The sequence below is a fragment of the Poecilia reticulata genome, unplaced genomic scaffold (genome assembly GCF_904066995.2).
Source record: "Poecilia reticulata unplaced genomic scaffold, P_reticulata-male-v2 Scaffold_33, whole genome shotgun sequence".
Taxonomy (NCBI): Eukaryota; Metazoa; Chordata; class Actinopteri; order Cyprinodontiformes; family Poeciliidae; genus Poecilia; species Poecilia reticulata.
The window spans coordinates 1-282911 of record NW_027675131.1 but is presented as its reverse complement, the minus strand read 5'-3'; the positions used below and the strand labels follow the sequence as shown (position 1 = coordinate 282911).

The following is a 282911-nucleotide window of genomic DNA, read 5'->3' as shown; positions in this document are numbered from 1 at the left end:
TGAACAATTTCAAACATTCCCTTGATTTATGTGTTCCAAAAATATTTACAGATAATATCAATTACTTTCTCATTGTGAAAGTAGAATGCAATCTGTAGAGACTCACACAGAGAGAGAAACAGCAGTTAGACAATTTTATTGGACCGAGAATTTGGCGCTCGACACCGGCGGAAGACCTGCGAGCCGAGAATTGCAGCGAGCTTGAATGATCGGCTCGAACGAAGCTCAGAGGTCTTCCCCGGACCAGTCACTGGTGGTGGAGCGGAGCTTGGAGAGAGGAGTCTTGAGGGGACCTGGAGGCATCTGGGTGGCTGGTGGTGGAAACGGGGATGAGGTGGGTTGAAGCAGGGCTGAAGCGGGTGGATCTGTGGTTGCTTCGCCTTTTGAAGGATCTCTTGCCAGGTGATTGGATGAGGTAGAGAGGTGGTGCGTCCTGATTGGTTGGGATGAAGCCGTGGTGATAAGTGATGCCGGAAGAGTCTTACAGGTTGAATTTCCCCTAGGGCTACATTTTTAATTTGAGTTTCTGTGATAATTTCAGCTCCTGCTAATTTATGCTTTTTGTTACATTTCACTATTCAACATTTTTAAAGTTCAGGTTTTGTACAAATTTTGGCTTCTGTTAATTAGTATAAATTAGTGGAATGACTATTTTTCTAAAACACCACTTAAAGTGTATTTATAGTTTAACACTTCCCACTTTGACATAATTAGATTCATAATAATGAACTGACAGTTTAAATATGCTGAACCATGTATTAAAAACATACTTAAAAAATACATTGTTTATATAGCTTTGATAGATTTGAATATGGTCTCCAGTAACAAAAAAGCGTGTTATGATCGAATAAATAGGTTGATACGTCATCGTGACTGCTAATAACGCTGAGTGGGTGGACCGCTCCAAGATGGCCGCCCTAAATCTCGTCAGCGACAATAGTGAGAGCGGTCACTCTTCACAGTCACAGAGCGCTGTTCATGACAGTGTTGAAGAAGCAGTGCTATTTAGTAAGACTTACATCTAATACATTTTGAACTTTGAACAAAAGCCACAGTAAAGCATGAATACGATCCTGTAATTTCCTGCTTGGAATTACAGGATCGTTTTAGCGTTCGTGTTGCGTTTAAATGGGGCTCGGAAAACTGATTATGACCTGCTAAAATTGGATTAACAGTTGTGACTACTGAAAGGAAGTGTACCTAAGGCATAGATATTGGAAGTGCGGGGAAGAAAAGAAGAAGAAAAAAGGACCTTTCAGCAGAGATGTGGAATGACTGGGCGCAGAATTTCTAATAAAATGCCCGCAATTGCTGACGGGCCCGGTTCGATGTGCGGGGTGTGACTGTTGCAGGCAGCCAATCAGAAATCACTGAGTCATAAAAAATTAAGGGAATCCCAAACAACGAACAGCTGACAGCAACCGAGAGTCCGGTGGACATTATAGAGGGATGACTGCAGTTATATACGGAAACAAGTGAATAAATGATGACAATAAGAAATATATATATATATATTATATATATATATATAATATATTATATATAATATATATATATATATATATATATATAATTAATATAATATATATATTATATATATATATAACACACACACACACACACACACACAAATATTTTCTGGAGCGATTAACGATTTATACTGTCCTCCTTGTGAAAGTAAAAAAAATTAATCACGACTGTAAGTCGAATCTGGCTACTGACTGTAAAGGCTGCATTCCTTATTTGATTGGATGTGAAGACGCTCGTGAGCGCTGCATGTAGGCTATAAATACGTTCCATCCAAATCGCCGTTGTCCAGCATTTCCAGAGTTTTGTCTAAATTCTTAATTTCTGGGTTATTTGCTATGTTCATATGTTTCGAGCTACAGGTAAATGTAATAACATTGAATCGGAAGTAAAATGTTACAAATTTATTTATTGACATTGTTTCATGACGTGTAATCGGGAGCCGCCCACCTCGGTCCAACGGGTGGATAGTTAAGCGGGCCAGCCCGTTGAGTTGTAGCAACCAGCCTTAATGTTTAGTTCTATCGGCCCCTAGGTGAGATTTAAAAGGCGTTCTTAAGTCGGTGGTTCCTAGATAAAAGCATTAAATAATAAATAATAATAATCTAATAACTAACTTCTATAGTTAAACCGGTGGCGCCACCACCAGTTTTAACTTGCCGTTAAAACTGCCGTTGGGCGGAGGTTAAACTACCTAACAGTTAAAACTGAATGTCCGTTTATTAACACTGTTAGGTGAAGCCTAACTGTGACTTCTTTGGAACAAACGGTTCAGCCGTTGAATACTGAATACTGAATACAGGATTTTGGTTCAACGGCTAAACCGTTTATCAGGTGTTTATCTGCTGTAAAGTGTTGAACAGCTCTTTAACCATTTGCCTGTTCAGTTGAAACTGCTGTTTATTGGTGGTAAACAGCTTCTTCGCTTTAATATGTGTCCTTTGCCCATTAAAGCGGGCTGAGGAGGTGACACTGTTGACTCTTGATGGGGTTTGTAATACTGACATTTTGTTTCTGTCCTTCACTTCCCTAGGATGGCTCTATCTACCATAATAAACCGCGCACAATCGCCGATCTACAGGCCACCACCAGTAAACATCGCAGTTATAAAGATAAGAGAGGAAGAAAAAGTAATTAGCTGGCAGTAAAGGAGGGTAAAGCAAAGGTATTACAGAAAAAGAAAAATCAAATTCTAACTGTCACAGATGGGCAACGATTGGAAAAATAATTATATTTGAAAAAATTCAAAAACCTTTGTGAGGGCCAATCTTATGTATGAGGACTACGCTCTCAGGGGCTCGGAGCCGCCCTTATCATTAACGTCACTCCCGCCACGCAATTTTATAAAGGGCCGAAGGTGAACATCACTCCAAGCTTTTACAGAAAGCAGAGGCCATTTTAAACCCAGCAGCACCAATGGCCCATCTGGAGAAGCAGCAGAGTCAAAAGGACTGATGACGGTGCAAGGGAAATTGTGGAGGTAGGATTTTCTATATTCTTAATTTTTCATAAGAGAGGACTTAATTTGCTAACTGTAAATCTCAACTGGTAGAAGATAACATGAAGGCCCCATTACAGAACAATATGCGAACTCTAAAAGTACTTTTCTTTGTACTTCTCAGTTGCTGCGTCAGGCTGTGATGTCGGGAAAATGATGGTGCCAATCCGGACAGTGCGGCTGAAAGAGGTATAATAACTTGTTTAAGACTGTTCAAAGCTGCAGTTGTCATTTATTTTTAAAACAAATAATATTTGGATAAAAAAAGGTAAGTGCCTAAGGAAATGGTGTGTGTGTGTGTTGTGTGTGTGTGTGTGGTGTGTGTGTGTTGGTGGTGTGTGTGGGGTGTGTGTGGTGGTGTGCGTGTGTGTCAAGTTCATGACATAAAACCAGCTTTTGTGTCATGAACCAGCTTGCATGTGATTTTGCAGCGTCTGGTCAGAAAGGTAGATTGTGGGTTTTGTTTGTTTGTTGACTTTTTGAGAACTCTTGGATAAATCTCTAATTTTTTGTCAATAATTCTTTTAATTACAGGGCAGCTGCACAATGCCCATCTCCCTTTGGAGGAAGCAACCCTGGTGGAACTGGCAATTGGCCAACAGGTCAAAATTACACATGTTCGGTGCCAGGATTCTGGCTATGGATTACAGCTGCAAAGCACAACCTTTACAACAATTCAGGTATGTTGTCATTCCTGAAGAAGTAAATTATTTTAAGTAGATTTAGACATTTAAAGCAAAATGTGCATATATTTAAAATTGAGGCATTCTAATAAATTATTTGCTAAACTTTGGAGATATACACAAAGTGTGAAAAGTGCCACTGCTCAGAGCTAACCTTGTAATTTTTTGTCAACTTCAAAATTATGGAATGGCTTATTACATATTTTGATATCCTGGAAACCATTCAATATTTTCTGACTCAAGTCTATTATGCTTGCCAAAAGAAGACTTAAATAAAGGAGAAACAACAATTAACATAAATGCACCACAAATCTGGAACCAACATCCACAATGTTAATGTTTTTGATGATGGTGTGTGACCAAATGTCATGCTTGTTGTTGTTGCTTCATTTACAGTTGCTGACTGTATGATATTTTATTATATGAATACTTTGAACTTGCTGATTGCTGAAATGCACAAAACAAATGATCTGGACTTAAAAAACATAAACCTGAAGGAAATAGCATATGTAGCAAAAGATCAAACAAGTTGCTACTGTTATTTGACATTTAACCTTGGTGTTGTTTTCCTTTTTGTTCTCATTTTTAGATGATAACATGAAAATTGACATACCTGATTATATTTCTAATATAAATACTATATTTTTGTACTGTATTAACAGGAAAAAATGGAAGACAAAAAAGCGGCTGTCGTCATTGGTGTCATGGACACTGAAGACCAAAACGAAAAACATGTCCTCCTGGACAGTGATGAAGTCTATCGGATTGCTGCAGATTTGTGGAGTCCTTTGATGAAATGCTGGAAGACGGGAGCCTTGTGTGGATATTGAGGTTCACGGAAATGAGATAAAAAAATAATCAAAAATAATTGCAATTTAAATAAATGTTTTCAGTTCAGTTTTTCAACTTTTTTTCACTATTAAATTTTGACTAATCTCTGTTTATGCTTTTTAAAGGTATTTGTGTGTTTCACTCTTGAAATTTCAGGTCTTTTAGAATTTTTTTGCTTGCTTGTTTATAGTTCATAAAATAATCAGTTAATCTGTTCAAATTAAATTGGTGATTACTATTGAATGACACTTTCTTCATATAACATAAACTTTGGTCATGACATTTACACCATATATATATACAAGTGGAAATCCTTCACATATTCAGTGATTGTGAGTCTGAAAAGTAGTATGATGAAATTTAACTTATACAATCATATCCCTTTTCATGCATTAATTCACAACGTTTTCTGCCTGTTTTAAATATTCTCAACTCTTCCGGCGCTAGAGGGGTAAAATGAATTAAACTTCACTTTTTGACTTTTTTTCAGGTTATTCAGGTATGTGTGTGTGTGGTGTGTGTGGTGTGTGTGTGTGTGGTGTGTGTGCGTGCGTGCGTGTTTGGTGTTTGTGTAATTAGACTCTGACGGTGAGGCTGTGAACCTGCTGTGTTGTGCTTAAAGTAAAGAGAGAAAACGTTAAAGTACAACTGAAAACCACGTATTCCTTTAAGTCTGTAACAGCGCAGCTACTGTAAAAGATCTGAAAAAAGTCGGTTAGCAAGTTGCTAACATGTAAACAATTGCAGTTCCTTTTGCGGCAGAAGTTGTGCCCATATATTATACAAAGTTTCAAACCTTCATTTACACCATATACATGCAAAATGTACCATTGTGCACTGTGTAATATACATAACAATGAACTGACAGCTCTTTCTATGACTCCTCACATTGTGATGAAATCACGCACAAATCAGAGACTAAATTGCAGCAAAATTTTCCTACCATCTCAAACTTAAGATTCCTCGCTCAAAGCATTAAAATTATATAAATTCTACTATAAAGTAAGAGATCACAATAAAAATACCACTTTTATCAGTTCCCAAAACGTGGGTTTTCTGCACAGTCAGGTGGAGAAATCCCCTCCGCACCATTTAGCTTTTAGTTTCCACGCACGAAGCAGGAAGATAACGGGAGGGTAATCAGCTTGGCTCGGTGATCTTTGAAGCAGGAGCGCCGTTGTTAGCACCTCATTCAGAGCTGCTAAAAATTTATTCAGAAGCATGGGAGGGGGTTTCAGGTGAATTTCGACCCTGACGTGAGGTTACAAAGCCAATATTTTTAAAGTATCCATAGTTAAGAGTCTTCTCTGTGTCAAGTCATACCGAACATTGTCGGTCAGCCGACCGAAAATTTACTTTCTACACCGTATTTGATGACAGGGCATGTAAATGGACACGCCCCTTTAATCCGTCAGCTGATTTTAATTAGCCGGAAAACCATAACATTTTGGGCAAAAATTGTATGCCGGATAGTTTTTGAAGGATGAAAGCCTTTAGCGGACCATAAAAATAAAAATAAAAAACACGTGTAGCGGTTTTTTTACGGAGAAATCCAAACCTGAGAGTATTGCTCAAATAGATAATGACAACCCAAACAAGCGAGAGGTCCATATTGAAAATGACAAAACCATTAACATTTCTGTTGATGAGAAGAGACGCAGATACAAGGGCAAAACAATATAATTATTGTTAATATATGAATCGAAGTGTCAATCTTCCTACCTAAGTGTCTTTCTACTTTTTTGCATTTCAGCAGCAGTCATTCAGAAAATATGTATTCTCAAGAGTGCATATTTGCAATTCTTATAATTCTCATAGCCATTCTTCAAGACTATCTCTTGAAGCATATATATATATATATATATATATATATATTAATCATTATTTATTTGTGACATTATTAATAATTATTTACTTGTCTTTGTATAGTTACATAAATATGTATTGCTATTGTAACCGGATCCTTTTCTGCGTTGTGCTGGTTTTTGAGTGAATGGACCGTGAGACAGTTTCTTTCAAGCGGATGATTTCTCGGTTTATACAGACAAAACAACCTTGTTATAGGCTGCCCGCTCCAAGTCCTACACCAAACAAAAGTATAAAACAAAAATTAACTTATAGATCATAAATAAACTGAATGTATTTAGATGGAAAAATGAAAAGCACACACCTTTCCCGCAGGACACAGACATGTCAAAAGGGGAGGGGCTAAGGGGCGCAAACAATTTAAAGACAATACCACAGAAGAAGAAATAAAACGGAGGGGCTTCAGATCTTAAAATAACACGGTTAAAACAATGACAGAGGTGTTTCAGTAAGATAAGGACCAAGACAAATAACCAAAAGAAGACATTTTATGTAATTATAATAAAGAGAATTACAACCAGGTTACATTATTACTAAATAATTTATTAATTTATGAACGGCTGTGCTTTGTAATTTGCTCTTCATACATCAATATCAGAATATTCTATTCCTATTCTATTGTTATAGCCACTAATCATATTTAAATATGCTGAACTATGTAATAAAAACATACTTAAAAATACAATTGCTTATAAAGCTTTGACAGATGTTTGAATATGGTTTCCAGTAACAAAAACGCGTGTTATGATTGATTAAATGGCTGATACGTCATCGTGACTGTTAAACACATAACGCTGAGACTCATCAACACTCATCAACAGAGCGCTGTTCATGACAGTGATGAAAAAGCAATGCTATTTAATAAGACTTAAATCTAATACATTTTGAACTTTGAATAAAGCCACAGTAAACATGAGTAACGAAGGGAAATAAGGAGTATATCTGATTTTGAATCTAATTATTTAAATTTTGCTTAAATGGTTTGCACCTCCGGTTTGCACCTGTGTTTTGTGTAATCCTAGCCCGCCGTTAATTTTATTAACTGCGGGATGAAGAAAAAAGACCTATAAGTATGGATGTGACCATGACTCTGAGGTGGATAATTTCTCCCAATGCCCGCTTTTGCCGACAGTCCTGCTTTAGTGTGTTAGTTGTTATGTCTGTGGCGAGAACAAGAGCACAAACAAGAACACGTTAACCTGCCACGGCTTTATGGACATGCGCAGTTGAGTGGCTTTAAGTGGCGTTCAATGAACGTCACCAGCATTTGATGAGCGCCTCTCCACAGTAAATTACATTTATATTTTCTATTAATATTTTTTATGACAGTGATGAAGAAGTAGTGTTATTTAATAACAATTTATGCCAATACATTTTGAACTTTCAACAAAAGTCACAGTAAGGCATAAGTAACGAAGGGAATTAATAATTAGTCTATATAATTTTGAATGTTATAATTAATTCTAATTCGATAAAAAATAAATGCAGTTCAAAATGTTTGTTTCAAAACCCGAATTGTACATGAGACTTAAAATTGGTGCCAAATCTTTCTTGAATTGATTTACAAGCATGTAAAAGCCACAGTCGTAATCGAAGTGGAAATATCCGAGTCCTCCTGAATGCCTCTGACACATGACGTGACGTTCTTTGCCGTTACGTTCTCACTTCTTCGTTTGTCCCCAACAGGTAAGCGGTGTGTTATTTGGGTCTGTCGTGATAATAAATTATAAACAATGAGAGACGGTTTCCTTGTCAAATAGTTATTACATAATTGCTTCTTAAGTGTGGCTGTAACTTAATAAAGCTGAAAGCCGCTATACGGAGTTTTTTCTGATAGCAAACAATCATTAGCATATGCTAAAATTGACGGTATCACTCGTATGAAACCTGTCCATTCAGATTGCAGAGGGTATTTCCAATTGACTTAATTTATAACCATGTATGTTAGTATTTGTCTTCATGATCAGCTTCTATTCAGCTAAATATGTATAAATTGCTACGGTAACCTCGGAGTTGATTAGACTTTTCAGTTCAACTGAAACGGACTGTCAGCCGTCAAGAGGCTGTTAGACAAACGTTGCTTTGTTCTTGGGTTGTGACTTGCAGAGCTGGCTTGCAATAATCAGAAAATGTAAGAGATGAAAGACGGTTTCATTCTTAAAGATATTAATAATCGCTTCTTAACGAATCGCCATACCATAATGAAGTTATAAACCGCTAACCCTCCTATTTCTGATGGGTGCCGACCGTTAGCATGATATGCTATCATTGACGCCTACTATATGTCTTAACTGAAAACCATTCTAAGTGTTAACTGTTGGAATTCACCTAAATATACACAACGTGTTGTGTATTTTCTGATCAAGTCAATAATTGTGAGATAACACACAGTGTCTTTTCACAGATGAAAGAAAACTGCTCACCAGCGTTCTTTGCCTGGTAAGTACATTGCAAAGTTCAGCAGCCTGTCGAGCGCAAATGTTTTTAACAATAATTTGGAAATATACGATTAGACAGTGACAATGTGGAAAACCTGAATGTTTTGACAGTTTCATTCTGAACCAACATTTTATGAACACAGAAATCTCACAAATTGGACTGAAAATATTTAAAGCTTTTTAGCAAACTTCCTCATTTTGTTGAAATATTTTCTGGCTACCATCTTTGTGCACTAAACAAATGTGTAACAAGGTGGTGATCTTATGAGCTGTCTAAAATCCATATACATTACAATCTTAGTATCTAAAAACAGACTCGATGTCTTTTTAAAAATCCTCTTAGACAGAACCTTGTCTGAAACATAAATAAGGTAATAGTGTCACTCCCAACTCTTCATTGCAATAGAATTTCAAATGCACTATTAAAATGGCCCTATTAGGGACAGATGCTCACAGCAGAAGCAGAGTGATGCAAACATAGGACTGCTGCTTTTTACGTTAGTCTGTTTTGTCTATGTGCCTTTGTTAAATAAATTCAATAAATTTAACTGTTATTTCCCTCCTTTCAGACAACCTAGATATTTCCACCAAATTCTGCTCAGTGAGGTGAGTACTAGCAGCATGTGGCTTTATTTGATTTAAAAAAGTTAGCTGAAACGTCCAGAAATGTCTAGATCAAAGCAGCTTGTGTACAGAGGACAAAGAACCTTAGCAGATATGTGTGTTCTGGACTCCTGAAGGTTTTCTGGTCAGCTATAACAAACTGTTTCTACTCTCCCTCACAGAGAGAAGTGGACCCAAACACCTTTCTCCCTGGTGAGCGGATGTTTCAACGTGGATCAGCCGAGCTGTCACAGCTGATCCAACTTGACTCACACACAATTTGAATAAAATCATGTCCACAAACATTTGCTTTAAATTAGATTCAAACAGGATATGTTGGTTATGCTCACATGACGACCCTGTTGTCCAAAACCCTGTAAGAAACATGACTCATACTGCAACAACCCTCTGAGTTGTTTTCTGGACTCATGATGAGGTTTTCTGTCACTCACTTTAATCTCTGTGATGAAGAAGGTCAAGTCAACATTAAATTCTGCTAAAGCAACTGGTCTTTTATCTGTTGGTATGCTGGGATGCATCTTATTTCAGTAAGAATATCATAATCTACATTCATTGAACTATTTCAATAAAGGTCATGAAAACACAGCAACAACCCAATTCACACCACAAAGCTTAGTTCACAATAGTAGTAGGTATGAATCTCTTCACAGTTTGAACCTTTTCAGATGAAATCTGACCCAGAAGCTGCTCTGTTGAGAAGTTTCATTTTGATGTCTATTGGCTGTTCTTTGTCTCGCAGGTGTTCCACGGACCCTCTTTTCTAACCACTGTCGGAAGCATTTTAATTTTCCAACTGTGTTTTTCCTTTCCTCTTCCTTCCAACATATCTGGAAAACCATTTACTGTGCATTTTACTATCCCATCCCTAAACTCTCCTACGAATTTCTTCAAAAACCAGCATCCCAATAGGTGGCCTGGTTTTTCCGAATTCAGGAGCCTGGTTTACCAGTAACCAGAGTTCCCTTTATTTCTTCAACCATCAGTTTACTGCCAAATTGATGTTTGCCTGTCTCTCTTAATCTAGTTTACCAGTAACTAGATCTGTTTTCCACTCACATCTTACGTCCTGTGACCTCTGAACAGTTCTTCTATTGATTTTGTGACATGAATTTTGTGGCATTGATTTTGTGGCTATATATTGAGAAATCCTACTTCTATCGAGTTCATCAGTAACTCATCTGACTATCATTGAGAATCTGAGAGAATCTCCCCTCTCACTGCTCTGTCTTTCCTGTCTACCTCTCTCCACCGTAAGAGTAAATAACTGGGAAGCTTCACACATCTAAGACGTCATTTTTGAGTAATCTCTTAAGTTTGAAAAGCTTCCATTTAAAAATTGGCCAAAATAATTACTCAAAACAGGTCAACTAAAAACTTGATCTGTATAAATTTTGAAATTGAAAGCAAAGTTTGCTTTCTGCTGAACTACATTGCTCCAATTCTAATTGGACTTAAGTAAAGCTCTGGTCTTGTCTGACAAAATATATTTATAGAGCACTATTGGCATAAAGTCAAAAACAGTAAAAAGAAAAAACGTAAAACTTTGATATTTCTAAGACGTCTTTTTGAGTAATCTGATTTGGACCTGAAGTTTAAAAACACTTCTATTTCAAAATTGGATTATAATTTTCTATTTTAAATAATTTCTGAAACAGATCAACTAAATACTTGATCTGTATACATTTAAAAACTGAAAATTAATCTTCTGAGCTAAATCTTTATTGAACAAAATTCCAATTGGACTGAAGTAAAGCTCAGTTTTTATCTGAGCTGCCTAATTCGTGTTCCTGCTTGCTGCTACTGACGTTGGACTGAACTTCAGGTTTGTTCACAGGTTTGTACTGACTAGCTATTCAACACTAATACATTGATTGTAAGTGCATTGGTGTAGTTTTGTGTTGTATCTGCTTATCTTGAGATAAAAAGATCAACAACGACCATTGGAGTTGCTGTTTCCTGCCTGACCTGTCCAGAAGTCTAAACAACAATGCCCAGAAAGAATCAGCGTTCCCAGGCTCAGAAGCTCAGATGGCAGAAGGAGAAACAGCCTCAGAGCGATAAAGTGACAGGTACTGACTCGGAGAACAAGTCAGTTGGAGAGTCTTTTGAACGACAGCAGGTAAACAATATAAGTGAAAACAGTTTATCCTCTGTGACACTATCTAATGGAAACACTGCCAAACCAGTATTTCAGCATAATGCAAGAGATACAAAAAGTGCATCACAAATGTCTTATGCTGACATGGTGAAAAGGGGACGTGGTTCAGCTCAGCAGTCTCGAGTTAATGTAGAACTTCAGCCATCAGTGATAAATGTGTGTGCCTCACGGAGTCAAGATTCGTTAAAATATGGAAAATACAGGAACAGTCAGTGTATGGCAAACAGTTTGGTTTTTCTGGCTTTTTTCCATGAGAATGAAACAATTACCAGACCAGATCTTGACCTCATTCTGGATAAAGGTGATGCCGTGTACAGACAGGCTAGAGAAAGATTTCCTCGTAGCATCCATTTGGCAACTGATGAACTACCAAATGAGGTACTGGCACGCAGGTCAACATATCAGATCGCCATGACTCCAGTACCCGTATGTGGAACATTTGGAGGTGGACAGAGTTTTCCAAGCCTGGAAAAAGCATTGAGACAATTGTCATCAGATGTACAATATGGGCTGCTGATCATGTCAGGCTTGGCCATTGGGGTTTTTAGAAGCAGATTTGGTGAGTATGGATACTTTGACCCACACACAAGGAACAAAAATGGAATGCCAATGACATGCAATCTTTTAAACTTTGGCACAGCAGTGATGCTGAAATTTTCCCGTCTTAGTGACATGATTCACAGATTAAAATCAGTGTACACAATGCTTAATGTTCCATCATCTTGTGCATTTGAACTCCAGCCCCTCTCATTTTACCAGAGAGACGCTTCAGACACAGTTGGCACCTCTCCACTGTTAAATGAATCGAGACACCAACTGCTGTTCAGCAAGAGTTGAGTCTGCTTCCCTGACACAAAACATTCCTGCTCTTGAGTCAAACATCAATGTTGAAGTCATGTGTCCTGTTGCAAGTGGTCCTTCTGATGATGTAATTGAAGGTGTATCTAATGCAGTTAGTTTTATGTCGTCTGTCACACAAGAAAATATAGTACTCCCCATTTCCAGTGAAACAAAAAATGCAACAAGTGCACTTTTGGAAATGTCTTTGAAACTGTCAAAGTACCCTAAAGCGAAAAGACAAAAGATGAAGATGAGACTACTTAAGGCAGAGATACCGAAACAAAGAAAAGAGAATCAAAAAAGGAAGGAAAGAGAAAACTATGCATTAAGCGAGTCCTTCAGAGCAAAGAAAATATCTTATTCTCACAGGAATTTTCAAAACAACCCTGAAAGGAAGCAGAAGAAAAACCTGTACATGAAAAATCTGTATAGACAGAGTTATGAGTTTAAAGAGAAACAGAGATCACGCATCAGAACAGCATACAAAGAGAATGAAAATTTAAACAGAGACAAAAATACTATGTGAGTAATTTATACAGAAATAATCCTAGATTTCAGGAACGACAGAAAAGCTACATCAGAAATTTATATAGAAATAATCCTAGATTTCAGGAACGACAGAAAAGCTACATCAGAAATTTATACAGAAATAATCCTAGATTTCAGGAACGACAGAAAAGCTACATCAGAAATTTATACAGAAATAATCCAACATTTAGACAGAGACAGAGGTCTTATATGACTGAGCTTTATGCAAAAACAGAGAATTCAGGCTCAGACACAAAGAACTGATGAAATCCCTAATGAGAGACAATAAAGACAGTTCATTCAGGATGCTGCAAAAGAACAGATGTGCACTGAATGTAAAAAGAAAATACAGACAGATGAAAAGATTCCCTCAGAGAGAAACGGAGAATCTTGAAACACGTTGCACAAACTAATACGCCAGAGAACAGACTGATTAATGAAGCCATTTCAGTTTTCAGATAAATATAAAGCTGGCCCACTTATGTGTGCACTGTCTGTCACAAGTCCTCGTTTCCCAACCAAGTGAACTCTGTAAAAGGTCAATTATTAAAGAAACCAGATGTGGTTAACAGTGTTAGACAGGCAAGTACATTCATGTTTGGATGAAGCTGCATGGATGACAGTGTACGTTACTCATGAGAGAAGTCAAGAGTGGATTTGTCACACTGCCACAGACATCTAAAGAAAGGATCCATGCCACCGCTAGCAGAGCTAACAAACTTGACTTGGCAGAATTCCCAGTGAACTGTCAGATTTGAATATTCTGGAAAGACATCTATTGCTAAGTGCATACCGTTTGCAAAATCATTCCGCTTCCAAAAGGCAGACAAAGATTAATAAGGGGCAATTTGTGTGTGTACCATCAGAGCTCCAAGAGACAGTCAATGCCTTGCCCGGCTTCGGAGCGAGTCCAAGTGATGAGAGTAAAATTGAAGCGACGTTTGTCCTATAGAGGTCATCACTTTTTCAACAGTAACCTGGTCTAAACTAATCTCTGCATTATAAAACTAAGCAGATTCATCCAGAGTATCGGGAATAGATATTAGACATGAAGCTGAGCTTTGTGACCCTACACTTCCTGATGATGATGAGATGATGATGATGATGATGATGAATAGCGATGTAAGTATGGATGAGGATGACTATGATGAAGCAGATCTCATGGAAATTGATGAGTATGAGAAAAATGCTTTATGTGAGGCTGAAAATGATCAGGACAGTGATTGTGAACAACTCCAGCCACAGATGAATGATGGAGAAGAAGGTGATTTGCCAAATGGAGGATTCGCTATAGAATCATGCCTTCAGCCTCCTGACATATCAGAAGAGATACTTTGTTTCTCTGAAAGTACATACTGCTTTGCGCCGGCACAATCAAATTCACCCGTCAGCTTTTTTAAGACCCCAAATTTGGAATCCATGAGCTTCCCGGTACAATTTCCAACATCAGAGAACACTTTGGACACAAGGAGACTCATTAAAGTGACACCAAGTGGATATTTCAAGTCACGGCTATTTCATGTTGATAATCGCTTTGCCAGAGACCCAACATACTTGTTTTTTGCACAGTTTGTGACAGAGATACACTTGGCTAACAACAGCATGACGATTCAGCTACGAAAAGGAAAGACCAGAACCAGAGATGGTCGCAGAATAACCTCAGGTATGTTGCAGGACAAACGAGAGGTTGAGAAACTGGTGAGAAATAAAGACGCCATGAGATTCATGCAACCTCTAAGAGGTACTCCAGCATACTGGAACAGAGCAACAAAAGACTTGTTCAGTATAATTCGTCAAATTGGCACCCCCTGTTTTTTTGTCACGTTTTCAGCTGCAGAGTTCAGATGGCCTGAAATCATTCAAGCCATAAAGAGGCAACAAGGTGAGGAAATTGATGTCGACGCTCTTGACTGGACCGCCAAGTCTGAGATTCTGCGATCCAATCCTGTCACCTGCATGCGTTTATTTGATAAGCGAGTTGAGGCACTTTTCAGAGATTTGTTGCTGTCAGATGCTCAGCCTTTGGGAAGAGTGATTGACTATTTTTACAGAGTTGAGTTTCAGCACAGAGGAAGTCCACACATCCATGCGATGCTATGGGTTGAAGGAGCTCCACAGCTGGATGAGTCAGACGATCAAACTGTGTGTAATTTTGTTGATAAATACATCTCGGCACAGCTTCCTGATCCAGACAGAGAACCAGAACTGTATCGGAAAGTTTCTGAAGTTCAGAGCACAGTAAGAATCACACCAGTCTTGTTTCAAGAGTGTGAACTCTGGTTGTCGATTTGGTTTTCCAAAGCCCCCCTGCAGAAACACAGTGATCTCCAGACCAGGTGAGAACAATGACACTGAAACTGCCAAAGCCAAACTCAGACCTTTGATGCAACTCCTGAACGAACCTGAAGTCGCTTCCATGAGTTTAGAGCAGATCCTTTCTCGGTGTCACTTGACGCTAGAAGAGTATGAATCTTGTCTTCAGACCATGAACAAAAAGACTGCCATCTACTTGAAGCATGATCCCAAAGATTGCTGGATAAATGCTTACAATCCACATCTGCTTAAAGCTTGGGACAGTAACATTGATGTGTCTTTCATACTAAATGCCTACTCATGTATACAGTATCTAACAAAATACATCACAAAGAAAGAAAGTGGACTGTCAGAGTACCTGAAAACAGTGATTGACAATTCAAACATGGACCGAGTCAATGAGTGTGATGAAATGAAAGCGATCATGCAAGCGTACTCTAAAAAGCGAGAAATTAGTGCTCAGGAGTGTGTTGCTCGAGCCTGTGGATTAAAGATGAAAAACTGTTCCCGCAGTGTTGTGTTCATACCCACAGACGATAATCCTGTAAAGATGAGTCGACCAATGTCTTTCTTGGAGGATATCCCATCGGATTCCTGCAATATATGGATGACCAGTTTGACGGATAAGTACAAAGCAAGGCCTGAAATACCCGAATATGAGGAAATGTGTTTGGCTGATTTCGCTGCTACCTGCAGGTTTGTAAGTTCAGAGAAGGCAAGCACTAATGGTGTTTTACCACTTTTAAATCAGCTGGGATTTGTAACAAGGCGAAAAAATGACAAGCCCTCCGTCATCCGCTACTATCATTGTTCTAAAGAGAAGGAACCGGAGCAGTTTTATGCCAGATTACTGAGACTGTACCTTCCTCATCGGTCAGAGTTTGAAATTCGAAGCGTCAGTCTTCCTACCTACGAGTCCTTTTACTCCTCTGGCTGTGTCCGCCTACCAGGTTCAGACCTCCTTGAAACCGTCAAAAGTGTTGTCAAGAGAAACAGAGACAAATATGAGAAAAACAGTGAGGAGATTGAGAGTGCCCTTGAAGAGTTTGAGGAAAGCAGAGACCATGTGATTGATGAGTGGTGTAATCTTGCTCCTGAATCTGAAGTTGTGAGGTTGCAGTGTGACGACGACCTTCAGCCGGCAGAGCCTGAAAACGAACAGGAAAATGTACCAGACTTTTGTCCTCAGTCTTCTGCCGTCAATGAAATGCGAGCCATCAGAGAACCTCCCGCTATGGATCCGAATTTGCTGAGACAAATGTATCAGAACCTGAACCAGAAGCAGGCCTGTATTTTCTATGCCATCAGAGACTTCTGCCTTAAACTTGTGTGCGGTCTGAAACCAGAGCCATTTTTTCTGTATGTAAATGGTGGGGCAGGTACTGGAAAGTCGCATCTGATTCGATGCATTTACTCAGAGGCACGCAAAATACTCAGCAGGCTGCCACGCTTCTCAGAGGATGCTGATATTTCTGCTCCAACTGTTCTGCTCACTTCTTTCACTGGAACGGCAGCTTTCAACATCGGTGGAACAACACTGCACTCTTTGTTTAAACTTCCAAGGTCGTTAAAACCTCCAATTCAAGGTCTTGGCAATCAGTTGGATGAAATCAGGTCAGAACTATTCAACGTTCAAATCTTGATCATTGATGAGATCTCAATGGTTTCTAAGCCCCTCTTTGCTTATGTGGATGCACGGCTCAAACAAATCAAAGGAAGTCATAAACCATTTGGAGATGTATCTGTATTGGTGCTCGGCGATTACGCTCAGCTGAAACCAATTCGCCAATCTACACCTCTTTGTGTCACACCCAGCGGATATTGACTTGTGGCAGGAACATTTTCAAATGACCTCTCTAACTGAGATTATGAGGCAAAAAGATGATATTGCGTTTGCAGAGATGCTGAACAGAATTCGGGTGAAAGGAAAAACTGATGAATTGTCTCAGGCTGACAGAGATTTGTTATCACAAGCCATCACAGAACCAAGTCTTTGCCCTGCTGACGTTTTGCACATTTTTGCAACCAATAAGTTGGTGGATGAACACAATTTGGCAACTCTGAACTTGTTACATTCCAACATCATCACCATCGACGCAGATGACTTCCAAAAGGATCCACGAACAGGCAGAATGGCACGCAAAGAAAGACCATGCAAGGGAGGTAGAAATGATTTAGCAGACACTTTGAAAGTTGCCATCGGAGCACAGGTCATGCTTAGCAGAAATATCGATGTTCAAAATGGACTAGTTAATGGTGCATTTGGTGTCCTAACAGCTGTTTAACTTCTGACACTGATGAACACAGCATCAGTAAGCTGGGCCTGACAATGGATAATCAAACAAGTGGGACCAGAAACCAAAGTGGACCTTCAGAGACTGCCAATCTTGTTTACATCGAGAGAGCAGAGGAGAATCTGAAACTAAATGGAGTGGTACGTAGACAGTTTCCTGTGAAACTGGCTTTTGCTTGTACTATTCACAAAACCCAAGGCCTAACAACAAATGCAGCTGTGGTGTCTTTGAAGAAAATCTTTGAACCAGGTATGGCATACGTAGCTCTCAGCAGGGTAACGTCTCTCAGTGGACTCTACCTACTGGATTTCGACGAAAAAAAAATATTTGCCAATCCTCAAGTCACTGCAGCTCTTCAGACCATGAGACAAGCCAGCGTAGATGACATGATGCCTCTTCTTCAGGTGAAAGAAACTTTAAACAGGCCAGAAACACTGGTAATTGTTTCGCATAACACAGAGGGACTCCCATCTCACATCTGTGACATAAGAAAACATCACGAACTGTGTCTGGCTGATGTGCTGTGTCTGACTGAAACTCACCTAAAAGGATCTTTTGTTTACGACAATCTGCATCTGGATGGCTACAATATGTTCAAACTAAACAGACATGTGTCATATTCAAATTTTCCCCAAATGGCTTCCAAAAGTGGAGGTGGTGTGGCTGTTTATGTGAGAAACCATATTAAGGTTAATGAAAGAAAATATTTGCAAAATGTGACTGATCTTGAATTTGTGGCTTTGAAGGTTGAGTCTCCATTCAGGGCAGTGATTGCAGCTGTGTACCGACCTCCCGACTACAGCCTGAGCCGTTCCTGGAAAATCTGGTAAGCCTTCTGGATGCACTGGAGATGTTGGACTGTCACCCTGTCATTGTATGTGGAGATTTCAACGAGAATCAGGTACGCAGTTCACCAGGGCAAATTCTGGAGCTGTTTCAGTCTCTGGGATATGTTCAGTTGATCACTTCTGCTACCACAGAGAAAAACACATTGCTTGATCTAATTTTCATTTCTCAGCCACAGAAATCTTTACATTCAGGTGTGATGAGAACATACTACAGTTACCATGATCCTGTGTTCTGTGTCCTGTCCACAACCGAATCATCAGAGGTCTGTGAGTAAAAGCATGCCAAAGGTAAACTTTTTTTAAAATGACTGTATTTCCTCTTAAAATGTCTTACACAACAGCGTTCCTAATTATATTTCTTCAAATCATTACATTATTCAGCCAATAAGAGTTATGCCATTTTTTAAAATATTAGGAATCCAAACAGTTTATGTTTTAAGAATATTGCAATTTTCCAGTGATAAACTTTGTGGTAGAAACTATTAAAGTTATATATATGAGGCTTTTGTCACAAAATCTAACCATTTGATTAAACCTAAATAAGTCTGCTCATTTAGATTTGAGACTTTAAATTAAAGGTCAATTTAATATAATATAAATATATATATATAGTATGTAATATAGGATATGATTAATGTAAAATTCAAATTCATAAAAACTTTAAAGAAGTTGTGGCTTGTGCATTTATATTGATAAGTGCACAAACCACAACTCTTTCAGCAGTTCTAAACAAGCTGCTACAGTAGATCACAAAAAAAATTAACCAGGAGGTCTGTGTGTAACACAGGCTTCCTCATGAACCAATAACATATGCCAGCTGATGCCCCCTTGGGATGAAAAATGGGAGTTTAGGAAGGGTTCAGGCATAGTGGGTGGGTAGGTGGGTGGGGGGCTTTGACTAGGAACATTTTAGTCTCAACATCAGTTAACACCACCTGAAAAACGACTGCAAGCTTCAACATCTCCTCCAGTTCACACTCGACCAAAACAGAAGATCCTACTGCATCCTAACATGACAGTCGTTATTGAAGGCACAGGGTGAAATGCATCCTTTCAGCTCACAACTGAGCAGTGGTGACCACTGAGGGAAAAAAAGAACTTCCTTACACAGAAACATGTTCTCCAGCTTGAGCACTCAGAGACATGTCCTCTTGCTGCATCAGTCAAGGGATATCCTCCTGCTGCGGCTGAAGTGGAGCTATTTGATTTGTAAGTGTAAATGTTCACTTCTTTTCTCTGAGAATGCTATTGTTACTCATGATAAATCTCTTTGCATTACAGATTAAAGTGTCTTAAGTCGTAGCTCGGCCATCCACTCCAATCAAGCTGAGACTCTCACAGCTAAACATGAACTTAACATCTGTTCATGAAACTTCACTTACAAGACATTGTGTCTCCTGCAGCAAGGTTGAAGGTAACTACCTATCATGTGTCATAGGACGTTTACCGTTTATAGGTCATTACAACACATGTTTTCTCTTGGTTTCTCAGGAGGACTTTCCCATGCATGTCTGGTATCCCCAAGGCATCCCTTTCACCAGCACAGATGAGGTGCAGCCGACTCTGGTGAGAACTCAATATTGCTTCTGTTCAACTAACTGAGAAATAACTACAATCTTTGTCCAGCTGACTGTCGTATTTATTTTTCATCTTTAGTGGACGTAATGTTAGCGTGTTACGACAGCAAAACGCGTTGTGACAGATGACATGATACAACAGTCAGCATTTCAGGACACCTGTGACGAGGACTGAGGTTTCCATTTATTGATTTATTTTGAATATTACAGTATAAAATCATGCACAGGAACAAGAAATCCAAAAGACAGATATTTTTGGACCACAGTTATCTTAACATGTTTGAAAAGAAGTAGGAAGAAGTAAGAAACTTGAACTGTTTGCTCAGAGGGTTAAAGTGTCTCACTTTATTCCTGAAGATCTGCACCCATCTGTCCAATGATGTTGCAAACACTGAGCAGGTTAAAGGAAGCTGCAGCGGCAATCAGAAAGACCCCATCGAGTGTGAACATTTATATCTTCACAGTGACTGATTTGTATTATTATTTTAACTTGCATCACCAGAATCATCTTCACAACAACCATGTAAATGTGAACTATACACAGTTTTGACAAATTTGTAATTAAGCTCATTTCATTCTGCTAAAATCTCTGTAGATTTGCAGATTTACATCATGTTTACGTACAAATGTGTTTTTTTTAATCAGGTTTCCACATGTTGGGTTAAAGTGTCAACTAGTGAAAGTTTAAATATGTAAGATATCAAATCTCAAGTGTTTTAGTTTAGCAGGATTATTTTCATCATGCTAAAAGTGGGAATAAGACGGGACTCCTAGTGTGTAAACTTGTGACTTTATGCAATGAGTAATGCTTTGTCATCTGTTGATATTAATGAAGATGGTGACAATAAAAAGGAAAGAAAAAACTAAATATTTACGAGAAACCAAAAAAAGTAAATTATGCTATTGTAATATTTTTAAAGTCACATATTACACAACTGTGAATCCTGTATTTATGTGGGGGAGGGGCATCAGCTGGTAAAATGTTATGGCAAAGGATTGCCACACTTATGCTATTTGAGCAACTAATATAGACATCAGGGAAAAGAAAAGAGAAAAGCATTGTCAATTAATTTTAATCAGCAAAATTAGAATAAGGGTGTTGAACTACTATAGTTTAGCAATAGGATAAACTACACTCAGATACTACATTTTAAACTGGATTTGTTTCTTGGGGTGGGGGTTTGGTCACATTTTTTTCAGTAGAGGCTTTGTAATCTTGACATTCCATTCTTTAAGCTTAAGAATGAAAATACAATACATTTCTAATATAATTGACCATGTGCTCATAGGTTTTTTCTGTATCTGTGTAACTTGTACACCTCCAGTTTCACAATGTATTGCTACTACTGTGTTATGCTTTAGTGAGTTTTTTCTTTACTGAAGTATAAAGCATGAATAATTTTTTATCATTTTCCTAATCAAAAATAATTCCTCAATAATCTGGTTTTTTGCACAGAAAGCTGTTTATTGTGCATGATTTGAGAAGACCTACTTCTCATATCATGTCTTCTAAAAAGCCCAGTCAGTCGTGGCAGATGGCTGCTTGTATCGAGCCTGGATCTGTCAGAGGTTTCTTCCTGTTGAAGGGAGTTTTTCCTCTCCACTGTTGCTCGGTACAAGGGATTGCAAAAAAGTCAATGATACACAGCAAATGTGTTTCACTTTTATGTCCCATTGAGGAGGAATAAATGGTAAATATCATTAAGGCAATGCAATCTTCTGGGTTTCTTTAGAAACTGTTTACTTTGAATAATTCAGAATATTGTACTGTTTGATAGTCTGAATCAAATGAAATGTTTGTATGACTTGACTGAAATGAAAAAGTTCTATGACATTTTACAAAATGTGTGACATTGTGTATTGACAGTATGTAAAGAAAATAAATAGAACTGAGTACATTCTTAGTTTGCCTTTTGATACGCGCAGCATTATTACACTTAGTGCAGTTTTCCAGGTTTATATTCAATTTATTTATTTTGCATTTAAAGTGAGTGTGGTTATGGTCATTTTTTGACCTCAAGTCCCAAATTTTCCAATCCATTTACAAATTAAAAATCTTTTGGTTTACTCCATGTAAGGTTTTCCATCACAAACATTAATAAATGTACATCATATATTAATGATGCACATTAATAAATGTACATCATTGCATCGTCTGCAAAAACCATTTTGTGCGGTGATATTTATAGCTGGTGAGGCTACAACTTACTTATAATCAGATTTACAAATCTAGACCCTGCATGTTATTGTTTACATAAGGAAATTATGCGCATGCGTACAATGCTGGAGGGCATTAAAGCTCTCCAGCATTGGAGAGCTTTACGCTGCTATGACATCCATAGCAGCGCCGCCTCCGCAGAATAATTCTGTTATAATTCCGTCAAACAAACTTAGACATGTAGATATTATTAAATTCGTGCTGTGCTTAATAGCAAAGGGAGAAACCGTTAAAGTACAACTCAAAACCACGTCTTTCTCGCTCTCTGTATCAGCACAGCTAATGTGTGGCTAGCTCCCTGGTACTGTCTCTTACTCTGCAGTTGAGCTACAATATCTGGGCTCATGAGTGCCCCCAGCGATAAGGCACGAGAACTGCCTGCCTCAATTAAGAATCTGCATGCTGTTTGCTATCTTCAATAATTTGCCGTTAAAGATCGCTCCTCAGCAAACAAAACACGTTACACACACAGTTGGTGACAATAAAAACACAGTACATTAAATACATAGAATAAATTATGGAAAATCAGTTCATACATTAAATGTTTTTAACCATGTTATTTGCGACGTACAGACAGACGGAGCATTGCTCTCATAGAATAACAACCAGTGCAGTTAGCGAGAAGTTGTGCAATCCCAGGTGCTGCATCACTGGCTTTGCTTGTTCAAATTAAATGATAAAGAGATACTTTATAATACAAATCACAGGGTGAACATATCTTTATAAATGGTTTCATTCTTATCTTTCAATGATAATGTCTGTTACCTGCTTCCTGTGATATACATATGACATATATATCTATATATATATACATATATATATATATATATCTATATATATATATGTGTAGATATATATATATATATATATATATATATATATATATATATATATATATATATATATATATATATATATATATATATATATATATATATATATATATATATATATATATATATATATGTAACCTGCACAAAATAATCAACCCGTATTTTATTTTGGCGGGTCAAACTGACAGCACACTTTAAGATCCGGGTCACAGGTGGCTCGGATCTCAATTGCTGTTGCTGCTGTCGCTGTGGTTAGCTGTTCGTCTTGGCGTCTTCTAAGCATATGGAAGAATAAGACTGGATCGAGCCTTATTAACACGGCCGAAGGACTAAATTGGGTGTTTTCTGTCGACCGCTCGACGGTGAGTCGTTGATTTACGTACTTTGTTAGTTTTTCAGAAATAGAAATGCAGTGGCGACACGCCCACTCAATTTATGTATTAGTGATTAAAAAATGGTCTTATTAATTAAAAGGTCATTTCCTTTTTGTTAATTTTGTGGCCGAATAGATCATATAACCTTAAAATGTTAAATAGGTCTTTTGATTTTTGTAGATTCGTCCTTTTTGGATAGTTTTAGTTACTTTTCATTAATTTTTGTAGACGGCCTATAGAACTCTGGGGTTGCTTAATTTCTTGGAAGGCGCAATTGGAAGGGCTACGTGGAGGAAAGATGGCGGCGGCGGCGGCAGCAACAGCAGGAGTTTACCGTCCTGACAATGCCTCTTTTCGCATAAAACCTGAAGTCTACAATACTACATGCGGTAAAGTGATTGTGGAAGATGAGTTCTTACATTTTATCTCTGCCAAGATAAAAACACTGCCGCACGATGACATTGTTTTGTTGGCTACAAACAATTTCTCATCTGACTGGATTGAAGAGTCCAAACGTCTCCTGTATGAACTTTGCCCAGCAAAACAGCGTAACATCAAACATAAGGGCGCACAGAAAGATGTAAACAATGTGAAGGACTGCTTGAAGTTGTTAAACGAGCGTGGTGAGAATATTCCCCGTTTTGTTTCTCATTACCTGGACGACCTTCCACCTGTTGGCTTCGGCAGCATTGATGCCTCGGCTCTGCTCGGTAGAATGGAGCGTCTAAGCCAGGAAGTCTCTGTGCTAAGAGGAGCTATGGAAGCTCAGGCCACTGTGAGCGAAAATCTTGGACGAGCGACGGTGAATTTGGAGCGCCGGCTGACGGATATTGAAACACCTCATGAATCTAGTCGGGCTAACGAACCCGTGAATGGATCGACGCAAACTGAGGCACAATTGGAAGGGCTACGTGGAGAAGATGCTAACCGGCCGCAACCAGAAGACGCTTCCACTCAACAAGTCCTGTCTCCGGCTTGGAGTACTGTTTTGAGGGAAGGGAAGCCGAAGCCCCAGAAACCCTTGAAGGGAGCTGTGTCACTGGGACATGGAATACAAAATCGTCGAAAACGGGAGCAACGCAAAGGAGGAATTATTGGCACTGGCACAGCGAATAACATCCCAGTGGTTAAAACCAAGCTGGTAAGTGTCTTTGCTACGAAATTCTCTCCCGACCTCAATGCTGACACTCTGCGTGCCTATCTCACAGAGAAACTGGGCCAATCGGTGACATGCAGGAAGATAGACTCGATGCATAACCGATTTAGCTCGTTTCATATAACTGCAGAGTGCTCTGAAGTTACAGAAATGTACGATCCAAAACTCTGGCCATCGGGTGTGTATGTGCGTCGCTACTTTGAGGCGCGCAGATCAAAAAATAACAGTATCCGTTTGGCTCAAACATCAGAGACTGGTGTACTGCAGCAAGAGAACGTATCTGCATCTGTAGCACCGCAGATGAGCAACGGCCACGCAGATCCTGATCAATAAATGACTGATATTAATATTGTGTCATATAATGCGCGAGGTCTGCGTGTTGGACACAGTGAAACAGACAGAGCGCGTCGCTTTGTGGTGGATAAATTACTGGAGACTTGTGATGTACTGTGTGTGCAGGAGACATTCTTAGCTAAACAGGACCTGGAGAAGCTGAACTGCATACATAAAGACTTTTATGGCGCTGGTGAATCCACTACCGACCTTAGCACCAGAATAATTCGGGGAAGGATAGCCGGTGGTGTTGCAATATTGTGGCACAAAAAATATGATCAGCTGGTTAATGTGATTAGATTGGATGTGGATTGGGCCATTGGACTTAAGCTCACCTGTGGAGATAAAAACTTTATTGTTCTGAACATATACACACCTTATGAATGTCCTCAAAACGAAGATGAATTTCTTAATAGACTGTCTTTTATTATGTCTTTTATGCAAGATAATCCATCTACTTGCTTTTTTATTGTGGGGGATTTAAATGCAGATGTCACAGATAATCATTCTATATTTGCTAAGCATTTAATGCAATTCTGTCTCAACAATGGCTTAATCCTTTCTAGTAAGGTGCTTTTGCCTAACGACAGTTATACCTATATTAGTGATGCATGGCATACAACCTCATGGTTAGATCATTGTATCTGTACAGCTGATGCTCATGACTCCATTCAGGGCATTCGTGTCAACTATGAATTTGCCACCAGTGATCATATACCATTTTCCTTATGTGTAACCATGAATTCCATACCTTCTGTTTTGCTTGCAGACTATAATACAAGCATAGGAAAAATAGCATGGGATAACTTGACTGACAAAGATCTATCAGATTATTGTTATCGAACGAACAACATGTTTAGCAATATATACTTACCAAAGGGAGCAATCTCGTGCCGTGATATGAATTGTAAAGACCCCCAACATGGTATTGAGTTATGTACCTTGTATGAGAATGTTGTGAAGTCCCTCCTTACCTCAAGCAAGCCACTGCATAAAACCAGCTCATATAGCACCAAGCCAGGCTGGAACGACTATGTAAGAGAACATCATGCAGAGGCCAGAAGGGCTCTTAAAGCATGGGTTGATTCAGGTAAACAGAGACATGGCCCCTTGTTTGAATACAAAAACAAGCAAATGCAAATTTTAAATATGTTTTAAGATTTATAAGGAGAAATGAAAATACTATGAGGTCTGACTCTCTTGCTAAAAAGTTAGGAAATAATAATGTTAAGGACTTCTGGAAAGAAATAAAGAAAGTAAATAACTGCAAAACATCACTTCCAGCTACTATTGACGGTGTTAGTGGTGTAAAAGAAATCACTCAGTTATGGAAGGAGCACTACAGTGCACTGTTTAATTGTGTCAAAAGTGACACTTTTGAAATGACAAATATTCACAGTAATGAGAATGTGAATGTATCCCCACAAGAAATAGATCATGCAATTGTGACACTGAAAGACACCAAGGCCTGTGGGATGGATAACATTTCCTCTGAGCATTTGAAAAATGCAAGTAAGAAACTCTGTGCATTACTTTCTATGTGTTTCACTGGCTGTCTAGTACATGGTCTGTTACCTAATTCAATGTTATCTGTCATTCTGGTACCAATTATTAAAGATAAAGCAGGTAAGATTAGCTCTTTGGAGAATTACCGACCCATAGCTTTAGCTAGTAGTTTGTCGAAAGTTTTAGAAAGAGTCCTTTTAAATAGGCTGGAAGAGTTTCTCTTGACCTCCGATAATCAATTCGGTTTTAAACCCAAACATGGCACAGACATGTGTATTTTTGCACTACAGGAGATTTTAGACGTGTATAATTTGCACAACACTACAGTATTTATGTGTTTTATTGATGCCTCTAAAGCATTTGATCGTGTGAATCACCAAAACTGTTCGGCAAGTTAGAAAGCAGAGGTGTACCCAAATATCTAATTAGAATTCTGGTTTACTGGTATGGTCATCAATCAATGTTTGTAAAATGGGCCAACACAATATCTGATTCGTTTAAAGTTGGTAATGGAGTAAGGCAGGGAAGCTTACTGTCCCCTTACCTTTTTAACATCTACATGGATGAACTATCAACGCGCCTGAATTGTTGTAAAACAGGCTGTATAGTTGGTGACCGCATAATCAATCACATAATGTATGCAGATGATTTGGTAATCTTAAGTCCATATAGTGCTGGCCTTCAACAACTATTAAGGGTCTGTTCCCAATATGGTTGTGACTTTGACATCAAATATAATGCTAAGAAAAGCAATGTTATGATTGTTAGAAGTAGGGCAGATAAGCATCTGATAACCCCTGACTTCTCTTTATCTGGCATTGTCCTCAACAGATGCAATGAAATTAAATATTTGGGACATTACATAACTGATGACCTGTCTGATGATCGTGACATTCGTAGGCAGTATTGTATGATGTATGCACAAGCTAATACTTTGGTCAGAAAGTTTAGTATGTGTTCATCCGCTGTGAAGATAGCTCTTTTTAAAGCTTTTTGCACTTCACTTTACACGGCCCATCTGTGGCGAAGATACGACAAAAGTAGCCTGCAGAAACTTTCTGTGGCCTACAATGACGGCATGAGGCTCCTACTCAGAGTGCCTAGATGGAGCAGTGCTAGCCATATGTTTGTACATAATGATGTTCCCACATGTGCAGCTGTGCTCAGGAATCTCATGTATAGATGTATGTGTAGATTCTCTGTGTCATGCAATAATATAATTGCAATTTTAGTAAATCCTGTTTTTAGTACAGTGAGATTTTTCTCAAGATTGTGGAAACATTGGTGTCATCATTTATTTGTGACTCAGTGAATGTCATGTTTTTTTATTTATTTTTTATTTTATTTTATTTTTATTTTATTATTTTTCTCTTATTTCCTTTTTTTATGGACCTTTTTGGTCTGGAATAAAGATTGATTGATATTGATTGATCTTGGGAGTTGCGAAACAAACTAAAAGAGAAAAAACAATTGTTTATTGAAAATGATATGAAAGTCAATTAAGTTTAATTGACTCTGTCAATTAAACTTGGATACAATTTGAAAGTGCACTTTAATTTGATCTGTACCCTTGACTTGTAACTTTAATTTGATCTGTACCCTTGACTTGTAACTTTAATTTGATCTGTACCCTTGACTTGTAACTTTAATTTGATCTGTACCCTTGACTTGTAACTTTAATTTGATCTGTACCCTTGACTTGTAACTTTAATTTGATCTGTACCCTTGACTTGTAACTTTAATTTGGATCTGTAAACTTGATCGCGATCTTTAACTTGAAATTCATTTGAAAGATTTCTGAGAAATACTTGATGGAATATAGCTTTTTTTATTGTAAATATTGAATGTTTGGTTAATTTGGATAACAGTCTAACCCTGTTTAACCGTGAAAGTTAATTTGTTTTCTTTTTATTTATGACCTTATTTAGGTCAGGTTTTTTTCCACCCCTGTGTCAACCCAGGATGGCGAGCTACCCGGATCACCGCAGCTTTGCGGTAGGACTTAAATGAACCAAACTACTTCATGCATTCTGGATCTAATGCCCTGGATCATGGACTAAAAACAGTTGGATTATTGATTGATGGACCATTAATCACCTTGGATTCACGAAAGGACTTAAAATAGAAAAAAACGCTTGGGTGTCATCAGGGTTTATTGTTTTGTTGTTTTCCTTGTGTTTCTTTTTTGTTGTGTCTTTCGGTTATATTCATAGAAAATCACTGTTATTATAAATATTATTATTATTGAATATCTTCCTAAATATATGCAAGAATATACACTTGAATACAATAACTTGAACGTACTTTTTGTCTGATGGTGTTTTATTCACACACACGGGCTCCATAGCCGAACCTATCTGAGTGCCTGTTATTAGAATTGGCCGTAGTCAGGCGCCTAGCCTTAATTAGCGTTACACGTGCGAGAGCTAGCCAGGAGCTTGTGTGTGTGAATATTTTTTGGGTTACCTATCATTTTTGAACATTTCTTTCAGTCTTGGGGATAGACAATCCTGAGTAAAATAAATAAGCAACTTTTCCGAAAGGTAAAAGACAAAAAACAAACAAACAAAAAAAAGATATAATGGATTTTGTTGCGCAATCTGGTGTAAATGTATCACAGTCTGTGATGATTACTGGTGCTACTAATACCAAGGCCGATGTAGAAATACTTGATTGCTTGAGTAGGTATGGTAAACTTAATCGCACTTTGTATGTAACTGATTCCTCAAGCACCTTTTTTAAAACCTGATCGTTGAGTTTGCGGATTTAGATGCTTTTTCCGCGTTACAACAGCTTCTACCTTATACTTACACTTCTCAAACAAATACTGACCATGTGTTCCGTGTCACTGTTTGGCACTCGAATACGCAGCCACAGAGGGCAGCAGCAGCAGCCATCAGCCCGACTATATCGCTGAACTTAAGAAAATTGCTGATCAAAGCGGCCATCGTTTTGAAGATGTTCTGAAGACAGTAATGAGCCAGATAGGCCAACATTTGCATGCATTAGGAGCAGATGAAAATTTTGATGATGACTATGATGATGATGAGGAAGAGGATGGAGTAAAGGCAAAAGAGGAAGAGGAAGTGGATAAATTTACTGCTGCACGGCCAGTGCATACAGGGTCGGAATCAGGGTCATTATCCTCCCTTCCTCCTGCTCATTCCTCCGCGGACCAAAAAGCACGACCTCGTCAAAAGCAAACTGGGCCAGCTCCAGGACTGTCGCTGTCCACCAATGATCTCAATCCACCTCAAATACAACGGGTTGTTGTTGAACATGTGGTCCGAAATACTGATTTGACTGGTCCAACCTCACTTCGTCTCCGTACTTTTTCAGGAAGGCTTCCTAAGTCGAGTAATGAAGCTGATTATGAGTCCTGGCGTTCCCAGATTGAGTCTCTGCTTGCTGATCCCAGTCTTTCTGCGCTACACGTCACCAGACGAATCACAGAGAGCCTGTCATCACCTGCAGCTGATTTGGTCAAAGGTTTGAGCCCCAACACAGTACCAACAGTTTTGCTAAATGTACTAGATTCTGCCTTTGGAACAGTGCAGGATGGGGAAGAATTGTATGCACAATACTTAAACATCCTGCAGAATCCAGGAGAACGACCGTCCACTTACCTTCAAAGACTTCTGCTCACTCTCAACACTGTTGTGAAGCAAGGAGGAATCTCACCTGCTGACATTAATAAACATCTACTGAAACAGTTTTGTCGTGGGTGTTGGGACAACACTGTCATAACCAAGTTACAGCTGGAACAAAAGAAAGATAATCCACCATCTTTTTCTGATTTGTTGTTGTTACTGAGGACAGAAGAAGATAGACAATATGCTAAAGAGTCACTTATGAAAAAGCACATTGGAACGTCAAAACAGAAAGTTCACATCCAGTCCCAAAGTGCCTGTTCTTGTGGACATTCTACGTCCAATGAAGAGCTGAAAGAAATGAAAAAACAACTTCAGAAATTGCAGCAGCAAATGTCTCAACTTCTGTCCAGAAAGAGTCCAGCTGAATTCAAGTCCATGTCAAACCAGAACAAATCCTACTCTTCTTCACCTCTAGTAAAAACCAAGCCCAAGCCTTGGTACTGTTTTAAGTGTGGAGAAGACGGCCATCTTTCCTCCTCCTGCACAAATAAAGCAAATCTCAGTCTTGTTGAGCAGAAAAAGAAACTGTTACATCAAAAGCAACAAGCATGGGATGCCAAGAATTCAAAATCATTAAACTAGAAACAGTTTCTGTAGTGGGACACACAGAAGCTGTGTATATGAACAGTCCCAAAGAACGCAAAATAAGAACACTGCCACGAGGTCTTGTCGGCACAAAGAGCACAGGTCAAGTTCAAGTAAAAGGAGATCAGTTCAACTGCCTCCTTGATTCTGGCTCACAGGTTACTACTATTCCTTACTCCTTCTATAATACTTACCTCAGGGATCATGAAATCAAACCAATAAACAACCTGTTGGAAATAGAAGGAGCTAATGGGCAAACAGTGCCTTACCTGGGATATGTAGAGATCAACATGACCTTCTCACCGGAATTTTTTGGTTTACCTGTTGAAGTTGACACACTTGCTCTTGTTGTGCCTGATAATAAACCGTCTCAACATCTGATTCTCATAGGCACAAACACCTTAGACGTTGCTTACAGAAAACATTTTGATACTCATCCTGATGAGTTATTTCAACCTACACTGTCTGGTTATATAGCAGTGTATAAGATCCTTCAACACCGCTATGCCCAGAGTTTGAATGACCTTACTGCAACTGTCACCCTGCAGTCCAGTCAGCCCCAAATCATTACTGCTGGCCAAACCACAGTTGTAGAAGGGTGTTTAGCTTCAAGATTGTGGCAAGAAGAAAAACAAGTCCTCCTGGAACATCCGAGTTCCTATGCCCTCCCTGGTGGGCTCATGGTAAAAACCTGCCTCATTGACTTGCCTCAACACCGGCCGTGTCATGTGCCAGTTGTTGTAAGCAATGAGTCTAACCATGAGATTCACATTCCAGCACGAGCAGTCATAGCAGAAATCAGCACTTTCCAGAGTGTGATCTCACAAGAGCAGCCAGTTCACAATTCAAACCAGTCTACAGAGTCACTACAACCATCTCAACCACAATACAACTTTGGAGACTCACCTTTATCTCCAGAATGGAAGCAGCGAATCATCCAGAAACTCAACAGTATTCCTGAGGTGTTTGCAAAGCACGACCTGGACTTCGGCCGGACAGACAAAGTTAAACATCAAATCAAGTTGTCTGATCCCACTCCTTTCAAACAAAGGCCAAGACCAATCCACCCTCAGGATGTCGATGCTGTAAGAAAGCATTTGCAAGAGCTTTCTGATTCCGGAGTCATACGTGAGTCTGATTCGCCATTTGCTTCTCCAATTGTGGTTGTACGCAAAAAGAATGGAAGTGTACGTCTCTGTATTGACTACAGGAAGCTAAATCTTCAAACAATAAAGGACGCCTATGCTCTACCCAAGCTTGAAGATGCATTTTCTGCCCTTTCTGGATCAAAGTGGTTCACGGTGTTAGATCTCAAGTCGGGCTATTACCAAATTGAGATGGAGGAAAAGGATAAATCCAAAACTGCCTTTGTCTGTCCATTGGGGTTTTGGGAATTCAACCGCATGCCACAAGGGGTCACTAATGCCCCAAGCACATTCCAAAGGTTGATGGAAAGATGCATGGGAGAATTAAATCTAAAAGAAGTTTTGGTCTTCATAGATGACTTGATCATCTTTGCACCTACCTTAGAGGAACATGAAGAACGCCTGATGAAAGTTCTCAACAAACTTAAGGACTTTGGGTTGAAGTTGTCAGTCGAGAAATGTGTGTTTTTTCAAACATCTGTGAAATACCTGGGGCATGTAGTGTCCCAGAATGGTGTTGAGACAGATCCTGATAAGATCAAAACACTTACCTCCTGGCCAGTGCCCAAAAACCTAAAAGAGCTGAGGTCTTTTCTCGGTTTCTCTGGATATTACCGCCGTTTCGTCCAAGGATATTCAGCCATAGTTAAGCCACTGCATGACCTGACTGCTGGTTATCCGCCATCCCAGAAGAAATTGAAACCAACTGTAAAACCAGAGAAGTACCTGAATCCCAAAGCACCATTTGGAGGGCGGTGGACACCAGTGTGTCAGCAGGCTTTTGAAACCATCATCGAGAAACTAACTTCTGCTCCTGTACTGGCATTTGCTGATCCACAAAAGCCCTACACACTCCACACCGACGCCAGCTCCACCGGTCTTGGTGCCGTGTTGTATCAGGAGCAGGATGGAAAGAACAGAGTTGTGGCATATGCCAGCAGGGGTCTCTCGCGGAGTGAGTCTAAGTACCCTGCTCATAAATTGGAGTTTCTCGCTCTGAAATGGGCGGTGACAGAGAAATTTAATGATTATCTCTACGGTGCTCAGTTCACAGTTGTCACAGACAGCAATCCACTAACTTACCTGTTATCCTCAGCAAAACTCGATGCTACCAGTTACAGATGGCTTTCAGCTTTGTCTACTTTCACGTTCAAGATCATCTACAGAGCTGGAAAGCAGAACATGGATGCTGATGTATTGTCTCGACGACCTCATGGTGAGCTGTCTGATGATCCTACCTCCAGGAAGGAACATGAACGAGTCCTGAAATTTGCCCAGCAACACCTCAACAAACCAGATTATGTCTTCATTGATCAGCACACCATCGAAGCAGTTTGTGCTCGTCACCTGGTGTACAGCTCAGATGTACATCTTGACCATGCTCTGGTGCTGTCTATGTCCACCCATGTCAACAGTCTACCTGACAGTTTTACTGATGATGACCAGTTCAGCTCCTCTTTACTTCCTCGATTCTCAGCAGATGACATTGCAGCCAAGCAGCGTGACGACCCTGTTATCCGCCATGTCATAGCTCAGCTGGAACGAGGAGAGTCACCATCACCATCGGTGAGGGAAGAACTTCCTGAACTGCCTCTTCTACTCCGAGAAGTAAGCAAAATGGAGCTCCAAAACAACCTTCTCATTAGGAGGAGACAAGTGGGAAGTGAACCAAGATACCAACTAGTATTACCTGAGGAGTATCGGGCTGTTGTTCTGCATCATCTGCATAACCAAATGGGTCATATGGGAATCGACAGAACTCTCGACTTGGTCCGTTCCCGTTTCTACTGGCCCAGAATGTTCATTGATGTTGTCAATAAAGTCAGAACCTGTGAAAGGTGTGTAAGACGCAAATCATTGCCTGAGCGAGCTGCACCTTTGGTCAACATCAAAACCACCCATCCTTTGGAGTTGGTGTGTATGGATTTCCTCTCTGTGGAACCAGATCGCAGAATCAAAGACATCCTTGTCATAACAGACCACTTTACAAAGTATGCCATTGCTGTGCCTACTCCAAACCAAAAAGCTAAGACCGTTGCTAAGTGTTTGTGGGAGAATTTCCTTATGCATTACGGCATTCCAGAAAAACTGCACAGTGATCAGGGCCCAGATTTTGAATCAAGAACCATCCAAGAACTCTGTAAAATGGCAAATATTCACAAAATAAGGACCACACCATACCATCCAAGAGGAAATCCTGTTGAACGTTTTAATAGAACACTGCTGGACATGCTAGGAACATTAACTGAAAAGGAAAAAACCCATTGGAGAGACTTTGTAAAATCACTAGTGCATGCCTACAACTGCACAAAAAACGATGTTACAGGATATTCGCCATACGAGCTGATGTTCGGACGCCAACCCCGCCTACCAGTGGATTTAGCTTTTGGACTGCCGTTGAATGAGGATGGATTTTGCTCCCACACACAGTATGTGCAAAGGTTAAAGTCCCACCTGGAGGAAAGTTACAAACTGGCCAGTAAGAACTCAGCTAAGGTGATGCAACGTAACAAGACCCGATTTGACCGGAAAGTTACTGCATCAGAACTGGACGTTGGAGACAGAGTTCTAGTGAGGAACGTGCGAATAAGGGGGAAGCACAAACTCACAGATAAGTGGGAATCGTCTGTGTATATTGTTGTGAAGCAAGCCGGCAATCTTCCTGTGTACACAGTCAGACCAGAAGGCCAGAACAAACCACTAAGAACCCTGCATCGAGACCTTTTATTGCCATGTGGGTACTTATCTGTTCCTGAAGAAGAAATACCTACCAGAGATAAAAAGGAATCTCCTGTGTTTTCTCCAGTACCTGCTGATGATGAAGAGGATCCATCAGAGGAAGAACTAGTCGATCCACCTCTGCACATTCCATCTTTTGAACCTGTCAAATTTACAATTGATATTGACCTACCTCCTGTCGAGCAGTCTGTCCCAAGCACCGAACAGTTTGGTCCCGTCACACAATCTCCAGTACCTGTAACTGAAGAAGACAGTGATGCTGAGGAAGATGAACCCATACCTGTGGAAGGGGAACCCACAACTGTTAAAGAGGAACAACTAGCAGTAGACGGTGAGGAACCTGAAATTGACTCTGAACAAATTAATCCTGCAGAAGTCTCCAGAGTTGAAGGAAGTCTCTCTCCAGATCTCGATACTCCAGAGTCTGACAATGCAAGACTTGACATACAAGGACCTGATGTGCCAGACATTTCCAGCCATGCTGAAGAACCTCACTCACCTATGGATTCAGTACCTCTGCACACTGAGGACCAACCTCTGAGACGTTCCAACCGCACAAGAAATCCACCTGATCGACTGCAGTACACTACACCTGGCGAACCATTACTGAAAAGCATCCAGGCTTTGCTCTATAGTTTGAGCTCTGCTTTCTCCTTTGCCCTCCAAGAAGACAAAGAACACCAGTTGATTGCTCCACCCTCCAGCCAGCCACCTATTTGTTGCCAGCCTGGTACATGTACGAGGGCGTACATATGATCAGGAGGGGAGAGTGTAACCTGCACAAAATAATCAACCCGTATTTTATTTTGGCGGGTCAAACTGACAGCACACTTTAAGATCCGGGTCACAGGTGGCTCGGATCTCAATTGCTGTTGCTGCTGTCGCTGTGGTTAGCTGTTCATCTTGGCGTCTTCTAAGCATATGGAAGAATAAGACTGGATCGAGCCTTATTAACACGGCCGAAGGACTAAATTGGGTGTTTTCTGTCGACCGCTCGACGGTGAGTCGTTGATTTACGTACTTTGTTAGTTTTTCAGAAATAGAAATGCAGTGGCGACACGCCCACTCAATTTATGTATTAGTGATTAAAAAATGGTCTTATTAATTAAAAGGTCATTTCCTTTTTGTTAATTTTGTGGCCGAATAGATCATATAACCTTAAAATGTTAAATAGGTCTTTTGATTTTTGTAGATTCGTCCTTTTAGGATAGTTTTAGTTACTTTTCATTAATTTTTGTAGACGGCCTATAGAACTCTGGGGTTGCTTAATTTCTTGGGAGTTGCGAAACAAACTAAAAGAGAAAAAACAATTGTTTATTGAAAATGATATGAAAGTCAATTAAGTTTAATTGACTCTGTCAATTAAACTTGGATACAATTTGAAAGTGCACTTTAATTTGATCTGTACCCTTGACTTGTAACTTTAATTTGATCTGTACCCTTGACTTGTAACTTTAATTTGATCTGTACCCTTGACTTGTAACTTTAATTTGATCTGTACCCTTGACTTGTAACTTTAATTTGATCTGTACCCTTGACTTGTAACTTTAATTTGATCTGTACCCTTGACTTGTAACTTTAATTTGATCTGTAAACTTGATCGCGATCTTTAACTTGAAATTCATTTGAAAGATTTCTGAGAAATACTTGATGGAATATAGCTTTTTTTATTGTAAATATTGAATGTTTGGTTAATTTGGATAACAGTCTAACCCTGTTTAACCGTGAAAATTAATTTGTTTTCTTTTTATTTATGACCTTATTTAGGTCAGGTTTTTTTCCACCCCCTGTGTCAACCCAGGATGGCGAGCTACCCGGATCACCGCAGCTTTGCGGTAGGACTTAAATGAACCAAACTACTTCATGCATTCTGGATCTAATGCCCTGGATCATGGACTAAAAACAGTTGGATTATTGATTGATGGACCATTAATCACCTTGGATTCACGAAAGGACTTAAAATAGAAAAAAACGCTTGGGTGTCATCAGGGTTTATTGTTTTGTTGTTTTCCTTGTGTTTCTTTTTTGTTGTGTCTTTCGGTTATATTCATAGAAAATCACTGTTATTATAAATATTATTATTATTGAATATCTTCCTAAATATATGCAAGAATATACACTTGAATACAATAACTTGAACGTACTTTTTGTCTGATGGTGTTTTATTCACACACACGGGCTCCATAGCCGAACCTATCTGAGTGCCTGTTATTAGAATTGGCCGTAGTCAGGCGCCTAGCCTTAATTAGCGTTACATATATATAAAGGGAAAGTTTAAGATGCAAAATGTGATGGGAGGGTGAGGGTGAGGGTGAGGATTTTAAACAAGAAAAAAAAAAAAAAAAGTATATTACACAACTTCTGTTGTACTTTGTACTAAAGACTCTGCTTCCTCCATTTTGGGTCCAACAAACCTGGATATATATATATATATATATATATATATATATATATATATATATATATATATATATATATATATATATATATATATATATATATATATGTGTATATATATATATATATATATATATATATATATATATATATATATATATATATATATATATATATATATATATATATATATATATATATATAGATATATATACTTCTACTTCAATTTCTTAACTATTTTTTAAAGTCTTCTGCAAGATTTAATCAAGTTCAGTAAATCATGTATCAAACTGTTCTGCTTCTGCTGTTCGTTTATGCTTTTTTGTTTTGCTGTCTCACTTCTTCAAATATTTCTGGCTTTGTAATAATTACTGGTTCTCCTATTTTATTCTTTTTCCTGTCTTTCTATGTTTCACTGTTCCAACTGTTTCAACTTTTTCTGGTTTTAAAGTATTTTCCGCTACTGCTATATTTATACTTTTTGATTTGTTCCACTTTCCAATTATTTCCATTTCTTCTGCTTTCCTTCACTTCTTGTGCTTTTCTCTACTTTTTCTTGCATTTCTGCAGCAGTCATTCTGCAAATATGCATTCTCACGGCTGTTTCGCTAGGAACAGCTATTTTTCTAGTTATTATTATTATTCTGACTTCCGTACGTTTTTTGTCGCTTAACTACTTTCACTATCTTTCACTAATTGTACTAATTTATATATCAAAACGTTCAGCTCCTTCAGGAGAATGGTGCTATGACTTTTGGTAACCTTCACTATTGCACTTTTTGAAATAATTGCACTTTTGTGCAAATATTTTGCCCATTGAAATGAATGGTGGAATTCGGCGAACTGCCGTTTTTTAACTTTTTCTGCTCTTTGACAAACAAAATTATGCTGTTCATACATATTTCACTGTAGAGAAATATTTTATGCATTAAAATATAGCCACTAGTGTCTACTTTATGGAATTATTACTATAATTACTACAGGATTTACTGTTTTCTGTTAAACTCCTCTGGAGTACAACCTTGTCACACTTTCTCCTATTCTTTCAATGTATTTTCTTCTTGTGCTCTGTTTTTATCTGTGTCTATGCATTCAGCTTGTCTACTTTTCTGTTTGCCTTCTGGTTTTACTGGTTTTACTATCTTTTAAGATATTCTACTATCTTTAATCAATTTTATAAATTCATATATCAAACATTTCTGCTTCTTCTGACCCTTTTTGCTTTAGGTTTTGCTCTGTTTTACTCCTTCAAATATTTCTGGTTTACTGTTTCCACTAATTTTTTATACTCATTACTGTTTCACTATTCAATTGTTTCAACTATTCCTGGGATTGCACTTATTTCCTGTTGTTTCAATTATGCTCTTTCTTAAAATCTGTTTCACTTTTTGACTTTTTCAAATAATTCAGGTTGCACACAAACTCCTGCTACTTCTGCTGAATTCCTCTATAATTTATATATTATATAATTTACACAGTATAATTCACTATTAATTCACTATTATATTATTAATATGGTATATTCACTATTCAATTGTTTAAACTATTTCTATGTTTCTATGCATTTTGCTTGTCTACTTTTCTGGATATTCCTTTGGTTCTACTGGTTTTACTGTCTGCAAAGGTCTTCTCAAACTTTTATCAATTTTATCAATTCATATATCAAACTTTTCTGCTTCTTCTGACCCTTATTGCTTTTGGTTTTGCTCTGTTTTACTCCTTCAAATATTTCTGGTTTTACTGATTCCTCCAATTTAATCTTTTTGATGTTTCACTGTTCAATTGTTTCAACTATTTCTGGGTTTGCACTAATTTCCTCGTGTGCTAATTGTGCTCTTTCTTACGCTCTGTTTCACTTTTTGACTTTTTCAAATAATTCATGTTGCACACAAACTTCTGCTTCTTCAGCTGAATTCTGCAACACTTTTGCTAAGTTTCACTACTTGGCAAAGGATTTCTACAAAGTATGACTAGCTTTTTTATGCTTTTCTTACTCTTTGTTCTCAAGTTTCTTATATTTCTCCATCAATCATTCTTCAAATATGCTTATTTGGCCCTTTATGTTAAGTTTCACTTCTTCAAATATTTCTGGTGGTGTACTAATTTCAGCTTCAGCAATTATCTGCAGTTTGCTACATTTCACTGTTCAACTGTTTCAACTATTTCAATTTCTTCTCCTATCTGTGTCTATGCATTCTGCTTGTCTACTTTTCTGTTTGCCCTCTGGTTTTACTATCTTTTAAGATCTTCTACAATCTTTAATCAATTTTATAAATTCATATATCAAACATTTCTACTTCTTCTGACCCTTTTTGCTTTTGGTTTTCCTCTGTTTTACTCCTTCAAATATTTCTGGTTTACTGTTTCCACTAATGTTTTATACTTATTACTGTTTCACTATTCAATTGTTTCAACTATTCCTGGGATTGCACTAATTTCCTGTTGTTTCAATTATGCTCTTTCTTAAACTCTGTTTCACTTTTTGACTTTTTCAAATAATTCAGGTTGCACACAAACTCCTGCTTCTTCTGCTGAATTCTGCTATAATTTATATATTATATAATTTATATAATTTATACAGTATAATTCACTATTATATTATTGATATAGTATATTCACTATTCAATTGTTTCAACTATTTCTATGTTTCTATGCATTTTGCTTGTCTACTTTTCTGGATATTCCTTTGGTTCTACCAGTTTTACTGTCTGCAAAGGTCTTCTCAAACTTTTATCAATTTTATCAATTCATATATCAAACTTTTCTGCTTCTTCTGACCCTTATTGCTTTTGGTTTTGCTCTGTTTTACTCCTTCAAATATTTCTGGTTTTTCTGATTCCACTAATTTAAGCTTTTTGATGTTTCACTATTCAATTGTTTCAACTATTTCTGGGTTTGCACTAATTTCCTCATTTGCTAATTGTGCTTTTTCAAATAATTCAGGTTGCACACAAACTCCTGCTTCTGCTGAATTCTGCTATAATTTATATATTATATAATTTATATAATTTATACAGTATAATTCACTATTAATTCACTATTAAATATATTAATATAGTATATTCACTATTCAATTGTTTCAACTATTTCTATGTTTCTATGCATTTTGCTTGTCTACTTTTCTGTATATTCCTTTGATTCTACTGGTTTTACTGTCAGCAAAGGTCTTCTGCAAACTTTTATCAATTTTATCAATTCACATATCAAACTTTTCTGCTTCTTCTGACCCTTTTGTTGTTTCAACTATTCCTGGGATTTCCCTAATTTCCTTTTGTTTCAATTATGCTCTTTTTTAAACTTTGTTTCACTTTTTGACTTTTTCAAACAATTCAGGTTGCACACAAACTCCTGCTTCGTCTGCTGAATTCTGCTATAATTTATATAATATATTATATAATTTATATAATTTATACAATATAATTCACTATTAATTCACTATTATACTATTAATATAGTATATTCACTATTCAATTGTTTCAACTATTTCTATGTTTCTATGCATTTTGCTTGTCTACTTTTCTGTATATTCCTTTGATTCTACTGGTTTTACTGTCGGCAAAGGTCTTCTGCAAACTTTTATCAATTTTATCAATTCACATATCAAACTTTTCTGCTTCTTCTGACCCTTTTGTTGTTTCAACTATTCCTGGGATTTCCCTAATTTCCTGTTGTTTCAATTATGCTCTTTTTTAAACTTTGTTTCACTTTTTGACTTTTTCAAACAATTCAGGTTGCACACAAACTCCTGCTTCGTCTGCTGAATTCTGCTATAATTTATATAATATATTATATAATTTATATAATTTATACAATATAATTCACTATTAATTCACTATTATACTATTAATATAGTATATTCACTATTCAATTGTTTCAACTATTTCTATGTTTCTATGCATTTTGCTTGTCTACTTTTCTGTATATTCCTTTGATTCTACTGGTTTTACTGTCGGCAAAGGTCTTCTGCAAACTTTTATCAATTTTATCAATTCACATATCAAACTTTTCTGCTTCTTCTGACCCTTTTGTTGTTTCAACTATTCCTGGGATTTCCCTAATTTCCTGTTGTTTCAATTATGCTCTTTTTTAAACTTTGTTTCACTTTTTGACTTTTTCAAACAATTCAGGTTGCACACAAACTCCTGCTTCGTCTGCTGAATTCTGCTATAATTTATATAATAGAGAAGAGAATCATCAGAGCAAATATAAGAATGAAACAATAATTCCCCCCCGACCCCCAACTATTTCTGGGTTTGCACTAATTTCCTCGTGTGCTAATTGTGCTCTTTCTTACGCTCTGTTTCACTTTTTGACTTTTTCCAAATAATTCATGTTGCACACAAACTTCTGCTTCTTCAGAAACGTTTGCTAAGTTTCACTACTTGGCAAAGGATTTCTACAATGTATGACTAGCTTTCTTATGCTTTTTTCCAATTTCTTACTCTTTGTTCTCAAGTTTCTTATATTTCTCCATCAATCATTCTGCAAATATGCTTATTTGGCACTTTATGTTAAGTTTCACTTCTTCAAATATTTCTGGTTGTGTACTAATTTCAGCTTCAGCTAATTTCTGCAGTTTGCTACATTTCACTGTTCAACTGTTTCAACTATTTCAATTTCTTCTGCTTTCTTCTACTTCTTAAGCTTTTCTGTACTTTTTCTGGCATTTCTGCAGCAGTCATTCTGCAAATATGCATTCTCACGGCTGTTTCGCTAGGAACAGCTATTTTTCTAGTCAGTGAGAATGCATTCAATGCATTCTCACTTATAGTGTTTCTGTTTTTCTTTATCTTTATTATTATTATTCTGACTTCCGTACGTTTTTTGTGGTTTAACTACTCTCACTATCTTTCACTAATTGTACTAATTTATATATCAAAACGTTCAGCTTCTTCAGGAGAATGGTGCTATGACTTTTGGTAAACTTCACTATTGCACTTTTTGAAATAATTGCCCTTTTGTGCAAATTTATTGCCCCATTATTTCCTATGGTGGAACTCTCTAACTGATTTCAGTTACTTGAGTGTACACTCTAGTAACTGCCGTTTTTGAACTTTTTCTGCTCTTTTATAAACAAAATTATGCTGTTCATACATATTTCACTGTAGAGAAATATTTTATGCATTAAAATGTAGCCACTATTGTCTACTTTATGGAATTATTACTATCATTGCTACAGGTTTTACTGTTTTCTGTCAAACTGCTCTGGAGTACAACCTTGTCACACTTTCTCCTATTCTTTCAATGTATTTTTTTCTTGTGCTCTGTTTTTATCTGTGTCTATGCATTCTGCTTGTCTACTTTTCTGTTTGCCTTCTGGTTCTATGGGTTTTACTATCTTTTAAGATCTTCTACAATCTTTAATCAATTTTATACAATCATATATCAAACATTTCTGCTTCTTCTGATCCTTTTTGCTTTTGCTCTGTTTTACTCCTTCAAATATTTCTGGTTTACTGTTTCCACTAATTTTTTATACTTATTACTGTTTCACTTTTCAATTGTTTAAACTATTTCTGGGATTGCACTAATTTCCTGCTGTTTCAATTATGCTCTTTCTTAAACTCTGTTTCACTTTTTGACTTTTTCTAATAATTCAGGTTGCACACAAACTCCTGCTTCTTCTGCTGAATTCTGCTATAATTTATATATTATATAATTTATATAATTTATACAATATATATATCACTATTAATTTACTATTAAATATATTAATATTGTATATTCACTATTCAATTGTTTCAACTATTTCTACTGGTTCTACTGGTTTTACTGTCGGATAAGGTCTTCTGCAAACTTTGATCAATTTTATCAATTCATATATCAAACTTTTCTGCTTCTTCTGACCCTTTTTGCTTTTGGTTTTCCTCTGTTTTACTCCTTCAAATATTTCTGGTTTTTCTGCTTCCGCTAATTTAAGCTTTTTGCTGTTTCACTGTTCAATTGTTTCAAGTATTTCTGGGTTTGCACTAATTTCCTCGTGTGCTAATTGTGCTCTTTCTTACGCTCTGTTTCACTTTTTGACTTTTTCAAATAATTCATGTTGCACACAAACTTCTGCTTCTTCAGCTGAATTCTTCAACACTTTTGCTAAGTTTCACTACTTGGCAATGGATTTCTGCAATGTATGACTAGCTTTCTAATGCTTTTTTCCAATATCTTACTCTTTGTTCTCAAGTTTCTTATATTTCTCCATCAATCATTCTGCAAATATGCTTATTTGGCCCTTTATGTTAAGTTTCACTTCTTCAAATATTTCTGGTTGTGTACTAATTTCAACTTCAGATAATTTCTGCAGTTTGCTACGTTTCACTGTTCAACTGTTTCAACTATTTCAATTTCTTCTACTTTCTTCCACTTCTTAAGCTTTTCTTCACATTTCTTGCATTTCTGCAGCAGTCATTCTGCAAATATGCATTCTCACGGCTGTTTCGCTAGGAACAGCTATTTTTCTAGTTATTATTCTGTCTTCCGTACGTTTTTTGTCGCTTAACTACTTTCACTATCTTTCACTAATTGTACTAATTTATATATCAAAACGTTCAGCTCCTTCAGGAGAATGGTGCTATGACTTTTGGTAAACTTCACTATTGCACTTTTTGAAATAATTGCCCTTTTGTGCAAATTTATTGCCCCATTATTTCCTATGGTGGAACTCTGTAACTGATTTCAGTTACTTGAGTGGCCACTCTAGTAACTGCCGTTTTTGAACTTTTTCTGCTCTTTTATAAACAAAATTATGCTGTTCATACATATTTCACTGTAGAGAAATATTTTATGCATTAAAATGTAGCCACTAGTGTCTACTTTATGGAATTATTACTATCATTGTTACAGGATTTACTGTTTTCTGTCAAACTCCTCTGGAGTAAAACCTTGTCACACTTTCTCCTATTCTTTCAATGTATTTTTTTCTTGTGCTCTGTTTTTATCTGTGTCTATGCATTCTGCTTGTCTACTTTTCTGTTTTCCTTCTGGTTTTACTATCTTTTAAGATCTTCTACAATCTTTAATTAATTTTATAAATTCATATATGAAACATTTCTTCTTCTTCTGACCCTTTTTGCTTTTGCTCTTTTTTACTTCTTCAAATATTTCTGGTTGTGTACTAATTTCAGCTTCAGCTAATATCTGCAGTTTGCTACGTTTCACTGTTCAACTATTTCAACTATTTAAATTTTTCTGCTTTCTTCTACTTCTTAAGCTTTTCTCCACATTTCATTGCATTTCTGCAGCAGACATTCTGCAAATATGCATTCTCACGGCTGTTTTGCTAGGAACAGCTATTTTTCTAGTCAGTGAGAATAATAATAATCTATAATATCTCATTAATTTTCCCAACGAACAGAAGAGGAACATGACTGACATGATGGTGATTTATTGATTGATTGATTGATTGATTGATTGATTGAAAATAACATTATATTATATTGACACTTAACTTTGTAGATTACCAATGAATGTATCCAAAACTGAATACATTATTCAGCAAACCAAAAATTTTTGACATTATCAGGGCTGCTATCAAGAAATGAAAACACAAATCATATTTGTTAGTTTCTAGTTTATATCTCATCATTCTATCCACTCACTGTTTATCTTTCTTCCTGGAGAATCTTCAATGTTAGAAAGTGAGAAAATGTGTCCAAAACCTGGGATTTTAATTATTGATAAATAAAATAGAGTTTAAACTTTTAATTCTTAGTGTCCAAAATGTGAAAACGTGGAAGTGGAACCAGTCAGATTGGAAGGAATATGGCTATATTTGTTTTCAGCTATAACTTAGACATCAGGTGAATCAGGTGACATCAGGTAGCTTTAAACATATTGAGAAGTTAAAACAACAGCTTGTTAATTCACTTCAACTCTGTCAGAACATCAGACACCTTTTTAATCAGAAATGTTTCATTAGCATATTGAGCTAATGGGATCCCTGCTCCAGAAAGGTGAAGGTCTCTGGACAGCTTGAAGGTAAACACCGACTGGCAGGAAGATGAACGCTGATGAGACATCCTACAACAAAGAGGCTGCACAAACAACAAGGATGGTCTAGGGTGGCAGTTTACCAACATGAAAACACATTGGAATATATTATGATGAATTAATTATGACATTTTTAAGTTATTTGCAACATTCTGACAAACAATAGTGCCTTTATATTTGGCACCATTTTATAGTAGTTTTATATAAAAATCATTGTTAGCTTACCTGCACCGTTTGAGCCACCTGCTTTCCTCCTGACCATATTGCAGCATAATTCCCACCAGCACATTTTCTTGAAGTCTCAGAAAAATCACAGAAAGACTATAAAAATAGCACAGGTCTCTCTTCTTCTGTATTAGAAAAAAGCAACTTATGTTAGGTCTCATGTAACAAAGCACAGCACATAGCGCTATAACACCATGAGGCAGCACCATGTATCGAGCCAAGTTGGGGCAGTGTAAACATGGTCACGTCGAAACAGAGCAAAGCCAAGCCAGGTTTTTGAAGTAGAGCTGGAGGAAAAGGGACATAATTCACAAATGCATCATCCAATTTGTAGTCATCAGACTCATACAAACCTGGTGGAAATCAAACTTTTTATGAATCATGAGACTCATAAAAGGTTTGGTTTGCACCAGATTTTATGAGTCATCAGACTCATAAAAAATCTTGTGCAAATCAGACTTTTTTGGACACTTACCCATCCCCAATCTAAGCCCGGATCAAGTTTCTGCCCTGGACATGCCTATTTCGGAGCAGGAGATTTTGAGGGCAATTAAATTGTTACAACCCTGGAAGTCACCCCAGATGTCTCAGTTTCTATGGTCTGGGAAGCCCTTAAGGCATACATAAGAGGTCAGGTAATATCCTTTGTGGCTAAGAAGAAAAAGGACTCCTTGTCCAAACAAATTAATCTCAAAAGTCAAATTGCAGACTTGGATACTAGGAATGCACAAGATCCATCCCAACAATTGCATAAAGAACGTTGTAGGCTTCATGCAGAACACAGTCTAATTACATCACAGTCGATAGAATATTTATTGCTGAAAAATAGAAGTAGTACATATGAGCATGGCGATAAGGCTGGGGAGGTTTTGGCGAGGCAGCTTAGGGGTGCAAGGGCCAAATTAACTATTGGTGGGATAACATCTCAGGATGATGCTATCATTATGGACCAGCAAGGAATAAATGATGCTTTTCAACATCATTATAATAAATTATATCGTTCTGATACATGTTGTAATCCCCATCTCTTGCAGAATTTAATTCAGAATTTAATTCAGAGGAAATAAAAAGCAAAATGGGTCAGAAGTAGCAGAAATGTTTGATATATGAATTGATAAAATTGATAAAAGTTTGAGAAGACCTTTGCAGACAGTAAAACCAGTAGAACCAAAGGAATATCCAGAAAAGTAGACAAGCAAAATGCATAGAAACATAGAAATAGTTGAAACAATTCAATAGTGAATATACTATATTAATAAGATAATAGTGAATTAATAGTAAATTATGCTGTATAAAATATATAAATTATATAATATATAAAGTATAGAGGAATTCAGCAGAAGAAACAGGAGTTTGTGTGCAACCTGAATTATTTTTGCCTGTTTGAACTGTTGATGACTGTTTCAACTACTTCTGGCAGCTGAAGGAGGAACAGCTTATCCTGCTCTCTCCCGTCCTTACTGATAACTTTGCTTGTGGATTATTTTTAAAGTCACAATTTTTATGGTTTTATTCACATTATCGACATCATAACTGGATTACTTCAAACCTAAAGACCAGGAGATTTTCTCACTTTTATTTTTACCTCACTTTTCTTCACCTCCAAGTTGAACTAGGGCAAAATGCCCCCGTTCGACCCCAAGGACATTAGCAGTATTCTACAACGACTTCAGTTTTTAGAAACAAAGATTCAACAGCTGGAGGTGAACTTTGAGATCAACGCTACCTGTGGATATGAAACAACTCTTCCTCAAATCAGCGGAGAGGTCGTACACCCCGCACCAAACAGCTCACCCTGGATCGCTCAGGGAGCCAAGCCAAAACAAAAGTCTCACACTGCAGATCCCATGAGACGACTAACGGGGAGAACCCCTCACCTGGATGAATCAGCGTGGCCAGCTCTGAGCAGAAACCCACCTTCAACCTCAACACCTGCTCCGCCAAAGAATAACAAACAAGCAGCTGGAACCAAAACGACTACACCGAGCCCACTCCCAAGGACAAAGCGACCAGCCCGAGCCTCAAAACATCCTGACTCCGTGGGAATCCCACTGAAAAACAGATTTTCTGCACTTCAGCACGAGCCTCTGAGTGAAAATCCACCTTCAAACATCAGCAATGAGGCTAAACCAACGCATCCACCGCACAAAGCTCCGAAGGACAAAGTGACCACCAGGAAAACGAAAGGTATGCCAAGAGTGCTTATTGTTGGAGATGAGGCAGTAAATGGAATTAGTCATGTTTGCAATCCCAAGAAAACGAGAGTGGTTTCTTTTCTTGGTGACACTGTATCTGATTTGACCCGCAAAGTGCTCTCTCTAACCACTGATCAGCCAAACATGGAGACTTTAGTTGTGCATGTTGGAGCCAACGATCTGGAAAAGCAAAAATCCGAGATTCTGAAAAAGGACTTTAATATTCTTCTGGACACTATGGGAAAATTAAAAATGAAGTTATTTCTCAGTGGTCCAATTCCATCGCCTCAATGGGGAGACGAAAAACATTCCAGGCTGCTTATGATAAACAAATGGCTGATTAAAACCTGCTCTGCCAGCTCAGTGACCTTCATCGATAACCTCTGGATCTACTGGCAGCGCTTTCACCTCTTTGGAAGAGGAGGACGCAATCTTAACAAACCCGGAATAAGGCTGCTCACTGCAAACATTTTTCATTTTATCAACAAGAACAACAATGTGACCATCGCTTCAGAAGAACAGGCTCAAGGATGTCTGATTAGGATGGAGCCCTCCGCATATCAAGAACAAACTATTCCAATACAAACTGATAAAACATCGGCTGTGAACAGAATGACTGGTTCCCCTCCGCCTTCCCCCATCCCACATCTTTCCCCCCTCCCTTCTCCTTCCACCCTCCCTTCTCCTTCCCCCCTCCCTCTCTGCTCCTACACTCACTCACGTTTATTAGAAAGTGACCCACTAAAGAGAGCCGGGCTTCACCTGAGCCGCTTGAAAATGCTGGTGGAGAATTCAGGTCAGAGAGAAAGACGGACGGACTCTTTCTCATCCCAGCTGGATAGTATGGATCAACAGGTTTGCCTCGGCACAACTCTCACTTCATCTAAGCCACCTGCCTCTGACCTCCCTGAAGATCCAGCACTCCGCATTTCTGAGGTCTGAGACCGGGGTCCAGATATTATCCTTACACCCGTCTTCCTCCAGAATGTGTCTGGCCCCCCAACATTGCGTAGCAGGACAATACCTGTCCGGATCACTACAAGAACAGTTACAAAAAACAGAAATACAAAAAACAGTGGTCTTAATTCAAACCTCAGACTGATCCCCTGTCTAAAGGAACCTCAGACTGAAGAGCTTTCAGCCTCCGAGTCACTTAACCTGGCTCTTTTAAATACCAGATCTCTCTGTTCTAAAGCTCTATTAATTAATGATTTCATCACTGAGCATAATATTGATGTTTTATTTCTGACAGAAACATGGCTGAATGACAATAATGAAGCAATCGTACTAATTGAATCAACGCCTCCTACGTACAATTTTTTAAGTGAAAATAGAAAACACAAAAAAGGCGGAGGCGTAGCTTCAATATTTAAGAATACCATAAACTGTAGTAAAATCTCTTTGGGTAATTTTATGTCTTTTGAATATCTTGGAATCGAGGTAAAAGGCCACAAACGAACTTTGACACTAACTCTATACAAAACACCAACATATGTGGAAAATTTCTTTGCGGACTTGAATGAGCTTCTATCTCTCATATGTATTGATTACGATTGTTTGCTAATTGTCGGTGATTTCAACATTCATGTTGACAACCCCAAGACCGAGGGGCTAAAAAGCTCTGTAATATATTAGAGAGTTTTGGTTTAACACAACATGTCAAACAAGCAACACACACTCAGGGACACACACTGGACCTGGTTATCAGTAAGGGTGTGAATATTTCCAATGTCTCTGTAACTGATATTGCCCTGTCTGATCATTTTGCTGTTTTCTTTGACAGTTCTTTATCTGTTAACCCACTTGAACAAACAGCTACTATCACAAAACGTACTTTCACAGAAAACACAGCAGAAACATTTAATCAAATCTACTCTTCTTCCTCACTCTTAAGTTATAGTGACGTAGATAAGTTGGTGGATGATTTTCAGTGCAAACTTTCAGATATCATTGATTACATTGCCCCCACTAAAGTGAAGGTTGTGACTGGTAGGAAGAAATCTCCATGGAGAAATGCACAAGTAGTTCAATCTGCAAGACAACTCTGCCGTAGGGCCGAACGGAAATGGCGTAAAGGTCAACTGCACGTTTATTATGACATCTACAAGGAAAGACTACGTAACTATCACACAACACTGAAACATGCGAGAGAAGCTTTCTTTGCAGATGTCATAAACAAAAACATTAACAATGCTCGAGCTTTATTCGCCACTGTTGACAGGCTCACAAATCCTCCAATGACGTTACCACCTGAACTTCAATCTATTGCCGCCTGCAACAAGTTTTCCAGTTTCTTTTCAGAGAAAATTCAAAAGATCAGAGGATTAATCTGCATATCCACTCCAAAGACAGTACTAATGCTGTTCCCAAACAAAACAAATGCAGGAAAAATGACCCAATTTCAACTATTTAATTATAAAACCCTAGAAGAAATTATAAGTCAATTAAGCTCCACTTCCTGCTGTCTGGATGTCCTACCCACACATTTCTTTAAGAAAGTCCTGCCTGTTGTTGCTAATGATCTGATCCAAATATTAAACTCATCGCTCTCTTCAGGTGTTTTCCCCCAGGCTTTGAAAATGGCAGTTGTCAAACCACTGATAAAAAAGAACAATCTGGACAAATCCCTACTGCAGAATTACAGGCCGATCTCCAACCTCCCATTCATCAGCAAAATTATTGAAAAAGCTGTTTTTAAGCAATTAAATAACTTCCTAACAATAACAAACTGCTTTGACTCCTTCCAGTCTGGTTTTCGTGCTCACCACAGCACGGAGTCGGCCCTTGTAAAAGTGTTCAATGACATCCATATAAATACAGACTGTGGGAGAACCACAGTGCTGGTTCTGTTGGACCTCAGTGCAGCTTTCGACACTGTTGACCACGACATTTTACTGAATCGACTGGAGAGTTGGGTCGGACTCTCCGGTCCAGTGCTCAACTGGTTTGAATCTTACATAAAGAACAGGGATTTCTTTGTTTCAATTGGAAACTTCTCATCAGAGAGGTCAAAGGTCACATGTGGGGTACCCCAAGGTTCAATCCTAGGACCCCTTCTTTTCAATATTTATATGTTCCCACTGGCAAAGATTATAACAGGACATAGGATTAGCTACCACAATTATGCGGATGATACACAGCTCTACATCACGATGTCACCAGGTGACTCTGAACCCATCCAATCACTGAATAGATGCTTAGAACAGATCAATGTGTGGATGTGCCAAAACTTTCTCCAGCTAAACAGAAACAAAACTGAAGTTATTATCTTTGGACCTAAAGAGGAACGAACTAGAATCAATGCACAGCTTCAGTTATTACAACTAAAAACCAGCGATCAGGCCCGAAACCTGGGAGTAGTGATGGACTCTGACCTGAACCTTCAGAGCCACATTAAGACAGTCACAAAGTCGGCCTTCTATCACCTGAAGAACATCTCCAGGATTAGAGGACTTATGTCTCAGCACGATCTAGAGAAACTCATCCATGCGTTTATCTTTAGCCGCATTGATTATTGCAACAGCGTCTTCACAGGTCTGACTAATAAATCAATCAAACAGCTGCAGCTGATCCAGAATGCTGCTGCTCGGGTTCTCACTAAAACCAGGAAGATAGAGCACATAACACCAGTTTTAAAGTCCCTACACTGGCTCCCTGTAGCTCAGAGAATAGACTTTAAAATACTGATGTTAGTTTATAAATCTCTGAACGGTTTAGCACCACAATACCTTAAAGATCTGTTATTACTGTACCAACCATCTAGACCCCTCAGATCTTCTGGTTCTGGTCTGCTCTGCATCCCCAGAACCAGAACCAGACGAGGAGAAGCAGCATTCAGTTTCTACGCACCACAGATTTGGAACAAACTTCCAGAAAACTGTAAAACAGCTGAAACACTGGGTGCCTTTAAATCTCAACTTAAAACCCACCTGTTTAGAGTTGCTTATGGCTAAATTAGGGTTAGAGTGCGGGTTTTGATGTCTTCCATGTTTTTATGTCTTTAATGTTTTTAATTTTTTTTTTTTTCTTCTTTCTTTTATGTATGGGGAAGAAAGTGAAAAATGAGGGTGGAAAACGATGAAAATTAAAGTGGAATGGAAATGGAATGGAACCAGTTAAAGTCCGCGGGAGGGCAGACTCCTCTAACTATAAGTTAGTTAAATTCTGTGTGGGACGGCGGCGTCCTCTGGTAAGGGAGTTTTTTTTTTTTTTATTTTTATTTATTTTTTAATTTTCTCTCTTTCTCACTGTTTATTTCTGTTTTTATTTTAATTATGTAAAGCACTTTGAAATGCCTTGCTGCTGAAATGTGCTATACAAATAAAATTTGATTTGATTTGATTTGATTTGAAAAAGTCAAAAAGTGAAACAAAGTTTAAGAAAGAGCATAATTGAAACAACAGGAAATTAGTGCAATCCCAGAAATAGTTGAAACAATTGAATAATGAAACAGTAATAAGTATAAAAAATTAGTGGAAACAGTAAACCAGAAATATTTGAAGGAGTAAAACAGAGCAAAACCTAAAGCAAAAAGGGTCAGAAGAAGCAGAAATGTTTGATATAGGAATTTATGAAATTGATTATAGATTGTAGAAGATCGTCAAATATAGTAAAACCAGTAGAACCAGAAGGCAAACAGAAAAGTAGACAAGCAGAATGCATAGACACCAATAAAAACAGAGCACAAGAAGAAAATACATTGAAAGAATAGGAGAAAGTGTGACAAGGTTGTACTCCAGAGGAGTTTAACAGAAAACAGTAAATCCTGTAACAATGATAGTAATAATTCCATAAAATAGACACTAGTGGCTACATTTTAAGGCATAAAATATTTCTCTACAGTGAAATATGAATGAACAGCATAATTTTGTTTATAAAAGAGCAGAAAAAGTTCAAAAACGGCAGTTACTAGAGTGGCCACTCTAGTAACTGAAATCAGTTAGAGAGTTCCACCATAGGAAATAATGGGGCAAAAGATTTGCACAAAAGGGCAATTATTTCAAAAAGTGCAATAGTGAAGTTTACCAAAAGTCATAGCTCCATTCTCCTGAAGAAGCTGAACGTTTTGATATATGAATTAGTACAATTAGTGAAAGATAGTGAGAGTAGTTAAACCACAAAAAACGTACGGAAGACAGAATAATAACTAGAAAAATAGCTGTTCCTAGCGAAACAGCCGTGAGAATGCATATTTGCAGAATGACTGCTGCAGAAATGCCAGAAAAAGTACAGAAAAGCTTAAGAAGTATAAGATATCAGAAGAAATAGAAAATAGTTGAAACAGTTGATCAGTGAAATATAGCAATCTGCAGATAATTGCTGAAGCTGAAATTAGTACACCACCAGAAATATTTGAAGAAGTGAAACTTAACATAAAGGGCCAAATAAGCATATTTGCAGAATGATTGATGGAGAAATATAAGAAACTTGAGAACAAAGAGTAAGAAAAGCATAAGAAAGCTAGTCATACTTTGTAGAAATCCTTTGCCAAGTAGTGAAACTTTGCAAAAGTGTTGCCGAGTTCAGCTGAAGAAGCAGAAGTTTGTGTGCAACATGAATTATTTGAAAAAGTCAAAAAGTAAAAAAGAGCGTAAGAAAGAACACAATTATCACAAGAGGAAATTAGTGCAAACCCAGAAATAGTTGAAACAATTGAATAGTGAAACATCAAAAAGCTTAAATTAGCGGAATCAGAAAAACCAGAAATATTTGAAGGAGTAAAACAGAGCAAAAGCAAGAAGGGTCAGAAGAAGCAGAAAAGTTTGATATATGAATTGATAAAAGTTTGAGAAGACCTTTGCAGACAGTAAAACCAGTAGAACCAAAGGAATATCCAGAAAAGTAGACAAGCAAAATGCATAGAAACATAGAAATAGTTGAAACAATTGAATAGTTAATATACTATATTAATAAGATAATAGTGAAATAATAGTGAATTATACTGTATAAATTATATAATATATAAATTATAGCAGAATTCAGCAGAAGCAGGAGTTTGTGTGCAACCTGAATCATTTGAAAAAGTCAAAAAGTCAAACAGAGTTTAAGAAAGAGCATAATTGAAACAAAAGTAAATAAGTGCAATCCCAGAAATAGTTGAAACAATTAAATAGTGAAACAGTAATAGGTATAAAAAATTAGTGGAAACAGTGAACCAGAAATATTTGAAAGAGTAAAAAAGAGCAAAAACTAAAGCAAAAAGGATAAGAAGAAGCAGAAATGTTTGATATATGAATTTATAAAATTGATTATGGATTGTAGAAGATCTTCAAATATAGTAAAACCAGTGGAACCAGAAGGAAAACAGAAAAGTAGACAAGCAGAATGCATAGACACAGATAAAAACAGAGCACAAAAAGAAAATACATTGAAAGAATAGGAGAAAGTGTGACAAGGTTGTACTCCAGAGGAGTTTAACAGAAAACAGTAAATCCTGTAACAATGATAGTAATAATTCCATAAAGTAGACACGTGTGGCTACATTTTAAAGCATAAAATATTTCTCTACAGTGAAATATGTATGAACAGCATAATTTTGTTTATAAAAGAGCAGAAAAAGTTCAAAAACGGCAGTTACTAGAGTGGCCACTCAAGTAACTGAAATCAGTTACAGAGTTCCACCATAGGAAATAATGGGGCAAAAGATTTGCACAAAAGGGCAATTATTTCAAAAAGTGCAATAGTGAAGTTTACCAAAAGTCATAGCACCATTCTCCTGAAGGAGCTGAACGTTTTGATATATAAATTAGTACAATTAGTGAAAGATAGTGAGAGTAGTTAAACCAGGAAAAACGTACGGAAGCCAGAATAATAATAACTAGAAAAATAGCTGTTCCTAGCGAAACAGCCGTGAGAATGCATATTTGCAGAATGACTGCTGCAGAAATGCAAAAAAATGTGGAGAAAAGCTTGAGAAGTAGAAGAAAGAAGAAGAAATTGAAACAGTAGAAATAGTTGAAACAGTTGAACAGTGAAACGTAGCAAACTGCAGATATTAGCTAAAGCTGAAATTAGTACATAACCAGAAATATTTGAAGAAGTGAAACTTAACATAAAGAGCCAAATAAGCATATTTGCAGAATGATTGAAGGAGAAATATAAGAAACTTGAGAACAAAGAGTAAGAAAAGCATAAGAAAGCTAGTCATACATTGTAGAAATCCTTTGCCAAGTAGTGAAACTTTGCAAAAGTGTTACAGTATTCAGCTGAAGAAGCAGAAGTTTGTGTGCAACATGAATTATTTGAAAAAGTCAAAAACTGAAACAGAGCGTAAGAAACATCACAATTAGCACACGAGGAAATTAGTGCAAACCCAGAAATAGTTGAAACAATTGAACAGTGAAACATCAAAAAGCTTAAATTAGCGGAAGCAGAAAAACCAGAAATATTTGAAGGAGTAAAACAGAGGAAAACCAAAAGCAAAAAGGGACAGAAAAAGCAGAAAAGTTTGATATATGAATTGATAAAATTGTTTAGTTTGCAGCAAGACCTTAGCCGACAGTAAAACCAGTAGAACCAAAGGAATATACAGAAAAGTAGACAAGGAAAATGCATAGAAACATAGAAATAGTTGAAACAATTGAATAGTGAATATACTATATTAATAATGTAATAGTCAATTAATAGTTAATTATACTGTATAAATTATATAATATATAAATAATAGCAGGATTCAGCAAAAGAAGCAGGAGTTTGAGTACAACCTGAATTATTTGAAAAAGTAAAAAAGTGAAACAGAGTTTAAGAAAGAGCATAATTGAAACAACAGGAAATTAGTGCAATCCCAGAAATAGTTGAAACAATTGAATAGTGAAATAGAAAAGTAGACAAGCAGAATGCATAGACACAGTTAAAAACAGAGCACAAGAAGAAAATACATTGAAAGAATAGGAGAAAGTGTGACAAGGTTGTACTCCAGAGGAGTTTAACAGAAAACAGTAAAACCTGTAGCAAAGATAGTAATAAATCCATAAAGTAGACACGTGTGGCTACATTTTAATGCATAAAATATTTCTCTACAGTGAAATATGTATGAACAGCATAATTTTGTTTATAAAAGAGCAGAAAAAGTTCAAAAATGGCAGTTACTAGAGTGGACACTCTAGTAACTGAAATCAGTTATAGAGTTCCACCATAGGAAATAATGGGGCAATAAATTTGCACAAAAGGGCAATTATTTCAAAAAGTGCAATAGTGAAGTTTACCAAAAGTCATAGCACCATTCTCCTGAAGAAGCTGAACGTTTTGATATATAAATTAGTACAATTAGTGAAAGATAGTGAGAGTAGTTAAACCACAAAAAACGTACGGAAGTCAGAATAATAATAATAATAACTAGAAAAATAGCTGTTCCTAGCGAAACAGCCGTGAGAATGCATATTTGCAGAATGACTGCTGCAGAAATGCAAGAAAAAGTAGAGAAAAGTTTAAGGAGTAGAAGAAAGTAGAAGAAAGTAGAAGAAAGCAGAAGAAAGCCGAAGATAGTGGAAGAAATAGAAATAGTTGAAACTATTGAATAGTGAATATACTATATTCAAAAGTAGCAAACCCTTCAAAAGTATTTAATAGTGAATTAATAGTGAATTATACTGCATAAATTATATAAATTATATAATATATAAATTATAGCAGAATTCAGCAGAAGCAGGAGTTTGTGTGCAACCTGAATTATTTGAAAAAGTCAAAAAGTGAAACAGAGTTTAAGAAAGAGCATAATTGAAACAACAGGAAAAAATTAGTGCAATCCCAGGAATAGTTGAAACAATTGAATAGTGAAACAGTAATAAGTATAACAAGCAAAGCCAGTGATGCAGCACCTGGGATTGCACAACTTCTCGCTAACTGCACTGGTTGTTATTCTATGAGAGCATGCTCCGTCTGTCTGTGCGTCGCAAATAACATGGTTAAAAACATTTAATGTCTTAACTGATTTCCCTTAATTAATTCCAAGTATTTAATGTACTGTTTTTATAGTCACCAACTGTGTGTGTAACGTGTTTCGTGTGCTGAGGAGCGATCGAAAACGGCATGTTACTCGAGACGGCAAACGCCATACAGATTCGAGGTGAGGTATTCAGTTCTCTGCCTCATCGCTGGGGGCGCTCATGAACCCAGATATTGTAACTCCACAAACGAAGAAGGGAGAACGTAACGGCAGAGAACGCCAAGCAGAACGTCAGAGACATTCAGGAGCACTTGGATATTTTCACTTCGAAAGATTTGGCACCAGTTTGGCACACACACACTATATATCAGTGACGTACGGTGAGGTTCATTGCTGGTGAGGCACTGACTTATGACTTAGACACCATGCATGCTATTGGACCTACGGAAATTTCGCGCATGCATACAACGCTGTGGGGCAAAAAGACTAATATTTTACATGTCATCTATAGCCGCGTTAACTCAGTGAAACTTAAATGTAGGTATTAATTTCGTGCTATGATCCACAGCAAAGTGATCTGTTTTCCCCAAGCTACGCAGACTCGCTGCCATAGCAACTGACAATAATGCCACTTTATGTTTTAGGATATAACCCAGAAATACTTGAAACAATTGAATAGTGAATATACTATATTATTAGTATAATAGTGAATTAATAGTGAATTATATTGTATAAATTATATAAATTATATAATATATTATATAAATTATAGCAGAATTCAGCAGACGAAGCAGGAGTTTGTGTGCAACCTGAATTGTTTGAAAAAGTCAAAAAGTGAAACAAAGTTTAAAAAAGAGCATAATTGAAACAAAAGGAAATTAGGGAAATCCCAGGAATAGTTGAAACAACAAAAGGGTCAGAAGAAGCAGAAAAGTTTGATATGTGAATTGATAAAATTGATAAAAGTTTGCAGAAGACCTTTGCCGACAGTAAAACCAGTAGAATCAAAGGAATATACAGAAAAGTAGACAAGCAAAATGCATAGAAACATAGAAATAGTTGAATCAGTTGAATAGTGAATATACTATATTAATAATATAATAGTGAATTAATAGTGAATTATACTGTATAAATTATATAAATTATATAATATATAAATTATAGCAGAATTCAGCAGAATCAGGAGTTTGTGTGCAAGCTGAATTATTTGAAAAAGTGAAAAAGTGAAACAGAGTTTAAGAAAGAGCATAATTGAAACAACAGGAAATTAGTGCAATCCCAGGAATAGTTGAAACAATTGAATAGTGAAACCGTAATAAGTATAAAACATTAGTGGAAACAGTAAACCAGAAATATTTGAAGGAGTAAAACAGAGGAAAACCAAAAGCAAAAAGGGTCAGAAGAAGAAGAAATGTTTGATATATGAATTATAAAATTGATTAAAGAAAGTAGAAGATCTTAAAAGATAGTAAAACCAGAAGGCAAACAGAAAAGTAGACAAGCAGAATGCATAGAAACAGATAAAAACAGAGCACAAGAAGAAAATACATTGAAAGAATAGGAGAAAGTGTGACAAGGTTGTACTCCAGAGGAGTTTAACAAAAAACAGTAAATCCTGTTTCAATAATGGTAATAATTCCATAAAGTAGACACTAGTGGCTACATTTTAATGCATAAAATATTTCTCTACAGTGAAATATGTGTGAACAGCATAATTTTGTTTGTCAAACAGCAGAAAAAGTTCAAAAACGGCAGTTACTAGAGTGCACACTCTAGTAACTGCCGAATTCCACCATTCATTTCAATGGGCAAAATATTTGCACAAAAGTGCAATTATTTCAAAAAGTGCAATAGTGAAGGTTACCAAAAGTCATAGCACCATTCTCCTGAAGGAGCTGAACGTTTTGATATATAAATTAGTACAATTAGTGAAAGATAGTGAAAGTAGTTAAGCGACAAAAAACGTACGGAAGTCAGAATAATAAAGATAAAGAAAAACAGAAACACTATAAGTGAGAATGCATTGAATGCATTCTCACTGATAAAGATAAAGAAAAACAGAAACACTATAAGTGAGAATGCATTGAATGCATTCTCACTGATAATAATAAAGAAAAACAGAAACACTATAAGTGAGAATGCATTGAATGCATTCTCACTGACTAGAAAAATAGCTGTTCCTAGCGAAACAGCCGTGAGAATGCATATTTGCAGAATGTCTGCTGCAAAAATGCAAGAAAAAGTAGAGAAAAGCACAAGAAGTGAAGGAAAGCAGAAGAAATGGAAATAATTGGAAAGTGGAACAAATCAAAAAGTATAAATATAGCAGTAGTGGAAAATACTTTAAAACCAGAAAAAGTTGAAACAGTTGGAACAGTGAAACATAGAAAGACAGGAAAAACAATAAAATAGGAGAACCAGTAATTATTACAAAGCCAGAAATATTTGAAGAAGTGAGACAGCAAAACAAAAAAGCATAAACGAACAGCAGAAGCAGAACAGTTTGATACATGATTTACTGAACTTGATTAAATCTTGCAGAAGACTTTAAAAAATAGTTACGAAATTGAAGTAAAAGTATATATATATATATATATATATATATATATATATATATATATATATATATATATATATATATATCTCACAGGAAGCATGTAACAGACATTTTCATTGAAAGATAAGAATGAAACCATTTATAAAGATATGTTCACCCTGTGATTTGTATTATAAAGTATCTCTTTATCATTTAATTTGAACAAGCAAAGCCAGTGATGCAGCACCTGGGATTGCACAACTTCTCGCTAACTGCACTGGTTGTTATTCTATGAGAGCAATGCTCCGTCTGTCTGTACGTCGCAAATAACATGGTTAAAAACATTTAATGTATGAACTGATTTTCCATAATTCATTCTATGTATTTAATGTACTGTGTTTTTATTGTCACCAACTGTGTGTGTAACGTGTTTTGTTTGCTGAGGAGCGATCTTTAACGGCAAATTATTGAAGATAGCAAACAGCATGCAGATTCTTAATTGAGGGAGGCAGTTCTCGTGCCTTATCGCTGGGGGCACTCATGAGCCCAGATATTGTAGCTCAACTGCAGAGTAAGAGACAGTACCAGGGAGCTAGCCACACATTAGCTGTGCTGATACAGAGAGCGAGAAAGACGTGGTTTTGAGTTGTACTTTAACGGTTTCTCCCTTTGCTATTAAGCACAGCACGAATTTAATAATATCTACATGTCTAAGTTTGTTTGACGGAATTATAACAGAATTATTCTGCGGAGGCGGCGCTGCTATGGATGTCATAGCAGCGTAAAGCTCTCCAATGCTGGAGAGCTTTAATGCCCTCCAGCATTGTACGCATGCGCATAATTTCCTTATGTAAACAATAACATGCAGGGTCTAGATTTGTAAATCTGATTATAAGTAAGTTGGAGCCTCACCAGCTATAAATATCACCGCACAAAATGTTTTTTGCAGATTTGCATGCAACAAACATTTTTTGTTGCATGCAACGATGCAACAATGATGTAAATTTATTAATGTACATCATTAATATATGATGTACATTTATTAATGTTTGTGATGGAAAACCTTACATGGATTTAATTTTTGTAAAATAGCCAAATGAGTTTTGTAAACCAAAAGATTTTTAATTTGTAAATGGATTGGAAAATTTGGGACTTGAGGTCAAAAAATGACCATAACCACACTCACTTTAAATGCAAAATAAATAAATTGAATATAAACCTGGAAAACTGCACTAAGTGTAATAATGCTGCGCGTATCAAAAGGCAAACTAAGAATGTACTCAGTTCTATTTATTTTCTTTACATACTGTCAATACACAATGTCACACATGTCACACAAACTGTCACACAAACTGTCATAGAACTTTTTTATTTCAGTCAAGTCATACAAACATTTCATTTGATTCAGACTATCAAGCAGTACAATATTCTGAATTATTCAAAGTAAACAGTTTCTAAAGAAACCCAGAAGATTGCATTGCCTTAATGATATTTACCATTTATTCCTCCTCAATGGGACATAAAAGTGAAACACATTTGCTGTGTATCATTGACTTCTTTGCAATCCCTTATACCAAGCAACAGTGGAGAGGAAAACTCCCTTCAACAGGAAGTAACCTCTGACAGATCCAGGCTCGATACAAGCAGCCATCTGCCACGACTGACTGGGCTTTTTAGAAGACATGATATGAGAAGTAGGTCTTCTCAAATCATGCACAATAAACAGCTTTCTGTGCAAAAAAAAAGAACGGAATTATTTTTGATTATGAAAATGATCAAAAATGATTCATGCTTTATACTTCAGTAAAGAAAAAACTCACTAAAGCATAACACAGTAGTAGCAATACATTGTGAAACTGGAGGTGTACAAGTTACACAGATACAGAAAAAACCTATGAGGACATGGTCAATTATATTTAGAAATGTATTGTATTTTCATTCTTAAGCTTAAAGAATGGAATGTCAAGATTACAAAGCCTCTACTGAAAAGAATGTGACCAAATCCCCACCCCAAGAAACAAATCCAGTTTAAAATGTAGTATCTGAGTGTAGTTTATCCTATTGCTAAACTATACTAGTTCAACACCCTCATTCTAATTTGCTAATGATTAAAATTAATTGACAATGCTTTTCTCTTTTCTTTTCCCTGATGTCTATATTAGCTGCTCAAATAGCATAAGTGTGGCAATCCTTTGCCATAACATTTTACCAGCTGATACCCCTCCCCTCACATAAATACAGGATTCACAGTTGTGTAATATGTGACTTTAAAAATATTACAATAGCATAATTTACTTTTTTTGGTTTCTCGTAAAGATTTAGTTTATTCTTTCCTTTTTATTGTCACCATGTTCATTAATATCAACAGGTGACAAAGCATTACTCATTGCATAAAGTCACAAGTTTACACACTAGGAGTCCCGTCTTATTCCCACTTTTAGTATGATGAAAATAATCCTGCTAAACTAAAACACTTGAGATTTGATATCTTACATATTTAAACTTTCACTAGTTGACACTTTAACCCAACATGTGGAAACCTGATTAAAAAAAACACATTTGTACGTAAACATGATGTAAATCTGCAAATCTACAGAGATTTTAGCAGAATGAAATGAGCTTAATTACAAATTTGTCAAAACTGTGTATAGTTCACATTTACATGGTTGTTGTGAAGATGATTCTGGTGATGCAAGTTAAAATAATAATAAAAATCAGTCACTGTGAAGATATAAATGTTCACACTCGATGGGGTCTTTCTGATTGCCGCTGCAGCTTCCTTTAACCTGCTCAGTGTTTGCAACATCATTGGACAGATGGGTGCAGATCTTCAGGAAAAAAGTGAGACACTTTAACCCTCTGAGCAAACAGTTCAAGTTTCTTACTTCTTCCTACTTCTTTTCAAACATGTTAAGATAACTGTGGTCCAAAAATATCTGTCTTTTGGATTTCTTGTTCCTGTGCATGATTTTATACTGTAATATTCAAAATAAATCAATAAATGGAAACCTCAGTCCTCGTCACAGGTGTCCTGGAATGCCGACTGTTGTATCGTGTCATCTGTCACAACGCGTTTTGCTGTCGTATCACGCTAACATGACGGCCACTAAAGATGAAAAAATAAATACGACAGTCAGCTGGACAAAGATTGTAGTTATTTCTCAGTTAGTTGAACAGAAGCAATATTGAGTTCTCACCAGAGTCGGCTGCACCTCATCTCTGCTGGTGAAAGGGATGCCTTGGGGATACCAGACATGCATGGGAAAGTCCTCCTGAGAAACCAAGAGAAAACATGTGTTGTAATGACCTATAAACGGTAAACGTCCTATGACACATGATAGGTAGTTACCTTCAACCTTGCTGCAGGAGACACAATGTCTTGTAAGTGAAGTTTCATGAACAGATGTTAACTTCATGTTTAGCTGTGAGAGTCTCAGCTTGACTGGAGTGGATGGCCGAGCTACAACTTAAGACACTTTAATCTGTAATGCAAAGAGATTTATCATGAGTAACAATAGCATTCTCAGAGAAAAGAAGTGAACATTTACACTTACAAATCAAATAGCTCCACTTCAGCCGCAGCAGTAGGATATCCCTTGACTGATGCAGCAAGAGGACATGTCTCTGAGTGCTCAAGCTGGAGAACATGTTTCTGTGTAAGGAAGTTCTTTTTTTCCCTCAGTGGTCATCAGTGCTCAGTTGTGAGCTGAAAGGATGCATTTCACCCTGTGCCTTCAATAACGACTGTCGTGTTAGGATGCAGTAGGATCTTCTGTTTTGGTCGAGTGTGAACTGGAGGAGATGTTGAAGCTTGCAGTCGTTTTTCAGGTGGTGTTAACTGATGTTGAGACTAAAATGTTCCTAGTCAAAGCCCCCCACCCACCTACCCACCCACTATGCCTGAACCCTTCCTAAACTCCCATTTTCATCCCAAGGGGGCATCAGCTGGCATATGTTATTGGTTCATGAGGAAGCCTGTGTTACACACAGACCTCCTGGTGAATTTTTTTTGTGATCTACTGTAGCAGCTTGTTTAGAACTGCTGAAAGAGTTGTGGTTTGTGCACTTATCAATATAAATGCACAAGCCACGACTTCTTTAAAGTTTTTATGAATTTGAATTTTACATTAATCATATCCTATATTACATACTATATATATATATTTATATTATATTAAATTAATCTTTAATTTAAAGTCTCAAATCTAAATGAGCAGACTTATTTAGGTTTAATCAAATGGTTAGATTTTGTGACAAAAGCCTCATATATATAACTTTAATAGTTTCTACCACAAAGTTTATCACTGGAAAAATTGCAATATTCTTAAAACATAAACTGTTTGGATTCCTAATATTTAAAAAAATGGCATAACTCTTATTGGCTGAATAATGTAATGATTTGAAGAAATATAATTAGGAACGCTGGTGTGTAAGACATTTTAAGAGGAAATACAGTCATTTAAAAAAAGTTTACCTTTGGCATGCTTTTACTCACAGACCTCTGATGATTCGGTTGTGGACAGGACACAGAACACAGGATCATGGTAACTGTAGTATGTTCTCATCACACCTGAATGTAAAGATTTCTGTGGCTGAGAAATGAAAATTAGATCAAGCAATGTGTTTTTCTCTGTGGTAGCAGAAGTGATCAACTGAACATATCCCCGAGACTGAAACAGCTCCAGAATTTGCCCTGGTGAACTGCGTACCTGATTCTCGTTGAAATCTCCACATACAATGACAGGGTGACAGTCCAACATCTCCAGTGCATCCAGAAGGCTTACCAGATTTTCCAGGAACGGTCTCAGGCTGTAGTCGGGAGGTCGGTACACAGCTGCAATCACTGCCCTGAATGGAGACTCAACCTTCAAAGCCACAATTCAAGATCAGTCACATTTTGCAAATATTTTCTTTCATTAACCTTAATATGGTTTCTCACATAAACCGCCACACCACCTCCACTTTTGGAAGCCATTTGGGGAAAATTTGAGTATGACACATGTCTGTTTCGTTTGAACATATTGTAGCCATCCAGATGCAGATTGTCGTAAACAAAAGATCCTTTTAGGTGAGTTTCAGTCAGACACAGCACATCTGCCAGACACAGTTCGTGATGTTTTCTTATGTCACAGATGTGAGATGGGAGTCCCTCGGTGTTATGCGAAACAATTACCAGTGTTTCTGGCCTGTTTAAAGTTTCTTTCACCTGAAGAAGAGGCATCATGTCATCTACGCTGGCTTGTCTCATGGTCTGAAGAGCTGCAGTGACTTGAGGATTGGCAAATATTTTTTTTTCGTCGAAATCCAGTAGGTAGAGTCACTGAGAGACGTTACCCTGCTGAGAGCTACGTATGCCATACCTGGTTCAAAGATTTTCTTCAAAGACACCACAGCTGCATTTGTTGTTAGGCCTTGGGTTTTGTGAATAGTACAAGCAAAGCCAGTTTCACAGGAAACTGTCTACGTACCACTCCATTTAGCTTCAGATTCTCCTCCGCTCTCTCGATGTAAACAAGATTGGCAGTCTCTGAAGGTCCACTTTGGTTTCTGGTCCCACTTGTTTGATTATCCATTGTCAGGCCCAGCTTACTGATGCTGTGTTCATCAGTGTCAGAAGTTACAACAGCTGTTAGGACACCAAATGCACCATTAACTAGTCCATTTTGAACATCGATATTTCTGGTAAGCATGACATGAGCTCCAACGGCAACTTTCAAAGTGTCTGCTAAATCATTTCTACCTCCTTGCATGGTCTTTCTTTGCGTGCCATTCTGCCTGTTCGTGGATCCTTTTGGATGTCATCTGCGTCGATGGTGATGATGTTGGAATGTAACAAGTTCAGAGTTGCCAAATTGTGTTCATCCACCAACTTATTGGTTGCAAAAATGTGCAAAACGTCAGCAGGGCAAAAACTTGGTTCTGTGATGGCTTGTGATAACAAATCTCTGTCAGCCTGAGACAATTCATCAGTTTTTCCTTTCACCCGAATTCTGTTCAGCATCTCTGCAAACGCAATATCATCTTTTTGCCTCATAATCTCAGTTAGAGAGGTCATTTGAAAATGTTTCTGCCACAAGTCAATATCCGCTGGGTCGTGTACACAAAGAGGTGTAGATTGGCGAATTGGTTTCAGCTGAGCGTAATCGCCGAGTACCAATACAGATACATCTCCAAATGGTTTATGACTTCCTTTGATTTGTTTGAGCCGTGCATCCACATAAGCAAAGAGGGGCTTAGAAACCATTGAGATCTCATCAATGATCAAGATTTGAACGTTGAATAGTTCTGACCTGATTTCATCCAACTGATTGCCAAGACCTTGAATTGGAGGTTTTAACGACCTTGGAAGTTTAAACAAAGAGTGCAGTGTTGTTCCACCGATGTTGAAAGCTGCCGTTCCAGTGAAAGAAGTGAGCAGAACAGTTGGAGCAGAAATATCAGCATCCTCTGAGAAGCGTGGCAGCCTGCTGAGTATTTTGCGTGCCTCTGAGTAAATGCATCGAATCAGATGCGACTTTCCAGTACCTGCCCACCATTTACATACAGAAAAATGGCTCTGGTTTCAGACCGCACACAAGTTTAAGGCAGAAGTCTCTGATGGCATAGAAAATACAGGCCTGCTTCTGGTTCAGGTTCTGATACATTTGTCTCAGCAAATTCGGATCCATAGCGGGAGGTTCTCTGATGGCTCGCATTTCATTGACGGCAGAAGACTGAGGACAAAAGTCTGGTTTTCAGGCTCTGCCGGCTGAAGGTCGTCGTCACACTGCAACCTCACAACTTCAGATTCAGGAGCAAGATTACACCACTCATCAATCACATGGTCTCTGCTTTCCTCAAACTCTTCAAGGGCACTCTCAATCTCCTCACTGTTTTTCTCATATTTGTCTCTGTTTCTCTTGACAACACTTTTGACGGTTTCAAGGAGGTCTGAACCTGGTAGGCGGACACAGGAGAATCTTGAAACATGTTGCACAAACTAATACGCCAGAGAACAGACTGATTAATGAAGCCATTTCAGTTTTCAGATTAAATATAAAGGCTGGCCCTACTTATGTGTGCACTGTGTGTCACAAGTCCTCGTTTCCCAACCAAGTAGAACTCTGTAAAAGGTCAAATTATGTAAAGAAACCAGATGTGGTTGAACAGTGTCTAACAGGCAAGTATGTCCATGTTTGCGATGAAAGCTGCACGGATAGACAGTGTACAGTACCTCATGAGAGAAGTCAAGAGTGGATTTGTCACACTGCCACAGACATCTAAAGAAAGGATACATGCCACCACTAGCAGCAGCAAACAAACTTGACTTGGCAGAAATTCCCAGTGAACTGTCAGATTTGAATATTCTGGAAAGACACCTGATTGCTAAGTGCATACCTTTCGCAAAGATCATTCCTCTTCCAAAAGGCAGACAAAGATTAATTAGGGGCAATTTTGTGTGTGTACCATCAGAGCTCCAAGAGACAGTCAATGCCTTGCCCCGGCTTCGGAGTGAGTCCAAGTGATGAGAGTAAAATTGAAGCGACGTTTGTCCTATAGAGGTCATCAACTTTTTCAGACAGTAACCTGGTCTAAACTAATCTCTGCATTACTAAAACTGAAGCAGATTCATCCAGAGTATCGGGACATAAATATTAGACATGAAGCTGAGCTTTGTGACCCTACACTTCCTGATGATGATGATGATGATGATGATGATGATGAGATAGATAGTGAGTAAGTATGGATGAGGATGACTATGATGAAGCAGATCTGATGGAAATTGACGAGTATGAGAAAAATGCTTTATGTGAGGCTGAAAATGATCAGGACATGATTGTGAACAACTCCAGCCACAGATGAATGACGGAGAAGAAGGTGATTTGCCAAATGGAGGATTGCTATAGAATCATGCCTTCAGCCTCCTGACATATCAGAAGAGATACTTTGTTTCTCTGAAAGTACATACTGCTTGGCGCCGGCACAATCAAATTCACCCGTCAGCTTTTTTAAGACCCCAAATTTGGAATCCATGAGCTTCCCGGTACAATTTCCAACATCAGAGAACACTTTGGACACAAGGAGACTCATTAAAGTGACACCAAGTGGATATTTCAAGTCACGGCTATTTCATGTTGATAATCGCTTTGCCAGAGACCCAACATACTTGTTTTTTGCACAGTTTGTGACAGAGATACACTTGGCTAACAACAGCATGACGATTCAGCTACGAAAAGGAAAGACCAGAACCAGAGATGGTCGCAGAATAACCTCAGGTATGTTGCAGGACAAACGAGAGGTTGAGAAACTGGTGAGAAATAAAGACGCCATGAGATTCATGCAACCTCTAAGAGGTACTCCAGCATACTGGAACAGAGCAACAAAAGACTTGTTCAGTATAATTCGTCAAATTGGCACCCCCTGTTTTTTTGTCACGTTTTCAGCTGCAGAGTTCAGATGGCCTGAAATCATTCAAGCCATAAAGAGGCAACAAGGTGAGGAAATTGATGTCGACGCTCTTGACTGGACCGCCAAGTCTGAGATTCTGCGATCCAATCCTGTCACCTGCATGCGTTTATTTGATAAGCGAGTTGAGGCACTTTTCAGAGATTTGTTGCTGTCAGATGCTCAGCCTTTGGGAAGAGTGATTGACTATTTTTACAGAGTTGAGTTTCAGCACAGAGGAAGTCCACACATCCATGCGATGCTATGGGTTGAAGGAGCTCCACAGCTGGATGAGTCAGACGATCAAACTGTGTGTAATTTTGTTGATAAATACATCTCGGCACAGCTTCCTGATCCAGACAGAGAACCAGAACTGTATCGGAAAGTTTCTGAAGTTCAGAGCACAGTAAGAATCACACCAGATCTTGTTTCAAGAGTGTGAACTCTGGTTGTCGATTTGGTTTTCCAAAGCCCCCCTGCAGAAACACAGTGATCTCCAGACCAGGTGAGAACAATGACACTGAAACTGCCAAAGCCAAACTCAGACCTTTGATGCAACTCCTGAACGAACCTGAAGTCGCTTCCATGAGTTTAGAGCAGATCCTTTCTCGGTGTCACTTGACGCTAGAAGAGTATGAATCTTGTCTTCAGACCATGAACAAAAAGACTGCCATCTACTTGAAGCGTGATCCCAAAGATTGCTGGATAAATGCTTACAATCCACATCTGCTTAAAGCTTGGGACAGTAACATTGATGTGTCTTTCATACTAAATGCCTACTCATGTATACAGTATCTAACAAAATACATCACAAAGAAAGAAAGTGGACTGTCAGAGTACCTGAAAACAGTGATTGACAATTCAAACATGGACCGAGTCAATGAGTGTGATGAAATGAAAGCGATCATGCAAGCGTACTCTAAAAAGCGAGAAATTAGTGCTCAGGAGTGTGTTGCTCGAGCCTGTGGATTAAAGATGAAAAACTGTTCCCGCAGTGTTGTGTTCATACCCACAGACGATAATCCTGTAAAGATGAGTCGACCAATGTCTTTCTTGGAGGATATCCCATCGGATTCCTGCAATATATGGATGACCAGTTTGACGGATAAGTACAAAGCAAGGCCTGAAATACCCGAATATGAGGAAATGTGTTTGGCTGATTTCGCTGCTACCTGCAGGTTTGTAAGTTCAGAGAAGGCAAGCACTAATGGTGTTTTACCACTTTTAAATCAGCTGGGATTTGTAACAAGGCGAAAAAATGACAAGCCCTCCGTCATCCGCTACTATCATTGTTCTAAAGAGAAGGAACCGGAGCAGTTTTATGCCAGATTACTGAGACTGTACCTTCCTCATCGGTCAGAGTTTGAAATTCGAAGCGTCAGTCTTCCTACCTACGAGTCCTTTTACTCCTCTGGCTGTGTCCGCCTACCAGGTTCAGACCTCCTTGAAACCGTCAAAAGTGTTGTCAAGAGAAACAGAGACAAATATGAGAAAAACAGTGAGGAGATTGAGAGTGCCCTTGAAGAGTTTGAGGAAAGCAGAGACCATGTGATTGATGAGTGGTGTAATCTTGCTCCTGAATCTGAAGTTGTGAGGTTGCAGTGTGACGACGACCTTCAGCCGGCAGAGCCTGAAAACGAACAGGAAAATGTACCAGACTTTTGTCCTCAGTCTTCTGCCGTCAATGAAATGCGAGCCATCAGAGAACCTCCCGCTATGGATCCGAATTTGCTGAGACAAATGTATCAGAACCTGAACCAGAAGCAGGCCTGTATTTTCTATGCCATCAGAGACTTCTGCCTTAAACTTGTGTGCGGTCTGAAACCAGAGCCATTTTTTCTGTATGTAAATGGTGGGGCAGGTACTGGAAAGTCGCATCTGATTCGATGCATTTACTCAGAGGCACGCAAAATACTCAGCAGGCTGCCACGCTTCTCAGAGGATGCTGATATTTCTGCTCCAACTGTTCTGCTCACTTCTTTCACTGGAACGGCAGCTTTCAACATCGGTGGAACAACACTGCACTCTTTGTTTAAACTTCCAAGGTCGTTAAAACCTCCAATTCAAGGTCTTGGCAATCAGTTGGATGAAATCAGGTCAGAACTATTCAACGTTCAAATCTTGATCATTGATGAGATCTCAATGGTTTCTAAGCCCCTCTTTGCTTATGTGGATGCACGGCTCAAACAAATCAAAGGAAGTCATAAACCATTTGGAGATGTATCTGTATTGGTGCTCGGCGATTACGCTCAGCTGAAACCAATTCGCCAATCTACACCTCTTTGTGTACACGACCCAGCGGATATTGACTTGTGGCAGGAACATTTTCAAATGACCTCTCTAACTGAGATTATGAGGCAAAAAGATGATATTGCGTTTGCAGAGATGCTGAACAGAATTCGGGTGAAAGGAAAAACTGATGAATTGTCTCAGGCTGACAGAGATTTGTTATCACAAGCCATCACAGAACCAAGTCTTTGCCCTGCTGACGTTTTGCACATTTTTGCAACCAATAAGTTGGTGGATGAACACAATTTGGCAACTCTGAACTTGTTACATTCCAACATCATCACCATCGACGCAGATGACTTCCAAAAGGATCCACGAACAGGCAGAATGGCACGCAAAGAAAGACCATGCAAGGGAGGTAGAAATGATTTAGCAGACACTTTGAAAGTTGCCGTTGGAGCTCATGTCATGCTTACCAGAAATATCGATGTTCAAAATGGACTAGTTAATGGTGCATTTGGTGTCCTAACAGCTGTTGTAACTTCTGACACTGATGAACACAGCATCAGTAAGCTGGGCCTGACAATGGATAATCAAACAAGTGGGACCAGAAACCAAAGTGGACCTTCAGAGACTGCCAATCTTGTTTACATCGAGAGAGCGGAGGAGAATCTGAAGCTAAATGGAGTGGTACGTAGACAGTTTCCTGTGAAACTGGCTTTTGCTTGTACTATTCACAAAACCCAAGGCCTAACAACAAATGCAGCTGTGGTGTCTTTGAAGAAAATCTTTGAACCAGGTATGGCATACGTAGCTCTCAGCAGGGTAACGTCTCTCAGTGGACTCTACCTACTGGATTTCGACGAAAAAAAAATATTTGCCAATCCTCAAGTCACTGCAGCTCTTCAGACCATGAGACAAGCCAGCGTAGATGACATGATGCCTCTTCTTCAGGTGAAAGAAACTTTAAACAGGCCAGAAACACTGGTAATTGTTTCGCATAACACCGAGGGACTCCCATCTCACATCTGTGACATAAGAAAACATCACGAACTGTGTCTGGCAGATGTGCTGTGTCTGACTGAAACTCACCTAAAAGGATCTTTTGTTTACGACAATCTGCATCTGGATGGCTACAATATGTTCAAACGAAACAGACATGTGTCATACTCAAATTTTCCCCAAATGGCTTCCAAAAGTGGAGGTGGTGTGGCGGTTTATGTGAGAAACCATATTAAGGTTAATGAAAGAAAATATTTGCAAAATGTGACTGATCTTGAATTTGTGGCTTTGAAGGTTGAGTCTCCATTCAGGGCAGTGATTGCAGCTGTGTACCGACCTCCCGACTACAGCCTGAGACCGTTCCTGGAAAATCTGGTAAGCCTTCTGGATGCACTGGAGATGTTGGACTGTCACCCTGTCATTGTATGTGGAGATTTCAACGAGAATCAGGTACGCAGTTCACCAGGGCAAATTCTGGAGCTGTTTCAGTCTCGGGGATATGTTCAGTTGATCACTTCTGCTACCACAGAGAAAAACACATTGCTTGATCTAATTTTCATTTCTCAGCCACAGAAATCTTTACATTCAGGTGTGATGAGAACATACTACAGTTACCATGATCCTGTGTTCTGTGTCCTGTCCACAACCGAATCATCAGAGGTCTGTGAGTAAAAGCATGCCAAAGGTAAACTTTTTTTAAAATGACTGTATTTCCTCTTAAAATGTCTTACACAACAGCGTTCCTAATTATATTTCTTCAAATCATTACATTATTCAGCCAATAAGAGTTATGCCATTTTTTTAAATATTAGGAATCCAAACAGTTTATGTTTTAAGAATATTGCAATTTTTCCAGTGATAAACTTTGTGGTAGAAACTATTAAAGTTATATATATGAGGCTTTTGTCACAAAATCTAACCATTTGATTAAACCTAAATAAGTCTGCTCATTTAGATTTGAGACTTTAAATTAAAGTCAATTTAATATAATATAAATATATATATATAGTATGTAATATAGGATATGATTAATGTAAAATTCAAATTCATAAAACTTTAAAGAAGTTGTGGCTTGTGCATTTATATTGATAAGTGCACAAACCACAACTCTTTCAGCAGTTCTAAACAAGCTGCTACAGTAGATCACAAAAAAATTCACCAGGAGGTCTGTGTGTAACACAGGCTTCCTCATGAACCAATAACATATGCCAGCTGATGCCCCCTTGGGATGAAATATGGGAGTTTAGGAAGGGTTCAGGCATAGTGGGTGGGTAGGTGGGGGGGGGGCTTTGACTAGGAACATTTTAGTCTCAACATCAGTTAACACCACCTGAAAAACGACTGCAAGCTTCAACATCTCCTCCAGTTCACACTCGACCAAAACAGAAGATCCTACTGCATCCTAACATGACAGTCGTTATTGAAGGCACAGGGTGAAATGCATCCTTTCAGCTCACAACTGAGCACTGATGACCACTGAGGGAAAAAAAGAACTTCCTTACACAGAAACATGTTCTCCAGCTTGAGCACTCAGAGACATGTCCTCTTGCTGCATCAGTCAAGGGATATCCTACTGCTGCGGCTGAAGTGGAGCTATTTGATTTGTAAGTGTAAATGTTCACTTCTTTTCTCTGAGAATGCTATTGTTACTCATGATAAATCTCTTTGCATTACAGATTAAAGTGTCTTAAGTTGTAGCTCGGCCATCCACTCCAATCAAGCTGAGACTCTCACAGCTAAACATGAAGTTAACATCTGTTCATGAAACTTCACTTACAAGACATTGTGTCTCCTGCAGCAAGGTTGAAGGTAACTACCTATCATGTGTCATAGGACGTTTACCGTTTATAGGTCATTACAACACATGTTTTCTCTTGGTTTCTCAGGAGGACTTTCCCATGCATGTCTGGTATCCCCAAGGCATCCCTTTCACCAGCAGAGATGAGGTGCAGCCGACTCTGGTGAGAACTCAATATTGCTTCTGTTCAACTAACTGAGAAATAACTACAATCTTTGTCCAGCTGACTGTCGTATTTATTTTTTCATCTTTAGTGGCCGTAATGTTAGCGTGTTACGACAGCAAAACGCGTTGTGACAGATGACATGATACAACAGTCAGCATTTCAGGACACCTGTGACGAGGACTGAGGTTTCCATTTATTGATTTATTTTGAATATTACAGTATAAAATCATGCACAGGAACAAGAAATCCAAAAGACAGATATTTTTGGACCACAGTTATCTTAACATGTTTGAAAAGAAGTAGGAAGAAGTAAGAAACTTGAACTGTTTGCTCAGAGGGTTAAAGTGTCTCACTTTTTCCTGAAGATCTGCACCCATCTGTCCAATGATGTTGCAAACACTGAGCAGGTTAAAGGAAGCTGCAGCGGCAATCAGAAAGACCCCATCGAGTGTGAACATTTATATCTTCACAGTGACTGATTTTTATTATTATTTTAACTTGCATCACCAGAATCATCTTCACAACAACCATGTAAATGTGAACTATACACAGTTTTGACAAATTTGTAATTAAGCTCATTTCATTCTGCTAAAATCTCTGTAGATTTGCAGATTTACATCATGTTTACGTACAAATGTGTTTTTTTAATCAGGTTTCCACATGTTGGGTTAAAGTGTCAACTAGTGAAAGTTTAAATATGTAAGATATCAAATCTCAAGTGTTTTAGTTTAGCAGGATTATTTTCATCATACTAAAAGTGGGAATAAGACGGGACTCCTAGTGTGTAAACTTGTGACTTTATGCAATGAGTAATGCTTTGTCACCTGTTGATATTAATGAAGATGGTGACAATAAAAAGGAAAGAATAAACTAAATCTTTACGAGAAACCAAAAAAAGTAAATTATGCTATTGGAATATTTTTAAAGTCACATATTACACAACTGTGAATCCTGTATTTATGTGGGGGGAGGGGTATCAGCTGGTAAAATGTTATGGCAAAGGATTGCCACACTTATGCTATTTGAGCAGCTAATATAGACATCAGGGAAAAGAAAAGAGAAAAGCATTGTCAATTAATTTTAATCATTAGCAAAATTAGAATGAGGGTGTTGAACTAGTATAGTTTAGCAATAGGATAAACTACACTCAGATACTACATTTTAAACTGAGTTTCTCTCTGAGGAAATCTTTTCATCTGTCTGTATTTTCTTTTTACATTCAGTGCACATCTGTTCTTTTGCAGCATCCTGAATGAACTGTCTTTATTGTATTTGTCTCTCATTAGGGATTTCATCAGTTCTTTGAGTCTGAGCCTGAATTCTCTGTTTTTGCATAAAGCTCAGTCTTATAAGACCTCTGTCTCTGTCTAAATGTTGGATTATTTCTGTATAAATTTCTCATGTAGCTTTTCTGTGTTCCTGAAATCTAGGATTATTTCTGTATAAATTTCTGATGTAGCTTTTCTGTCGTTCCTGAAATCTAGAATTATTTCTGTATAAATTTCTGATGTAGCTTTTCTGTCGTTCCTGAAATCTAGGATTATTTCTGTATAAATTCCTGATGTAGCTTTTCTGTCGTTCCTGAAATCTAGGATTATTTCTGTATAAATTTCTGATGTAGCTTTTCTGTCGTTCCTGAAATCTAGGATTATTTCTGTATAAATTTCTGATGTAGCTTTTCTGTCGTTCCTGAAATCTAGGATTATTTCTGTATAAATTACTCACATAGTATTTTTGTCTCTGTTTAAATTTTCATTCTCTTTGTATGCTGTTCTGATGCGTGATCTCTGTTTCTCTTTAAACTCATAACTCTGTCTATACAGATTTTCATGTACAGGTTTTTCTTCTGCTTCCTTCAGGGTTGTTTTGAAAATTCCTGTGAGAATAAGATATTTTCTTTGCTCTGAAGGACTCGCTTAATGCATAGTTTTCTCTTCCTTCCTTTTTTGATTCTCTTGTCTTTGTTTCGGTATCTCTGCCTTAAGTAGTCTCATCTTCATCTTTTCTCTTTTCGCTTTAGGGTACTTTGACAGTTTCAAAGACATTTCCAAAAGTGCACTTGTTGCATTTTTTGTTTCACTGGAAATGGGGAGTACTATATTTTCTTGTGTGACAGACGACATAAAACTAACTGCATTAGATACACCTTCAATTACATCATCAGAAGGACCACTTGCAACAGGACACATGACTTCAACATTGATGTTTGACTCAAGAGCAGGAATGTTTTGTGTCAGGGAAGCAGACTCAACCTCTTGCTGAACAGCAGTTGGTGTCTCGGATTCATTTAACAGTGGAGAGGTGCCAACTGTGTCTGAAGCGTCTCTCTGGTAAAATGAGAGGGGCTGGAGTTCAAATGCACAAGATGATGGAACATTAAGCATTGTGTACACTGATTTTAATCTGTGAATCATGTCACTAAGACGGGAAAATTTCAGCATCACTGCTGTGCCAAAGTTTAAAAGATTGCATGTCATTGGCATTCCATTTTTGTTCCTTGTGTGTGGGTCAAAGTATCCATACTCACCAAATCTGCTTCTAAAAACCCCAATGGCCAAGCCTGACATGATCAGCAGCCCATATTGTACATCTGATGACAATTGTCTCAATGCTTTTTCCAGGCTTGGAAAACTCTGTCCACCTCCAAATGTTCCACATACAGGTACTGGAGTCATGGCGATCTGATATGTTGACCTGCGTGCCAGTACCTCATTTGGTAGTTCATCAGTTGCCAAATGGATGCTACGAGGAAATCTTTCTCTAGCCTGTCTGTACACGGCATCACCTTTATCCAGAATGAGGTCAAGATCTGGTCTGGTAATTGTTTCATTCTCATGGAAAAAGCCAGAAAAACCAAACTGTTTGCCATACACTGACTGTTCCTGTATTGTCCATATTTTAGAGAATCTTGACTCCGTTAGACACACACATTTATCACTGATGGCTGAAGTTCTACATTAACTCGAGACTGCTGAGCTGAGCCACGACCCCTTTTCGCCATGTCAGCATAAGACATTTGTGATTCACTTTTTTTATCTCGTGCATTATGCTGAAATACTGGTTTGGCAGTGTTTCCATTAGATAGTGTCACAGAGGATAAACTGTTTTCACTTATATTGTTTACCTGCTGTCGTTCAAAGACTCTCCAACTGACTTGTTCTCCGAGTCAGTACCTGTCACTTTATCGCTCTGAGGCTGTTTCTCCTTCTGCCATCTGAGCTTCTGAGCCTGGGAACGCTGATTCTTTCTGGGCATTGTTGTTTAGACTTCTGGACAGGTCAGGCAGGAAACAGCAACTCCAATGGTCGTTGTTGATCTTTTTATCTCAAGATAAGCAGATACAACACAAAACTACACCAATGCACTTACAATCAACGTATTAGTGTTGAATAGCTAGTCAATACAAACCTGTGAACAAACCTGAAGTTCAGTCCAACGTCAGTAGCAGCAAGCAGGAACACGAATTAGGCAGCTCAGATAAAAAATGAGCTTTACTTCAGTCCAATTGGAATTTTGTTCAATAAAGATTTAGCTCAGAAGATTAATTTTCAGTTTTTAAATGTATACAGATCAAGTATTTAGTTGATCTGTTTCAGAAATTATTTAAAATAGAAAATTATAATCCAATTTTGAAATAGAAGTGTTTTTAAACTTCAGGTCCAAATCAGATTACTCAAAAAGACGTCTTAGAAATACCAAAGTTTTACGTTTTTTCTTTTACTGTTTTTGACTTTATGCCAATAGTGCTCTATAAATATATTTTGTCAGACAAGACCAGAGCTTTACTTAAGTCCAATTAGAATTGGAGCAATGTAGTTCAGCAGAAAGCAAACTTTGCTTTCAATTTCAAAATTTATACAGATCAAGTTTTTAGTTGACCTGTTTTGAGTAATTATTTTTGGCCAATTTTTAAATGGAAGCTTTTCAAACTTAAGAGATTACTCAAAAATGACGTCTTAGATGTGTGAAGCTTCCCAGTTATTTACTCTTACGGTGGAGAGAGGTAGACAGGAAAGACAGAGCAGTGAGAGGGGAGATTCTCTCAGATTCTCAATGATAGTCAGATGAGTTACTGATGAACTCGATAGAAGTAGGATTTCTCAAATATATAGCCACAAAATCAATGCCACAACTGTTCAGAGGTCACAGGATGTAAGATGTGAGGGGAAAACAGATCTAGTTACTGGTAAACTAGATTAAGAGAGACAGGCAAATATCAATTTGGCAGTAAACTGATGGTTGAAGAAAAAAGGGAACTCTGGTTATCTGTTAAACCAGGCTCCTGAATTCGGAAAAACCAGGCCACCTATTGGGATGCTGGTTTTTGAAGAATTTGTAGGAGAGTTTAGGGATGGGACAGTAAAAGGCACAGAAAATAGTTTTCCAGATATGTTGGAAGGAAGAGGAAAGGGAAAAACACAGTTGGAAAATTAAAATGCTTCCGACAGTGGTTAGAAAAGAGGGTCCGTGGAACACCTGCGAGACAAAGAACAGCCAATAGACATCAAAATGAAACATTCTCAACAGAGCAGCTTCTGGGTCAGATTTCATCTGAAAAGGTTCAAACTGTGAAGAGATTCATACCTACTACTATTGTGAACTAAGCTTTGTGGTGTGAATTGGGTTGTTGCTGTGTTTTCATGACCTTTATTGAAATAGTTCAATGAATGTAGATTATGATATTCTTACTGAAATAAGATGCATCCCAGCATACCAACAGATAAAAGCCAGTTGCTTTAGCAGAATTTAATGTTGACTTGACCTTCTTCATCACAGAGATTAAAGTGAGTGACAGAAAACCTCATCATGAGTCCAGAAAACAACTCAGAGGGTTGTTGCAGTACTGAGTCATGTTTCTTACAGGGTTTTGGACAACAGGGTCGTCATGTGAGCATAACCAACATATCCTGTTTGAATCTAATTTAAAGCAAATGTTTGTGGACATGATTTTATTCAAATTGTGTGTGAGTCAAGTTGGATCAGCTGTGACAGCTCGGCTGATCCACGTTGAAACATCCGCTCACCAGGGAGAAAGGTGTTTGGGTCCACTTCTCTCTGTGAGGGAGAGTAGAAACAGTTTGTTATTAGCTGACCAGAAAACCTTCAGGAGTCCAGAACACACATATCTGCTAAGGTTCTTTGTCCTCTGTACACAAGCTGCTTTGATCTAGACATTTCTGGACGTTTCAGCTAACTTTTTTAAATCAAATAAAGCCACATGCTGCTAGTACTCACCTCACTGAGCAGAATTTGGTGGAAATATCTAGGTTGTCTGAAAGGAGGGAAATAACAGTTAAATTTATTGAATTTATTTAACAAAGGCACATAGACAAAACAGACTAACGTAAAAAGCAGCAGTCCTATGTTTGCATCACTCTGCTTCTGCTGTGAGCATCTGTCCCTAATAGGGCCATTTTAATAATGCATTTGAAATTCTATTGCAATGAAGAGTTGGGAGTGACACTATTACCTTATTTATGTTTTCAGACAAGGTTCTGTCTAAGAGGATTTTTTAAAAAGACATCGAGTCTGTTTTTTAGATACTAAGATTGTAATGTATATGGATTTTAGACAGCTCATAAGATCACCACCTTGTTACACATTTGTTTAGTGCACAAAGATGGTAGCAAAATATTTCAACAAAATGAGGAAGTTTGCTAAAAAGCTTTAAATATTTTCAGTCCAATTTGTGAGATTTCTGTGTTCATAAAATGTTGGTTCAGAATGAAACTGTCAAAAACATTCAGGTTTTCCACATTGTCACTGTCTAATCGTATATTTCCAAATTTATTGTTAAAAACATTTGTGCTCGACAGGCTGCTGAACTTTGCAATGTACTTACCAGGCAAAGAACGCTGATGAGCAGTTTTCTTTCATCTGTGAAAAGACACTGTGTGTTATCTCACAATTATTGACTTGATCAGAAAAATACACAACACGTTGTGTATATTTAGGTGAATTCCAACAGTTAACACCTTAGAATGGTTTTCAGTTAAGATATATAGTAGGCGTCAATGATAGCATATCATGCTAACGGTCGGCACCCATCAGAAATAGGAGGGTTAGCGGTTTATAACTTCATTATGGTATGGCGATTCGTTAAGAAGCGATTATTAATATCTTTAAGAATGAAACCGTCTTTCATCTCTTACATTTTCTGATTATTGCAAGCCAGCTCTGCAAGTCACAACCCAAGAACAAAGCAACGTTTGTCTAACAGCCTCTTGACGGCTGACAGTCCGTTTCAGTTGAACTGAAAAGTCTAATCAACTCCGAGGTTACGGTAGCAATTTTATACATATTTAGCTGAATAGAAGCTGATCATGAAGACAAATACTAACATACATGGTTATAAATTAAGTCAATTGGAAATACCCTCTGCAATCTGAATGGACAGGTTTTCATACGAGTGATACCGTCAATTTTAGCATATGCTAATGATTGTTTGCTATCAGAAAAAAACTCCGTATAGCGGCTTTCAGCTTTATTAAGTTACAGCCACACTTAAGAAGCAATTATGTAATACCTATTTGACAAGGAAACCGTCTCTTATTGTTTATAATTTTATTATCACGACAGACCCAAATAACACACCGCTTACCTGTTGGGGACAAACGAAGAAGTGAGAAGTAACGGCAAAGAACGTCACGTCATGCGTCAGAGGCATTCAGGAGGACTCAGACATTTCCACTTCGATTACGACTGTGGCTTTTACATGCTTGTTAAATCAATTCAAGAAAGATTTGGCACCAATTTTAAGTCTCATGTACAATTCGGGTTTTGAAACAAACATTTTGAACTGCATTTATTTTTTATCGCATTAGAATTAATTATAACATTCAAAATTATATAGACTAATTATTAATTCCCTTCGTTACTTATGCCTTACTGTGACTTTTGTTGAAAGTTCAAAATGTATTGGCATAAATTGTTATTAAATAACACTGCTTCTTCATCACTGTCATAAAAAAATATTAAATAGAAAATATAAATTTACTGTGGGAGAGGCGCTCATCAAATGCTGGTGACGTTCATTGAACGCCACTTAAAGCCACTCAACTGCGCATGTCCATAAAGCCGTGGCAGGTTAACGTGTTCTTGTTTGTGCTCTTGTTCTCGCCACAGACATAACAACTAACACACTAAAGCAGGACTGTCGGCAAAAGCGGGCATTGGGAGAAATTATCCACCTCAGAGTCATGGTCACATCCATACTTATAGGTCTTTTTTTCTTCATCCCGCAGTTAATAAAATTAACGGCGGGCCAGATTAGGATTACACAAAACCACAGGTGCAAACCGGAGGTGCAAACCATTTAAGCAAAATTTAAATAATTAGATTCAAAATCAGATAGACTCCTTATTTCCCTTCGTTACTCATGTTTTACTGTGGCTTTTGTTCAAAGTTCAAAATGTATTAGATTTAAGTCTTATTAAATAGCATTGCTTTTTCATCACTGTCATGAACAGCGCTCTGTTGATGAGTGTTGATGAGTCTCAGCGTTATGTGTTTAACAGTCACGATGACGTATCAGCCCATTTAATCAATCATAACACGCGTTTTTGTTACTGGAAACCATATTCAAACATCTGTCAAAGCTTTATAAGCAATTGTATTTTTTAAGTATGTTTTTATTACATAGTTCAGCATATTTAAATATGATTAGTGGCTATAACAATAGAATAGGAATAGAATATTCTGATATTGATGTATGAAGAGCAAATTACAAAGCACAGCCGTTCATAAATTAATAAATTATTTAGTAATAATGTAACCTGGTTGTAATTCTCTTTTATTATAATTACATAAAATGTCTTCTTTTGGTTATTTGTCTTGGTCCTTATCTTACTGAAACACCTCTGTCATTGTTTTAACCGTGTTATTTTAAGATCTGAAGTCCCTCCCTTTAATTTCTTCTTCTGTGGTATTGTCTTTAAATTGTTTGCGCCCCTTAGCCCCTCCCCTTTTGACATGTTGTCCTGCGGGAAAGGTGTGTGCTTTTCATTTTTCCATCTAAATACATTCAGTTTATTTATAGTTCTATTAAGTTAGTTTTTGTTTTATACTTTTGTTTGGTGTAGGACTTGGAGCAGGCAGCCTATAACACGGTTGTTTTGTCTGTATTTTCGTCAGAAATAAACCGAGAATCATCCGCTTGAAAGAAACTGTGTCACGGTCCATTCACTCAAAAACCAGCACAACGCAGAAAAGGATCCGGTTACAATAGCAATACATATTTATGTAACTATACTGTTATGTTTGGAGGCCAGGACGAGGTAAAAGCAGAAGTAGGCAAAGAACTCTTAACAGCGTTTATTCGGAACTTGCTCAGCAGTACAGTAACATCGGGTATTTTCCTCCATCTTATCTCTGCTCTTCTTCTTCTCTTCCCCCGTCTCTGCTATTCTCGTACACCACCTAGTGGTAGACACAACATTCCCCTCTTACTTGAAAACATTGCATGTACCCATTTAACATATGATTGAACATCTACCTCATTTAACGGTTTATATGTCACAAGTGTAACCTTAGCTGTAATGAAAGCAGGGTAATTACTTAAGTACACAAAACCAAACAAATATATTCAGCAACCTTGTACTTTATAACTAAAACTCCAAGTTACTATGGAACAGAATTACCAAATGTAAAATAAAATCCAGGTATTTGAAACCAGTTTGAAACATGAGAATTAGTTCACCTGAACCCTAAACATGCAACACAATCAATAGAAGAAGAGTCTGTTTTTGTTAGCAACATAAGTGCAGCAGAAGAGGCATGTTCAGGAGGCGGAACATGGATTGAATCATGGCTCAATGTCCACTTCAGTGCTTTTATTAGGTCCATTCTGAGTAATGCAGATCCTCCTTGAACCACATACAGAGAAGCAGGAGCAGTTTTGTTAGCTTCCAAACGTCCTATTGCAGGAATGTCCTCTTTCAAGTGAGTGACCAGTTTCACACGGGGCAGTTGGATGACTCTCAGGAACATGTCTGCTGTCCAGAGTCTCTGGTGTGATAGAAACTGAGGATCCCCTCACGCAGCTTTAATGTTCGCTTTGCCCAGCAGTCCATCAGTAGCGTTAACGTCTTTACGGTCATCATGAGCACAAGTTGGCATTACTTCTCCAACTTGTTCAGCTGAGTGGAAAACTTTAGAAAAATGTCCAGACTTACCGCAGCTGTTGCCTTTTGCTGCGGCTGCAGGGCAGTCTCGTGCATTTGCCAGGTGATTTGTCGATCCACAACGGTAACAGGCTCGCGTTCTCTGCTGCGCGGGGCGCATGTGGCTATTTTAGAAACAGTTTGTCGGTTTGTATTCTTATGTTGAGTAAGTCTGCGCTGAACAACCGTGTGAACCGCAGTGGCTCCATTGAGGAGTTTGGACGACTGAAGAGCACGTTCCACTTGACACGCCAGTGTAATAGCGGTGTCCAACGTTAGTGAAATTCCAATAAAAGTCTGTTTCTCCCCTCCGGGGCATAAGCCTTCTCAATAGGCTGATCCCGTAGCATCTCAGCTTCCACGGTTCCACGGTCACATGTAGCCAGGTCACGTAAAGCAGCCATGTGTTGAGGCACAGTCTCATCCGCCATTTGCATTCTGTCGGAATTGATGTCTTTCCACAACAACGTTCACCTTCGGTGCAGACTGCAGGTCCAACGCCGTCATTGCCTCATCATATGAAGTACCGACTTTAGGCCAGGTGTCAAATAAACGTCGTCCCTCGAAGCCAAGTGCATGAATTAGTAGAGCGTCTGGCATCAGACCAGGAATCTCCAGCAGCATGAATAGCCGTTTAGTTCTGGAACATCTTCCAGAACCGTAGGAACCGCAGGTTCTCCACTGCAGGGCAGGAACGGAGCAGGATGGGTTCAGACGTCATCGTCGCCAATTGTTATGTTTGGAGGCCAGGACGAGGTAAAAGCAGAAGTAGGCAAAGAACTCTTAACAGCGTTTATTCGGAACTTGCTCAGCAGTACAGTAACATCGGGTATTTTCCTCCATCTTATCTCTGCTCTTCTTCTTCTCTTCCCCCGTCTCTGCTATTCTCGTACACCACCTAGTGGTAGACACAACATATACAAAGACAAGTAAATAATTATTAATAATGTCACAAATAAATAATGATTAATATATATATATATATATATATATATATATATATATATATATATATATATATATATATATATATATATATATATATATATATATGAGCTTCAAGAGATAGTCTTGAAGAATGGCTATGAGAATTATAAGAATTGCAAATATGCACTCTTGAGAATACATATTTTCTGAATGACTGCTGCTGAAATGCAAAAAAAGTAGAAAGACACTTAGGTAGGAAGATTGACGCTTCGATTCATATATTAACAATAATTATATTGTTTTGCCCTTGTATCTGCGTCTCTTCTCATCAACAGAAATGTTAATGGTTTTGTCATTTTCAATATGAACCTCTCGCTTGTTTGGGTTGTCATTATCCATTTGAGCAATACTCTCAGGTTTGGATTTCTCCGTAAAAAAAACCGCTACACGTGTTTTTTATTTTTATTTTTATGGTCCGCTAAAGGCTTTCATCCTTCAAAAACTATCCGGCATACAATTTTTGCCCAAAATGTTATGGTTTTCCGGCTAATTAAAATCAGCTGACGGATTTAAAGGGGCGTGTCCATTTACATGCCCTGTCATCAAATACGGTGTAGAAAGTAAATTTTCGGTCGGCTGACCGACAATGTTCGGTATGACTTGACACAGAGAAGACTCTTAACTTTGGATACTTTAAAAATATTGGCTTTGTAACCTCACGTCAGGGTCGAAATTCACCTGAAACCCCCTCCCATGCTCTCTGAATGAATTTTTAGCAGCTCTGAATGAGGTGCTAACAACGGCGCTCCTGCTTCAAAGATCACTCGAGCCAAGCTGATTACCCTCCCCGTTATCTTCCTGCTTCGTGCGTGGAAACTAAAAGCTAAATGGTGCGGAGGGGGATTTCTCCAACCTGACTGTGCAGAAAACCCACGTTTTGGGAACTGATAAAAGTGGTATTTTTTATTGTGATCTCTTACTTTATAGTAGAATTTATATAATTTTAATGCTTTGAGGGGGAATCTTACGTTTTGAGATGGTAGGAAAAATTTTGCTGCAATTTAGTCTCTGATTGGTGCGTGATTTCATCACAATGTGAGGAGTCATAGAAAGAGCTGTCAGTTCATTGTTATGTATATTACACAGTGCACAATGGTACATTTTGCATGTATATGGTGTAAATGAAGGTTTGAAACTTTGTATAATATATGGGCACAACTTCTGCCACAAACAGGAACTGCAATTTGTTTACATGTTAGCAACTTGCTAACCGACTTTTTCAGATCTTTTACAGTAGCTGCGCTGTTACAGACTTAAAGGAATACGTGGTTTTCAGTTGTACTTTAATGTTTTCTCTCTTTACTTTTAAGCACAACACAGCAGGTTCACAGCCTCACCACCAGAGTCTAATTACACAAACACCAAACACACACGCACACACACAGATATACATATACCTGAATAACCTGAAAAAAAGTCAAAAAGTGAAGTTTAATTCATTTTACCCCCTCTAGCGCCGGAAGAGTTGAGAATATTTAAAACAGGCAGAAAACGTTGTGAATTAATGCATGGAAAAGGGATATGATTGTATAAGTTAAATTTCATCATACTACTTTTGAGACTCACAATCCACTGAATAAGTGAAGGATTTCCACTTATATATATATATATGGTGTAAATGTCATTTCCAAAGTTTATGTTATATGAAGAAAGTGTCATTCAATAGTAATCACCAATTTAATTTGAACAGGTTAACTGATTATTTTATGAACTATAAAAAAGCAAGCAAAAAAATTCTAAAAGACCTGAAATTTCAAGAGTGAAACATAACAAATACCATTAAAAAGCATAAACAGAGATTAGTCAAAAATTTTAATAGTTGAAAAAAGTTGAAAAACTAAACTGAAAACATTTATTTTATTTAAATTGCAATTATTTTTTGATTATTTTTTTTATCTCATTTCCGTGAACCTCAATATCCACAACAAGGCTCCCGTCTTCCAGCATTTCATCAAACGGACTCCACAAATCTGCAGCAATCCGAAAGACTTCATCACTGTCCAGGAGGACATGTTTTTCATTTTCGTCTTCAGTGTCCATGACACCAATGACGACAGCCGCTTTTTTGTCTTCCATTTTTTCCTGTTAATACAGTACAAAAATATAGTATATTATATTAGAAATATAATCAGGTATGTCAATTTTCATGTTATCATCTAAAAATGAGAACAAAAAAAGAAAACCAACACCAATGTTAAATGTCAAATAACAGTAGCAACTTGTTTGATCTTTTGCTATATATGCTATTTCCTTCAGGTTTACGTTTTTTTAAGTCCAAGATCATTTGTTTTGTGCATTTCATCAATCAGCAAGTTCAAAGTTATTCATATAATAAAATATCATACAGTCAGCAACTGTAAATGAAGCAACAACAACAAGCATGACATTTGGTAACACACCATAATCAAAAACATTAACATTGTGGATGTTGGTTCCAGATTTGTGGTGCATTTATGTTAATTGTTGTTTCTCCTTTATTTAAGTCTTCTTTTGGCAAAGCATAATAGACTTGAGTCAGAAAGTATTGAATGGTTTCCAGGATATCAAAATATGTAATAAGCCATTCCATAATTTTGAAGTTGACAAAAAATTACAAGGTTAGCTCTGAGCATTTGCACTTTTCACACTTTGTATATCTCCAAAGTTTAGCAAATAATTTTAATTAGAATGCCTCAATTTTAAAATATATGCACATTTTGCTTTAAATGTCTAAATCTACTTAAAATTAGATTAATTTACTTCTTCAGGAATTGACAACATACCTGAATTGTTGTAAAAGTTGTGCTTTGCAGCTGTAATCCATAGCCAGAATCCTGGCACCGAACATGTGTAATTTTGACCTGTTGGCCAATTGCCAGTTCCACCAGGGTTGCTTCCCTCCAAAGGGAGACGGGCATTGTGCAGCTGCCCTGTAATTAAAAGAATTATTGACAAAAAAATTAGAGATTTATCCAAGAGTTCTCAAAAAGTCAACAAACAAACAAAACCCACCAATCTACCTTTTCTGACCAGACGCTGCAAAATTCACATGCAAGCTGGTTCATGACACAAAAGCTGGTTTTATGTCATGAACTTGACACACACACACACACACACACACACACACACACACACACACACACACACACACACACACACACACACACCATTTCCTTAGGCACTTACCTTTTTTTATCCAAATATTATTTGTTTTAAAAATAAATGACAACTGCAGCTTTGAACAAGTCTTAAAACAAGTTATTATACCTCTTTCAGCCGCACTGTCCGGATTGGCACCATCATTTTTCCCGACATCACAAGCCTGACCGCAGCAAACTGAGAAGTACAAAGAAAAGTACTTTTAGAGTTCGCATATTGTTCTGTAATGGGGCCTTTCATGTTATCTTCTACCCAGTTGAGATTTACAGTTAGCAAATTAAGTCCTCTCTTATGGAAAAAATTTTAAGAAATATAAGAAAAATCCTACCTCCACAATTTCCCCTTGCACCGTCATCAGTCCTTTTGACTCTGCTGCCTTCTCCAGAAGGGCAATTGGTGCTGCTGGGTTTAAAATTGCCTCTGCTTTCTGTAAAAGCTCTGGAGTGATGTTCACCTTCGGCCCTTTATAAAATTGCGTGGCGGGAGTGACGTTAATGATAAGGGAGCGGCTCCGAGCCCCTGAGAGCGTAGCTCCTCATCACATAAGATTGGCCCTCACAAAGGTTTTTTGAATATTTTTCAAATATAATTACTTTTCCAATCGTTTGCCCATCTGTGACAGTTAAAATTTGATTTTTCTTTTCTGTAATACCTTTGCTTTACCCTCCTTTACTGCCCAGCTAATTACTTTTTCTTCCTCTCTTATCTTTATTACTGCGATGTTTACTGGTGGTGGCCTGTAGATCGGCGATTGTGTGCGGTTTATAATGGTAGATAGAGCCATCCTAGGGGGAAGTGAAGGACAGAAACAAAATGTCAGTATTACAAACCCCATCAAGAGTCAACAGTGTCACCTCCTCAGCCCCACGCTTTAATGGGGCAAAGGACACATATTAAAGCGAAGAAGCTGTTTACCACCCAATAAACAGCAGTTTCAACTGAACAGGCAAATGGTTAAAGAGCTGTTCAACACTTTACAGCAGATAAACACCTGATAAACGGTTTAGCCGTTGAACCAAAATCCTGTATTCAGTATTCAGTATTCAACGGCTGAACCATTTGTTCCAAAGAAGTTAGGCTTCACCTAACAGTGTTAATAAACGGACATTCAGTTTTAACTGTTAGGTAGTTTAACCTCCGCCCAACGGCAGTTTTAACGGCAAGTTAAAACTGGTGGTGGCGCCACCGGTTTTAACTATAGAAGTTAGTTATTAGATTTATTATTATTTATTATTTAATGCTTTTATCTAGGACCACCGACTTAAGAACACCTTTTAAATCTCACCTGGGGGCCGATAGAACTAAAGATTGAAGGCTTGTTGCTACAACTCAACGGGCTGGCCCGCTTAACTATCCACCCGTTGGACCGAGGTGGGCGGCTCCCGATTACACGTCATGAAACAATAGTCAATAAATAAATTTGTAACATTTCACTTCCGATTCAATGTTATTACATTTACCTGTAGCTCGAAACATATGAACATAGCAAATAACCCAGAAATTAAGAATTTAGACAAAACTTACTTTTGTCGTCTTCTGGAAATGCTGAAAATGACCAACGGCGATTTGGATGGAACGTATTTATAGCCTACATGCAGCGCTCACGAGCGTCTTCACATCCAATCAAATAAGGAATGCAGCCTTTACAGTCAGTAGCCAGATTCGACTTACAGTCGTGATTAATTATTTTTTTTACTTTCACAAGGAGGAAGTATAAATCGTTAATCGCTCCAGAAAATATTTGTGTGTGTGTATATATATATATATATATATATATATATATATATATATATATATATATATATATATATATATATATATATATATTCTTTTATTGTCATCATTTATTCACGTTGTTTCCGTATATCAACTGCAGTCATTCCCCTATAATGTCCACCGGACTCTCGGTTGCTGTCAGCTGTTCGTTGTTTGGGATTCCCTTAATTTCTTTATGACTCAGTGATTTCTGATTGGCTGCCTGTAACAGTCACACCCCGCACATCGAACCGGGCCCGTCAGCAATTGCGGGCATTTTATTAGAAATTCTGCGCCCAGTCATTCCACATCTCTGCTGAAAGGTCCTTTTTTCTTCTTCTTTTCTTCCCCGCACTTCCAATATCTATGCCTTAGGTACACTTCCTTTCAGTAGTCACAACTTTTAATCCAATTTTTAGCAGGTCATAATCAGTTTTTCCGAGCCCCATGTAAACGCAACACGAACGCTAAAACGATCCTGTAATTCCAAGCAGGAAATTACAGGATCGTATTCATGCTTTACTGTGGCTTTTGTTCAAAGTTCAAAATGTATTAGATGTAAGTCTTACTAAATAGCACTGCTTCTTCAACACTGTCATGAACAGCGCTCTGTGACTGTGATGAGTGACCGCTCTCACTATTGTCGCTGACGAGATTTAGGGCGGCCATCTTGGAGCGGTCCACCCACTCAGCGTTATGTGTTTAGCAGTCACGATGACGTATCAACCTATTTATTCGATCATAACATGCTTTTTTGTTACTGGAGACCATATTCAAACATCTATCAAAGCTATATAAACAATTGTATTTTTAAGTATGTTTTTAATACATAGTTCAGCATATTTAAACTGTCAGTTCATTATTATGAATCTAATTATGTCAAAGTGGGAAGTGTTAAACTATAAATACACTTTAAGTGGTGTTTTAGAAAAAATAGTCATTCCACTAATTTTATACTAATTAACAGAAGCCAAAATTTGTACAAAACCTGAACTTTTTACAAATGTTGAATAGTGAAATGTAACAAAAAGCATAAATTAGCAGGAGCTGAAATTATCACAGAAACTCAAATTAAAAATGTAGCCCTAGGCGGAAATTCAACCTGTAAGACTCTTCCGGCATCACTTATCACCACGGCTTCATCCCAACCAATCAGGACGCACCACCTCTCTACCTCGATCCAATCACCTGGCAAGAGATCCTTCAAAAGGCGAAGCAACCACAGATCCACCCGCTTCAGCCCTGCTTCAACCCACCTCCTCCCCGTTTCCACCACCAGCCACCCAGATGCCTCCAGGTCCCCTCAAGACTCCTCTCTCCAAGCTCCGCTCCACCACCAGTGACTGGGCCCGGGGAAGACCTATCTGAGCTTCGTTCGAGCCGATCATTCAAGCTCGCTGCAATTCTCGGCTCGCAGGTCTTCCGCCAGTGTCCGAGCGCCAAATTCTCGGTCCAATAAAATTGTCTAACTGCTGTTTCTCTCTCTGTGTGAGTCTCTACAGATTGCATTCTACTTTCACAATGAGAAAGTAATTGATATTATCTGTAAATATTTTTGGAACACATAAATCAAGGGAATGTTTGAAATTGTTCAAATTGACGGCAATAAACAAATCGACATCAATAAGCTTATGACAAAAGTTTATATTCTTTTATTGTCATCATTTATTCACGTTGTTTCCACACATCAACTGCAGTCTTCCCTCTATATTGTCCACCGGACTCCTGCCAGCTGTTCTTTGTTTGGGATTCTTTTCCGTGCTTATGACTCCCGTTTTCTTATTGGCTGCCTGCAACAGACAGGAATAGGCAACAAAATTTATTGAGAGGGATTTATTTGTGGTAAAATTATTGTTTGATACTTTCCATGATTTCTTTTACATTCATTCTTATATCTGCTCTGATGCTTCTCTTATCCACATCAACATCCAGAGGCTGCCAGAGAGCAGGAGAAATGTTAATGGTTTTGTTACATTCAAGAAGAATCTCTCGCTTGTTTGGTTTGTCAGTCTCCATTTCGACAGTAATCACATATTTTTTATCATATATATCCACCTTATTCCTAACCCCCATGAAGCTTTGTATAATTTATGGGCACAACGTTTACTGCAAACCGGAACTACCACTTGTTTGGTTAGCAACTAGCTATGTTCTGACCATTTAGGCAATGATATATATATATTATATATATATATATATATATATATATATATATATATATATATATATATATATATATATATATATATATATATATATATATATATATATATTAGTCACACTCAGAGAAGGTATACCATAATTCAGCTGAAGAAGCAAAAGTTTGTGTGCAACGATAATTATTTGAAAAAGTAAAAAAAGTGAAACAGAACTTGAGACAGAGCGTAATTGGCACAAAAGGAAATTAGTGCAAACCCAGAAATAGTTGAAACAATTGAGTAGTAAAACAGCAAATAGATTAAATTAGGGGAAGCACAAAACCCAGAAATATTTGCAGGAGTAAAACAGAGCAAAACAAAAAGATAAAGGGTCTAAAGAAGCAGAACATGTTGATATATGAATTGCTGAAATTGATTAAACATTGCAGAAGAGCTTAGAAGATAGTAATACATGTAGAGTAGAAGACATACAGAAAAGTAGACAAGCAAAATGCATAGAAACATAGAAATAGTTGAAACGATTGAATAGTGAATATACTATATTAATAATATAATAGTGAATTAATAGTGAATTATACTGTATAAATTATATAATATATAAATTATAGCAGAATTCAGCAGAAGAAGCAGGAGTTTGTGTGCAACCTGAATTATTTGGAAAAAGTCAAAAAGGGAAACAGAGTTTAAGAAAGAGCATAATTGAAACAACAGGAAATAAGTGCAATCCCAGGAATAGTTGAAACAATTGAATAGTGAAACAGTAATAAGTATAAAAAATTAGTGGAAACAGTAAACCAGAAATATTTGAAGGAGTAAAACAGATTAAAAGCAAAACGGATAAGAAGAAGCAGAAATGTTTGATATATGAATTTATAAAATTGATTAAAGATAGTAGAAGATCTTAAAAGATAGTAAAACCAGTAGAACCAGAAGGCAAACAGAAAAGTAGACAAGCAGAATGCATAGACACAGATAAAAACAGAGCACAAGAAGAAAATACATTGAAAGAATAGGAGAAAGTGTGACAAGGTTGTACTCCAGAGGAGTTTAACAGAAAACAGTAAAACCTGTTGCAATGATGGTAATAATTCCATAAAGTAGACACTAGTGGCTACATTTTAATGCATAAAATATTTCTCTACAGTGAAAAATGTATGAACAGCATAATTTTGTTTATAAAAGAGCAGAAAAAGTTCAAAAACGGCAGTTACTAGAGTGTACACTCAAGTAACTGAAATCAGTTACAGAGTTCCACCATAGGAAATAATGGGGCAAAAGATTTGCACAAAAGGGCAATTATTTCAAAAAGTGCAATAGTGAAGGTTACCAAAAGTCATAGCACCATTCTCCTGAAGGAGCTGAACATTTTGATATATAAATTAGTACAATTAGTGAAAGATAGTGAGAGTAGTTAAACCAGGAAAAACGTACGGAAGCCAGAATAATAATAATAATAATAATAAAGAAAAACAGAATCACTATAAGTGAGAATGCATTGAATGCATTCTCACTGATAATAATAATAAAGAAAAACAGAATCACTATAAGTGAGAATGCATTGAATGCATTCTCACTGATAATAAAGAAAAACAGAAACACTATAAGTGAGAATGCATTGAATGCATTCTCACTGACTAGAAAAATAGCTGTTCCTAGCGAAACAGCCGTGAGAATGCATATTTGCAGAATGACTGCTGCAGAAATGCAAGAAAAAGTAGAGAGAAGCACAAGAAGTGAAGGAAAGCAGAAGAAATGGAAATAATTGGAAAGTGGAACAAATCAAAAAGTATAAATATAGCAGTAGCGGAAAATACTTTAAAACCAGAAAAAGTTGAAACAGTTGGAACAGTGAAACATAGAAAGACAGGAAAAACAATAAAATAGGAGAACCAGTAATTATTACAAAGCCAGAAATATTTGAAGAAGTGAGACAGCAAAACAAAAAAGCATAAACGAACAGCAGAAGCAGAACAGTTTGATACATGATTTACTGAACTTGATTAAATCTTGCAGAAGACTTTAAAAAATAGTTACGAAATTGAAGTAGAAGTATATATATCTATATATATATACATATATATATGTGTACATATAGATATATATATATATGTGATACATATTGTGACCTTGAGTACCGCTCTAAACCCTCTTTTTACCAGATCACACAGATAAGTTTGTAAACATAGACAGAGGCACTGCTGCAGATTACAAACAGTTTATTGAATTCACAAAGTTGAGCAAAAATAAATAGTCACTTTATTTTATTTACCAAATGACCACTCTAAAAGTGGGAGTCTATGCTGGTCCTGAGATCCTTAAAGCTGAAGAATATTTAAAACCTGATTAAATAAAATTAGACTGTTTGGGGGAGGAATAATAAAGAAAACACAAATACAACTAAATACACCCGAGTGTTCCCCAACAAAAGCACACTCACAACAATTCCTGGTGAATACAAAGAAAAGAAAAAAAAAACTCCCCTTCCACTAGTCTCAATCTAAATAAAACAGCCTAGGACCCAGGGACAGCATAGGTCCCAGTTTAAAACAAGCCAGGAGGCCACAATAGAAACTCCCTTTCCCTAAACAACAGCAACACAAGGAAAGTTCTTTTAAATCAACAATAACCATCTAAGGTAACAAAAGTAAAACAAAGAAATGAAATTGAAACAAATCAAAAACTGAAACAGTAGCAGGCCAACCTACAAACAAAAGAAAACAAATTAGACAAGAACATTAAGCAGCGAGAAAAATAAGAAACGGTTCGTACCTTCTCTAAAGTGAAACCAGTAAACGGCGCTCGACGTCACTAAGTGCGTTTCCTATAACCATCAATGGCAGAATCAGACATCAATTCTAAACCCACCTGTTGGATAAATGTTATATTATCTTTTTTTACTTATTAGTTTTCATTCTAAATAATGTAGTTATCTATAAAAGTATCGCTTCTGTTTATGAATAGTGTGTGGATTTAGTAGGAACTTGTGTCACATATTTGTTTCATGTGGTTGTAAAATCACCCCCCGTTCCAGGACGCCAGCAGACAGAGTAGCTGGTGTCAACAATGCATGCTGACCATTACCTTATAAGGAGAAGAAGGCCAGTTGGGGGCATCTGGAGAAAGAAGAGGAATGCATACTGTAAACCAGTTTCAGCCTGTTTGCTCCCCCACCTTTAGAAATCATCTGTAACCAGGGCTTTCCCTAAATAAAAGCGGGGAGAGCGGAATGCAAGCCAGAGTTTGTTTGGGGCATGTGACTGGTTGCATCTCCGAACACCTCTCCTCGCAGCGAGTTGAATTCTAATCTCTGTCTCCGTGTTTCTTTTGCAGAGTTATATACTTATGTCAGGGGTTAAACCTGACATATACTTTGGTCCTTCGAGCCGGAGCTCAAGACACCTGAAGGTTGGTCCAGCACGCAAGGGGATCCAGGTGAAGTCTGTGGCCACAGCTTAAAAATCCTTTTCCAGGACTGGTTGCCCTTGTGGGGCTGGACCCCGGACGGTTGACGAGTGATCCAGGAACACGGGAGACAGTGAGTAGTTTTCTGTTAAAAAAGGCCTGAATGAGACGTGTGGAGCACGTAGAATTAAAACCCTGAGAATCCTAGGCACTATCAGGTAAACTGAGTAGTTAAATTCCGCAGGGAGGGCAGACTCCTCTAACTGATAGTTAGTTAAATTCTGTGTGGGACGGCGGAGTCCCCTACTGCAGTTAAGAGAAAAGAAGCGCGTTCTAAAAGTGTGATTGTGTGTGTGAGTGAAGACTTCTGACTCTAGACAGAACTCTTATACCAAAAAACAATAGGAACCAAGTGATGAGATTTTGTGGATGCATGCAGGCAAGAAAGCTCCACTCTTTTGAGTTGAAGTGAGCTTTACCACAATCTAAATTATCATCACCCTATTGTAAAAATCCCAGTGTTTAGAACACAGTAGGTGTTGAAACCACACTGGGCTAAATTTAGTTCAAAATGGGAAAAGGGGCAAGCAAACATAAACAGAAGGTCTTAGAAGACCTGTCTTGCAAGGACTGGAAAATAGTTGAAAAAATGGAATAAGATGCATTAAATACACTTTGCTGCTGGATAAAACAATATGAATTTAGTGCAAAACTAAGCGTAACACATCTAAAAGAACTCTATGACAAAATTAAAACAAAATGTAACGGAAAAGAGAAGCAAATGGCAAAGGAAGGTTATGAGCAGATAAAAGTCTGGCTCCAAATAGCAAGAAAGAGAGCGGGAGGCAGAAGGACAGGAGAAATATAAGGCAGAAAAGACAGGTTGTAAGAAGGAACCAGGGGAAAGTAGCAAAGGTACAGTTATGTTTCATAGGAAAGAAGATGACAATGAAAGCACGGTATATGCAGCTCTAATGAGAGAAGCAAGCGGCGTGCAGTACAGGAAGCTGCAGCTGAGCAGAACACAAGGAGCTACTGCTCCTCCCCCACCAACACCAAGCACCCCCGCCACATCATATATAGCAACAGCACAAGGCAGAGGCTTGCTTGATAGACCACCCTCATAGGATTCGAGCCCAACACCCACATGGACCAGATCACGGGGATCAGTGGGGGGATGGTCTCATAGGTTGGGAGGGCTATTATCACCTAACCCACCTCAGATGCCCAACCTCCATGCAGGAGATGAGGACTTATTTCCCATGATTGAAATGCCAAACCCAAGGGCAGGCCAAGATGGAGCTCTCCCAACTATAAGTGTTTATAGAACATGGACAAAGGATGATATAAAGAGAGCAGTAGATGGCATTCCACACCCTAAAGAAGACGTAGAGCAGTGTGTGGAGGATATGGAAAATCTTAGAAGAACCTACTGCTTAAATGGTGCTGAGGTACAACAGGTCTGGATGCAGTTAACCGGTCCAGACTGGTATCATGTTAAAGGGGATTATGACCCAATGAATAGAGTAAATGACCCCCTGGTGATAGAAGAGCAGGGAAGTGACACTTTAAACACTAAAGTGGGACATTTGCTCACCAGGATCAGAGCTAGGTATAGAAGACAGGCAAACTACACTGAAATCAGTAGGTGTAAACAAAAACCAGAAGAACCTTTTGATGATTTCCGTGTTAGAATGGAAAAAGTGTTTAAAACACACAGTGGATTACAGGAGGACGGTGCTGACCACGGGCCATACCGTCAGCAGTTAAAAAATGCACTACATGCAGGCTCTAGACCCGAGATAAACGGGTGGATAAATAAACATTATATAGGAATGAGTGGAGGAACACTGGGAGACTATGTGACACATGCTTTGCATGCAGAAAAAGTAACAAAAGCTAAACAAAAATCCACACCTGTCTCCACCTTCTTCCAAGACACTGGAGATGAAATGGAAGTGTACTACCAAAGGGATAAGAACCGAGGAAGGGGTAGAGGAAGAGGGAGGGGCCGGGGCCGTGGATTTGGACCCCGCCAAGGAGGGGGTCCGAGGGTCTGCTGGACATGTGGAAAAGAGGGCCACATTGCCAGAGAATGTCAAAGTGGAGCACAGGGGAAAGACCAACATCAAGCATGACTAGATTTAGGTCCAGAAGTCATGCTCAATTTAGAAGAATTATTTTTTGAAGAAAAAGTTAGACCAGAGGTTGAATTAGTAGTGATGGGAAAAAAGATTATCTTTTTATGTGACTCAGGGGCATGCAGGACAACTATAAGACACAAAATACCAGGAATGAGGTTGGGCCCTGAAAAAATAATGGTCAGGGCCGCACAAGGAGCTGTTAATAGCATACCAGAAACACAGCCAATCTGGATAACAGATCCAGAAGGAGAACAATGTGAACTAAAAGTGTTGGTACTGCCAGACTGTCCAGTAAATCTGTTGGGACGAGATGGCTTAGTAGCATTGGGATTAGCATTGATGCCTACACCAGATGGGCTGAAAGTAATGAGAAGACATCAGGAAAACACAAGATGTAATGGATCCAGATGACCTACACATTACTTTGTGGTACGAAAACTCTCCAGGCCCGGACAGGAAATTTGAAGACCAATTACACAGAGTAACCCCAGTAAAAGTCACCATAGCATATGTGTATTCTGATGTGTCAGCAACCTCAGCAGCCTCTGTAATCCTCCCAGAAGAGGTGAAGCAATTTTTTTTAAGATGGAGAACCTCATGACTGTGAAGCTTTAGCAACCACCAAAGCTAAATGTAGAGCTGACCTAACTGATACACCATTAGGGTTTGGACAAATAGTATTTGTAGATGGATCCTCTAAAAAGGACGCGTATGGAAAAACTAGAACAGGATACGCTGTGGTAACATCCGAAAAAGTACTGAAGGCAGAAGCTTTACCACAAAATCTATCTGCACAAGCAGCAGAACTGATAGCATTAACAGAAGCTTGCAAACTAATGAAGGATGAGGCTGTAACAATCTATACTGATAGTCAATATGCATTTGCCACGATACACACTTTTGCCCAGTACTGGAAAAACAGGGGAATGATTACATCTACGGGTAAACCAACAACTCATGCTGACCTGCTAAAAGATTTAATTAAAGCAGTACAGCTACCTAAACACGTAGCAGTCTGTAAATGTGCTGCACATACATCAAACACAGACTTTGTATCAAAAGGGAATGCATTTGCAGATAAGCATGCAAAAGCAGCAGCAATGAGAGAAATAAAGGTTTTATGGAATGCTACTGAATCATTACAACAGGATGTTTTAAAAGACATGCAACAACAGTCACCTACACAGGAAAGAGAATCTTGGTTAAAAAAAAGGGGCAAAAGAAAAGAATGGAATATACACTTGACCAGTAGGAAAACCAATCCTACCAAAAAATGTATGCAAATGGGCTGCAATATTGAGCCACGGTGATACACATGTCTCAACAGGGGGGATGGTAGGACTAGTATCTAAATACTTTACTACTTATGGATTCAATACTTATTACTACTTATGGATTCAATACTTATTCAAAAAAATTTTGCAGAACGTGCCTCATCTGTGCAAAACACAATGCACAGGGAAACTTAAGACCAAAAAGGGGACAGTTTCCCAAACCAGAATATCCTTTTCAGCACATACACATGGATTTCATAGAATTAGATGCAGAAAAAGGTAATGAAGGGAAAAAATATTGTCTGGTAATTATAGACTCCTTTTCCAAATGGGTTGAGCTGTTCCCAACAAAAACACCTGACGCATTAACAGTAGCTAGAGCACTATGCAAAGACATAATACCAAGGTATGGGATAACTGAGAGAATATACAGTGACAATGGAACGCATTTTGTGAATCAAATAATAAATAACATAGGGAAAGCATTTGAAATAAACCTAAAACACCATTGTGCTTATCACCCACAAAGTGCAGGCCTGGTTGAAAGAATGAATGGTACTATAAAAAACAGGTTGAGGAAATGTATGGAAGAAACAGGTAGACCATGGTCAAAGTGTGTAGATTTAGTCAAACTGCATATTAATATTACTAGCACCAGTGGGCTAACTCCCTATGAAATGCTGTTTGGAAGACCATATAGATTACCATATTTTGGAAATTCCTGGGAAACAAATGATGAGAGTAATCTAGCTGACTATATGAGAAAGATGTTAGAAAACCAGAAACAACCACCATCTGATGATGAATTCCCATCTGTCTGCCACAGGAAGCCTCACTAGTTGAACCAGGAGATTGGGTGCTAGTGAAAAGTATAAAGAAGAAGCATTGGCACTCACCTAAGTGGGAAGGACCCTACCAAGTATTGTTGACTACTGGCACTGCATTAAAGATAGCAGAAAGAAATACTTGGATACACTTAACACATTGCAAACTGGTGATACGGAGAGATGACTAAAATTACATTTTTAATAATAGTGTTCAATTTGTAATAGTAATAAGTGTTGTAGTGATAGTTTTTTTACTTAGTGTAGTATTGTGAGGATTTCAAAGACCTCCAGAGAAAAGTCCAGCTACAAAGGGAGTTGCATTTATAGTATACAACTGTCTCAAACCTGGTGAAGATTGTCCACAACTCTGCCGAGAGGTGCTTAGGAAATCATCATAATCTACAATGTTGACCAAAAGAAATAAAGTCCTACTGGGACTAGGGATACTGATCCTAGCCATTGCAATAACAATTATTTTTAGTTTTAAGATAAGACCACACCAGGTAGCGAAAAGGAATGACGCTAGTCTTGATGGACAGGGAATGACCTACCGACCGACTGAACCAAAACATCCATGTTCAAAACAATACAGACAAGCAGATTGGGAACAAGAGATAAACTTGTGCTACAATACCACCAGATTAAGAAAAGTAGTTGTTATACCCACATCCACCTTCCAAACTAGGTACCGAAAAGAAGATCCTTCCCAGTATGCAGGATATGATTTTTATCTGGATAGTCATGTAAGAAACACCAGGGATTCGTGGTGGGGAGACACTTTTATCACTACGTCTCGCTCATGGAAGCCAGACTCATATGGGTGGACGGATTTAGCAAAAACATGGAGGAAAATTGTTACAAATTTAACAGTAACCACAACCTCAGTGTATCTCACCATCAACTCAACGGCAATGCCCCTAAATGAAAAAAAAAATGTTCAAGGATTAGATTATGCGCATGGGCACCAGGTACTGACCCATGTTGGGAGCTAAGACTGTGTCCTTTGTTCATGGCCAACATGGCAAAGGCATCAAACGAGACTGGAGGAAATTTAACTCCCGCAGGGGGACAAAAAAGAATTAAAGCTATTGTTGTAGTAGACTATAAATTGCCTATTGATGACTGGTTTAGGGTAACCACAGGTATATCTACAGAAAGCAATAACTGGCTTTTAATGACTGAACAAGCTGCAATTGCAGTTAAACAAGAATGTAGACAGAATCAACTACATCCACTACAATGTTCAGAGGTTAGGCAACAAAACTCAGGAAGGATTTGAGGCCGTCCACGCTCAGTTGTCTGCTACCTCCCTCATGGCTTTCCAGAACAGGATTGCGGTTGACATGTTGTTAGCTGAGAAAGGAGGCGTCTGCAGTCTTTTCGGAGCTGAATGTTGTGTTCTAATTCCAAACAACACAGCGGCAGATGGTACCTTGACCAAGGCTATTGATGGCCTGAGAAGCCTGAATAAGAAAATGAAAGACCATTCAGGAGTGGACACTGAGATGTGGGATGCATGGGCAAATATGTTTGGAAAATACAAAGACTTGGTAGCCTCAGTCCTAATTTCCATAGCTGTCTTTGCAGCAATCTTAACAATGTGTGGATGTTGTTGCATTCCTTGTATAAGAGCACTTCTAAATAGATTGATCACAACAGCAATAACTCCTATGGAAAAGCAGCTTTATGCACTGTTGCCATTGGATGACGAAGCACTGGAAGAAGAAGATGCAGCGGACCCTGATGGAGAAGAACTGTCACTGCATCTGCCAGACTTGTATCCTGATCCTAATGACTTTTAAGAGCTAGATGTAAACAATAACGGTTGACCCTTTTTCTCCTCTGAGTGTAAATAAAAGTACTTATAGTGAACTGGTGTTTGAAAATCTGAAACAGAAGAGGACACTAAGTGATTTGAGAATAGATACTTTTATGATAAACAGGAGGGAAATGTTGGATAAATGTTATATTATCTTTTTCTACTTATTAGTTTTCATTCTAAATAATGTAGTTATCTATAAAAGTATCTCTTCTGTTTATGAATAGTGTGTGGATTTAGTAGGAACTTGTGTCACATATTTGTTTCATGTGGTTGTAAAATCACCCCCCACTCCAGGACGCCAGCAGACAGAGTAGCTGGTGTCAACAATGCATGCTGACCATTACCTTATAAGGAGAAGAAGGCCAGTTGGGGGCATCTGGAGAAAGAAGAGGAATGCATACTGTAAACCAGTTTCAGCCTGTTTGCTCCCCCACCTTTAGAAATCATCTGTAACCAGGGCTTTCCCTAAATAAAAGCGGGGAGAGCGGAATGCAAGCCAGAGTTTGTTTGGGGCATGTGACTGGTTGCATCTCCGAACACCTCTCCTCGCAGCGAGTTGAATTCTAATCTCTGTCTCCGTGTTTCTTTTGCAGAGTTATATACTTATGTCAGGGGTTAAACCTGACACCACCTCACGATCAATGTTAAACATACCTCTGTACGAGTCATCAGCCTGCATCTGATCTCCTCAGCGATCTACTCGCTTTCAAATGTAGATGCCGATTACCTGTCTCCCTAACAAGCCAGCTGCGCTCCGCCACAGCGTCTTCCATATATGGGCAAGAGGAAGAGGGCGCAGCAGCACACCTTCGGGCGGGACAATATGCCCCGGCTACAATCTACCCCAGCTTTTTGTATTGACGTCCCGTCAATATACAGATTTTCTAACACCATGGTCGAAAAATGTCAGTCGTGCTGCTGCCAGCACTAGTGATCTGAGAGACTGTAGCCCCTTCTGCCCTACATCTTGGCCTCTCTGGAAGGTGATGGGGGTTTGAATGATGATCGGCCGTTCTCCTTGTTGTCCTTCGGAGGGGTCCCAAACTTTCTCCAGTCTCTTGAAGAGCAACTGTAGGGGCAGATGGAGAAAGGACAGGGAGAGTACATTGATTTTCGGCCTTCTGAACTGTAAAGGCCGATTCCTCCACACCCGTTGACCGAGTTACCACATAGACAAAATCCAGCTCTTCGTCCACATCCTCTTCCCTAGTGTTGGATATGTCCTTGGCTCTCCTGGGCTCTTGAGGCCAGAGTCCCACAGGAACTGGTTTCAACATCAAACGGTGGACTGTCCTCAACCTCTGACGGTTATCCAGGGGTGCCACAGTGTACACAGAACCTCCAGGAGTTGGAGCTTTAATCACAGTATGGATGATGGGATTCCATACATCCTGAATCTTACTCCTCCCTTTAATACTGTGATCTTTAACATAGACCAGTTCATTTTCAGACAATTCAGTGGTCAGGCCTCCAGCATCATGACGCTCCTTCCGACGGTCAGCAGCCATTTTCAGGCGATCTTGAGCACCATCAAAGGCGACCTGGAGTCTGTGCCTATGCTCCCGTACCCAGTCCTCCACCCGCCCCTCTCGGATATCTGGAACCCTTCCGAGGAGAAAGTCGACAGGTAAACATGGCTCTTGGCCAAACATAAGAAGGTAAGGAGACTCACCCGTGGCCTGATGGACTGTGGTGTTGTAGGAATACAGAACTTGAGGAAAATACTGAGGCCACAGTCCCTTCTTCTCGATAGGTAGAGTTCGCAGCAAATCATGCAATGTTCGATTAAATCTTTCACATTGGCCATTACCTTCAGGATGGTACGGGGTGGTACGAGTCTTCTGCACTCCATACAGCTCACACAACTGGTGGATCAAAGCGCTTTCAAAATTACGGCCCTGATCAGAGTGTAATCTTGCTGGAACACCAAACTTGTAGAACCAGTCCTGTACAAGAACTTTAGCAACAGTAGAGGCCCTCTGGTCTTTGGTTGCTACAGCCTGGGTAAATTTTGAAAACACATCAGTCATGATGAGAACATTTTCCTTACCATCTTGTGATGGTTCCAGCAAGGTGAAATCTATCGCCAAGACTTGGTTTGGTCTTGAGGCCAATAAATGGCCCATGGCCACCCGTGCCTGGGGGTGAGTAGCTTTAGCCAAGGTGCAGCGTTCACATTGTTGGCACCAATCTCTAATCTCTTTGTACATCAGAGGCCAGTAGCACCGCTCCCTAATGAGCTCCGTGGTCCGCTCCACTCCCTGATGCCCATGACTTTGGTGAAGCTGTCTCATCACCTCCTGCTTCAAGGAATCTGGCAGCAGCAACTGATGAATGTCCTCACCCCCATCAGGACGCTGTGTACGGCGATATAACAGGCCATTCAGCTGGACCACCTTGCTCCACTGTCGAAGCAGCTCCAGGACCTTTGAGGAGAGACTGGCCCTCTCTGCTTTATCTGGACGTCTCTGTGTCCTCCACGACTTTAGAAAAGCACTTATAGTAGGATCAGCTTCTTGGAGTGCAATGATGTCCTCAGGGGCGTGAGCCGGGAACACAGACACTGCAGCTTGGAGCACATGTTGGGTTACATCTGGACAGCTCGGCTGCTTCATCAAAGGAAGCAGCCGAGCAGGCTGACATTTCCCAGGCAGAGAAATGTCAGCCTGTGTTACAGCTGGTGGCTTCCTTGAAAGGGCATCCGCATTCACATTTGACCGGCCTGATCTATAACGGATAGAAAAGTTGAAATCTGCCAATTGTGCTGCCCAGCGCTGTTCAGTTGCCCCCAATTTAGCTGTGTTTAAGTGGCTGAGGGGATTATTATCAGTCCATACAATACATTGCTGACCCAGCAAATAATCTCGAAATTTCTCCGTCATGGCCCACTTTAATGCAAGGAACTCTAACTTCATGGAACTGTAGTTGGACATGTTCCTCTCGGGTGGTCTGAGTCCTCGGCTAGCAAATGCAACTGGGCGGATCTTTCCTTCTTGCTCCTGAGAGAGCACTGCTCCTAGACCGCTGTAACTGGCATCTATTTCAAGGATAAATGGCAAAGAGAAGTTTGCATATGCCAAAACAGGTGCATCAACCAACCTGGTTTTCAACTGACTGAAGCCTTGTTCACAGTCTTCTGACCAGTGGTCACTCAAGTGCTGTTGTCGCTGACGACTTTGTGTCTTCTGCATCTCGGCAACCAGTCGATGGAGTGGCGCTGCCAATTTGGCAAATCCTTCAACGAATCGTCTGTAATAGCTGGCGAACCCCAGGAAGTTATCTCAGCTGTGAAACTGTGGTGGGATGAGGCCAGTCCTTTACAGCAGAGGTCTTATCTGGGTCTGTGGACACCCCATGGCTGGAAATAACATGACCAAGATACTTGACCTCCTTCTTAAAGAAAGCACATTTATCGAGCTTCACTTTTAATCCTTCCCGTTTCAAACGGTCTAGCACAGCTTCCAAACGTTGCAGATGTTTATCGACTGAAGAAGAGAAAACCACAACATCATCCAAATATAACAACAAAGACTGACAATGTTGGGACCCAAACATTCGCTCCATTAATCGTTGAAATGTACTAGGGGCATTGCACAGACCAAATGGCATTCTATTGAATTCAAACAAACCAAAGGGTGTACAGAAAGCAGTCTTCATCTTATCAGGTTCAGCCACTGGCACTTGATTATATCCACTTGCTAGGTCAAGAGTGGAAAACCACACAGCCCCAGACAGAGCATCCAAGGACTCCTCTATTCTGGGTAGAGGGAAGGCATCACGACGGGTCTTACTGTTGAGTTGTCTATAATCAATACACAGGCGGATGCTCCCATCCTTCTTCTTGACAATTACAACTGGGGAGGCGTAGGGGCTACTGCTCTCACGAATCACCTGGCTATCCAACAGCTGTCGAATGTGGGTCTTTACAGCCTCATATTCTGAGGGAGGAATCCTCCTGAACCTCTGACGTACTGGTGCATCATCTAGCAATGGTATTTCATGGGTTATCAGATCTGTGCAACCCAAATCACCCTCATGAGCAGAGAACACATCCACATATTTCCTTAACAAAGACCTAACTTTCTCTTGTTCTGTGTCATTCAAAGCTGACAAATCCAAGTCCGATAATGGGTCTGACAAAGGTGCAACGGAACTGAGCTGGGAAGAAATAGTAGCCTGCACTGAGCCAACCACCTCTGTAACACCTTCTGGGAGATTGACAATGTTAGTAGGGCCTAAAGTCCCTATTGGAGTACGTGGATGAAGAACCACATCCACCTGACCTACATTAACAATAGGGATGTAAGTGACCCCCCTAACCACTGTCACTAATGCTGGGGACACCAACACCCCTGCTGGGAGGCAACTTTTATTAACAAGTGGTTCAAAGAGCCCAGATTCCATAGCGTCAAACTCGACTCGAGAACAGGTAGCATCAATAACCCTTATAGTGCCAGCAGGCACCCTAACTGGCCTGCGACCCCTTAATCGAACCATTCCCATTTTAGGGCAAACAGTTTGTACTGGGACACTTTGACAATGTTGAAAGGCCATGCGCCATGAAGATCCAGCCTGACTGATCGTGGGTAATTCAAACAAAGCAGCACCATGTTGTTTAAAGAGCTCATTATAACATTCTCTTATAACATTCATACCCAATACACCCGGTACTGTAGACTGAGGGGAATGTTCCACTGGGTCCTTCACAACCAGAACACCACGTCTGGGTACCACCCTGCCCAACACCTCTACATCAGTTTCAAAATAGCCAACATAAGGGATGCTAAGCCCATTGGCTGCATGAAACTCAAGCCAAGAGCAGGCCTGCAAAGGGCCCTGACAATGTTGGCTAAAAAAACTCTGCGTAACTGTCGTCACCATGGAACCAGTATCCAAAAGACACTGAAGTGGAACATCCCCCATTTTCACCAGCACAGTAGGACACTGGCCAACCAACAGTGACCCTGAGCATTTATTTTCAAGACCACTTGAGCCATGACCGCTCCCTTCTGAATTGTGGCTCAACAAGACAGAAGGAGCTAGTTTCCCACCTGCTGATAAGCAGTTGCAGACTCTCCTTGCAATGGAGTTGGATGCTGCCGGGCAGCGTTCACCCTCGGTTGGTTACAGTTTCTGGCTATATGACCAGGTTTCTGGCAGCGCCTGCAAATAATAGGGGTTGTTCTATTTGGGTGCGGAAACCTTGAGGTGGATTGCAACAACAATACATTTTGAGAGAGCAGATTGATCTGTTCCTGTTGCTTTAACAGCATTTCCTTCATTTCTGACAAATCAGAAGCCCTTGAAGCAACTTCTAACTCGGGTCTACTACTTTGGGATCTGTGTAAGGCACAATATGATGGTACAGAATAGCTTCTTTTTCTGACTTCAGCTGGTTGTCCTTCCTGTTCCCACCTAATTGCTTCCCTCCTAATGTCCAAAAGTGTAAACTCTGGGTTTTCTCTAATGAGCTTTTTCAGTTCCCTACGTAAGGTAGGATCAAGAACATGTTCAGCAAACTGACCTCTCAAAAGCACAGCATCATTAGCAACAGCATTTGGTGCATTGGCAGTAATCTTTTCCATTAAACAAAACAGTGCATGAGAAAACTCCTTTAATGATTCACCCTCTTCCTGTCTTCTAGAAAAAAAATCTTCCTGCAAAGTTACATAAGACTTAGAGCAACCATACAGTTCTTGCAAAATGGCAAAAATGCGTTCAGGGTCCTCTCTGTCTGCCCGGGGTCTATATCGTATCTCCTCTTTGGCTTCACCTTCCAGGTGATCAAACACAAAATAGGCTTGGTCTAGAAGAGATAGATGTCTGGCCCGTACACTGGATCGGACCTCCTCCATCCAATCCGTAACCCCGATCCCAACATTACCTCTGAAAACAGGACATTTACGTTCCCTTGGGATGTAAAAGAGCCGCTCCATCACAGGTACTTCCGCTGCAGAGACAGGTTGGGGACACTTCCCTCTCACACCACTAGAGGTAGATGGTAAAGAGTCTTGATCAGCCATAAACTTTTCCTTAAGTTCTTGGTTCTCCACCTGAAGGTGGTTCATCATGTCCTTCAGCTCCTGAAGTTGCTCCTCCATGGTTCCTAGCGTAGTGTTCCTCTCACGTTCCACCACGGAACGATCAGACTCCGTGTCCCCCGCCGAACCTGCTACCGTTTCAGTTAAAGAAAAAAATAAAAATAAAAAAAAAAATACTCCTACCTAGCCCTACTCAACTCAATAAAACAAACCCCTGCAAGCATGTGCCAGTGTCTTACAAAATCCTGCCAACAACGCCAGATTGTTACCTTGAGTACCGCTCTAAACCCTCTTTTTACCAGATCACACAGATAAGTTTGTAAACATAGACAGAGGCACTGCTGCAGATTACAAACAGTTTATTGAATTCGCAAAGTTGAGCAACAATAAATAGTCACTTTATTTTATTTACCAAATGACCACTCTAAAAGTGCACTGCAAAAAGTCCCCTTTCAAAAACAAGAAAAAAAAGTACAAAAATAGGGTATAATTTCTTAAAATAAGAAAATTATCTGCCAACAGAACAAGAAAATTTATCTTGTCAAGATTTTCTAAAACAAGAAAAAATATCTAACCAAGATAAACCTACAATATCTTAAAATTAGTGTATTTGTACTTAAAACAAGCCAATTTTACTTATACGAGTAAGATATATTATCTTATTTTAAGAAAAATTATCTCAAGTAAAGAAAATGTTACTTGACACTGAATTTCTTGAAATAGCGTAAAATTTTCTTATTTTAAGGAAAATGTTCTATGTATTAAGAAAATAAATCTCATATATTCTATTTGTATTAGTAAAATTGGCTTGTTTTAAGTACAAATACACTAATTTTAAGATATTTGTAGGTTTATCTTGGTTAGATATTTTTTCTTGTTTTGGAAAATCTTGACAAGATAAATTTTCTTGTTCTGTTGGCAGATAATTTTTCTTATTTTAAGAAAATTATACCCTATTTTTGTACTTTTTTTTCCTTGTTTTTGAAAGGGGACTTTTTGCAGTGATATACTTAAATCTAGTTTATTTTTATTGTTGCATAGGATTAAAATATATATTTTGTCACAGCTTTACTCAAGGTTCTTATGCTAAGACAAACATCCAAAAATTGATCCTGTGAATACTGGAACAAGAGATGTTATTGGCTTGCTGAAATGAAGACATAAGTTCAATTACTTTTAACATCTTTATTACATTTAAGTTTCACATAAACACAATAAAACATGACTACTGGTCAGAATTTAAAGTCTGGATGGGCATCTGATTCTGAAACAATCCTGTAAAATGACAGAACAATATCGATCTGACACATCTGCCGCACTAAGAGTCAAGCAAACCAAATTGTCCAAAGCAAAAAAAAATCTTGGGATTAGGTGTCAACAATAGGAGCTTCCTCCGCAATGAACTTCTTCCTATCAGCCATAGCCTTTTATATGTGGAAGTCTTGCCTCAGTTACGGACGGCGTTCTCAAGACGTCTGTCAGCAGCACAGAGAGGAGTGGTCCCACACACGGATGCTGAAAGGTGTAGTAGCTGTGATGTCCTCCTTTCAGAAGATCAGGGCAGGCATGGTTCCAATGGCCAGTAGAAAGTTGGTTTCACGATCACCACAGAGCTGAAAAGTGGTCTTGTTTGAAGTTGTTGGGTCATCTGCTAATTGGAGCACAGACAGAAAAACAATCACAAAACAAACCACGTTTTAGGGACTAATCAGTGTAATGATGAATCAGTATCATAAATTTCTTACCTCAAGAATGTGAAGGACGCCGTCACTTGCAATTTCCAAAGTTTCTTTTAGATGGTGCAATACGTGATTGACGATGTGTCTGGCATAGGCTTCACCATGGCAACAGTTTGGTTTACTTGAAAAATAAAACAAGTCTTATTTTAGTTCATGTGCTCCATTACAATATTACATGAATTCAAGATGACAAGACAGTTATTTTAATTTAATCAAACAAGGACTACTTAAATTCACCAATCAAAAATAGTGTTTAAAATATTCTGGTAACAGTGTGGAATATCTAACCTTGTAGACTCATTGCATTTAAGTTTTTAAATTACAGCACATCAAACACCCTCAGTTAGTGAAATACTAGGCGGAATTGCCCTTTAACCATTTCCCGAAGAAGCTATATGAGAAGCCACCTTAGCTATGTTAAAAAATGGAAGCTACCAAGAACTCGTGCCGATATTATTTTTAAGCCACAGCTATTGTGGTTAATAACTGTTCAAAGCTCATATTTACAAGAGCGGCTCTTTAACCGCGGATGAAAATTGGCATTTCACGACATGCTAACTGGCTTCAGTTAGCTTATCTTAGAAAGACAGACAACTTTAAACGTACCTCTGAGTACAGCAGCTGTAGGGTCTATACACGTAAAAAAGTCCTCCATCGTCATTCATGTCCAACCGAGATTAGAGAATTTGCCAAAAGAAAATCTTATAAAAGTACAGTAGATAAAAGCTTAGTTAGGCTGTTGCAACTGAATTAACCGTTAATGAGGGCAGTTAAATGATCTCTGGCGTTGCCGTTAGTGATGTGCGGATTGATACTGAAATATCGATTCTTCCGATACCAGAACTTAATTCTTTAAAATCTATTGTCAGATCCAAGGATCAATACTTTCAACACTTTAGTAATTTTAGATAATGTAGATTAACTAGAGTACGTTAAAAAGTAACTAAATTATTGAGATCTTGCCTAAATGAAACGTTGTTAATGGGAACTACTTTTTCTTCCGCTTGGTAAGTATGTAATGTGTAAGGACGTAATGCCCAAGCGCAGCGTGCTGCTGACTCTCACTCACTCAGAAATGAACATGTTGACAGATTATAAAAAAAAGTGACATGGAGCTATTTCAGCTGTCATTTTATAGTAGTTTTAATAATTAAACAAGGATGTATTTAGTAGGGTTATTACTTTACTAATTTTCTTTTTTTTAGTTTGCAACTCGATTTTCACATGTTTTGTATATTTCAGCTGAATTAAAATAGTTTATAGTAAACGAGATTGTTCTCAATGTACTTCTGAGTTTAAAATGAGTGCATTAGAGTACATTGTGTTCTTTTTATGAAGCCAAGATATGGATTACATTTATTTTTTATTTAATTAAGAAACAAATTAACTGTCTTTGCACAAAGTATGGGATCTGTATTGCCAATACCAGCTTAAATTTTACTCGGTATCGGATCGGAAAGAAAATCTGTTGTATCGAACATTAATACTATCTCACTGCCATTTTGGGCGCTTTCCCATTTGGATTGTATGATGTCATAATTAAATCAAACAAGGACTACTTGTTATTGTTAGTTTGAACAATAAAATATTGTTCAAACTAATATTAATAACTTATAAAGTAAGAATTTGAAATATAAACCAAAAGTTAAAATATTTATCATGACATTGAGCTAATTAATATTGTTGATTCTAATCTCATTGTGTGGAATATCAGCCATTTCAAATCACACATCAACAGAAATTTCATGATAGGTCAGTAAGAGGTCTCACATCTTGCATCAAGAAGATCAGATTAAGAAGGTCCTTAGCAGATGGAAACATGCCAAGAATTATCTTGATATATAAACTGATATTGTCTCTGGAATTGTTGTGTTAAATGTCAACCGTTTAAATATTAAATTATAATTTCCAGTACACTCTGCCAACTTATACAAGAGTATAAGTTCATAGGGGTTTTTATTTTTCATTGTCAATAACACAAAGGATTCCATTTGGACATAGTCTGTTTTAATTATCTGAAGACATTTCATTAAGTATGTGATTTCGCTTTATGTGCTTGAAATAAGAAATTTTTACTTATATAAAATAAGTTCTAGACTTGAAGTTTGATTGGTAAATATTGATATTCTAGATTCTAGCACATATTTACTCATAATAAGTAATATTTTCTTAATATTAAGCTTTTATATCTTACTGAGATAATTAAGTACAAAAACACTTAAAATAAGAAAAATATTCTAACATAAATCCCTCTTGGTGAGAAAATTATCTTGTCAGAAAGAAAACAAGAAAAATCTCCTTAATTTAAGATATTTAATCTTACTAAGATTTTAGTTTTTGCAGTGTGGGAGTCTATGCTGGTCCTGAGATCCTTAAAGCTGAAGAATATTTAAAACCTGATTAAATAAAATTAGACTGTTTGGGGGAGGAATAATAAAGAAAACACAAATACAACTAAATACACCCGAGTGTTCCCCAACAAAAGCACACTCACAACAATTCCTGGTGAATACAAAGAAAAGAAAAAAAAAACTCCCCTTCCACTAGTCTCAATCTAAATAAAACAGCCTAGGACCCAGGGACAGCATAGGTCCCAGTTTAAAACAAGCCAGGAGGCCACAATAGAAACTCCCTTTCCCTAAACAACAGCAACACAAGGAAAGTTCTTTTAAATCAACAATAACCATCTAAGGTAACAAAAGTAAAACAAAGAAATGAAATTGAAACAAATCAAAAACTGAAACAGTAGCAGGCCAACCTACACACAAAAGAAATCAAGTTAGACAAGAACATTAAGCAGCCAGAAAAATAAGAAACGGTTCGTACCTTCTCTAAAGTGAAACCAGTAAATGGCGCTCGACGTCACTAAGTGCGTTTCCTATAACCATCAATGGCAGAATCAGACATCAATTCTAAACCCACCTCACGATCAATGTTAAACATACCTCTGTACGAGTCATCAGCCTGCATCTGATCTCCTCAGCGATCTACTCGCTTTTAAATGTAGATGCCGATTACCTGTCTCCCTAACAAGCCAGCTGCGCTCCGCCACAGCGTCTTCCATATATGGGCAAGAGGAAGAGGGCGCAGCAGCACACCTTCGGGCGGGACAATATGCCCCGGCTACAATCTATATGTATATCACAGGAAGCAGGTAACAGACATTATCATTGAAAGATAAGAATGAAACCATTTATAAAGATATGTTCACCCTGTGATTTGTATTATAAAGTATCTATTTATCATTTAATTTGAACAAGCAAAGCCAGTGATGCAGCACCTGGGATTGCACAACTTTTCGCTAACTGCACTGGTTGTTATTCTATGAGAGCAATGCTCCGTCTGTCTGTACGTCGCAAATAACATGGTTAAAAACATTTAATGTATGAACTGATTTTCCATAATTCATTCTATGTATTTAATGTACTGTGTTTTTATTGTCATCAACTGTGTGTGTAACGTGGTTCGTTTGCTGAGAAGCGATCTTTAAGGGCAAATTATTGAAGATAGCAAACAGCATGCAGATTCTTAATTGAGGCAGGCAGTTCTCGTGCCTTATCGCTGGGGGCACTCATGAGCCCAGATATTGCAGCTCAACTGCAGAGTAAGAGACAGTACCAGGGAGCTAGCCACACATTAGCTGTGCTGATACAGAGAGCGAGAAAGACGTGGTTTTGAGTTGTACTTTAACGGTTTCTCCCTTTGCTATTAAGCACAGCACGAATTTAATAATATCTACATGTCTAAGTTTGTTTGACGGAATTATAACAGAATTATTCTGCGGAGGCGGCGCTGCTATGGATGTCATAGCAGCGTAAAGCTCTCCAATGCTGGAGAGCTTTAATGCCCTCCAGCATTGTACGCATGCGCATAATTTCCTTTTGTAAACAATAACATGCAGGGTCTAGATTTGTAAATCTGATTATAAGTAAGTTGGAGCCTCACCAGCTATAAATATCTTCGCACAAAATGTTTTTTGCAGACGATGCAATGATGTACATTTATTAATGTACATCATTAATATATGATGTACATTTATTAATGTTTGTGATGGAAAACCTTACATGGATTTAATTTTTGTAAAATAGCAAAATGAGTTTTGTAAACCAAAAGATTTTTAATTTGTAAATGGATTGGAAAATTTGGGACTTGAGGTCAAAAAATGACCATAACCACACTCACTTTAAATGCAAAATAAATAAATTGAATATAAACCTGGAAAATTGCACTAAGTGTAATAATGCTGCGCGTATCAAAAGGCAAACTAAGAATGTACTCAGTTCTATTTATTTTCTTTACATACTGTCAATACACAATGTCACACATTTTGTAAAATGTCATAGAACTTTTTCATTTCAGTCAAGTCATACAAACATTTCATTTGATTCAGACTATCAAACAGTACAATATTCTGAATTATTCAAAGTAAACAGTTTCTAAAGAAACCCAGAAGATTGCATTGCCTTAATGATATTTACCATTTATTCCTCCTCAATGGGACATAAAAGTGAAACACATTTGCTGTGTATCATTGACTTTTTTGCAATCCCTTGTACCGAGCAACAGTGGAGAGGAAAAACTCCCTTCAACAGGAAGAAACCTCTGACAGATCCAGGCTCGATACAAGCAGCCATCTGCCACGACTGACTGGGCTTTTTAGAAGACATGATATGAGAAGTAGGTCTTCTCAAATCATGCACAATAAACAGCTTTCTGTGCAAAAAAAAAGAACGGAATTATTTTTGATTATGAAAATGATCAAAAATGATTCATGCTTTATACTTCAGTAAAGAAAAAACTCACTAAAGCATAACACAGTAGTAGCAATACATTGTGAAACTGGAGGTGTACAAGTTACACAGATACAGAAAAAACCTATGAGGACATGGTCAATTATATTTAGAAATGTATTGTATTTTCATTCTTAAGCTTAAAGAATGGAATGTCAAGATTACAAAGCCTCTACTGAAAAGAATGTGACCAAACCCCCACCCCAAGAAACAAATCCAGTTTAAAATGTAGTATCTGAGTGTAGTTTATCCTATTGCTAAACTATACTAGTTCAACACCCTCATTCTAATTTTGCTAATGATTAAAATTAATTGACAATGCTTTTCTCTTTTCTTTTCCCTGATGTCTATATTAGCTGCTCAAATAGCATAAGTGTGGCAATCCTTTGCCATAACATTTTACCAGCTGATACCCCTCCCCCCACATAAATACAGGATTCACAGTTGTGTAATATGTGACTTTAAAAATATTACAATAGCATAATTTACTTTTTTTGGTTTCTCGTAAAGATTTAGTTTATTCTTTCCTTTTTATTGTCACCATCTTCATTAATATCAACAGGTGACAAAGCATTACTCATTGCATAAAGTCACAAGTTTACACACTAGGAGTCCCGTCTTATTCCCACTTTTAGTATGATGAAAATAATCCTGCTAAACTAAAACACTTGAGATTTGATATCTTACATATTTAAACTTTCACTAGTTGACACTTTAACCCAACATGTGGAAACCTGATTAAAAAAACACATTTGTACGTAAACATGATGTAAATCTGCAAATCTACAGAGATTTTAGCAGAATGAAATGAGCTTAATTACAAATTTGTCAAAACTGTGTATAGTTCACATTTACATGGTTGTTGTGAAGATGATTCTGGTGATGCAAGTTAAAATAATAATAAAAATCAGTCCCTGTGAAGATATAAATGTTCACACTCGATGGGGCCTTTCTGATTGCCGCTGCAGCTTCCTTTAACCTGCTCAGTGTTTGCAACATCATTGGACAGATGGGTGCAGATCTTCAGGAAAAAAGTGAGACACTTTAACCCTCTGAGCAAACAGTTCAAGTTTCTTACTTCTTCCTACTTCTTTTCAAACATGTTAAGATAACTGTGGTCCAAAAATATCTGTCTTTTGGATTTCTTGTTCCTGTGCATGATTTTATACTGTAATATTCAAAATAAATCAATAAATGGAAGCCTCAGTCCTCGTCACAGGTGTCCTGAAATGCTGACTGTTGTATCATGTCATCTGTCACAACGCGTTTTGCTGTCGTAACACGCTAACATTACGGCCACTAAAGATGAAAAAATAAATACGACAGTCAGCTGGACAAAGATTGTAGTTATTTCTCAGTTAGTTGAACAGAAGCAATATTGAGTTCTCACCAGAGTCGGCTGCACCTCATCTCTGCTGGTGAAAGGGATGCCTTGGGGATACCAGACATGCATGGGAAAGTCCTCCTGAGAAACCAAGAGAAAACATGTGTTGTAATGACCTATAAACGGTAAACGTCCTATGACACATGATAGGTAGTTACCTTCAACCTTGCTGCAGGAGACACAGTGTCTTGTAAGTGAAGTTTCATGAACAGATGTTAACTTCATGTTTAGCTGTGAGAGTCTCAGCTTGATTGGAGTGGATGGCCGAGCTACGACTTAAGACACTTTAATCTGTAATGCAAAGAGATTTATCATGAGTAACAATAGCATTCTCAGAGAAAAGAAGTGAACATTCACACTTACAAATCAAATAGCTCCACTTCAGCCGCAGCAGTAGGATATCCCTTGACTGATGCAGCAAGAGGACATGTCTCTGAGTGCTCAAGCTGGAGAACATGTTTCTGTGTAAGGAAGTTCTTTTTTTCCCTCAGTGGTCACCACTGCTCAGTTGTGAGCTGAAAGGATGCATTTCACCCTGTGCCTTCAATAACGACTGTCGTGTTAGGATGCAGTAGGATCTTCTGTTTTGGTCGAGTGTGAACTGGAGGAGATGTTGAAGCTTGCAGTCGTTTTTCAGGTGGTGTTAACTGATGTTGAGACTAAAATGTTCCTAGTCAAAGCCCCCCACCCACCTACCCACCCACTATGCCTGAACCCTTCCTAAACTCCCATTTTTCATCCCAAGGGGGCATCAGCTGGCATATGTTATTGGTTCATGAGGAAGCCTGTGTTACACACAGACCTCCTGGTGAATTTGTTTTGTTTTGTGATCTACTGTAGCAGCTTGTTTAGAACTGCTGAAAGAGTTGTGGTTTGTGCACTTATCAATATAAATACACAAGCCACAACTACTTTAAAGTTTTTATGAATTTGAATTTTACATTAATCATAACCTATATTACATACTATATATATATATATTTATATTATAATAAATTGACCTTAAATTTAAAGTCTCAAATCTAAATGCGCAGACTTATTTAGGTTTAATAAAATGGTTAGATTTTGTGACAAAAGCCTCATATATATAACTTTAATAGTTTCTACCAAAACGTTTATCACAGAAAAATTGCAATATTCTTAAAACATAAACTGTTTGGATTCCTAATATTTAAAAAAATGGCATAACTCTTATTGGCTGAATAATGTAATGATTTGAAGAAATATAATTCGGAACGCTGTTGTGTAAGACATTTTAAGAGGAAATACAGTCATTTTAAAAAAAGTTTACCTTTGGCTTGCTTTTACTCACAGACCTCTGATGATTCGGTTGTGGACAGGACACAGAACACAGGATCATGGTAACTGTAGTATGTTCTCATCACACCTGAATGTAAAGATTTCTGTGGCTGAGAAATGAAAATTAGATCAAGCAATGGGTTTTTCTCTGTGGTAGCAGAAGTGATCAACTGTACATATCCCCGAGACTGAAACAGCTCCAGAATTTGCCCTGGTGCGTACCTGATTCTCGTTGAAATCTCCACATACAATGACAGGGTGACAGTCCAACATCTCCAGTGCATCCAGAAGGCTTACCAGATTTTCCAGGAACGGTCTCAGGCTGTAGTTAGGAGGTCTGTACACAGCTGCAATCACTGCCCTGAATGGAGACTCAACCTTCTAAGCCACAAACTCAAGATCAGTCACATTTTGCAAATATTGTCGTTCATGAACCTTAATATGGTTTCTGACATAAACAGCCACACCACCTCCACTTTTGGAAGCCATTTGGGGAAAATTTGAGTATGACACATGTCTGTTTCGTTTGAACATATTGTAGCCATCCAGATGCAGATTGTCGTAAACAAAAGATCCTTTTAGGTGAGTTTCAGTCAGACACAGCACATCTGCCAGACACAGTTCGTGATGTTTCTTATGTCACAGATGTGAGATGGGAGTCCCTCGGTGTTATGCGAAACAATTACCAGTGTTTCTGGCCTGTTTAAAGTTTCTTTCACCTGAAGAAGAGGCATCATGTCATCTACGCTGGCTTGTCTCATGGTCTGAAGAGCTGCAGTGACTTGAGGATTGGCAAATATTTTTTTTTCGTCGAAATCCAGTAGGTAGAGTCCACTGAGAGACGTTACCCTGCTGAGAGCTACGTATGCCATACCTGGTTCAAAGATTTTCTTCAAAGACACCACAGCTGCATTTGTTGTTAGGCCTTGGGTTTTGTGAATAGTACAAGCAAAAGCCAGTTTCACAGGAAACTGTCTACGTACCACTCCATTTAGCTTCAGATTCTCCTCCGCTCTCTCGATGTAAACAAGATTGGCAGTCTCTGAAGGTCCACTTTGGTTTCTGGTCCCACTTGTTTGATTATCCATTGTCAGGCCCAGCTTACTGATGCTGTGTTCATCAATGTCAGAAGTTACAACAGCTGTTAGGACACCAAATGCACCATTAACTAGTCCATTTTGAACATCGATATTTCTGGTAAGCATGACCTGAGCTCCAACGGCAACTTTCAAAGTGTCTGCTAAATCATTTCTACCTCCCTTGCATGGTCTTTCTTTGCGTGCCATTCTGCCTGTTCGTGGATCCTTTTGGAAGTCATCTGCGTCGATGGTGATGATGTTGGAATGTAACAAGTTCAAAGTTGCCAAATTGTGTTCATCCACCAACTTATTGGTGGCAAAAATGTGCAAAATGTCAGCAGGGCAAAGACTTGGTTCTGTGATGGCTTGTGATAACAAATCTCTGTCAGCCTGAGACAATTCATCAGTTTTTTCTTTCACCCGAATTCTGTTAAGCATCTCTGCAAACGCAATGTCATCTTTTGCCTCATAATCTCAGTTAGAGAGGTCATTTGAAAATGTTCCTGCCACAAGTCAATATCCGTTGGGTCGTGTACACAAAGGGGTGTAGATTGGCGAATTGGTTTCAGCTGAGCGTAATCGCCGAGCACCAATACAGATACATCTCCAAATGGTTTATGACTTCCTTTGATTTGTTTGAGCCGTGCATCCACATAAGCAAAGAGGGGCTTAGAAACCATTGAGATCTCATCAATGATCAAGATTTGAACGTTGAATAGTTCTGACCTGATTTCATCCAACTGATTGCCAAGACCTTGAATTGGAGGTTTTAACGACCTTGGAAGTTTAAACAAAGAGTGCAGTGTTGTTCCACCGATGTTGAAAGCTGCCGTTCCAGTGAAAGAAGTGAGCAGAACAGTTGGAGCAGAAATATCAGCATCCTCTGAGAAGCGTGGCAGCCTGCTGAGTATTTTGCGTGCCTCTGAGTAAATGCATCGAATCAGATGCGACTTTCCAGTACCTGCCCCACCATTTACATACAGAAAAAATGGCTCTGGTTTCAGACCGCACACAAGTTTAAGGCAGAAGTCTCTGATGGCATAGAAAATACAGGCCTGCTTCTGGTTCTGATACATTTGTCTCAGCAATTTCGGATCCATAGCGGGAGGTTCTCTGATGGCTCGCATTTCATTGACGGCAGAAGACTGAGGACAAAAGTCTGGTACATTTTCCTGTTCGTTTTCAGGCTCTGCCGGCTGAAGGTCGTCGTCACACTGCAACCTCACAACTTCAGATTCAGGAGCAAGATTACACCACTCATCAATCACATGGTCTCTGCTTTCCTCAAACTCTTCAAGGGCACTCTCAATCTCCTCACTGTTTTCTCATATTTGTCTCTGTTTCTCTTGACAACACTTTTGACGGTTTCAAGGAGGTCTGAACCTGGTAGGTGGACACAGCCAGAGGAGTAAAAGGACTCGTAGGTAGGAAGACTGACGCTTCGAATTTCAAACTCTGACCGATGAGGAAGGTACAGTCTCAGTAATCTGGCATAAAACTGCTCTGGTTCCTTCTCTTTAGAACAATGATAGTAGCGGATGAAGGAGGGCTTGTCATTTTATCGCCTTGTTACAAATCCCAGCTGATTTAAAAGTGGTAAAACACCATTAGTGCTTGCCTTCTCTGAACTTACAAACCTGCAGGTAGCAGCGAAATCAGCCAAACACATTTCCTCATATTCGGGTATTTCAGGCCTTGCTTTGTACTTATCCGTCAAACTGGTCATCCATATATTGCAGGAATCCGATGGGATATCCTCCAAGAAAGACAGTGGCCGACTCATCTTTACAGGATTATCGTCTGTGGGTATGAACACAACACTGCGGGAACAGTTTTTCATCTTTAATCCACAGGCACGAGCAACACACTCCTGAGCACTAATTTCTCGCTTTTTAGAGTACGCTTGCATGATCGCTTTCATTTCATCACACTCATTGACTCGGTCCATGTTTGAATTGTCAATCACTGTTTTCAGGTACTCTGACAGTCCACTTTCTTTCTTTGTGATGTATTTTGTTAGATACTGTATACATGAGTAGGCATTTAGTATGAAAGACACATCAATGTTACTGTCCCAAGCTTTAAGCAGATGTGGATTGTAAGCATTTATCCAGCAATCTTTGGGATCACGCTTCAAGTAGATGGCAGTCTTTTTGTTCATGGTCTGAAGACAAGATTCATACTCTTCTAGCGTCAAGTGACACCGAGAAAGGATCTGCTCTAAACTCATGGAAGCGACTTCAGGTTCGTTCAGGAGTTGCATCAAAGGTCTGAGTTTGGCTTTGGCAGTTTCAGTGTCATTGTTCTCACCTGGTCTGGAGATCACTGTGTTTCTGCAGGGGGGCTTTGGAAAACCAAATCGACAACCAGAGTTCACACTCTTGAAACAAGACCTGGTGTGATTCTTACTGTGCCTCTGAACTTCAGAAACTTTCCGATACAGTTCTGGTTCTCTGTCTGGATCAGGAAGCTGTGCCGAGATGTATTTATCAACAAAATTACACACAGTTTGATCGTCTGACTCATCCAGCGGTGGAGCTCCTTCAACCCATAGCATCGCATGGATGTGTGGACTTCCTCTGTGCTGAAACTCAACTCTGTAAAAATAGTCAATCACTCTTCCCAAAGGCTGAGCATCTGACAGCAACAAATCTCTGAAAAGTGCCTCAACTCGCTTATCAAATAAACGCATGCAGGTGACAGGATTGGATCGCAGAATCTCAGACTTGGCGGTCCAGTCAAGAGCGTCGACATCAATTTCCTCACCTTGTTGCCTCTTTATGGCTTGAATGATTTCAGGCCATCTGAACTCTGCAGCTGAAAACGTGACAAAAAAACAGGGGGTGCCAATTTGACGAATTATACTGAACAAGTCTTTTGTTGCTCTGTTCCAGTATGCTGGAGTACCTCTTAGAGGTGCATGAATCTCATGGCGTCTTTATTTCTCACCAGTTTCTCAACCTCTCGTTTGTCCTGCAACATACCTGAGGTTATTCTGCGACCCTCTCTGGTTCTGGTCTTTCCTTTTCGTAGCTGAATCGTCATGCTGTTGTTAGCCAAGTGTATCTCTGTCACAAACTGTGCAAAAAACAAGTATGTTGGGTCTCTGGCAAAGCGATTATCAACATGAAAAAGCCGTGACTTGAAATATCCACTTGGTGTCACTTTAATGAGTCTCCTTGTGTCCAAAGTGTTCTCTGATGTTGGAAATTGTACCGGGAAGCTCATGGATTCCAAATTTGGGGTCTTAAAAAAGCTGACGGGTGAATTTGATTGTGCCGGGGCTAAGCAGTATGTACTTTCAGAGAAACAAAGTATCTCTTCTGATATGTCAGGAGGCTGAAGGCATGATTCTATAGCGAATCCTCCATTTGGCAAATCACCTTCTTCTCCATCATTCATCTGTGGCTGGAGTTGTTCACAATCACTGTCCTGATCATTTTCAGCCTCACATAAAGCATTTTTCTCATACTCATCAATTTCCATGAGATCTGCTTCATCATAGTCATCCTCATCCATACTTACATCACTATTGTCATCGTCATCATCATCATCATCAGGAAGTGTAGGGTCACAAAGCTCAGCTTCATGTCTAATATCTATCTCCCGATACTCTGGATGAATCTGCTTAAGTTTTAATAATGCAGAGATTAGTTTAGACCAGGTTACTGTTTGAAAAAGCTGATGACCTCTGTAGGACAAATGTCGCTTCAATTTTACTCTCATCACTTGTGACTCGCTCCGAAGCCTGGGCAAGGCATTGACTGTCTCTTGGAGCTCTGATGGTACACACACAAAATTGCCCCTTATTAATCTTTGTCTGCCTTTTGGAAGCGGAATTATTTTTGCAAACGGTATGCACTTAGCAATTAGATGTCTTTCCAGAATATTAAAATCTGACAGCTCACTGGGAATTACTGCCAAGTCAAGTTTGTTAGCTACTGCTAGCGGTGGCATGGATCCTTTCTTTAGATGTCTGTGGCACGTGTGACAAATCCACTCTTGACTTCTCTCATGAGGAACTGTACACTGTCCATCCATGCAGCCTTCATCACAAACATGAATGTACTTGCCTGTCAAACACTGTTTAACCACATCTGGTTTCTTTATATAATTCGACCTTTTACAGAGTTCAACTTGGTTGGGAAACGAGGACTTGTGACAGACAGTGCACACATAAGTGGGCCAGCTTTTATATTTGATCTGAAAACTGAAATGGCTTCATTAATCAGTCTGTTCTCTGGTGTATTAGTTTGTGCAACACGTGTTTCAAGATTCTCCTTTTCTCTCTGAGGGAATCTTTTCATCTGTCTGTATTTTCTTTTTACATTCAGTGCACATCTGTTCTTTTGCAGCATCTTTATTGTATTTGTCTCTCATTAGGGATTTCATCAGTTCTTTGTGTCTGAGCCTGAATTCTCTGTTTTTTGCATAAAGCTCAGTCATATAAGACCTCTGTCTCTGTCTAAATGTTGGATTATTTCTGTATAAATTTCTGATGTAGCTTTTCTGTCGTTCCTGAAATCTAGGATTATTTCTGTATAAATTTCTGATGTAGCTTTTCTGTCGTTCCTGAAATCTAGGACTATTTCTGTATAAATTTCTGATGTAGCTTTTCTGTCGTTCCTGAAATCTAGGATTATTTCTGTATAAATTTCTGATGTAGCTTTTCTGTCGTTCCTGAAATCTAGGATTATTTCTGTATAAATTTCTGATGTAGCTTTTCTGTCGTTCCTGAAATCTAGGATTATTTCTGTATAAATTTCTGATGTAGCTTTTCTGTCGTTCCTGAAATCTAGGATTATTTCTGTATAAATTTCTGATGTAGCTTTTCTGTCGTTCCTGAAATCTAGGATTATTTCTGTATAAATTACTCGCATAGTATTTTTGTCTCTGTTTAAATTTTTCATTCTCTTTGTATGCTGTTCTGATGCGTGATCTCTGTTTCTCTTTAAACTCATAACTCTGTCTATACAGATTTTTCATGTACAGGTTTTTCTTCTGCTTCCTTTCAGGGTTGTTTTGAAAATTCCTGTGAGAATAAGATATTTTCTTTGCTCTGAAGGACTCGCTTAATGCATAGTTTTCTCTTTCCTTCCTTTTTTGATTCTCTTTTCTTTGTTTCGGTATCTCTGCCTTAAGTAGTCTCATCTTCATCTTTTGTCTTTTCGCTTTAGGGTACTTTGACAGTTTCAAAGACATTTCCAAAAGTGCACTTGTTGCATTTTTTGTTTCACTGGAAATGGGGAGTACTATATTTTCTTGTGTGACAGACGACATAAAACTAACTGCATTAGATACACCTTCAGTTACATCATCAGAAGGACCACTTGCAACAGGACACATGACTTCAACATTGATGTTTGACTCAAGAGCAGGAATGTTTTGTCAGGGAAGCAGACTCAACCTCTTGATGAACAGCAGTTGGTGTCTCAGATTCATTTAACAGTGGAGAGGTGCCAACTGTGTCTGAAGCATCTCTCTGGTAAAATGAGAGGGGCTGGAGTTCAAATGCACAAGATGATGGAACATTAAGCATTGTGTACACTGATTTTAATCTGTGAATCATGTCACTAAGACGGGAAAATTTCAGCATCACTGCTGTGCCAAAGTTTAAAAGATTGCATGTCATTGGCATTCCATTTTTGTTCCTTGTGTGTGGGTCAAAGTATCCATACTCACCAAATCTGCTTCTAAACACCCCAATGGCCAAGCCTGACATGATCAGCAGCCCATATTGTACATCTGATGACAATTGTCTCAATGCTTTTTCCAGGCTTGGAAAACTCTGTCCACCTCCAAATGTTCCACATACGGGTACTGGAGTCATGGCGATCTGATATGTTGACCTGCGTGCCAGTACCTCATTTGGTAGTTCATCAGTTGCCAAATGGATGCTACGAGGAAATCTTTCTCTAGCCTGTCTGTACACAGCATCACCTTTATCCAGAATGAGGTCAAGATCTGGTCTGGTAATTGTTTCATTCTCATGGAAAAAAGCCAGAAAAACCAAACTGTTTGCCATACACTGACTGTTCCTGTATTTTCCATATTTTAACGAATCTTGACTCCGTGAGGCACACACATTTATCACTGATGGCTGAAGTTCTACATTAACTCGAGACTGCTGAGCTGAACCACGTCCCCTTTTCACCATGTCAGCATAAGACATTTGTGATGCACTTTTTGTATCTTTTGCATTATGCTGAAATACTGGTTTGGCAGTGTTTCCATTAGATAGTGTTACAACAGAGGATAAACTGTTTTCACTTATATTGTTTACCTGCTGTCGCTCAAAAGACTCTCCAACTGACTTGTCCTCCGAGTCAGTACCTGTCACTTTATCGCTCTGAGGCTGTTTCTCCTTCTGCCATCTGAGCTTCTGAGCCTGGAACGCTGATTTTTCTGGGCATTGTTGTTTAGACTTCTGGACAGGTCAAGCAGGAAACAGCAACTCCAATGGTCGTTGTTGATCTTTTTATCTCAAGATAAGCAGATACAACACAAAACTACACCAATGCACTTACAATCAATGTATTAGTGTTGAATAGCTAGTCAGTACAAACCTGTGAACAAACCTGAAGTTCAGTCCAACGTCAGTAGCAGCAAGCAGGAACACGAATTAGGCAGCTCAGATAAAAAAATGAGCTTTACTTCAGTCCAATTGGAATTTTGTTCAATAAAGATTTAGCTCAGAAGATTAATTTTCAGTTTTTAAATGTATACAGATCAAGTATTTAGTTGATCTGTTTCAGAAATTATTTAAAATATAAAATTATAATCCAATTTTGAAATAGAAGTGTTTTTAAACTTCAGGTCCAAATCAGATTACTCAAAAAGACGTCTTAGAAATATCAAAGTTTTACGTTTTTTCTTTTTACTGTTTTTGACTTTATGCCAATAGTGCTCTATAAATATATTTTGTCAGACAAGACCAGAGCTTTACTTAAGTCCAATTAGAATTGGAGGAATGTAGTTCAGCAGAAAGCAAACTTTGCTTTCAATTTCAAAATTTATACAGATCAAGTTTTTAGTTGACCTGTTTTGAGTAATTATTTTTGGCCAATTTTTAAATGGAAGCTTTTCAAACTTAAGAGATTACTCAAAAATGACGTCTTAGATGTGTGAAGCTTCCCAGTTATTTACTCTTACGGTGGAGAGAGGTAGACAGGAAAGACAGAGCAGAGAGAGGGAGATTCTCTCAGATTCTCAATGATAGTCAGATGAGTTACTGATGAACTCGATAGAAGTAGGATTTCTCAAATATATAGCCACAAAATCAATGCCACAAAATTCATGTCACAAAATCAATAGAAGAACTGTTCAGAGGTCACAGGACGTAAGATGTGAGTGGAAAACAGATCTAGTTACTGGTAAACTAGATTAAGAGAGACAGGCAAACATCAATTTGGCAGTAAACTGATGGTTGAAGAAATAAAGGGAACTCTGGTTACTGGTAAACCAGGCTCCTGAATTCGGAAAAACCAGGCCACCTATTGGGATGCTGGTTTTTGAAGAAATTCGTAGGAGAGTTTAGGGATGGGATAGTAAAATGCACAGTAAATGGTTTTCCAGATATGTTGGAAGGAAGAGGAAAGGAAAAAACACAGTTGGAAAATTAAAATGCTTCCGACAGTGGTTAGAAAAGAGGGTCCGTGGAACACCTGCGAGACAAAGAACAGCCAATAGACATCAAAATAAAACATTCTCAACAGAGCAGCTTCTGGGTCAGATTTCATCTGAAAAGGTTCAAACTGTGAAAAGATTCATACCTACTACTATTGTGAACTAAGCTTTGTGGTGTGAATTGGGTTGTTGCTGTGTTTTCATGACCTTTATTGAAATAGTTCAATGAATGTAGATTATGATATTCTTACTGAAATAAGATGCATCCCAGCATACCAACAGATAAAACAGCCAGTTGCTTTAGCAGAATTTAATGTTGACTTGACCTTCTTCATCACAGAGATTAAAGTGAGTGACAGAAAACCAGAAAACAACTCAGACGGTTGTTGCTGTACTGAGTCATGTTTCTTACAGGGTTTTGGACAACAGGGTCGTCATGTGAGCATAACCAGCATATCCTGTTTGGATCTAATTTAAAGCAAATGTTTGTGGATATGATTTTATTCAAATTGTGTGTGAGTCAGGTTGGATCAGCTGTGACAGCTCGGCTGATCCACGTTGAAACATCCGCTCACCAGGGAGGAAGGTGTTTGGGTCCACTTCTCTCTGTGAGGGAGAGTAGAAACAGTTTGTTAGTAGCTGACCAGAAAACCTTCAGGAGTCCAGAACACACATATCCGCTAAGGTTCTTTGTCCTCTGTACACAAGCTGCTTTGATCTAGACATTTCTGGACGTTTCAGCTAACTTTTTTAAATCAAATAAAGCCACATGCTGCTAGTACTCACCTCACTGAGCAGAATTTGGTGGAAATATCTAGGTTGTCTGAAAGGAGGGAAATAACAGTTAAATTTATTGAATTTATTTAACAAAGGCACATAGACAAAACAGACTAACGTAAAAAGCAGCAGTCCTATGTTTGCATCACTCTGCTTCTGCTGTAAGCGTCTGTCCCTAATAGGGCCATTTTAATAGTGCGTTTGAAATTCTATTGCAATGAAGAGTTGGGAGTGACACTATTACCTTATTTATGTTTTCAGACAAGGTTCTGTCTAAGAGGATTTTTTAAAGACATCGAGTCTGTTTTTTAGATACTAAGATTGTAATGTATATGGATTTTAGACAGCTCATAAGATCACCACCTTGTTACACATTTGTTTAGTGCACAAAGATGGTAGCACAGTCCAGAAAAAAATATTTCAACAAAATGAGGAAGTTTGCTAAAAAGCTTTAAATATTTTCAGTCCAATTTGTGAGATTTCTGTGTTCATAAAATGTTGGTTCAGAATGAAACTGTCAAAAACATTCAGGTTTTCCACATTGTCACTGTCTAATCGTATATTTCCAAATGTATTGTTAAAAACATTTGCGCTCGACAGGCTGCTGAACTTTGCAATGTACTTACCAGGCAAAGAACGCTGGTGAGCAGTTTTCTTTCATCTGTGAAAAGACACTGTGTTATCTCACAATTATTGACTTGATCAGAAAAATACACAACACGTTGTGTATATTTAGGTGAATTCCAACAGTTAACACCTTAGAATGGTTTTTAGTTAAGATATATAGTAGGCATCAATGTTAGCATATCATGCTAACGGTCGGCACCCATCAGAAATAAAAGGGTTAGCGGTTTTTAACTTCATTATGGTATGGCGATTCGTGAAGAAGCGATTATTAATATCTTTAAGAATGAAACCGTCTTTCATCTCTTACATTTTCTGATTATTGCAAGCCAGCTCTGCAAGTCACAACCCAAGAACAAAGCAACGTTTATCTAACAGCCTCTTGACGGCTGACAGTCCGTTTCAGTTGAACTGAAAAGTCTAATCAACTCCGAGGTTACGGTAGCAATTTTATACATATTTAGCTGAATAGAAGCTGATCATGAAGACAAATACTAACATACATGGTTATAAATTAAGTCAATTGGAAATACCCTCTGCAATCTGAATGGACAGGTTTTCATACGAGTGATACCGTCAATTTTAGCATATGCTAATGATTGTTTGCTATCAGAAAAAAACTCCGTATAGCGGCTTTCAGCTTTATTAAGTTACATCCACACTTAAGAAGCAATTATGTAATAACTATTTGACAAGGAAACCGTCTCTCATTGTTTATAATTTTATTATCACGACAGACCCAAATAACACACCGCTTACCTGTTGGGGACAAACGAAGAAGTGAGAACGTAACGGCAAAGAACGTCACGTCATGTGTCAGAGGCATTCAGGAGGACTCGGATATTTTCACTTCGATTACGACTGTGGCTTTTACATGCTTGTTAAATCAATTCAAGAAAGATTTGGCACCAATTTTAAGTCTCATGTACAATTCGGATTTTGAAATAAACATTTTGAACTGCATTTATTTTTTATCGCATTAGAATTAATTATAACATTCAAAATTATATAGACTAATTATTAATTCCCTTCGTTACTTATGCCTTACTGTGACTTTTGTTGAAAGTTCAAAATGTATTGGCATAAATTGTTATTAAATAACACTGCTTCTTCATCACTGTCATAAAAAAATATTAAATAGAAAATATAAATGTAATTTACTGTGGGAGAGGCGCTCATCAAATGCTGGTGACGTTCATTGAACGCCACTTAAAGCCACTCAACTGCGCATGTCCATAAAGCCGTGGCAGGTTAACGTGTTCTTGTTTGTGCTCTTGTTCTCGCCACAGACATAACAACTAACACACTAAAGCAGGACTGTCGGCAAAAGCGGGCATTGGGAGAAATTATCCACCTCAGAGTCATGGTCACATCCATACTTATAGGTCTTTTTTTCTTCATCCCGCAGTTAATAAAATTAACGGCGGGCCAGATTAGGATTACACAAAACCACAGGTGCAAACCGGAGGTGCAAACCATTTAAGCAAAATTTAAATAATTAGATTCAAAATCAGATATACTCCTTATTTCCCTTCGTTACTCATGTTTTACTGTGGCTTTTATTCAAAGTTCAAAATGTATTAGATTTAAGTCTTATTAAATAGCATTGCTTTTTCATCACTGTCATGAACAGCGTTCTGTTGATGAATGACCGCTCTCACTACTTGTAGCTGACCAGATTTAGGGCGGCCATCTTGGAGCGGTCCACCCACTCAGCGTTATGTGTTTAACAGTCACGATGACGTATCAGCCCATTTAATCCATCATAACACGCTTTTTTGTTACTCGAAACCATATTCAAACATCTGTCAAAGCTTTATAAGCAATTGTATTTTTTAAGTATGTTTTTATTACATAGTTCAGCATATTTAAATATGATTAGTGGCTATAACAATAGAATAGGAATAGAATATTCTGATATTGATGTATGAAGAACAAATTACAAAGTGTAACCTGGTTGTAATTCTCTTTTATTATAATTACACAAAATGTCTTCTTTTGGTTATTTGTCTTGTTCCTTATCTTACTGAAACACCTCTGTCATTGTTTTAACCGTGTTATTTAAGATCTGAAGCCCCTCCGTTTTATTTCTTCTTCTGTGGTATTGCCTTTAAATTGTTTGCGCCCCTTAGCCCCTCCCCTTTTGACATGTTGTCCTGCGGGAGGTGTGTGCTTTTCATTTTTCCATCTAAATACATTCAGTTTATTTATAGATCTATTAAGTTAATTTTGTTTTATACTTTTGTTTGGTGTAGGACTTGGAGCGGGCAGCCTATAACACGGTTGTTTTGTCTGTATTTTCGTCAGAAATAAACCGAGAATCATCCGCTTGAAAGAAACTGTGTCACGGTCCATTCACTCAAAAACCAGCACAACGCAGAAAAGGATCCGGTTACAATAGCAATACATATTTATGTAACTATACAAAGACAAGTAAATAATTATTAATAATGTCACAAATAAATAATGATTAATACTGAATAATAAATATCATTCAGTATTAATATATATCATATATAACGGCCCGCCGCTATATATATATATATATATATATATATATATATAGGGAGACCGGGTATGGTTGTAACATGGGGAGAGTTGTAACACCACCAGTTCCACCAATCAGGGATAAGATAGGAGTCATGTGATCATTTTAGTGTTTACCCGCTTCCTCCCCAATCCCATATTGTGATTGTCAAGGCTGGAAACAGGGACATGCAGATACGAAGGAGAAAAAAAGGATTTTGAGGTAAGAAAGTAAATTTTTTGATCATGACTATATTTTGTTTAGTACTTATACTGTTGCAGATAAAACCATATGATTTACATTAGATGAAAGTGTAATTTCTCAGGCAAAATGTGATGCATTTTCCCGTGCTAATTTCAAACCGCTATGCTACTACAGCTAGCTAAACATGGCTGACAGGGTTGGGGTGGGTTGTAACACATCTTTAAAAAGTGTTACAACCATCCCCTTACATACACCTAAGAACATTTTCATTTGAATAATTTTACAGAATGCCTAGGCAGTGGATACGAAAGACTGATAGAGGTGTGCCTGCAGATGTTTTAAAAAAGGCATCTGATGAGGTCACAAAGAAGAGCAAGTCAGTCAGATCAGTTGCAAAGGCGCATGGCATCTGCCATGTAACACTGAGCAGATACTGCAAATCACTGCAGAAGCTGAGAGAACAGGGGTCCAGTGATCTTCCCAGTGTTGGTTATTGGAGTAGCAACAAAGTCTTCTCTGAGGTGCAGGAGGAAGTGTTGGCTGACTATTTGACTCAGGCAGCAGACCTGTATTACGGACTGACTCCACGTGAGGTAAGCATATGACAGGTTAATCACTGGAGACAAGAGAAGAATTGAATGCCAGCGTAGGTGCTAGACAAATTTAAAAACTTTTTGTGTCTATGTATTCTGATTTTCTATTCCTCTTTCTTTTAGGTCAGAAAGTTTGCATATCAGCTGGCAGTAGCATATTACATCAAACATCCACAAACATGGGATGAGAAGCAGATGGCAGGGCCTGACTGGTTCACATTATTTATGAAGCGGAACCCTAGCCTGTCAATAAGGAGTCCTGAGGCAACCAGCCTTACACGGGCCACAAGTTTTAACCGCCAAAATGTGGAACGTTTCTTCAACAGCCTTGGACAGGTCATTGAGAGATACAACTTCGACGGGAGCGATATATGGAATGTAGATGAAACTGGTGTAACAACAGTCCAATCACCAGACCGTGTTGTTGCTCGTCGTGGTGTCAAGCAGGTGGGTGCGATGACATCAGGTGAGAGAGGTGTGCTCGTGTCAGTAGCATGCGCTGTGCAAGCGCTGGGAAATGCAATTCCTCCCTTCTATGTATTCCCCCGTAAACGTTATAAGGAACTCTTCATTCAGAGTGGGCCAACAGGGAGTGCAGGATGTGGTAACGCCTCAGGATGGATGCAAGAGGAAGACTTCCTCTTATTCCTTGCTCATTTTGCAAAACACACAAAGGTCAGCCCAGAGAAAAAGGTTTTACTTTTGCTGGATAATCACTGTTCACATATATCTGTTAAAGCTATTGATTTCTGCAAAGAAAAGGGAATAGTGCTACTTACCTTCCCCCCCACTGTAGCCATAAACTTCAGCCACTGGATCGCAGTGTCTACGGCCCATTTAAGAAAATGGTGAACACCGCAAGTGATGCCTGGATGAAGATGAATCCTGCCAAGACGATGACTATATATGATATTCCAAGTATTGTGAAGACTGCTCTGCCTGCAGCTGCAACACCGAAAAACATTCAAGCCGGTTTCCAATCCACAGGTATTTGGCCCTTTAATCCTGACATTTTTGAGGAGTGTGACTATGCACCCTCACAAGTCACTGACCGTCCCGACCCAGGTACATCACTGACATCTGGAGCTTTCCAGCCACAGTCTCCACCAACTCATCTGGGGACAGCCTCCTCTCCTCCAACTCATCTGGGGACAGCCTCCTCTCCTCCAACTCATCTGGGGATTGCCTCCTCTCCTCCAACTCACCTGGAGACTACTACTTCTGGTTCCTCTGCAGTTATTGATGTGAACATGTCCTGTGCTCCAGATGAGCCAAGCACCTCGGGGGTGTCTCCTGGTCAGACATTCAATCCTTTGGCTATGCGGCCATTTCCAAAAGCAGGGCCAAGGAAAACAACTGGCAGAATCAGGAAGAAAAGGAAATCTGAAATACTAACTGACACACCAGTGAAAGAAGCACTGATGGAAGAAGAACAGAGAAGAGGAAGCAAAAATGTAAGGAAGAGTTCCTTTGCAAAGAATAAAGGCAAGCAAAAGAGGAAGAAGAGAAAGCCTGCCAAGAAAGTGTTAAAACCCAGTGCTGAGGATTCTGAGACCTCAGACGATGAATATTTTTGTGTTGTCTGTATGGAGCCATTTGGCAACTCAAAGCCACAGGAAGTGTGGGTAAAATGTGCCCTATGCAGTCTCTGGGCCCACCAAGCCTGCACTCCTGGGCTACCATCATTCATTTGTCACCACTGTGACTCTGATTAAGGATACACACACATAGACACAAACACACACACACACATTGACATTGTTTTTTGTTAGACCTACATGTTCAGTGTTCTCTAAGCATACATTATACATGTTAAAGTTTGTTCTAGTAGAATAATTTGCACACATGCACACACGCAAACAGTATATTTGAGTTATGGTCAGTCACACACACACGCACGCACACACACACACACACACACACACACACACCTAGCCTTGTTTATATGCCCTACTGGGGACTAAAGACAAGACCATGCTTTCTGGGAACCTCCCTTTCTGAAAGTAGCACAGCTCTGCAAAAAATCAAGTAGCATGCTAGAGGGGCAGTGAACAAACATATCACTTTAAATTTGCAATAAGACTAACTAGAGTTCCAAACATGATAAGAAGGTGACTCTTGGGGACTTGTCAGGTTTTTAGTAATGGGTGGGGACATAAATACACACTAATTAGTTTTTATTACATTCTTAGTACCTGTAGCACAGTTTCCGGTTCAAAGTGCTTTGACAGCCACTATGACTCAATGCACAATGAAATCTACACTTTGGTACAAAAGAAAATTGAGTAGCCACTCAAGATATGTCAAATTCTAGTATTGAGCAGCATATTACGCTTTGTTAAATTTATTCTTTTAAAGACATTACATAAAGGGATTAAAATGATGCATACATTTCTGCAAAAAAACCTTTTCCTTGCAAATTATATCATAATTTTGTGTTCTTCTGATTGACTGTAAACCTCTCATCCAGGAACAACCTGTAATTACGAGAAGATGGGCCACAGGCAGCTGAAGAAGCCCTGTGTAATTTTTTTCAGGGCATTGACAGGAATACACTCTGAGAACGTCAATGTCACCACGTTCTCAGAGTGCATTCTTCAGAATGGAAAAGACTAAATACTTAAATAGAACCTCAACAGAACACAGAGATGCATGCTTTTCCATTAATCATCAGTGACATTATTGGACTGAAAAAAAGAGCCTTTAGTGAGGACAGAAAATTAGTCAAGATCATGCAGAAGGAACCTCCAAGTCAAGATTAAAGATTATAAGAAGGCACAAAGAAACACTTGACAGGAAAGTCCAGCAGCACAACATATATGGGATGAAGAAAATCACAAGCAGGAATAAACGGAAGTCTGGACAGAGCAATGACATCAATACATTCTTTAAGAGGTCAAGTTCAACCCCAACTCGTGATTCTTTAATCATGCATTAAACAAGTGGTCAGCAAAACCTCTAGGGACTGTACTCTTCTCATTGTTTTCCACTCTGTGCAACTTCAGACTTTCAGGTCAAGTCAGACTGCTGTTATCTGCAGAATACTAAAATATTATGCAGTTGTTGGTATACCGGAGATGGACAAGAGGCTGATTACAGAGAGCTTGTGGAACATTGACCAACATTTTGAAATGAAACGACAGCACTTGTTGTAAAATATTTACTGGTTTTCTCAATTGTTGACCATTTTATGACCATTTTTTTGTTCTTATAATATAAAGAAGTTTGAATTGATTTGTTGCTAATAGATGGTATAAAAATAAACTTGATTGATTAATTTACTCTACAAGTCTGTTGTTGAGAGTGCCATCTCTTCTGTCATCATCTGTTTAAGTAGCACCTGAGCCAGGGACCTGAAAAGACTTAACAGCCTGATAAAGAAGGCTGGTTCTGTTCCGGGGACTACTGTTGAAATCCTCTGGAGATGGTTGTTCAAAAAAGGATTCTTTGAAGGTTTTTGTTCTGTCTGCTCACTTTCACTCATGTAATGAGTTTTGTCGAATAAACATATTGACTGATTGATTGTAATACAAACATTACAGACAACCCCGATCATCCTCTTTCGTATGTTTGAACTCTGAGGCATCTTCAGATTCATTAGAATACCGAATAATATAGAAAATGTCAGATGCTTATGCCCACAGCCATAAGCATCTACAACAACTGAGATATGATGTACTTTTCATGCATCTGAAAATAGATGAAAGGTATTTTTTATCTTGCTTCTATGTACTAAATGATTGACTAAGGCATAAAAAGTATGCTGAAGAAAGAACATTTATTGCTTAACCAAGCTCTTTACAGGATGCTTTGTTTTCCTGTAAATATTTAAACCAACAATTGAACTTAAAAAGTACAAACTGAAACTACTCAGTAAAAAAGGTACTGCAACAAAGCCAAAACTAAAAGATATACTACTTTCTGTATTTAAAAAAAAACAGCAAACTGAAATGTCTATGACATGACTGAGTAACTAAAAGCACTTAAAAGCAGCATGAAATTAAATGTTTTTAAGCTTTGTTTTTAAGAGCCGTTATGCGATTTTTAACGTAAAACTTAACAGCCAGCCAATTTCTGTTTCTGAGTGCAACAGGTTCCCGTTTTAAACACTTATCACAGTCTGCTTTTCCTGGAACTCTACAGGTGGTGATGAATGCCATCAAGTGCTTTTCGACTGCAAGGACCTCTCCTTCATTCCAAGTCCTCCTCTTGCATGGTTGGCGACCTTTAAAACCAAAGTTAATAACACGTTTAAAACAAATGAAATGAAGTTACCAAAGTAATATTATAATTAAAGGGTTTTCTGAAATTGTAAAATACACTCATGCCTGATTAGACCCCTCCTGCCAAATACAATTAAATACAGAACCTAAACCAATTAATAACTGTACCTTTCTCACCATGAAAAGCTATTTTTCTCAATTATACCAAAAATATATATTTGTAAACATCTAAGGTAATTGTTACATTTGATAGAGCTAAACTTTGAATTACATATATAATAATTTTCATGAAAAAAATATTTTGAGATGCACAATAGACAACCTTCTTGCAGTTTACCTATATAATACTGCAAAAACTTTAACACATGCTACCACAATATCTTCTTGAGCCTGCAGTAAGAAAAAACATCTAGATAAACTAGATGAATGATAAAACAATTATTTGCACAAAACAGAACACAATCTAAAAAAATACTGTTGAAATAAAAGATCTACAGATGATTAATTTTCATCTGTTCTTCAAATATGCTTGTTTGTAGAACCTGATTAAATAGATGTTAATTTAAAAAAACATTGTGAGAAAATGGGTCTTGAATGAACTAAAATGTGATAAAATAATGCTTTTTTATTTAAGAAAAACTATACTTTGTATGGCATTCTTCTGGGAAGGGAGAGATGGATGGGATACTTACCTTTACCCTTCTTGGGTGACTTGTTTGTAAAAGCTTGCGAAGGTGTTGTAGGGTCAGTTGTTTGAGCATTTTTGTTGTCCACATCTGGCATCTGTCCCTGAGGACATGCAACTTGATCCTCTGAAATGGGGAAAAAATGTATGATGCATTTATTTATTTACTTAAACTTATTTTGACTAGGGATGTGCGATATGGCATAAAATTCACATCACTATATTATATATATATATATATATATATATATATATATATATATATATATATATATATATATATATATATATATATATATATATATATATATATATATATATATAGTTTCCACAAGAAGGGTAAACCACAAAAAGCCAATGTTAAAAAAATTTGGTTGTTTAAGAGGAATTACAAAGAACCTTTGGTGAAAAGGAAAAGTGAGTTGGTGAAAGTAGACCAAAAACACAGAAAACGACAATCTTGAGGTTAATGTCAAGATAGGAAAATCTATCCAAGAACTTGGACAATTGTCACAAGACAATAAGGTCCTGATGTTACTATAAATTAGGGCTGACTTTTATTTCTGAAGTGAGTGACGTAATATTTGAAAATGTAATGTACTTTAAAATAAACCTAAATATTGTAAGCAAAAGGCTTGCCAACATTGGGACAAATAGAAAAAAACCATCTAAATAACATAAAAAACATTGACTAGTCAAAAGGAATGTTGTATCTCAGCTGTGAGATTCTACTACAAAGCCGTTTCCGCTTCAGATATACAGTAATCAATCTAGTAAGCAAGTTAAGATCGCAGTTTATAGATCATTTTGCGGAATTATTAAATTTCTTAGAAAGGTAACCATACTGACAAAATCTCAGACATCTCCAGTTGGGCTAGTAGCCCACCAAGAAAAAGTTGAAAAATTAATACCTTTGTCTTGGAGGACGTTGACTTTGGTGGAGCTTGTTCTGCTGAGCCAGCAGGCTCAACCTCCACACCTTCAGTCACAGTTGGATTTTTGTCAAACTTAGGAAAAGAAAAGAGAAGTATTTTAATACTGTAACAAGACTGTCCATATTTGGTTCAAATCCACTGACAATCTCAACAACAATATAGAACAAACCAAAAAAAATTCAGCTGCAAATCAGCATGGTACATTAGTCAATGAATCACAGCAGTAATGTTCGACTAAAAACCTATTTCTGGTTGGGTTTAGCAGTCAATCTTCATCATAAAGTCTCAAACTTCAGTATCACTTAAACTGTTTCAAACATTGATCTAAGAAGACATCACTGGATAAGACTGTTAACATGTTTGCGTCATATTCCCTGATTTGAAACATACATCATGTCTTAAGCCAGCTGTCAACCATGCTACTGAGGGCAGACAAGATCTATAGTTACACAAAAAAGGGATTAAATTTTGACCAAAATAAACCTCAAACGGGGTCCTCACTTTTACTGTAAACCAGAAATGTGTGTATGGCCCCAAACAACCATTCACTAAAGCCTTCAGCTGCTATAGTTCCCACAATTACATCAGACCAGACTAGTGTGTGTTGCCAGAACTGCTGAAAAAAGCCTGTGAAGTTCATAGTTTATGGAGTATTTGAAGGAAATATTACATGTCTTTGAAAGGGAATTGTACTGACAAATCTCCCAGACATCTCCAGTGGGGCTAGAAGCCCAGTGAAAAGAAGTTCAGAAATTATTACCTTTCTCTTAGAGGACTTTGACTTTGTTGGAGCTTGATCTGCTGAGCCAGCATGCTCAAACTCAACACACTCAGTCACAGTTGGTTCTTTGTCAACCTTAGGAAAAGAAAAGAATAGTCTTTTAATACTGCATCAAGACTGGCCATCTTTTGTTCAAATCCACTGACCACCTCAACAACAATATAGAACAAACCAAAGGAAATTCAGCTGCAGATCAGCATGGTACATTGTCAATGAATCACAGCAGTAATGTTCGATTTAAAACCTATTTCTGGTTCGGTTTAGCAGTCATCCTTCATCATAAAGTCTCAAACTTCGGTATTACTTAGACCGGTTCAAACGTTAATCTAAGAAGACGTCACTGGATTGGACTGTAAACATGTTTCCGTCGTATTCCCTGATTTGAAACATACATCGTGTCTTAAGCCAGCTGTCAACCATGCTACTTAAGGCAGACAAGATCTATAGTTACACAAAAAAGGGACTAAATTTTGACCAAAAGAAACCACAAACGGGGTCCTCACTTGTACTGTAAACCAGAAATATGTGTATGGCCCCAAACAACCATTCACTAAACACTTCAGCTGCTGTAGACCCCACAATGACATCAGATCAGACTAGTGTGTGTTACCAGAACTGCTGAAAAAAGCCTGTTAAGCTCATAGTTTATGGAGCATTTGACGGACATATTACATTTCTTTGAAAGGTAACTGTACTGACAAATCTCCCAGACATCTCCAGTTGGGCTAGAAGACTACCAATAAAGAGAAGTTCAGAAATTAATACCTTTGTCTTGGAGGACTTTGACCTTGGTGGAGCTTGATCTGATGAGCCAGCAGGCTCAACCTCAACACCTTCAGTCACAGTTGGTTCTTTGTCAACCTTAGGAAAAGAAAAGAATAGTCTTTTAATACTGCAACAAGACTGGCCATCTTTTGTTCAAATCCACTGACCACCTCAACAACAATATAGAGCAAATCAAAAGAAATTCAGCTGCAGATCAGCATGGTACATTGTCAATGAATCACAGTAGTGATGTCCGACTAAAAACCTATTTCTGGTTCGGTTTAGCAGTCATCCTTCATCATAAAGTCTCAAACTTCCGTATCTCTAAAACCGTTTCAAACGTTAATCGAAGTAGACGTCACTGGATTGGACTGTAAACATGTTTCCGTCGTATTCCCTGATTTGAAACATACATCGTGTCTTAATCCAGCTGTCAACCATGCTACTGAGGGCAGACAAGATCTATAGTTACACAAAAAAGGGACTAAATTTTGATCAAAAGAAACCTCAAACGGGGTCCTCGCTTGTACTGTAAACCAGAAATATGTGTATGGCCCCAAACAACCATTCACTAAACACGTCAGCTGTTATAGACCCCACAATGACATCAGACCAGACAAGTGTGTGGTGCCGGGACTGCTGAAAAAAGCCTTGTAAATTCATAGTTTATGGAGCATTTGAAGGAAATATTACATTTCTTAGAAAGGTAACTGTACTGACAAATCTCCCAGACACCTCCAGTTGGGCTAGAAGACTACCAATAAAAGAAGTTCAGAAATTAATACCTTTGTCTTGGAGGACTTTGGCATTGGTGGAGCTTCATCTGCTGAGCCAGCAGGCTCAACCTCAACACCTTCAATCACAGTTGGTTCTTTGTCAACCTTAGGAAAAGAAAAGAATAGTCTTTTAATACTGCAACAAGACTGGCCATCTTTTGTTCAAATCCACTGACCACCTCAACAACAATATAGAGCAAATCAAAAGAAATTCAGCTGCAGATCAGCATGGTACATTGTCAATGAATCACAGTAGTGATGTCCGACTAAAAACCTATTTCTGGTTCGGTTTAGCAGTCATCCTTCATCATAAAGTCTCAAACTTCCGTATCTCTAAAACCGTTTCAAACGTTAATCGAAGTAGACGTCACTGGATTGGACTGTAAACATGTTTCCGTCGTATTCCCTGATTTGAAACATACATCGTGTCTTAAGCCAGCTGTAAACCATGCTACTTAAGGCAGACAAGATCTATAGTTACACAAAAAAGGGACTAAATTTTGACCAAAAGAAACCACAAACGGGGTCCTCACTTGTACTGTAAACCAGAAATATGTGTATGGCCCCAAACAACCATTCACTAAACACGTCAGCTGCTATAGACCCCACAATGACATCAGACCAGACCAGTGTGTGGTGCCGGGACTGCTGAAAAAAGCCTTGTAAATTCATAGTTTATGGAGCATTTGAAGGAAATATTACATTTCTTAGAAAGGTAACTGTACTGACAAATCTCCCAGACACCTCCAGTTGGGCTAGAAGACTACCAATAAAAAGAAGTACAGAAATTAATACCTTTGTCTTGGAGGACTTAGAATTTGGTGGAGCTTGATCTGATGAGCCAGCATGCTCAAACTCAACACCCTCAGTCACAGTTGGTTCTTTGTCAACCTTAGGAAAAGAAAAGAATAATCTTTTAATACTGCAACAAGACTGGCCATCTTTTGTTCAAATCCACTGACCACCTCAACAACAATATAGAGCAAATCAAAAGAAATTCAGCTGCAGATCAGCATGGTACATTGTCAATGAATCACAGTAGTAATGTCCGACTAAAAACCAATTTCTGGTTCGGTTTAGCAGTCATCCTTCATCATAAAGTCTCAAACTTCAGTATCACTTAGACCGGTTCAAACGTTAATCTAAGAAGACGTCACTGGATTGGACTGTAAATATGTTTCCGTCGCATTCCCTGATTTGAAACATACATTGTGTCTTAAGCCAGCTGTCAACCATGCTACTGAGGGCATGCTAAATTTATAGTTACACAAAAAAGGGATTCAATTTTGACCAAAAGAAACCTCAAACGGGGTCCTCACTTGTACTGTAAACCAGAAATATGTGTATGGCCCCAAACAACCATTCACTAAACACTTCAGCTGCTGTAGACCCCACAATGACATCAGACCAGACTAGTGTGTGTTACCAGAACTGCTGAAAAAAGCCTTGTAAGTTCATAGTTTATGGAGCATTTGAAGGAAATATTACATTTCTTCCAATGCAACCGTACCAACAGAATCTCCCAGACATCTCCAGTTGGGCTAGAAACCCATAGAAGTTCAGAAATTATTACCTTTGTCTTGGAGGACTTTGACTTTGTTGTAGCTTGATCTGCTGAGCCAGCATGCTCAAACTAAACACACTCAGTCACAGTTGGTTCTTTGTCAACCTTAGGAAAAGAAAAGAACAGTCTTTTAATACTGCAACAAGACTGGTCATCTTTTGTTCCAATCCACTGACCACCTCAACAATATAGAACAAACAAAAAGAAATTCAGCTGCAGATCAGCATAGTACATTGTCAATGAATCACAGCAGTAATGTTCGACTAAAAACCTATTCCTGGTTCGGTTTAGCAGTCATCCTTCATCATGAAGTCTCAAACTTCAGTATCACTTAAACTGTTTCAAACGTTAATCAAAGTAGACATCACAGAATTGGACTGTAAACATGTTTCCGTCGTATTCCCTGATTTGAAACATACATCGTGTCTTAAGCCAGCTGTCAACCATGCTACTGACGGCAGACTAGATCTATAGTTACACAAAAAGGGATTAAATTTTGACCAAAATAAACCTCAAATGGGGTCCTCACTTTTACTGTAAACCAGAAATGTGTGTATGGCCCCAAACAACCATTCACTAAAGACTTCAGCTGCTATAGTTCCCACAATGACATCAGACCAGACTAGTGTGTGTTGCTGGGACTGCTGAAAAAAGCCTGTGAAGTTCATAGTTTATGGAGCATTTGAAGGAAATATTACATTTCTTCCAATCCAACCGTACCAACAGAATCTCCCAGACATCTCCAGTTGGGCTAGAAGCCCAGTGAAAAGAAGTTCAGAAATTATTACCTTTGTCTTGGAGGACTTTGATTTTGGTGGAGCTTGATTTGCTGAGCCAGCAGGCTCAACCTCAACACCTTCAGTCACAGTTGGTTCTTTGTCAACCTTAGGAAAAGAAAAGAATAGTCTTTTAATACTGCAACAAGACTGGCCATCTTTTGTTCCAATCCACTGACCACCTCAACAATATAGAACAAACCAAAAAAATTCAGCTGCAGATCAGCATAGTACATTGTCTATTAATCACAGCAGTAATGTTCGACTAAAAACCAATTTCTGGTTCGGTTTAGCAGTCATCCTTCATCATAAAGTCTCAAACTTCAGAATCACTTAAACTGATTCAAATGTTAATCTAAGAAGACGTCACTGGATTGGACTGTAAATATGTTTCCGTCGCATTCCCTGATTTGAAACATACATCGTGTTTTAAGCCAGCTGTAAGCCATGCTACTGAGGGCATGCTAAATTTATAGTTACACAAAAAAGGGATTCAATTTTGACCAAAAGAAACCTCAAACGGGGTCCTCACTTGTACTGTAAACCAGAAATATGTGTATGGCCCCAAACAACCATTCACTAAACACTTCAGCTGCTGTAGACCCCACAATGACATCAGACCAGACTAGTGTGTGTTACCAGAACTGCTGAAAAAAGCCTTGTAAGTTCATAGTTTATGGAGCATTTGAAGGAAATATTACATTTCTTCCAATGCAACCGTACCAACAGAATCTCCCAGACATCTCCAGTTGGGCTAGAAACCCATAGAAGTTCAGAAATTATTACCTTTGTCTTGGAGGACTTTGACTTTGTTGTAGCTTGATCTGCTGAGCCAGCATGCTCAAACTCAACACACTCAGTCACAGTTGGTTCTTTGTCAACCTTAGGAAAAGAAAAGAATAGTCTTTTAATACTGCAACAAGACTGGCCATCTGTTGTTTCAATCCACTGACCACCTCAACAACAATATAGAACAAACAAAAAGAAATCACCTGCAGATCAGCATAGTACATTGTCAATGAATCACAGCAGTAATGTTCGACTAAAAACCTATTCCTGGTTTGGTTTAGCAGTCATCCTTCATCATAAAGTCTCAAACTTCCGTATCTCTAAAACCGTTTCAAACGTTAATCGAAGTAGACGTCACTGGATTGGACTGTAAACATGTTTCCGTCGTATTCCCTGATTTGAAACATACATCGTGTCTTAAGCCAGCTGTCAACCATGCTACTGAGGGCAGACTAGATCTTAAGTTACACAAAAAAGGGATTAAATTTTGACCAAAGTGAACCTCAAACGGGGTCCTCACTTTTACTGTAAACCAGAAATGTGTGTATGGCCCCAAACAACCATTCACTAAACACTTCAGCTGGTAGAGACCCCACAATGACATCCGACCAGACTAGTGTGTGTTGCCGGGACTGCTGAAAAAAGCCTGTTAAGTTCACAGTTTATGGAGCATTTGAAGGAAATATTACATTTCTTTGAAAGGGAATTGTACTGACAAATCTCCCAGACATCTCCAGTTGGGCTAGAAGCCCAGTGAAAAGAAGTTCAGAAATTATTACCTTTGTCTTGGAGGACTTTGACTTTGGTGGAGCTTCATCTGCTGAGCCAGCATGCTCAAACTCAACACCCTCAGTCACAGTTGGTTCTTTGTCAACCTTAGGAAAAGAAAAGAATAGTCTTTTAATACTGCAACAAGACTGGCCATCTTTTGTTCAAATCCACTGACCACCTCAACAACTATATAGAACAAACCAAAAGAAATTCAGCTGCAGATCAGCATAGTACATTGTCAATGAATCACAGTAGCAATGTCCAACTTAAAACCAATTTCTGGTTTGGTTTAGCAGTCATCCTTCATCATAAAGTCTCAAACTTCAGTATCACTTAAACTGTTTCAAACGTTAATCTAAGAAGACGTCACTGGATTGGACTGTAAACATGTTTGAGTCATATTCCCTGATTTGAAACATACATCGTGTCTTAAGCCAGCTGTCAACCATGCTACTGAGGGCAGACTAGATCTATAGTTACACAAAAAAGGGATTAAATTTTGACCAAAATAAACCTCAAACGGGGTCCTCACTTTTACTGTAAACCAGAAATGTGTGTATGGCCCCAAACAACCATTCACTAAAGACTTCAACTGCTATGGAACCCACAATGACATCAGACCAGACTAGTGTGTGTTAACGGGACTGCTGAAAAAAGCCTGTGAAGTTCATAGTTTATGGAGCATTTGAAGGAAATATTACATTTCTTCCAATGCAACCGTACCAACAGAATCTCCCAGACATCTCCAGTTGGGCTAGAAGCCCAGTGAAAAGAAGTTCAGAAATTATTACCTTTGTCTTTGAGGACTTTGATTTTGGTGGAGCTTGATTTGCTGAGCCAGCAGGCTCAACCTCAACACCTTCAGTCACAGTTGGTTCTTTGTCAACCTTAGGAAAGAAAAGAATAGTCTTTTAATACTGCAACAAGACTGGCCATCTTTTGTTCCAATCCACTGACCACCTCAACAATATAGAACAAACAAAAAGAAATTCAGCTGCAGATCAGCATAGTACATTGTCAATGAATCACAGCAGTAATGTTCGACTAAAAACCTATTCCTGGTTCGGTTTAGCAGTCATCCTTCATCATGAAGTCTCAAACTTCAGTATCACTTAAACTGTTTCAAACGTTAATCGAAGTAGACGTCACTGGATTGGACTGTAAACATGTTTCCGTTGTATTCCCTGATTTGAAAAATACATCGTGTCTTAAGCCAGCTGTCAACCATGCTACTGAGGGCAGACAAGATCTATAGTTACACAAAAGGGACTAAATTTTGACCAAAATAAACCTCAAACGGGGTCCTCACTTGTAATGTAAACCAGAAATATGTGTATGGCCCCAAACAACCATTCACTAAACACTTCAGCTGCTGTAGACCCCACAATGACATCCGACCAGACTAGTGTGTGTTGCCGGGACTGCTGAAAAAAGCCTGTTAAGTTCACAGTTTATGGAGCATTTGAAGGAAATATTACATTTCTTTGAAAGGGAATTGTACTGACAAATCTCCCAGACATCTCCAGTTGGGCTAGAAGCCCAGTGAAAAGAAGTTCAGAAATTATTACCTTTGTCTTGGAGGACTTTGACTTTGGTGGAGCTTCATCTGCTGAGCCAGCATGCTCAAACTCAACACCCTCAGTCACACTTGGTTCTTTGTCAACCTTAGGAAAAGAAAAGAATAGTCTTTTAATACTGCAACAAGACTGGTCATCATTTGTTCAAATCCACTGACCACCTCAACAACAATATAGAGCAAATCAAAAGAAATTCAGCTGCAGATCAGCTGCAGATCAGCTGCAGATATACTAAAAACCTATTTCTGGTTCGGTTTAGCTGTCATCCTTCATCATAAAGTCTCAAACTTCTGCATCACTTTTACCGGTTCAAATGATTACCTAAGAAGTCATCACGAGACGCGTTTTTCTTTTCATACTTTTAACTAAATTTAACTACCTTAAGTCTATATATATAAAATCTAAAATATATACATATTCTTAACATATTTTCCTCAAAGTTTCCCTAGGTACATACATTGAAATTGTATCAATCGACTTCCATCTTAACTTTAAGATTGTACACGCTCCCAAATCAATTTCACAAAATGCAATATTCCAGTCTTCAGGATTTTAACCTCTTCAAAGACACACAGACTAAACATAAGTTTAACCTTGAGAAGTCATTTATATAGGAATCTGAAATTGATCCATGACAAACCTTCTCCCTCCAAGGCCAGTCAGTTCCTCCATAGTGGTAAGTTATTTCCTCTCCAGGGTTTATATCTTTGATGGCAAATAAGCACAGGTGTGGCTTTCCATCTACCAATATCTTTTTCATTGTACAATTTGGATTTTTGTGGTCATCATTGACTAATCTTCCAAGACTGTTATCCTCTTGGGATGCATCAATACTTTACAAATAAGGTGTGGGGGGTGGGGTAAAAGAGACAAATGTTAGTCTGTTTAATATTTTTTTGTTATCTTGGTAAAAATATAACAATACATAACAGCCCTCCTGAATCCAGTCCCATTGGCTTTGAAGAGCTCCAAAATTTTACAGACTTACATTAATTTATTATAAACACTGGACTTACCACCACCATCTTTCATGCCACAAGAAGTCAAACATGAAGACAGTACATGCACTATGATACAGTGTTCTCCTTCTTTGTGATTCTTCAGCTGCATCATAAATTGTTCAATATTAATTTATCTAAATCTGTCTTTAAGAATAAGCAATCAACTAGAGAAAAGGAAGTCACTAGTAATGAGAAAGCAAAGAAAAAAGTTGTTAAAATGTTCATGTCTCCGCTTCCTGAAGCAGGCACAACTTGGTAATGGGTCTTTCCAGGTAGTTTGTCTTTGTCTTGATGCGAACTGACCGCACCAGTCCTCCTTTGTCAGGAACAATGTTCACAACTCTACCCATTAACCAAGAGTTGCGTGGAGCAGAGTCATCCACGATGAGAACGACATCTCCTGGAAGAAAGTTCCGTCTTGTCCTTTGCCATTTCTGACGCTCTTGTAGTTGAGGTAAGTATTCCTTTAACCAACGCTTCCAGAAGAGATCCGCCATATATTGCACTTGTCTCCATCTTCGCCGAGTGTAAATATCACTCTTGGAAAACACTCCTGGTGGCAATGAAGGCATGGTCTTTAACAGAAGAAGATGATTTGGAGTTAGTGCTTCCAGGTCGTGGGCATCAGTAGAGGCTTTGGTTATAGGTCGACTGTTTATGATGGCCTCAACTTCGCAGAAAACCGTGTGAAGACTTTCTTCATCAAGACTCTGTGTTCTCAGAACAGAATTTAACACTTTCCGGACAGATTTAATAAGGCTTTCCCATGCACCTCCATGGTGTGCACCAGTAGGGGGATTGAAAGACCATTTTATTCCTTTCTGAAGGAGAGTGTTACTGATGAGAGTTTGATTCCATCTTTCAATTTCTTCTCTTAACTCTCGTTCAGCTCCCACAAAGTTGGTTCCATTGTCTGAACGTAGCTCCAGCACTTGACCACGTGTTAGATTTATTATTTGTTTAATCTTACTTATATACTTATATGAAGCTTATAGTGTTATGCCACTTTTAGAAGTTTGTTCTGTCTGTTGTTCGTTCACTTCTTGTGTTGCAGAAGATAAGCGGCAGAACAGAAACACACCCCAACGACCTCGAGGAGAATGTGCTGTTCAAGTTATCTTATATGGATAAGAGTTTGCTGTGTCAAAGCTTCAACAGAATGTGATTTCCTCCCCCTCCTTTAGCTGTTGAAGCTGCTTGTAACTAGGGCGTTCCTAATCTAATAAAAGAGCGAGGTGAGCAGAGAAACTTCAGAGTGTTGGTCGGAGATTGTAACTGAAGCATTCTCTGAGGCACTCTCCTCGCGAGTAAAAAACTATTTACTGACTCTTTGTCTCTGTTTTTTGCAGTGTGTAAGAAATGTCTAGTGTTTGAACCTGACATTTAATTGGTCCTTCGAGCCGGATACCGATACACCAGACGATTCCAGCGGGTGAGTAAAAAACCAGGAAGCCTGTGCACAGCATTAAGACCCTTTCCGGGACTGGTCCTTTTCTCACGAGCTGGAGTCCGACGGTTGACGGTTTTTCCTCAGAGACTGGAGACACAGTGAGTAGTTTCAGTTTAAAACCAGTATGTATGGGGAAGAAAATAAAAATGAAAAACGATAAGAAATTAGAATGAAATAAGAATAAAATAAAACCAGTTAAAGTCCGCGGGAGGAGCAGACTCCTCTAACTCTTAAGTTAGTTAAATTCTGTGTGTGGGATTACGGCGTCCTCTGGTGAGAAGTTAAACCCTGAGAATCCTAGGCACTGTCAGGTACAATAAAAAGCAGTTAAAGTCCGCGGGAGGAGCAGACTCCTCTAACTCTTCTAAGTTAGTTAAATTCTGTGTATGGGATTACGGCGTCCCCTGCTAAAGGACGAGCGGAGTCCTCTATGAAATAGTTAAATTCCGCAAAGAACAACGGGAGTCCTCAACTACGTAGTTAAATTCCGCAAAGGACAGGAGTGTCCTACTTAAAAGTGTGAAAGTGTGTGAGTGAATGAAAACTGATTATCACTAGATAAACAGTTTTATACCAAAACAACGGGGAACAAATGGTGAGATTTTGTGGATGTTTGTAGACAAGAAAACTCCGCTCTCTGAGTTGAAGTGAGTTTTACCACAATCTATTTATCACCATCCTGTTGAAATCTTCCAGTGTTTAGAACACAGCAGGTGTTAAGACCACACTGGACTAAATTTAGTTCAAAATGGGTACCGGGGGAAGCAAACATAAACAAAAGGTCTTAGATGACCTGTCCTGTAAGGACTGGAAAAGAGTTGAAAAAATAGATGAGGATGCAGTAAACCCGCTTTGTTACTGGGTAAAACAGTACGATTTTAATGGCAGGTTAAGTACCACAAGCATAAAAAAACTGCAGCAAAAAATTAGAACAAAATGTAATGGAAAAGAAAAACAAATGGCAAAAGAGGGTTATGAACAGACAAAAGTCTGGCTCCAAATAGCTGAGAGAAGAGAAGAGGGAGAAAGAAAGGCTAAAGAAAAAAAAAGAAAAAAGAACAGGAAACGGAGGAGCAAAAAAAAATAAGGCGGAGGGGAACCAGTCATTCTGTTCACAGCCGATGTTTTATCAGTTTGTATTGGAATAGTTTGTTCTTGATATGCGGAGGGCTCCATCCTAATCAGACATCCTTGAGCCTGTTCTTCTGAAGCGATGGTCACATTGTTGTTCTTGTTGATAAAATGAAAAATGTTTGCAGTGAGCAGCCTTATTCCGTGTTTGTTAAGATTGCGTCCTCCTCTTCCAAAGAGGTGAAAGCGCTGCCAGTAGATCCAGAGGTTATCGATGAAGGTCACTGAGCTGGCAGAGCAGGTTTTAATCAGCCATTTGTTTATCATAAGCAGCCTGGAATGTTTTTCGTCTCCCCATTGAGGCGATGGGAATTGGACCACTGAGAAATAACTTCATTTTTAATTTTCCCATAGTGTCCAGAAGAATATTAAAGTCCTTTTTCAGAATCTCGGATTTTTGCTTTTCCAGATCATTGGCTCCAACATGCACAACTAAAGTCTCCATGTTTGGCTGATCAGTGGTTAGAGAGAGCACTTTGCGGGTCAAATCAGATACAGTGTCACCAAGAAAAGAAACCACTCTCATTTTCTTGGGATTGCAAACATGACTGATTCCATTTACTGCCTCATCTCCAACAATAAGCACTCTTGGCATACCTTTCGTTTTCCTGGTGGTCACTTTGTCCTTCGGAGCTTTGTGCGGTGGATGCGTTGGTTTAGCCGCATTGCTGATGTTTGAAGGTGGATTTTCACTCAGAGGCTCGTGCTGAAGTGCAGAAAATCTGTTTTTCAGTGGGATTCCCACGGAGTCAGGATGTTTTGAGGCTCGGGCTGGTCGCTTTGTCCTTGGGAGTGGGCTCGGTGTAGTCGTTTTGGTTCCAGCTGCTTGTTTGTTATTCTTTGGCGGAGCAGGTGTTGAGGTTGAAGGTGGGTTTCTGCTCAGAGCTGGCCACGCTGATTCATCCAGGTGAGGGGTTCTCCCCGTTAGTCGTCTCATGGGATCTGCAGTGTGAGACTTTTGTTTTGGCTTGGCTCCCTGAGCGATCCAGGGTGAGCTGTTTGGTGCGGGGTGTACGACCTCTCCGCTGATTTGAGGAAGAGTTGTTTCATATCCACAGGTAGCGTTGATCTCAAAGTTCACCTCCAGCCGTTGAATCTTTGTTTCTAAAAACTGAAGTCGTTGTAGAATACTGCTAATGTCCTTGGGGTCGAACGGGGGCATTTTGCCCTAGTTCAACTTGGAGGTGAAGAAAAGTGAGGTAAAAATAAAAGTGAGAAAATCTCCTGGTCTTTAGGTTTGAAGTAATCCAGTTATGATGTCGATAATGTGAATAAAACCATAAAAATTGTGACTTTAAAAATAATCCACAAGCAAAGTTATCAGTAAGGACGGGAGAGAGCAGGATAAGCTGTTCCTCCTTCAGCTGCCAGAAGTAGTATTTTCGGAAAGACTTTAGGGAAGATTGAAATTTATAATCTACCTGACCTAAGACATTCTGTTTCACTGGGAAATGCATTTGCAGATAAAATAGCTAAGCAAGCAGCAATGGGAGAAAAAGAAGTACTGTGGTCCACAGAAGAACAAATCGATAATGAAATATTGAAAGACATGCAAAAACAAGCAAGCACACAGGAACAAAAAACCTGGATAAAAAGTGGAGCAACTGTAAAAAATGACTTATACATCTGACCAGAAGGAAAACCAATCCTACCAAAAAATCTCTATAAATGGGCAGCAATATTGAGCCATGGGAAGACACATGTCTCAACAGGAGGGATGGTAGGATTAGTAAATCAGCATTATACAACCTATGGTTTTAATCTATATTCAAAAAAATTTTTGTAGAGCTTGCCTCATATGTGCTAAGCACAATGCTCAAGGCAATCTACGTCCAAAGCGAGGGAGGTTTCCAACACCTAACTATCCTTTCCAGAGTATACACATGGACTTTATAGAACTAAATCAAAGTGAAGGGAAAAAGTACTGTCTAGTGATCATAGATTCATTTTCAAAATGGATAGAACTGTTCCCAACTAAAACACCAGATGCCCTAACAGTGGCAAAAGCCCTATGTAAAGACATAATACCCAGATATGGAATACCAGAAAAAATCTATAGTGATAATGGTACACACTTTGTGAACCAAGTGGTAAAAAACATAGGAACTGCCTTCCACATAAACTTAAAAAACCACTGCAGCTACCACCCACAAAGTGCAGGACTGGTAGAAAGAATGAATGGTACTATAAAAAATAGATTAAAGAAGTGTATGGAAGAAACAGGAAGGCCCTGGACACGGTGTTTGGACCTAGTTAAAATGTATATAAACATCACTAGTACATCAGGGCTAACACCTTATAAAACACTATTTGGGAGACCGTACAGACTTCCATTATTTAAAAATGAATGGGAAACAGAGGATGAACCTAACTTAGCAGACTATATGAGAAAAATGTTGGAAAGACACAAGAAAGAAACTAAGACTGATGAATCTGATCCTTCTGTGTCTTCACAGGACGTCCCGTTAGTAAAACCTGGATAATAACTCTCTTAGTAATAGCCTTCACTGCTACAGTATTGCTAAGTGTTTTGGTCATCAGCCTTTTCTACCTTTTATGAACAAAGTTTTGCCTACCTTCAGTTAGACCCCCAGAGGAAGCCCGTGGTACAAAGGGAACTGTATTTCTAGTATACAGTTGTCTCAAACCGGTGAAGATAGTCCACAACTCTGCCGAGGGGTTCTTAGGAAGGGAATCAAAACATAAAACATGATGACTGAAAGAAAAAAGGTGATCCTTGGTGTAGGAGCTACGGTCATAATTATTGCAGCTCTCCTATTATTTTGGTATGAAACAAAAGTAAGAGAAGAACACATAACACCGAGAAGTATGGATGCCACCTGGGAAGAGTTGCACATGGTGTCCTAGGTTAGGGACATGGAAAATCCCTGTAAAGGGTCAGGTGAAGAGGTTGTAAATGAAATCTACCTGTGTGTTAATGCATCTAGATTGGCAACTGTGGTTTCCCTAGACCTAAATAAGATTGATATAGGGGGTTACCCAGGCAGTGCCTTGGCAGGTTATGATTGGTACATGACGTCACGGGACGCTGTTCGCAGTGTACAATGGGAAAACGTTTTCGCCTACACAGGGGATAGCTGGAAGCCAAATCCAAAAGATAAATACCAAGCACAGTACTGGGCTAAGGTTATGCATCTGGAAAAAATCAATAAAGAGCTAAAAATAATCATAAACACCACAAACAATCCGATTCCTTTCAAAAATGATGTTACTTGTTTCTACTTCTCCCTGTGGATTGAGAAAAGTGGAAAAGACCCCTATAAAATGTTTTCCCTGTGCCAGAACTTCACAGAGTCAGGTAACACCTCCCCAGGCATAGTGGTGGCGGGCCCACACTCAACCAAACTCGCAAGTTCTGAAATGACTATGAGCAAATTAGAATAACCACAGGAGTTACCAGCCGAAGCAACAACTGCAGGAATTTGTTCAACTATAGTAAATGTTACTCGGTACTTCCACCCATTATCCCGTAGTGACATCTGGTGGTGGTGTGGAGATAACAGGTTGTTTGACAAACTGCCATCAAATACTACTGGTTTGTGCACTGTAGTGACTCTGATGTTACCTGTTTCAATATACCCTATGACAAGTGCCACAACTACTTGCCTCACTAGGTAATGTGCTTCCATCAGTGTGGCAGCAGCGTCAGAAACGCTCACTGAAAGACGATGATCCCACCTATATAGACAGTATTGGGGTCCCACGTGGTATACCTGATGAAAATAAGCTGGTAAAAAAATAAATAAAAATGTTGATAGAATAAAACTACATCCACTACAATGTCCAGAGGTTAGGTAACAAAACAGAGCAAGGTTTCTCAGCCGTCCACGAGCAACTGTCAGCTACCTCCCTGATGGCTTTCCAAAACCGCATTGCTGTTGACATGTTTGTTGGCTGAGAGGGGTGGGGTCTGCGCCCTTTTTGGGGAGCAGTGCTCCGCCCTTATCCCCAACAAAACCACTGCAGATGGCAGCCTCACCAAGGCCTTGGATGGGTTGAGGGCTCTAAACAGCAAAATGAAAGACCACTCTGGAGCTGATACAGAAATGTGGGACGTTTTGGGTAATGTATTTGGCCAATATTAACAACTAATAGTCTCTGTCTTAATTTCCATAGCTGTGTTTGCAGCAATACTGGCCTTGTGTGGATGTCGTTGTATTCCCTGTATCAGAGCTTTAATTCAAAAGCTCATCACCATTGCCATCACTCCGATGCAGGAACAAGTGTATTCTCTCCTTCCTCCTGATTACAATAAAAATATAAGTGATGAAACAGGTGCTGAGTCCAGTGATGAAGAAGATGAAATGTCTCTCGACTTTCCAGACTTGTATCCTGACCCAAATGTTCCTATGTCAAACTTGTAAATAAGATGTTGATGATGTAATGTGTGAAATGTGTTCTTTTCCCTCTGAGTGTACCTGTTTTGAACCACTTAATGAATTACCAATAGAAAATCGAAAGAAGTTATTGAGTAAGGACTAGCTCTGGCTAAAAATGGCATAAACAGGAGGGAAATGTTAGATTTATTATTTGTTTAATCTTACTTATATACTTATATGAAGCTTATAGTGTTATGCCACTTTTAGAAGTTTGTTCTGTCTGTTGTTTTGTTCACTTCTTGTGTTGCAGAAGATAAGCGGCAGAACAAGAACACACCCCAACGACCTCGAGGAGAATGTGCTGTTCAAGTTATCTTATATGGATAAGAGTTTGCTGTGTCAAAGCTTCAACAGAATGTGATTTCCTCCCCCTCCTTTAGCTGTTGAAGCTGCTTGTAACTAGGGCGTTCCTAATCTAATAAAAGAGCGAGGTGAGCAGAGAAACTTCAGAGTGTTGGTCGGAGATTGTAACTGAAGCTTTCTCTGAGGCACTCTCCTCGCGAGTAAAAAACTATTTACTGACTCTTTGTCTCTGTTTTTTGCAGTGTGTAAGAAATGTCTAGTGTTTGAACCTGACACCACGTCTGGCAATAAATCTTCGGAGACCATTGATGAAGGAATCAGTATCCAGTGACGACAGCATCTCCAGGTGAACTGCTCTTATTGCCATGCAGGTAAAGATGACTCCATATCGTTTTAACAGGCTTCTGCCACGTTTTATTTCAAAGGGACCAAAACAATCCACACCCACACAAGTAAATGGGGGTTTGTCTGGATACACTCGTTCCTGTGGAAGGTCTGCCATCCTTTGACTTCCTGGTGCAGCATGGAGTCGTCGACATGTCATGCATTTAGATAGGATCTTCCTAATTGCAACACTGGCACCAGGGATCCAATACCTTTGACGCAGTTCAGCAAGCATATGATTGCGTCCACCATGGCCTGTCTGATGATGTATGTGGCGCAGTAGGATTTCAGAGATGTAAAGGTCTTTAGCCAATATGGCTGGATATTTAGCTTCAGCAGGCATAGCTGCTTTGCTTAGCCTTCCACCAACTCTTAGTACACCACCCTCAAGAACCGGATCAAGCTTATAGAGCTGGCTTGTTTTCTTCACACGTTCATGTTTCTGTAAACTCATCATTTCCTCTGGATATCGCCTTTTTTGACAATAGCAGATGATGGCACTCTCAGCTTTTCCAAACTCCTCCACTGATAAGGCTCCCAATGCAACCTTTTTCTTGTACACATTCATTTCTTTCTTCAGCCTTTCTTGAAGTGTAACGTCATCAAGATCAGAGTCGGCAAAATCCAACTTTAGTTGTGCTCTCTTTTGAGCTAGTTTGGACAGCAATTGTTTAAACCTGAGTAGCCACCCTACCATTGTTTTCAGTTTGGCCCAAGAAGAAAATGAATGAATGAATTTCATAATTGGATCCACTTGTTCATTGGTGCATGTCACATTAACAGAAACCAATGTCTTGACTTCTGGATCCTCCAGAGCAAAATGATTTGTGTCCTCAGGATTTGCAGGCCATTTCCTTTCAGGGTCATGAAGAAACTTTGGTCCAGACACCCAGGTATCAGCCTTCAAAAAAGACTTCACACTTGTTCCTCTGGATGCCAAATCTGCTGGATTAATACTGGTAGCAACGTACCTCCACTGTGAGGGATTTGACAAACTGAGTATCTCTCCAACTCTATTTGTCACAAAGGTTTTAAACCTCAATCTTTCATTCTTGATGTACTTCAAAACTGAAGTACTATCAGTCCAAAGTACTGAGTCTTGTAGTTCCATTCTTAACTCCTACTTCAACAGCTTAGTCAGTGGAGCTACGCAGGCTTTACCCATTACAAATCCACAATGCACTTGTCCACCAGCATTACACTGCAACAGGTAGCTCGCAGTTCCATATCCATTCTCGCTTGCATCACTGAAATTATGAAGCTGCGAACTTGTGGTTTGTCCAAAGTCCTGTGGTTTCAGACATCTGCTAACTCCAAACCGTTCAAGCTGATGAAGTTCTTCCAGCCAGTTTTTCCACTTCTGGGAAGCATCATGTGGCAAGGGATCATCCCAGCCAACGTGTCTTCTGCTTAGATCTTGCAGAATCCCTTTTGCGACCAAAACAACTGGAGCCAGAAATCCAAGAGGATCGTAGATGGAACTTACGATGGACAAGACTCCTCGTCTTGTCAGAGGTCTGTCTTTGAGGATGATCTTGAATTTCAGCAGGTCTGATTGTACACACCACTGTACACCCAACACACGTTCCATTGGTAGATCATCATTATCCATATCGAGGTTCTTCACCTCAATGGACTTTTCATGCTGTGGTATTGCAGTAAGAACACTGCGTCGGTTACTTATCCATTTGAGAAGTTGAAATCCGCCTTTCTTACACAAAGCACGGAGTCCTTGGTATAATGACTTAGCTTCCTCTTCTGTGCTTACAGAAACCAAACAGTCATCCACATAAAAGTTGTGAAGCACAGCATTTATGACATTTGGTGTAAACAGTTGTTGATTGTCCTCTGCACACCTTCTCAGTGCAAAACATGCACAGTTTGGAGATGATGTAGCTCCAAAAAGGTGTGCAACCATTCGGTATTCCACCAGATGCTGCTCATACTCTCCATTTGGCCACCAGAGAAATCTCAACAGATCAGAGTCAGATGGTGGTACTCGGACCTGATGAAACATGGCCTCAATGTCCGCTGTGATGACAACAGGTTCTTTTCTGAATCTAGTGATGACACCAACCAATAAACTGGTGAGGTTTGGACCTTGTAAGAGTTGAGTGTTTAAAGATTTTCCTCCAAATGTTGCACCACAGTCAAACACGACTCTTATCTTCTTCTTATGAGGATGATATACTCCATGGTGTGGTATATACCAAACCCTCCCATCACACCGTTCAAGATTTTCAACTGAGACTCTCTCTGCGTAGCCCTTGGAAATGATGTCATTCATGAAGTTAGTGTAGTCAGAATGGAATTGATGGTTTTTGGTAAACTTCCTTCTGAGATTCAACACACGCTGTTCAGCCACTTTCTTATTGTTGGGCATTTTCAGATCTTTGTGTCTCAGAGGTAAAGCGATGGTGTAATGTCCATCTTTCAACTTAACTGATTCTGTAACAAGCTCCATGAACTGATTATCTTCTCTGGACCATCCAGGTTGTTCATCTTGAGAACATTCAGGAAAATCAACCTTCATTTGTTGTTGCCACAAGTCCTCAAGTTTTGACACAGAAATCCTGTTTACAGTAACAGTTGGTTGTAGCTCTCTTGTGTCGACATCATAGTCTCCTCTAAGAGGTCCATTCACTGTCCATCCAAGGATCGTCTTGACTGCGTAGGGGCCTCCATTTTGACTTCAGATAACATCCCATGGCTCCAGCGCTTTAGGCACATTTGTCCCAATGAGCAAATCAACTCCTGAATTGATTTCGATAATCTTCAAATTTTTCAGATGTGGCCATCTTTCGAGGTCTTCTTGGTGTGGAATGTTGCTATAATGAACAGGCATGCTTCTCTGTGTGAATACGTCAGGTAATTCACAAAAGATGTCTTCATTTAGCCCAGCAATCTCTAAATCTGACACAATGTTGCTTCCAACCACCTTCTCTTGACCCATTGTTCGCAGAAGGATGCTTGTATGTCTCCCAGTAACATTTAATCTGTTCATCAATTCTTCAGTACAGAAAGATGCAGAGCTTCCTGGGTCTAAAAAAGCATATGTTATTATTGTCTTCTGGCTCTTTGTAGACTTCACTCTGACTGGTAAAATAGAGAGAGTACAGCTATGCTCACCGGCCCCAGTTAGACCACTGGACTGAGCAGAGATGGAGGCACTTCCACTTGTTGTCTCCACTTCCTTCTTATGGACTGGAGCAATTTCCTTTTCTTTGGAGAAGACATGAAGCATAGTGGGATGTCTTAAGCCACACACTTTACAGTGATGTCGCCTTTTACAGTCTTTGCTGATGTGCCCAGTGCATAAACAGCCAAAGCACACCCCATTTTCTTTCAGAAATGTCAACTTCTCCCCATGTGACCTCCTTTCCAATAGAGGGCATGTGTCCAAGGAATGTCCAGCTTCACAAAATAAACAACTCTTTATAACAGTCGTCTCTCTTCCTTTCTTTACTTCATAGTCAGTTTTCTTCTGCATATCTCCAACAACAGTAGCAAAACTACTTCCTTTTATCTTTAATCGCTGTTGTGATTTATAGATTCCAACATCCTTCTTTGGTCTAGATGTAGAATCTTGGATATCACCAAAAAGTGGATCACTGGCGATCTTCACTTGCCTTTCTACAAACCGAACAATGTCACTGAAGGTGGCTCTTCTTTTGAACTTCTCCTGTAAATCACACACATCATTTCTCCATCTGTCTCGCAGTTTAAAAGGCAGTTTCTTGATAATTGTTTGCATATTGGTAGGAACATCCAACTCATGCATACATCCATTGTTTTCCATCACATTACAGCATTCCCTGAGCAGAAAGCTGAATGCTTGTAAAGCCTTTACATCTTCTGCTTGCAAAGCAGGCCATGATAAAACTTTATTCATGTATGCAGCAATTATCTTCAATGAACAACCAAAATGTTCTTGAAGCAAAGATTTAGCTTTAGCATATCCAGAATCATTAGGCATATGAACACAGCTTCTCACTAGGTCACGAGGCTGTCCTCTAGTGAACTGCTCCAGAAAGTATAGACAGTCTTTGGCACTGTGAGCTTTTGTTCCAATGCTGTGTTCAAACGCTGTCATGAATGTTTTAAACTGGAGTGGATCACCATCAAATATTGGTATGTCCCGTTTTGGCAGAAAGAATAAAGATTGTTGATTTACAAGCATGCTTGTAATTTCATTCTGTCTTTCCAACACATTCAACAGCTGTTTATTTTGATCAACTGACAATGAATGTTTCTGATGTGATGATTGTGGCTGTGGCTGATGAAACATTTGGTCTGTTGGAACTTCAACTTGTGTTGTTTTGTCTTCACCTGGTCAGTCAATGTGTCTGGATTTTGTTTAACTTTTGTGTCTTTAGGTCGTGCTCCCAAATAAGAATAGGACTGAAAGGTTGGAGCTTTATCATGACATTCAGTTTCAGCTGCTGTAGGTACAAATGTCTCTGCATCAACATTCAATATTTGAGATCTTTTATTTTCACGCTCAAAATATGAATTCATGCCATCAGACTTAATCTGAGCAGCACTGCTTACTTGAGAACAGACAGAGCCCTGCAACACTTTAACTTTAGCCATTGAAGCTACAATTTCAATCTCCAAATCCAGTTCTTCTTTCTTTTTTCTTAGTTGTTCCTCCTGCTCCTCTAAAGCATGTTTTTGTTTCAACAACTTGTGTCGTGCCTTTAATGCAGCCATGTCTGCTTCTGCTTTAACACGAGCTGAAGATGTAGAAGACAGAGAGGACTTAGTTCTTGATGAACGACATCCTCTAGACCTTCTGCTGTCAACATTAGAAACACTGTCACTTGGCTTAACATCATCCTGAACATCAGCATTTTCATCACACTCTGAATGCTGAGAAACAAAAGGTGCATTAAGCTCTTTATTCACACAGGGTTCAGCTCTGGACATTTGAGCCTGATTTAAATCAGCTTCTTCACCTATTTGAGCTTCATTGTTCAGTTGCTCTGCATCTAAAAGCCATTTTTCAACTTCTTGTATAAATTCAGAATTATATTTACACAAGCTTGAAAACCAAGTGTTTTGTCTTTCTTGTTCTTCAGTAGGAAACAGAGGAATAAAAGACTCATACAGCTGATTTGCATTTTCAAGCGATAATTTTAAATCGTCACAATGAGACTGAACACTCTTGAGATTCCCTTCATTTTTCATAAGCTCTTTAATAATGTTTATCTCTCCTTTAATTTTATGAACTTTTGCTTTGAGATCCTTTTGAAGCTTCTCAATTTTATTTTGTAATGCTTTAACAGTTAATTTTGATCGTCTTTTTTCTTCTTTACCGCTTACAACCGAGCTTGATTTAGATCCAGCTGACTCCATTTTCCGTTGTTTTTCCTTAACAATTCCTCTTCAGACAAAGCGAGTCAGTGTGCGTGTTTGTGTTTCCATACCTCAGTTCCAGCGGACTTGATTGAGCTGCAGTGAAGGAATCTCATTCAATTAACTGATGACGCTGCGATGCGCTCGATGCGCCATAGCCGCTTCCAAACTGTTCCAAGCATAAGCGAATCCAGACTTTCCTATCCAATGAACCGCTCATCGATTGTCATTTCTGTTGACGATAATTGTGCGGCAAAGCTAAAGATGTTTGAGGGCCGCACTGGGATAACTCGGGGAATTCTAAACTGTCCGACGCGTGCTTCAAATAAGTCCAAGCCGCTTCTTTGTTGTTGCAATCAACTATTTATTTCACTTTGATTGTCTTGGCTTCAGATCTTACACTGACTGACCAGGCCAAACCATCCAATAGTGCCAACAATAAACGGCATTAAAACACGGTCAACAGAAATTATGACCACCCGGTGCACCCACTTCCTCAAACATAATAAGCCAGCACGCCAGTATGGCTCCCATTCATACCTTCAGTGACAGCCACGCCCACCTCGACACACCCACCACCCAAGTGTCAAAGGCATGCGCTCCCGTCACCTCAATAATCATTCATTTTTATTCATATGGCTCTTACAGGAACACCATGTATTTGACATGAACTCATGAGGTCTGTGATATTCTTGCAGAGGTTTGAATTGGTGCCATTTCTAGTAAACAAATGTAGGTATTTTGTATAAAAGTTTGAAAACTCTAGCTCAAAAATTCTGTGAGTTACAGGTGCTGGAGCAAAAAGTGTTACAACCACTATCTCTTGAAGCTCATATAAATGAGCTTCAAGAGATAGTCTTGAAGAATGGCTATGAGAATTATAAGAATTGCAAATATGCACTCTTGAGAATACATATTTTCTGAATGACTGCTGCTGAAATGCAAAAAAAGTAGAAAGACTCTTAGGTAGGAAGATTGACGCTTCGATTCATATATTAACAATAATTATATTGTTTTGCCCTTGTATCTGCTCTGATGCGTCTCTTCTCATCAACAGAAATGTTAATGGTTTTGTCATTTTCAATATTAACCTCTCGCTTGTTTGGGTTGTCATTATCTATTTGAGCAATACTCTCAGGTTTGGATTTCTCCTGCCTTTTTGTCTCTTATGTTATTTATCTACAATCAGGTTAGTTTACATGTTGTCTTCTGAAAATGACAAAAAGAAAAGCAAAATCAAGAGAACAAATATGAATTAAAATAACAACATGCCTCAGCTTTATCACTATTTAAAACCTCTCAAACCCGACTTCGGCAATCTCCATAAAAAAACCGCTACACGTGATTTTTATTTTTATTTTTATGGTCCGCTAAAGGCTTTCATCCTTCAAAAACTATCCGGCATACAATTTTTGCCCAAAATGTTATGGTTTTCCGGCTAATTAAAATCAGCTGACGGATTTAAAGGGGCGTGTCCATTTACATGCCCTGTCATCAAATACGGTGTAAGTAAATTTTCGGTCGGCTGACCGACAATGTTCGGTATGACTTGACACAGAGAAGACTCTTAACTTTGGATACTTGAAAATATTGGCTTTGTAACCTCACGTCAGGGTCGAAATTCACCTGAAACCCCCTCCCATGCTCTCTGAATGAATTTTTAGCAGCTCTGAATGAGGTGCTAACAACGGCGCTCCTGCTTCAAAGATCACTCGAGCCAAGCTGATTACCCTCTCCGTTATCTTCCTGCTTCGTGCATGGAAACTAAAAGCTAAAAGGTGCGGAGGGGGATTTCTCCAACCTGACTCTGCAGAAAACCCACGTTTTGGGAATTGATAAAAGTGGTATTTTTTATTGTGATCTCTTACTTTATAGTAGAATTTATATAATTTTAATGCTTTGAGCGAGGAATCTTAAGTTTTGAGATGGTAGGAAAAATTTTGCTGCAATTTAGTCTCTGATTTGTGCGTGATTTCATCACAATGTGAGGAGTCATAGAAAGAGCTGTCAGTTCATTGTTATGTATATTACACAGTGCACAATGGTACATTTTGCATGTATATGGTGTAAATGAAGGTTTGAACCTTTGTATAATATATGGGCACAACTTCTGCCACAAACAGGAACTGCGATTTGTTTACATGTTAGCAACTTGCTAACCAACTTTTTTCAGATCTTTTACAGTAGCTGCGCTGTTACAGACTTAAAGAAATACGTGGTTTTCAGTTGTACTTTAACGTTTTCTCCCTTTACTTTTAAGCACAACACAGCAGGTTCACAGCCTCACCGCCAGAGTCTAATTACACAAACACCAAACACACACACGCACAGATATACATATACCATTTCCTTAGGCACTTACCTTTTTTTATCCAAATATTATTTGTTTTAAAAATAAATGACAACTGCAGCTTTGAACAAGTCTTAAAACAAGTTATTATACCTCTTTCAGCCGCACTGTCCGGATTGGCACCATCATTTTTCCCGACATCACAAGCCTGACCGCAGCAAACTGAGAAGTACAAAGAAAAGTACTTTTAGAGTTCGCATATTGTTCTGTAATGGGGCCTTTCATGTTATCTTCTACCCAGTTGAGATTTACAGTTAGCAAATTAAGTCCTCTCTTATGGAAAAAATTTTAAGAAATATAAGAAAAATCCTACCTCCACAATTTCCCCTTGCACCGTCATCAGTCCTTTTGACTCCGCTGCCTTCTCCAGAAGGGCCATTGGTGCTGCTGGGTTTAAAATATCCTCTGCTTTCTGTGAAAGCTCTGGAGTGACGTTCACCTTCGGCCCTTTATAAAATTGCGTGGCCGGAGTGACGTCGATGATAAGGGGCGGCTCTGAGCCCCTGAGGGCGTAGCCCCTCATGACGTAAGATTGGCCCTCACAAAGGTTTTTTGAATATTTTTCAAATACGATTACTTTTCTAATCGTTTGCCCATCTGTGACAATCAGAATTTGATTTATCTTTTTCTGCAATACCTTTGCTTTACCCTCCTTTACTGCCCAGCTAATTACTTTTTCTTCCTCTCTTATCTTATTACTGCGATGTTTACTGGTGGTGGCCTGTAGATCGGCGATTGTGTGTGGTTTATAATGGTAGAGAGCCATCCTAGGGGGAAGTGAAGGACAGAAACAAAATGTCAATATTACAAACCCCATCAAGAGTCAACAGTGTCACCTCCTCAGCCCCACACTTTAATGGGGCAAAGGACACATATTAAAGCGAAGAAGCTGTTTACCACCAAATAAACAGCAGTTTCAACTGAACAGGCAAATGGTTAAATAGCTGTTCAACACTTTACAGCAGATAAACACCTGATAAACGGTTTAGCCGTTGAACCAAAATCCTGTATTCAATATTCAGTGTTCAACGGCTGAACCGTTTGTTCCAAAGAAGTCACAGTTAGGCTTCACCTAATAAACGGACATTCAGTTTTAACTGTTAGGTAGTTTAACCTCCTCCCAACGGCAGTTTTAACGGCGAGTTAAAACTGGTGGTGGCGCCACCGGTTTTAACTATAGAAGTTAGTTATTAGATTTATTATTATTATTTATTATTTAATGCTTTTATCTAGGACCACCGACTTAAGAACGCCTTTTAAATCTCACCTGGGGGCCGATAGAACTAAACATTAAAGGCTGGTTGCTACAACTCAACGGGCTGGCCCGCTTAACTATCCACCCGTTGGACCGAGGTGGGCGGCTCCCGATTACACGTCATGAAACAATAGTCAATAAATAAAGTTGTAACATTTTACTTCCGATTCAATGTTATTACATTTACCTGTAGCTCGAAACATATGAACATAGAAAATAACCCAGAAATTAAGAATTTAGACAAAACTTACTTCTGTCGTCTTCTGGAAATGCTGAAAATGACCAACGGCGATTTGGATGGAACGTATTTATAGACTACATGCAGCGCTCACGAGCGTCTTCACAGCCAATCAAATAAGGAATGCAGCCTTTACAGTCAGTAGCCAGATTCGACTTACAGTCGTGATTAATTAATTTTTTTACTTTCACAAGGAGGAAGTATAAATCGTTAATCGCTCCAGAAAATATCTGTAAATATATATATATATATATATATATATATATATATATATATATATATATATATATATATTCTTTTATTGTCATCATTTATTCACGTTGTTTCCGTATATCAACTGCAGTCATTACTCTATGATGTCCACCGGACTCTCGGTTGCTGTCAGCTGTTCGTTGTTTGGGATTCCCTTAATTTCTTTATGACTCAGTGATTTCTTATTGGCTGCCTGCAACAGTCACACCCCACACATCGAACCGGGCCCGTCAGCAATTGCGGGCATTTTATTAGAAATTCTGCGCCCAGAGTCATTCCACATCTCTACTGAAAGGTCCTTTTTTCTTCTTCTTTTCTTCCCCGCACTTCCAATAAATATGCCTTAGGTACACTTCCTTTCAGTAGTCACAACTGTTTAATCCATTGTTAGCAGGTCATAAGCAGTTTTTCCGAGCCCCATTTAAACACAACACGAACGCTAAAACGATCCTGTAATTCCAAGCAGGAAATTACAGGATCGTATTCATGCTTTACTGTGGCTTTTGTTCAAAGTTCAAAATGTATTAGATTTAAGTCTTATTAAATAGCACTGCTTCTTCAACACTGTCATGAACAGCGCTCTGTGACTGTGATGAGTGACCGCTCTCACTATTGTCGCTGACGAGATTTAGGGCGGCCATCTTGGAGCGGTCCACCCACTCAGCGTTATGTGTTTAGCAGTCACGATGACGTATCAACCTATTTAATCGATCATAACACGCTTTTTTGTTACTGGAGACCATATTCAAACATCTATCAAAGCTATATAAACAATTGTATTTTTTAAGTATGTTTTTAATACATAGTTCAGCATATTTAAACGGTCAGTTCATTGTTATGAATCTAATTATGTCAAAGTGGGAAGTGTTAAACTATAAATACACTTTAAGTGGTGTTTTAGAAAAAATAGTCATTCCACTAATTTTATACTAATTAACAGAAGCCAACATTTGTACAAAACCTGAACTCTTTAAAAATGTTGAATAGTGAAATGTAACAAAAAGCATAAATTAGCAGGAGCTGAAATTATCACAGAAACTCAAATTAAAAATGTAGCCCTAGGCGGAAATTCAACCTGTAAGACTCTTCCGACATCACTTATCACCACGGCTTCATCCCAACCAATAAGTACGCACCACCTCTCTACCTCGATCCAATCACCTGGCAAGAGATCCTTCAAAAGGCGAAGCAACCACAGATCCACCCGCTTCAGCCGTGCTTCAACCCACCTCCTCCCCATGCTTGTTGTTGTTGCTTCATTTACAGTTGCTGACTGTATGATATTTTATTATATGAATAACTTTGAACTTGCTGATTGATGAAATGCACAAAACAAATGATCTTGGACTTAAAAAAACGTAAACCTGAAGGAAATAGCATATATAGCAAAAGATCAAACAAGTTGCTACTGTTATTTGACATTTAACCTTGGTGTTGGTTTTCTTTTTTTGTTCTCATTTTTAGATGATAACATGAAAATTGACATACCTGATTATATTTCTAATATAATATACTATATTTTTGTACTGTATTAACAGGAAAAAATGGAAGACAAAAAAGCGGCTGTAGTCATTGGTGTCATGGACACTGAAGACGAAAACGAAAAACATGTCCTCCTGGACAGTGATGAAGTCTTTCGGATTGCTGCAGATTTGTGGAGTCCGTTTGATGAAATGCTGGAAGACGGGAGCCTTGTTGTGGATATTGAGGTTCACGGAAATGAGATCAAAAAAATAATCAAAAAATAATTGCAATTTAAATAAATGTTTTCAGTTTAGTTTTTCAACTTTTTTCAACTATTAAAATTTTTGACTAATCTCTGGTTATGCTTTTTAATGGTATTTGTTGTGTTTCACTCTTGAAATTTCAGGTCTTTTAGAATTTTTTTGCTTGCTTTGTTATAGTTCATAAAATAATCAGTTAATCTGTTCAAATTAAATTGGTGATTACTATTGAATGACACTTTCTTCATATAACATAAACTTTGGTAATGAAATTTACACCATATGTATATATACAAGTGGAAATCCTTCACTTATTCAGTGATTGTGAGTCTGAAAAGTAGTATGATGAAATTTAACTTATACAATTTTTCATGCATTAATTGCATTAATCAACTTTTCCATGCATTAATTCACAACGTTTTCTGCCTGTTTTAAATATTCTCAATTCTTCCGGCGCTAGAGGGGGTAAAATGAATTAAACTTCACTTTTTGACTTTTTTTCAGGTTATTCAGGTATATGTGTGTGTGTGTGTGTGTGTGTGTGTGTGTGTGTGTGTGTGTGTGTGTGTGTGTGTGTGTGGGTGTGTGTGTGTGTGTGTGTGTGTGTGTGTGTGTGTGTGTGTGTGTGTGTGTGTGTGTGTGTGTGTGTAATTAGACTCTGACGGTGAGGCTGTGAACCTGCTGTGTTCTGCTTAAAAGTAAAGAGAGAAAACGTTAAAGTACAACTGAAAACCACGTATTCCTTTAAGTCTGTAACAGCGCAGCTACTGTAAAAGATCTTAAAAAAGTCGGTTAGCAAGTTGCTAACATGTAAACAAATTGCAGTTCCTGTTTGCGGCAGAAGTTGTGCCCATATATTATACAAAGTTTCAAACCTTCATTTACACCATATACATGCAAAATGTACCATTGTGCACTGTGTAATATACATAACAATGAACTGACAGCTCTTTCTATGACTTCTCACATTGTGATGAAATCACGCACAAATCAGAGACTAAATTGCAGCAAAATTTTTCCTACCATCTCAAAACTTAAGATTCCTCGCTCAAAGCATTAAAATTATATAAATTCTACTATAAAGTAAGAGATCACAATAAAAAATACCACTTTTATCAGTTCCCAAAACGTGGGTTTTCTGCACAGTCAGGTTGGAGAAATCCCCCTCCGCACCATTTAGCTTTTAGTTTCCAGGCACGAAGCAGGAAGATAATGGAGAGGGTAATCAGCTTGGCTCGAGTGATCTTTGAAGCAGGAGCGTCGTTGTTAGCACCTCATTCAGAGCTGCTAAAAATTCATTCAGAGAGCATGGGAGGGGGTTTCAGGTGAATTTCGACCCTGACGTGAGGTTACAAAGCCAATATTTTCAAGTATCCAAAGTTAAGAGTCTTCTCTGTGTCAAGTCATACCGAACATTGTCGGTCAGCCGACCGAAAATTTACTTACACCGTATTTGATGACAGGGCATGTAAATGGACACGCCCCTTTAAATCCGTCAGCTGATTTTAATTAGCCGGAAAACCATAACATTTTGGGCAAAAATTGTATGCCGGATAGTTTTTGAAGGATGAAAGCCTTTAGCGGACCATAAAAATAAAAATAAAAAACACGTGTAGCGGTTTTTTACGGAGATTGCCGAAGTCGGGTTTGAGAGGTTTTAAATAGTGATAAAGCTGAGGCATGTTGTTATTTTAATTCATATTTGTTCTCTTGATTTTGCTTTTCTTTTTGTCATTTTCAGAAGACAACATGTAAACTAACCTGATTGTAGATAAATAACATAAGAGACAAAAAGGCAGGAGAAATCCAAACCTGAGAGTATTGCTCAAATGGATAATGACAACCCAAACAAGTGAGAGGTTCATATTGAAAATGACAAAACCATTAGCATTTCTGTTGATGAGAAGAGACGGATCAGAGCAAATACAAGGGCAAAACAATATAATTATTGTTAATATATGAATCGAAGCGTCAATCTTCCTACCTAAGAGTCTTTCTACTTTTTTGCATTTCAGCAGCAGTCATTCAGAAAATATGTATTCTCAAGAGTGCATATTTGCAATTCTTATAATTCTCATAGCCATTCTTCAAGACTATCTCTTGAAGCTCATTTATATATATATATATATATATATATATATATATATATATATATATATATATATATATATATATATATATATATATATATATATATATATAACGGCGGGCCGTTATATATGATATATATTAATACTGAATGATATTTATTATTCAGTATTAATCATTATTTATTTGTGACATTATTAATACTTATTTACTTGTCTTTGTATAGTTACATAAATATGTATTGCTATTGTAACCGGATCCTTTTCTGCGTTGTGCTGGTTTTTGAGTGAATGGACCATGACACAGTTTCTTTCAAGCGGATGATTCTCGGTTTATTTCTGACGAAAATACAGACAAAACAACCGTGTTATAGGCTGCCCGCTCCAAGTCCTACACCAAACAAAAGTATAAAACTAAAATTAACTTAATAGATGTATAAATAAACTGAATGTATTTAGATGGAAAAATGAAAAGCACACACCTTTCCCGCAGGACAACATGTCAAAAGGGGAGGGGCTAAGGGGCGCAAACAATTTAAAGACAATACCACAGAAGAAGAAATAAAACGGAGGGGCTTCAGATCTTAAAATAACACGGTTAAAACAATGACAGAGGTGTTTCAGTAAGATAAGGAAACAGACAAATAACCAAAAGAAGACATTTTGTGTAATTATAATAAAAGAGAATTACAACCAGGTTACATTATTACTAAATAATTTATTAATTTATGAACGGCTGTGCTTTGTAATTTGCTCTTCATACATCAATATCAGAATATTCTATTCCTATTCTATTGTAATAGCCTCTAATCATATTTAAATATGCTGAACTATGTAATAAAAACATACTTAAAAAATACAATTGCTTATAAAGCTTTGACAGATGTTTGAATATGGTTTCCAGTAACAAAAACGCGTGTTATGATTGATTAAATGGGCTGATACGTCATCGTGACTGTTAAACACATAACGCTGAGTGGGTGGACCGCTCCAAGATGGCCGCCCTAAATCTGGTCAGCTACAAGTAGTGAGAGCGGTCATTCATCAACAGAACGCTGTTCATGACAGTGATGAAAAAGCAATGCTATTTAATAAGACTTAAATCTAATACATTTTGAACTTTGAACAAAAGCCACAGTAAAACATGAGTAACGAAGGGAAATAAGGAGTCTATCTGATTTTGAATCTAATTATTTAAATTTTGCTTAAATGGTTTGCACCTCCGGTTTGCACCTGTGGTTTTGTGTAATCCTAATCTGGCCCGCCGTTAATTTTATTAACTGCGGGATGAAGAAAAAAAGACCTATAAGTATGGATGTGACCATGACTCTGAGGTGGATAATTTCTCCCAATGCCCGCTTTTGCCGACAGTCCTGCTTTAGTGTGTTAGTTGTTATGTCTGTGGCGAGAACAAGAGCACAAACAAGAACACGTTAACCTGCCACGGCTTTATGGACATGCGCAGTTGAGTGGCTTTAAGTGGCGTTCAATGAACGTCACCAGCATTTGATGAGCGCCTCTCCCACAGTAAATTACATTTATATTTTCTATTTAATATTTTTTATGACAGTGATGAAGAAGCAGTGTTATTTAATAACAGTTTATGCCAATACATTTTGAACTTTCAACAAAAGTCACAGTAAGGCATAATTAATAATTAATAATTAGTCTATATAATTTTGAATGTTATAATTAATTCTAATGCGATAAAAAATATATGCAGTTCAAAATGTTTGTTTCAAAACCCGAATTGTACATGAGACTTAAAATTGGTGCCAAATCTTTCTTGAATTGATTTAACAAGCATGTAAAAGCCACAGTCGTAATCGAAGTGGAAATGTCTGAGTCCTCCTGAATGCCTCTGACACATGACGTGACGTTCTTTGCCGTTACGTTCTCACTTCTTCGTTTGTCCCCAACAGGTAAGCGGTGTGTTATTTGGGTCTGTCGTGATAATAAAATTATAAACAATGAGAGACGGTTTCTATGGAAGCCCATTTCCGCCACTCTGTTAAAAAAAAAAAGAATAATTATCTCATTATAATGGTGTGGCAACACTAGGGTAGGAGTCTGGTACTCTTCTCACAGCAGGGTAACCAGAAGTTGTGAACAACGACACCTTGGGAATTGCACCGAAGGAAATATACTGCCAGTGGGCTCGAGGTTCGTGACCACAGAGAACAAGACTTTTCCAAAAAAATGGGATTACATTTATTATTTCATGTTAAAAAGTAGACAATCACAACATAAGGAACACAATAGGAAGGGGGTGTACAGTACTGAGGCCTACCAGCAGGGGGAGGACGGTCCAAATGGGAACTGGTTCCTAAAATAAATGTATAAATCCAAAATAAATCACCCCAAACACTTGTGAACAGGCATTCAATCGTGAAGAAACCCCAACACCGGCCACTCGCACAACACAGTTCCAGTCTCCCAGGAGGCCCCTCCCACTACCGTCAGCTCTCAGCCTGGAGACAAGGGGGTGGGGTCAAACAAGCAAATACAAAAAACACAATTACTACAATTTACACTTGGCCAAAGACTAAAATGAGGTTACCTCCAACCTAACCAATTAAAATAATCAATGTTTTAATAGAATAGTTTAAAACAATCCATGGCTGCTTCCTGCAGTGAAGCTGGAGGGTACACAAAACAATAGAATGTTCCAAAGTAACAAATTCAAACCAAAGAAAACCCAAAACTAAAGAAACCAAACAAATTAACAAAGCAGTTGCGACAATAAAACAGCCAACCAATGAAGCAAGATAAAGTAACCAAAAAAAATGAAAGAAAATACTGAAACAAAACAGCAGGGTCTCCAGTGAGCTGCAGCAGTGACAGAGCTGGAATTAAATCAAAAGGTTAGTAGGTGATTTTCAGACAATGGAAGGCAGAGGAAACCATTGTCACCTACCAGAGCTGGATGACTTTACCCCAAACCAGAGGATCCTTTCCAGCCCACAGCAGGAGGATCAGCTTTCCAATATGTGCTATATATAAATAATTGTTATTTTTGGTGTTATGGAGCTGTATGGGTGCAATAAAACAATACATACCCGTTTTATGTGAAAACTGCACTGGGGAGGGTGAATCACAGCCACACCCCAGTACCAAGCAGGAGCTTCCAGATGTTTTCTAGATGTAAACAATTTAAGTCAAATATTGAATTTGTAGGTCTTATGCTGAAGGAGAAACATTACTTACTGATGTAGAGCTTTAAAACATGCACGCTACCCAAGTGACCTTCCCAATGACGTGACCAAATGCCAGCATAAGCAACAAGGTGAGAGAGTCTGCCTTTATACTCTCCACCCCTCATGAGGTGATTAGGGGCCAGGTGTTTTGAATATTGGGGCAGGCTTCTTCCTGCTACAATGAGATAGTATCTCAAAATAACGAGATAGTATCTCATTATATTGAGATACTATCTCATTATAATGAGATAGTATCTCAAAATAACGAGATACTATCTCATTATAATGAGATAGTATCTCAAAATAATGAGATAGTATCTCATTATAATGAGATAGTATCTCAAAATAATGAGATAGTATCTCATTATAATGAGATAGTATCTCAAAATAACGAGATACTATCTCATTAAAATGAGATAGTATCTCAAAATAATAAGATACTATCTTGAAATAATAAGATACTATCTCATTATAATGAGATAGTATCTCAAATTAATAAGATACTATCTTGAAATAATAAGATACTATCTCATTATAACGAGATACTATCTCATTATAATGAGATAGTATCTCAAAATAATGAGATAATTTGAGTTGGCCCTATAGTTTGAGATATGCTCAACTTGATAGAAGGAAATGGATATTGATAATATAATAGAGCAATACTTCAGAAGGGGTTTTACGAATCTTGAAATCTTGCAAGTTTTGGAAGAAACCCATAATGTTAAATTAAGTCTCCGGACACTGGAGAGAAGACTGCAAAATAAGCGCCTGTGGCGTAGAAAAAACAAGACAGATGTTGCAGAAGTGGCCTCTTTTATTGAGGAACAACTACAAGGATCTGGGAGACAACACGGCTACAGGTGGATGCACCAGAAATGTTGGATGGCTGGCATAGTCACAGACAGGGAAACAGTACGTCTTTTGATCCGCTTATTGGATCCCAACGGGGTTGACCTGCGTGCACAAAATCGCTTGAGACGACGCTTATATGTCAGTCGGGGACCAAACTATGTCTGGCACATCGATGGGTACGACAAATTAAAGCCTTATGGGATATGTATTAATGGATGCATAGATGGCTTTTCGAGGAAAATGATCTGGCTAGAAGCATATAAGACCAATAGTGACCCTCACATTATTGCTGGCTATTTCATTGATGCTGTAATGGAGTATAATGGATTTCCACAGAAGATACGAATGGATCATGGCACAGAGAACACTCATGTTGTGGCGATGCAAAGATTCCTGCACAACACCGAGGATGAAAATGGTTTTGACTCTGTTATTCTCGGTCCGAGTACAGGAAATCAAAGGATAGAGCGATGGTGGTGCACTTTAAGAAGTGAATGTGCCCAGTTTTGGATGGACCATTTTGACCAGCTTAAAGCCGATGGCTATTTTGTTGACAGCTTTCTGGACAAATCACTGATCCAGTTTTGTTTCCTACAAACAATACAGGTACTATAAATTTACTTCTTGCTTTCAGCACACAATTTTGAAATAAGTTACAAATAATACAAAAGCATGACTTTATTTCTAACAACTATTTTATTTTATTTTTTCCATTTTTTAATCAAACAGGTGGAGCTGGATGAAGTTGTCCATGCATGGAATGACCATCGTATACGATCTACAAATAATCCTCGGGCTCCGCATGGTCGTCCCACATTAATGCATGGTGTTCCCAACCTGTATGGGGTTCCAAATTTTTTACAGTCTGCTGATCTGACAAAGCTGGAAATATGTATAGAAGAATGTCGTTTCAAGGACTTTCCCTGTGATGTTGATGTATTTAACTTATGCACTGAACTCATGACTGAGCACAGACTGGTAATGACAGATGATGTGTATGAAATTACTAATCTTTATGTAACACTCCGTCAAATGATCAGTGATGAGCTGGGGGAATAGTTTCTCTAAATCATCCAGGTCCACACAACATCTGACAAGTCAGATATTATGTCAATATGTCCTGTGTAAACACTGTGTGATTGTAAAACTAAATTCATGAATGAGTTACAATTTGTTTCTATTTTTTTTCTAAAAAAAAGACTATACATTTTACTTAACTTCAGTGTTGAGGTCAAGGTCTATCTATTAATTTTTATGTGGTTAATTTTATTTATTAATACAAAATAGTAGCCTCTTGTTCAAAACAACACTAAATAGTGCCAACATTTCCAGGTTTTCTATTTTCTTACACTTACTTGTTCAGGGAAACTGTTGATATATGGACATGAATGTTAAATGTACAAGCAATGTTTGAATCATGTTATTACTAACAGATAACACTTTCTGAGTTTTCCTACCAATATGCTATTGTTTGCAGTTGGTATTAATTTGATAAGAGTACAAATGTTGTCATTACTCTTGACATATATATTTCAGTGTTTTTCAGTATTATTGCCAATCAGTTTATTTACAGTGCAACAACAAACAGACTCTACACTTTGTTCAGAATGTATTTATTTTGTGTTCTGCCAACAAACAACTATCCATTATTTTGACATTTCCAAAAATAAATTACAAGTGCTTAAAAAAAATTGCCTTGGTGTATAGTGCACTCATTTGATAAGCTTAAGATAAAGGAATATACCAAGTTGTGCCCAGCAAAATAAAAATTAAGACATTTTTTTATAACCTTCCACAAAAGAAATGGAATGTTCAAAAAAGAAAAAAAAATTCAGAAAGTGATTTTATAAATATGAATGCAATGTAACAAGTAGCCCATCGGTACCCCTTCCGATGGGCTCACCACCTGTCCGAGGGGCCAAAGGGGTCGGGTGCATTGTGCTATGGGCGGCAGCCAAGGGAGGGGACCCTGGCGGTCTGATCCTCGGCTGCAGAAGCTGGTTCTTGGGACGTGGAACGTCACCTCTCTGGTGGGGAAGGAGCCGGAGCTAGTGTGCGAGGCTGAGAGGTTCCGGCTAGAAATAGTCGGCCTCACCTCGACGCATGGCTCTGGTTCTGGAACCAGTCTCCTTGAGAGGGGCTGGACGTACTTCCACTCTGGAGTTGCCCACGGTGAGAGGCGCCGGGCTGGAGTGGGCATACTTGTTGCCCCCCATTTGGGCGCCTGTACGTTGGGGTTCACCCCGGTGAACGAGAGGGTAGCCTCCCTCCGCCTACGGGTTGGGGGACGGGTTCTGACTGTTGTTTGTGCTTACGGGCCGAACGGCAGTTCAGATTACCCACCCTTCTTGGAGTCCTTAGAGGGGGTACTGGAGAGTGCCCCTCCTGGGGACTCCCTTGTTCTACTGGGAGACTTCAACGCTCACGTGGGCAATGACAGTGAGACCTGGAGAGGCGTGGTTGGGAGGAACGGCCCCCCGATCTGAACCCAAGCGGTGTTCTGTTGTTGGACTTCTGTGCTCGTCACGGATTGTCCATCACGAACACCATGTTCAGGCATAAGGGCGTCCATATGTGCACTTGGCACCAGGACGCCCTAGGCCGCAGTTCGATGATTGACTTTGTCATCGTCTCATCGGATTTGCGGCCGTATGTCTTGGACACTCGGGTGAAGAGAGGTGCGGAGCTGTCCACTGACCACTACCTGGTGACGAGTTGGCTCCGGTGGTGGGGGAGGAAGCCGGTCAGACCTGGCAGGCCCAAACGTGTAGTGAGGGTCTGCTGGGAACGTCTGGCGGAGTCCCCTGTGAGACAGAGCTTCAACTCTCATCTCCGGCAGAACTTCGAACACGTTCCGGGGGAGGTGGGGGACATTGAGTCTGAGTGGACCATGTTCCGTACCTCCATTGCCGAGGCGGCCTATCGGAGCTGCGGCCGCAAGGTTGTTGGTGCCTGTCGCGGCGGCAACCCTCGAGCCCGTTGGTGGACACCTTCGGTGAGGGATGCTGTCAAGCTGAAGAAGGAGTCCTACCGGGCCTTTTTGGCCTGTGGGACTCCAGAAGCAGCTGATAGGTACCGGCGGGCGAAACGGCATGCGGCTCGGGTTGTCGCTGAGGCAAAAACTCGGGCGTGGGAGGAGTTTGGAGAGGCCATGGAGACAGACTTCCGTACGGCTTCGAGGCGATTCTGGTCCACCATCCGGCGTCTCAGGAGGGGGAAGCAGTGCAGCACCAACACTGTTTATAGTGGGAATGGTGCGCTGCTGACCTCAACTCGGGACGTTGTGGGCCGGTGGGCGGAATACTTCGAAGACCTCCTCAATCCCACCAACATGCCTTCTGTTGAGGAAGCTGAGCATGGGGACTCTGGGTTGGGCTCTCCAATCTCTGGGGACGAGGTCGCCGAGGTGGTCAAAAAGCTCCTCGGTGGCAGGGCCCCGGGGGTGGATGAGATCCGCCCGGAGTTCCTTAAGGCTCTGGATGTTGCGGGGTTGTGTTGGCTAACGCGACTCTGCAATATCGCATGGACATCGGGGGCAGTTCCCCTGGACTGGCAGACTGGGGTGGTGGTCCCCCTGTTTAAAAAGGGGGACCGGAGGGTGTGCTCCAATTACAGGGGGATCACACTCTTAAGCCTCCCTGGTAAGGTCTATTCAGGGGTCCTGGAGAGGAGGGTCCGTCGGATAGTCGAACCTCGGATTCAGGAAGAGCAGTGTGGTTTTCGTCCTGGTCGTGGAACACTGGACCAGCTCTACACCCTCAGCGGGGTCCTGGAGGGTGCATGGGAGTTCGCCCAACCAGTCTACATGTGTTTTGTGGACTTGGAGAAGGCGTTCGACCGTGTCCCTCAGGGGGCCCTGTGGGGGGTACTCCGGGAGTATGGGGTACCGGGCCCTTTGATACGGGCTGTCAGGTCCCTGTATGACCGGTGTCAGAGTCTGGTCCGCATTGCCGGCAGTAAGTCGGGCTCGTTTCCGGTGAGAGTTGGACTCCGCCAAGGCTGCCCTTTGTCACCGATTCTGTTCATTACTTTTATGGACAGAATTTCTAGGCGCAGCCGAGGTGTTGAGGGGATCCGTTTTGGTGGCCTTAGGATCGCATCTCTGCTTTTTGCGGATGATGTGGTCCTGTTGGCTTCATCGGAACGTGATCTGCAGCTCTCACTGGAGCGGTTCACAGCCGAGTGTGAAGCGGCCGGGATGAGGCTCAGTGCCTCCAAATCCGAGGCCATGGTCTTGAGCCGGAAAAGGGTAGAGTGCCTACCCTTTTCCGGGTCAGGGGGGTCGTCCTGCCTCAAGTGGAGGAGTTTAAGTATCTGGGGATCTTGTTCACGAATGAGGGAAGAAGGGAACGGGAGATCGACAGGCGGATTGGGGCAGCGTCTGCCGTGAAGGGGGCGCTGTACCGGTCCGTCGTGGTGAAGAGAGAGCTGAGCCAAAAAGCGAAGCTCTCGATTTACCGGTCGATCTACGTTCCCACCCTCATCTATGGTCATGAGCTTTGGGTCATGACCGAAAGAACGAGATCACGGGTACAAGCGGCCGAAATGGGTTTCCTCCGCAGGGTGGCTGGGCTCTCCCTTAGAGATAGGGTGAGAAGCTCGGTCATCCGGGAGGGACTCAGAGTAGAGCCGCTGCTCCTCCACGTCGAGAGGAGCCAGTTGAGGTGGCTCGGGCATCTGGTAAGGATGCCTCCTGGACGCCTCCCTGGTGAGGTGTTCCGGGCACGTCCCACCGGGAGGAGGCCTCGGGGAAGACCCAGGACACGCTGGAGGGATTACGTCTCTCGGCTGGCCTGGGAACGCCTTGGGGTTCCCCCGGAGGAGCTGGAACAAGTGGCTGGGGAGAGGGAAGTCTGGGCCTCCCTTTTGAAGCTGCTGCCCCCGCGACCCGACCCCGGATAAGCGGAAGAAAATGGATGGATGGATGGATGGATGGATGGATGTAACAAGTACAACAGTCAACACAGTTGTGTCTCATAAAACGATACAATAACAGTAAACAGTTTCTATTTTTGTTTGTTCTGGCTGTGAACTTCTAAACATTTCCTACAGTCATTTTTACTTTACCTCTTCTGATTTATTATGTCAGCTAACAATTAACATGTTAATTATGGCAAAACAAAAGTCAGCTACATTTTATTGTCTGGCATCATGGCTTTCCAGAGATAGAATTTTTAACTGCTTCCCTGAAAGTTAGCAGATCTGAAAATGCAGAACTTGTGCGTGTGGTACAATATCTCTACTTCTTAAGATGTTTATTTGGCAAAAATAATTAAGTTAATTGTCATTAAATGCTGTACATTTTTGACTAGAAAACCAGGGAAAGAGCAAAAAATGAAAAACAAGTTAAGTTGCCATATTTATTTTCTGTTTGTGATAATGTGGACAATGTCAATTCTGTTACAAATTCTTAACATTTTGTACTTAATCCTAACAGTAAGTATTGACTCTGTTTTTTGTATCAAAAATCACTACAGATTCCAAATTATTGTTATTTTTTAGAATTGTGCTAAGAAGCCTTGTTGAGTTTTGACAACCTACCCTTGAACAAACCAACAACGGTGCTACACAAATCAGCATTTGCCTATCATAAACAGTTGATCCTTTTTATTACATCTGGAGAAAGTTTGGGAAGGGTAACATCACCCAGATAAAATTTTATCTCTAAAACCTTAAACTCTGTCAAGGAAATTTGGGGAAAAATCCTCAAAACATCTACTTAGATCTTGATAGGCAACTTGTTACTTTAAATAGCCACCTTAATCTCTTTTTTTTAGGAGTTCCACAACTGTGTAGCTCCACCCACTAATTCCATCACTTTCAAAACTTCAAATAATGTCCATGACCCATACATTAGACTCCAAAACTTTGTTCATTTCAGCACTGAAATCTGGATAGCTGTCATAATAGATTGACAGCTCAAGGACACAGCTACATGTGTGAGCCACAGGTCTTCTGAGAAACCCTTGAATCTTTGTGAAATCGATAAGAATTTTCTTATCCAGGAACAGGTCTGAGCCTGTGCAGAACCTTAGAAACAAGGACAGATGCTGCAAATCTGCATTCCTGATATACGTGCTAACGTACTTTTGAATATCCTTCTGATGGATATTCATTTCCTGAGGAAAGACAATGGACTTCAAAACTTTTCTTGCATTTGGTTGCAAGTTTTCATACAATGAAGAAAGGTCCTGGAAGCTGTTCCCGGTAATACTGAGTGTTTTGGCCCACTGTTCAATAACGTAAGCAGGCTCTTGGACAAGTGTTTTGTGTGCAAGCTCCTGAAGGATTTCATTTACATTGCTGGCAGTGGGCATTCGTCTGCAACTGTAGTTATCAAGAATCTCTATCAATTCTTCTTTGTCAACACTGCTGAAGTCTGACTGCCATGACTGAAACACAAAACGCTCAGATTCAGGCATGCACTTAAGGAAATTCTCAACCACCTTTCTTTTTACCTGTCCAAAAGCTGCTTGCTCTAGTATGACAGGTGCAATCTTCATAGGAAGATATTTCTCTCTTGTCCATCCAAAGACAATTATTCGGCCTACACTCTCCCACTGCTGCTGTCCATAATCATGTCTCAGAAAAGGCACTTTGTAAGTGTTTCCTGTAGTACACTGGTCATAGAATTCTTTCCAGAATTCAGAAAGACAGTCTCTAACGACTCCTCCGTCATCATAACCCATCTCAGGTGTTCCATCTGGCAGGACAAGTTGGATTTTGAAGTCCCTATCTAGAAGTCCATCATCACAGAAGTGTGCTATGAGCTCAGAAAGTACCTGACCTCTGTGAACTACCAGTATCTTCTTCACTGCGTTGACAGATGATGTGGATTGAGGGGATAGTGGCAAAGTGTCACCCAAAATCTGTGGCTCACTGTCAGAAAACGGTCTAGAAACACTATGTTACTGCTATCCAAATCCGCCTCCCTGAGCTCTGCAGAATGAAGTGAAAAGTTAATATTGTCATGATTTGTTATGTTTCCAACAAATAGGAAGTCAGAAGTTACTGTGGATATTGCAGATTGGCTGGTTGTTGCAACATTTACAGCAGATGAAGAGGAAGGCTGACTCAGAGAACTGTCTTGATCCTGAAAAATGGTGAAGACAAACTTCATCTTGACTGACTGACTGGTTAGCCTTCTTTTTACGTGTGGTCAGGTAAAACCTGAGAACAGTCAGTTTTGTAACATGAAACATTTGTCCAACAGAGATTTTGTCATCAATTGGCACTTCCTGATAATCTTTCAGATCTATTTCAAAATCTGTTATGGACCCTTCTCTATTTCTCCCATTTGGAAAGAAAAGGCCAAGAGCCATCTGGATTAGCTCACATTTTTTAGCATCCTTTGATACATCCACCTTCCTTGTTCCACCACCTCTTCTTGCTCTTACTTGTTTAAAAGCCTGTTGTTCTTCATCATAAAGCAGCCAGCCTATTTCTATTTTTCTCTTTGACTTCAGAGCATTTTTCTTTACAGTTGTTTCAGATTGCTCTTCTTTTTCCATACCACAGCCATCTTCATGAGCAGTTCTTCTTTTTCCCAGCTTTGATTTCAAGCGCTCAAACAGTTTTGATTTGCGACTGTTTGGGGGGCCATTTTCCTTTCTTTTACAGTATCCCAATAGGGCTATGCGGTCTCCATATGATGGCAAATAATTCTTTAACTCTTCATCTGTCATGAGCTGGATGACGTTGGTATCAATCTAAATAAGGACAATAAAAAATTATTTCTTTAAAACTACAAAAATGGAACTAGAATTGCATGCATATTATTTTAATTAAATTAGATGACACTGTTAGACACATGCTTTAAAAAAACTAGTTTTTGAAATGGTGGCTTTTTTCAGCTAGTACCTTCTCTCTCTGCATGGTCTCGATAGTTTCCTCAGGAATATTCCTTTGTTTCAGGAAATCAATCAGGTCATCCATTCTGTGATCTTACAATGGAAGAGAAGATACCCAAGACCATCATCAAATGTTTCCAATAAAATGTAAAGCAAGTCATACTACAAAATATAATTTTATCTGGAAAACTAATAATAATATAGTCATTCATAATGCCATCCATCAATGCATCAACACCCTCATCCCTAGTAGGGTATGGAGGGGTCTGGTGTCTATCTACATAAAACGAGAGGTGGGTTCACCCTGAACAGGTCGCCAGTCTGTCGCAGGGCAACACAGAGACAGACAGGATAAACAACCCTGCACACACACACACGCACGCACACACACACACACACACACGCACACACACACACACACACACACACACACACACACACACACGCACACACACCTAGGGAGAATTTAGAGAGACCAATTAACCTGACAGTCATGTTTTTGGACTGTGGGAGGAAACCGGAGTACCCGGAGAAAACCCACCATGCACATGGATGCATGGTGGGTGCACAGGTGGGCTTTCTCTGCATGGAGAGAGCCCGGGGTCTTTCTCCATCCAGAACGACCCTGGGCTGGGACACTCATAATGCCTTTAAGCACTATGTTTTTTTGTCAAATATTTTACTAAGGTTAAACTCAAACTATTTCAATGTTACAAATAAAATGTTTCACCAAAATATTTATTTTTTAAATTTAAAACTTTTGTTTTATAATAACTATAAACCACAGTTATTTGTATAATTACACAAATATATGCATATACAGTGGTTTTACTTTTAAAACTTCTTTAAATTCACAGAAAAGATAAGAAAGCATTTATTGGTAATAAAGAACTGTATCGTTCCATATTGACCTTGTCTTTAGCAGTAGAAAAGGAAATACACTGAAAATTAAGCCATCTGAGGAGAATAGAGGTCTTTCAATAGAGAACGGGAGAAACACGCTATAGCAGAGAAGTCACTTACCTCTTGTGTGATCAGAAAAGGCTAGTGAAAATCCAGCTGTTCCACGCTGTCCAGCCTTTTGTCTTTCTGAAACAACACACTGTACAAAAGCAAGCACATGACATAAAATGCCATGACATATTTAGTTTAACTTTTAAAAAATACATAGGCTCAGAGGTATCGTTTCGGTGTCGCAGTAGTTTGGGAGCGAGATCCAGCATCTACGAACTACTCACCAGTTATTACACCACGACTTTGTATTAATCTGAACATGTGTCATTACAGCAAATAAAAGTACCACACATCCTCGGCCGGTCTTGTGGGGAACAGAATTTCTCACAAGACCGGAAAGCTAGGACTAACGAAGACACAGAAAACGTTAGCTTCAAATATATTCATCTTCTTAAGCTATATTCAAGATTAGCTAACGTCGTCAGTATGCCAAATTGATTACTTTATACTAGTTTATGCTAGCTTATATTACAGACTTAAATGAACAAAACCACATTTCTTACCGTTGTAAACAGCTATATTTAGCTGGATGCTTGCTGGCGCCAGGCGCGACCGATGATAAAGTCAAACGGTACAGGTGGACTGAACTAATTCGAAAGGGGGGTTCAACCTCCACAGTCCCTAAACCTCCTGAGCCGATATAGACTATCTCGTTATTTTGAGATACTATCTCATTATAATGAGATACTATCTCATTATAATGAGATACTATCTCGTTATTTTGAGATACTATCTCATTATAATGAGATACTATCTCGTTATTTTGAGATACTATCTCATTATAATGAGATACTATCTCGTTATTTTGAGATACTATCTCGTTATTTTGAGATACTATCTCATTATAATGAGATAGTATCTCGTTATTTTGAGATACTATCTCATTATAATGAGATAGTATCTCGTTATTTTGAGATACTATCTCACTACCTGTCCATTCAGATTGCAGAGGGTATTTCCAATTGACTTAATTTATAACCATGTATGTTAGTATTTGTCTTCATGATCAGCTTCTATTCAGCTAAATATGTATAAAATTGCTACCGTAACCTCGGAGTTGATTAGACTTTTCAGTTCAACTGAAACGGACTGTCAGCCGTCAAGAGGCTGTTAGATAAACGTTGCTTTGTTCTTGGGTTGTGACTTGCAGAGCTGGCTTGCAATAATCAGAAAATGTAAGAGATGAAAGACGGTTTCATTCTTAAAGATATTAATAATCGCTTCTTAACGAATCGCCATACCATAATGAAGTTATAAACCGCTAACCCTCCTATTTCTGATGGGTGCCGACCGTTAGCATGATATGCTATCATTGACGCCTACTATATGTCTTAACTGAAAACCATTCTATTCAGAATGAGGAATGTATAATAATTTAATTAACCTTATGCAGTATAATTTCCATAATCTAATTTATAACCATATATTGTTAGCATTTGTCTTTATGGTCATCTAAGTAGTTAAAAAGAAATGCAACCGCGGCAATTAATTGGACTTTGCGGTTAAAAAACGTTGCTTTCCAACGTGTTAACTGTTGGAATTCACCTAAATATACACAACGTGTTGTGTATTTTTCTGATCAAGTCAATAATTGTGAGATAACACACAGTGTCTTTTCACAGATGAAAGAAAACTGCTCACCATCGTTCTTTGCCTGGTAAGTACATTGCAAGTTCAGCAGCCTGTCGAGCCCAAATGTTTTTAACAATAAATTTGGAAATATACGATTAGACAGTGACAATGTGGAAACCTGAATGTTTTTGACAGTTTCATTCTGAACCAACATTTTATGAACGCAGAATCTCACAAATTGGACTGAAATATTTAAAGCTTTTTAGCAAACTTCCTCATTTTGTTGAATATTTTTTTCTGGACTGTGCTACCATCTTTGTGCACTAAACAAATGTGTAACAAGGTGGTGATCTTATGAGCTGTCTAAATCCATATACATTACAATCTTAGTATCTAAAAACAGACTCGATGTCTTTTTAAAAAATCCTCTTAGACAGAACCTTGTCTGAAAACATAAATAAGGTAATAGTGTCACTCCCAACTCTTCATTGCAATAGAATTTCAAACGCACTATTAAAATGGCCCTATTAGGGACAGACGCTTACAGCAGAAGCAGAGTGATGCAAACATAGGACTGCTGCTTTTTACGTTAGTCTGTTTTGTCTATGTGCCTTTGTTAAATAAATTCAATAAATGTAACTGTTATTTTCCTCCTTTCAGACAACCTAGATATTTCCACCAAATTCTGCTCAGTGAGGTGAGTACTAGCAGCATGTGGCTTTATTTGATTTAAAAAAGTTAGCTGAAACGTCCAGAAATGTCTAGATCAAAGCAGCTTGTGTACAGAGGACAAAGAACCTTAGCGGATATGTGTGTTCTGGACTCCTGAAGGTTTTCTGGTCAGCTACTAACAAACTGTTTCTACTCTCCCTCACATAGATAAGGATGTTCCAACGTGGATCAGCCGAGCTGTCACAGCTGATCCAACCTGACTCACACACAATTTGAATAAAATCATATCCACAAACATTTGCTTTAAATTAGATCCAAACAGGATATGCTGGTTATGCTCACATGACGACCCTGTTGTCCAAAACCCTGTAAGAAACATGACTCAGTACAGCAACAACCGTCTGAGTTGTTTTCTGGTTTTCTGTCACTCACTTTAATCTCTGTGATGAAGAAGGTCAAGTCAACATTAAATTCTGCTAAAGCAACTGGCTGTTTTATCTGTTGGTATGCTGGGATGCATCTTATTTCAGTAAGAATATCATAATCTACATTCATTGAACTATTTCAATAAAGGTCATGAAAACACAGCAACAACCCAATTCACACCACAAAGCTTAGTTCACAATAGTAGTAGGTATGAATCTTTTCACAGTTTGAACCTTTTCAGATGAAATCTGACCCAGAAGCTGCTCTGTTGAGAATGTTTTATTTTGATGTCTATTGGCTGTTCTTTGTCTCGCAGGTGTTCCACGGACCCTCTTTTCTAACCACTGTCGGAAGCATTTTAATTTTCCAACTGTGTTTTTTCCTTTCCTCTTCCTTCCAACATATCTGGCAAACCATTTACTGTGCATTTTACTATCCCATCCCTAAACTCTCCTCCGAATTTCTTCAAAACCAGCATCCCAATAGGTGGCCTGGTTTTTCCGAATTCAGGAGCCTGGTTTACCAGTAACCAGAGTTCCCTTTATTTCTTCAACCATCAGTTTACTGCCAAATTGATGTTTGCCTGTCTCTCTTAATCTAGTTTACCAGTAACTAGATCTGTTTTCCACTCACATCTTACGTCCTGTGACCTCTGAACAGTTCTTCTATTGATTTTGTGACATGAATTTTGTGGCATTGATTTTGTGGCTATATATTTGAGAAATCCTACTTCTATCGAGTTCATCAGTAACTCATCTGACTATCATTGAGAATCTGAGAGAATCTCCCCTCTCACTGCTCTGTCTTTCCTGTCTACCTCTCTCCACCGTAAGAGTAAATAACTGGGAAGCTTCACACATCTAAGACGTCATTTTTGAGTAATCTCTTAAGTTTGAAAAGCTTCCATTTAAAAATTGGCCAAAATAATTACTCAAACAGGTCAACTAAAACTTGATCTGTATAAATTTGAATTGAAAGCAAAGTTTGCTTTCTGCTGAACTACATTCCTCCAATTCTAATTGGACTTAAGTAAAGCTCTGGTCTTGTCTGACAAATATATTTATAGAGCACTATTGGCATAAAGTCAAAAACAGTAAAAGAAAAACGTAAAACTTTGATATTTCTAAGACGTCTTTTTGAGTAATCTGATTTTGACCTGAAGTTTAAAACACTTCTATTTCAAAATTGGATTATAATTTTATATTTTAAATAATTTCTGAAACAGATCAACTAAATACTTGATCTGTATACATTTAAAAACTGAAAATTAATCTTCTGAGCTAAATCTTTATTGAACAAAATTCCAATTGGACTGAAGTAAAGCTCATTTTTTTATCTGAGCTGCCTAATTCGTGTTCCTGCTTGCTGCTACTGACGTTGGACTGAACTTCAGGTTTGTTCACAGGTTTGTACTGACTAGCTATTCAACACTAATACATTGATTGTAAGTGCATTGGTGTAGTTTTGTGTTGTATCTGCTTATCTTGAGATAAAAAGATCAACAACGACCATTGGAGTTGCTGTTTCCTGCTTGACCTGTCCAGAAGTCTAAACAACAATGCCCAGAAAGAATCAGCGTTCCCAGGCTCAGAAGCTCAGATGGCAGAAGGAGAAACAGCCTCAGAGCGATAAAGTGACAGGTACTGACTCGGAGGACAAGTCAGTTGGAGAGTCTGTTGAGCGACAGCAGGTAAACAATATAAGTGAAAACAGTTTATCCTCTGTGGTAACACTATCTAATGGAAACACTGCCAAACCAGTATTCCAGCATAATGCAAAAGATACAAAAAGTGCATCACAAATGTCTTATGCTGACATGGTGAAAAGGGGACGTGGTTCAGCTCAGCAGTCTCGAGTTAATGTAGAACTTCAGCCATCAGTGATAAATGTTTGTGCCTCACGGAGTCAAGATTCGTTAAAATATGGAAAATACAGGAACAGTCAGTGTATGGCAAACAGTTTGGTTTTTCTGGCTTTTTTCCATGAGAATGAAACAATTACCAGACCAGATCTTGACCTCATTCTGGATAAAGGTGATGCTGTGTACAGACAGGCTAGAGAAAGATTTCCTCGTAGCATCCATTTGGCAACTGATGAACTACCAAATGAGGTACTGGCACGCAGGTCAACATATCAGATCGCCATGACTCCAGTACCCGTATGTGGAACATTTGGAGGTGGACAGAGTTTTCCAAGCCTGGAAAAAGCATTGAGACAATTGTCATCAGATGTACAATATGGGCTGCTGATCATGTCAGGCTTGGCCATTGGGGTTTTTAGAAGCAGATTTGGTGAGTATGGATACTTTGACCCACACACAAGGAACAAAAATGGAATGCCAATGACATGCAATCTTTTAAACTTTGGCACAGCAGTGATGCTGAAATTTCCCGTCTTAGTGACATGATTCACAGATTAAAATCAGTGTACACAATGCTTAATGTTCCATCATCTTGTGCATTTGAACTCCAGCCCCTCTCATTTTACCAGAGAGATGCTTCAGACACAGTTGGCACTTCTCCACTGTTAAATGAATCTGAGACACCAACTGCTGTTCAGCAAGAGGTTGAGTCTGCTTCCTGACAAAACATTCCTGCTCTTGAGTCAAACATCAATGTTGAAGTCATGTGTCCTGTTGCAAGTGGTCCTTCTGATGATGTAACTGAAGGTGTATCTAATGCAGTTAGTTTTATGTCGTCTGTCACACAAGAAATATAGTACTCCCCATTTCCAGTGAAACAAAAATGCAACAAGTGCACTTTTGGAAATGTCTTTGAAACTGTCAAAGTACCCTAAAGCGAAAAGACAAAAGATGAAGATGAGACTACTTAAGGCAGAGATACCGAACAAAGAAAAGAGAATCAAAAAAGGAAGGAAAGAGAAAACTATGCATTAAGCGAGTCCTTCAGAGCAAAGAAAATATCTTATTCTCACAGGAATTTTCAAAACAACCCTAAAAGGAAGCAGAAGAAAAACCTGTACATGAAAAATCTGTATAGACAGAGTTATGAGTTTAAAGAGAAACAGAGATCACGCATCAGAACAGCATACAAAGAGAATGAAAAATTTAAACAGAGACAAAAATACTATGTGAGTAATTTATACAGAAATAATCCTAGATTTCAGGAACGACAGAAAAGCTACATCAGAATTTATACAGAAATAATTCTAGATTTCAGGAACGACAGAAAAGCTACATCAGAATTTATACAGAAATAATCCTAGATTTCAGGAACGACAGAAAGCTACATCAGAAATTTATACAGAAATAATCCTAGATTCAGGAACGACAGAAAAGCTACATCAGAAATTTATACAGAATAATCCTAGATTTCAGGAACGACAGAAAAGCTACATCAGAAATTTATACAGAAATAGTCCTAGATTCAGGAACGACAGAAAAGCTACATCAGAAATTTATACAGAAATAATCCTAGATTTCAAGAACGACAGAAAAGTTACATCAGAAATTTTTAAAGAAATAATGCAACATTTAGACAGAGACAGAGATCTTATGTGACTGAGCTTTATGCAAAAAACAAAGATTTCAGGCTGAAACACAAAGAACTGATGAAAACCCTGATGAGAGACAAATATAATAAAAACAGTTCATTCAGGATGCTGCAAAAGAACAGATGTGCACTGAATGTAAAAGAAATACAGACAGATGAAAGATTCCCTCAGAGAGAAAGGAGAATCTTGAAACATGTGTTGCACAAACTAATACGCCAGATAACAGACTGATTAATGAAGCCATTTCAGTTTTCAGATCAAATATAAAAGCTGGCCCCACTTATGTGTGCACTGTCTGTCACAAGTCCTCGTTTCCCAACCAAGTTGAACTCTGTAAAAGGTCGAATTATATAAAGAAACCAGATGTGGTTAAACAGTGTTTGACAGGCAAGTACATTCATGTTTGTGATGAAGGCTGCATGGATGGACAGTGTACAGTTCCTCATGAGAGAAGTCAAGAGTGGATTTGTCACACGTGCCACAGACATCTAAAGAAAGGATCCATGCCACCGCTAGCAGTAGCTAACAAACTTGACTTGGCAGTACTTTCCAGTGAGCTGTCAGATTTAATATTCTGGAAAGACATCTAATTGCTAAGTGCATACCGTTTGCAAAAATTATTCCACTTCCAAAAGGCAGACAAAGATTAATAAGGGGCAATTTTGTGTGTGTACCATCAGAGCTCCAAGAGACAGTCAATGCCTTGCCCAGGCTTCGGAGCGAGTCACAAGTGATGAGAGTAAAATTGAAGCGACGTTTGTCCTACAGAGGTCATCAGCTTTTTCAAACAGTAACCTGGTCTAAACTAATCTCTGCATTATTAAAACTTAAGCAGATTCATCCAGAGTATCGGGAGATAGATATTAGACATGAAGCTGAGCTTTGTGACCCTACACTTCCTGATGATGATGATGATGATGATGACGATGGCAATAGTGATGTAAGTATGGATGAGGATGACTATGATGAGGCAGATCTCATGGAAATTGATGAGTATGAGAAAAATGCTTTATGTGAGGCTGAAAATTATCAGGACAGTGATTGTGAACAACTCCAGCCACAGATGAATGATGGAGAAGAAGGTGATTGCCAAATGGAGGATTCGCTATAGAATCATGCCTTCAGCCTCCTGACATATCAGAAGAGATACTTTGTTTCTCTGAAAGTACATACTGCTTAGCCCCGGCACAATCAAATTCACCCGTCAGCTTTTTAAGACCCCAAATTTGGAATCCATGAGCTTCCCGGTACAATTTCCAACATCAGAGAACACTTTGGACACAAGGAGACTCATTAAAGTGACACCAAGTGGATATTTCAAGTCACGGCTTTTCATGTTGACAATCGCTTTGCCAGAGACCCAACATACTTGTTTTTTGCACAGTTTGTGACAGAGATACACTTGGCTAACAACAGCATGACGATTCAGCTACGAAAAGGAAAGACCAGAACCAGAGATGGTCGCAGAATAACCTCAGGTATGTTGCAGGACAAACGAGAGGTTGAGAAACTGGTGAGAAATAAAGACGCCATGAGATTCATGCAACCTCTAAGAGGTACTCCAGCATACTGGAACAGAGCAACAAAAGACTTGTTCAGTATAATTCGTCAAATTGGCACCCCCTGTTTTTTTGTCACGTTTTCAGCTGCAGAGTTCAGATGGCCTGAAATCATTCAAGCCATAAAGAGGCAACAAGGTGAGGAAATTGATGTCGACGCTCTTGACTGGACCGCCAAGTCTGAGATTCTGCGATCCAATCCTGTCACCTGCATGCGTTTATTTGATAAGCGAGTTGAGGCACTTTTCAGAGATTTGTTGCTGTCAGATGCTCAGCCTTTGGGAAGAGTGATTGACTATTTTTACAGAGTTGAGTTTCAGCACAGAGGAAGTCCACACATCCATGCGATGCTATGGGTTGAAGGAGCTCCACAGCTGGATGAGTCAGACGATCAAACTGTGTGTAATTTTGTTGATAAATACATCTCGGCACAGCTTCCTGATCCAGACAGAGAACCAGAACTGTATCGGAAAGTTTCTGAAGTTCAGAGGCACAGTAAGAATCACACCAGGTCTTGTTTCAAGAGTGTGAACTCTGGTTGTCGATTTGGTTTTCCAAAGCCCCCCTGCAGAAACACAGTGATCTCCAGACCAGGTGAGAACAATGACACTGAAACTGCCAAAGCCAAACTCAGACCTTTGATGCAACTCCTGAACGAACCTGAAGTCGCTTCCATGAGTTTAGAGCAGATCCTTTCTCGGTGTCACTTGACGCTAGAAGAGTATGAATCTTGTCTTCAGACCATGAACAAAAAGACTGCCATCTACTTGAAGCGTGATCCCAAAGATTGCTGGATAAATGCTTACAATCCACATCTGCTTAAAGCTTGGGACAGTAACATTGATGTGTCTTTCATACTAAATGCCTACTCATGTATACAGTATCTAACAAAATACATCACAAAGAAAGAAAGTGGACTGTCAGAGTACCTGAAAACAGTGATTGACAATTCAAACATGGACCGAGTCAATGAGTGTGATGAAATGAAAGCGATCATGCAAGCGTACTCTAAAAAGCGAGAAATTAGTGCTCAGGAGTGTGTTGCTCGAGCCTGTGGATTAAAGATGAAAAACTGTTCCCGCAGTGTTGTGTTCATACCCACAGACGATAATCCTGTAAAGATGAGTCGACCAATGTCTTTCTTGGAGGATATCCCATCGGATTCCTGCAATATATGGATGACCAGTTTGACGGATAAGTACAAAGCAAGGCCTGAAATACCCGAATATGAGGAAATGTGTTTGGCTGATTTCGCTGCTACCTGCAGGTTTGTAAGTTCAGAGAAGGCAAGCACTAATGGTGTTTTACCACTTTTAAATCAGCTGGGATTTGTAACAAGGCGAAAAATGACAAGCCCTCCGTCATCCGCTACTATCATTGTTCTAAAGAGAAGGAACCAGAGCAGTTTTATGCCAGATTACTGAGACTGTACCTTCCTCATCGGTCAGAGTTTGAAATTCGAAGCGTCAGTCTTCCTACCTACGAGTCCTTTTACTCCTCTGGCTGTGTCCGCCTACCAGGTTCAGACCTCCTTGAAACCGTCAAAAGTGTTGTCAAGAGAAACAGAGACAAATATGAGAAAAACAGTGAGGAGATTGAGAGTGCCCTTGAAGAGTTTGAGGAAAGCAGAGACCATGTGATTGATGAGTGGTGTAATCTTGCTCCTGAATCTGAAGTTGTGAGGTTGCAGTGTGACGACGACCTTCAGCCGGCAGAGCCTGAAAACGAACAGGAAAATGTACCAGACTTTGTCCTCAGTCTTCTGCCGTCAATGAAATGCGAGCCATCAGAGAACCTCCCGCTATGGATCCGAATTTGCTGAGACAAATGTATCAGAACCTGAACCAGAAGCAGGCCTGTATTTTCTATGCCATCAGAGACTTCTGCCTTAAACTTGTGTGCGGTCTGAAACCAGAGCCATTTTTTCTGTATGTAAATGGTGGGGCAGGTACTGGAAAGTCGCATCTGATTCGATGCATTTACTCAGAGGCACGCAAAATACTCAGCAGGCTGCCACGCTTCTCAGAGGATGCTGATATTTCTGCTCCAACTGTTCTGCTCACTTCTTTCACTGGAACGGCAGCTTTCAACATCGGTGGAACAACACTGCACTCTTTGTTTAAACTTCCAAGGTCGTTAAAACCTCCAATTCAAGGTCTTGGCAATCAGTTGGATGAAATCAGGTCAGAACTATTCAACGTTCAAATCTTGATCATTGATGAGATCTCCTCTTTGCTTATGTGGATGCACGGCTCAAACAAATCAAAGGAAGTCATAAACCATTTGGAGATGTATCTGTATTGGTGCTCGGCGATTACGCTCAGCTGAAACCAATTCGCCAATCTACACCTCTTTGTGTACACGACCCAACGGATATTGACTTGTGGCAGGAACATTTTCAAATGACCTCTCTAACTGAGATTATGAGGCAAAAAGATGATATTGCGTTTGCAGAGATGCTGAACAGAATTCGGGTGAAAGGAAAAACTGATGAATTGTCTCAGGCTGACAGAGATTTGTTATCACAAGCCATCACAGAACCAAGTCTTTGCCCTGCTGACGTTTTGCACATTTTTGCAACCAATAAGTTGGTGGATGAACACAATTTGGCAACTCTGAACTTGTTACATTCCAACATCATCACCATCGACGCAGATGACTTCCACAAGGATCCACAAACAGGCAGAATGGCACGCAAAGAAAGACCATGCAAGGGAGGTAGAAATGATTTAGCAGACACTTTGAAAGTTGCCGTTGGAGCTCAGGTCATGCTTACCAGAAATATCGATGTTCAAAATGGACTAGTTAATGGTGCATTTGGTGTCCTAACAGCTGTTGTAACTTCTGACACTGATGAACACAGCATCAGTAAGCTGGGCCTGACAATGGATAATCAAACAAGTGGGACCAGAAACCAAAGTGGACCTTCAGAGACTGCCAATCTTGTTTACATCGAGAGAGCGGAGGAGAATCTGAAGCTAAATGGAGTGGTACATAGACAGTTTCCTGTGAAACTGGCTTTTGCTTGTACTATTCACAAAACCCAAGGCCTAACAACAAATGCAGCTGTGGTGTCTTTGAAGAAAATCTTTGAACCAGGTATGGCATACGTAGCTCTCAGCAGGGTAACGTCTCTCAGTGGACTCTACCTACTAGATTTCGACGAAAAAAAAATATTTGCCAATCCTCAAGTCACTGCAGCTCTTCAGACCATGAGACAAGCCAGCGTAGATGACATGATGCCTCTTCTTCAGGTGAAAGAAACTTTAAACAGGCCAGAAACACTGGTAATTGTTTCGCATAACACCGAGGGACTCCCATCTCACATCTGTGACATAAGAAAACATCACGAACTGTGTCTGGCAGATGTGCTGTGTCTGACTGAAACTCACCTAAAAGGATCTTTTGTTTACGACAATCTGCATCTGGATGGCTACAATATGTTCAAACGAAACAGACATGTGTCATACTCAAATTTTCCCCAAATGGCTTCCAAAAGTGGAGGTGGTGTGGCGGTTTATGTGAGAAACCATATTAAGGTTAATGAAAGAAAATATTTGCAAAATGTGACTGATCTTGAGTTTGTGGCTTAGAAGGTTGAGTCTCCATTCAGGGCAGTGATTGCAGCTGTGTACAGACCTCCTAACTACAGCCTGAGACCGTTCCTGGAAAATCTGGTAAGCCTTCTGGATGCACTGGAGATGTTGGACTGTCACCCTGTCATTGTATGTGGAGATTTCAACGAGAATCAGGTACGCAGTTCACCAGGGCAAATTCTGGAGCTGTTTCAGTCTCGGGGATATGTTCAGTTGATCACTTCTGCTACCACAGAGAAAAACACATTGCTTGATCTAATTTTCATTTCTCAGCCACAGAAATCTTTACATTCAGGTGTGATGAGAACATACTACAGTTACCATGATCCTGTGTTCTGTGTCCTGTCCACAACCGAATCATCAGAGGTCTGTGAGTAAAAGCATGCCAAAGGTAAACTTTTTTTAAAATGACTGTATTTCCTCTTAAAATGTCTTACACAACAGCGTTCCTAATTATATTTCTTCAAATCATTACATTATTCAGCCAATAAGAGTTATGCCATTTTTTTAAATATTAGGAATCCAAACAGTTTATGTTTTAAGAATATTGCAATTTTTTCAGTGATAAACTTTGTGGTAGAAACTATTAAAGTTATATATATGAGGCTTTTGTCACAAAATCTAACCATTTGATTAAACCTAAATAAGTCTGCTCATTTAGATTTGAGACTTTAAATTAAAGGTCAATTTAATATAATATAAATATATATATATATAGTATGTAATATAGGATATGATTAATGTAAAATTCAAATTCATAAAAACTTTAAAGTAGTTGTGGCTTGTGCATTTATATTGATAAGTGCACAAACCACAACTCTTTCAGCAGTTCTAAACAAGCTGCTACAGTAGATCACAAAAAAAATTCACCAGGAGGTCTGTGTGTAACACAGGCTTCCTCATGAACCAATAACATATGCCAGCTGATGCCCCCTTGGGATGAAAAATGGGAGTTTAGGAAGGGTTCAGGCATAGTGGGTGGGGGGCTTTGACTAGGAACATTTTAGTCTCAACATCAGTTAACACCACCTGAAAAACGACTGCAAGCTTCAACATCTCCTCCAGTTCACACTCGACCAAAACAGAAGATCCTACTGCATCCTAACATGACAGTCGTTATTGAAGGCACAGGGTGAAATGCATCCTTTCAGCTCACAACTGAGCAGTGGTGACCACTGAGGGAAAAAAAGAACTTCCTTACACAGAAACATGTTCTCCAGCTTGAGCACTCAGAGACATCTCCTCTTGCTGCATCAGTCAAGGGATATCCTACTGCTGTGGCTGAAGTGGAGCTATTTGATTTGTAAGTGTGAATGTTCACTTTTCTCTGAGAATGCTATTGTTACTCATGATAAATCTCTTTGCATTACAGATTAAAGTGTCTTAAGTCGTAGCTCGGCCATCCACTCCAATCAAGCTGAGACTCTCACAGCTAAACATGAACTTAACATCTGTTCATGAAACTTCACTTACAAGACACTGTGTCTCCTGCAGCAAGGTTGAAGGTAACTACCTATCATGTGTCATAGGACGTTTACCGTTTATAGGTCATTACAACACATGTTTTCTCTTGGTTTCTCAGGAGGACTTTCCCATGCATGTCTGGTATCCCCAAGGCATCCCTTTCACCAGCAGAGATGAGGTGCAGCCGACTCTGGTGAGAACTCAATATTGCTTCTGTTCAACTAACTGAGAAATAACTACAATCTTTGTCCAGCTGACTGTCGTATTTATTTTTTCATCTTTAGTGGCCGTAATGTTAGCGTGTTACGACAGCAAAACGCGTTGTGACAGATGACATGATACAACAGTCAGCATTTCAGGACACCTGTGACGAGGACTGAGGCTTCCATTTATTGATTTATTTTGAATATTACAGTATAAAATCATGCACAGGAACAAGAAATCCAAAAGACAGATATTTTTGGACCACAGTTATCTTAACATGTTTGAAAAGAAGTAGGAAGAAGTAAGAAACTGTCTCACTTTTTTCCTGAAGATCTGCACCCATCTCTCCAATGATGTTGCAAACACTGAGCAGGTTAAAGGAAGCTGCAGCGGCAATCAGAAAGGCCCCATCGAGTGTGAACATTTATATCTTCACAGTGACTGATTTTTATTATTATTTTAACTTGCATCACCAGAATCATCTTCACAACAACCATGTAAATGTGAACTATACACAGTTTTGACAAATTTGTAATTAAGCTCATTTCATTCTGCTAAAATCTCTGTAGACCATGTTTACGTACAAATGTGTTTTTTTAATCAGGTTTCCACATGTTGGGTGGAACTAGTGAAAGTTTAAATATGTAAGATATCAAATCTCAAGTGTTTTAGTTTAGCAGGATTATTTTCATCATACTAAAAGTGGGAATAAGACGGGACTTCTAGTGTGTAAACTTGTGACTTTATGCAATGAGAAATGCTTTGTCACCTGTTGATATTAATGAACATGGTGACAATAAAAAGGAAAGAAAAAACTAAATCTTTACGAGAAACCAAAAAAAGTAAATTATGCTATTGTAATATTTTTAAAGTCACATATTACACAACTGTGAATCCTGTATTTATGTGGGGGGAGGGGTATCAGCTGGTAAAATGTTATGGCAAAGGATTGCCACACTTATGCTATTTGAGCAGCTAATTGTTGGGAATGGAAATCCGATCGATGAATCATAATTTGTATTGACACACGGAGCATAATATCAGCCAAGAAAAGCATTCAGACTTTACTTATTTTATTCACTTTCAGCGCTGAAAGGAGACGCTTTTACCATTACATCCGAGAAGAGTTTCTAAAAAGTCTGTAGCGTCTGAGGAGAATGAGGAGGGTAGCTGATTATATGGACTGAAGACACTCCCTGAAATCACACCATGTCTCTGTGGCCTGGGAAAACGTTTCTTTTTCGTGAGAAATGGACCTTGGTGTCTAACAGAATCAAACATGTAACTTTTACTATGGGCCTTTGTCTAACAGCGTGTGACTCTTTCTCGACCTTGGTAAAGCGTCTCAACATTCCCCCTGTTGGGCTTTAAAAGAGCCCAAAAAGTGGAAGACAAACCCTAGAGTAGACACTGTCCTTCCGGAAAACATCCCCCGAGGCTTTTGCAGATGTTGATATACATAGCTTCATTTCAAGTATTGATGTTGTCTTTCATTCATTTCATTTCATTTCATGTCAATTTTGGGGGTAAAAACGGACAGGGCACCCCTATGCCTCTTAGGCGGTGGATCGCAATCACAATGTCCCCTTACAAGCTAATAAAGAACATGTAAAGAAAGAAATTGTTAAAGGATATTAGAGTGTTAAATTTGGAGGAACATAGGTCAACCCACCATGGCATGACTGTTTTTTGTTGTGGTGGGAGAAAATATTTTTTGCAGTTTTGTCAGAGCTTCGTCATCTTCAATTACACATCAATCTTAATTTTGGACCGTAAATTATTTCATTTCATTTTGATTTATTTATTTTAAAACCACATTGTTTGTTTTTTTGGTATTAGCTCAGGTCAACACTATGCCATAGAAGGTTAAAGAACTGTAAAAAAGGCAAAATCCAAAAATGTTTTCTGTTTTTTCTTTAGTAATAGAAGTTAAAAGAGATGAATGTTAAATTTAATGACACATGAAATGGTTAAAAGTTATATTGAGGGAATTGTTAGAATGCACTACAATGCAATTGAATGAAGGGTCAGGATAGTATTTCAAAACTTAATAAAGTGCCAAAAGAGATAAAGTGTTGGGTTAATATTTTCAAATGAATAAAATGTAAATGAGTAAGAGTTACTAAAATGCAAAATCAATAAGTGTTAGGTAACATGCAAAAAGTCAATAAAATGTTAGATTAATATATGTTTTAAAAGTTAAGAACTAAACAGGAACCAAATTTAATAAAAGGTAAATAAAATAAAAGGTAGATATTACTGAAACGTTAATAAATGTAAAATTAGAAATGTTAAGATACTATCCTTAATGTCAATGAAGCAATAAGGAATAATGCGTAAAGCAATCTATTAGTACGTTGATAAACCAAACTTATTTGAAAGGTATATTTAAAGTTAATGAACCACAGAAAGGATGCAATGTTAAATGAATGGTAAGAAAAGCTTAGAAGTAATGAAAATGGAAAGGCAAAGAACATACAACTAACACTAAACAACAAACCAATAAATCAGGATCAAGGCAGCACAGTCAAAATATACTGGTATGAATGAACTATGATGAGGAAACAAGTAAAAATGCTTTCTAAGTAAAATGTAATAGTAATAAAGTTTAATCATATCAGTCTCTCTATAGCGAGACCTATCAACGTCAAATCAGTTTCTGCGTGTGTCCAGATGTTGAGCCGGCGCAGCTCGATGGGAAACCCTGACAGGCCAGCGAGGCTTCAGTGGCGTTTCAGCTGTAAACTGGTCCACCAATCGTGGAAGGCGCCCACAGTCTCACATCCCGGCACACCCAGAAAGGATTGGACTTCATTCTGCAACACAAAAACACAACAAAAGAGAAATCAATGGATTATATAAAGAAAATTAAAGTGAAGGAAAGCATATATTTTCGTCACTAGATACTAGTACTGCCCTTAAACTCTGGAAAGCTGGAGCTCCACGGTCGTCTTTCGGTTCTGGGAAACCATCTGATAGGCAGGTGGGGTTCTGTTGGTACCACTGCTCTTCTCTATGTTGGAGGTGATGCACTGAACAGCCAAGGACCTCAGGCAGGCAACAGCAGCATCCACAGGTGATGAGGAGAGCAAGGAGGACGATTCTTTCAGATTGTGCATCATCATGTTTTTTCTTTCTTCCTTTTTTTAAAAGGCTGCTCCTTGAAGCTGAAGATCAGGTAGTTTTTTTTTTTTTTTAAATATATATACTAAGCCAATAGAGCATCAATAAATCCATGACATTTGTTATTTAAGTTCTCCTCTTAATAATAGTTAAAGAAATGCTTAAATTAAGTAACATATTTTAACCTTCAAAAATAGCTTTGCTTGTTTAAATGTTGGATATTCACAGGATCAGACAAATTCAAAAACCAAACAAAAAATCATGTAAAGATCAGATTATAAAATGAATGTGAAAAACTGCCCACAGTAATGTTTATCAAAGAAATATCATTTGAAATGTACATGAATTATCCCTAATAGAAACTTTAGCAGAAAATTTAAACCATACATAAATGTTTTGCTTTATTTTAATCAAGTTCAATCAAATAGTCCTCATTTAATAAGAAGTAACCCGCTATACTAAGGCTTGTAACATATTGTCAATAGTGTGAAAAGTTAATGATACGTGTTAATTTAAGATCCTTTGTAATATCTTCCATTCATGTCATAAAAGATGACCCTGTTTTGTCTCAAACCAAAAACTGTAAATTATGATTATGAGAAATGTTTAGACATTTTAGACAGACCTTGTAGTTACATATTGCACTAGAGTTTTAGTTTTATTCTGTCAATCTGTTTGACCCGCTTTAAGCAGTTCCATAATTGCTCATTTGTAAATCCCAATTTAGACCAATTTACTTTGAATCTTCGTATTTTTCTTCTCATTTTAAAATCTCATGTAATTAGCCTGTTTTTTTTGTTTTTTTTTTTTTACAAGAATAAAGTTAACCCTGTCACTCCATATTAAAGTGACTTTATGGTTTAAATCCCAAAGTTCAACACTTTTACCTTTTGAAAATTGGTTCTTTCGAAACCCTTCTATAAAATATTTATTTAACTGAATTACCCTCTTTTGTAGTGTTTATCATATTTATCAATGTTTTTGCAGTTTTGGGGAGAAATTTTATACAACTAGATTAATTAAATTATATAATTTTCAGGTTAGACCTTTCTGCATGACTTGGTTAAACAAATTATTTTGAATTATAGCCAGAGAGAAGCAAACAATTTATTCCCTGTTTTAAACAACTCTATTTTGTAGAAATCTATTTGACACATGACATCATTGTTAATTTTAATGTATTCAATTCAGAATATTCAGTATTACTTTGGAAACTCATTCGAATAGTTAAAACATTTGTGAATTTTGATTTAACCTCTTATATTTTGCTGAAGCCCAAAACTGAAACATTTCTCAATAGATCAGATTAACTCACAATTTGTAGATTAGACTCATTCCATGCATCTCCCCCTGTTTCTGTATTGAAACACTGTTTAATGTTTCGGTACAGAACCTCCTAAGAACCCCACTCAAATCATTTAGCCCACATTTCTTTCATTGCTAACTATAACAGTTGGGTTTAATTTAAACAGGGTGTTTACACCTCAGTGAAAGAATTGAATATTTGATTGACAATATGTGCAGTAACCCATCATTTGATTCAGTAATTTTCTGAAGAGTAATTTTCCTAAGATTTGAAATGGATTCAAATAAACTTAAATCAAAACTTGAGATACTAGTCCTCATATTTGTAGCCACTGTAATTTGAGCCAAATAGATTTTAGACTATTCTTTTTTGTATTTGAAGTGTGGCTGGTTGTGTTTTTGTAAATTAGGAAATTAACATTTTTTACCGTACTTTTATCCTTTTTCAATCGTTGTCATGCTGGAGGAGAAAAACACATTAGCCAGATGTTGGACAATCAGAGTTATAATCATTCAGGCAAACAAAATATTTCTGTAAGCTGCAGAGTTCTAACACCCTGCTGCATCGGGCCTTCACTTGTACCATTAAACTTATCCTGGGGGTCAGATAGAGGTCAGAATGCAAAGGCAGTAGACCATGAATGTGCTGGAAATTAAAGTAAGGTGAGAAAAAGTGGCATCACAAAACTCAAAAATTCAAGAAAAAACATTAAAAACTACCAAGTTTTGTTGGCAGCCATTTTGTCTCCAACCTGTAGACTGAGTGGAATCCCAGGGGCCCCGGAGTCCAAACCACATGACCAGAGACGTACAACCCAGGACCAACCATGGCAACAGACAAGCAGGACCGCCTCTGAGTCTCAGGATGACTTTACATGTGATGTTCCATTTGCCCCATCAGAAGCTGTTCAGGGCAGCATTCAGTCCTACTGTGCAGAAAAATCTGGACAAAGTGTGTGGCCCCCCTTGAGAGAGCGAGGGAGGGACGGAGAGATGCAGCATGTCATTGTTTTCAAACCTCCGTATCACGTCGGGCAGAATCCGGTGGTCTTTTCTGCCATAGGAGACCCTCAGAGATCACGCCTGGGTCTCGTCCTGTAGCCAGGTGTGTCCTCAGAGGTCACAGTCAAACATCCAATGCGAGATCCTGCAAGCTGCAATTCGTCCTCATGTGACAACAGGAAAAATCCAACCTCACTGACCTCTGTAGAAGCTGTAAGAATCGTCCAATAGGTCTTTGCCCTCAAACAGCAGTCCAGCAGAAGATGGTACAATTCATAGGTGTAGAAAGTGCAAATGTCCAAGTCGGCGTGGCTAAGAACAGCAGAGGGCTGATGCCTTTTCTCCTCGCATGGCCCTGAACCCGCAAAACCCGGCCCCCATGGTCCCCGTCAGACCACAGGAAGCAGAACTGCTAGAGTAAAAACAAAGTAAATTAAGAAAATAAAAGTGTGTGCCCCCTTTTGCTCACATAATTATAAATTAACTGTCTTTTCTGTAGCTTGTGATGTAGAGTTGCCTCTTTTTTTGTTTCTTTTCTTTTGTTTCAGCCAGGCTCAGGGTCACTGGAGCGGCTCAGATAACGTCCACTGCCTCAGTCTGAGCTCAAAAGATAAAATAGAAATGCATTAAGATGATTCACTCTCAGATGTTTCAGAATTAACCGGTTGTAGACCCAACTCCTTTCAAAAATCAAACTAAGAAATTATTAAACATTTTGACAAAATTTAGTATTTCCAGCTTCATACACTTTTCATCTATTGGTTATTCAAATGCATATGTAAAATAATTAATTCAATATTGTACAATTTTACACAAAAGCATCCTTGTGATATTGCCACACTTTAAGACAACCAGTTAAATTTCCTTAATAATTTAGGTCAAAAGTAAACTGTAATCAGTTATTCTTTATTCCATTAATGAAAATATTACCATTATCCTGATATTTTTCAAAACTGCTGAGTGTTGTATTTATGTATTGTTTTCTTTTTAGAATTAAAAAATTGTTCATATTTTGTCAGAATTTTTCCCCATGTCCCTTTAGGGTCTCCGTAGAATTTAAAGTACTTTTAACCAAAATGTTTTCAATTATAACAATTAAATCCAACTGTAACTTTATACAATTAAAATTAGAGGTGATGCAGGAAACTCATCAGTCTGAAAATAAACATGGCATAGATATTGATTGAAGCTATTCAATTTTATATAACCAATTGTTAATTTAGTAAGAGCTTCTCTATAACTCTGTATTTCAGTCATGCAGGAAGGCCCAGTGTAAGAGCTCATTAAATGAACTCACAATATACCAATGTCAAATGAATACATTCATAATTAACCGTATCTTTAAACCGACTAGGAATCAGTCTATTTCTTCTCCACCCCCTGGTGATATAATTTAAAAATTTGAAAGCGATTTTGCATTTACTTTTCTCCAGAACAAAAATTTTACAGGATTTCACAAGTTTTCCAAATCATCTATCTAGAATTGAAAGTAGACTATCAGATGTTCTAAATTTAAAGTTTTATCAGAAATGTTTTATCTTTATTAAGTTTTATGTTTATCTTTTACCATTTCCCCCTTTTGTTTTCGTATGTAAATGGAAAACAAACATTTCTGACAACAACGTTTCCATTGTTCTCAGAAATATTTTTCAGAGATTCTTTTTCTGTACATATTTCTAAAATGTCCAACTGAAACTGTACTGCAAAGGCCAAAAGTTTTATTATTTTAAAGAGTTCAGATCAGAATTTGGATTGCTTTCCTAAAAGGCCGTGTCAATGTTTATTCTGAACTGACAAAAGAAAAACTGATCAGATTTTCTTTTGTGGCAGAGGAGAAAAAAAATGTAGACAAATATTATGCAGTACTGTAAGATGTCATTGCGTTTCAAATCAAATGTTCTGTTGGACTTGAATTTATGCATCAATTCAATCAAAATTTAAGGCACACAAGTGTTGTGAGCCCATTGTTGTCCAATCAGTTTCTTTTTACATAATCAATCATAACCATGTTATTTGCGACGTACAGACAGACGGAGCATCGCTCTCATAGAATAACAACCAGTGCAGTTAGCGAGAAGTTGTGCAATCCCAGGTGCTGCATCACTGGCTTTGCTTGTTCAAATTAAATGATAAATAGATACTTTATAATACAAATCACAGGGTGAACATATCTTTATAAATAGTTTCATTCTTATCTTTCAATGATAATGTCTGTTACCTGCTTCCTGTGATATACATATATATGTATCACATATATATATATATCTATATGTACACATATATATATGTATATATATACAGATATATATACTTCTACTTCAATTTCGTAACTATTTTTTAAAGTCTTCTGCAAGATTTAATCAAGTTCAGTAAATCATGTATCAAACTGTTCTGCTTCTGCTGTTCGTTTATGCTTTTTTGTTTTGCTGTCTCACTTCTTCAAATATTTCTGGCTTTGTAATAATTACTGGTTCTCCTATTTTATTGTTTTTCCTGTCTTTCTATGTTTCACTGTTCCAACTGTTTCAACTTTTTCTGGTTTTAAAGTATTTTCCGCTACTGCTATACTTTTTGATTTGTTCCACTTTCCAATTATTTCCATTTCTTCTGCTTTCCTTCACTTCTTGTGCTTTTATCTACTTTTTCTTGCATTTTTGCAGCAGACATTCTACAATATGTATTCTCACTGCTTTTTCGCTAGGAACAGCTATTTTTCTAGTCAGTGAGAATGCATTCAATGCATTCTCACTTATAGTGTTTCTGTTTCCCTTTATCAGTGAGAATGCATTCAATGCATTCTCACTTATAGTGATTCTGTTTTTCTTTATTATTATTATTATTATTATTCTGGCTTCCGTACGTTTTTCCTGGTTTAACTACTCTCACTATCTTTCACTAATTGTACTAATTTATATATCAAAACGTTCATCTCCTTGAGGTGAATGGTGCTATGACTTTTGGTAAACTTCACTATTGCACTTTTGAAATAATTGCCCTTTTGTGCAAATTTATTGCCCCATTATTTCCTATGGTGGAACTCTGTAACTGATTTCAGTTACTTGAGTGGCCACTCTAGTAACTGCCGTTTTTGAACTTTTTCTGCTCCTTTATAAACAAAATTATGCTGTTCATTCATATTTCACTGTAGAGAAATATTTTATGCATTAAAATGTAGCCACTAGTGTCTATTTTATGGAATTATTACTATTATTACTACAGGATTTACTGTTTTCTGTCAAACTCCTCTGGAGTAAAACCTTGTCACACTTTCTCCTATTCTTTCAATGTATTTTCTTCTTGTGCTCTGTTTTATCTGTGTCTATGCATTCTGCTTGTCTACTTTTCTGTTTTCCTTCGGGTTCTATGGGTTTACTATCGTTTAAGATCTTCTACAAACTTTAATCAATTTTATACATTCATATATCAAACATTTCTACTTCTTCTGATCCTTTTTGCTTTTGTTCTGTTTCACTCCTGCAAATATTTCTGGTTTACTGTTTCCACTAATTTTTATACTTATTACTGTTTCACTATTCAATTGTTTCAACTATTCCTGGGATTGCACTAATTTCCTGTTGTTTCAATTATGCTATTTCTTAAACTCTGTTTCACTTTTGACTTTTTCTAATAATTCAGGTTGTACACAAACTCCTGCTTCTTCTGCTGAATTCTGCTATAATTATATATTATATAATTTATATAATTTATACAATATATATATCACTATTAATTCACTATTAAATATATTAATATTGTATATTCACTATTCAATTGTTTCAACTATTTCTATGTTTCTATGCATTTTGCTTGTCTACTTTTCTGAATATTGCTTTGGTTCTACTGGTTTTACTGTCTGCAAAGGTCTTCTCAAACTTTTATCAATTTTATCAATTCATATATCAAACTTTTCTGCTTCTTCTGACCCTTATTGCTTTTGGTTTTGCTCTGTTTTACTCCTTCAAATATTTCTGGTTTTTCTGCTTCCGCTAATTTAAGCTTTTTGATGTTTCACTGTTCAATTGTTTCAACTATTTCTGGGTTTGCACTAATTTCCTCGTGTGCTAATTGTGCTCTTTCTTACGCTCTGTTTCACTTTTTGACTTTTTCAAATAATTCATGTTGCACACAAACTTCTGCTTCTTCAGCTGAATTCTGCAACACTTTTGCAAAGTTTCACTACTTGGCAAAGGATTTCTACAATGTATGACTAGCTTTCTTATGCTTTTTTCCAATTTCTTACTCTTTGTTCTCAAGTTTCTTATATTTCTCCATCAATCATTCTGCAAATATGCTTATTTGGCCCTTTATGTTAAGTTTCACTTCTTCAAATATTTCTGGTTGTGTACTAATTTCAGCTTCAGCTAATTTCTGTAGTTTGCTACGTTTCACTGATAAACTGTTTCAACTATTTCAATTTCTCCTGCTTTCTTCTACTTTTAAGCTATTCCCCACATTTTCTTGCATTTCTGCAGCAGTAATTCTGCAAATATGCATTCTCACGGCTGTTTCGCTAGGAACAGCTATTTTTCTAGTTATTATTATTCTGTCTTCCGTACGTTTTTTGTCGCTTAACTACTTTCACTATCTTTCACTAATTGTACTAATTTATATATCAAAACGTTCAGCTCCTTCAGGAGAATGGAGCTATGACTTTTGGTAAACTTCACTATTGCACTTTTTGAAATAATTGCACTTTTGTGCAAATATTTTGCCCCATTATTTCCTATGGTGGAACTCTGTAACTGATTTCAGTTACTTGAGTGGCCACTCTAGTAACTGCCGTTTTTGAACTTTTTCTGCTCTTTTAGAAACAAAATTATGCTGTTCATACATATTTCACTGTAGAGAAATATTTTATGCATTAAAATGTAGCCACTAGTGTCTACTTTATGGAATTATTACTATCATTGCTACAGGTTTTACTCTTTTCTGTTAAACTCCTCTGGAGTACAACCTTGTCACACTTTCTCCTATTCTTTCAATGTATTTCTTCTTGTGCTCTGTTTTATCTGTGTCTATGCATTCTGCTTGTCTACTTTTCTGTTTGCCTTCTGGTTCTACTGGTTTTACTATCTTTAAAGATCTTCTACAATCTTTAATCAATTTTATAAATTCATATATCAAACATTTCTGCTTCTTCTGACCCTTTTTGCTTTAGTTTAGCTTTTTACTCTTTCAAATATTTCTGGTTTACTGTTTCCACTAATTTTTTATACTTATTACTATTTCACTATTCAATTGTTTCAACTATTTCTGGGATTGCACTAATTTCCTGTTGTTTCAATTATGCTCTTTCTTAAACTCTGTTTCACTTTTTGACTTTTTCAAATAATTCAGGTTGCACACAAACTCCTGCTTCTTCTGCTGAATTCCTCTATACTTATATATTATATAATTTATATTTTATACAGCATAATTTACTATTAATTCACTATTATCTTATTAATATAGTATATTCACTATTGAATTGTTTCAACTATTTCTATGTTTCTATGCATTTTGCTTGTCTACTTTCTGGATATTCCTTTGGTTCTACTGGTTTTACTGTCTGCAAAGGTCTCAAACTTTTATCAATTTTATCAATTCATATATCAAACATTTCTGCTACTTCTGACCCATTTTGCTTTTTATTTCCTCTGTTTTACTCCTTCAAATATTTCTACTTTTTCTGCTTCCACTAATTTAATCTTTTTGCTGTTTCACTGTTCAACTGTTTTAACTATTTCTGGGTTTGCTCTAATTTCCTCGGGTGCTAATTATGCTCTCTTACGCTCTATTTCACTTTTTGTCTTTTTCAAATAATTCAAGTTGCACACAACTTCTGCATCGTCAGCTTAATTCTGCAACACTTTTGATAAGTTTCACAACTTGGCACAGTATTTCTACAATGTATGACTAGCTTTCTTATGCTTTTTTCAAATTTCTTACTCTTTGTTCTCAAGTTTCTTATATTTCTCCATCAATCATTCTGCAAATATGCTTATTTGGCCTTTTATGTTAACTTTCACTTCTTCAAATATTTCTGATTGTGTACTAATTTCAGCTTCAGCTAATTTCTGCAGTTTGCTACGTTTCAATGATCTGTTTCAACTATTTCAATTTCTTCTGCTTTCTTCTACTTCTTAAGATTTTCTCTACTTTTTCTGGCATTTCTGCAGCAGTCATTCTGCAAATATGCATTCTCACGGCTGTTTCGCTAGGAACAGCTATTTTTCTAGTCAGTGAGAATGCATTCAATGCATTCTCACTTATAGTGTTTCTGTTTCTCTTTATCAGTGAGAATGCATTCAATGCATTCTCACTTATAGTGTTTCTGTTTCTCTTTATCAGTGAGAATGCATTCAATGCATTCTCACTTATAGTGTTTCTGTTTCTCTTTATTATTATTATTCTGTCTTCCGTACGTTTTTTGTCGCTTAACTACTTTCACTATCTTTCACTAATTGTACTAATTTATATATCAAAACGTTCAGCTCCTTCAGGAGAATGGTGCTCTGACTTTTGGTAACCTTCACTATTGCACTTTTTGAAATAATTGCACTTTTGTGCAAATATTTTGCCCATTGAAATGAATGGTGGAATTCGGCGAACTGCCGTTTTTGAACTTTTTCTGCTGTTTGACAAACAAAATTATGCTGTTCATACATATTTCACTGTAGAGAAATATTTTATGCATTAAAATATAGCCACTAGTGTCTACTTTATGGAATTATTACCATAATTGCAACAGGTTTTACTGTTTTCTGTAAACTCCTCTGGAGTACAACCTTGTCACACTTTCTCCTATTCTTTCAATGTATTTTTTTCTTGTGCTCTGTTTTTATCTGTGTCTATGCATTCTGCTTGTCTACTTTTCTCTTTGCCTTCTGGTTCTACTGGTTTTACTATCTTTTAAGATCTTCTACAATCACTAATCAATTTTATAAATTCATATATCAAACATTTCTACTTCTTCTGACCCTTTTTGTTTTCTCCTCTTTTTTACTTCTTCAAATATTTCTGGTTTACTGTTTCCACTAATGTTTTATACTTATGACTGTTTCACTATTCAATTGTTTCAACTATTCCTGGGATTGCACTAATTTCCTGTTGTTTCAATTATGCTCTTTCTTAAACTCTGTTTCACTTTTTGACTTTTTCAAATAATTCAGGTTGCACACAAACTCCTGATACTGCTGAATTCTGCTATAATTAATATATTATATAATTTATATAATTTCTACAGTATAATTCACTATTAATTCACTATTAATATATTAATATAGTATATTCACTATTCAATAGTTTCAACTATTTCTATTTCTTCCGCTTTCTTCTACTTCTTAAGATGTTTTCTACTTTTTCTGGCATTTCTGCAGCAGTCATTCTGCAAATATGCATTCTCACGGCTGTTTCGCTAGGAACAGCTATTTTTCTAGTTATCAGTGAGAATGCATTCAATGCATTCTCACTTATAGTGTTTCTGTTTTTCTTTATCTTTATTATTCTGACTTCCGTACGTTTTTTGTCGCTTAACTACTTTCACTATCTTTCACTAATTGTACTAATTTATATATCAAAACGTTCAGCTCCTTCAGGAGAATGGTGCTATGACTTTTGGTAACCTTCACTATTGCACTTTTTGAAATAATTGCACTTTTGTGCAAATATTTTGCCCATTGAAATGAATGGTGGAATTCGGCAGTTACTAGAGTGTACACTCTAGTAACTGCCGTTTTTGAACTTTTTCTGCTGTTTGACAAACAAAATTATGCTGTTCATACATATTTCACTGTAGAGAAATATTTTATGCTTTAAAATGTAGCCACTAGTGTCTACTTTATGGAATTATTACTATCATTGTTACAGGATTTACTGTTTTCTGTTAAACTCCTCTGGAGTACAACCTTGTCACACTTTCTCCTATTCTTTCAATGTATTTTCTTCTTGTGCTCTGTTTTTATCTGTGTCTATGCATTCTGCTTGTCTACTTTTCTGTTTTCGTTCTGGTTCCACTGGTTTTACTATCTTTTAAGATCTTCTACAATCTTTAATCAATTTTATAAATTCATGTATCAAACATTTCTGCTTCTTCTGACCCTTTTTGCTTTAGGTTTTGCTCTGTTTACTCCTTCAAATATTTCTGGTTTACGGTTTCCACTAATTTTTTATACTTATTACTGTTTCACTATTCAATTGTTTCAACTATTTCTGGGATTGCACTAATTTCCTGTTGTTTCAATTGTGCTCTTTCTTAAACTCTGTTTCACTTTTTGACTTTTTCAAATAATTCAGGTTGCACACAAACTCCTGCTTCTTCTGCTGAATTCTGCTATAATTTATATACTATATAATTTATACAGTATAATTCACTATTATATTATTAATATAGTATATTCACTATTCAATTGTTTCAACTATTTCTATGTTTCTATGCATTTTGCTTGTCTACTTTTCTGGATATTCCTTTGGTTCTACTGGTTTTACTGTCGGCAAAGGTCTTCTCAAACTTTTATCAATTTTATCAATTCATATATCAAACTTTTCTGCTTCTTCTGACCCTTTTGCTATTGGTTTTTCTGTTTTACTCCTTCAAATATTTCAGTTTTTTCTGCTTCCGCTAATTTAAGCTTTTTGATGTTTCACTGTTCAATTGTTTCAACTATTTCTGGGTTTGCACTAATTTCCTCGTGTGCTAATTGTGCTCTTTCTTACGCTCTGTTTCACTTTTTGACTTTTTCAAATAATTCATGTTGCACACAAACTTCTGCTTCTTCAGCTGAATTCTGCAACACTTTTGCTAAGTTTCACTTCTTGGCAAAGGATTTCTACAATGTATGTCTAGCTTTCTTACGCTTTTTTCCAATTTCTTACTCTTTGTTCTCAAGTTTCTTATATTTCTCCATCAATCATTCTGCAAATATGCTTATTTGGCCCTTTATGTTAAGTTTCACTTCTTCAAATATTTCTGGTTGTGTACTAATTTCAACTTCAGCTAATTTCTGCAGTTTGCTACATTTCACTGTTCAACTGTTTCAACTATTTCAATTTCTTCTGCTTTCTTCTACTTCTTAAGCTTTTCTGTACTTTTTCTGGCATTTCTGCAGCAGTCATTCTGCAAATATGCATTCTCACGGCTGTTTCGCTAGGAACAGCTATTTTCTAGTCAGTGAGAATGCATTCATTGCATTCTCACTTATAGTGATTCTGTTTTCTTTATCTTTATTATTATTCTGTCTTCCGTACATTTTTTGTGGTTTAACTACTCTCACTATCTTTCACTAATTGTACTAATTTATATATCAAAACGTTCAGCTTCTTCTGGAGAATGTATCTATGACTTTTGGTAAACTTCACTATTGCACTTTTTGAAATAATTGCCCTTTTGTGCAAATTTTTTGCCCCATTATTTCCTATGGTGGAACTCTGTAACTGATTTCAGTTACTAGAGTGTACACTCTAGTAACTGCCATTTTTGAACTTTTTCTGCTCTTTTATAAACAAAATTATGCTGTTCATACATATTTCACTGTAGAGAAATATTTTATGCATTAAAATGTAGCCACACGTGTCTACTTTATGGATTTATTACTATCTTTGCTACAGGTTTTACTGTTTTCTGTCAAACTCCGCTGGAGTACAACCTTGTCACACTTTCTCCTATTCTTTCAATGTATTTTTTCTTGTGCTCTGTTTTTATCTGTGTCTATGCATTCTGCTTGTCTACTTTTCTGTTTCCTTCTGGTTCTATGGTTTTTACTATCTTTTAAGATCTTCTACAATCTTTAATCAATTTTATACATTCATATATCAAACATTTCTGCTTCTTCTGATCCTTTTGCTTTTGCTCTGTTTACTCCTGCAAATATTTCTGGTTTACTGTTTCCACTAATTTTTTATACTTATTACTGTTTCACTATTCAATTATTTCAACTATTCCTGGGATTGCACTAATTTCCTGTTGTTTCAATTATGCTCTTTCTTAAACTATGTTTCATTTTTTACTTTTTCAAATAATTCAGGTTGCACACAAACTCCTGCTTCTTCTGCTGAATTCTGCTATAATTCATATATTATATAATTTATATAATTTCTACAGTATAATTCACTATTATATTATTGATATAGTATATTCACTATTCAATTGTTTCAACTATTTCTATGTTTCTATGCATTTGCTTGTCTACTTTTCTGGATATTCCTTTGGTTCTACCAGTTTTACTGTCTGCAAAGGTCTTCTCAAACTTTTATCAATTTTATCAATTCATATATCAAACTTTTCTGCTTCTTCTGACCCTTATTGCTTTTGGTTTTGCTCTGTTTTACTCCTTCAAATATTTCTGGTTTTCTGATTCCACTAATTTAAGCTTTTTGATGTTTCACTATTCAATTGTTTCAACTATTTCTGGGTTTGCACTAATTTCCTCATTTGCTAATTGTGCTTTTTCTTACGCTCTGTTTCACTTTTTGACTTTTTCAAATAATTCATGTTGCACACAAACTTCTGCTTCTTCAGCTGAATTCTACAACACTTTTGCAAAGTTTCACTACTTGTCAAAGGATTTCTACAATGTATGACTAGCTTTCTTATGCTTTTTTCCAATTTCTTACTCATTGTTCTCAAGTTTCTTATATTTCTCCATCAATCATTCCCCAAATATGCTTATTTGTCCCTTTATGTTAAGTTTCACTTCTTCAAATATTTCTGGTTGTGTACTAATTTCAGCTTCAGCTAATGTCTGCAGTTTGCTACGTTTCACTGTTCAACTGTTTCAACTATTTCAATTTCTTCTACTTTCTTCTACTTCTTAAGCTATTTCCCACATTTTCTTGCATTTCTGCAGCAGTCATTCTGCAAATATGCATTCTCACGGCTGTTTCGCTAGGAACAGCTATTTTTCTAGTCAGTGAGAATGCATTCAATGCATTCTCACTTATAGTGTTTCTGTTTCTCTTTATCAGTGAGAATGCATTCAATGCATTCTCACTTATAGTGTTTCTGTTTTTCTTTATCTTTATTATTATTCTGTCTTCCGTACGTTTTTCGTGGTTTAACTACTCTCACTATCTTTCACTAATTGTACTAATTTATATATCAAAACGTTCAGCTCCTTCAGGAGAATGGAGCTATGACTTTTGGTATACTTCACTATTGCACTTTTTGAAATAATTGCCCTTTTGTGCAAATTTATTGCCCCATTATTTCCTATGGTGGAACTCTGTAACTGATTTCAGTTACTTGAGTGTACACTCTAGTAACTGCCGTTTTTGAACTTTTTCTGCTTTTTTATGAACAAAATTATGCTGTTCATACATATTTCACTGTAGAGAAATATTTTATGCATTAAAATGTAGCCACTAGTGTCTACTTTATGGAATTATTACTTTCATTGTTACAGGATTTACTGTTTTCTGTCAAACTCCTCTGGAGTACAACCTTGTCACACTTTCTCCTATTCTTTCAATGTATTTTTTTTATTGTGCTCTGTTTTTCTCTGTGTCTATGCATTCTGCTTGTCTACTTTTCTGTTTGCCTTCTGGATCTACTGGTTTTACTATCTTTTAAGATCTTCTACTATCTTTAATCAATTTTATAAATTCATATATCAAACATTTCTGCTTCTTCTAACCCTTATTGCTTTTGTTTTTGCTCTGTTTTACCCCTTCAAATATTTCTGGTTTACTGTTTCCACTAATTTTTTATGCTTATTGCTGTTTCACTATTCAATTGTTTCAACTATTTCTGGATTTGCACTAATTTCCTTTTGTTTCAATTATGCTCTTTCTTAAACTCTGTTTCACTTTTTGACTTTTTCAAATAATTCAGGTTGCCCACAAACTCCTGCTTCTTCTGCTGAATTCTGCTATAATTTATATATTATATAATTTATACAATATAATTCACTATTAATTCACTATTATACTATTAATATAGTATATTCACTATTCAATTGTTTCAACTATTTCCATGTTTCTATGCATTTTGCTTGTCTACTTTTCTGTTTGCCTTCTGGTTCTACTGGTTTTACTATCTTTTAAGATCTTCTACAATCTTTAATCAATTTTATAAATTCATATATCAAACATTTCTGCTTCTTCTTACCCTTTTTGCTTATGGTTTTGCTGTTTTACTCCTTCAAATATTTCTGGTTTACTGTTTCCACTAATTTTTTATGCTTATTGCTGTTTCACTGTTCAATTGTTTCAACTATTTCTGGGTTTGCACTAATTTCCTCGTGTGCTAATTGTGCTCTTTCTTACGCTCTGTTTCACTTTTTGACTTTTTCAAATAATTCATGTTGCACACAAACTTCTGCTTCTTCAGCTGAATTCTTCAACACTTTTGCTAAGTTTCACTACTTGGCAATGGATTTCTACAATGTATGACTAGCTTTCTTATGCTTTTTTCCAATATCTTACTCTTTGTTCTCAAGTTTCTTATATTTCTCCATCAATCATTCTGCAAATATGCTTATTTGGCTCTTTATGTTAAGTTTCACTTCTTCAAATATTTCTGGTTGTGTACTAATTTCAACTTCAGATAATTTCTGCAGTTTGCTACGTTTCACTGTTCAACTGTTTCAACTATTTCAATTTCTTCTACTTTCTTCCACTTCTTAAGCTTTTCTTCACATTTCTTGCATTTCTGCAGCAGTCATTCTGCAAATATGCATTCTCACGGCTGTTTCGCTAGGAACAGCTATTTTTCTAGTTATCAGTGAGAATGCATTCAATGCATTCTCACTTATAGTGTTTCTGTTTCTCTTTATTATTATTATTCTGTCTTCCGTACGTTTTTTGTCGTTCAACTACTTTCACTATCTTTCACTAATTGTACTAATTTATATATCAAAACGTTCAGCTTCTTCAGGAGAATGGAGCTATATCTTTTGGTAAACTTCACTATTATACTTTTTGAAATAATTGCCCTTTTGTGCAAATCTTTTGCCCCATTATTTCCTATGGTGGAACTCTGTAACTGATTTCAGTTACTTGAGTGGCCACTCTAGTAACTGCCGTTTTTGTACTTTTTCAGCTCTTTTAGAAACAAAATTATGCTGTTCATACATATTTCACTGTAGAGAAATATTTTATGCTTTAAAATGTAGCCACTAGTGTCTACTTTATGGAATTATTACTATGATTGTTACAGGATTTACTGTTTTCTGTTAAACTCCTCTGGAGTACAACCTTGTCACACTTTCTCCTATTCTTTCAATGTATTTTCTTCTTGTGCTCTGTTTTTATCTGTGTCTATGCATTCTGCTTGTCTACTTTTCTGTTTGCCTTCTGGTTCTACTGGTTTTACTATCTTTTAAGATCTTCTACTATCTTTAATCAATTTTATAAATTCATATATCAAACATTTCTTCTTCTTCTGACCCTTTTTGCTTTTGGTTTTCCTCTGTTTTACTCCTTCAAATATTTCTGGTTTACTGTTTTCACTAATTTTTTATACTTATTACGGTTTCACTATTTAATTGTTTCAACTATTCCTGGGATTGCACTAATTTCCTGTTGTTTCAATTATGCTCTTTCTTAAACTCTGTTTCACTTTTTGACTTTTTCAAATAATTCAGGTTGCACACAACCTCCTGCTACTGCTGAATTCTGCTATAATTAATATATTATATAATTTATATAATTTATACAGTATAATTCACTATTAATTCACTATTAAATAAATTAATATAGTATATTCACTATTCAATAGTTTCAACTATTTCTATTTCTTCCGCTTTCTTCTGCTTTCTTCTACTTCTTACCCCTTCAAATATTTCTGGTTTACTGTTTCCACTAATTTTCTATGCTTATTGCTGTTTCACTATTCAATTGTTTCAACTATTTCTGGATTTGCACTAATTTCCTTTTGTTTCAATTATGCTCTTTCTTAAACTCTGTTTCACTTTTTGACTTTTTCAAATAATTCAGGTTTCCCACAAACTTCTGCTTCTTCTGCTGAATTCTGCTATAATTTATATATTATATAATTTATACAATATAATTCACTATTAATTCACTATTATACTATTAATATAGTATATTCACTATTCAATTGTTTCAACTATTTCCATGTTTCTATGCATTTTGCTTGTCTACTTTTCTGTTTGCCTTCTGGTTCTACTGGTTTTACTATCTTTTAAGATCTTCTACAATCTTTAATCAATTTTATAAATTCATATATCAAACATTTCTGCTTCTTCTTACCCTTTTTGCTTTTGGTTTTGCTGTTTTACTCCTTCAAATATTTCTGGTTTACTGTTTCCACTAATTTTTTATGCTTTTTGCTGTTTCACTGTTCAATTGTTTCAACTATTTCTGGGTTTGCACTAATTTCCTCGTGTGCTAATTGTGCTCTTTCTTACGCTCTGTTTCACTTTTTGACTTTATCAAATAATTCATGTTGCACACAAACTTCTGCTTCTTCAGCTGAATTCTGCAATACTTTTGCTAAGTTTCACTACTTGGCAAAGGATTTCTACAATGTATGACTAGCTTTCTTATGCTTTTTTCCAATTTCTTACTCTTTGTTCTCAAGTTTCTCATATTTCTCCATCAATTATTCTGCAAATATGCTTATTTGGCACTTTATGTTATGTTGCACATCTTTAAATATTTCTGTTTGTGTACTAATTTCAGCTTCATCTAATTTCTGCAGTTTGCTATGTTTCACTATTCAACTGTTTCAACTATTGCAATTTCTCATGCTTTCTTCTACTTCTTAAGCTTTTCTCCACATTTTCTTGCATTTCTGCAGCAGTCATTCTGCAAATATGCATTCTCACGGCTGTTTCGCTAGGAACAGCTATTTTTCTAGTCAGTGAGAATGCATTCAATGCATTCTCACTTATAGTGTTTCTGTTTCTCTTTATCAGTGAGAATGCATTCAATGCATTCTCACTTATAGTGTTTCTGTTTCTCTTTATTATTATTATTCTGTCTTCCGTACGTTTTTTGTCGTTCAACTACTTTCACTATCTTTCACTAATTGTACTAATTTATATATCAAAACGTTCAGCTTCTTCAGGAGAATGGAGCTATATCTTTTGGTAAACTTCACTATTATACTTTTTGAAATAATTGCCCTTTTGTGCAATTCTTTTGCCCCATTATTTCCTATGGTGGAACTCTCTAACTGATTTCAGTTACTTGAGTGGCCACTCTAGTAACTGCCGTTTTTGAACGTTTTCTGCACTTTTATAAACAAAATTATGCTGTTCATACATATTTCACTGTAGAGAAATATTTTATGCATTAAAATGTAGCCACTAGTGTCTACTTTATGGAATTATTACTATCATTGCTACAGGTTTTACTGTTTTCTGTTAAACTCCTCTGGAGTACAACCTTGTCACACTTTCTCCTATTCTTTCAATGTATTTTCTTCTTGTGCTCTGTTTTTATCTGTGTCTATGCATTCTGCTTGTCTACTTTTCTGTTTGCCTTCTGGTTCTACGGGTTTTACTATCTTTTAAGATCTTCTACAATCTTTAATCAATTTTATAAATTCATATATCAAATATTTCTGCTTCTTATGATCCTTTTGCTTTAGGCTTTGCTCTGTTTTACTCCTTCAAATATTTCTGGTTTACTGTTTCCACTAATTTCTTTACTTATTACTGTTTCACTATTCAATTGTTTCAACTATTCCTGGGATTGCACTAATTTCCTGTTGTTTCAATTATGCTCTTTCTTAAACTCTGTTTCACTTTTTGACTTTTTCAAATAATTCAGGTTGCAAACAAACTCCTGCTTCTGCTGAAATCTGCTATAATTTATATAATATATATAATTTTACAATATAATTTACTATTAATTCACTTTTAATTCACTATTATACCATTAATATAGTATATTCACTATTAAATTGTTTCAACTATTCCTGGGTTTGCACTAATTTCCTGTTGTTTCAGTTATGCTCTTTCTTAAATTCTGTTTCACTTTCTGACTTTTTCAAATAATTCAGGTTGTACACAAACTTCTGCTACTTCAGCTGAATTCCTCTATAATTTATATAGTATATAATTTATATAATTTATACAGTATAATTCACTATTAATTCACTATTAAATATATTAATATAGTATATTCACTATTCAATTGTTTCAACTATTTCTATGTTTCTATGCATTCTGCTTGTCTACTTTTCTGTTTGCCTTCTGGTTTTACTATCTTTTAAGATCTTCTACAATCTTTAATCAATTTTATAAATTCATATATCAAACATTTCTGCTTCTTCTTACCCTTTTTGCTTTTGGTTTTGCTGTTTTACTCCTTCAAATATTTCTGGTTTACTGTTTCCACTAATTCTTTATGCTTATTGCTGTTTCACTGTTCAATTTTTTCAACTATTTCTGGGTTTGCACTAATTTCCTCGTGTGCTAATTGTGCTCTTTCTTACGCTCTGTTTCACTTTTTGACTTTATCAAATAATTCATGTTGCACACAAACTTCTGCTTCTTCAGCTGAATTCTGCAATACTTTTGCTAAGTTTCACTACTTGGCAAAGGATTTCTACAATGTATGACTAGCTTTCTTATGCTTTTTTCCAATTTCTTACTCTTTGTTCTCAAGTTCTCATATTTCTCCATCAATTATTCTGCAAATATGCTTATTTGGCACTTTATGTTATGTTGCACATCTTTAAATATTTCTGTTTGTGTACTAATTTCAGCTTCAGCTAATTTCTGCAGTTTGCTATGTTTCACTATTCAACTGTTTCAACTATTGCAATTTCTCATGCTTTCTTCTACTTCTTAAGCTTTTCTCCACATTTTCTGGCATTTCCACAGCAGTCATTCTGCAAATATGCATTCTCACGGCTGTTTCGCTAGGAACAGCTATTTTCTAGTTATTATTATTCTGTCTTCCGTACGTTTTTTGTCGCTTAACTACTTTCACTATCTTTCACTAATTGTACTAATTATATATCAAAACGTTCAGCTTCTTCAGGAGAATGGAGCTATATCTTTTGGTAAACTTCACTATTATACTTTTTGAAATAATTGCCCTTTTGTGCAAATTTATTGCCCCATTATTTCCTATGGTGGAACTCTGTAACTGATTTCAGTTACTAGAGTGGCCACTCTAGTAACTGCCGTTTTTGGACTTTTCAGCTCTTTTAGAAACAAATTATGCTGTTCATACATATTTCACTGTAGAGAAATATTTTATGCTTTAAAATGTAGCCACTAGTGTCTACTTTATGGAATTATTACTATGATTGTTACAAGATTACTGTTTTCTGTTAAACTCCTCTGGAGTACAACCTTGTCACACTTTCTCCTATTCCTTCAATGTATTTTCTTCTTGTGCTCTGTTTTATCTGTTTCTATGCATTCTGCTTGTCTACTTTTCTGTTTGCCTTCTGGTTCTACTGGTTTTACTATCTTTTAAGATCTTCTACTATCTTTAATCAATTTTATAAATTCATATATCAAACATTTCTTCTTCTTCTGACCCTTTTGCTTTTGGTTTTCCTCTGTTTTACTCCTTCAAATATTTCTGGTTTACTGTTTTCACTAATTTTTTATACTTATTACGGTTTCACTATTTAATTGTTTCAACTATTCCTGGGATTGCACTAATTTCCTGTTGTTTCAATTATGCTCTTTCTTAAACTCTGTTTCACTTTTTGACTTTTTCAAATAATTCAGGTTTCCCACAAACTTCTGCTTCTTCTGCTGAATTCTGCTATAATTTATATATTATATAATTTATACAATATAATTCACTATTAATTCACTATTATACTATTAATATAGTATATTCACTATTCAATTGTTTCAACTATTTCCATGTTTCTATGCATTTTGCTTGTCTACTTTTCTGTTTGCCTTCTGGTTCTACTGGTTTTACTATCTTTTAAGATCGTCTACAATCTTTAATCAATTTTATAAATTCATATATTAATCATTTCTGCTTCTTCTTACCCTTTTTGCTTTTGGTTTTGCTGTTTTACTCCTTCAAATATTTCTGGTTTACTGTTTCCACTAATTTTTTATGCTTATTGCTGTTTCACTTTTCAATTGTTTCAACTATTTCTGGGTTTGCACTAATTTCCTCGTGTGCTAATTGTGCTCTTTCTTACGCTCTGTTTCACTTTTTGACTTTATCAAATAATTCATGTTGCACACAAACTTCTGCTTCTTCAGCTGAATTCTGCAATACTTTTGCTAAGTTTCACTACTTGGCAAAGGATTTCTACAATGTATGACTAGCTTTCTTATGCTTTTTTCCAATTTCTTACTCTTTGTTCTCAAGTTTCTCATATTTCTCCATCAATTATTCTGCAAATATGCTTATTTGGCACTTTATGTTATGTTGCACATCTTTAAATATTTCTGTTGTGTACTAATTTCAGCTTCCGCTAATTCTGCAGTTTGCTATGTTTCACTATTCAACTGTTTCAACTATTGCAATTTCTCATGCTTTCTTCTACTTCTTAAGCTTTCTCCACATTTTCTTGCATTTCTGCAGCAGTCATTCTGCAAATATGCATTCTCACGGCTGTTTCGCTAGGAACAGCTATTTTTCTAGTTATTATTCTGTCTTCCGTACGTTTTTGTCGCTTAACTACTTTCACTATCTTTCACTAATTGTACTAATTTATATATCAAAACGTTCAGCTTCTTCAGGAGAATGGAGCTATGACTTTTGGTAAACTTCACTATTGCACTTTTTGAAATAATTGCACTTTTGTGCAAATATTTTGCCCCATTATTCCTATGGTGGAACTCTTTAACTGATTTCAGTTACTTGAGTGTACACTCTAGTAACTGCCGTTTTTGAACTTTTCTGCTGTTTGACAAACAAAATTATGCTGTTCATACATATTTCACCGTAGAGAAATATTTTATGCATTAAAATGTAGCCACTAGTGTCTACTTTATGGAATTATTACTATCATTGCTACAAGATTTACTGTTTCTGTTAAACTCCTCTGGAGTACAACCTTGTCATACTTTCTCCTATTCTTTCAATGTATTTTTTTATTGTGCTCTGTTTTATCTGTGTCTATGCATTCTGCTTGTCTACTTTCTGTTTGCCTTCTGGATCTACTGGTTTTACTATCTTTTAAGATCTTCTACAATATTTAATCAATTTTATAAATTCATATATCAAACATTTCTACTTCTTCTGACCCTTTTTGCTTTTGCTCTTTTTTACTTCTTCAAGTATTTCTGGTTTACTGTTTCCACTAATTTTTATATTTATTACTGTTTCACTAATCAATTGTTTCAACTATTCCTGGGATTGCCCTAATTTCCTTTTGTTTCAATTATGCTCTCTGATTCACTTTTTGACTTTTTCAAATAATTCAGGTTGCACACAAACTCCTGCTTCTTCTGCTGAATTCTGCTATAATTTATATATTATATAATTTATACAATATAATTCACTATTAATTCACTATTAATTCACTATTATACTATTAATATAGTATATTCACTATTCAGTTGTTTCAAGTATTTCTGGGTTTGCACTAATTTCCTTTTGTTTCACTTATGCTCTTTCTTAAACTCTGTTTCACTTTCTGACTTTTTCAAATAATTCAGGTTGTACACACAAGCTGAATTCTGGTATACCTTCACTAAGTTTCACTAATACATTATATATATAGTGTGTGTGTGCAATTTGTCGGTGACGTGCGGTGAGGTTCATAGCCAGTGAGGCTTTTGTGCTGTGCTTAACAGCAAAGGGGAAAATGAGATGCAGACTGATAACATATTAAGGCAGCTGTGTGGCTAGCTTGTTGTTTATCTTTTAGCTTGTTTGCTTTTCTGTATGCTTTCCACTTCTACTGGTTTACTATCATTCTGCTTGTCTACTTTTCTGTATTTCTTCCACTTCCACTGGTTTACTATCTTTAACTTATCTACTTTTCTGTATCCTTTCTACTTCCACTGGTTATACTACTGTAACCCCTACCCTAATTCAAATCACCAAACCTGTGATTATTGCTCAAATGGAAAATGACAACCCAAACAAGCGAAAGGTTTTATTGAAAATGAGAAAACCATTAACATTTCGCGCATGCGTGCAATCCAGGAGGGCATTAAGGCTATTCCTTTACATGCCATCTATAGCCCGCCGTCGCCGCAGAATAATTCTGTTATGTCAATGAAACTTAGACATGTAGATATGACTGTGCTGTGCTGTGCTTAACAGTAAAGGGAGAAACCGTTAAAGTACAACTGAAAACCACGTCCGTCTCGCTCTATGTATCAGCGTAGCTAATGTGTGGCTAGTTCTTTGTTTACCGTGTCTTACTCTGCATTTGCGGAGTTACAATGTCTGGGATCATGAGCGCCCCCAGCGATGACACACGAGAACTGCCTGCCTCATTTCGAATCTGTTCTCTGCGGTTTTTGATCAATCCTCAGCACACGAAACAAGTTACACACACAGTTAGTGACAATAGAAACACAGTATATTAAACACATAAGCTAAATTATGGAAAATCTGTTTATACATGTAATGTTTATAACCATTCTATTGGCGACGTACAGACAGGAGGCGCCTGCTTTCAAAAAATAGAAACCGGTATACGCGAGAGTTTGCTCAATCCCAGGTGAGGTTGTATATATATATATATATATATATATATATATATATATATATATATATATATATATATATATATATATATATATATATATATATATATATATATATGTGTGTGTGTGTGTGTGTGTGTGTGTGCGTGTGTGTGTGTGTGTGTGTGTGTGGGCGCGCGCGTGCAATATATCACTGTTGCCTACTCCTGTCTGTTGCAGGCAGCCGATCAGGAATCACGGAGTCATCAACACGGAAGGGAATCCCAAACAAAGAACTGCTGACAGCAACCGAGAGTCCGGTGGACATTGGAGAGGGAGGATTGCAGTTGATATTTAGACACAATATGAATAAATGATGACAATAAAAGAATGTTGAGAAATATATATTGTGCCGCCAATTTGAAACATTCCCTTGATTTATGTGTTCCACAAATATTGTAGATATAAATATTTATAATATAATATAAATATTTTCAAATTCGTCTTAAAACCCATCTATTTTACTTGGCTTTTAACTCCAGCAGGATCTAGTCTTAAACTTTATGTTTGTTTTTCGACTGTAAGAGTTTTCTTTATTTTTTATTATTATTGTTATGTTGTATTTAATGAAGAGCACTTTGTATCAGCTGTGGTTGTTTTAAATGTATTCATAGTTTAACACTTCCCACTTTGAAATAATTGGATTCCTGCATGAAACTCAGGACCGTCTTAGCGCTCGAGTATAGGCTGCTCGGAAAAACTGCTTATGACATGCTAGCATTGCTGTGCTTTGATAGAAATAGAAAACTTGACTGTACTCTTTTTAGCCCTCACTTAATGTTAATAAGTGCGGGAAAAAGAATTAAAAGAGCTGTCAGTACAGATATGACCATGACTCTGAGGCGGACAATTTCTGCAAATGACTTCCTATGCAGACTTGCCTGCTTTGGTGTGTCGGGTATTCTCCTGTCTGTTGCAGGCAGCCAATCAGAAATCACGGAGTCATTAGCTCGGAAGGGAATCCCAAGAACAGCTGACAGCAACCGAGAGTCCGGTGGACATTGGAGAGGGAGGATTGCAGTTGATATTTGGACACAATATGAATAAATGATGACAATAAAATAATGTTTAGAAATATATATTGTGCCAGCAGCTAGAAACATCCTCTTGATTTATGTGTTCCACAAATATTTACAGATTTTTTTAATCAGGTGGAAACATGGGGGCTAACCCTAAATGGGCAAACACATGTGGGCCCACCACCATGTAGGGCCCATTTGGACTGTGGCCCTATGAGCAAACCCATATGGGGCCCATCTGGTCTGGCCTCCTTTTCCCCATACGGGGTTCACCTAGGCATGCTTGCAGGGATATTAATCAGAACTGGGTAGTATATAATCTGGCTCGTGACTGTAACGTTCTAGACGTTATTTGGCAGGCTGTGAAGACGCGCGCGAGCGCTGTATCTATAAATACATTCGATCCAAGTAGCCGTTAGTCATTCTCTGTGGAGTTGGTGAAGAAGTAAGTTTGATCAAATTCTTAATTTCCAGCTTAATTTCTGTGTTTCGAGCTTCATGTAAATGTAACAATAAAAAATGAATAACTATTCAACGGAAGTAGAATGTTACAATGTATTCATTTTTGTTTCATGATGTTTCAAAGAAATGTTAGTCAGTTAATGGATTTTTTTTTTCTCCTGACAAATTTGTACTTTTTTCCCTTTGAAATTCTGGAAATGTTTCCTTTTAAAGACTTGGATATTACAGTATTTTTCTAATTGTGGAACCGGGAACCGCCCACTTGAGGTCCGCGTTGGGCGCATTTAAATGTGGTTAACTGCTGGGCAAACTGTAACGGCCACCCGGGTGAGATTTAATAGGCGCTTTTAAATTGGTGAAATAATAATAATAATAATAATAATAATAATAATAATAATAATAATAATAATAATAATAATAATAATAATAACTAACTTCTGCATTTGTAGAAATGTCTTGTACATTTTAATGGTATTTCAACTTTAACGGACGCACCGGTTAAAGCCCAACGTTAAAGCTTCCATTGGGTGGAGGCGGCCTGCACTGTTGAACTGAAATACCGTTAAATATATTTAATATTTCAACAGCAGCTGTTTACCAGCTACTACCGAAATAGCAGCAGCTGTTCAACATCAGGTAAACTGCAAGTTAGAATTATGGGCCTCCATTAAAGAGTGGAGTTCAGCAGAGTTGACTGTTGATGGGGTTTCTAATGGACATTTATTGAAATTGAGTTTCTCTCTTTTTCTTTCCCCTTAGGATGGCTTTAACTAAAATACTCTCACAAAACCGGACACACCATTTTTAGACCACCCCCGTGAATATTAGGATCCTCCACATAAAGGAAGAGGAAAGGGTCATCAGCTGGGGGCTCGAAAATGGGAAGGCAAAAGTCCTACTGAGCAAAAAAACCAAGTGGCTGTGGTTACTGATGGAAATTCAGTCACAAAATATACGATATTTGAGAGAAATAAGAAAAACATCTTAGAGGATGAATCATATATTTTGAGAGAATATTCTCTGAGATGGAACGAGCACATTTCTACATGTCCTCCCTACCACTCAATTTTTTAAAGGTCCGAAGGTGTCCATTACTGTGGAGATTACAGCGAGGGGAAAGGCCCTGTTAGATCCGCCAGCCCCTGTGACTTGTTTATAAAACATAACAGTGGGGGGTGGCCTGATAAGTACAAAAGGAGAAATTGTCGAGGTTTGAATTTTTATATTTCTTATAATTGTATAATTTAATCTCAGACTTAATTTGCAAGCTGTAGATATCAAATAACTATAAAATAACCTGGAATGGCCCGTTACTGAACAATTTGTGAACTCTAAATTTGTTTTTTTTGGTTACTTTTTAGTTTGCTGCAGTGAGACTGGTTAAATCTGGGAGAGGCGAGGTACCGATCCGTAGTGCCAGGCTGAAAGAGGTTTCATAACTTGTTTTAAGATTTGTTCAAAGCTGCAGTTCTCAGCTTTTACAAAAACAGATAATCTGTGGGAAATAAAAAGTAAGTTCTTAATGCCATTTGCACTTAATACGGAAGATTCACTTAACAGTGAAGTAACACTCCTTGCACAGTGTTGGGTGGAAATGAGCAGCATGTACACTAATGATTGACAGTGCTGAGACCATTGCACTGCCATGTAATTTTGTACATGGCAGTGCAAAAATACACTTTCCATATGCAAAGGCACATGGCAAGAATGTAAATCAACCGATACTATATGAACCAATATTGATATATCAGATGTGTTGATATGTGATGGATATACAGTATAGACATAAATAGTTTACACAAAAATGTTCAAAGCATATTGTTGTAGAGTTATCTACAAACTAATCTGAAAAATGTCAAGTTGATGATGCAAAACTAGCTTGTATGTTGTTGTGCAGCCTGTGGTCAGACAAAGTACCTTAATGGGTTTTATCTATTTATTGGCATTAGAGAACTACTTGATACATGTCTAATTTGGCAGTCATGTTTGTAATTGCAGGGCAGCTGCACAATGCAGCTGTCATTGTGGAGAGAGGCAGTGATGGTGGAACTCCAAGTGGGGCAACATGTCCATGTTTTGCACATGACGTGCCAAGATTATGGATATGGCCCACAGCTGCAAAGCACGGCACACACAAAAGTAGAGGTATGTTGTCAATTCCTGAAGAAGTAAACTTCATTTTAAGTTGATTTAGAAAATTTAACTGACATTTTTTAAAATTGAAGGCTTCTAATTTAACCTATTTAGAAACTTTTGAGATATACACAAAGTTTGATGTGCTACTACTCTGAGTTACACCTAAAATTCTTTGTCAGTTTCAAAGTCAGTGAATGCCTTATTGCCAATATATATTAACATCCAGTTAACCATTCAATATTTTCTAGCTCAAGTCTATTATGCATTTAAAAAAAAACACTTAAAGAAACGAGAAACAACAATTAACATAAATGTACTGTAGATTTCCAACCAAGATGATTTTTATAATGTCATGTGACAAAATGCTATGATTATTGTAGCTTGATTTGCCTTTGGGGACTGTATAATATTTTAAATATATGAAGCACTTTGAATTTTCTAATTCCTGAAATGCACAAAACAAATGAACTTATAAAATGTAAATCAGAAGTAAACAGTACATATTATCAAGTTGTTATTTTCTTCTTTTACATTTAGTCTTGATCTTGTTTGTTTTTTTTTTCTAGTCTTTAGATGACAACATGAAAACTCACAAACAGGATTATATTTATAATATAAAATAATATTTGTTTGTACTGTATTCACAGGCTCAAAAGGAGGAGAACATGGAAGTCATTATAATCGGTGTCATGGACACGGATGACACGAATATGAAGGAAGTCCTCCTAGAGGATGACATCACTTTACTCGTGCCAGCTGCAGTATGGCAGCCTTTTGATGGGGAGTTGGAGCATGGGAAAATTGAGGCTCGAATTGAAATCAGAGGAAGAGAAATTCAAAAAATGTCAATGAAATAATTTGTCTTCAAAGTGAAAAAAAAATCTGTTAATGTTGTTATTTATGCATTGTTGTTGTTATTATTATTGTTATTATTATTAAATATTTAATCTAAACAAGATGAGTGTTTAAATGCATTTTGGGGTTTAAATCATGACTTCATCTGTTTTGCATACATAGGTGTTAAAAGTTTAATGCTTTTCACTTTTGAAAGAGTTATATTTTTAGCAATACATTGAGATTGCTTCTAGAGAGAAGTGCACCATTTGGAAATGAACAACATATATTTGTTATCAAATGCAATTTATTTGCTCATATTTTAACTTTCCAACTTAAAAAATTGCTTGATTGACAAAAAATTGCCCTTGTTTAACTTGAAAGAGCATACTTGTCATGTACTTTACACTGCGTCCCAAATTTATCTCAGTTTTTTACCAAATTTGGCTAGATTTCTCTCATTTGTTCCTGATTAGAATACAACCTGTAAATCAGTCAATAGGTTTTATTGAAAGTTCAACCTCATATCCATGACATTCTTCAGCCATTGAAATATGCTGATTATTTGCTGTTGCATAATATTTTTATTCTGTCTCACTTCTGCACACATCAGGCATTAAATTAAGAATTTGATTTTCTCATATAAAAATATTTAAGAAACTAAAAACCCATAATCATATTTGTGTTGTATTAGCTATGTTTTAATGGTTAATTTTAAGAATCATATTATTTTCTGCCTTAAAAAATAAAATAAAAAACTTGTTTAAATCTCAAAATTTAAATATAGCGTCATTAAAAAGCAAGACTACCTGCAGCTTTTGGTTTAGAAATTCAAATTTAAATTTAAAAGTATTTCTTTGCTCTCAAAGAAAAATTAAATGTTATTATAACTAATAAATTCTAATTCTTCATAGAGTTATTTTAGATAGTGATGGCTTTTGGTAGGAAATATCTCTTGAAAACACTCTATTACTTTTTAGCAGTGTTATGAAGAGGACAATTCGGTTTTCCACGATTTTCTTGGTTATATGAAGACTTTTTCTTTTCATCGTCATCTCCAGCAGTGCCACAATCATCCCCAGAGGCAAACCAGACTTGTTCATCAGATTGTTGAGACTTGAACTGTCATCTGTCAGTTCAAGTTAATTCAAGTTCTTAATTCAAGTTCAACTGTCCTCTTTCAATTTTCTTCCTGCATAAAAGAATGAAAAATAAGAGAGTTCATACTCATACATGTCGTAGGGAAATGTGTAATTATCTTATATACAGGAAAAAATTTAAGTTCCATTTTAGATCTTTAAGAGGTAAGTGTGCTAAAACATTTGTCCTAGTACATGCCCAAAAATGGCAAATTAGAGAATAAAAATAATTGGTATTGAAAGAAAACCAGGTACTGACATAGTTAATAAAAACATAAGTATCCAGATATCCTGAGAAAAAATTTTTTAGATTATAATATTTGTAGCTATCTACCGCATATAAAGAGCAATGCATTTATGTACTCACCTTGTCAATGCAATGAGCAGGTGGCTCGTCCATCCTACTATGGTCAACCAAAACAGCAGAAGATGCCTCCGCACTGCTCAGCTTATTTGTGTTCAAATTGAGGAACTGTTGACGTCAGGGCCCAGAGGATAACTTTTCACAAGTCATGTGCGTGTGTAGTCAGAGGAGACAGGTGAAGCAGAGCACCATCTGTCATCATGGAAAATAAAATGTAATAAAATCGTTTAAATTGGATTGCTATTTTCAAATAGCTATTTTTACTTAGCTTAACTAATTCTGATTTTTTTTTTTTTCAAAATCGCTGGATTTTCGCATTTTCCCACTAAAATGCTCAGAAGTGAAGCCGGTGATTATATATACATCTCTGATTTGCTCTCTCTCTCTCTCTCTCTCTTAATCATAATTAAGTATTTAAGTATTAAGTCGTTGCCTCAGCAACTATGAACCTCACTGATATCATATATATATATATATATATATATATATACACAAAAAAAAATTCCCTTCTCACCCTCCGCGGGTGGTCTGTTTCATCCTCTGAGCTCGGGTCCTCTACCAGAGCTTGAGGGTTCTGCGCAGTATCTTGGCTGTGCCTAGAACTGCACATTTCTGGACTGAGATGTCTGATGTTGTTCCTGGGATCTGTTTGAGCCACTGCTCCAGTTTGGGGGTGACTGCCCCGAGGGCCCCGATGACCACAGGCACCACTGTGGTCTTCACCTTCCAGGTCTTTTCCAGTTCCTCCCTGAGGCCCTGGTATTTCTCCAATTTCTCATGCTCCTTTTTCCTGATGTTGTAATCACTTGGTATTGCTACATCCACCACAACGGCTTTCCTCTGTTCTTTATCCACCACCACAATGTCCGGTTGGTTCGCCATTACCATCTTGTCTGTCTGGATCTGGAAGTCCCACAGGATCTTAGCTCGGTCATTCTCCACCACTTTTGGGGGTTTTCCCACTTTGATCTTGGGGCTTCCAGTCCATATTCTGCACAGATGTTCCTGTACACTATGCCCGCCACTTGGTTATGTCGTTCCATGTACGCTTTCCCTGCCAGCATCTTGCACCCTGCTGTTATGTGCTGGACTGTCTCAGGGGCCTCCTTGCACAACCTACACCTTGGGTCTTGTCTGGTGTGGTAGATCTGAGCCTCTATTGCTCTGGTGTTTAGGGCCTGTTCCTGGGCGGCCAGGATGAGAGCCTCTGTGCTGTCCTTGAGTCCAGCTTTCTCCAGCCATTGGTAGGTTTTCCTGACATCAGCCACTTCAGTTATTTGTCGGTGGTACATCCCATGTAGGGGCTTGTCCTCCCATGATGGTACTTCCAGCACCTTGTCTTCTGTTCCCCATTGCCTGAGACATTCGCTGAGCACATCGTCTGTTGAGGCTTTGTCCTTGATGTATTTATGGATCTTGGATGTTTCATCCTGGACATTGGCTCTCACACTCACTAGTCCTCTGCCTCCTTCCTTACGGCTCGTGTACAGTCTCAGGGTGCTGGATTTGGGGTGGAACCCTCCATGCATGGTTAGTAGCTTCCTAGTCTTAACATCCGTGGCCTTCATCTCTTCCATTGGCCAGCTAATTATTCCGGCAGGGTATCTGATTACTGGTAAGGCATAGCTGTTTATTGCACGGATCTTGTTCTTGCCATTGAGCTGGCTTCTCAGGACTTGCCTTATTCGTTGGAGGTATTTGGCTGTGGCTCCTTTCCTTGTGACCTCATCGAGGTTGCCATTTGCTTGTGGTATTCCCAGGTACTTGTAGCTGTGCTCTGTATCTGCTATTGTTCCTTCTGGGAGTGAGACCCCTTCTGTGTGGACGACCTTCCCTCTCTTTGTAACCATCCGACCACACTTCTCTAGTCCGAATGACATCCCAATGTCAGTGCTGTAGATCCTGGTGGTGTGGATCAGTGAGTCGATGTCTCACTCGCTCTTGGCGTACAGCTTGATGTCATCCATGTAGAGGAGGTGACTGATCGTAGCCCCATTCTTGAGTCGGTATCCGTAGCCAGTCTTGTTGATGATTTGGCTGAGAGGGTTCAGGCCTATGCAGAACAGCAGTGGGGACAGAGCATCTCCTTGGTATATGCCACATTTGATGGACACTTGTGCAAGTGGTTTGCAGTTGGCTTCAAGGGTGGTTTTCCACAGCCCCATCGAGTTTGCAATGAAGGCTCTTAGAGTCCTATTGATGTTGTACATCTCTAAGCATTCAATGATCCAAGTGTGTGGCATTGAGTCATAGGCTTTCTTGTAATCAATCCAAGCGGTACACAGGTTGGTGTGTCGGGTTTTGCAGTCTCGGGCAACTGTGTGGTCTACAAGGAGTTGGTGTTTGGCTCCTCTGCTATTTATGCCTATGCCCTTCTGTGCCTTGCTCATGTATGTATCCATGTGCCCGCTTATCTTAGCCGCTATGATGCCTGACATGAGCTTCCATGTTGTAGAGAGACAGGTTATTGGCCGATAGTTGGATGGGACTGAACCCTTCGAGGGTTCCTTCTGTATCAGGATTTTTCTTGCATTTTCGGCAGCAGTCATTGTCGGTTAGCAATTCTTATAATTCTCATAGCCATTCTTCAAGACAGCTTCTTGAAGCTCATAAAAAATACAATATGTATTATTCAGTATTAATAATTTTTATTTGTGGCATTATTAATCATTACTTACTTGTGTTTGTATATCAATACATATAAATATGTATTGATATTACTAAATAATGTATTTAATTTTGAACGGCTGTGTGCTTTGTGATATGCTGATCATACATCAATATCAGAATATTCCATTCCTATTGTTATAGCCAGTAAGCATATTTAAATATGCTGAACTCTGTAATAAAACATACTTAAAAATACAATTGTTTATAAATGTAGCTTTGATAGATGTTTGAATATGGTTTCCAGTAACAAAAAAGCGTGTTATGATCGATTAAACGCGCTGATACGTCATCGTGCCTGCTAAACACAGAACGCTGAGTGGGTGGACCGCTCCAAGATGGCCGCCCGAGATATAGACGAGAGCTGTCACTCATCAACAGAGCGGTGTTTATGACAGTGATGAAGAAGAAGTGCTATTTAATAAGAGTTAAATCTAATACATTTTGAACTTTGAACAAAAGCCACAGTAAGGCATGAGTAACGAAGGGAAATAAGGAGTCTATATGATTTTGAATGTAATTATTTTAATTTTGCTTAAATGGTTTGCACCTCGGGGCCACCGTAGTAAAATCGATAATTTGGGTGTAATCCTAATCTAGCCCTCACTTAATTTTATTAACTGCGGGATGAAGAAAAAAAAGACCTGCTTTAGTGTGTGGCGAGAACAAGAGTACAAACAAGAACACGTAAACCTGCCACGGCTTTCTGGACATGCGCAGTTGAGGGGCTTTAAGTGGCGTTCTTTGAAAGTCACCTGCATTTGCTGAGCGGGGTAAGTTCCTGCCGCCTCTCCCACAGTAAGTTAAATTTTCTATGTAATATTTTGTTTATGACAGTGATGAAGAAGCAGTGTTATTTAATGAAAATTTATGCTAATACATTTTTAACTTTCAACAAATGCCAGAGGAAGGCATAAGTAATGTTAGAATTAATTTTAAGGCGATAAAAAAATAAATGTAGCTGTAAATGGTATGTTTCAAAACACGAGTTGTACACGAGACTTAAAACTGGTGCTAAATCTTTCTTGAATTGATTTAACAAGCTTGCAAAATCTACAGTCGTAATCAAAGTGGAAATATCCGAGTGCTCCTGAATGTCTCTGACGTTTTGCTTGGCGTTCTCTGCCGTTACGTTCTCCCTTCTTCGTTTGTGCCCAACAGGTAAGCGGTGTTTTAATTGGGTTTGTTGTAATAATAAAATTATAAACAATGAGAGACGGTTTCGTTGTCAAAGAGTTATTACATAATTGCTTAAGTGTGGCTGTAACTTAATAAGGCTGAAAACAGCTATATGTAGTTTTTTTCTGATAGCAAACAATCATTAGCATATGCTAAAATTGACGGCTGCTGTATAACTCGAATGAAAACCAGTCTATTAAGATTGAAGAGGGTATTTCCAATTAACTTAATTTATAACCATGTATGTTAGTATTTCTTTATGATCAGCTTCTATTCAGCTAACTATGTATAAAATTGCAACCGTAATCTCGGAGTTAATTAGACTTTGCAGTTCAGCTGAAACTGGGACTGTCAGCTGTTAAGGGGCTGTTAGATAAACGTTGGTTTGTTCTTGGGATGTGCCTTGCAGAGGTGGCTTGCAATAATCAGAAAATATAAAAGATGAAAAACAGTTTCATTCTTAAATATATTAATAATTGCTTCTTAACGAATCGCCATACCATAATGAAGTTATAGACAGCTAACCATCTTATTTTTATAGGTGCCGACCGTTAGCATCACATGCTAACATTGACGCTTAATATATAACTTCACTGAAAACCACTCTATTCAGAATGAGGAATGTATAATAATCTAATTAACCTTATGCAGTATAATTTTCATAATCTAATTTTAACCATGTATGTTAGTATTTGTCTTCATGGTCAGCTTCTATTCAGCTAACTAATTTAAAAATAAAATCACCTGTAATAGTCGCAGTTAATTGGACTTTGCGGTTAACCTGGAACTGTCAGTCGTTAAGGGACTGTTGGGCCGTTAGGCCCAACAGTTTGTTCTTGGGTTGTGCATTGCAGGTGAGCAGTGTTTTAACTGGGCCTGCCATAATCGAAAAAAAGGATGAAACACAATTTAATTCTTACAGATGTTAATCGCATCTTAACTATTGCCATAAGTTGTAAACAGCTAACCATCCTATTTCTGATGGGTACTGTCCGTTAGCATGATAGGCTAATATTGACGGGTGCTTGACTGAAAGCCATTCTATTCAGAATGAGAAATGTGTATCCAATTAGTATAATTCATAACCATTCATGCTACTCTTTGTCTTCTCGATCAGCTTCTATTCAACGTAATTTGAAAACCCAGCAGTAATCCTCGGAGTTAATTGTAGCCAATCAGAGTTTAAAGACCCAGCCACTGTTTGTGCAGTGGCAGGGTTAAAAGCATTTGTCGAGCACAAATGCTTTTAACAATAAATCAAGGCAAGACTGGACATTTTATACTGCTCCTAATACATATGTCAAGTTGGGTACACATCTTTCTGTACTGCTAGAAACATAGATTTCATTAAAGAATATTAATCTGCTTGTAAACCCGATTTCTGTAGTGAGTTTATTAATTTATGCAAATATTCCAAGATAAATAGCTAATAATGAACTGTGCTTTCCAACGTGTTGTGTATTTTCTTTTTTTGATCAAGTCAATAATTGTGAGATAACACACAGTGTCTTTTCACAGACTGAAAGAAAACTGCTCACCGCTCACCAACGTGCTTTGGCTGGTAAGTACATTGCAAAGTTCAGCAGCCTGTCAAGCACAAATGCTTTTAACAATAAATTAAGGCAAGACTGGACATTTTATACTGCTCCTAATACATATGATAAATAATATTGATCTATTTGCAACTCGGATTCATAATATTTATGAACATATTTATTAAAAATATTTACTTTTTAAAAAAATTCTTGTAATTATTCAAAGTGAAACAGCAAATAGTGAATAGTATCCATTTACCAATGTGTCCGGTCGTACTGGTGGTGTCTGTGGACCCTTGGATAACTTTGACTATGTGTCTTTTCTCAGACAGAATCTTGTCCTGACGTCCTTTGGCTGGTAAGTACATTATTTTTTAAAGATAAACTGCTTCTAGATCACATCAGCAAACTGCATTACAACATTCTCTATTTGGAAAGAATGAAAATATGACCAGATAGTGACAATGTGGAAAACCTGAAAATGTTTGACAGTTTCATTCTGAACTAACATCTCATGAACACAGAAATCTCACAAATTGAGCTGAGAAACTTAAAAGCTTTTTAGCAAACTTCCACATTTTGTTGAAATATTTTTTTTCTGTACTGTGCTACCATCTTTGTGCAGTAAACCAATGTGTAATGTGGTGGTGATCTTATGGGCTGTCTAAAATCCATAGTGTCACTCCCAACTCTTAATCTTCATTGCTATAGCATTTCAGATGCACTATTTAAAAAGGCCCAATTAGGGACAAACGCTCACAGCAATAGCAGAATGATGCAAACATTGGACTGCTGCTTTTTAAGTTTGTCAGTTTTGTGTATGTGCTCCTGTCAAATAAATTCAATAAATTCAACTGTTGTTTACCTCCTTTCAGACTACCTAGACATTGCCCCACTTCTGCTCAGTGAGGTGAGTACTAGCAATGTGTGGCTTTATTTGATTGAAAAAAGTTAGCTGTCACTGAACACCTCAGTGATTGTTTATAAAAACCCTGAGGGTTGTGTACGTAGTTAAATGTACAAGACTTTAGCATCTTTAAACCTGTGTAAGACCGGGCTGAAAGTCATTTGATCAGCAACTGGATATGATGACATCCATGTTTCTACATTTAAATCAGTGTCTGATTCTCATCACAATGTTTGAATTCATTCAGGGTCAGAATTTATGTGCTTTGACTTGCTTTTGATGGACAGAATCAGTCTTTTGGGAGTAGGACTAACTGAAGAAGCTACAAGGAACATTTACATTTTTTTAGAATTGAAATACTCTATTATGTCACATGGAAAAATGTGAATGTCAAGAGTAAGCAACGAATACATAAAAATAACACCCTTTAATTGTTTGAGAAAGGAATGTTTGTATTTGGATCTGATTTGAATATCTGATGATAACCTAATTTATGTCACTTAGACATCTCTAATCAGACAGGGGTATGCTGCCACTTAAAAAAGAACCTGGTAGAGGTTCTGAACATGACACGCTTATCTTCCAAGAGGTTGTTATGAGCTGACAAGTCCAGAAATGTTTAGATCAAAGCAGTTTGTGTACAGACACCAAAGAACCTTAGCGGATATGTGTTCTGGACCCCAGAATGTTTTCTGATCAGCTACTAACAAAACGTTTTTACACTCCCTCACAGAGAGAAGTGGACCTAGACACCTTCCTCCCTGGTGAGCGGATGTTCCAACGTGGATCAGCCGAGCAGTCACAGCTGATTCAACCTGACTCACACACAATCATATCTACAGACATTTGCTTTAAATTGGATCCAAACAGGATATGTTGGTTGTGCTCACATGAGGACCCTGTTGCCCAAAACCCTGTAAGAAACATGACTCAGTACAGCAACAACCCTCTGAGTTGTTTTGTGGACTAATGATGAGGTTTTCTGTCTTGATGAGGTTTTCTGTCATGCATCTCTTCAGAGCTTGAACCTTATCAGATGAAATCTGACCCAGAAACTGCTCTGTTGAGAATGTTTCATTTTGATGTCTATTGGCTGTTCTTTGTCTCGCAGGTGTTCCACGGACCCTCTTTCTCTAACCACTGTCGGAAGCATTTTAATTTTCCAACTGTGTTTTTTCCTTTCCTCTTCCTTCCAACATATCTGGAAAACCATTTTCTGTGCATTTTTCTATCCCATCCCTAAACTGACAAGCATTTCCACAAACCAGCATCCCAATAGGTGGCCTGGTTTTTCCGAATTCAGGAGCCGGTTTACCAGTAACCAGAGTTCCCTTTTTTTCTTCAACCATCAGTTTACTGCCAAATTGATGTTTGCCTGTCTCTCTTAATCTAGTTTACCAGTAACTAGATCTGTTTTCCCCTCACATCTTACGTCCTGTGACCTCTGAACAGTTGTGACATCCATTTTCTGAATATCGTGGCATCCATTTTCTGAATCTCATATCGTGGCATCTATCATAAATGCATTTCATGTCATGTGAAATCATTTCATGAACTGAGTTTACCAGTAACTCATCTGACTATCTATTGAGAACCTGAGAGAATCTCCCCTCTCACTGCTCTGTCTTTCCTATCTACCTCTCTCCGCTGTAAGAGTAAATAACTGGGAAGCTTGACACTAAGACGTCTTGTTGAGTAATAATTTAATAAGTTTGAAAAGCTTCCATTTCAAAATTGGCTGAAAATAAATAATTACTCAAACAGGTCAACTAAAAACTTGATCTGGATAAATTTTAAAATTGAAAACAAAAATTGTTTTCTACTGAAATACATTGCTCCAATTCTATTTGGACTTAAGTAAAGCTCTCGTCTTGTCTGTCAAAATAGACATATAGACCACTATTGACATAAAATCGAAAACAGTAAAAAAAAATAACTTTAAAGTTTGATATTTCTAAGACGTCTTTTTGAGTAATCTGATTTGGACCTGAAGTTTGAAAAAGTTCTATTTCAAAATTGGATTATAATTTTCTATTTTAAATAATTTCTGAAACAGATCAGCTAAATACTTGATCTGTATACATTTAAGAACTGAATCCAAAATTAATCTACTGAGCTAAATATTGAACAAAATTCCAATTGGACTGAAGTAAAGCTCATTTCTTATCTGAGCTGCCTAATTCGTGTTCCTGCCTACTGCTACTGACTTTGGACTGAACTTCAGGTTTGTTCACAGGTTTGTACTGACTATCTATTCAACACTAATACATTCATTGTATGTACATTGGTGTAGTTTTGTATTGTATCTGCTTATCTTGAGATACAAAGATCAGTAAGGACCATTGGAGTTGCTGTTTCCTGCTTGACCTGTCCAGAAGTTGAATCAACAATGCCTAGAAAGGGTCAGCGTTCTCAGGCTCAGAAGCTCAGATGGCAGAAGGAGAAATGGTCTCAGAGTAATCAAGTGACAGGTACTGACTCTGAGAACAACAACCAGCAGTTTCAGAATATACTGTACGCTGATGTTACACAGAGAAAGCTTTCTAGAGATGCGATGTGTGTGGGGGAGTCTTTTGAAAGAAAGCATGTAAATGATAGAAGTGAAAACAGTTTATCTTCTGTGGTAGCACTATCTGACACCAAAACAGCTTTCCAGCATGATGCAGGAGATACAAAGCAAAGTGCATCACAGGTCTCTTATGCTGACACGTTGAAAAGGGGATGTGGTTCAGCTCGGCAGTCTCAAGTTAATGTAGAACTTCAGCCATCAGTGACACATGTGTGTGCCTCACGGAGTCAGGATTCGTTGAAAATGGAATGTACAGGAACAGTCAGTGTATGGCCAACAGTTTGGTGTTTCTGTATTTTTTTCCACGAGAATGAAACAATTACCAGACCAGATCTTGACCTTGTTCTGGATAAAGGTGATGCTGTGTACAGACAGGCTAGAGAAAGATTTCCTCGTAGCATCCATTTGGCAACTGATGAACTACCAAACGAGGTAATTGCACGCAGGTCAAGATATCATGTGGAAATGACTCCATTCCCAGTTTGTGGTACATTTGGAGGGGGAGAGACTTATCCAAGCCTGGAAGAAGCATTGAGCCATTTGTCATCAGATGTACAATATGGGCTGCTGATCATGTCAGGCTTAGCCATTGCTGTTTTCAGAAGCAGATCTGGCGAATATGGATACTTTGACCCGCACACAAGGAACAAAAATGGAATGCCAATGACATTTAGTCTTTTAAACTTTGGCACAGCAGTGATGCTAAAATTTACCCATCTTAGTGACATGATTCACAGATTAAAGTCAATTTACACAATGCTTAATGTACCATCATCTTGTGTATTTGAACTCCAGCCCCTGTCATTTTACCAGAGAGGTACTTCAGACACAGTTCATACGTCTCCTCTGTTATATGAATCTGAGACACCAAGTGTTGTTCAACATCAGGTTGAGTCTGCTTCCCTTACACAAAACATTCCTGCTCTTGAGTCAAACATCAATGTTGAAGTCATGTCTCCTGTTGCAAGTAGTCCTTCTGATGATGTATTTGAAGGTATATCTAATGCAATTAGTTTAATGTTGTCTGTGACACAAAAAAATACAGCATTCCCCATTACCAGTTCAGAGAGAAATGCAAAATGTGCACTTTTGGAAATGCCTTTGAAACTGTCAAAGTGTCCTAAAGTGAAAAGAAAAAGATGAAGATGAGACTACTTATGATTGAGAAACCGAGACAAAGAAAAGAGAATCAGAAGAGGAAGGAAAGAGAAAACTATGCGTTAAGGGAGTCCTTCAAAGCAAAGAAAAGATCTTATTCTCGCAGGAAGTTTCAAAATAACCCTTAAAGAAATCAAAAGAAAAGACTGTACATGAAAAATCTGTATAGACAGAGTTCTGAGTTTAAAGAGAAACAAAGATCACGCATCAGGACAGCATACAGGGATAATGAAAATTTTAAACAACGACAAAAAGACTATGTCAAAAGTTGTTATAGAAATAATCTTGTATATCAGGAACGACAGAAAAGCTACATAAGAAATTCATACCAAAATAATTTAACATTTAGACAGAGACAGAGATCTTATGTGACTGAGCTTTATGCAAAAAACAAAGAATTCCGGCTGAGACACAAAGAGAGGATGAAAAAACTGATGACAGACAGATACCATGGTGATAGTTCATTTAGGACAATGCATAACATCAGATGTGCAATTAAATAAAAAAAAAAGATACAGACAGATGAAAAGATTCCCCCAGAGAGAAACAGAGGACCTTAAAATGCATGTTTTACAAACTGTCTGCCAGAGAACAGACTGATTAATGAAGCCATTTCAGTTTTCAGATTAAATATAAAGGCTGGCCCTACTTATGTGTGCACTGTGTGTCACAAGTCCTCGTTTCCCAACCAAGTAGAACTCTGTAAAAGGTCAAATTATGTAAAGAAACCAGATGTGGTTGAACAGTGTCTAACAGGCAAGTATGTCCATGTTTGCGATGAAAGCTGCACGGATAGACAGTGTACAGTTCCTCATGAGAGAAGTCAAGAGTGGATTTGTCACACATGCCACAGACATCTAAAGAAAGGATGCATGCCACCCCTAGCAGCAGCAAACAAACTTGACTTGGCAGAAATTCCCAGTGAACTGTCAGATTTGAATATTCTGGAAAGACACCTGATTGCTAAGTGCATTCCGTTTGCAAAGATCATTCCGCTTCCAAAAGGCAGACAAAGATTAATAAGGGGCAATTTTGTGTGTGTACCTTCAGAACTTCAAGAAACAGTCAATGCCTTGCCCAGGCTTCGGAGTGAGTCCCAAGTGATGCGAGTAAAATTGAAGCGACGTTTGTCCTACAGAGGTCATCAACTTTTTCAGACAGTAACCTGGTCTAAACTAATTTCTGCATTACTAAAACTGAAGCAGAATCATCCAGAGTATCGGGACATGAATATTAGACATGAAGCTGAGCTTTGTGACCCTACACTTCCTGATAATGATGACAATGATGATGACGATAGCAAAGTAAGTATGGATGAGGATGAGTATGATGAAGCAGATCTGATGGAAATTGACGAGTATGAGAAAAATGCTATATGTGAGGCAGAAAATGAGGCTGAAAATGATCAGGACAGTGATTGTGAACAACTCCAGCCACAGATGAATGATGGAGAAGAAGGTGATTTGCCAAATGGAGGATTCGCTATAGAATCATGCCTTCAGCCTCCTGACATATCAGAAGAGATACTTTGTTTCTCTGAAAGTACATACTGCTTGGCGCCGGCACAATCAAATTCACCCGTCAGCTTTTTTAAGACCCCAAATTTGGAATCCATGAGCTTCCCGGTACAATTTCCAACATCAGAGAACACTTTGGACACAAGGAGACTCATTAAAGTGACACCAAGTGGATATTTCAAGTCACGGCTATTTCATGTTGATAATCGCTTTGCCAGAGACCCAACATACTTGTTTTTTGCACAGTTTGTGACAGAGATACACTTGGCTAACAACAGCATGACGATTCAGCTACGAAAAGGAAAGACCAGAACCAGAGATGGTCGCAGAATAACCTCAGGTATGTTGCAGGACAAACGAGAGGTTGAGAAACTGGTGAGAAATAAAGACGCCATGAGATTCATGCAACCTCTAAGAGGTACTCCAGCATACTGGAACAGAGCAACAAAAGACTTGTTCAGTATAATTCGTCAAATTGGCACCCCCTGTTTTTTTGTCACGTTTTCAGCTGCAGAGTTCAGATGGCCTGAAATCATTCAAGCCATAAAGAGGCAACAAGGTGAGGAAATTGATGTCGACGCTCTTGACTGGACCGCCAAGTCTGAGATTCTGCGATCCAATCCTGTCACCTGCATGCGTTTATTTGATAAGCGAGTTGAGGCACTTTTCAGAGATTTGTTGCTGTCAGATGCTCAGCCTTTGGGAAGAGTGATTGACTATTTTTACAGAGTTGAGTTTCAGCACAGAGGAAGTCCACACATCCATGCGATGCTATGGGTTGAAGGAGCTCCACAGCTGGATGAGTCAGACGATCAAACTGTGTGTAATTTTGTTGATAAATACATCTCGGCACAGCTTCCTGATCCAGACAGAGAACCAGAACTGTATCGGAAAGTTTCTGAAGTTCAGAGACACAGTAAGAATCACACCAGATCTTGTTTCAAGAGTGTGAACTCTGGTTGTCGATTTGGTTTTCCAAAGCCCCCTGCAGAAACACAGTGATCTCCAGACCAGGTGAGAACAATGACACTGAAACTGCCAAAGCCAAACTCAGACCTTTGATGCAACTCCTGAACGAACCTGAAGTCGCTTCCATGAGTTTAGAGCAGATCCTTTCTCAAGTCTTTGCCCTGCTGACGTTTTGCACATTTTTGCAACCAATAAGTTGGTGGATGAACACAATTTGGCAACTCTGAACTTGTTACATTCCAACATCATCACCATCGACGCAGATGACTTCCAAAAGGATCCACGGACAGGCAGAATGGCACGCAAAGAAAGACCATGCAAGGGAGGTAGAAATGATTTAGCAGACACTTTGAAAGTTGCCGTTGGAGCTCAGGTCATGCTCACCAGAAATATCGATGTTCAAAATGGACTAGTTAATGGTGCATTTGGTGTCCTAACAGCTGTTGTAACTTCTGACACTGATGAACACAGCATCAGTAAGCTGGGCCTGACGATGGATAATCAGACAAGTGGGACCAGAAACCAAAGTGGACCTTCAGAGACTGCCAATCTTGTTTACATCGAGAGAGCGGAGGAGAATCTGAAGCTAAATGGAGTGGTACGTAGACAGTTTCCTGTGAAACTGGCTTTTGCTTGTACTATTCACAAAACCCAAGGCCTAACAACAAATGCAGCTGTGGTGTCTTTGAAGAAAATCTTTGAACCAGGTATGGCATACGTAGCTCTCAGCAGGGTAACGTCTCTCAGTGGACTCTACCTACTGGATTTCGACGAAAAAAAAATATTTGCCAATCCTCAAGTCACTGCAGCTCTTCAGACCATGAGACAAGCCAGCGTAGATGACATGATGCCTCTTCTTCAGGTGAAAGAAACTTTAAACAGGCCAGAAACACTGGTAATTGTTTCGCATAACACCGAGGGACTCCCATCTCACATCTGTGACATAAGAAAACATCACGAACTGTGTCTGGCAGATGTGCTGTGTCTGACTGAAACTCACCTAAAAGGATCTTTTGTTTACGACAATCTGCATCTGGATGGCTACAATATGTTCAAACGAAACAGACATGTGTCATATTCAAATTTTCCCCAAATGGCTTCCAAAAGTGGAGGTGGTGTGGCTGTTTATGTGAGAAACCATATTAAGGTTAATGAAAGACAATATTTGCAAAATGTGACTGATCTTGAGTTTGTGGCTTAGAAGGTTGAGTCTCCATTCAGGGCAGTGATTGCAGCTGTGTACAGACCTCCTAACTACAGCCTGAGACCGTTCCTGGAAAATCTGGTAAGCCTTCTGGATGCACTGGAGATGTTGGACTGTCACCCTGTCATTGTATGTGGAGATTTCAACGAGAATCAGGTACGCACCAGGGCAAATTCTGGAGCTGTTTCAGTCTCGGGGATATGTACAGTTGATCACTTCTGCTACCACAGAGAAAAAAAACATTGCTTGATCTAATTTTCATTTCTCAGCCACAGAAATCTTTACATTCAGGTGTGATGAGAACATACTACAGTTACCATGAAGTGGAGCTATTTGATTTGTAAGTGTGAATGTTCACTTCTTTTCTCTGAGAATGCTATTGTTACTCATGATAAATCTCTTGCATTACAGATTAAAGTGTCTTAAGTCGTAGCTCGGCCATCCACTCCAATCAAGCTGAGACTCTCACAGCTAAACATGAAGTTAACATCTGTTCATGAAACTTCACTTACAAGACATTGTGTCTCCTGCAGCAAGGTTGAAGGTAACTACCTATCATGTGTCATAGGACGTTTACCGTTTATAGGTCATTACAACACATGTTTTCTCTTGGTTTCTCAGGAGGACTTTCCCATGCATGTCTGGTATCCCCAAGGCATCCCTTTCACCAGCAGAGATGAGGTGCAGCCGACTCTGGTGAGAACTCAATATTGCTTCTGTTCAACTAACTGAGAAATAACTACAATCTTTGTCCAGCTGACTGTCGTATTTATTTTTTCATCTTTAGTGGCCGTCATGTTAGCGTGATACGACAGCAAAACGCGTTGTGACAGATGACACGATACAACAGTCGGCATTCCAGGACACCTGTGACGAGGACTGAGGTTTCCATTTGTCAGGTTCAAACACTAGACATTTCTTACACACTGCAAAAAACAGAGACAAAGAGTCAGTGATGAGTTTCTTACTCGCGAGGAGAGTGCCTCAGAGAAAGCTTCAGTTACAATCTCCGACCAACACTCTGAAGTTTCTCTGCTCGCCTCGCTCTTTTATTAGATTAGGAACGCCCTAATTACATGAAGCTAAAGGGGGGGGGGAAGTATACTCTGTTGAAGCTTGACACAGCAACTCTTATCCATATAAGATAACTTGAACAGCACATTCTCTTCGAGGCTGTTGGGGTGAGTTCCTGTCCTGCAGCTTATCTTCTGCAACACAAGAAGCGAACAAACAACAGACAGAACAAACTTCTAAAAGTGGCATAACACTATAAGCTTCATATAAGAAAGATTAAATAATAATTCTAACATTTCCCTCCTGTTTATGCCATTTTTTAGCCAGATCTAGTCCTTACTCAATAACTTCTTTCGATTTTCTATTGGTAATTCATTAAGCGGTTCAAAACAGGTACACTCAGAGGGAAAAGGACACATTCACACCTTACATCATTAACATTGTATTACAAGTTCGACCTAGGAACATTTGGGTCAGGATACAAGTCTGGAAGGTTGAGAGACATTTCATCTTCTTCATCACTGGACTCAGCATCTGTTACATTTTTATTGTCGGCAGGAGGAAGGAGAGAATACACTTGTTCCTGCATCGGAGTGATGGCAGTGGTGATGAGCTTTTGAATTAAAGCTCTGATACAGGGAATACAACAACATCCACACAAGGCCAGTATTGCTGCAAACACAGCTATGGAAATTAAGACAGAGACTATTAGTTGTTAATATTTGCCAAATACATTACCCAAAACGTCCCACATTTCTGTATCAGCTCCAGAGTGGTCTTTCATTTTGCTGTTTAGAGCCCTCAACCCATCCAAGGCCTTGGTGAGGCTGCCATCTGCAGTGGTTTTGTTGGGGATAAGGGCGGAGCACTGCTCCCCAAAAAGGGCGCAGACCCCACCCCTCTCAGCCAACAAACATGTCAACAGCAATGCGGTTTTGGAAAGCCATCAGGGAGGTAGCTGACAGTTGCTCGTGGACGGCTGAGAAACCTTGCTCTGTTTTGTTACCTAACCTCTGGACATTGTAGTGGATGTAGTTTTATTCTATCAACATTTTTATTTATTTATCATCAGGTACACCACGTGGGACCCCAATACTGTCTATATAGGTGGGATCATCGTCATCTTTCAGAGAGCGTTTCTGACGCTGCTGCCACACTGATGGAAGCACATTACCTAGTGATTCAAGTAGTTGTGGTACTGTCATAGGGTATATTGAAACAGGTAACATCAGAGTCACTACAGTGCACAAACCAGTAGTATTTAATGGCAGTTTATCAAACAACCTGTTATCTCCACACCACCCCCAGATGTCACTACGGGATAATGGTTGGAAGTACCGAGTAACATTTACTATAGTCGAACAATTTCCTGAACTCACATTCATTTGGGAGCGTTGCTGGAACCACTCTCAAAAGTGGTCGTGGACCCATACATATCACACAGTCCCCTTGTGGAACTTTTGCAGCCTGTTCTATCATTAGAAGCCAGTTGTTGCTTCGGCTGGTAACTCCTGTGGTTATTCTAATTAGCTCATCTATATCATCATCATCATCTGCATTGAATATAGTCATTTCAGAACTTGCGAGTTTGGTTGAGTGTGGGTCCGCCACCATTATGCCTGGGGAGACGTTATTTGACTCTGTGATGTTCTGGCACAGGGAAATCATTTTATAGGGGTCTTTTCCACTTTTCTCAATCCACAAAGAGAAATAGAAACAAGGAACATCACTTTTGAAAGGGATCGGATTGTTTGTGGTGTTTATGATTATTTTTATTTCTTTATTGATTTTTTCCCAGATGTATAACCTTAGCCCAGTACTGTGCTTTGGTATTTATCTTTGGATTTGGCCTCCAGCTATCCCCTGTGTAGGCGAAAACATTTTCCCATCTCTTTGATCATAACCTGCCCAGGCATTGCCTGGGTAGCCCCCAATATTGATCTTATTCAGGTCCAGAGAAATCACAGTTGCCAATCTAGATGCATTAACACACAGGTAGATTTCATCTACAACCTCTTCACCTGACCCTTTACAGGGATTTTCCATGTCCCTAACCTTGGACACCACGTACAACTCTTCCCAGGTGGCATCCATACTTCTCGGTGTTATGTGTTCTTCTCTTACTTTTGTTTCATACCAAAATAATAGGAGAGCTGCAATAATTACGACCGCAGCTCCTACACCAAAGATCACCTTATTTCTTTTAGTGGTCATGTTTTATGTTTTGATTCCCTTCCTAAGAACCCCTCGGCAGAGTTGTGGACTATCTTCACCGGTTTGAGACAACTGTATACTAGAAATACAGTTCCCTTTGTACCACGGGCTTCCTCTGGGGGTCTAGCTGAAGGTAGGCAAAACTTTGTTCATAAAAGGTAGAAAAGGCTGATGACCAAAAACACTTAGCAATACTGTAGCAGTGAAGGCTATTACTAAGAGAGTTATTTTAGTTCCAACATTTTTCTCATATAGTCTGCTAGGTTAGGTTCATCCTCTGCTTCCCATTCATTTTTAAATAATGGAAGTCTGTACGGTCTCCCAAATAGTGTTTCATAAGGTGTTAGCCCTGATGTACTAGTGATGTTTATATACATTTTAACTAGGTCCAAACACCGTGTCCAGGGCCTTCCTGTTTCTTCCATACACTTCTTTAATCTATTTTTTATAGTACCATTCATTCTTTCTACCAGTCCTGCACTTTGTGGGTGGTAGCTGCAGTGGTTTTTTAAGTTTATGTGGAAGGCAGTTCCTATGTTTTTTACCACTTGGTTCACAAAGTGTGTACCATTATTACTATAGATTTTTCTGGTATTCCATATCTGGGTATTATGTCTTTACATAGGGCTTTTGCCACTGTTAGGGCATCTGGTGTTTTAGTTGGGAACAGTTCTATCCATTTTGAAAATGAATCTATGATCACTAGACAGTACTTTTTCCCTTCACTTTGATTTAGTTCTATAAAGTCCATGTGTATACTCTGGAAAGGATAGTTAGGTGTTGGAAACCTCCCTCGCTTTGGACGTAGATTACCTTGAGCGTTGTGCTTAGCGCATATGAGACAAGCTCTACAAAAATTTTTTTGAATATAGATTAAATTAAAACCATAGGTTGTATAATGCTGTTTTACTAATCCTACCATCCCTCCTGTTGAGACATGTGTCTTCCCATGGCTCAATATTGCTGCCCATTTATATAGATTTTTTGGTAGGATTGGTTTTCCTTCTGGTCAGATGTATAAGTCATTTTTTACAGTTGCTCCACTTTTTATCCAGGTTTTTTGTTCTAGTGTGCTTGCTTGTTTTTGCATGTCTTTCAATATTTCATTATCGATTTGTTCTTCTGTGGACCACAGTACTTCTTTTTCTCCCATTGCTGCTTGCTTAGCTGTTTTATCTGCAAATGCATTTCCCAGTGAAACAGAATGTCTTAGGTCAGGTAGATTATAAATTTCAATCTTCCCTAAAGTCTTTCCGAAAATACTACTTCTGGCAGCTGAAGGAGGAACAGCTTATCCTGCTCTCTCCCGTCCTTACTGATAACTTTGCTTGTGGATTATTTTTTAAAGTCACAATTTTTATGGTTTTATTCACATTATCGACATCATAACTGGATTACTTCAAACCTAAAGACCAGGAGATTTTTTCTCACTTTTTATTTTTTACCTCACTTTTCTTCACCTCCAAGTTGAACTAGGGCAAAATGCCCCCGTTCGACCCCAAGGACATTAGCAGTATTCTACAACGACTTCAGTTTTTTAGAAACAAAGATTCAACGGCTGGAGGTGAACCTCGAGATCAACGCCACCCGTGGATATGAAACAACTCTTCCTCAAATCAGCGGAGAGTTCGTACACCCCGCACCAAACAGCTCACCCTGGATCGCTCAGGGAGCCAAGCCAAAACAAGTCTCACACTGCAGATCCCATGAGACGACTAACGGGGAGAACCCCTCACCTAGATGAATCAGCGTGGCCAGCTCTGAGCAGAAACGCACCTTCAACCTCAACACCTGCTTCGCCAAAGAATAACAAACAAGTAGCTGGAACCAAAACGACTACACCGAGCCCACTCCCAAGGACAAAGCGACCAGCCCGAGCCTCAAAACATTCTGACTCCGTGGGAATCCCACTGAAAAACAGATTTTCTGCACTTCAGCACGAGCCCCCGAGTGAAAATCCACCCTCAAACACCAGCAACGAGGCTAAACCAACGCATCCACCGCACAAAGCTCCGCAAAGTGCTCTCTATAACCACTGATCAGCCAAACATGGAGACTTTAGTTGTGCATGTTGGAGCCAATGATCTGGAAAAGCAAAAATCCGAGATTCTGAAAAAGGACTTTAATATTCTTCTGGACACTATGGGAAAATTAAAAATGAAGTTATTTCTCAGTGGTCTAATTCCATCGCCTCAACGGGGAGGCGAAAAACATTCCAGGCTGCTTATGATAAACAAATGGCTGTTTAAAACCTGCTCTGCCAGCTCAGTGACCTTCCTTGATAACCTCTGGATCTACTGGCAGAGCTTTCACTTCTTTGGAAGAGGAGGACGCAATCTTAACAAACACGGAATAAGGCTGCTCACTGCAAACATTTTTCATTTTATCAACAAGAATAACAATGTGACCATCGCTTCAGAAGAACAGGCTCACGGATGTCTGATTAGGATGGAGCCCTCCGCATATCAAGAACAAACTATTCTAATACAAACTGATAAAACATCGGCTGTGAACAGAATGACTGGCTCCCCTCCGCCTTATTTTTCTGCTCCTCCGTTTCCTGTTCTTTTTTCTTTAGCCTTTCTTTCTCCCTTTTCTCTTCTCTCAGCTATTTGGAGCCAGACTTTTGTCTGTTCATAACCCTCTTTTGCCATTTGTTTTTCTTTTACTGATAAAACATTAAAGACATAAAAACATGGAAGTAGGACATTCCTGCCCTTCACGGAATTTAACTACCTAGTAGAGGACTCCCGCGGACTTTAACTGCTTTTATTAAAAAAATTAAAGACATTAAAGACCAGTAGAACCAGTAGAACCAGTAGGAACCAGTGGAACCAGTAGGAACCAGTAGAACCAGTGGGAACCAGTGGAACCAGTAGGAACCAGTGGAACCAGTAGAACCAGTAGGAACCAGTAGGAACCAGTGGAACCAGTGGAACCAGTAGAACCAGTAGGAACCAGTGGAACCACTAGGAACCAGTAGAACCAGTAGGAACCAGTAGAACCAGTAGGAACCAACTAAGACCTTCTGTTTATGTTTGCTTCCCCCTTTACCATTAACATTAACATTTTTAACTAAATTTAGTCCAGTGTGGTCTCAACACCTGCTGTGTTCTAAACACTGGAAAATTTCAACAGGATGGTGATAAATAGATTGTGGTAAAACTCACTTCAACTCAGAGAGCGGAGTTTTCTTGTCTACAAACATCCACAAAATCTCACCATTTGTTCCCCGTTGTTTTGGTATAAAACTGTTTATCTAGTGATAATCAGTTTTCATTCACTCACACACTTTCACACTTTTAAGTAGGACACTTCTGTCCTTTGCGGAATTTAACTACTTAGTAGAGGACTCCCGTTGTCCTTTTTTAGGGGACGCCGCTGTCCCACACAGAATTTAACTAACCTATAGTTAGAGGAGTCTGCTCCTCCCGCGGCTTTTATTTTACCTGACAGTGCCTAGGATTCTCAGGGTTTTAATTTTTTACCAGAGGACGCCGCTGTCCCACACAGAATTTAACTAACCTATAGTTAGAGGAGTCTGATCCTCCCGCGGACTTTAACTGGTTTTATTTTACTTTTCTTTTATCCTGATTTTTATCGTTTTTTCATTTTTATTTTTTTATTTTCTTTTTTATTTTTATTTCTTATTTTTCTTCCCATACATACTGGTTTTAAACTGAAACTACTCACTGTGTCTCCAGTCTCTGAGGAAAACCGTCAACCGTCGGACTCCAGCTCGTGAGAAAAAGGACCAGTCCCGGAAAGGGTCTTAAATGCTGTGCACAGACTTCCTGGTTTTTTTACTCACTCGCTGGAATCGTCTGGTGTATCGGACTCCGGCTCGAAGGACCAATTAAATGTCAGGTTCAAACACTAGACATTTCTTACACACTGCAAAAACAGAGACAAAGAGTCAGTGATGAGTTTCTTACTCGCGAGGAGAGTGCTCAGAGAATGCTTCAGTTACAATCTCCGACCAACACTCTGAAGTTTCTCTGCTCGCCTCGCTCTTTTATTAGATTAGGAACGCCCTAATTACATGAAGCTAAAGGGGGGGGAAGTATACTCTGTTGAAGCTTGACACAGCAACTCTTATCCATATAAGATAACTTGAACAGCACATTCTCTTCGAGGCTGTGGGGGTGAGTTCCTGTCCTGCAGCTTATCTTCTGCAACACAAGAAGCGAACAAACAACAGACAGAACAAACTTCTAAAAGTGGCATAACACTATAAGCTTCATATAAGAAAGATTAAATAATAATTCTAACACCATTTATTGATTTATTTTGAATATTACAGTATAAAATCATGCACAGGAACAAGAAATCCAAAAGACAGATATTTTTGGACCACAGTTATCTTAACATGTTTGAAAAGAAGTAGGAAGAAGTAAGAAACTTGAACTGTTTGCTCAGAGGGTTAAAGTGTCTCACTTTTTTCCTGAAGATCTGCACCCATCTGTCCAATGATGTTGCAAACACTGAGCAGGTTAAAGGAAGCTTCAGCGGCAATCAGAAAGGCCCCATCGAGTGTGAACATTTATATCTTCACAGTGACTGATTTTTATTATTATTTTAACTTGCATCACCAGAATCATCTTCACAACAACCATGTAAATGTGAACTATACACAGTTTTGACAAATTTGTAATTAAGCTCATTTCATTCTGCTAAAATCTCTGTAGATTTGCAGATTTACATCATGTTTACGTACAAATGTGTTTTTTTTAATCAGGTTTCCACATGTTGGGTTAAAGTGTCAACTAGTGAAAGTTTAAATATGTAAGATATCAAATCTCAAGTGTTTTAGTTTAGCAGGATTATTTTCATCATACTAAAAGTGGGAATAAGACGGGACTCCTAGTGTGTAAACTTGTGACTTTATGCAATGAGTAATGCTTTGTCACCTGTTGATATTAATGAAGATGGTGACAATAAAAAGGAAAGAAAAAACTAAATCTTTACGAGAAACCAAAAAAAAGTAAATTATGCTATTGTAATATTTTTAAAGTCACATATTACACAACTGTGAATCCTGTATTTATGTGGGGGGAGGGGTATCAGCTGGTAAAATGTTATGGCAAAGGATTGCCACACTTATGCTATTTGAGCAACTAATATAGACATCAGGGAAAAGAAAAGAGAAAAGCATTGTCAATTAATTTTAATCATTAGCAAAATTAGAATAAGGGTGTTGAACTACTATAGTTTAGCAATAGGATAAACTACACTCAGATACTACATTTTAAACTGGATTTGTTTCTTGGGGTGGGGGTTTGGTCACATTCTTTTCAGTAGAGGCTTTGTAATCTTGACATTCCATTCTTTAAGCTTAAGAATGAAAATACAATACATTTCTAAATATAATTGACCATGTCCTCATAGGTTTTTTCTGTATCTGTGTAACTTGTACACCTCCAGTTTCACAATGTATTGCTACTACTGTGTTATGCTTTAGTGAGTTTTTTCTTTACTGAAGTATAAAGCATGAATCATTTTTGATCATTTTCATAATCAAAAATAATTCCGTTCTTTTTTTTGCACAGAAAGCTGTTTATTGTGCATGATTTGAGAAGACCTACTTCTCATATCATGTCTTCTAAAAAGCCCAGTCAGTCGTGGCAGATGGCTGCTTGTATCGAGCCTGGATCTGTCAGAGGTTTCTTCCTGTTGAAGGGAGTTTTTCCTCTCCACTGTTGCTCGGTACAAGGATTGCAAAGAAGTCAATGATACACAGCAAATGTGTTTCACTTTTATGTCCCATTGAGGAGGAATAAATGGTAAATATCATTAAGGCAATGCAATCTTCTGGGTTTCTTTAGAAACTGTTTACTTTGAATAATTCAGAATATTGTACTGTTTGATAGTCTGAATCAAATGAAATGTTTGTATGACTTGACTGAAATGAAAAAGTTCTATGACATTTTACAAAATGTGTGACATTGTGTATTGACAGTATGTAAAGAAAATAAATAGAACTGAGTACATTCTTAGTTTGCCTTTTGATACGCGCAGCATTATTACACTTAGTGCAATTTTCCAGGTTTATATTCAATTTATTTATTTTGCATTTAAAGTGAGTGTGGTTATGGTCATTTTTTGACCTCAAGTCCCAAATTTTCCAATCCATTTACAAATTAAAAATCTTTTGGTTTACAAAACTCATTTGGCTATTTTACAAAATTAAATCCATGTAAGGTTTTCCATCACGAACATTAATAAATGTACATCATATATTAATGATGTACATTAATAAATGTACATCATTGCATCGTCTGCAAAAAACATTTTGTGCGAAGATATTTATAGCTGGTGAGGCTCCAACTTACTTATAATCAGATTTACAAATCTAGACCCTGCATGTTATTGTTTACATAAGGAAATTATGCGCATGCGTACAATGCTGGAGGGCATTAAAGCTCTCCAGCATTGGAGAGCTTTACGCTGCTATGACATCCATAGCAGCGCCGCCTCCGCAGAATAATTCTGTTATAATTCCGTCAAACAAACTTAGACATGTAGATATTATTAAATTCGTGCTGTGCTTAATAGCAAAGGGAGAAACCGTTAAAGTACAATACAAAACCACATCTTTCTCGCTCTCTGTATCAGCACAGCTAATGTGTGGCTAGCTCCCTGGTACTGTCTCTTACTCTGCAGTTGAGCTACAATATCTGGCTCATGAGTGCCCCAGCGATAAGGCACGAGAACTGCCTGCCTCAATTAAGAATCTGCATGCTGTTTGCTATCTTCAATAATTTGCCGTTCCTCAGCAAACGAAGCACGTTACACACACAGTTGGTGACAATAAAAACACAGTACATTAAATACATAGAATAAATTATGGAAAATCAGTTCATACATTAATGTTTTTAACCATGTTATTTGCGACGTACAGACAGACGGAGCATCGCTCTCATAGAATAACAACCAGTGCATTTAGCGAGAAGTTGTGCAATCCCAGGTGCTGCATCACTGGCTTTCCTTGTTCAAATTAAATGATAAATAGATACTTTATAATACAAATCACAGGGTGAACATATCTTTATAAATGGTTTCATTCTTATCTTTCAATGATAATGTCTGTTACCTGCTTCCAGTGATATACATATGACATATATCTATATATATATATACACATATATGTATATTTATCTATATATATATAAAAATATATTATATATATATATATATATATATATATATATATATATATATATATATATATATATATATATATATACACACACATATATATATATATATATATATATATATATATATATATACACACACATATATATATATATATATATATAAAGGGAAAGTTTAAGATGCAAAATGTGATGGGAGGGTGAGGGTGAGGATTTTAAACAAGAAAAAAAAAAGAGTATATTACACAACTTCTGTTGTACTTGGTACTAAAGACTCTGCTTCCTCCATTTTGGGTCCAACAAACCTGGATATATATATATATATATATATATATATATATATATATATATATATATATATATATATATATATATATATACACATATATGTATATATAGATATATATACTTCTACTTCAATTTCTTAACTATTTTTTAAAGTCTTCTGCAAGATTTAATCAAGTTCAGTAAATCATGTATCACACTGTTCTGCTTCTGCTGTTCGTTTATGCTTTTTTGTTTTGCTGTCTCACTTCTTCAAATATTTCTGGCTTTGTAATAATTACTGGTTCTCCTATTTTATTCTTTTTCCTGTCTTTCTATGTTTCACTGTTCCAACTGTTTCAACTTTTTCTGGTTTTAAAGTATTTTCCGCTACTGCTATATTTATACTTTTTCATTTGTTCCACTTTCCAATTATTTCCATTTCTTCTGCTTTGCTTCACTTCTTGTGCTTTCTCTACTTTTTCTGGCATGTCTGCAGCAGTCATTCTGCAAATATGCATTCTCACGGCTGTTTCGCTAGGAACAGCTATTTTTCTAGTCAGTGAGAATGCATTCAATGCATTCTCACTTATAGTGTTTCTGTTTTTCTTTATCTTTATTATTATTCTGTCTTCCGTACGTTTTTTGTGGTTTAACTACTCTCACTATGTTTCACTAATTGTACTAATTTATATATCAAAACGTTCAGCTTCTTCAGGAGAATGGAGCTATGACTTTTGGTAAACTTCACTATTGCACTTTTTGAAATAATTGCCCTTTTGTGCAAATTTATTGCCCCATTATTTCCTATGGTGGAACTCTCTAACTGATTTCAGTTACTTGAGTGTACACTCTAGTAACTGCCGTTTTTGAACTTTTTCTGCACTTTTATAAACAAAATTATGCTGTTCATACATATTTCACTGTAGAGAAATATTTTATGCAATAAAATGTAGCCACGAGTGTCTACTTTATGGAATTGTTACTATCATTGCTACAGGTTTTACTGTTTTCTGTTAAACTCCTCTGGAGTACAACCTTGTCACACTTTCTCCTATTCTTTCAATGTATTTTCTTCTTGTGCTCTGTTTTTATCTGTGTCTATGCATTCTGCTTGTCTACTTTTCTCTTTGCCTTCTGGTTATACTGGTTTTACTATCTTTTAAGATCTTCTACAATCTTTAATCATTTTTATCAATTCAAATATCAAACTTTTCTGCTTCTTCTGACCCTTTTTGCTTTTGGTTTTCCTCTTTTTTACTGCTTCAATATTTCTGGTTTACTGTTTCCACTAATTTTTTTATACTTATTACTGTTTCACTATTCAATTGTTTCAACTATTTCTGGGACTGCACTTATTTCCTGCTGTTTCAATTATGCTCTTTCTTAAACTCTGTTTCACTTTTTGACTTTTTCAAATAATTCAGGTTGCACACAAACTCCTGCTTCTTCTGCTGAATCCTGCTATATTTAATATATTATATAATTTATACAGTATAATTCACTATTAATTCACTATTATATTATTAATATAGTATATTCACTATACAATTGTTTCAACTATTTCTATGTTTCTATGCATTTTGCTTGTCTACTTTTCTGTATATTCCTTTGGTTCTACTGGTTTTACTGTTGGCAAATGTCTTCTGCAAACTTATATCATTTTTATCATTTCATATATCAAACTTTTCTGCTTCTTCTGACCCTTTTTGCTTTTGGTTTTCCTCTGTTTTACTCCTTCAAATATTTCTGGTTTTTCTGCTTCCGCTAATTTAAGCTTTTTGCTGTTTCACTGTTCAATTGTTTCAAGTATTTCTGGGTTTGCACTAATTTCCTCGTGTGCTAATTGTGCTCTTTCTTACGCTCTGTTTCACTTTTTGACTTTTTCAAATAATTCATGTTGCACACAAACTTCTGCTTCTTCAGCTGAATTCTTCAACACTTTTGCTAAGTTTCACTACTTGGCAATGGATTTCTGCAATGTATGACTAGCTTTCTTATGCTTTTCTTACTCTTTGTTCTCAAGTTTCTTATATTTCTCCATCAATCATTCTGCAAATATGCTTATTTGGCACTTTATGTTAAGTTTCATTTCTTCAAATATTTCTGGTTGTGTACTAATTTCAACTTCAGCTAATTTCTGCAGTTTGCTACGTTTCACTGATCAACTGTTTCAACTATTTCAATTTCTTCTACTTTCTTCCACTTCTTTAGCTTTTCTTCACATTTCTTGCATTTTTGTAGCAGTCATTCTGCAAATATGCATTCTCACAGCTGTTTCGCTAGGAACAGCTATTTTTCTAGTTATCAGTGAGAATGCATTCAATGAATTCTCACTTATAGTGTTTCTGTTTCCCTTTATCAGTGAGAATGCATTCAATGCATTCTCACTTATAGTGTTTCTGTTTTTCTTTATCAGTGAGAATGCATTCAATGCATTCTCACTTATAGTGTTTCTGTTTTTCTTTATCTTTATTATTATTATTCTGTCTTCCGTACGTTTTTTGTGGTTTAACTACTCTCACTATGTTTCACTAATTGTACTAATTTATATATCAAAACGTTCAGCTCCTTCAGGAGAATGGAGCTATGACTTTTGGTAAACTTCACTATTGCACTTTTTGAAATAATTGCCCTTTTGTGCAAATTTATTGCCCCATTATTTCCTATGGTGGAACTCTCTAACTGATTTCAGTTACTAGAGTGGCCACTCTAGTAACTGCCGTTTTTGAACTTTTTCTGCTCCTTTATAAACAAAATTATGCTGTTCATTCATATTTCACTGTAGAGAAATATTTTATGCATTAAAATGTAGCCACTAGTGTCTATTTTATGGAATTGTTACTATTATTGCTACAGGATTTACTGTTTTCTGTCAAACTCCTCTGGAGTAAAACCTTGTCACACTTTCTCCTATTCTTTCAATGTATTTTCTTCTTGTGCTCTGTTTTTATCTGTGTCTATGCATTCTGCTTGTCTACTTTTCTGTTTTCCTTCGGGTTCTATGGGTTTTACTATCTTTTAAGATCTTCTACATCTTTAATCAATTTTATACATTCATATATCAAACATTTCTACTTCTTCTGATCCTTTTTGCTTTTGTTCTGTTTCACTCCTGCAAATATTTCTGGTTTACTGTTTCCACTAATTTTTTATACTTATTACTGTTTCACTATTCAATTGTTTCAACTATTCCTGGGATTGCACTAATTTCCTGTTGTTTCAATTATGCTATTTCTTAAACTCTGTTTCACTTTTTGACTTTTCTAATAATTCAGGTTGTACACAAACTCCTGCTTCTTCTGCTGAATTCTGCTATAATTTATATATTATATAATTTATATAATTTATACAATATATATATCACTATTAATTCACTATTAAATATATTAATATTGTATATTCACTATTCAATTGTTTCAACTATTTCTATGTTTCTATGCATTTTGCTTGTCTACTTTTCTGAATATTGCTTTGGTTCTACTTGTTTTACTGTCTGCAAAGGTCTTCTCAAACTTTTATCAATTTTATCAATTCATATATCAAACTTTTCTGCTTCTTCTGACCCTTTTTGCTTTTGGTTTTGCTCTGTTTTACTCCTTCAAATATTTCTGGTTTTTCTGATTCCGCTAATTTAAGCTTTTTGCTGTTTCACTGTTCAATTGTTTCAAGTATTTCTGGGTTTGCACTAATTTCCTCGTGTGCTAATTGTGCTCTTTCTTACGCTCTGTTTCACTTTTTGACTTTTTCAAATAATTCATGTTGCACACAAACTTCTGCTTCTTCAGCTGAATTCTGCAACACTTTTGCTAAGTTTCACTACTTGGCAAAGGATTTCTACAATGTATGACTAGCTTTCTTATGCTTTTTTCCAATTTCTTACTCTTTGTTCTCAAGTTTCTTATATTTCTCCATCAATCATTCTGCAAATATGCTTATTTGGCCCTTTATGTTAAGTTTCACTTCTTCAAATATTTCTGGTTGTGTACTAATTTCAGCTTCAGCTAATTTCTGCAGTTTGCTACGTTTCACTGATAAACTGTTTCAACTATTTCAATTTCTCCTGCTTTCTTCTACTTTTTAAGCTATTCCCCACATTTTCTTGCATTTCTGCAGCAGTCATTCTGCAAATATGCATTCTCACGGCTGTTTCGCTAGGAACAGCTATTTTTCTAGTCAGTGAGAATGCATTCAATGCATTCTCACTTATAGTGATTCTGTTTTTCTTTATCTTTATTATTATTATTATTATTATTACTGTCTTCCGTACGTTTTTCATGGTTTAACTACTCTCACTATCTTTCACTAATTGTACTAATTTATATATCAAAACGTTCAGCTCCTTCAGGAGAATGGTGCTATGACTTTTGGTAACCTTCACTATTGCACTTTTTGAAATAATTGCCCTTTTGTGCAAATCTTTTGCCCCATTATTTCCTATGGTGGAACTCTGTAACTGATTTCAGTTACTTGAGTGTCCACTCTAGTAACTGCCGTTTTTGAACTTTTTCTGCTCTTTTATAAACAAAATTATGCTGTTCATACATTTTTCACTGTAGAGAAATATTTTATGCATTAAAATGTAGCCACTAGTGTCTACTTTATGGAATTATTACCATCATTGCAACAGGTTTTACTGTTTTCTGTTAAACTCCTCTGGAGTACAACCTTGTCACACTTTCTCCTATTCTTTCAATGTATTTTCTTCTTGTGCTCTGTTTTTATCTGTGTCTATGCATTCTGCATGTCTACTTTTCTGTTTGCCTTCTGGTTCTACTCGTTTTACTATCTTTTAAGATCTTCTACTATCTTTAATCAATTTTATAAATTCATATATCAAACATTTCTGCTTCTTCTTATCCTTTTTGCTTTTAATCTGTTTTACTCCTTCAAATATTTCTGGTTTACTGTTTCCACTAATTTTTTATACTTATTACTGTTTCACTATTCAATTGTTTCAACTATTTCTGGGATTGCACTAATTTCCTGTTGTTTCAATTATGCTCTTTCTTAAACTCTGTTTCACTTTTTGACTTTTTCAAATAATTCAGGTTGCACACAAACTCCTGCTTCTTCTGCTGAATTCTGCTATAATTTATATACTATATAATTTATACAATATAATTCACTATTATATTATTATATAGTATATTCACTATTCAATTATTTCAACTATTTCTATGTTTCTATGCATTTTGCTTATCTACTTTTCTGTATATTCCTTTGGTTCTCCTGGTTTTACTGGCGGTAAAGGTCTTCTCAAACTTTTATCAATTTTATCAATTCATATATCAAACTTTTCTGCTTCTTCTGACCCTTATTGCTTTTGGTTTTGCTCTGTTTTACTTCTTCAAATATTTCTGGTTTTTCTGATTCCGCTAATTTAAGCTTTTTGATGTTTCACTGTTCAATTGTTTCAACTATTTCTGGGTTTGCACTAATTTCCTCGTGTGCTAATTGTGCTCTTTCTTACGCTCTGTTTCACTTTTTGACTTTTTCAAATAATTCATGTTGCACACAAACTTCTGCTTCTTCAGCTGAATTCTTCAACACTTTTGCTAAGTTTCACCAGTTGGCAAAGGATTTCTACAAAGTATGACTAGCTTTCTTATGCTTTTCTTACTCTTTGTTCTCAAGTTTCTTATATTTCTCCATCAATCATTCTGCAAATATGCTTATTTGGCCCTTTATGTTAAGTTTCACTTCTTCAAATATTTCTGGTGGTGTACTAATTTCAGCTTCAGCTAATTTTCACAGTTTGCTACATTTCACTGTTCAACTGTTTCAACTATTTCAATTTCTTCTGCTTTCTTCTACTTCTTAAGCTTTTCTGCACTTTTTCTGGCATTTCTGCAGCAGTCATTCTGCAAATATGCATTCTCACGGCTGTTTCGCTAGGAACAGCTATTTTTCTAGTTATTATTATTATTATTCTGTCTTCCGTACGTTTTTCATGGTTTAACTACTCTCACTATCTTTCACTAATTGTACTAATTTATATATCAAAACGTTCAGCTCCTTCAGGAGAATGGTGCTATGACTTTTGGTAACCTTCACTATTGCACTTTTTGAAATAATTGCCCTTTTGTGCAAATCTTTTGCCCCATTATTTCCTATGGTGGAACTCTGTAACTGATTTCAGTTACTTGAGTGGCCACTCTAGTAACTGCCGTTTTTGAACTTTTTCTGCTCTTTTATAAACAAAATTATGCTGTTCATACATTTTTCACTGTAGAGAAATATTTTATGCATTAAAATGTAGCCACTAGTGTCTACTTTATGGAATTATTACCATCATTGCAACAGGTTTTACTGTTTTCTGTTAAACTCCTCTGGAGTACAACCTTGTCACACTTTCTCCTATTCTTTCAATGTATTTTCTTCTTGTGCTCTGTTTTTATCTGTGTCTATGCATTCTGCTTGTCTACTTTTCTGTTTGCCTTCTGGTTCTACTGGTTTTACTATCTTTTAAGATCTTCTACTATCTTTAATCAATTTTATAAATTCATATATCAAACATTTCTGCTTCTTCTTATCCTTTTTGCTTTTAATCTGTTTTACTCCTTCAAATATTTCTGGTTTACTGTTTCCACTAATTTTTTATACTTATTACTGTTTCACTATTCAATTGTTTCAACTATTCCTGGGATTGCACTTATTTCCTGTTGTTTCAATTATGCTCTTTCTTAAACTCTGTTTCACTTTTTGACTTTTTCAAATAATTCAGGTTGCACACAAACTCCTGCTTCTTCTGCTGAATTCCTCTATAATTTATATATTATATAATTTATATAATTTATACAGTATAATTTACTATTAATTCACTATTATCTTATTAATATAGTATATTCACTATTCAATTGTTTCAACTATTTCTATGTTTCTATGCATTTTGCTTGTCTACTTTTCTGGATATTCCTTTGGTTCTACTGGTTTTACTGTCTGCAAGGTCTTCTCAAACTTTTATCTATTTTATCAATTCATATATCAAACTTTTCTGCTTCTTCTGACCCTTATTGCTTTTGGTTTTGCTCTGTTTTACTCCTTCAAATATTTCTGGTTTTTCTGATTCCGCTAATTTAAGCTTTTTGATGTTTCACTGTTCAATTGTTTCAACTATTTCTGGGTTTGCACTAATTTCCTCGTGTGCTAATTGTGCTCTTTCTTACGCTGTGTTTCACTTTTTGACTTTTTCAAATAATTCATGTTGCACACAAACTTCTGCTTCTTCAGCTGAATTCTTCAATACTTTTGCTAAGTTTCACCAGTTGGCAAAGGATTTGTACAAGTATGACTAGCTTTCTTATGCTTTTCTTACTCTTTGTTCTCAAGTTTCTTATATTTCTCCATCAATCATTCAGCAAATATGCTTATTTGGCCCCTTATGTTAAGTTTCACTTCTTCAAATATTTCTGGTGGTGTACTAATTTCAGCTTCAGCTAATTTCTGCAGTTTGCTACATTTCACTGTTCAACTGTTTCAACTATTTCAATTTCTTCTGCTTTCTTCTACTTCTTAAGCTTTTCTGTACTTTTTCTGGCATTTCTGCAGCAGTCATTCTGCAAATATGCATTCTCACGGCTGTTTCGCTAGGAACAGCTATTTTTCTAGTTATTATTATTATTATTATTCTGGCTTCCGTACGTTTTTTGTCGCTTAACTACTTTCACTATCTTTCACTAATTGTACTAATTTATATATCAAAACGTTCAGCTTCTTCAGGAGAATGGAGCTATGACTTTTGGTAAACTTCACTATTGCACTTTTTGAAATAATTGCCCTTTTGTGCAAATTTATTGCCCCATTATTTCCTATGGTGGAACTCTGTAACTGATTTCAGTTACTAGAGTGTCCACTCTAGTAACTGCCATTTTTGAACTTTTTCTGCTCTTTTAAACAAAATTATGCTGTTCATACATATTTCACTGTAGAGAAATATTTTATGCATTAAAATGTAGCCACAGTGTCTACTTTATGGATTTATTACTATCTTTGCTACAGGTTTACTGTTTTCTGTTAAACTCCTCTGGAGTACAACCTTGTCACACTTTCTCCTATTCTTTCAATGTATTTTTTCTTGTGCTCTGTTTTATCTGTGTCTATGCATTCTGCTTGTCTACTTTTCTGTTTCCTATCTGTTTCAACTGGTTTTTTTTTTTTTTTTTTTTTTTTTTTTTTTTTTTTTTTTTTTTTTTTTTTTTTATATTTTTTTAAATTTTACATCTTTAATCATTTTATTAAATTATATATATCATTTTAACTTTCTTGTTCTTGCTTTTTCTACTTTTCTTATTTTGCTCTGTTTACTCCTTCAATATTTCTTTTACTTTTCCTTTTTTTTTTTTTTTTTTTTTTTTATCTTATTTCTGTTTCACTATTCAATTGTTTCAACTATTCTGGGTTGCACTATTTCCTGTTGTTCAATTTGCTCTTTCTTAAACTCTGTTTCACTTTTTGACTTTTTCAAATAATTCAGGTTGCACACAAACTCCTGCTTCTGCTGAATTCTGCTATAATTTTATATTATATAATTTTATTTTATGCAGTTATAATTCACTATTAATTCACTATTAATCATTATTAAATAGTTATATTCACTATTCAACTGATTCAACTATTTCTATACTTTTTCTTTCATTGCTTCTTCTGCTTTCTTCTACTTCTTAAGCTTTTCTCCACACTTTTATTGCATTTCTGCAGCAGTCATTCTGCAAATATGCATTCTCACGGCTGTTTCGCTAGGAACAGCTATTTTTCTAGTTATTATATATTCTGTCTTCCGTACGTTTTTTGTCGTTTATATATATATATACTTTCACAATCTTTCACTAATTGTACTAATTCATATATCAAAACGTTCAGCTTCTTCAGGAGAATGGAGCTATGACTTTTGGTAAACTTCACTATTGCACTTTTTGAAATAATTGCCCTTTTGTGCAAATTTTTGCCCCATTATTTCCTATGGTGGAACTCTCTAACTGATTTCAGTTACTTGAGTGTCACTCTAGTAACTGCCGTTTTTGAACTTTTTCTGCTCTTTTATAAACAAAATTATGCTGTTCATACATTTTTCACTGTAGAGAAATATTTTATGCTTTAAAATGTAGCCACTAGTGTCTACTTTATGAATTATTACTATCATTGTACAGGATTTACTGTTTTCTGTTAAACTCCTCTGGAGTACAACCTTGTCACACTTTCTCCTATTCTTTCAATGTATTTTTTCTTGTGCTCTGTTTTTATCTGTGTCTATGCATTTGCTGTCTACTTTTCTGTTTCCTTCTGGTTCACTGGTTTTACTATATTTGAAGATCTTCTACAATTTTTAATCAATTTTATAATTCATATATCAAACATTTCTGCTTCTTCTGACCCTTTTTGCTTTAGTTTTGCTCTTTTTACTCTTCAATATTTCTGGTTTACTGTTTCCACTAATTTTTATACTTATTACTGTTTCACTATTCAATTGTTTCAACTATTCTGGGATTGCACTTATTTCCTTTTGTTTCAATTATGCTCTTTCTTAAACTCTGGTTTACTTTTTGACTTTTTCAAATAATTCAGGTTGCACACAAACTCCTGCTTTTCTGCTGAATTCTGCTATAATTTATATATTATATAATTTATACAGTATAATTCACTATTAATTCACTATTATTTATTAATATAGTATTAATAAGTAATACTATATTATCTTATTATATGTATTATCTTATCTTATGTCTGCAAGGTCTTCTCAACTTTTATCAATTTTATCAATTCATATATCAACTTTTCTGCTTCTTCTGACCCTTATCTTTTGTTTTGCTCTGTTTTACTCCTTCAAATATTTCTGGTTTTTCTGATTCCCTAATTTAATCTTTTGATGTTTCACTATCAATTGTTTCAACTATTTCTGGGTTTGCACTAATTTCCTTTGTGCTAATTGCTCTTTCTTACGCTCTGTTTCACTTTTTGACTTTTCATATAATTATGTTGCACACAAACTTTGCTTCTTCAGCTGAATTATGTATACCTTCTCTGAGTGTGACTTATATATATATATATATATATATATATATATATATATTATATATATATATTATATATATATATATATATTATATATATATATATATTAATTAGTATTATATATACACATATATATTTCATTGCCTAAATGGTCTGAAAATAGCTAGTTGCTAACGAAACAAGTGGTAGTTCCGGTTTGCAGTAAACGTTGTGCCCATAAATTATACAAAGCTTCATGGGGGTTAGGAATAAGGTGGATATATATGATAAAAAATATGTGATTACTGTCGAAATGGAGACTGACAAACCAAACAAGCAGAGATTCTTCTTGAATGTAACAAAACCTTAACATTTCTCCTGCTCTCTGGCAGCCTCTGGATGTTGATGTGGAGAAGAGAAGCATCAGAGCAGATATAAGAATGAATGTAAAAGAAATCATGGAAAGTATCAAACAATAATTTTACCACAAATAATCCCTCTCATATATGATTGTTGCCTATCCTGTCTGTTGCAGGCAGCCAATAAGAAACGGGAGTCATAAGCACGGAAAAGAATCCCAAACAAAGAACAGCTGGCAGGAGTCCGGTGGACAATATAGAGGGAAGACTGCAGTTGATGTGTGGAAACAACGTGAATAAATGATGACAATAAAAGAATATAAACTTTTGTCATAAGCTTATTGATGTCGATTTGTTTATTGCCGTCAATTTGAACAATTTCAAACATTCCCTTGATTTATGTGTTCCAAAAATATTTAAAGATAATATCAATTACTTTCTTATTGTGAAAGTAGAATTCAATCTATAGAGACTCACACAGAGAGAGAAACAGCAGTTAGACAATTTTATTGGACCGAGAATTTGGCGCTCGGACACCGGCGGAAGACCTGTGAGCCGAGAATTGCAGCGAGCTTGAATGATCGGCTCGAACGAAGCTCAGAGAGGTCTTCCCCCGGGCCCAGTCACTGATGGTGGAGCTGAGCTTGGAGAGAGGAGTCTTGAGGGGACCTGGAGGCATCTGGGTGGCTGTTGGTGGAAACGGAGGAGGTGGGTTGAAGCACGGCTGAAGCGGGTGGATCTGTGGTTGCTTCGCCTTTTGAAGGATCTCTTGCCAGGTGATTGGATCGAGGTAGAGAGGTGGTGCGTCCTTATTGGTTGGGATGAAGCCGTGGTGATAAGTGATGCCGGAAGCGTCTTACAGGTTGAATTTCCGCCTAGGGCTACATTTTTAATTTGAGTTTCTGTGATAATTTCAGCTCCTGCTAATTTATGCTTTTTGTTACATTTCACTATTCAACATTTTTAAAGAGTTCAGGTTTTGTACAAATTTTGGCTTCTGTTAATTAGTATAAATTAGTGGAATGACTATTTTTCTAAAACACCACTTAAAGTGTATTTATAGTTTAACACTTCCCACTTTGACATAATTAGATTCATAATAATAACTGACAGTTTAAATATGCTGAACTATGTATTAAAAAATACTTAAAAATACAATTGTTTATATAGCTTTGATAGATGTTTGAATATGGTCTCCAGTAACAAAAAAGCGTGTTATGATCGAATAAATAGGTTGATACGTCATCGTGACTGCTAAACACATAACGCTGAGTGGGTGGACCGCTCCAAGATGGCCGCCCTAAATCTCGTCAGCGACAATAGTGAGAGCGTCACTCATCACAGTCACAGAGCGCTGTTCATGACAGTGTTGAAGAAGCAGTGCTATTTAATAAGACTTAATCTAATACATTTTGAACTTTGAACAAAAGCCACAGTAAACATGAATACGATCCTGTAATTTCCTGCTTGGAATTACAGGATCGTTTTAGCGTTCGTGTTGTGTTTAAATGGGGCTCGGAAAAACTGCTTTGACCTGCTAACAATGGATTAAACAGTTGTGACTACTGAAAGGAAGTGTACCTAAGGCATATTATTGGAAGTGCGGGGAAGAAAAGAAGAAGAAAAAGGACCTTTCAGCAGAGATGTGGAAATGACTCATGGGCGCAGAATTTCTAATAAAATGCCCGCAATTGCTGACGGGCCCGGTTCGATGTGTGGGGTGTGACTGTTGCAGGCAGCCAATAAGAAATCACTGAGTCATAAAGAAATTAAGGGAATCCCAAACAACGAACAGCTGACAGCAACCGAGAGTCCGGTGGACATCATAGAGGGATGACTGCAGTTGATATACGGAAACAACGTGAATAAATGATGACAATAAAAGAATATATATATATATATATATATATATATATATATATATATATATATATATATATATATATATATATATATATATTCAAATATTTTCTGGAGCGATTATCGATTTATACTTCCTCCTTGTGAAAGTAAAAAAATTAATTAATCACGACTGTAAGTCGAATCTGGCTACTGACTGTAAAGGCTGCATTCCTTATTTGATTGGATGTGAAGACGCTCGTGAGCGCTGCATGTAGGCTATAAATACGTTCCATCCAAATCGCCGTTGGTCATTTTCAGCATTTCCAGAAGACGACAGAAGTAAGTTTTGTCTAAATTCTTAATTTCTGGGTTATTTTCTATGTTCATATGTTTCGAGCTACAGGTAAATGTAATAACATTGAATCGGAAGTAAAATGTTACAACTTTATTTATTGACTATTGTTTCATGACGTGTAATCGGGAGCCGCCCACCTCGGTCCAACGGGTGGATAGTTAAGCGGGCCAGCCCGTTGAGTTGTAGCAACCAGCCTTTAATGTTTAGTTCTATCGGCCCCCAGGTGAGATTTAAAAGGCGTTAAGTCGGTGGTCCTAGATAAAGGCATTAAATAATAATAATAAATCCAATAACTAACTTCTATAGTTAAAACCGGTGGCGCCACCAACGGCAGTTTTAACTTGCCGTTAAAACTGCCGTTGGGCGGAGGTTAAACTACCTAACAGTTAAAACTGAATGTCCGTTTATTAACACAGTTAGGTGAAGCCTAACTGTGACTTCTTTGGAACAAACGGTTCAGCCGTTGAATACTGAATATTGAATACAGGATTTTGGTTCAACGGCTAAACCGTTTATCAGGTGTTTATCTGCTGTAAAGTGTTGAACAGCTATTTAACCATTTGCCTGTTCAGTTGAAACTGCTGTTTATTGGGTGGTAAACAGCTTCTTCGCTTTAATATGTGTCCTTTGCCCCATTAAAGCGTGGGGCTGAGGAGGTGACACTGTTGACTCTTGATGGGGTTTGTAATACTGACATTTTGTTTCTGTCCTTCACTTCCCCCTAGGATGGCTCTCTACCATTATAACCGCACACAATCGCCGATCTACAGGCCACCACCAGTAAACATCGCAGTAATAAAGATAAGAGAGGAAGAAAAAGTAATTAGCTGGGCAGTAAAGGAGGGTAAAGCAAAGGTATTACAGAAAAGAAAAATCAAATTCTAACTGTCACAGATGGGCAAACGATTGGAAAAGTAATTATATTGAAAAATATTCAAAAAACCTTTGTAGGGCCAATCATATGTGATGAGGAGCTACGCCCTCAGGGGCTCAGAGCCGCCCCTTATCATCAACGTCACTCCGGCCACGCAATTTTATAAAGGTCCAAAAGTGAACGTCACTCCAGAGCTTTTACAGAAAGCAGAGGCCATTTTAAACCCAGCAGCACCAATGGCCCTTCTGGAGAAGGCAGCAGAGTCAAAAGGACTGATGACGGTGCAAGGGGAAATTGTGGAGGTAGGATTTTTCTTATATTTCTTAAAACATTTTCCATAAGAGAGGACATAATTTGCTAACTGTAATCTCAACTGGGTAGAAGATAACATGAAAGGCCCCATTACAGAACAATATGCAACTCTAAAAGTACTTTTCTTTGTACTTCTCAGTTTGCTGCGGTCAGGCTTGTGATGTCGGGAAAAATGATGGTGCCAATCCGGACAGTGCGGCTGAAAGAGGTATAATAACTTGTTTTAAGACTTGTTCAAAGCTGCAGTTGTCATTTATTTTTAAAACAAATAATATTGGATAAAAAAAGGTAAGTGCCTAAGGAAATGGCGTGTGGGGGTGTGGGGGTGTGTGTGTGTGTGTGTGGGTATAAATGTGCATATATTTTAAATTGAGGCATTCTAATTAAAATTATTTGCTAAACTTTGGAGATACACAAAGTGTGAAAAGTGCCACTGCTCAGAGCTAACCTTGTAATTTTTTGTCAACTTCAAAATTATGGAATGGCTTATTACATATTTTGATATCCTGGAAACCATTCAATACTTTCTGACTCAAGTCTATTATGCTTTGCCAAAAGAAGACTTAAATAAAGGAGAAACAACAATTAACATAAATGCACCACAAATCTGGAACCAACATCCACAATGTTAATGTTTTTGATGATGGTGTGTGACCAAATGTCATGCTTGTTGTTGCTTCATTTACAGTTGCTGACTGTATGATATTTTATTATATGAATAACTTTGAACTTGCTGATTGATGAAATGCACAAAACAAATGATCTTGGACTTAAAAAAACGTAAACCTGAAGGAAATAGCATATGTAGCAAAGATCAAACAAGTTGCTACTGTTATTTGACATTTAACATTGGTGTTGGTTTTCTTTTTTTGTTCTCATTTTGAGATGATAACATGAAAATTGACATACCTGATTATATTTCTAATATAATATACTATATTTTTGTACTGTATTAACAGGAAAAATGGAAGACAAAAAAGCGGCTGTAGTCATTGGTGTCATGGACACTGAAGACCAAAACGAAAAACATGTCCTCCTGGACAGTGATGAAGTCTTTCGGATTGCTGCAGATTTGTGGAGTCCGTTTGATGAAATGCTGGAAGACGGGAGCCTTGTTGTGGATATTGAGGTTCACGGAAATGAGATCAAAAAAATAATCAAAAAATAATTGCAATTTAAATAAATGTTTTCAGTTTAGTTTTTCAACTTTTTTCAACTATTAAAATTTTTGACTAATCTCTGGTTATGCTTTTTAATGGTATTTGTTGTGTTTCACTCTTGAAATTTCAGGTCTTTTAGAATTGTTTTGCTTGCTTGTTATAGTTCATAAAATAATCAGTTAACCTGTTCGAATTAAATTGGTGATTACTATTGAATGACACTTTGTCGAGAAAAGTCGAGCTCATCCCACTTCCCCATGCTGGAGATTTTAGTTTAATAGTAATAATAAATAAAATTACCGTAAAATTAATGACATAGGTGACATCAAGACCCAACAATAGAGTCAGACGGTAATAAAATTAATCTGGTTGTGTGTGTTGTTATTGTGTCCTGCAAACTTTGCTTTAATTCTACTTTTTTCTATTTAATCATAAAAAATCATAGTCAGGCAGAAAGAGAGTCATGGAACAGGAAAAGCTGATTTCCTTAATAAAGGGGAAGTTTCTGTCTTGCATCAGTATAAAAATAGTTCAGACCATTCCTTATCTTAAAGCATTAAAGGTTTTTAAAGAATAAAATATAAACATTTTGAGAGATTGGATAAAACCCAGAGTAAAATACTTAAAATAATGACTTATAATTATGCCAATAATTAATATTGGTTTAACCAGTGGTTGATGTTGATTTGATTATAAGAATATTTACACTTACTCTTACACTTGTGGAAGTACTTAAAGGTGAAACAAGTAACTGTAATTTGGTAGCAGATAATTACAATAATGGATTATTATTGGGTTCTTTTCAGAAATGTCTGTAATAACTCACCTTATGATTATAATAAGAGTAACTAATAAGTTATGGTTATTATAACATTATAAATGAATGTTGAATCAGATAAACTAAAAGGTTATAAATGTGATTTTGACATTGAACTTGAAAAGGTGTAAAATGTTGTAACTGTAATTAAAGGTCACTGATGTTGTGTTGAAGGTAGATGGTAGGTGAAAGGTCAGGGGAAAAGAGGAACTGATAGGAGAACGGAGAAGACTAAAGCCTTATTGCTAAACTTCAACTTGCCTAAGAAAAGGTTGGGCAGGAAACAGAGGTAGGAGGAACTGTTGAGCAACTTGGGGACATTAGAACAGACATCAGGTCATGAGGTCTCCAGGGTGATGGAGATGAGATCATCTGTCCAAGCAGTCAGCCAATGAGACAGGCACAGCAACAAAGCTAGCCAATGCAAACGCACCAAAAGGTGGATAAACCCTTTATAAGGTGGGTGCAAAAGAGGAATCTTTGGTTGGATCCTTCAGGCAGCTTCGAGCCAAGACGGAGATGGACAAAGAACTCTGCAGCTGAAGAAGAGCCGGGGCCACAGAACCGAAGACTGTTCTGCACATGGGGACCAACCCGTTAGCCCCGCAACATGTGGCTTCAAATCGCACTTCTCTCAACAGCTGGGTTTAGACCCCCAAAGACAAAGACCAAGGCAAAGATGAAGATAAAGACAAAGAACAAAGGCAAAGAGGAAGAACTGGTGTGTTCCTTCCGTGGGACCAGAAAGATCGTGAGACGAGGAGAAGGGAGCTACAGAGCTGCAAGACAAGAAGCTGAGGACCGCTACGCGCATGAGGAAGTCACCCTGAGGCCCGAGACCTGCCGCTCTAAGTCAGTACTCTTCCTGTACTGGGAACCTCCTGCTGCTGCAACACCTTCTTCATCATCAGGCCAGTTCTGGGGTTCAAAATGCCAAACTCTGACCGTCTCTCTCAAAGTTTCCCTTTTTAGTTCTCAGTGTCAGCATTAGGGAAAGATAGGCTAGATTATTGATTTTACTTATTTGATTATTTCTGCTACTGAATTAAGCTGTACTGACCCTTGCAAAATTGCCTTATTAATAAATAATTAGCATTTAAGAAAATCTAAAAGATGTTGTGGACATTCAATTAATGAGTCACCTTAAAGTTCTTTGATGGTTGTGAAATAGCTATGAGGTTTGATTCTGGGAGGAAAAAGTAGAAATGTTTTATAGGTTGCTTTTGGCCAAAACTAAAACAACACCCTTGGGACTCGCCCGAGTCACTAAAACCAACCTGGTTCAGTAACAAGTGCAAGTTGTAAAAAGAGAAAGAGCGACCGTTAACAGGTGTGCTCTGTGAAGCTAGTTGGTTACAAGCTACTCAATCTGGCTAATTCACAGGGTGAAAAAGGGTGGGACATCTGGAGGGAGGTCGTTAGAAACCAGGCTAGTCTTTCTCGATGCCAGCTTAAACAGAGTTTACTCAGTTCTGAACAGGGTAAAATCCCATCAGATTTAGAAAACTCAAATTACCCGTTAGATGGAGAGCTGGCTGCACATCTCCCTCCTCTGAGAAGAGGAAGTAGAGTGAGAGAGAAGGGGGGGAGGTGTTGCGCAACAACACCTCCCCCCCCAAAGTTCATATAACATAAACTTTGGTAATGAAATTTACACCATATATATATATAAGTGGAAATCCTTCACTTATTCAGTGGATTGTGAGTCTGAAAAGTAGTATGATGAAATTTAACTTATACAATCATATCCCTTTTCCATGCATTAATTCACAACGTTTTCTGCCTGTTTTAAATATTCTCAACTCTTCCGGCGCTAGAGGGGGTAAAATGAATTAAACTTCACTTTTTGACTTTTTTTCAGGTTATTCAGGTATATGTGTGTGTGTGTGTGTGTGTGTGTGTGTGTGTGTGTGTGTGTGTGTGTGTGCGCGCGCGCGCGTGCGTGCGTGTGCGTGTTTGGTGTTTGTGTAATTAGACTCTGGCGGTGAGGCTGTGAACCTGCTGTGTTGTGCTTAAAAGTAAAGGGAGAAAACGTTAAAGTACAACTGAAAACCACGTATTTCTTCAAGTCTGTAACAGCGCAGCTACTGTAAAAGATCTGAAAAAAGTCGGTTAGCAAGTTGCTAACATGTAAACAAATCGCAGTTCCTGTTTGCGGCAGAAGTTGTGCCCATATATTATACAAAGTTTCAAACCTTCATTTACACCATATACATGCAAAATGTACCATTGTGCACTGTGTAATATACATAACAATGAACTGACAGCTCTTTCTATGACTCCTCACATTGTGATGAAATCACGCACAAATCAGAGACTAAATTGCAGCAAAATTTTTCCTACCTTCTCAAAACTTAAGATTCCTCGCTCAAAGCAATAAAATTATATAAATTCTACTATAAAGTAAGAGATCACAATAAAAAATACCACTTTTATCAGTTCCCAAAACGTGGGTTTTCTGCACGGTCAGGTTGGAGAAATCCCCCTCCGCACCATTTAGCTTTTAGTTTCCACGCACGAAGCAGGAAGATAAAGGAGAGGGTAATCAGCTTGGCTCGTGTGATCTTTGAAGCACCTCATTCAGAGCTGCTAAAAATTAATTCAGAGAGCATGTGAGGGGGTTTCAGGTTAATTCCGACCCTGGAGTGATGTTACAAAGCCAATATTTTTAAAGTATCCAAAGTTAAGAGTCTTCTCTGTGTCAAGTCATACCGAACATTGTCGGTCAGCCGACCGAAAATTTACTTACACCGTATTTGATGACAGGGCATGTAAATGGACACGCCCCTTTAAATCCGTCAGCTGATTTTAATTAGCCGGAAAACCATAACATTTTGGGCAAAAATTGTATGCCGGATAGTTTTTGAAGGATGAAAGCCTTTAGCGGACCATAAAAATAAAAAACACGTGTAGCGGTTTTTTACGGAGATTGCCGAAGTCGGGTTTGAGAGGTTTTAAATAGTGATAAAGCTGAGGCATGTTGTTATTTTAATTCATATTTGTTCTCTTGATTTTGCTTTTCTTTTTGTCATTTTCAGAAGACAACATGTAAACTAACCTGATTGTAGATAAATAACATAAGAGACAAAAAGGCAGGAGAAATCCAAACCTGAGAGTATTGCTCAAATGGATAATGACAACCCAAACAAGTGAGAGGTTCATATTGAAAATGACAAAACCATTAGCATTTCTGTTGATGAGAAGAGACGGATCAGAGCAAATACAAGGGCAAAACAATATAATTATTGTTAATATATGAATCGAAGCGTCAATCTTCCTACCTAAGAGTCTTTCTACTTTTTTTTGTATTTCAGCAACATTCATTTAGAAAATATGTATTCTCAAGAGTGCATATTTGCAATTCTTATAATTCTCATAGCCATTCTTCAAGACTATCTCTTGAAGCTATATATATATATATATATATATATATATATATATATATATATATATATATATATATATACCACCACAATGTCCGGTTGGTAATGGCGAACCAACCGGACATTGTGGTGGTGGATAAAGAACAGAGTAGAGCCGTTGTGGTGGATGTAGCAATACCAAGTGATTACAACATCAGGAAAAAGGAGCATGAGAAATTGGAGAAATACCAGGGCCTCAGGGAGGAACTGGAAAAGACCTGGAAGGTGAAGACCACAGTGGTGCCTGTAGTCATCGGGGCCCTCGGGGCAGTCACCCCCAAACTGGAGCAGTGGCTCAAACAGATCCCAGGAACAACATCAGACATCTCAGTCCAGAAATGTGCAGTTCTAGGCACAGCCAAGATACTGCGCAGAACCCTCAAGCTCCCAGGCCTCTGGTAGAGGACCCGAGCTCAGAGGATGAAACAGACCACCCGCGGAGGGTGAGAAGGGAATTTTTTTTTTAATATATATATATATAACGGCGGGCCGTTATATATGATATATATTAATACTGAAATGATATTTATTATTCAGTATTAATCATTATTTATTTGTGACATTATTAATAATTATTTACTTGTCTTTGTATAGTTACATAAATATGTATTGCTATTGTAACCGGATCCTTTTCTGCGTTGTGCTGGTTTTTGAGTGAATGGACCGTGACACAGTTTCTTTCAAGCGGATGATTCTCGGTTTATTTCTGACGAAAATACAGACAAAACAACCGTGTTATAGGCTGCCCGCTCCAAGTCCTACACCAAACAAAAGTATAAAACAAAAATTAACTTAATAGATCTATAAATAAACTGAATGTATTTAGATGGAAAAATGAAAAGCACACACCTCTCCCGCAGGACAACATGTCAAAAGGGGAGGGGCTAAGGGGCGCAAACAATTTAAAGACAATACCACAGAAGAAGAAATAAAACGGAGGGGCTTCAGATCTTAAAATAACACGGTTAAAACAATGACAGAGGTGTTTCAGTAAGATAAGGAAACAGACAAATAACCAAAAGAAGACATTTTGTGTAATTATAATAAAAGAGAATTACAACCAGGTTACATTATTACTAAATAATTTATTAATTTATGAACGGCTGTGCTTTGTAATTTGCTCTTCATACATCAATATCAGAATATTCTATTCCTATTCTATTGTTATAGCCACTAATCATATTTAAATATGCTGAACTATGTAATAAAAACATACTTAAAAAATACAATTGCTTATAAAGCTTTGACAGATGTTTGAATATGGTTAAATGGGCTGATACGTCATCGTGACTGTTAAACACATAACGCTGAGTGGGTGGACCGCTCCAAGATGGCCGCCCTAAATCTGGTCAGCTACAAGTAGTGAGAGCGGTCATTCATCAACAGAGCGCTGTTCATGACAGTGATGAAAAAGCAATGCTATTTAATAAGACTTAAATCTAATACATTTTGAACTTTGAACAAAAGCCACAGTAAAACATGAGTAAAGAAGGGAAATAAGGAGTATATCTGATTTTGAATCTAATTATTTAAATTTTGCTTAAATGGTTTGCACCTCAGGTTTGCACCTGTGGTTTTGTGTAATCCTAATCTGGCCCGCCGTTAATTTTATTAACTGCGGGATGAAGAAAAAAAGACCTATAAGTATGGATGTGACCATGACTCTGAGGTGGATAATTTCTCCCAATGCCCGCTTTTGCCGACAGTCCTGCTTTAGTGTGTTAGTTGTTATGTCTGTGGCGAGAACAAGAGCACAAACAAGAACACGTTAACCTGCCACGGCTTTATGGACATGCGCAGTTGAGTGGCTTTAAGTGGCGTTCAATGAACGTCACCAGCATTTGATGAGCGCCTCTCCCACAGTAAATTACATTTATATTTTCTATTTAATATTTTTTATGACAGTGATGAAGAAGCAGTGTTATTTAATAACAATTTATGCCAATACATTTTGAACTTTCAACAAAAGTCACAGTAAGGCATAAGTAACGAAGGGAATTAATAATTAGTCTATATAATTTTGAATGTTATATTGCAAGATTGGCTCTTTCAAGTCAAAGTATATGTAGAGTATTTGTCATGGCTCTATTTGGCAAGAACATGTGATATCCCTGTAGTTGATTTTTCCATGAAAGGTACTCATTGTTCCCCTCACAGGAGTCAATGGGATAACTAGTGAAATGAAAACAGAAAAATTGAAAAGACATCTGATAATACGTCAGATGACTCTGCAACTCTATTCCATCATCTCAAAAATTTTATTTGACATAGTTATTTCTTTTCACCCTAATTTCTATCTTATTTGGTTCATGAACATAACAGGGTGGAACTTTTCTAACTAATCTACCTGTAGCTCTTTATGTGGTAAACAATTTTTCTGAACCATGTTGGGAGTTGAAGACCAATAAATGCAAATATTGGTATAAGTTTTTTAAATTACCAATATTTTCAATGCTCTCAGTAATAATCAGTAAAAAAAACAGGGTTTTCTTTACAATACAGTCATAAATGATTCGTAACTTCATGATGTGTTACAATTTTAAGAATCAAACATTATATAGTAAAAGGGACACACTCTTTAAGAAAAAAAATCATTATTTTTCAAAATTTAAATATTTAACTATTTGTGGTTCATATGTAAATGTTCATAACAGGGTGGAACACATTCAGAGACAATGGTGAAAAAAAACACATGTAATTATTAATTTATCTATTCCTGAGCTTGACCACTATTAATTTCTCATTATTAAACATGTCAGTGTTGTAACAAATATTTAAAATATATCTAGTGTCACTATTTAATAACAATTCGAGAGTAGTAGGGGAAATTCATTTTGAAAATTACCCCATTGCAGAGAAGGATCTCAATGATTTTGCTCAAAGTTCAATAAATATTGACTAATATAATATCACTATAATATATCTATATATATTAGTGATATTATAAAAATAACCAATGAATTGATGAAATAAGATTAGTAACCAGCTTCTGCAGCCGAGGATCAGACCGCCAGGGTCCCCTCCCTTGGCCGCCGCCCATAGCACAATGCACCCAACCCCTTTGGCCCCTCGGACTGGTGGTGAGCCCATCGGATGCCTCCTGGACGCCTCCCTGGTGAGGTGTTCCGGGCACGTCCCACCGGGAGGAGGCCTCGGGGAAGACCCAGGACACGCTGGAGGGATTTTGTCTCTCGGCTGGCCTGGGAACGCCTTGGGATTCCCCCGGAGGAGCTGGAAGAAGTGGCTGGGGAGAGGGAAGTCTGGGCCTCCCTTCTGAAGCTGCTGCCCCCGCGACCCGACCCCGGATAAGCGGAAGAAAATGGATGGATGGATGGATGAAGATTAGTAACACTTTATTTGAAGGGGGTGAATAAGACTGTCATGAAACTTTCATAAACATTACATAACACCTGTCATGAACATAAATAAACCTTCATGAATATTTATGACTTGTCAAAGTGATTCAGTAAATTATGACACTTTTAATACAAAGTTGACATTCAAAATATCCTTATGACAACTTGACATTAACCAATAAATCATTACTGTTTCAATTTTACTTTTAATGAAATAAACTTACCTAATTTTAATAATGCAATTGGTAAAGAGATTTTGTAAAGAGAAATTCTTTAAATCGGTTCTGAAAATCCAATATGTTTTTTCCTTTTCTAGAAGGAATTTAATCAGTTGATTGATGGAGTTATGAGACAAATGATGAAAAACAGAAATAATCCAGTTGCATTCACAATGGTCCACTCCAGAGTGAAGATGTTTTGACAGTTGCCTGAATGTCTTCCATCAGGTTTGAAGTTGACAGGAGGTGATGTTTCCTTTGATGCGCACTATGGGTCTAGCTCATCAGTCTAGTCGACTTGGCAACAGAGAGAGAGAGAGTCCTGGACCTGGAAACGGAATCTGTAACAGAAATCTTGCCTGTTTAAAAAACAGACCTTAACCTGGGGTTCTCTATGAAAAGAAAAAAGCTTACATTAACACATTTTTGCTCCCTGTCTTTCCCTCTCATTAATGTGCTTAACCAAATTTAATTGAGGAGGCAGTAGTTCGGAGACAGCTGCAGTCGTCTTGGAGTGGGTATCTTCTAATTATTCCCTGACTATCCATGTGAAAACAGCATCCCACTGCCCGTTTATGTGCGGCATATGGAACAACTGCTTCACTTTTCAAGCCTAAGGATACCTATTTGGCCATCCATGTGAAAACAGCATCCCACTGCCCGTTTAAGTGCGGCATATGGAACAACTGCTTCACAGACTAACCATCAAAATGTTTTGAGCAACAGAAATAAAGATGTAGTTAGTGGCTTTGCTTAGTGTTTAAAGTGCCCAATTTTTGTAAGTGCCATCACTCTTTCAAATGTAGCTCAATGTCTTGCAGTCTTAAACATTTTTTAATTCATTTTCATCAAGAAAAACCAAATATTTCAAAACATCACATGATTACAACCGCTCAAAAACACACATTACTCCCTCGTGATCACTAAAATATGTAGGCACAACTACGGCTTCAACTTTATGCTTCTCTGATTTAACATAAACGTGATCTATTAATGTACCTTTTTCAGTGGTTGGCTCATCAACCATTTGTAGGTATCCTTTATCAGACATAAATTTTGAGATAGTTGATGACTTCAAATATCATCATTAAAATCTCCAATCAGTGCTATTGTGTCGCTTTGTTTTTCAAGCCAATCAAACAAAGTTTGTAAATTTATTTTAAATAGTGACAGAGGATATAATGGTGGGCGATAAATTACCCCAAGGACCATTTTTAAATGACTAAACCGGTACACCAAACACTCCAAATTCAGCTCTGGCTGCTGCAGAACTTCAAATTCAATGTCATTTGCACAATAAATGCCAACACCACCATGTTGTTGGTCTTGCAACACACTCAATTGTGGATGCCTGTTAGAATAAGATAAATGTCGTGGACGGTTGGAGAAACTGTAACCATCAATTTTTACTGTATCAGTTTGAGTTGAAGTCAACCATGTTTCTGTAACAGCAACACATTTAGGTTTCCAATGCTCTGTAAAACAAGTCAAATCTTTTACATGCCGAGATAAACTTTGCACGTTCATCAGGAATACAGTAAAAGGAGATTTGTTAAATCGGTCCAACTGAATAGATCCACTCAAAAGGGGTCTCATATCCTCAAGAGCAACAGCAATGTCATCCTTACAATATATCCTCTTTTCATCAAAATCTTGAATTGTCAATCCTGAAAGACTTTTAACACGACTCACGGCCACATAAGCTTGTCCCGGGGCAAAGATTTTACTAAAAGAAACAACAGCTTCCTCAACAGTCATTCCTTGAACTTTGTGTACAGTACATGCCCATGCTAACTTGAGAGGAAATTGCCGCCGCAAGCCGCCTTTAACAGTGGCTCTGTCCTCCTCAGGTTCAATAGGTGTGGATCCAGCCAAATCTGATGATGCATAGTGGCAACTCCTCCTCTTCTTAATGCCTACTCGTTCATCATCAAATTTAACATACACCACTTTAGGAAACTTGTCCTTTTCAGGTATTAATATTTCTGTCACAGTACCAACAACACCATTAGCTAAACCATCATTAACATCCACATTTTTACACAACATAACACGTGCTCATTTGCCCAATAACAACACTTCTGATAAGCAGGTATTTGAAGCTTTTGCATGACTCCCTTCTAACAACCTCAATTTTCCGTTTTTTTTATCATTTACATAATCCTGTGCCCCAATTCTAACAAATTCAGGACAAGTCTGATATAATTGATGAATATTGTGCTCGCTCACTTGTTTATTAGTCGCAAATATGTGCAAGGCTGAGCTAACCTCACCCGTTTCACAATGTTTTAAAATGTTTATATCATCCGCCAGCATTGGTGTACTTTTGGAGCGAGTTCTCATCCTGTTAAGCAGTTGAGAAAATACAGCATCTTTTTGCCTCACAATTTCAGTTAATTCTACAATTTGAAATAACTCTGACCATATATTTGTGGCAACACCCTCAGCGTATATCGGCTTACCTCGAACAGGGGGGAGCTGATAGACATCGCCGACAGTAATTATACTGATACCCCCATATACTTTCGTGGTTTGTTTAATCTGACGCAATCGGCCGTTAACATATGATAAGAGATTGTGATCAACCATTGATATTTCATCTATAATAAGAAGTTGAAGATCACTATATTTGACACGCAAGGAATTTAGTTTATCTTCGCCCAAAGGAGTATACGGTAGGCGTACATCCTTTCCAATAGAAAAAGTGGTGTGGATTGTTGTCGCTTCTAAATTATACGCAGCAATGCCAGTGGGAGCTGTCAGTAATACGCATGTATTATCAGGAAACCTACACACAATGGACAATAACCATTTTGATTCATGTTCAATTGCCTTAATTAAATGACTTTTACCTGTACCGGCACCCCCTGTAATGAATATGTGCAATGGTTCTGGATTTTTTCCATTAACCTTATTTAAACACCACTGCCGGATTTGATAAAAAACAGAAAACTGTTTTTCATTCAAAGATCTAATCAACGCAAGGCCTTCAGATCTACTCATTTGTTTTTTCTCAATACTGAAATGTCTTTAGGGTTAGAACTTAAATCAGGAATATGTTCCTGAGCATCATTATCTATTGGTCTTTCTTTTCGTAATTCCACACACTCCAAGCGTTCCAATTCAACCTCAGGACACAACTCAGCCCATGTATCCTCGAGCATTACATCACCAGTAACATTGTCCACAGCCTCAAAATGATCAGATTCCAACTCAAATTCACTCCTATTTAAATCTACAACAGACTTTACATAATGTTTTGTTCCATCAACAAATCCAATAACACCAGTTCTGTAAAAGTCACCATAGGTTTCATAATGTGCAGGTTTAAGTTCACTATCAAAGCGATAAGGCAGAAATAACTGCATTATACTTTGATAAAACTTTTCTGGCTGTTTCGTTTCAGAGAAACGTGCATATCGAACAACTGCTGGTTTTGTCCGAGTTCTTTTTACAACAATCCCAAAACCATTGTTCAACTTTACTGAATTTCTACATTTCTCATTTTTTGACAAAACACGATACTCTGAAGCAAACGTAGCCAGGCACATATCAGAAAACACATCTTCATTCGGCCTATTCTTATAGCGGTCAACTATACCGGTCATAAACATGTCTTCTGGGGTAAGATCCTGAGAAGAAGCTTTTTCTCTCAAAACAGAGATGGGTAAACTCATTTTCACAATATTATCACCTGTTGGAATAAAAACAACTTTCCGAGAGCACTCCTTTAAATGCATGTTAGTCAGTCGGTACACGGCTTCTTGAGCAGAAACATCCCGGTTATGTAAATAGACACTACCGAGTGTCTTTAAAGCCTCTTTAGCACTAACATTACCATCTTTAGCTGCTTCTCTCTGCGCATTTCCCAACAGAAGGCCAATTTCACGCTCACTTATGGACATGTAAGATACTATATAAACACAGCATGCATATGCATCAACACAGTACTGGATATCAATATTTGCATTCCAAGCTTTTAACAGCAGCCTGCTATATTGATTAATGCAGATTTCATTAATTTGTCTTTTCAACACGACATGAGTATTCCTACTGGATCGCTTATATGCCGTTTCAAATAAACCTTGACTTATCCCCAAAGCTTGAAACATTTCTTCAACAGTAGTATATGTACAGTTCTCATCCAAGATGGCATTCTTTACACTAGTTAAAATATCGGTTGCTCTATCTCTCTCAATTTGTTCCCAACTTTTCTTGTCCTTGCTAAGACATTCACAATCTGCCTCATCAGTTTTATCCAAATTGCATTTGCAAGTCTTCACTGGATCTTGATATTTTTCACCGCGACAAATAAAGGTTCGGCAAGATGCAGGCCGTGGGAAATTGAAACGACAAACGGTTTTTTTCTTTTTACAAGATTTTGAATGTCGTTTTGAATGCTGCTGTACAGATGTAACAACTTCAAACAACGGATCTTCTTCAGTTGGAATTTCACATGTTACATACTTATCAATAAATGCAGTAACCTCTTCATCTGTGTTCTTGTCCAGAATTGGAGCACCAGAAATCCAAAAAAGGCAATGACAATGGGGAGAACCACGCTGCTGGAATTCTACACGATAATAGTAGTCTTCAATTTTTCCAATTGGATTTGAAGGAGACATTAAAACTTCTTTAACAAAAACATGCCATCTAAAATCAAACATTCTGGCAGCAGTAACAGGATTTTGACGCAGCAATTCACACTTATCTGCCCACTGCAACTGTTCCAAAGTCTGCGTTCGCCCTTCCTGCTTCAAAATGCTGTAAAGTAAATTTTTCCATCTCATATCAGCAGAAGAAAATGAGGCAAACCATGTGGGTTTTCCCAACATTCTAACACAAGCTAGCAAGTCGCGTTGAGCCGACTGCCAGAAGGCAGGTGTGCCTCGAATAGGTTTCAAGAAGCGATACCCATCATCAAACTGTAACAACTTATTTAAAGAGTCCTCATTTTTTAATACCTCAGTCATATTTTGAAATGTAGGACTTGTGCCTTTACGCAATGCTATAGACACTTTAGAGACAACTTGCTCCAGTTCTGACATGTATTGAGCAAAGAAGATGTATTCTACATTACGTGCAAATCTACCATCAGCATGAAGAAGTCTGTTATTAAAGTAGCGGCTTAAAGTCAAACGATATTGCCGCTTTTCATGGTATGTATTATACCCCAAAGGAAACAAAACAGGGAAACATTTTGCTTCATTTGTACAATCAGAAATCAATTTAACCGGGTTATTATTTTCACTTGGTGCAATATTCAACACATTATCAACATATTGATCCAAAGCTTCTTGTCCTATATCTACTGGCATAAGACAAGTGTCCTGGAACATGCAATGTTGCTGTCTGTCATGTAAAAGGTCATCATCATTTTCATCTATGGACATGTCCTCATCTTCTTTAACACTTTCATTCTTTATTAAAACAGAACTATTTTCTTCTGGAGAAAACTCATTGATCCAGATTCATTGAACTCTACATCTTTATAATGAGAATTACAATGATTCAAGTACCGAAGAGCTTCCTGGACATGCATTGTATCGACATACTGATAATCATAATGACCTTTGTATGTCAATTTACGCTTCAACTTCACAGGTAACAAAGAGCCTTCCATATTACTTCTTGGCAACAGGCTGCAAGTTTCAACTATATTTGTAGGGACACATGTAACGGGTCCATGCACTCCATTTTGTCCACCTTTGGGCAAAGCCAGCATTTTCATAAATGGTATATGTAAAGCAATTAAGTGTTGCTCCAAAGTATTCAAACATGCCAACTGAGGTGGGATGGGATCAACAGATAAATTATTACATGAACTTTCTGGGGGTATTTGACCTTTGCTCATTTTATAATGGCAAGAATAACAGATATACAGCCTATTCCGACAGGTATTAAGAGTGCATGGAGATGCACACACATCGTCACACCTATGCACATAATCGTCACTTATACATTTATCTGCAATTAAAGACATTTCTTTAGTTTTTCTGTACTGGTCTTTGTGACAGTTCAATATCTGATGCTTGAACAACAGACGAAAGCAAACGCAACAAACAAAATTTGGCCCCTCTTTTACCTTCTCCAAAAATTGTGCAACAACAAAATCAAACTCCTTTGACTTTTCTTTAATCTCCCGTCTTTTTAGCTTTACATCTGATATTATGTGCAACTTATGTCCTGGATAAAGGTATTTCTTTTTATTTGATTCTTTTACTTTTGTCTATGAGATTCATTTTCATTATACTTTTTAATGCTCATTTGCTTCAGTTTTTCTCGATAAGATTCGTCTTTCTTATATTTTGCAATGCCAATTTGCTTCAGTTTTTCTCGATAAGATTCGTCTTTCTTATATTTCGCAATGCCAAGTTGCTTCAGTTTTTCTCGATAAGATTCGTCTTTCTTATATTTCGCAATGCCAATTTGCTTCAGTTTCTCTCGATAAGATTCGTCTTTAGTATATTTATTAATAGTCCTCAGCTGAACCTTTTTGATAAGTCTCATCATCATATTTTGTTCTACTCGAGTTTTTCTTCTTTTCCTTGTATAAAAAATTTGTCTTGTATTTGTTATTCTGCTTAAATTTTATTTTTTGCATATATGTCATTTGAGTTTTGTATTTGATCATTTCCTTCCCATTCCTTTTTTGTCTTAAATACATAGAAAAACTGTAGTTTCTTTTATTGCTCGTTACAGTTTGTTTTGTATCTTTCTGTACTTGGGAAGATCTTGTTTGAATGGATTTTGTCTGTAATGAACCACTTGGATTACAAAGTTCAAAGCAACAGTCTTTATTAGCCTGCTTTACACACATAACAGCATCAAAATGATTATTACAGTTTTGAAGATACAGAGCTTCATGAGTAAAATTACTGTTATTTGAACTGTATTTGCTCCACTGTGTGCCATTAAATACATAAATGTCCAATCCCAACATGATTGCAGCAGATTTAAACTCAATTTCGGTAGCATAGTGACCCAAGTACTTCATCTGTGACTGGTTAACATATTCTGACACAGAAGCATAATCTCTTCCCAGAAACTCTTCACATTCTTCTATATTCTTGGTTATATATGAAACTACAGCAAGTCTAATTTTACGGTGATTATTCTGTGAACCGCTGAGTACATGAGATATAGCTCTGAAAAAACTGTTGGCATCATTTACAATATTTTTAGTTTTACACACACTTCCTAAAGGCCCTCCCAATTTTACTGGTTGGAAATTGTTTTCTTCAAAGTCTATTTTTAGTTTGTTGCACAGAGTTTTAGCAGTAACTTCAGACAGGGGAGTAAATAGCAAAGTCTCTTGATCATCTTGCACAATACCCACACACTCCTCTTGCACAAAACTCTCAGTTTTGACCATCTCTACAAGAGCGATCTTTTGTTTTGCAATAGCTTTCCGAGTTTTACATTTCCCAGAAACATCTTGATTTGTGCAATAACCATAACATATTTGTGACTTGGGCTGCTTTACACAAAGAACATTCTCATAATGATTACCATTAATATTTTGCAAATAGAGACCATGATTGCACAAACTGTTTGTAGATGTATATTTAAGCCATTTATCACTACAATAAGTAAAGATATTTATGTCAAAAAGTCAGCTGCTGCTTGAATCTCTACTTCAGTTGCCCAACTGCCAACATATTGCATCCTTGAAGTCCTAATATATTCTGACATGGAACAGTACTCATTTATGAGAATACTTGTATACATTTGGAAATTCTTTTTCAACTGGTTTGTGACAGCAAGCCGAATTTTGCGATGAGATTTCTGATTGCCACTGACAGCTTGACTAAGTGCTCTAAAAAAGCAGTTTCCATCACCTACTATTTTTTCTGTCATACATGGCACACCCAGTTCACCAACCACGCAAGAGACAGAATGTGCCCGTTCAAACTCTACATTCAACTTGCCACACAATGACCGTGCAATGTCTTCAGAGATGGGGTTAAAATACAATTCCTTATTTTGGACATCAGTAACAACCACATCATCATCACCATCATCCCTGTTTGATGTTTGCAGTTGTAATGAATGTCCTCCATAAGAATCCTCCTGTATATCACCATTGCTCCCTTCAAACAGACTAGTGCTACTTGGAACAGCAGCTGAATGTTCAGATACACTTTTACTTGAGTCCATCTGAACAATATCAACTCCACTGATCTCAAAAAACCTCCGAGTGACATTCAGTTCAGCAGAAAGCCTTGTAAGATATGCAAAGACATCATCTATACAGTTAAAGTAAAGAACAACGCTCTTACCATGTGCATCTACCATGCCCTCATTGTTACGTGCATGGGAGTCTACAATAGCATAACGCCCACTATTACTGATGAGAGCGCAAGTACTGCCACATACTGTCATAAAGCAGGTTTCATACTTTCCACACATCTTACTCAATCCATCCCGGAGAGTAGTAAGCACACCCTCCTCTATTAACTGTCCTCCCACTATATCCACATCTCCAGAAGCATAATCTGCATGATAAAAACATTCAAAATGCTGTCCATCAACATGAATATTTTCAGGCAAGTCTGGAATAGCAAGAAGCTCATGTCCACCACTGATTAAATGGCCGTCATGCAAAGCTGTGTACAGCTTATCACCTGCAGTCACTACATTGTCCAATATCTCAATATTCCACGAAAAAACGCTTTTCAGTGTGTGCTTTGTTAAAGCAACAAGACTAATGGCTGCACACTGAAGTCCACCATATGTAAAGCGATCCTCACCCTGATGAAATGACCCACTGAATGATGCAACATGGCTACTGGAAGCATGGCATGCATCTGTAGAGTGTGTGTCTTCAGTCAGTGCTGTGCATGTTTCCATATTACTGCACATCTCTTTTACAGAAATGGCATAGATTGCATATTCGGTTGCATTAAGGATTCCCCAAGTTTGTTCAAATGAACCATTAAATCAAGTAAGCTTGTGTTAAACACCACTACAGGTGTACTGATTCTGATGCTAAGCCCTCCGAATTCCGTGTTCCAAAGTCTACAACAGCAAAGTACTCTCCATGCTGGATTACCAGGTAGTTGCATCATGAAGAGAAAGATACACATTCCATTTCTCATCAAATACATTTGTAATAGTTCAAAGAGTTCCCCCTCCTGGTCAAAATCACATGTCACCATGTCACAAATTCCTACATTCCACTTCCCACCAAAAATAGTCTGATCTTGAACAACTTGCACAACTCTGGCTTTGAGCCTATGCTGGGTCTTTCTCGAGCATATATTCCGCCAACTTGCGACCTTGCACAGAGACTTCATCTACATCTGACGTCTTCCAGGTACAATGGGGAGAAATGTAATGTTTTATTGCGGCTACATACTGCATGACATGGGGTCCAGATGTAGACCGATTACTACCAAAAAATGTCCCTGGGACAAGAGCCGACTGCAACCCCTCGACACCTACATAAAGATCGTCTTACCTTTGGATGACGTCGGCGTGCACTGGCATCATTCCTCTCAAGCGTCTAGAATGGAAATTTTAAAAACGTTAAGACTTCTATATTTTCACTTTATTAAGTCTTTTTCCTTAAATGAAAATGCTTAGCGGACTGCACAAAACATTACTTAAGTTATTCATATCTCAATAATTGTAAAATATATGCACATAATTTGAATGTTTCTTTTAGCATTTCTTACAACATAAATAACTAACATGTACAAGCAATTAAAGATTATTGTAGTGAGGTTCCAGCTAAAATGTGTATTACAGTGGTCCTGCAATCAGTGTTTTTCTTTGCATTCTGTTAATTGGTTATAATGTCAGAGACACAAAATTTCCCTACAGTCTAACTCTCATCTAAAATATGTTAGAAAGCAAGCTTGCATTACTTTTTCTCCAAAAGACAATCAGATAACATTAACATGATACCCATCTATATTTATTTTGTACATAGTATACCACATGTACCATTACTTTTTATATACATATTTGTGCTAACACAGCAGTCACCATTAAGCTCCAAACAAATGACGCATTTCCAGTAAACTATGAATCATTTAGCACATTACTTCAAAGTATTTAAGAAAGTAGACATGCACAACTGATACATCCAAAAAATAAAATGTACACACTTCCAACACAATTGAAAACCTCACCCTTTTCTGCTGCATTTATGTTCAAATCAAAATAAGCATGATCTCTTGAGCATTTTGGGCCTAAAATATTACTAAGATTTCCTCTTTATTTAGAGTTCTACATCTACTCAAGCTAACACTACATCTGAAACATTGTTACAATCCAAAGAAATATCTTTTGATTATCTTAAATAGTTAATTGACATTTCAGTAATTCATTGAGGGGATTCTGATTAATTGCTTACACTTTGTTACTTTTTGTACAGATAATCTGTCCCTGCAAAATATTTACATGTAACGTTTCATCTTATGGAATGAAACTATCCACATTATGCATAACACATTAAACAAATAAGTTATACTGTATTATTCCAAATAAATTAGATTTTATGACAATTAGAAAGTATTTTTCTTATTACACACAACGATAAACATCACAATACATACCAACTGGCTGGGAGGACTCGCCGACAGACCAAGACAGTTCAACATCTCCTGAGATCACAAGGCAGCACATTGCAGACAGACATCTTGGTGCTTTAGCTTTAGCTTCAACCTAAAACCAAATGAAACCAAGCAAAATATTAAACTTGCTTTGCAAAAGTCAACAAAGATTCAATATAACGTGTTTTCAGTTAAAACACAACTCATATTTGTTATACATTAACCTTAATTTGCAAAATACTTTTATTCTACAATAACAAATTATTAACTTATGCTTTCACAACCTGCTGTCTCCCAGCTGACTTCTTTTGATGTTCCACAGACTTGTCTGTAACAAACATTTCAGGTTTGGATTCTTTATAAAAGAAAATACTAAGATGGTAAATGGTACTTCCAGTCTTCTGCAAATTACCTCATTGCCTGTGTGAACATCTGAAAGGTCTGATGGAGAGACCGTTCCATGGCAACCAAGATATCAGGTGAAAAACGGGAAGATTCAACAGAACGGAACACTTTCTTAACGATACTGGAGTCCCATCAATCTGCAAAATTTTAATTAAGATACCATAACATTTACAATTAGATCTTATAAATCGTACAAGCCTCAAATACCTTGTGATGAACCACCCTTGTCCAGTGAATCAGAAGATTCCAATTCCCTGAGTGGTTCCTCTGTAAGATAGAGCACATATGAGTTGTTTAAGATATTTAACAGTAAAGAAACATCTTTCTTCTACTGCAAGGAAACTGCAAATATATTGATACCTTTCTGCAGATCTCACAAGAGTCCACTCTGAAGATGGCAAAGATGGAACTCTTCTTTCCTCCCCTTTCACGACAATGCGAGGAACAAATCTTGGCTTGTAACCAGTAGCTGCCTGACTCTGTACCGGTGGCTTTGGAGTTGACATTTCGAGATATCGATAAGCAAACATCCACATGAGTTTCTGGAGAATGGGCATGCCGTGTCATCGCTGAGGTGGATCTGCAAACATTACAATGAGAGATAAAATTAACATTCCATAGAAATGCACAATTTACCTTCCTATTTTGAAATGACTATGTACTACGCCATCAGGGCTCCACAGATTGAGACGCTTCAGAGGAAGTAGTCAGCTACAGGAAAATAGGGGATACCTGAAAGACCAGGATAAAAAAAAATAAAAATCATACATTCCGTTCATCAAACACAACATACAAAGACCTATAATACATTTTACCAAAGAGAAACGTATTAAATACTACCAAGCTTTGCTGCCCTGCGATGAAATTCTTGCTGAAACAAGTTCTGCTTCTCTAGGGATTCGTCAAGCGCAGGGGGAAGCCAGTACAAAAAACCTAAGAAAAACAACCCATTTAGACATTTATGCTTATATCACCGTTTCTCAATTCCACACCTCAGTGACCATTGCTCTGCATTTTACATATGTCTAGAGAAGGGAATACCAAAACATGCTAGAAAGTGGTCTCTGCAAACTAAAATTAATGAACATGCTTTACATTCATGCTGAAAACACAGTACATACCTTAGCCACATACAAGACGGTCAAAAGGTACTTTTCAAATTCCTCTCCCGCTTCCTCTGGATTAAGGGATGCAGTAAGATTATTTGAAGGAGCCGTCACACAGACAGCATCAGATGACGGGGAACAACAGCGTGGTAGCCTCAATGCGCAAGTCAGCTGCAGACGCACCAGGATGCACATCACTCCAAAATCAATGCACCCATCCGAAATCTTAACAATCCCATCAGCAAACGATCGCAGATGAGACGCGCCAATCAGCAGCACAAACTTTAAAACAGAGAAAAACATAGAAAGATAGAAATATGTAAACATTCCATTTGAAATAAATTCTAATTACACTTACTTTTCCATCAGAGCCATCTCCGAAATTACAAGCTTGTGACAATGATGGTAAATGAACTAGAGGCCAGTCTTTAACTCGATGTCGCCAGCCGGTTCCACTCCCTATTGAAGAACAAGCAAAAATAGAAATAAGTATTTTAAAACAAGTTAAATATGTACTCTGAATATTTCATATGATACAAATATATCACATTTAAAAAATGTAATTAAAATAAACACCACGTGAAAACAAAATCACTGGAAGTCACTGGGATTCCTACTCGGACTCGAGCTGTTTCCATCGTCGGAGAGCAGCCAGAGATCTTCGATAAGATTTCCTCTAGGCATCTGCATTAAACATTAAGGATTCAGTGGAATACAGATTTATAATGATACAGCAATATAATTGAAAAATGTATTAAAAACAAAAAATATTAATCACTCCACAAATTTAAAGATTTTTGCATTGCTTTATAAAAAATAAAATGTATTTTTTTAAATCATAGCTTTCATAATTTACATTATGTAAAAATGACAATCACTAAAAGAAATCCAGCAGTAGAAAATGTACCAACTAAAATAGTTAATTCTAAAAAGCAAACAAAAAAGCAACCTCAAAACGCAGCTTTCATAGCTTAAAACCCCTAATTTTCCTTAAAAATGAATTAAATCCAAAAAATACCCATCAAGTCTCAAATTTGAATGAGGATACTACCATGTTTCTCATGAATATCACGTATTATACTAATTAAAAATATCGACTACAGATACACAACCTGAATGAACCAAAATGCAGATGGTAATCAGTAACTGGTTTTTTCAGTTAAAAACGGAGCAAAATGGATCATAGCTATGTGCTTAAGCCCTAAATGGGTCAGTGTAGTTAAATTATAGTTAAGTAAGGGTGTCAATTTAACATATGATCCATAATGTTTTGGCAAAAATGACTTGATATAATATTGGGGATTTACCCAGCATTAAATGAATTATAAATAACCATTTGGTGTTACAAACTTCATCTTATACAATAAGACTAATGAACATTTTCAAAGGCCTGAATGCTAATGTTATTAGCAAGCATTTTTTTAAACTGCATAAATCCTCATCCTGAGCAACATCTGAATTCTCCGCCTGGTAAATAACACTTGTCTGCAACCCAGTAATATGGAAGTCTACGGTAGCTCTGAAGAAACTTTTCTTCCATTTAATCCACTCGAACCCTAAGCAAAAGGATAAAGATTTACTGTACTCTGGAATCCAACACTACAAAAAGGTGCTTGGTGTACAATATTCTGAATTAACTTCTATATTATAGTAGAAATAGATACAACTACACTGGACACCAACTACATCCAAGTAGCTAGCCGCTACAAGCCGACTCCATCCAAGTAGCTAACGGCTACGAGCCAACTACATCCAAGTAGCTAGCCGCTACAAGCCAACTCCATCCAAGTAACTAGCAGCTACTAGCGGCTACGAGCCGACTACATCCAAGTAGCTAGCCGCTACAAGCCAACTCCATACAAGTAACTAGCGGCTACAAGCCGAAAACATCCAAGTAGCTAGCCGCTACAAGCCGAAAACATCCAAGTAGCTAGCCGCTACAAGCCGAAAACATCCAAGTAGCTAGCCGCTACAAGCCGAAAACATCCAAGTAGCTAGCCGCTACAAGCCGAAAACATCCAAGTAGCTAGCCGCTACAAGCCAACTCCATCCAAGTAACTAGCGGCTACTAGCGGCTACAAGCCGACTACATCAAAGTAGCTAGCCGCTACAAGCCGACTCCATCGAAGTAACTAGCGGCTACGAGCCGACTACATTCAAGTAGCTAGCCGCCACCAGCCTTTAAGTTAATGCAAATGAATAAAGCTCTACACTTGTTTTCAAACGCAACAAACGTCAGTCATAACATCTTTAACAAACACATGCAAAGACTTACCTCGACGAAAATATCCTCGAAGAATTGATGAACCAACAAAATATGCTTAAAAGCTATTCAGTAAAGTTCCGTCTGGTGTTTGAAAAGTTTGCTAACTCGAAGCTCACACGAAGCTAACTCAGAGCGTGTCTGTACAAGACTGACTCATTTCTCAAGGAAGACCGTAAAAATGGCCACTCAACCGATTGTTTAAAAAAAACCAACCAATGACATAACAGCATAACTCTACTTCAACCAATAGAGCAAACTGTGCATGACGTCACCGGACTATACACGTTCCTCATTC

At 37.8% G+C, this 282911-nt stretch overlaps 1 protein-coding gene and 15 long non-coding RNA genes across 22 annotated transcripts; 6 read left to right on the top strand and 10 right to left on the bottom strand.

The window, feature by feature from the left end:
• The first annotated feature begins 8764 nt into the window (after positions 1 to 8764).
• On the top strand, positions 8765 to 9828 carry LOC145550326 (uncharacterized). Its single transcript, XR_014086234.1, has 3 exons — positions 8765 to 8844; positions 9413 to 9449; positions 9629 to 9828. It is a non-coding gene; the product is annotated as an uncharacterized LOC145550326 (long non-coding RNA).
• An 8371-nt stretch (positions 9829 to 18199) lies between these two features.
• LOC145550321 (uncharacterized) lies at positions 18200 to 21929 on the top strand. Of its 2 annotated transcripts, XR_014086228.1 has the most exons (4): positions 18200 to 19657; positions 19730 to 19862; positions 19940 to 20014; positions 20105 to 21929. It is a non-coding gene; the product is annotated as an uncharacterized LOC145550321 (long non-coding RNA). The 2 variants fall into 2 exon arrangements; XR_014086227.1 differs by having other exon boundaries at positions 18200 to 19862.
• A 24750-nt stretch (positions 21930 to 46679) lies between these two features.
• On the bottom strand, positions 46680 to 242422 carry LOC145550316 (uncharacterized). The gene is made up of 2 exons (XR_014086219.1): positions 239597 to 242422; positions 46680 to 46740 (listed from the first exon to the last, which is right to left on the bottom strand). It is a non-coding gene; the product is annotated as an uncharacterized LOC145550316 (long non-coding RNA).
• On the bottom strand, positions 60141 to 64100 carry LOC145550320 (uncharacterized). Of its 4 annotated transcripts, none has more exons than XR_014086224.1 (4): positions 62137 to 64100; positions 61985 to 62059; positions 61797 to 61893; positions 60141 to 61615 (listed from the first exon to the last, which is right to left on the bottom strand). It is a non-coding gene; the product is annotated as an uncharacterized LOC145550320 (long non-coding RNA). The 4 variants fall into 4 exon arrangements; XR_014086225.1 differs by having other exon boundaries at positions 60141 to 61893; positions 62137 to 62269; positions 62342 to 64100; XR_014086223.1 differs by having other exon boundaries at positions 60141 to 61893.
• LOC145550324 (uncharacterized) lies at positions 71709 to 73089 on the top strand. 2 transcript variants are annotated; one of them, XR_014086232.1, is made up of 5 exons: positions 71711 to 72046; positions 72119 to 72251; positions 72329 to 72403; positions 72495 to 72591; positions 72772 to 73089. It is a non-coding gene; the product is annotated as an uncharacterized LOC145550324 (long non-coding RNA). The 2 variants fall into 2 exon arrangements; XR_014086231.1 differs by having other exon boundaries at positions 71709 to 72251.
• LOC145550313 (uncharacterized) lies at positions 85316 to 86080 on the bottom strand. The gene is made up of 3 exons (XR_014086216.1): positions 86021 to 86080; positions 85801 to 85869; positions 85316 to 85463 (listed from the first exon to the last, which is right to left on the bottom strand). It is a non-coding gene; the product is annotated as an uncharacterized LOC145550313 (long non-coding RNA).
• On the bottom strand, positions 106287 to 108538 carry LOC145550325 (uncharacterized). Its single transcript, XR_014086233.1, has 2 exons — positions 107462 to 108538; positions 106287 to 106976 (listed from the first exon to the last, which is right to left on the bottom strand). It is a non-coding gene; the product is annotated as an uncharacterized LOC145550325 (long non-coding RNA).
• LOC145550322 (uncharacterized) lies at positions 111121 to 113867 on the bottom strand. Its single transcript, XR_014086229.1, has 3 exons — positions 113188 to 113867; positions 113036 to 113110; positions 111121 to 112944 (listed from the first exon to the last, which is right to left on the bottom strand). It is a non-coding gene; the product is annotated as an uncharacterized LOC145550322 (long non-coding RNA).
• On the bottom strand, positions 123424 to 124489 carry LOC145550319 (uncharacterized). Its single transcript, XR_014086222.1, has 3 exons — positions 124437 to 124489; positions 123820 to 123856; positions 123424 to 123639 (listed from the first exon to the last, which is right to left on the bottom strand). It is a non-coding gene; the product is annotated as an uncharacterized LOC145550319 (long non-coding RNA).
• Positions 131400 to 142498, bottom strand: LOC108167284 (uncharacterized). Of its 2 annotated transcripts, XM_081604336.1 has the most exons (5): positions 142417 to 142498; positions 142041 to 142233; positions 139832 to 139927; positions 132674 to 132793; positions 131400 to 131983 (listed from the first exon to the last, which is right to left on the bottom strand). In XM_081604336.1, exons 1-5 carry the CDS (start codon positions 142449 to 142451, stop codon positions 131918 to 131920), a joined length of 510 nt encoding a protein of 169 aa, XP_081460462.1. In that variant the 5' UTR covers positions 142452 to 142498; the 3' UTR covers positions 131400 to 131917. The 2 variants fall into 2 exon arrangements, with proteins under 2 accessions (XP_081460462.1, XP_081460464.1); XM_081604338.1 differs by lacking the exon at positions 142417 to 142498 and having other exon boundaries at positions 142041 to 142379.
• On the bottom strand, positions 165909 to 166464 carry LOC145550317 (uncharacterized). The gene is made up of 2 exons (XR_014086220.1): positions 166393 to 166464; positions 165909 to 166326 (listed from the first exon to the last, which is right to left on the bottom strand). It is a non-coding gene; the product is annotated as an uncharacterized LOC145550317 (long non-coding RNA).
• LOC145550323 (uncharacterized) lies at positions 174522 to 176532 on the bottom strand. The gene is made up of 3 exons (XR_014086230.1): positions 176259 to 176532; positions 175246 to 175328; positions 174522 to 175094 (listed from the first exon to the last, which is right to left on the bottom strand). It is a non-coding gene; the product is annotated as an uncharacterized LOC145550323 (long non-coding RNA).
• Positions 188934 to 190229, top strand: LOC145550318 (uncharacterized). Its single transcript, XR_014086221.1, has 3 exons — positions 188934 to 189092; positions 189170 to 189244; positions 189336 to 190229. It is a non-coding gene; the product is annotated as an uncharacterized LOC145550318 (long non-coding RNA).
• On the top strand, positions 217875 to 219827 carry LOC145550314 (uncharacterized). The gene is made up of 4 exons (XR_014086217.1): positions 217875 to 217955; positions 218107 to 218175; positions 218744 to 218890; positions 219529 to 219827. It is a non-coding gene; the product is annotated as an uncharacterized LOC145550314 (long non-coding RNA).
• Positions 235330 to 235811, top strand: LOC145550315 (uncharacterized). The gene is made up of 3 exons (XR_014086218.1): positions 235330 to 235467; positions 235545 to 235619; positions 235711 to 235811. It is a non-coding gene; the product is annotated as an uncharacterized LOC145550315 (long non-coding RNA).
• A 22955-nt stretch (positions 242423 to 265377) lies between the features above and the next one.
• On the bottom strand, positions 265378 to 265637 carry LOC145550327 (uncharacterized). Its single transcript, XR_014086235.1, has 2 exons — positions 265553 to 265637; positions 265378 to 265461 (listed from the first exon to the last, which is right to left on the bottom strand). It is a non-coding gene; the product is annotated as an uncharacterized LOC145550327 (long non-coding RNA).
• Positions 265638 to 282911: the final 17274 nt, after the last annotated feature.

Excerpts from the sequence above, each read along its gene's own strand:
- LOC108167284 (XM_081604336.1), bottom strand. The coding sequence starts at position 142,451 with ATGTTTGACTTCTTGTGGCATGAAAGATGGTGGTG. Across the intron at positions 139,928-142,040 it reads ACTGGCCTTGGAGGGAGAAG|GTTGACAAAGAACCAACTGT; the intron begins GTTTGTCATGGA and ends TCTTTTCCTAAG. Across the intron at positions 131,984-132,673 it reads GTCACCCAAGAAGGGTAAAG|GTCGCCAACCATGCAAGAGG; the intron begins GTAAGTATCCCA and ends TTGGTTTTAAAG.